General features: G+C 37.8%; 2 protein-coding genes across 20 annotated transcripts; both read left to right on the plus strand.

The window, feature by feature from the left end:
• Positions 1 to 1,849: 1,849 nt before the first annotated feature.
• UNC80 (unc-80 homolog, NALCN channel complex subunit) lies at positions 1,850 to 230,416 on the plus strand. 19 transcript variants are annotated; one of them, XM_009444163.5, is made up of 65 exons: positions 1,850 to 2,356; positions 3,286 to 3,334; positions 6,123 to 6,279; positions 7,500 to 7,801; positions 16,297 to 16,420; positions 20,175 to 20,248; positions 24,352 to 24,491; positions 44,195 to 44,456; positions 45,871 to 46,005; positions 47,520 to 47,736; positions 48,420 to 48,560; positions 49,613 to 49,881; positions 50,915 to 51,283; positions 56,515 to 56,661; positions 59,873 to 60,020; positions 62,096 to 62,244; positions 64,661 to 64,827; positions 65,571 to 65,669; positions 69,886 to 70,100; positions 71,206 to 71,312; positions 73,017 to 73,113; positions 80,143 to 80,315; positions 103,715 to 103,927; positions 108,894 to 109,065; positions 111,903 to 112,036; positions 119,031 to 119,196; positions 125,098 to 125,301; positions 127,240 to 127,340; positions 135,498 to 135,698; positions 143,304 to 143,411; positions 144,548 to 144,686; positions 148,506 to 148,687; positions 149,261 to 149,392; positions 152,233 to 152,419; positions 152,985 to 153,116; positions 157,598 to 157,741; positions 160,766 to 160,866; positions 161,865 to 161,951; positions 164,713 to 164,896; positions 166,609 to 166,703; positions 167,739 to 167,828; positions 168,424 to 168,525; positions 170,350 to 170,530; positions 172,108 to 172,376; positions 174,261 to 174,395; positions 175,927 to 176,065; positions 176,723 to 176,819; positions 184,974 to 185,144; positions 188,743 to 188,835; positions 190,220 to 190,255; positions 190,590 to 190,808; positions 198,543 to 198,743; positions 200,664 to 200,997; positions 201,937 to 202,062; positions 203,301 to 203,424; positions 204,164 to 204,370; positions 207,214 to 207,398; positions 208,008 to 208,173; positions 209,627 to 209,806; positions 213,277 to 213,415; positions 215,977 to 216,033; positions 223,286 to 223,367; positions 224,434 to 224,545; positions 225,184 to 225,383; positions 226,449 to 230,416. In XM_009444163.5, exons 1-65 carry the CDS (start codon positions 2,265 to 2,267, stop codon positions 226,713 to 226,715), a joined length of 10,227 nt encoding a protein of 3,408 aa, XP_009442438.2. In that variant the 5' UTR covers positions 1,850 to 2,264; the 3' UTR covers positions 226,716 to 230,416. The 19 variants fall into 19 exon arrangements, with proteins under 19 accessions (XP_009442438.2, XP_054536116.1, XP_003309496.2 ...); XM_054680141.2 differs by having other exon boundaries at positions 2,021 to 2,356; positions 69,886 to 70,094; positions 108,894 to 109,029; positions 200,874 to 200,997; XM_009444171.5 differs by having other exon boundaries at positions 2,119 to 2,356; positions 200,874 to 200,997.
• Positions 39,123 to 41,636, plus strand: LOC107973908 (zinc finger protein SNAI1-like). The gene has a single exon (XM_054680144.2). The coding sequence runs from the start codon at positions 39,426 to 39,428 to the stop codon at positions 40,197 to 40,199; it is 774 nt and encodes a 257-aa protein (XP_054536119.1). The 5' UTR covers positions 39,123 to 39,425; the 3' UTR covers positions 40,200 to 41,636.
• Positions 230,417 to 231,883: the final 1,467 nt, after the last annotated feature.

Here is a 231,883-nt window from a genome sequence, read left to right on the forward strand (position 1 = left end):
GTAGGGCTAGAGCCAAAACTGTCTGGCTCAAGACCTAAGCTCTTAACCAATGTGCTATTTTTCCTTTCCCATACCCACTTGGTCATCGTATCCTATTAATTCTACCTCTGCAATATTATTCAAACTCACCCCCTTGTCTGTAGTTCTGCTATTATGATCAGGGTTCAGGATCTCATAAAACATTTCTCTAATCTTCATACTGGGGTTCCTAATACAACTTTTGCCTGTTTCAAATAATCCCTACATTCCTGTCATGTCATTCACACTTAAATGGATATGAAGTTTCTACTTCTCTGCTTAAAGGCCTTCTAGGAAAACTTTCTAGCCTGTCATACAAAGTCTCCATCTGATTCCTACATATAATTTCTGCCTTGACCCTTTGTTCATAATTGAATCCGCATTCGTATCTCCCATGATTCTTTCCTCTTTTCATGTCTGTCTTCTCTTAATATTCAGACTTCCTTGTGAGCAAGAGTCCATATAGCTCCATAGAGCTATGAGTATATAAAATACACTCAATAAATATGCCTTGAATAAACTATACTTAGAATCTTTCTTTGTTTCAAGATCCATATTTGAGATCATAAGATCCATATTTTTGAGATTCATAATAAAAGATAACTTCAAGAAAGTAAATGAAGAATTTATTTCTATGGCAAAAAATATTGATATATACTATGCTGTTAATTATATATGAAATATTACATCTGTTGAGATTAGGACCTGGAGTCTGATTCTTCATTTCATGGATTACACCAATATCTTTGCTCTAAAAGATGAAGCCAGGCATGGTGGCTCATGCCTGTAATCCCAGAACTTTGAGAAGCCAAGGTGAAAGGATTGCTTGAGCCCAGGAGTTTGAGACTAGCCTGGGAAACATAGTGTGACCCCCATCTCTACAAAAATAAAAAATTAGCTGGGAGTAGTGGTGCACACCTGTAGTCCCAACTGTTGGGGAGACTGAGCTGAGAGGATCTCTTGAGCCTGGGAGGTCAAGGCTGCAGTGAGTCGTGATCACACGTCTGCACTCCAGCCTGGTTGAAGAGTGAGATTCCGTCAAAGAACAAGAAAGAAGAAAGAAGGAGAAGGAGGAGGAGAAGAGGAGGAAGAGAAGAGGAGGAGGAGGAGAAGGGGGAGGAGGAGGAAGAAGGAGAAGGAGTGGGGGGAGGAGGAGGAGGAAGAAGAAGGAGGAGGAGGAATTGCAGGTAGTTACTATTCCGATTGCTTCACCCCACCTCACCCCCCTCCCCGGCCTACTTGTTTTACTCCTAGATAATATATCTAACAGCAATCCAACTATAAAATATTAATATATGTAACATATAAGCATGTGACTATTACAACTGAAGGAAAATGGTAGCTATCACTGGGGGCGAACAGGATCACCCAAGTGCATTTAATGGACTGTAATAAACCACATTTCCTCACAGCATGATTCAAATGTTCTTCCTCAATTTGCAATTAACTGATATCCACAACTGGTTACTTTGGGAACTTTGTATTCCTGCTTTAGGAAAACAAACAAGGTTTATTTCTTGTGGTTATCATATAAAAATAACTTCTCATATCTAAGATCTTTCAAGCTTCCTCTCACTTGCCAACCTTGCCTCACCTTCCTGGTTTACACTTTTAATAATTTTCATGTGTTCCTCCGGCTAACCCCTGGACTCCTGACCTCCTTGCTAGAGGTGAGAATGATGCCAGGGTTAGCGACTGCTCTGCGGTTCCCCAAAGCTCCTCCTACCCAGACGGCGACAGTTTGGATGCTGAGGTTGGAAAGCAGGACAGGGGACACTCCTGAGTGCAGCTCGGAGCGGGGAAAGCCGAATTCCGGGGGCTGAAGAGGCCGCGCAGGGGACCAGCGCCTGCGATGCGGAGCGTGGACTTCTTGGGCCGTACCCCTGCGGCTCAAGCTGCCCCGGATTCGCTTCTCCGGTCGTGCAGCCTGGCGCGGGCCGCTGTCCACAGTGGGAGGTGCTGAAAGCAGGGAGCGGGTGCGGGGGCGGCGAGGCGGACGGCTGCTCCGAGCGCCCCCCTCCTCGCTCCGCGGCTCCTCCAGCCCTCCCCTCCTCCCGCAGCCATGTTCCACGCGCGGGGAGGGGTGGGGGGAGGGGAGAGGCACGGGGGATCAGGGCGGAGAGAGCCGGCTCTGCCTCGGGGAAGGAGGGGATGAGAGTTGGGGGGAGCAGCGGGAGGAGGCGGCGGCGGCGGCTAGCGAGGAGACAGAGCTGGGTCCTGCAGTAGGACTCCCGGGAGCCACCATTATGGTGAAGAGGAAGAGCTCCGAGGGCCAGGAGCAGGACGGCGGCCGCGGCATCCCCCTGCCCATCCAGACCTTCCTGTGGCGGCAAACCAGGTGAGGGGCGCAGAGGGCGCACCGCGGGCCGCCCTGGGCTGGGGGCGCTCCTGGGGCCGCCCGGGTCGCCGCCGCCGCCGCCGCCGCTGAGGCCGCGCCACAGCCTGCAGCTCCCTCTCTGGGGCTGGAAAACAAGCCCTCTGCACCCGCTTAAAAACACGCATTAAAATATGTATATATATCTATATATTTCAGTGAAGTTTGACGACAAGCAGATTGGCAGTTGTCGCATAAATGTATACATTATTTTAGGGGGTGGGAGGGCAGAGAGCCTGGGAAGAGGGGGCGGGGAGCTAGATAATTATGACTGGTTGTGCTCCTGCGTCCAATTCCCCCTCCATCTCCTGCTGTAATTCTAGCCCAGTGACCTGTTGTTTTTCCAGCTCCTGTTTGGCGAATATCTGCTATGCCCACTTGTTAACCATTTTGCTCAGATTAATCTCCCCAGTTAAATCTCCTGAGGATTTGTGATAAGGGACCTTCCCCCACAACCCCGGAAAGGCCTGACACCTATTCCAATAAACAGAAAAGGTTTTCTTTATTATTGTTATTTTAGAGATTTATCAGATAAGATATTAGATTCTGGAAATTATGACCCTTAAGCCGTGTTCAATTTTCAGTTTTTATTATGACTGTACACGTAAGTAATGCACCACTTCTGACCACTGGCGATTTAAAATCTTAGAAGTCTTCAGATTAAGAGTGGATACCGAAAACCATCGAGATCCACTTCTCTTTCATATATGCAATTACACGTGTAAAAGAAAATGTCATCAGCTGTTCAACACCTGCTCATTAAAAAGCTATAAGGAAGCATGAAATTTGAATTTCATAGCATCCTGTCTTATTCATTGAAAAATATGTCACAAGGATGCTTTAATAATAATTTTACTTATGTTTATTAACAAATATCTCTATTAATTTTTCAGTGCATTTTTGAGGCCCAAACTGGGGAAGCAATATGAAGCTTCTTGTGTGGTATGTGATTTTCACCATTTAATAATTATTTCCCTATTCTGTGTGGTGGTTTGAACCCAAAGACAGATTTTAAATCAAACGGACTATATATATTAATTCACTTGGCAAATATTATTGATCACCCACTCTGTGCCAGGCACAATTCTCTGTGCCAGGCACAATTCTCTGTGCTGGAATAGAACAATGATAAAAACAAATACAGTGTTTACATCCTAGTAGAAAGGGGACAAGCCACAAACAAATAAGTAAATACATAGTAAGCCAGATGGTGGTAAGCACTATGGAGAAAAATTAAGCAAAAAGAAATACTAGGAAGCATTAGGGAGGGGAGTTTTATAAGAATGGATAGATAAGGCTTATCTATCTATTAATGTGAACCTTGGCCAAAGACACAAGGGGAAGGGAGGGAAGGACAGCTGAGGGAAGAGCAGAGGAAACATGTTAAAGGAAATTAGCACCTACTGGGGAATAAGTGAAAGGGTGGGGCGGGATCGAGTGGTAGAAGAGAAGGCAGAGAGATAACAGGGAACCAGGTGGTGTAGGGTGTTTTTGCCACCTGCAAGTGTGAAGTCGAATCCTTAATCAACAAAACTGAGACTTATAGTGGAAGTTCGTATGATGGAGTGCCTGTGAAAGAACTACTTGAACAAAATATATGCATTTCTGCACTTTTATGTCTTGCATATGTTCTCCAATTCTAAAAATGAATAATATAAAATAATTGTGAAAATAATACTGTTAATATTTATACAAAATAAAATGCATTTGTCCTGAGATTCTAAGGGAATCTTATATCCCTACAAATTCTCGTTTCACAAATTGAGAAAATAAGACATGAAATCATGAAGCAAAATTGAAATGGACTTTTCACAGCCTTCATTAATATTTGGAGCTTACCTAAAAGTCTTTACATTGCATATATTATAACCTAAAAATGGAAATCTACCAATTTGGATATTGCCATGCATATTTACAAATAGCTATGTGGATGACCTTGTGGTAAGGAGCTCTGAGATGTGTTAGGGCAAAAAATTCTGATGGAAGCCAACTGGAAAGTTAAACACATACATGCCCACTCACGTAGGAATTTGTTTTGTTGCATCTCCTATCTTTCAATGTTGTCACAAACACGTTTTTTAAAATATAACTTTCTTATAAGGACCTTTTAATGGAATTTGTCATTGAACTTAGCTTGTTAGCGTAATTTGACACTTGAAATCTCAGACTTTCTTAACCATGCTGACAATTATACTAGCTTAAAAATAATCCTGACTTTCTCTGTTCTTGGCAAAGATATTTTTGGCATTTTTAATGCAGTCACACAATATCAAATAGTTAAGTTACGTTAATAGATAGATAGGGATAGATATATATATATCTCAATATAGAAAACAATTTCCCAAGTTTTAAAAAAATTATTAAAAGTTGTATTAGTGACACTTAATGAGAAAATGACATTACCCGGAATACTCTGAGATTATGAAATGCATAACTCATCCTCTACAATATATTCATTACAGTGTATAAATTCATTATAATCTTTTAGTGTCTAATATATGCATCCTTTACTTAATGAATACTTAGATATCTGAGGACTGATGATTTTATAATATTTGTGTTTATATCACCAACATATCTAAAGGCCTTTATCTAGTTTCTTAAAGCAAAATACTACATCTCTCATTATGCTCTTTACCAAAACCTCAGTGTGCCCTTCATTATAAAGGTGAATTTCTTATTTTTCGTTTTTGAATCAAAAAGTAAAAAGTTTTCTTTGGATAGCTCTGTAGTAAGCCATATTAGGATACCTGTCTTTCTCACAGGTATCCTAATAATTCCAATAATACAGTTTGAACACTTGGGACTTGTATTGTGATTATTATATAGAACATTTATACTATTTTATTGACTGGGGCATCAAGTACCAGTCCTGTTCTTACATGCCAAATGTTTATTAAATTTATTCCAATATTTCGTTACTACATTTTCTCCAACACCTTACAGTGATATTCTCTCCTCCCTCAAAAGAAAAAACAATAATTAAGTAGGTCAGAGTTGTTACTTGTTCTGGAGTGCTACACTCTCTGATACTCTCTGAGTATCCCTGGCAAGGATAGAAAATTTAATAACCAGCAAAGTAAAGATGGCTTATTTTCCTCCTCCCTCCCTCCTTCCTGCTCTCCCTTCCTTTCTTTCTTTATTCCACAGATATATTAAGTATCTTTTATTGTTCCAGGCATTAGGTAGAGAGTGTTCTGAGCCGGGTCATTGCTAAGCCATGAGATAAATCAGGGATTCCAAAATCAGAATCCTTGAAAAAGTTGTATCTTAACACCAGTTGAAGAAACTGACATAAATTCTATTTCTCAAGACACTTTCACAAAAAACTTATTTTGGTCTGCAGTTGTGACAGTCTTTTGGATGACTCAGCAACATTTTATAAAATATACATCCAAAAATCTCATGAGGTTAAATGTTTTGTTCCTATTTGTTAGAGGAAGCTTATTTTAACAGAAATAAAAATCGTTTTGTTAATTCAAGCCATTTACTTTGACTCAAAAGCCTGCAAATGGGTAGATAATAGAAAATTATTACTGACCCATTGCACATCAACATATACAAGAAAATGTAATGAGTTCTCCCTAAAGAATTTGGTCCAGTAATTTGCATCTTTTAAGGGGTACAGTACCTTGCTGTTCATTTTTTCACTAACCAGAATCTTCAATTTCTTAGTTTACGTGGTTTTGGATTTTGGCTTTTCTTATTGTTTTGGTTTTTGTATTTACAGTCCTTTGAGCGAGTGTTGGTAGAAAACAAGCTGCATGGCCTCTCTCCAGCTCTCTCTGAAGCCATCCAGAGCATTTCCAGATGGGAACTGGTGCAAGCTGCTTTGCCTCATGTCCTCCACTGCACTGCAACCCTGCTTTCAAACCGAAACAAGCTAGGTTGGTGCCCCGCATTACTTCTTTATTGCATGTGATTGCCCTTTGTGTTCAACACTCATCATAATAACCTGTACTGAGTCGTTTCTGTTTTCTCAAGCACTGTGCATACATTATCTCATTTAATTATCACAAAATCCTCCTCACACTTATACTCATTATTTTCATTTTACTGATAAAGAAACTGGCTGTCTTGTTTTTAATTTTTTAATTTTACAAGTAATATATGAATATATTCTCCTTTTAACATTAAGATAGGCTGGGTGTGGTGGCTCATGCTTGTAATCCCACCAATTTGGGAGGCCAAGGCAGGCTGATCACCTGAGGTCGGGAGTTCGAGACCAGACTAGCCAACATGGTGAAACCCCATTTCTACTAAAAATACAAAATTACCTGAGCATGGTGGTGCACACCTGTAATCCCAGCTACTCAAGAGGCTGAGGCAGGAGAATCACTTGAACCTGGGAGGTGGAGGTTACAGTTAGCTGGGATCGCACCACTGCATTCCAGCGTGGGTGACAAAGTGAGACTCCGTCTCAAAAACAAACAAACAAACAAACAAAAACAACACAAAAAATTTAAAATATTAGAGGCAAGCTAAGACCTTCACCTGCCCAAGATGAGTCCTAGCCAAGGTCATCCTTTTTGTTCTCTCAGTTCCTAAAGCAACCACTCTTATGAACTGGGCATATTTGCCTCAGACATTTTCCAGCTTTGTAGTACTGTGTATGAGTATGTGTGCACATGTGCATAAGAACTATTTTTTAGAATATTTTACAGATTGCTTTTTTCATCTGGCAATGTGTCCTACCCATGTACCCCACGTTAGTGTACATACTCTTCTCCATCCCATTTCCTCCCCTTGTTTGAGCCTCTGCTCAAATATTACTTCTATAGAGGGACCTTTCTAGGTCACATTGTCTAAAATAGGATTGCTTTTATCTTCACAGTCTATATTTTTAACCACTACGCTGCCTATTTGGAAATATATTTGGGTACCTAACTGAAGAAAAGTGATTCAGCAGTTTCTGCCCCCATGGCAGCATATCATTCTGCAGAGATTGCGGCCAGTAGGGAAGTCCAAAAAGCAAGAATGAGCCCTGCTAGCAGTGGTTGTAAGAAGTATAGAGAAAGCAGGGATATTCGTCCCAGACCCAATGTTGACATCTATTGCTCTGGTCACAGAGTTTGCCTTAACCTGCCTGTGTAATTGTCCCATGCAGGCCACCAGGATAAATTGGGTGTTGCTGAGACAAAGCTCCTTCACACTCTACACTGGATGCTTCTGGAGGCCCCCCAGGACTGCAACAATGAGCGGTTTGGGGGTACAGACCGAGGCTCCAGCTGGGGTGGAAGCAGCAGTGCTTTCATCCACCAGGTTGAAAACCAGGGTTCTCCAGGGCAGCCTTGCCAAAGCAGCTCTAATGACGAAGAAGAGAACAACCGAAGAAAGATCTTCCAGAACTCCATGGCTACTGTGGAGCTCTTCGTGTTTCTGTTTGCTCCCCTGGTACACAGGATCAAGGTAAGCAGAAACCCAGTGTTAGAGCTGGAGTGGGTGGAGATGTGGTGAGGGTAGACTTCAAATGATATTTCCATATTTGGTTGGGCATGTCTTTGTATGACCTTACAGCAAGTCAAGGCATGGAGAACTTTATTTCTGTGTTAAACTACTGAACATTGCTTCAAAAACACAAATTTCCACAAAGCCTTTACCTACTTAAAAATCTTCAGTGGTTCTCCCTCTGCCTCATGATAATGCCCAACATATTAAGCATAGAATAAAAAGTCAAGCATGACTGTAGGGTTTAAATTGCTTTCTTGATTTATAGACTGTTGGTCCCTACTGGCCACATCATGATCCAGCATTTGAAACCATGATAGCCATTCCCTGAATATGCCCTTGCTGATTGCTCTATTCTCCTTTCCCCGCTCTATTCCTGTCATAGTCCTCAAACTGCAACTTTAATATCATATTTAACATGAAGCTATTCCTTAGACCTCACCATCTAGACTTCATTCCTACCCCCTTTGCATTTTTATAGCATCTCGTAACTACCTCTCTTATAATACAGGGTCTAAGTTTTAGCCAGGCGCGGTGGCTCACACCTGTAATCCCAGAACTTTGGGAGGCAGAGGCAGGTGAATCACTTGAGGTCAGGAGTTCCAGGCCAGTCTGGCCAACATGGCAAAACTCCATCTCTAATGAAAATACAAAAATTAGCCAGGCGTAGTGCACATCTGCAGTCCCAGCTACTTGGGAGGCTGAGGCAGGAGAATCTCTTGAACCTGGGAGGCACAGGCTGCAGTCAACCTAGATCGTGCCACTGTACTCCAGCCTGAGTGACAAAGCGAGACTCTGTCTTAAAATGGAAAAAAATAAGTTTTAAATTTTATGTTCTATGGACTTTTAGACAGTAGGGTATAGCCTAAGAATTGCTTTTTAAAATATTTTTAAATGCTTAAAATACAAAACATAGGATTACATGGAAACCAGTTATCTCAAAATACAATCATATCCACTTGGAGGAGACAATATAATTTGAAATCTCTGTGCCATCACTTTTTAGCTGTGTGATTTTGTTGATATTACTTAACCCCTCAGTTGCTCTAACACGGGGTGAATATATATGTAAGACACACACTGCAGTTCCAATGCATGAAAAGAAATCAAGAACTATTCGTTACTTCTGTGAATGAATAAATTAACAAATTTCACTTAAGTGCTAAGATAAGAATTGATATGTTCATCTGCTCTTTAATAGAATATTACAACCCAGTGAATGGATCAAGTTAGCAGTGGTTCAAGTTAGTAATATATTTATGAAGGTGGTTGTGAACATTAACAGTCACCATGAAGGGAACAGACTAGTGAGTATTTTCATTCATTTTGTTTCCTAAAAAATTCACTTTCCGTTAACTCTGTCCATTGCTAGGAGAAATAGATTTGAAACTACCTATAAATTCCCAAAATGCAACACATACACTGGCCACATTGCCCATCAAACATACTAAACTCTTTAGGTGTCAAGTCAAATTAACTTGCCATTTTAAAATCTCTAGCTTCCCATTTTAAAGTATTTTATACAGGTGATACTTAGTAGGAAGCACTGCTTTAACAGGGACTGTCCACCTGGCCTGTGAGCTCTGCAGGACCTACCCCTGCGCACCTCCTGGGCCTCATCTCCCACTATCTCACCCGCCTTTCTCTCATTCACTAACCATCTTCAGGCTTGTGGGAGGCTCACCCTCAAACTTGACAAGTGCATTTTTGTGTTCAGATCCTTACACTGTTTTTTTCAACTTGAAACACTGACCCCCCCTTCTACACTCAGATTTTCACATAGCCATGTACTTGTCATTGGTTTACTCAGAACTCAAATGGCAACACTTCAGAAAGTACTTCCCTGGCTACTCTCGAGCAACTAGCATGCTATCCTACATTTTTTTCCTTGTTAGCACTTACAATTATTTATGCATTTGTCTGCATGTTTGTTGCCCTTCACCCTCACTGAACAGAGGTCCTTGAGTGAAGGGAGTCTGCCTGTCCTGGTGACAGCTGTATCTCTAGTGTCTCAAATAGTGTCTGTCATATATGAGACTCTCAATAAATATTTAATGAATGACACACTGAGTAGACTTGTCATTATCGGAAGCTGATCCAAGTGCTAAAAACAGCATTTTTAGAAATGAAGCCTTTAAAATGGAGAGGACAGGAAACAAGTCTTCTTTAAAAGTAGCCCAAAAAAGATGTTTATATGTTGACAAATATCACCTGGAAAAATGTGGGAATATAGGAGTGCCCAGGGTGGCTGTAATTTTATTTTTAAGACATAGCTGTGAGTCTAAGTTTTGGAAACAGATAAGCCTGTATTTGAATCCAGTGCCTGCTGCGCTCTACTATAAGACATTGAGCAAATAATTTATAAACCTCCATTTTCTCAAGTATAAATTGGACCTAAGAATAAATTTATAGGGCGTTGTGAAGATTAAACAAGTTATAGTATTCAACTTGATACAAAGAAATTCATTAACAAATGTTAGTTGTCTTTAGTGTTGGTATTTTATTGCTACTGGTATTATGTATTATTAGTAGAAAAGGAGCAAGATCTCCTTTCAGGAGTGACTACTCAAATAATTCGAAAAGCTGACTTAAGACCCTCATGTTTAACTTATGGCTTGGGAATGGAGCATTTATAAAGGAGTAAGACAATTCATACAAAATACTACACAGTGATTGATATAAATAAACAATTATAGTTAGTGGTATTAATAATATATTTATCATTTTTATTATATTATCATTATAGTTTAATCATTTTGTCATTGCTATGAGGAAAGCATTGTTCTTGATGCTGTAGAGAATAAAAAGCATTCAGTCAGTAATTTTGGCCACAAGGCCTTTTCTGTTTGAGAGATGTCTGGTTTTTTCAAGTTGTTGGGGAATGTACAATCCCTAGATCAGGATTTCTCAGCCTTGGCACTGTTGGCATTTGGGGCCAGATAATTCTTTGTTATGGGACACTGTCCTATGCATTGTAGGATATTTAGTACAATCTCTGGCCTCCATCCATTAGATGCCAGTAACACCCCATTGCCCCTGAGTTGTGCCAACCACAGATGACTCCAGATGTTGCCAAATGTTCACAGGTGGGTGTGTGGGAGGGAATTTGTCCTGATTGAGAGCCACTGCCTTACATCTTTCATTTGCCTGCCGTTATCAGGTTCTGTTGGAGCCTATGGTCTTTCCCTACCCATGTAAACTTCGCCTCACCGGCACCATTAACATCCTTTAATCCCTATGCTTCTTTGCAGTTGCCTTTCGTGACTCCAACTCCAGATCAAGACCAAAATTCACATTTTCTATCCCTACCCAGAAATCTGCATGCTGCTGGGGAAACCACACAACAATTCAGACTAATGTTTCTGCAACGCTGTAGTCTCTAAACCCAGTGTGCTGCGCTGCCCAGCTTGTCAGTCCTTTCCTTGATTTTCCCCCTCAGGTTCCCACTCAGAACTTAGTGTTGCAGGATGGGGCTTGTATAAGACATGATGCTATAGGAGGCATGGGAAACCAAAATGTAATCAAAGCATGAACCCATGCCTCCATATCCTCACCTCCCATTTACTTACTCTTCAATCTCTTATTCTTGCTTCTATTTGCCTCTATTATGTGACAGAAAATTTTCACTGTCATTTCTAATTTTTACAACTACCCACAGGGATGTGTGTATCTTTGTCTCCATTTTACCAAAAGGGAAATTGAGATCCAGAGAGATAATAATAAAGACTGTGAGTAACCAAGATGGAATTCAAACCCAATCCTATCTGATTTTCTACAAAACTACACGTTTTTTAGGTTTCTGTACCAGAGTTGTTTTTCTTTTCCACTCAGGTCATGAACAACTTCTGAGTTGTTGAATCTAATCTCTATTTGCAGCCCTCATTTCATTAAACCTCAGCTGCATTTAAAACTACCATCATGCCCTCTTCTTGAAAGGTTCAGTTCTCCTGATGACAACACACCCTTCTGGTTCTTCTTGCATCTCTGACTCTGTCTGTTCTATCTCTATTGAGAGCTCATCTTTGTTGTCTGCCGCTTTAACATTGGGGGTCCCCAGAGATGCATTCTTGACACTTTGTTCTTCTCACTCTCCTTTCTGCTAGGAAGACTTCCTCCGACTTCATTTACCATGTGTATCATGCAGGCTGAGGTCACCTAATTATACATTTCAAATCCAGGCTCCTATCTTTGCCTCTAGACCAAATTGTCAAATGACTTTTCCAAATAAATAATCCATGGGAAATTCAAACTTCACCTGTAATGAGCCCCATCCCTAGATTCTATATTTTAGATAATGGATGTATTCACAAAAACTCAAACTACCTTTCACTATCCCTCATCCTTACTTGCACATTCCACTAATCACAGAGTCCTACTCATTTTTTCTCCTAAATATTTCCCAAATTTATTACATATTTTTCATCCCTACTTACTACCTTAACCCAAGCTTGTATCATATCTTACATGGACCCTTTACTTGGGCCACTTTCTAACTACATTCAGTCTCCTGGCTTGTCTCATAAAATCTAACCTCAACACCAAGGTGACCTATCAAAAATGTAGACAATATCACCAACATACTTAAAATAATTTGTTAATTTCTTGTCATACAGAGAGTACAACTCCAGCTTCTTAGTCTGGTAAACTGGGCCCTCTATGACCTGTCTGACTACTTCTCCTATCTGTGAACTCCAGATGTTTGAAGTCTCTCCAAGAACACAACATACTTTTTTTCAGATCTTTTCTCATGTTGTTCTTGCTGACTGGAATGCCCTCATACCTCACTTCTCTTTCTAGAAAACTCCTACTTATCCTTTAGGACTTCATTTGAGATCCATCCTTCCCTCTTTCTCTATTTCCATAATATTCTAGGTACAGCTTTATTGTTATACTTTGTTTATTATCATCCCTTTATGTGGCTTTCTCCCGTACTAGATTCTAAATGGTCTGTTTGTAGGAATTATCATTGTACCCATGGTAGCTAACATAGTATCTGTGTTTAATAGGTATTTAATTAATATTAAGTGAATAAATTAGTTCACTAATTTGTAAATAAATCTAATATAAATGACTCATCCTTTTGTAACACAGTGTATTATTCAATGCATATTTTATATTTTTAAATTTATAATTAGCTCAAATAGTTTATATAAAATTCATAGTCTGAAAATCCTGTTTAATATATTATTAATTTTAGACCAAATTTAATTTTATCAGTGAAAAATGATGAATATTTGTTAAACTAAGGCATCTTCTTTAAATATGGTATCAACATTGTCATGATTTTGTCACATTCACTTATTTTTTTTTTTCAACAAATTCTTATCAAGTGCCTGCTGTATGCTAGCTACTGTTCAATGTGCTGGAGAAACAGCAAGAAATAAAACAAAAAGCAAGCCCTTCAGGGGATTTTAACCAATCCATATGTGTAAAGTAAACAACTTTAAAATGGAACTTAAAATAATAGTTGTTTCTTTAAATCTCTGTAAGCTACTAGTAAATACATTCAGAATTGCTTTATGACATCCTGGAAAGAGATTCTCAGTGAAAGCAAGAAAAGTATCTGAAATGTGGGGATATTGCCTCTACGTGTACTTACACTTCTGGTTTTCTCAGGATCCTTCTAGACTACCTGCTTTACAACTGTTTGAATGATAAAGAGTGTCCTCTCCAGTTATTGAGTTTCTGCTTGTGTATGTATATATAGCATTGTGTGTTCCATTAAAAGAAACTCTGGAAGAGACATTAGAGGCCCAGAGTTTATACATTTATCCAAGTTAGGAAGACTTACAAAGGAAGATACCAACACAAGAGAAGGCCACAGGTGCTACAGGCGTTCAGGTCTGAAGAGTGATTGGATTTATTTGGAGAAGGTAAAACATGTTCAATTAATGAACATATTAGTTTGGTATTGTATTGATGCTCCAGGAAATGCACAGAAGAAGGAGATCTCAACTTGTATTCAAGAAATATACAATCTACTTGGAGATGTATTTAGTAAAACAAAATGATGACCATGACAGTCAGTGAGTGCTGTGTCATGCTAATAGATCAGATGTTAAAGCCCAGGATTTCAGTATAAGAGAGATCACTCCCTGCTGCAGTTTCCACAGGAGTTTTACTTGTGTTAAGATTTCTCATGAGAAACATGGAAAAGGACTGAACTCTGAAACTAATAAATAAAACCAGGTCAATTGAGGTTTGGCTTCCTGTATTTGTAGAGACAAATCCGGTAAGATTTGCTTAATATTAATTTCCTGCTTCTACATACAATACCATGCAGACTTCCTCGTGTCCATTTCAAGGGAATTTGGGTTACTCTTCTCTTAACTCCACAGCTGTCTGTCTAAGTGCTTACTCGGTATCTCTAGCTTAATGTTCAACAGATATCTCAAACTTAACATGTCTAAAACTAGGCTTCTGAAATCCCCAAACCTGCTCCTCCTTCATCTTACCTATCTTTCTTAATCGTGAAGCCAAAAATCCTTGACAACTTTTTCTCTCACACTCCACTTCCAGACTATTAGCAATTTCTGTAAGCTGTGTCTTCAAAATGCATTGAGAATCTACCACTTCTCATTTTGCCCTCTATTAGTACCCCCATCTAATCATCTTTCACCTATATAACAATAGCTTCCAAAATAGTCTATTCTTTCACTGTTGCCCTTTCTCAAACTATTCTCAACAGCCTGAGTGAACCTATTAAAATATATATCCAGTCATGTCACTTTGCTACTTGAAACCTTCAGTGGCTTCCCATCTTAATAACTGCTAAAGTCCTTATCAAGACCTATCAGGCAGTATATTATTTGACACTCAATGACTTCTCCAATTTTATTTTTTTTCTGCTTTTCTCACATTCACTTGACTCTGGGCACACAGTCTCTTGGCTGTTTCTGAACACACTAGGCACACTTAGGGCCTTTGTGTTTGCTGATCCTCTTTCAGGGAATACTTTTCCTGGAGATAGCTACATGACAGCTCCTTCATTTTGTTCAGAACTTTACTCAAAAGTCACTTTCTCAATAAGGCTTCACCTGATCCTCTGGTCTAAAATGACAACACTTTGTCTGACACAGCCCTTCACTTCCTCTCTGCACTATGAACAGAGATTTTTGTATGCCTTGTTCACTGTTGTATTTAAAACCTAGAATAGTACCGGGTATATGGTAGGTGCTCTATAAATGTTTGCAGAATAAATGCAGAATGAATTTAGCCAAATGCTTTATGTGCTTTTCTAATACTTCCACAGGGAATTCTAAAGACTTTCCCACTGTGGGAACCGTGTGGCTCTGTTGCCAAGTGGTGTCAGAATCCCAGTCTAGCCTTTAGGTTTCTTTTCACTAGGTACAGAGTTGCTTTTGTTTTTCTATTTTTCCAGTTGCTTCTGAGTTCTTTTCCTTCCATCCCAATGGTTTTCAACCTCAGCTATGTGTGAGAGTCATCAGGGGGATCTTTAGAAAATCTCTCAGGATTCTAATTTAATGGGTCTGGGTAGGAGAGGTAAGTGATACCTGGGCCTCTTAGATTTAAAAGCTCCCCTGGTGATTGTAATATGCAAGCTGGGGTTGCAAATCACTGCTCTAAGTGAGTTCCTGGGTCTCAGATGTATTCATTAATCTGTGATCACATTCTCTGCTTCTATCTTTACATTGTTTTGAGAGACTGAAGTGTTTAAGATATAATCTCAGAATGTCATGTATTTGTACTTATACAATATGATAGCAGAGGATATGCTCTTGAAAGATACTTTAAATCATAGATAAATTGAGTGAGCATGGGTTGTAAAGTCAGCCCTATTCAGCAAGTATTTATTGAGTATCTGTTGTGTACCCAGTTCCTAATGCTATGTTAAACATTGTGATGATGCTCGGGGCTGAGAGGGAAGGAGGATGCTTGATTTATCCTTGCCCTCAAGAAATTAAAGGTTGTTAAGAAGACAACATTACAAAATAATACACTATGAAGGGTCAAATTATATGTGCCTGATTCCATAAAATGTAAGAAAAAAGATGGACTGGACAATAGAATGTCAAAATAGCCAGTATCTGAGTATTTTGCCTTATGAGGGAGAATAAGGACAACTAAATAATTAAGAGGAATGATAATAATAACCAAAGTGAAGAGATCTGCCAGGGCTCCTGAAATAAACAAGTTTCAATCACTGCAAACACAAAACAATAGTTTGTATATTCCATGCTTTGCCCAAAGCTATGTTTTGATTGGTCATTAATTTTGGATAAAGCAGACAGCTGGGATTTTCATAGTAATTGCAGTGATAACTTTGGATCATTGGTTTACTCTAGAAACATTCATCTGACTGATGAGAGAAGGTTTGGCAGATAAATTCACTCTGAAAATAACCTTGTGAGTGATGTTAGTCCTTGCATTGATTGGTCCCTTTAAGCAGCTGTTACATGTCAGTTATTGGACATATATCTTCTCCTCCCCCCTAGGAATCTGACCTCACCTTCCGTCTGGCCAGTGGGCTTGTTATATGGCAGCCCATGTGGGAACACAGACAGCCCGAAGTCTCTGGCTTTACCGCACTGGTGAAGCCCATCAGGAACATCATTACAGGTTTGTAACTTGGACACTCAGTAGGACAGTATTAGCAGATTCCCTCACACACAGTAGTTAGAGTGATGGGATAATTTGCCCCTAAGAAGTCAAAAAGAAGCAAATATCTACATGTAGTTATTTAAGTGTCCTGATATAGGGCTTATTCACATGAGGAGAAACTACTCTGAATCAAGAGCATGGACTTTGGGCAATTCATTTAGACTTCCTGTGCCTCAGCTTCCTCATCTGTAAACTGGGAATTTAAATATCATATTAATACTACTTACAAGATTGTTATGAGGAATGGAGCTAATATATGTAAAAATGCTTAGAAGAATGTCTGGCACATAGTGGCAGCTGCGATTATTATTATTATTATGTTATCATCATCATCATGGTAAATGGAGCAGGGGCTCCTTAACAAAATCATCTTAGTGTTGTATTGTTATCAAAGCATTTCTCTTCAGGAATTATCTAATGAAATAGTCCCATTGTTCAACTGCAGAAAGAACACAACATCATAGATTGAAAAGTGCATAGCAGGCTCACACTGTCTATCTCCAAATCTCCAAATCTATCTCTTACTATGTATATAACCTAACTTTCCTAAGCATTTCCATTTATGTAAAATTGAGGTGATAATGCCACCTTATAGGGATTTTTAGTAAGAGGTAAATGAGAGTGCATTAAGTGCCTGCTTTATAGTAAGTGCTTAATAAATTCTAGTCTTCTATTCCCAACTCTATTTTTAGTATTAATAATAAAATTTAAAAAGAAATAAATTATGTGGAAAATCTACAGAAGCATATATATGTATATATTTTTAAAATACACCACACACATATATATAATTTGCTTAATTCATAAGGGTTTTGTGCAGACAATGGACAATCTTTTTTATTAACATATATGCTATAATTTAACACATATATAAAAACTACTAAGAAACCATGTCCCTGCATGGAAGTACTTGGGCTGTTTACCTCACCCTTCTTTTGTTTCTGGATGATATTCACAGTGGGTTTATTTTCCCTCTGCCTGATGGACTTGAAGCAGTGCCCAGCATCTGAGGGGAAATTAGACTCAGCTTAGACAGCATGGCCAGAAGAAAAAGCAATGGCACATGGTGATCTTGATAAATCACCTTCCTTCTCGGCACCAGTTTACTCACAATTTGAATGAGACATTGCCATCTTAGTGTCCCACTGTTCCTGGTCCTCAGATAAAGATGTAACTGATTTGAATTTTACCTCCAGGATAGCTTTATGTAATAGTTAAAGCACAGACTCTAAAGTTAGTCTGGGCTATAACCTTCATGCAAGGGTCAAGTGACCTTGGACAAGTTTAACTCACTGTGTCTTAGTTTCTTCCCCTGTAAAATTGGCGTAATAATATGGTAGTATTATTGAGTTATTTTAAGGGTTAAATGAATTATAGTTTTGCGCCACATAACAGCATTTTGGTCAATGACTGTGTTTACAACAGTAGTCCCATAAGATCATAATGGAGCTTAAAAACTCCTGTCACCTAGTGGTCTCGTAGCTATGGTAACATAGTGCAAGGCATTACTCATGTGTTTGTGGTGATGCTGGTTTAAACAAACCTACCACACTGCCTGTTTTATAAAAGTATAGCCCATACAATTATATACGCATATAATACTTTATAATAATAACCAACAAGTATATAACTGGTTTATGTATTTGCTATACCATACTTTTCATTGTTATTTTAGAGTATATTTCTTCTACTCCTACTACCTATTTTTATTATTTTTAAAAAGTTAACTGTAAAACAATCTTAGGCAGGTCTTTTAGGAGATGTTCCAGAAGAAGGCATTGTTATCATAAAAGATGACAATTCCATGTGTGTTATTGCCCCTGAAGACCTTCCTTTGGGACAAGACATGAAGGTGGAAGACAGTGATACAGATGATCTTGATGCCGGGTAGGCCTAGGCTAATGTGTGTGTTTGTCTTGTTTTTAACCAAAATAGGAATGCCTGGCACATAATGAGTAAGCAGTAGCTGCACTTGTTTTAAAACAAAAAAGTTGGCCGGGCGCGGTGGCTCATGCCTGTAATCCCAGCACTTTGGGAGGCTGAGGTGGGCGGATCACCTGAGGTCAGGAGTTCGAGACCAGCCTGACCCACACGGAGAAACCCCATCTCTATTAAAAATACAAAATTAGCTGGGCTTGGTAGCGCATGCCTATAATCCCAGCTACTTGGGAAGGCTGAGGCAAGAGAATTGCTTGAACCTGGGAGGTGGAGGTTGCGGTGAGCAGAGATCGCACCATTGCACTCCCGCCTGGGCCACAGAGCGAGACTCCGTCTCAAAAAAAAAAAAAAAAGTTTTAAAAAAAAGTATAAAATAGGCCGGGCGCGGTGGCTCACGCCTGTAATCCCAGCACTTTGGGAGGCCGAGGCGGGCGGATCACGAGGTCAGGAGATCGAGACCATCCTGGCTAACACGGTGAAACCCCGTCTCTACTAAAAATACAAAAAATTAGCCGGGCGTGGTAGCGGGCGCCTGTAGTCCCAGCTACTCGGGAGGCTGAGGCAGGAGAATGGCGTGAACCCGGGAGGCGGAGCTTGCAGTGAGCCGAGATCGCGCCACTGCACTCCAGCCTGGGCGACAGAGCGAGACTCCGTCTCAAAAAAAAAAAAAAAAAAAAAAAAAAAAAAAAAAAAAAAAAAGTATAAAATAAGTACATAAGTATATAAAAAGCATAAAATATACTCTTATACTTTTTAATACATACTATACATACTACATACTAGTATATATAATAATATATACTATAAAATATATTAAAAGTATAAAATATAAAAAATAAAAAATAAAAGTAAAATAAATATATAAATTTATAAATATATGACTATATTAAAAAGCTTATAGAATAAAGTTATAAAGAAATCAAATATTTTTGTGCAGCTGTATTATGTATTTGTTTTAAGCTAAGCCTATTACAAAAGAGTCAAAAAGTTTAAAAAACTAAAAAGTTTATAAAGTTATAGTAAGCCAAAGTTAATTTATTATTAAAGAATAAAAGCTTTTTAAAGATAAATTTAGCATTGCCTTCATATTCACTCACTACTCACTCACTGACTCACCCAGATCAACACCCATTCCTGCAAGCTCCATTCATGGTAAGTGCTCTATATAGGTGTATAATTTGTTATCTTTTATACTGTATTTTTACTGATATTTTCTATGTTTAGATACACAAATACCATTGTGTTATAAATGCCTACAGGATTCAATACAGTAACATACTGTACAGGTTTGTAGCCTAGAAGCACTAGGCTACGTCATATAGCCTAGACGTGTAGGTGGCTATACCATCTAGGTTTGTGTAAGTAAGCTCTATGATGTTTGCACAATGATGAAATTGCCTAACAACACATTTCTCAGAACGTATCTTTGTCCTTAAGTGATGCATGACTGTATATGTAAAATGCTTAGAGAACTTTGCATATATTAGGTGCTGAGTAGGTGTTAACTATTATTGTTATTTTCAGTATTGCCAACTTTTTAGCACCTTAACTTACTGAGTCAGACTGAAGAGATGAATATCTACATTAATAACCAAAAAAATGCTAAGATTTTTGAATTGGTTATTTGAATATCTCTTACAATATGCATTAATGTCTTCTTTTAAAGTAATAATGTTCTATTAAAATAGCTTTTCTTTTTGAAAATGAAATGAACTTATGAAATAAAAAGAACTTATAACCTTATAAAACGATGGAACTTCTTCCGTCTTTTCAGCTAAGAGAAGTTCTCCTATCAACAGTCAAAGCCAGACCTGTGAATCACCAAATCAAGATGCAAGACACTTAGAGGTTAGCTTATTATAATCATAAGAAGAAGGGAGGCAGAAAGTCCTTGGACATAGTGTAGTGTGAAGGGAAAGACATGAGTTCTAGAATCACTACCAGGCTCAAAGCCACTCCTCCTTTCTGAATGTGCAACTTTTAACAGCTTCAGGTTTTTTATCAGTCGTATGAAAATTAATTTTCTGTATCTCCCCAAAGCGTGCAGGTGTGGAAATAAGACCATATACGACTAGTATTTTATCTCGGTGGTTAGTGTGTAATGAGTTGTGCTTTATCTCAATGGCTAACATGTAACACTCAATAAGTGTTAGTTATCATTACATCCCAGATTAAATAACATATCACCTTGTTCTCAATTATTGCATCCCCTAATGCTTGTTAAGTAACTCTAATGTAGGTAGAATAATGCTGCCGGAGGTCAGAAAGAGGGAGTTGGAAGGAGTTATAAGATAGTCCTACCCCTTAAGGAATCTAAAGTTTAATGAGGGGTCAAGACTAACCCACATAAAACAGAAGATGCAAAATATGATATAAGATGCAGAATGTAATTCAGTGCAAATTTGTCATGTTTGATCAAAAAAAGAAAGAAATGAAGTCCGGAGTAATTGAAAGCTACATAGAAATCGATACTACCATTAACTTATGGCATTAAATGACCTGCTTTCACTTTCAATTCAACATGTGCAAAGTGAAACTTGCTGCCTTCCATCAAAATTGGATCCTCTTTCCAACTGTTATTACTCAGGAAGATTATCACCCTTTTTACCCTCCAACCTGGAAATTTTGGAGTCCTATTACATCTACCATTTAGTGAGCAATTACTAAGTACAGACGCTGTGATTTGTATGCTGTAACATGTATATATTTTTGACATTTAACATCTTTGAAATTGAGTATGCTTGACAATCTTTGGCCTCTTATGATCTCCCTACTGGTAGCTGTCTTGATATGGTTGTAATTCTTGTGCAGCATGAATTTGGTCATTTCCAGCATCTAAATTTGCATCATCAGGGTCAGTGGATTATAAGCATATGTCAGAGGGAATAGTGGAGCAGTATTTTAAGAGATAACACTCTTGATACAGAGGAGGTTATTCTTTGGAAAAACTCAAGTATTAACAATTCTGGGTTGAAAATTTTAAATGTGAAGGAGTTTTAGGAATACCTACACCAATTTATTTCACTTATACTTTCCTCTTACATATACACAGGATGGAAATATAATTCAAAAGCTGTGCCTAAATAAATGTAAAATAGCTCTTTCAACTAGTATAAAATAAAAAATCCTCAATGATACAAGTAACATGTCCTAGTTTAATTAACAGGGTATTTTTTTCTTAATGTTACGTAAAATAATGGTATGTCTTCTAAATGATGACATCTTAGATACAATGAAATACATACATCTCATATTATGTTATACTTAATCCTCTCGATTTGATTTCCTGCTAAGTCATATTGTCTTCTTTTCGTTATGTTGCTCAGATGTTTTCTTTATTGTTTATGACCACTACTATCCTCTAAATCCAGGCCCTCATGACTAAATTGCAGCTGAACCTACCTAATTGAGTTTTATACTTCTAGACTTTTCTTCTTTGCATAAATACCACTAATAATTCCTGACTAATTTTCCTAATACATCATTTATTTATTAACTCACCATTCCACATAAGGCATTTTATGCAAATGCCATCTTTTGTCATGTCGCTTTCTCCTTAGGAACCTATAGTGGATCCTATTGACTGTTGCTGCAAGACCAAATTCCTCTCCCTGTTTTTTTTGTGCCTCCCACCACTTGGCACCACCTTTGTTAAGTGACCCTGTCTCTGATTATCCCTTCAGTCAGTTATCTATTATCTCTAACTTATAGTGCCTGCTCATTTTAGCCTCCAAATCCTTGCTCAGATTGTTTCCTCTAACTGGAATCTTCTCTTTCCTTCGTCTAAATTTTATCCTTTTAAGGACCAATTAAGATCTCAATTCAGGCTGAGGCGGGCAGATCACGAGGTCAGGAGATCAAGACCATCCTGGCTAACACGGTGAAACCCTGTCTCTACTAAAAATACAAAAAAATTAGCTGGGTGTGGTGGTGGATGCCTGTGTCCCAGCTACTCGGGAGGCTGAGGCAGGAGAATGGTGTGAACCTGGGAGGTGGAGCTTGCAGTGAGCTGAGATCGTGCCACTGCCCTCCAGCCTGGGCGACAGAGCGAGACTCCATCTCAAAAAAAAAAAAAAAGATCTCAATTCCCAATTCCCCCTAAACTCTTGTCTAATTAGTCTAAGCCTGCACTGTCCAATATGATAGCCTCTAGGCCCATGTGGCTATTGAACACTTGAAATACAGCTAATCTGAATTGACACTGTAAAATGTACATCAGATTTTGAAAATATAGTATAAAATAGAATGTAGACTTGGCACGGTGGCTCATACCTGTAATTCCAGCACTTTAGGAGGCTTAGGCAGGCAGATCACTTGAGCCCAGGAGTTTGAGACCAGCCTGGGCAATATGGCAAAACTCTGCTTCTTCTAAAAATAGAAAAATGAGCAAGACATAGTGGCACGTGCCTTTAGTCCCAGCTATTTGGGAGGCTAAGTGGAGAGGATCACCTGAACCTGGGACATGGAGGTTGCAATGAGTCAAGATCACACCACTGCACTCCAGACTGGGTAAGCAAGACCCTGTCTTAAAAGAAAGAAAAAAAAAAGTAAACATCTTAATACTTTTTTGTTTTGTTTTGTTTTGCTTTGTTTTTGAGAGGGAGTCTCACTCTGTCGCCCAGGCTGGAGTGCAGTGGCGCGATCTCGGCTCACTGAAAGTTCCGCCTCCCGGGTTCATGCCATTCTCCTGCCTCAGCCTCCCGAGTAGCTGGGACTACAGGCGCCCACCACCGCGCCCGGCTAATTTTTTGTATTTTTAGTAGAGACGGGGTTTTACCATGTTAGCCCGGATGGTCTCGATCTCCTGACCTCGTGATCCGCCCACCTCTGCCTCCCGAAGTGCTAGGATTACAGGCATGAGCCACTGCGCCCGGCTCCATCTTAATACTTTTTATATTGATTCTATGTTGAAATGATAATTAGGGGTTAAAAAGAATATATTATTAAAAACAATTTCACCTGTTCCTTTTCACTATTTTTAATGTGGCCTCTACAAAATTTAAAATCAGATATATGGCTGTTTGTGGCTTGCATTATCTTTCTATTGGACATGCTTCTCTGACCTATACTTACCTGTCTTGAGACATAACTGTAAGCTCATGAGTTTAAGGGTCAGATTCATCTAATTTTTTAAATCTCTCAAATCACCTAACATTATGCTAAAGAATTTTATGGTCAACTTCAGAAGACTTAATTCATGAAATTTCTAGCTGTATTTATCTCTCTGTCCATCATGATTGAATAATGCCTTATTTTGTGTGCAAAAATTAAAATCGTAAGGGCTAACCTTCCAGATAGATTGTTGAGGGTCTTTATACTTTAGTAAAGAATTTCACCTATAATGCCTATGGAAAAATATCTCACATCACCTGGGCAGAATTACATTTGTCAGCTAAATGTAATTAAAATAAGCTACCTGGTAACAGAACTGCTGAATGTGTACTTATAAATCAGAATAAAGGTCATTGTGTCCGATTAGAAAAGTGTATTGCATCTCTCCACTGATGAATGAAGAAAAAGTTAACCTTGTACTTCTGTTCTCATGTTCTGGCTTCAATCTGATTAGCTCCTACTAACCTGGTGCTTCTATTTTAGCCTCATGCTTCTATTCAGTTCACCTCCGTATGATGAATTCTTGATGTGTAACTCTCCTATAGATACTGGGTATGGAGATGAAAAAGAAAATAATTAAGAATAAAATGAAATAAAATATATGAAATTACTTTTCCTGATGCTTGAAATGACACAGGTGATCCCTAGAAGTCTGTTTCTATTCTCTCTGAGATGAAGTCAAAATCCCTTGGCCCATAATATCATAATTAACTGTAGTGAAAGAAAAGCCCATATATGGAACCATGTTGTAATATGGTAGCTAATTCTAGATGATATAGCTACAGGGGAAAACAAAAAACAAAAAACAAAACCTAATCTGCTATCTCTGCCTCCAAAAGGGACTCCAGGTGGTTTGTGAAACATTCCAGTCTGATTCCATCTCACCCAAGGCCACCATTTCAGGCTGTCACCGAGGAAACTCCTTTGATGGAAGTCTGTCCTCCCAAACTTCCCAGGAAAGAGGCCCATCACATTCCAGGTACCTGACTGCAATGTTAGGGACAAAATGTGTCACTGGTCACCAAAAATCAAATATGCATTTTTAACTACTTTGATAGCCTCTGTTCCTTAAAATATGTATTTGCATAATATGTGTATACATATTCTTGGTCAAAGTATAATTAATAATTGTAGAAATATGCTATGAATGGCTCTCCTTTAAACAAACTAGGGCGAAAATGGAAAAGATGCTTCTGATTTAATGAGATGTCTGAATTAAGTGTTACTTAAAATGTTTAAGTGCAGAACTCAAATGATGCTATCAGAAGATTATGTTGCAGAGATGTTAAAGGATCTGTTTTAATATAAAAGAATATTTTATACCGCTAGATCCTTGTATTAAAATTAGTGCTTCTAAATTACATAGGAATTTAAAAGTCTATTCTTTGTAAATATTCTAACCCTACCCTTGTTATTTGGTGTACATAGTGAATTTGCTTATAAACACCTTCTCCAGAAACAAGAAATAGTCTATTTCTTCTTATTAGCAGTTGAAATTATGGACACCTGGAGTCATGAGGTTTGACACTCCACCTATGGGGCAAGAGCTCCTGAGACCATCTGTATATCCCTACTTTCAAATAAAATTATAGCCTAGTAATACATAGTATTTTAAAAGGGAACATTTTTAAGACTAGTTTTATTGAGGTGTAACTTACATACTATAAAATTAACCTATTTTAAGTTTACAGTTTTATATGGTTTGGCTGTGCCCCACTAAATCTCAACTTGAATTGTATCTCCCAGAATTCCCACGTGTTGTGGGAGGGACCCAGGGGGAGGTAATTGAATCATGGGGGCCGGTCTTTCCCATGCTATTCTCAAGTTAGTGAATCTCATGAGATCTGATGGGTTTATCCGGGGTTTCCACTTTTGCCTCTTCTTCATTTTTCTCTTGCCACCACCATATAAGAAGCACCTTTCACCTCCCACCATGATTCTGAGGCCTTCTCAGCCATGTGGAACTGTAACTCCAATTAAACTTATTTATGTTTCCAGTTTGGGGTATTTATCAGCAGCATGAAAATGAACTAATATAGTAAATTGGTACCAGTAGAGTGGGGCATTGCTGAAAAGATACCCAAAAGTGTGGAAGCAACTTGGGAACTGGGTAACAGGCAGAGATTGGGACAGTTTGAAGAGCTCAGAAGAAGACAGGGAAGTGTGGGAAAGTTTGGAACTTTACCTCGAGACTTGTTGAATGGCTTTGCCCAAAATGCTGATAGCGACATAGACAATAAAACCAGGCTGAGGTGGTCTCAGATGGAGATGAGGAACTTGTAGGGAACTGGAGCAAAGGTGACTCTTGTTATGTTTTAGCAAAGAGACTGGTGGCATTTTGCCCCTGTCCTAGAGATTTTTGGAACTTTGAACTTGAGAGAGATGATTTAGGTTACCTGGTGGAAGAAATTTCTAAACAGCAAAGCATTCAAGAGGTGACTTGGATACTGTTAAAGGCATTCAGTTTTAAAAGGGAAACAGAGCATAAAAGTTCAGAAAATTTGCAGCCTGACCATGCAACAGAAAAGAAAAACCAATTTTCTGGGGAGAAATTCAAGCCAACTGCAGAAATTTGCATAAGTAAGGAGCAAGGAGCCTAATGTTAATCCCCAAGACCATGGGGAAAATGTCTCCAAGCCATGTCAGAGACCTTCACAGCAGCCCCTCCCATCACAGGCCCAGAGGCCCAGGAGGAAAAAGCAGTTTGGTGGGCTGGCCCAGGGTCCTCGTGCTGTGTGCAGCCGAGGGACTTGGTGCCGTGGGTCCCAACTGCTCCAGCTGTGGCTGAAAGGGGCCAATGTACAGCTCAGGATGTGACTTCAGAGGGTGGAAGCCCCAAGTCTCAGTAGCTTCCATGTGGTGTTGAGCCTGCAGGTGCACAGAAGTCAAGAATTGAGGTTTGGGAACCTCCACCTATATTTCAGAAGATATATGGAAACTCCTGGATGCCCAGGCAAAAGTTTGCTGCAGGTGCAGGGCCCTCATGGAGAACCTCTGCTAGGGCAGTGCAGAAGGGAAATGTGGGGTTAGAGGCCGCACACAGAGTCCCTAATGGAGTGCTGCCAGGTGGAGCTGTGAGAAGAGGGCCACTGTCCTCCAGACCCCAGAATGGTAGTTCCACTGACAGCTTGGATCATGCACCTGGAAAAGCCGCAGACACTCAACACCAGCCTGTGAAAGCAGCCAAGAGGGAGGCTGTACCCTCCAAAGCCACAGGGTGGAGCTGCCCAAGACCATGGGAACCCACCTCTTGCATCAGCGTAACCTGGATGTGAGGCCTGGAGTTAAAGAAGATCATTTTGGAGCTTTAAAGTTTGACTGTCCTGCTGGACTTTGGACTTGCATGCCCCCTGTAGCCCCTTTGTTTTGGCCAATTTCTCCCATTTGAAACGGCTGTGTTTACCCAATACCTGTACCCCCATTGTATCTAGGAAGTAACTAACTTGCTTTTGATTTTACAGGCTTATAAGCGCAGGGACTTGCCTTGTCTCAGATGAGACTTTGGACTGTGGACTTTTGGGTTAATGCTGAAATGAGTTAAGACTCTGGGAGACTATTGGGAAGGCATGGTTGGTTTTGAAATGTGAGGATATGAGACTTGGAGGCGCCAGGGGTGGAATGATATGGTTTGGCTGTGTCCCCACTAAATCTCAGCTTGAATGGTATCTCCCAGAATTCTCATGTATTGTGGGAGGGACCCACGGGGAGATTATAAAATCATGGGGGCCAGTCTTTCCTGTACTATTCTCATGGTAAGTCTCAGTGAATAAGTCTCACGAGATCTGATGGGTTTATCAGGGGTTTCTTCTTCTGCTGCTTCTTCATTTTTCTCTTGCTGCCACCATGTAAGAAGTGCCTTTCACATCCTGCCATGATTCTGAGGCCTCCCCAGCCATGTGGAACTATAAATCCAATTAAACCTGTTTATATTCCCAGTTTCAGGTATTTCTTTATCGACAGCATGAAAACGAACTAATACACAGTTTAATGATTTTTAGTAAATTTACAGAATTGTGCAACTACCACTACAATCCAATTTAAGAACATTTTCATCACCCAAAAATGTCCCTTGTGCCCATCCCTTGTGTCACTCCCATTCCCACACCCAGCACCAGATAACCACTAATATACTTTTTATTTCTATTGGGTTGCATTTCTAGACATTTCATATAAATGAATTCATACAGTCTGTGGCCTTTTGAATCTGGCTTCTTTCACTTAGCGTAATGTTTTTGAGATTTATCCACATTATAGCTTGTATTAGTAATTCATTCCTTTCTATTGTTAAACAATATTCTTTTTTCCCCTTTATTTCTTCTAAAGAAACAAACAAACAAAAAAAATGAGACACGTGCAGAACATGCAGGTTTGTTACATAGGTATATGAGTGCCATGATGGTTTGCTGCACCTATTGACCTGTCCCCTAAGTTCCCTCACCTCACCCCCAACCCCACCACAGTCCCTGGTGTGTGTTGTTCCTCCTCTGTATCCATGTGTTCTCAATGTTCAACTCCCACTTATGAGTGAGAACATGTGGTGTTTGGTTTTCTGTTCCAGCTTCATCCATGTCCCTGCAAAGCACACGATCTCTTTCCTTTCTGTGGTTGCATAGTATTCCATGGTATATATGTACCACATTTTCTTTATCCAGTCTGTCATTTATGGGTGTTTGGGTTGGTTCCGTGTCTTTGCTATTGTAAATAGTGCTGCAATAAACATATGTGTGCATGTGTCTTTATCTTCCTCTGGGTATATACCCAGTAATAGGATTGCTTGGTCAAATGGTATTTCTGGTTTCTAGATCTTTGAGGAATCGCCATGCTATCTTCCACAATGGTTGAACTAATTTACATTCCCACCAACAGTGTAAAAGCATTCCTATTTCTCCACAGCCTCACCAGCATCTATTGTTTCCTGATTTTTTGAAAATCGCCATTCTGACTGGCATGAGATGGTATCTCATTGTGGTTTTGATTTGCATTTCTTTGATGATCAGTGATGTTGAGCTTTTTTTCATATGTTTGTCAGCTGTGTAAATGTCTTCTTTTGAGAAATGACTGTCCATATCCTTTGCCCACTTTTTGATGGACTTGTCTGTTTTTTTCTTGTAAATATGTTTAACTTCCTTGTAAATTCTGGATATTAGACTTTTGTCAGATGGGTAGATTGGAAAAATTTTCTCCCATTCTGTAGGCTGCCTGTTCACTCTGATGATAGTTTCTTTTGCTATGCAGAAGCCCTTTAGTTTAATTAAATCCCATTTGTCAATTGTGGCTTCTGTTGCAATTGCTTTTTGCATTTTAGTCATGAAGTCTTTGCCCATGCATGTGTCCTGAATGCTATTGCCTAGGTTTTCTTCTAGGGTTTTTATGGTTTTGGGTTTTACATTTAAGTCTTTAATCCATCTGGAGTTAATTTTTGTATAAGGTATAAGAAAGGAGTCCAGTTTCAGTTTTCTACCTATGGCTAGCCAGTTTTGCCAGCACCATTTACTGAATAGGAGATCCTTTCCCCATTGCTTGTTTTTGTCAGGTTTGTCAAAGATCAGATGGTTGTAGATGTGTGATGTTATTTCTGAGGTGTCTGTTCTGTTTCATTGCTCTATATGTCTGTTTTGGTACCAATACCATGCTGTTTTGGTTACTGTAGCCTTGTAGTATAGTTTGAAGTCAGATAGTGTGATGCCTCCAGCTTTGTTGTTTTTGCATAAGATTGTCTTGGCTATACGGCTCTCCTTTTTTTTATTTTTATTATTATTATTTTTTTGAGATGGAGTCTTGCTCTGTCGCCCAGGCTGGAATGCAGTGGTGTGATCTTGGCTCACTGAAAGCTCCACCTCCCAGGTTCATGCCATTCTCCTGCCTCAGCCTGCCGAGTAGCTGGGACTACAGGCACCCACCACCAAGCCTGGCTAATTTTTTTTTTTTTTTTTTTTAGTAGAGACAGGGTTTCACTGTGTTAGCCAGGATGGTCTTGATCTCCTGACCTTGTGATCTGCCCACCTCGGCCTCCCAAAGTGCTGGGATTACAGGCGTGATCCACCGTGCCCAGCCTACGGGTCTCCTTTGATAGTTCTTTGATACCATATACAATTTAAAATAAATTTTAAATTTAATTTATTTTAAATTCATTATTTTATTTTAAAAAAATAAAATAAGTTTTTTTTCTAATTCTGTGAAGAATGTCAATGGTAGTTTGATGGGAATAGCATTTAATCTATAAATTACTTTGGGCAGTATGGCCATTTTCACAATATTGATTCTTCCTATTCAGGAAGATGGACTGTTTTTCCATTTGTTTGTGTCCTCTCTTATTTCCCTGAGCAGTGGTTTGTAGTTCTCCTTGAAAAGGTCCTTCATATCCCTTGTTAGCTGTATTTCTAGGTATTTTATTATCTTTGTAGCAATTGTGAATGGGAGTTCATTCATGATTTGGCTCGCTGCTTGCCTATTGTTGGTGTAAAGGAACACTTGTGATTTTTGCACATTGATTTTGTATACTGAGACTGCTGAAGTTGCTTAGCAGTTCAAGAAGTTTTTGGGCTGAGATGATGGGGTTTTCTACATAAAAATTATGTTGTCTGGACACTTGAGACAACTTGAGTTCCGCTCTTCCTATTTTAATACCCTTTATTCCTTTCTCTTGCCTTATTGCCCTGGCCATAACTTCCAATACTGTGTTGAATAGGAGTGGTGAGAGAGGGCATCCTTATCTTGTACCAGTTTTCAAAGGGAATGCTTCCAGCTTTTGTCCATTCAATAGGATATTGGCTATGGTTTGTCATAAACAGCTCTTATTATTTTGAGATATGTTCCATCAGTACCTAGGTATTGAGAATTTTTAACATGAAGGGATGTTGGGTTTTATCAAAGGTCTTTTCTGTGTCTATTGAGATAATCATGTGCCTTTTGTCTTTCGTTCTGTTTATGTGATGAATTACGTTTATTGATTTGCATACGTTGAACCAGCCTTGCTTCCCAGTGATGAAGCCAACTTGGTCATGGTGGACATCTTTTTTGATGTGCTGCTGCATTTGGTTTGCCAGTATTTTATTGAGGATTTTTGCATCAATGTTCATCAGAGATATTAGCCTGAAATTTTTTTTGTTGTGTCTCTTCCTGGTGTTGGTATCAGGATGATGCTGGCTTCATAAATGAGTTAGGGAGGAATCCCTCCTTTTTAATTGTTTGGAATAGTTTCAGAAGGAATGGTACCAGCTCTTCTTTGTATTTCTGGCAGCTGTGAATCCCTCTGGTCCTGGGCTTTTTTTGGTTCGTAGGCTATTAATTACTGCATCAATTTCAGAGCTTGCTATTGGGCTATTCGGGGATTCAACTTCTTCCTGGTTTAGTCTTGGTAGGGTGTATGCATCCAGGAATTTATCCCTTTCTTCTAGATTTTCTAATTTATTTGCATAGAGGTGTTTATAGTATTCTCTGATGGTAGTTTGCATTTCTGTGGGGTCATTGGTGATATCCCCTTTATCATTTTTTACTGTGTCTATTTGATTCTTCTCTCTCTTCTTCTTTATTAGTCTAGCTAGTGGTCTATTTGTTTTGTTATTAAAAAGAAAACAGCTGCTGGATTTGTTGATTTTTTGTAAGGTTTTTCATGTCCCTATCTTCTTCAATTCTTCCCTGATCTTAGTTATTTCTTGTCTTCTGCTAGCTTTTGGATTAGTTTGTTCTTGCCTTTCTAGCTCTTTTAATTGTGATGTTACCATGTCGATTTGAGATCTTTTTAGCTTTCTGATATGGACATTTAGTGCTATAAATTTCCCTCTAAACACTGCTTTAGCTGTGTCCCAAAGATTCTGGTACGTTGTCTCTTTGTTCTCATTGGTTTCAAAGAACTTCTTGATTTCTGCCTTAATTTCATTATTTACCCAGGAGTCATTCAGGAGCAAGTTGTTCAATTTTCATGAAATCATGTGGTTTTGAGTGAGTTTCTTAATCCCGATTTCTAATTTGATTACACTGTGGTCTGTGAGACTGTTTGTTATGATTTCAGTTCTATTGCATTTGCTGAGGAGTGTTCTACTTCCAATTATGTAGTCGATTTTAGAATAAGTGCCAAGTGACACTAAGAAGAATGAATATTCTGTTGACTTGAGGTAGAGAGTTCTGTAAACGTCTACTAAGTCTGCTTGATCTAGAGCTTAGTTCAAGCCCTGAATATCCTTGTTAATTTTCTGTCTCATTGATCTGTCTAATACTGACATTGGGGTGTTAAAATCTCCCACTATTACTGTTTGGGAGTCTAAGTCTCGTTGTAGGTCTCTAAGAACTTGTTTTATGAATCTGGGTGCTCCTGTATTGGGTGCATATGTATTTAAAATAGCTCTTCCTATTGGATTGTTCCCTTCACCATTATGTAATGCCTTTCTTTGCCTTTTTTGATCTTTGTTGGTTTAAAGTCTGTTTTGTCAGAGACTAGGATTGCAACCCCTGCTTTTTTTTTTTTTTTTTTTTTTGACGGAATCTTCCTCTGTTGTCCAGGCTGAAGTGCGGTGGCACAATCTCGGCTCACTGCAATCTCTGCCTCTTGGATTCAAGCAATTCTCCTGCCTCAGCCTCCCAAGTAGCTGGGATTACAGGTGCCTGCTACCACGCCTGACTAATTTTTGTATTTTTAGTAGAGATGGGGTTTCACCATGTTGGCCAGGCTGGTCTTGAACTCCAGACCTTGTGATCCACCCACCTCGGCCTCCCAAAGTGCTGGGATTACAGGTGTGATCTACCATGCCCGGCCAACCCCTGCTTTTTTTTTTTTTTTTTTTTTTGCTTTTTATCTGACTTACCTTTTCATTTGATAATTTTTAAATGATCTACCTCCAACTGGCACTAGAATCAGGCTACATGGGTGCATTGTTTTTGAAAGATTTCTTAGAATTGTTTAAAGCACAGTCATATTAATACAATTTTTTAACCAAAGTACTACTATCTTGTGCTTTAAAAAAATAATATGTAAATAATGTATATGTCTTTGTGTCTTTCTTTGGACTTTAAAAGCAAGTGGCCCAGTTGAATAATCTTCTGCTGGTAGAGAATATGAAATTTTGATAGCAATTTTGGTTGTGTAAACAGGGTTGTTTGTATTTATCCACTGATTTACTGTCCCAGGTCAATGGCGATAAGCATTTAAAATTATATAATATACATGGAATCTTAAAAAGTGTTGAACTTGTAGAAGTAGAGTAGAATGGTAGTTATCAGAAGCTGGGAGAGGGGGATGGATGGGGAAAGGGAGATGTTGATCAAAGGGTATAAAATTTCAGTTAGATGAGAGGAAGGAGCTTTAGTGATCTATCGCACAGAATGGTGACTATAATAAACAATAAAGCATTGTTTATTTCAAAATTACTAAAAGAGCAGGTTTTAAATATTTTTACCACAAAAAAAGTATGTGAGATGATGATGAATCTGTAACTTAGTTTGAGTTAATCATGCCATAATATGAACATATATTAAAATATCACATTGTACTTCATAAATATATAATATTATCCATCAATTTAAAACAAAAATTTGAAAGTTAAAAATTTTTTAAGTAATATGGAAGGAACTCTGTGAGGATAATCAATCCCATCTCCTGTAACTTAGCTAATGTACTAACAACTTTAAGCAATGATCAATTTAGTGCTCCCTCATGAAGTTTGTTTTAGTTTTAGGTAGCTCTGTTTAGTGGAATGTCCTTCTTATACATCATCAAAATTTGTTTTTCTGTAGTTTCTGTCTATGGTTCTTGCATTTTTTTTAACTTCTCTGTAACACACATTTATTATCTTTCGATTGTAGGGGAAAACCCAGGCACAAGTTAGTTGAGTTCTCTGCTTCAGGGTCTTACCAAGCTGAAATCTAGGTGTTGGCATGGACTGCAGTTGCCTCACAGGCTTTACTGGGGAAATATCCAGTTACAGTTTCTCTCAGGTTGTTGACAGAATTCATTTCCTTGCAGTTCTAGGACTAAGGTCCTTGTTTTCTTGCTGGATATTGGCTGGTGACTGGTCTTAGTTTCTGAAGCCTGCCCACAGTTATTTTCCACATGGCCCTCTTCATAAGCTACCTCAAAATATGGCAGCTGATTTGTTCAAAACCAGCAAGGGAGAGAAATCCTCTCTAATTCCAGTCTGCTAATACAGTGTTTACAATGTGACATAACCACAGGAGTGATGTCTCATTACCTTTGTCATATAAGGTAACCTAATTATGGGAGTGACATCCCTTTACCTTTTCCATATTTTATTGGTCATAAATAAATCACAGTTCCTGCCTGCACTCAAGAGAAGATGATAAAGGGTGTGAACACCATCAGATGGGAATCAAGGGCGTTTCTCCTAAAATCTGGCTACACAGTTCTTTTGAAGATGTACAAACTCTTCCTATATTAGCCTTCCACTGACTCAAAAGTAACCATTATGACCACCAGCACCTCCACAAGGGTTTCATTTTATTTGATGACAACAAAGTTATCAATGACATAATTAAATCAGATTTGGGGAAAGGTAGTTACTTAGGACACAGACTAAGAGAATAACAATAAGAACTACCTTTTTGGATATCTATGTGTACAAAATTGTACTAGAGTCTCTACATTTATTGTATTATTTAAATATTCAAATATTCATTTATTTCTATGTCAGTATATGCCACCATTATTGGCCTAGATATTCTAGTCAAAAATATGAGGTTCACTCCACATCAAGTCCTTTACATTCTGCCTTCTTAATGTCTGTCAAATCTTTTTTCTCCAACCTCATAGTCACTGGCTTGGTTCATATCCTTATCATTTCTTACTTGGATTTCTTTTTTTAATTTAATTTTTTAGAGACAGGGTCTCACTCTGTCACTGAGACTGGAGTGCAGTGGCATGATCACAGCTCACTGTAACCTCAGACTCCTAGGCTTAAGCAATTCTTCTGCCACAGCCTCCCAAGTGGATAAGAATACAATGTGCACCATCAAGTCCCACTATTTTTAAAAACATTTTTTTTGTAGAGACGTGGTCTTGCTGTGTTGCCCAGGCTGGTCTTGAACCCCTGGCCTCAAGTGATCCTCCTGCCTCAGCCTTTCACAGTGCTGGGATTACAGGTGTGAGCTGCCATTCCCAGCCTTTATTTGGATTTCTGCAACTGCTTCCAAACAAGTATTTCTACATTAATCATTACTTCCTACTCATCTATTACCTATGAGATGTTACCAAAGTGATTTAAAATGCCTGTGGACTAAAGAGATATGGTTATCTGCACCAAACACGCCCAACATACAGTGGTAAAATAGGCATAGGATACCTGCTCTGGACATGTATAATCAAAGAGAGAAAATGAGAGGCACTGGTCCTTATTAGTTTTGAAATTAAGGTGGAAAAATATTGGAAGGTCCTTGATTAAAACTCAGTGCTATTCCTGCCCATGGTTCTTGGCTCCACCCTCTGGGCTATTAATTCTATCCTCCAAATCAGCTATCCTTTTTCAATAAAGGTTGCATGTGTTTACAGCTGAGTAGTTTCCTCAGCTTGCTTCCTGCCAGTAAAGTTTTGGGAGTCTAATAGCCTCTTTTTTCCTCTTGTACTGTCTCTGGAAGTGTTTTTGCTGATATAATTATTTTTAAAACTTTGTGGGTTCACTGTGAATCTTTTTAGGGTCCACTAGAATGGAAAAAATCCACATCTACAAATCTCTGAGATAATCTCATTTCTATTTTGTGCTTCTGTTGAACCTCTAAGAAACTTAAGTGCCCTTAAGTTTCTTAGAAGTTACATATATATATATATATGTAAAAAAGTTATAAATATTTGGATTTGAATCACACTCTCAACATTTAATTTAGAGAGTTTTTTTGTTTTGTTTTCTTTTTTGAGACGAAGTCTCGCTCTGTCGCCCAGGCTGGAGTGTAGTGGCGCAATCTCGGCTCACTGCAAGCTCCGAAAGGGCCTTTTATCTAATGGAACGGTATTCTTGGGTATGGCCTGAGATCATTCTGAAGTCTTAACAAATGACTGTGCAACTCCCACCCTTGGCTTCATCTTTAGACCACATTTTTCCAAAAGTTCTTTATATTTGATTTATTATTGGAAGCCATTTCTTAATTTTAGCATTATTTCCCATCTGGAGAAGCTGAGATTTTTCAAAATCAAGTTCCAGCTCATTAGTCTTTAACAGTTCTTCCTTTAGTTCATAACTTTTCTTCCTCAACTTACTATAAGAGCAAGAAGAAATTAGAAGGCACCTTCAACATTTTATTTGGAAGTCTCCTTTGTTAGATCACCCAGTTTGTTAGGCACTTATTTTTTAACTTTCCACATCACAGCTAAGCAACTTTCTGTTACTACATAACAAGGATTCTCCTTCTCCAGTTCCCAATAGTACACTCCTTACTTCTTGTTAAGAAACAATTTTCAAAATTAGGGTTTTATCTTGGTTCCAAAATCTGTATTAGCTGTCAATTTCTATGTAACAAATTATCCCAAATCCTAGCAGTTTAAAACAAAGGACGTTTATTTTTTTGCATAGTTTCTGAGGATCATGAATGCTGAAACAGCTTAGCTGAGTGATTGTGGCACAGAGTCTCTCAAGCTGTTGGCCAGGCCTGCAGGTATCTGAAGGCTTGACTGGTCTGAAGGCTTTGCTTTCAAGCTCACTCAGATGGCCATTGGCCAGAGGACACAATTCCTCACCATTTGTGTCTCTCCGTAGGGCTGCTCATAACATAGAATCTGGTTTCCCCAAAACAAATTATTCAAGAAAGAAAGGGAGCATCAAAAATGGATGCTTTTATAACCTAATCTTCTATAACCTAATCTTCTATAACCTAATCTTCTATAACCTAATCTTTTATAACCTAATCTTTTATAACCTAATCTCTGAAATGACATACCATCAATTCTGCTATACTCTTTGGATCACACCAACTAATTTTAGTGCAGAGTGGGAAGGGACCACAATAGAATATGAATAGCAGGAGGCAGGGATCATTGGGGGCTATGTTGGAGGCTGGCTGTAATAATGATAATGTCACCATCATTTACTATATTAAAATTTTTATGGCTATTTCTGTACATATTTTTTCACATCAATTGTTGAGCATTCCTCGTCCACTAATTCTGTTTTATACAAATTCCAAAAAGTTTAACTTAATTTCAAATAAGAGTAAGTAATCTTTTACTTCAAATGCTACGCTTCTGTCTGACTTTTAAACATATCATAAAAACCAAGAACAGTGTAAAATCCTGAGGTCATAAAAATATTCTTTAGCTTATATTTCTTATATAATCTTTCTCATCCATAGTAAGCATAGAAATTTACAAATATAGACATATAGACAGTAAATGATGTTTCTTTTCTCTGACAAAATCAAGTGTTAATGGTTCCATTCTGATTTGCCAGTAAAAACAATAGCCAGCTATAATGTTCAAGACTACTATTTGTGAACAGATATTTTTTTCTTATTCTCTGATATGTCTATACTCAAGCTCTCTCTCTCTATATATATTTATATGCATTCCCTGACATATATGTGCGTAGTCGCCCACAGCAACATACACCCACATGTGTTAATTAGACATGAATCAGTGGCACTTTGGAAAAATGAATGAGGTTTTCTCTCTGCCCAGCTGCAGTGGTTGGTTGCCATGGAAATGATGCAAAGTAAAACTTTCAGAAAATACAAATGTTCATGTGTCTTTATTGGAAGAGCTCATGCATTAATCAGAAAAGAAGAGAACTTTAATAACAAAACAATGCCAATATCCTAGTAACGAAAGCTGTCTGCATGTATCAAATACAATTCATTATCTCTTTTGCTCTGAACTTAAGTGAACTGCACATCAGTCTTCTCTGCACTCTGCAATAAGTAAACAGGTAGCTAGTTTTTAAATTAATGTTAGATTTCATCTTTAATTACTATATGCAGAGAGTTAATTTATGCTTCAGTAAATACTGCATAGAGTCAAGACTGACAGTTCTTTGCTTCCATAGATTGTTATTTCCGGAGTGCTTATCTGCCTTCAATACTTTCTGCTATCAGGTCTCAACCCTAATTAATGATAACTGGACTTTCCAAAGCCATAGTTGCTTGGAAAGTAAACTAAAGAAATTCTTGCCAGTTTTGAAATTCTTTTCTGTCATAATATGTTGTTTATTCTTATGCATATAATTTTGTATAGGGTCAATTACAGAAAAAATGTAAATATATAAAATATTTTTAAAATAAGTGAAAATCATCCATGAGCCATCAGGTAGCTATAAACATTAATAACTTTTTATGTATGTGCTTTTCTTCATTATTTTTACATATATCATTTAGAAGAAAAGTTGTATTCATATTATTTTATAACATTTTCATTTTTAATTTTTTCCAGGAAATAACTTTTAGATTCAGAGGATATTAGAGTTGAAAAGAACTTTTCTGTCACATGATCTAAGAAGCTTCCCTCATGTCATTTTTTTTTTTTTTTTTTTGAGACGGGAGTCTCACTCTGTTGCCCAGGCTGGAGTGCAGTGGTGCTGTCTCGGCTCACTGCAAGCTCTGCCTCCTGGGTTCACGCCATTCTCCTGCCTCAGCCTCCCAAGTAGCTGGGACTATAGGTGCCCACCACCACGCCCGGCTATTTTTTGTATTTTTAGTAGAGACGGGGTTTCACCGTGTTAGCCAGGATGGTCTCGATCTCCTGACCTCGTGATCCGCCTGCCTCAGCCTCCCAAAGTGCTCAGATTACAGGCATGAGCCACCACACCCGGCCTCCCTCATGTCATTTTTATCCAGTTGTGAAAATTTATTTCTCACATGTTAGTCTGCTGGTTAATTAAAATGACTTTTATTGGATGGTGATACTTTGATCATACCTGATAATACTGTCTTAAATGAAATAAAAATATTTATTGATAGTTCTTGCTTTTTATTGAATATTAAGTGCAGTACAGCTCACACATTAAGTCAAATAAACTAGTGATTGGATAACACCTTAAAGGGAGGTACTTAAATATTTGCTACCAAACGTCTTGTTAATTTATTGATATTTTCAAATGGAGTCTCTTTCAATATCAATCAATTGAAATGTGATTTTACTTAACAAATTTGATTACATAAGATACGGATATGTTTCTAGTCTCTGATCACAGCCTTACGTTGTTGGAGGCTTGCTGTTCTGCAGCCCATCATCTGCTGAACTAACATGCCCTGTTAGAAAATAGTTAATGCTTATGGGACTCAACTGTACAGTTGGTAATTACTTTCAAACAATACATTTTGTATATAGAGAAAGATACCAATTTAGTCATCTGTTGCCCTCAGGGACAACACCGTCAGCATATCTTCTCAGTTACGGTGATTCCATATAGGATTATTAAGAGTGTTCAAGGCTGGGCTTGGTGGTTCACGCCTGTAATCCTAGCACTTTGGGAAGCCGAGGCGGGTGGGTCACCTGAGGTCAGATGTTCGAGACCAGCCTGGCCAACATGGCGAAACCTCATCTCTACTAAAAATACAAAAATTAGCCAGGCGTCGTGGCGGGCACCTGTAATCTCAGCTACTCAGGAGATTGAGGCAGGAGAATCACTTGAACCCGGAAGCGGAGGTTGTAGTGAGCCGATATCGCGCCACTAAAAAAAAAAAAAAAAAAAAAAAAAAGGAAGGCAGGCCCGGGCTGCTACTGCGCGAGCCCAGCCAGGCCCGGCCCACTTGCTCAGAGCGTGGCTTAGGGGGAGGCACGCCTCCAATTGGCGCGAAAGTGATAAAGAGGCGTGGCCGGAAAGGTCCCACCCTGTTCCCCTGGAGTACTTAAGGGAGTTGGCGGAGCGGCTGCACTCATTGCTCCAAGGCTCGGCCTAGTGAGTGGGTAGCCTGCGCTACTTCTGCGCTACTCAGCGACCTCATTGCCTCTGCGCTACTCAGCGACCTCGTTGCCTCGGCCACCATGCCGCGCTCTTTCCTCGTCAGGAAGCTCCCTGACCCTGATCGGAAGCCCAGCTACAGCAAACTGCCGGACTCGAATCCAGAGTTTACCTTCCAGCAGCCCTACCACCAGGACCACCTTAACTCCACTGCTTTGCTGCCAACACTCATCTGGGACGCTTTCCTGGCACTCCAAGCACAACCAACTGCCAGGGCCTCCCTCCAACTGAGACTCCCTCAAGAGAGTTCCAAGGCGGCAGAACTGACCTCACTGTCGGATGAGGACAGCGGGAAAGGCTCCCAGTCCCCCAGCCCACGTTCACAGCCTGCTTCGTCTTTCTCCTCCACTTCAGCTTCTTCCTTGGAGGCGGAGGCCGATACCACCTTCCCAGGCTTGGGCCAAGTGTGCAAGCAGCTGGCCCACGTCTCTGAGGCCAAGGATTCCCAGTTTCAAAAAGCCTTCAACTGCCAATACTGCAATAAGGAATGCCTCAGCCTGGGTGCCCTCAAGAAACACATCCGAAGCCACACGCTGCCCTTCGCCTGCGAAACCTGCGGGAAGGCCTTCTCCAGACCCTGGCTGCTGCGGGGCCATGTCCGGACCCACACTGGTGAGAAGCCCTTCTCCTGTCCCCACTGCAACCGTGCCTTCGCCGACCGCTCCAACCTGCGGGCCCACCTCCAGACCCACTTGGACGTCAAGAAGTACCAGTGCCAGGCGTGCGCTCGAACCTTCTCCCGAATGGCCCTGCTCCACAAGCACCAAGAGTCGGGCTGCTCAGGGGGCCCTCACTGACCCTAGAGGCTCCCTCTTCCTCTCCCTACCAGACACCCTGCCCCCGCCAACCAACAGCCTCCCCAAGCTCCAGAAGGAAGGAGTACACCATGTCCTCATGCCACAGAATTCCCTCCTGAGCGCCCCCATTTCTGGATGCATCAGCCGCACGGGACTTCGATGAAAACCATTTTCCGGTTCTGTTTCCTCTGCTGGATCCTTCAGTGGACTCTGAAAGAGGCCTTCCCGTGGCCATGTCTGGATGGCTGGCGGGAGGGCAGCTGGCAGCCCCAGCTTGGGGGCATTCTTGAACTGGCTTTTCTGCATGTGTTTGTGTATTCAGAACTGTTTGGATACAGCTGTTTGAGCTACAGGACAAGAGCTGACAGACAGTGTCCACCCCAGTCAGGGGACCCTCCCCACTCCCTCCCCGAAGGAGCCCTCAGGCCACCCTCCGCGAGGTTTGACTATGCAATAATCCACCCCCAGTTTCAGCCATGGGGCCTTCGAAGGCGGTGGCTGACACCAGGACGTGTCAGAGCCTAAGATGCTCTGGGCCTGAGCAGCTATTTCAGCTTCCTGTTTGGTGTGGTTGGCACCTGTTTCCCAGGCAATTTAACAATGTCTCAAGAGGGACTGTAAGTAATGGTTGTCACTTGTCGGTGGCCTAAGTGGGGTGCTCTGGTCTGCCCAATGTATCTCCCAGAACTATTTTGGGAACCCAACAGGTAGGCCTGGGAGGAGGATGTTTACATTTTTAAAAGTACATTGGTACTTATATTTCATACATTTTGTATCAAGGAAACGTTTTGTATAGTTAATGTGTGCAGTGTATTGATATCCAATAAAGCAATTTGTGTATTTTTTAAAAAGAGTATTCAAGGAGTACCTGAGAATGTTGTTTAAAATAAAGATTCCTGGACCACATCCTCTGAAATTCTGGTTTAGGAAGTCTGGGGCAAGACCTGGTGCCTGCGTTTTTAACAACCTGCCTCCTTCGTATCCTTCTTGGAAGGAAGGATTCTCATGAACGTGGTTCATGGTTATCTCATATGGAGCACTGCTCTAGGGATTTGAAGTAATTTATGGAACTCCCTAATCTAATTTACTAACTAGAAACATTTGGGGACTTTAAAGCGTGGGGCAGAGCGTAACGGGTGAAGAACAACTACCAGCTATTCCAACGGGGAGGAAATAATTTGGTCGAACTAATAATAACTGTCTTAACCACAGCAGCCTAGTCAAGAAAACAACAGTTTCACAGGCTCTTATAATATATCAAATGATTTTCACAAAGCCTTGAGGACCTAAAATTACCCAGCTGGTAGCCAGCCAACCCTATACTTTGTCTTTTGTTTATAAATCCAAGATTACAGCATGGGGGTGGGGGAAAAGAAATCCTGTCATCTGAGGTATAAATGATAGGCTGAGAGGAGTGGCTTGCGTGCGTCATGCATCTTTAAGAAGGAGAAATGGGATGGGTGGGGGAAGGGAGAGCAGTGAAAGCCTTTTAGGAAATGGGTAGAAATGAAAATCAGAGTTTTTAGTTTCCTTCAAACTGGGTCTCAGGATAAACAAGTGGCACTCCGGGTCTCAGGAGTAATCAAGTGGCATGCTGGACAATTTGAGAAAATATTAAAACAGGGCTTTTTACCCAAAAATGTATTTGGGGCTGAGAGGCAATAAATCAATAACTGGCACACCAGGGCAAGCATAATAGAGAATGAGTTTGGAATGGTAAACCCAGCCAGACTATTCAGGCCTGGTTCACTACTGTAAGGGAGCTTGCATTTTATTCTAAGGGGATTGAATAATATATTGAAAGGATTTGAGCCAGGGAGTGGAGGAATAAGAGGAAAAACTAGTAGATTAATAGGAAGTAATTGCAATAAGCCTGATGAGAGATGTTAGTGGCTAGAACTAGGGTGGTGTCTGTGGAACTGATGAGAAGTGGTTGGAAGGAGATTCTGTAAGACTTTATGATAGATTAAAAGTTGTCACAAAACGGATGTCCAAAGAATATTCTAGGTCTCTGGAAAAAGGATAAACTCTGGCATAGCATATACGGGAATTTAGGGATTGTAGAAGGCTTCTTTTCATATGACTGCCAACTCACTTTTGTGTTTGAACTTCAGTTTATATTTATTTCCTACTTGTCAAAATATTCAAGAATATTAGACTGTAAGATAGCATTGAAATTCAAAACCATTGTGTACACAGGCAATTGTACCTCAACCCATCAGACAATGCTGTTAACAAAAGAAAAAATAATAAAGTATGGTATGTGCTTCGATAGGGAAGTGGAAGAGCTGTAAAAATAATTTGCAGGGCACAGATACGGTTTGGCTTTGTATTTTTGAACTTTTTACTGAAACCCACAGTCAGAAATGTATTTTACCAATGACTCAAAACAAATGGTCATTAAGTGAGACAAAAGTTTCACCAAACATCCAAGTCCTTACTCCATAGTATTTTTGTTTTTGTTTTTGTTTTGTTTTGTTTTTTTGAGATGGAGTCTCGCTCCGTAGCCCAGGCTGGAGTGCAGTGGCGCTATCTAGGCTCACTGCAAGGTCCGCCTCCCGGGTTCACGCCATTCTCCTGCCTCAGCCTCTGGAGTAGCTGAGACTACAGGGGCCCGCCACCAAGAGCGGCTAATTTTTTTTTTTTTTCTATTTTTAGTAGAGACGGGGTTTCACCGTGTTAGCCAGGATGGTGTAGACCTCCCGACCCCGTGATCCGTCCGCCTCGGCCTCCCAAAGTGCTGGGATTACAGGCGTGAGCCACCACGCCCGGCACCATAGTTTTTATTCTAGTTAATAGGTTAAAATAGTAGCTGTGTCCTATGGAATTATTTTCTTGAACCACTAGTGAGCCGTAGATTTTTTAATTAAAAAAAAAATGAGCCTAAGAAGTTTAGGAAAATCCCTACTCACTCTCTGTGGCTGCGTTTTTTGTGAGAGCACTTTGTGTGTGGGTAGCATCATTTGCTAGTTCATGGTAGGGTACAAACATCTCTCTTTTGCATCACCTAAATCAGAAGGAAATTGTGCTTGGGAGTTAAGTTTAGATTTTAGATTTAAGATACCATCTTGGATCCCGGAAGTTCTAAGTTTATATTTTGTCACTTATTGTCTGTCTTTCTTACCAGACCACATGTTCAAGGTAAGAAAGTTAAACTTACCTTTAAATCTGAATTTTGTGGGACACAAACATTCAATTTGTTGCACCTAAGATACATAGGATGGTGTATTAATCTGAGTAATTTCTTAAAACTACTTTGTAGTAGAATTAAATAGAACACTAGGTAATGAATATATTATGTGTTTAAATTGAATAATAGAATCCCAGGAACTTGAGATTTTTAAAAAATTAGTCTTGCTCTCTTGCAAGGATATATAACTTTAGAATTTTCAAACTTATTTTATTTATTTTCCTCATAGCAAAACTTCTGTTTCTTAGCATTTTGTAGCTTTTCCTTAGTTATTTTACATAATATTTTCACAACTGAAATTAAAATAGCTCAATGAAGTAGGCAAGGCAAATATCATTTCTATTTCTATCGGGGTAAAAGTCAAACCTGATCTTAGCATAAAGGAAGCATTTTAATCTGAACCTCATCTATTTCTATAGCTCTCACTCTCATCATTGTCCATCACCCAAATTACTCACCAATTACTTAGGGTCTCCCCTTCAAACTCGTGGTTTTTAAAATTCATGCCTTTGTAGGCATTGTTGCCTCTGACAGAAATGCTAATCCTCCCTCCTGCCCAAACCTCAACTTTGCCTTGCTAATTCCCATCCATCCTTCAAAACTCTCTCAATATCTCTACTTTCAGGAGATGTTTAGTGAAAGTGGAATGAGAGAGACCAGTTGGAAGGATATTAGAGTAAACTACGTAAGAAACAAGTAAATGAATAACTAAACAAATGAGAAAAGTAGAGCTATAAGCCATGCTGTGCTGCCCCTCTGAAAGCTTGATTGCCAGTATAATTATCTTCTTTCTGCCATGGAACAGGGCCTCTCTTGTGATACCTCCGTGCCAAAGGTCCCGCTATGCCACCTACTTTGACGTTGCTGTTCTGCGCTGCCTACTTCAGCCCCATTGGTCTGAGGAAGGCACTCAGTGGTCTCTGATGTACTATTTACAAAGGCTGCGACACATGTTGGAAGAGAAGCCAGAAAAGCCTCCGGAGCCAGATATTCCTCTCCTGCCCAGACCCAGGAGTAGCTCCATGGTGGCGGCAGCTCCCTCACTAGTGAACACCCACAAAACCCAAGTAAGAAAAACCCGGTTCATTGTCATTCAAACCAGCAACTTTGCCATAATGGATTCTTTTTTTCTCTGTGCATCCAGCTCTTAGGTACTCTAGTGCTGACTTTTTGGTTGGTGGGTTACACTGTTGCTATTATCTTTTCCCTTCCATCTTGCATGCTTGACCCTTTGCTGGCTTTAGCACTTAATCATTTGAAGAAGTGCACCTCTTGCACATGCTAATTTAGTATAAGTCTTTGTTTATCTAGAATAGTGGAAAATTGGGTCTTCTGGATAATCAAAGTAGTAATTAATAGAGGGTTCTGACATTAAATCTGTTGATTACCAATATCATAAAATCTGTAACATAGGATTTTACTAAACGTGATGTAACCTCTTTTGCATAACTCAACATTTCCAGTGTCTTTTTTTTTTTGAGATGAAGTCTCGCTCTGTCGCCCAGGCTGGGGTGCAGTGGCATGATCTTGGCTCACTGCAAGCTCCGCCTACCGGGTTCATGCCATTCTCCTGCCTCAGCCTCCTGAGTAGCTGGGACTACAGGACTACAGGCGCCCACCACCACACCCAGCTAATTTTTTTGTATTTTTTCAGTAGAGACAGGGTTTCACCGTGTTAGCCAGGATTGTCTTGATCTCCTGACCTCGTGATCCACCTGCTTTAGCCTCCCAAAGTGCTGGGATTACAGGCATGAGCCACCGCGCCTGGCCAACATTTTCCAGTGTCTTAATGTCATCATTGGGAATATTGCATTTTGATAGTCTTGCTATTTATTATAAATGTTTAGAGAAGTAAACTGAATGTGTACTGATATGGTGATATCTTCATGGCAATTGCTTTTTGATAAATGAATGACCTAATACCAGCTTGAACACTTGTTCTTGCCCTCTTTCTCGTCAACACCAGGTGTTGAAAATGTAGAGAAAAATGTGACTTGTAGTGTGTTCCAGTTGTTTGGATTTACTTAAATGTGAATTGGCTGAGTCTGAAATTTTTTTCTGCATATTCTGAAAACAAACATAAGCAATAGCAGAGTTAAAAGGAAATATAATCTGTTTTAGTAGTAGATATTCTGCCTAAGTGGATATCTGCTTTACTGAATCATTCAATGGAAAAAAACAAAACAAAACACTCTTTTTAATTAAAAAAAGAGAGAGATCCATCTTCTCTCTATTTTCTTAGCATTCTAAATCTGGGGCTACATGACCTCACTGCTGAAAACTCCAAACAGAAGTTACAATTAATATGAAATATATATTCTCACTAGCAGAATTTGGATTCCAGAAGTCCAGACATAGAAGTTCAATTGTTCAAAGATGTCAAAGCTATAGGCGCATCCCTATTAAAAATGTGACATTTCAATAAGAACAGTATTTGGATGTAAAGTCCTAAGTCCTTGATCACTGTCTACCTTTATTAAGGATCTCACCATGAAGTGTAACGAGGAGGAAAAATCTCTTAGCTCTGAGGCCTTTTCCAAGGTTTCACTGACCAATCTGCGTAGATCTGCAGTCCCAGATCTTTCTTCAGACCTGGGCATGAATATTTTTAAAAAGGTGAGTAGAAATGCTTATGCTCTTTGATATTTTGGTAAATAAAAAATGTCAGTGGGACATGAGATGTTTCTGATCATACTGCAGTATGGGGTGAGGTGGGAAAGGGAACTTAGAAACCGAAGTCAGCTCCTAGATGTGACACTGACTTGCAGCATACCCCTGTGCAAGTCCCTCTGTGTGTATGAGTGAACTTCCTATTCTAAATGCTCCACAGGGTTGTCATGAAGCTCAATTCTGATCATATGCATAAAGCAGTGTAAAGTAGTGTGGTGGTGGAAGTAGTTGTGGTAACAATGATGGTAACTTTCATTTGTATGGTTCAACTCATTTTTATCAAGTACTTTATATAAATAGTTCTCATTTAATCCAATGACATCCTTATTCTCCTCATTTTGCAGGTTAGAAATTGACCCTTAGAAATTTTAGGTAGTTTGCCCAAGATTGAGTCCAAACTCAAAAGTAGGTCTTCTAGTTAAATACGTTATATTTTTCTGCCATTACTCTGCCTCTCTTTTTTGTAAGTAATTGGAGATAAACAGAAAATAATATGTGTAGACCTGTGTATATGTATATATATAGTGGTTTGCTTTCTCTTTTTCAAAACTGTTAGTTTAATTATGCCAACAAAGAACACAGAACACGATATTAACCTATTATGAGCTGAAAGTGTTGCTAAGTAAGCAGTTTTCTGCCTTTGTTAATGATGCAACAAAAGACAATGGCTATCAATTTTCTTAAAACATTGATCATTTGAAAGGAAAAAAGTGGTTTTCAATACAGGCTGCATATGATAATTTTTAAGGAGCTTTAAAAAATACATCTTCAGGTTCAATCCCAGACCAATTAAACCAGAATTGCTGAAGGTAGGCTAAGGAACTGTTATATTTTAAAAGCTTCCCTAGCAGTTCTAAACTTTTAGTTGCACTTGGTTTTGAACTTGTTTGGTAGGAATAATGGGTTTGTGGCAATGTATGGTCTGTATCTTTTTTGACTCTTCTTACGAACAGTGGCGCACATTTAAAGTTGGCTAACTGAAACAATGGATCACCATCATGAAAAATGGAACACGAAAAGAGAGTCTGGTTCAAGTAGTGACTCTAACCTTGTGATTTGCAAACTTTAGTGTGCATCAGAATTACCTACCACACTTGTTAAAACACACATTGCTGGACCTCAGCTTCTGAGGGTCTAATATAATATGTCTGAGAATTTGCATTTCTAATAAGTTCCCAAGTGATACTGATGCTGCTGGTCCAGGGACCACACTTTGCAAACCACTAGTCTAACCAAACCCAGGAGAAAGGCCCACGGAATACGTGGCCTTTTACTTAGTTTCTTTCACTCTTTTAATGTGAAATTTCTCCCATTTTTATTGGATGATATTCAGTGACTTTCTGGGTCTTCTCTTCCTGGCACATTTCTTGTATTTTACTGCAGATCATGGAGCCCCTTGGGAAGCAGATTGTAACCTTTTCTTTGCCCTGTGCCTAATTCTACACCTCTCGTCACTGTAGTTCAAGAGCCGCAAAGAAGACCGAGAGAGGAAAGGCTCCATTCCATTCCACCACACAGGCAAGAGGAGGCCACGGAGAATGGGAGTGCCCTTCCTGCTTCACGAGGACCACCTGGATGTGTCCCCCACGCGCAGCACATTCTCCTTTGGAAGTTTCTCTGGGCTGGGAGAAGACAGGCGAGGAATTGAGAAAGGAGGCTGGCAAACCACCATTTTAGGTGACCACAAGGCCTTCCAAAATAGGGCAGAGTTTAAGTGACCTGTTTAGAACTGGATCTAGGGCTTCTGGGCAAATCTGAATCTTTCTTGAACAATTCAGCCAAGAAATTTGGGGCTCAAATTCAGGTTCTCCAGTACCAAAATAATGCTGTGTTTTCACAGCCAAATAAATCCAGATAATTGAAGTAATTATGCAAGAGTTCTGTGAAATTAGACAGGTAACAATCTTATTTCTTAGATCATTCTAGACAAAGAAACATGGCCTTAGGGTGCTCTGTGCATTAATTTCCATTGTGAATCTAGACAGCAGATTTTTATTAAACTTGGATTTGTTTTTGAAAAAAGCAGCAAAGCAAAGGAAAAAAATATATATATATTTTTTCTTTCTGGATTGCATATTAAATAGGCCAATTTAAAATTGGGAGCTGACAGCTAGCTGGGCCACAACAGACGGTTTCTGACATTTGGCTAAGATTGGGGCTGACCTTATCACAGGCAGCTTCATCAATCATCCTGACCCTGAATATCCCCATGGCAAGTTCAGTTCTTGCTTTTTTGTCTGTGTTTCACGTTTTTCCTAACAGCCCCACACTCTCCCTGCTGTCCTTGGGAAAGACAATATCTTGGCAGAATAACTTTCAGATTTTAAAACCCTCTTGTGGGGTGCTCTTATTCATCCCAGGGAAATTGACCCGGCGAGGCAGTTCAGATGCAGCCACTGAGATGGAGAGTCTGAGCGCCAGGCATTCCCACTCCCATCACACCCTGGTAAGCGACCTGCCGGACCCCTCCAACAGCCATGGAGAAAACACCGTCAAGGAAGGTGGGTAGGAGGTGAGGCCTACGGGCAGGAGTTCAGATTTCTTTTCTTGTTTTCTGTCCTTACACCATGTTACTTTCCCATTGTAATCCACTTCCTGTGTTTTCTGAAAACTGGCATTCTTGTGCTGAATTGCTTGGTAATTTACTTGTTAGCCATTCTTAGCATATCCTTAGTAGCAAGAACTATTTAACACCGCACTGTAAACACCATACCTCTCAGAGGGAGAGCAAGGACAAGCCATTCATATTTCTTTTCAAAAGCTTATAGACCCACAGGGCTGAAAGAGACCTTGGAAGACATCTAGATTCAGTGCTTCAATTCCCTCTATGAGATCTCTCTGAAGGGCTTGTATACCTTCAGCGGGAGGAAAGTCACTGCCTTCCAAGGCCACCAATTTTTTTTTTTTTTTTGAGACAGCTTCTATTTTAGATAAGTTCTTGTGTGTTTTGTGTGCAGCAAACATGTGTCTCTGGGTATAATCCAAGACAGGTTCTCATTCTGTACTTTTAACAGAATAATTGATTTTTTTCTTGTGTTCTCATAGAAGCATAAATTTAGTCCCTCTTTGATCTGCCCTGTATTTCAGGTATTCAATGATATCTGTTAGTTACCACCACAAATTTATTTTCAGTTACTTTTAGCCAAAGGAGTAAAAAATTATTCATGTTTGTTGTTCCTTAATATACTGGATAAAAATGCTATAAACAAATAGTTTATATCAGTATGATCTATCATCTAACAATGGGTAAAATTCATCTATTCTGATCAACTAAACTAAGTCAGTGTTAGACAGAAGTTAAATCCTAATCTCAGCCTTAAGGAAGCCAGTTATAATTCACATTTTCTACAATCTTTAATATTTTCCACACATCATATGGCCTTAGTGGCTTCAGTAGTCCCATGAGAGCTGAGAGTAGCTTTGAGACTATAAGTTAAATATTTTCAAAAACTACAGCTGTTATTGTGGTCATGATTGAAGTAATAGTATAACTGTCTAACTGGTATTGTAGGTTAATGTAGGGAGAACTAAGACATTACTTTCATTTTATTAGTGCGATCTCAGATCTCCACCATCACAGTTGCGACCTTCAATACCACTTTGGCGTCATTCAACGTAGGCTACGCAGACTTTTTCAATGAGCATATGAGGAAACTCTGCAACCAGGTGCCTATCCCAGAGATGCCACATGAACCTCTGGCATGTGCTAACCTACCTCGAAGCCTCACAGACTCCTGCATAAACTACAGCTACCTAGAGGACACAGAACATATTGACGGGACCAATAACTTTGTCCACAAGAATGGAATGCTTGATCTTTCTGTAAGAAGCAAGAATTTTTCTTACCAAAGTTAGACAGATATTAATTATTTGGTGCATTTTTGCAATGTTATATAAAATGGGCATATAGATTCTTAGAAATATCAAACCTTGAAATGAAAAAGCCACCCACTGAAAAAAATTCACCAATGTGCACCTTACTTTTTTTTCAAGCATTGCATTAGATTTGATCTGATCTCAGAATATTTTTATAATCCAAAACCATTAGTGAATCCTGAATATACATATATAAATACACATACGTGTGTGTTTAATAAGTCTGTTATGTCTAGAATGAGGGCAAAAAAATTCTTCACTTATTTTATTTTGGTATTAACAGGACTAAAAACCTCCTGTGTAGCCAGAAAAAAATGAATAGAAATTCTTAAAAGATTTAAGCTTGCATTCTCAAGAGTGCCTGTCTTGAGTATAGTTATTAGCAAGTGAAGGAGTTGTTGTATTTTACAATTATATTTCACAAAATTTTATTGCACATTAGGAATCCTGGCTTAGCAAATAATTTACAATATTAAAACCAATAAAGGAACATAATTTAAACATGCAAATATTTTGTACTTTAAATGAAATATGAATAATGATACAGTCATGAATGAGCAAAAGGAAATCATTGTTCTTTATCCATTATTAGTAATGAATGAAAGACAGGAGATTAAAACATTTTTATTTTTAAAAATCAATAGAACAAGTTTCCATTTGGACAAATAGTTACTCTCTCATTAACTCACTGTGCTTCAATATCCCCATTAACTGTTGATATCATAGCATGTTTTGGAAGATGTACATGAGATAACACATGTATATATTTTTAATACTTTGGGTGACTTACACGCTCTATTAAGTAAATACACAAGATTCCACAGCAACTTTTATAGGAAAATTTGACAGTTGTCTAAATTATTTCTACCCAATTTCATAGACTAGCCTAAGGAAATGGGTTAAACAGAATAATCAAATCTCTTTAGGAAGAGGGAGTGCAGGTAACTTAATCATGCTGTGTTTATCTTGTTTTCCTCAGGTAGTTCTGAAGGCTGTTTATCTTGTCCTTAATCATGACATCAGCTCTCGTATCTGTGACGTGGCACTAAACATTGTGGAATGCTTGCTTCAACTTGGTGTGGTGCCCTGTGTAGAAAAGAATAGAAAGAAGAGTGAAAACAAGGAAAATGAGACTTTGGAAAAGAGGCCAAGTGAGGGAGCTTTCCAATTCAAAGGAGTATCTGGAAGTTCCACCTGTGGATTCGGAGGCCCTGCTGTTAGTGGAGCTGGAGATGGTGGAGGAGAAGAAGGAGGAGGTGGAGATGGAGGAGGTGGAGGAGGTGATGGAGGAGGAGGTGGAGGAGGTGGAGGCGGCCCTTATGAGAAGAATGATAAGAACCAAGAGAAGGTATGACTCAACCACCTTATGTGTCCTCATGAAATGTCATACCTAATTTCTTTCTAAAGCTTGCTTGCCAGCAGTTTACTCAACAGCACCTAGTCACTAGAGCGAAAAAGTGGAGAGTGGAGAAATCTCTTCATTAGGTTCTCAGTAGGCATTAGTAGAGACAGTTGAATGCAACTGTACTCTAAATCCAATATCTATTGCCATCCAAGCAGTGTTAGAGCTAATTCTCTAGTCGTTATTTCTGCAAGAGAACATTTCAGTTATGCTATGTTGCCATAATTCTCAGTCTGACGCCAAGTATAACCTTTCTGAAAACTTTCAGACTCTGACCTAATTGAAGAATGTCTTAGTCTCCTCAAGCTGCCATAACAAAATACCATAGACTGAGTGGCTTAAACAATAGAAATTTATTTCTCATGGTTCTGGAGGCTGGGAAGTCCAAGTGCTGTCAGGTTTAGTTTTATTCTGAAGCCTCTTCTCTTGCCTTATAGGTGACCACTGTCTTATTGTGTTCTCACGTGGCCTCTTCTTTGTGCATGCAGAGAAAGCAAAAGAGAGAGAGCAAAAGAGCTTCCTTGTGTTTCTTCTTATATGGGCCCAATCCCACTAGACCAGGCCCCACCATCATGACCTCACTTAACCCTAATTACCTCCCAAAGACCCATCTTCAGATACCATCAGATTGAGGGATTACAGCTTCAATATGTGAATTTTGTGAATACACAAATATTCAGCCCATAACAAGCAGTATAATTTTTCCTCAATGTAAAGTTATTTCTTTTAAGTAACACATTTTTGGCAGCCAGCTTCAACCACAGTTAAGGGGAAAGCAAGAGAAGAATTTTGCTTGATTAGTTTGTGTTGGTTTGAAGTGGGACTAACTCTCTTAGCCTCATTCAGCCCTCTCATGTCTCAATGTGGCACATCCCTGTGGCTTTAGTCTTTCTATTATTAATTGTTCCTAAATTTAATTCCCTCTGCCTTGTCAACATCTGGTATATTATTTCTTAACATCAAGAATTGGTTTTCTTTTTTAATTTTAAATACAAATTACTACAGCTTAAATTCACATAACTTACACTAATCTCAATTTATGGTTTCAGCTAGGAAATGATATTCAGAAATTGAAATCAACAAGAGATTTTAATCTCTAACAAATACTCTACTCATCATGTCAAGTGTTTACACATGTGAAGTTATACTGTGTAGAGTTCTAGATATATACCATCTCGATATATATTGTATAAACTATAAATTGTCCATTTTTCTTACATGTTATCAGATTTTCACATCTGAGCAAGCGTTGCAATACTCCTTCCTCTTTCAAAATTTCTTCCTCATTTCTTTCGAGTCCCACTTGACACATGTTTAATATGCATTTATCATCTGGTTTCTTCATTTTATTGTTTACTCTTTTCTTCCCAATATTTGTGGACTCTGATCCAAATATTCTTGCTCCGATAATCTTGGTTGTTGAGCCTTTTCTATACGATTTTCTTCTCTTGCCTTGATTGTATTAATCATAAGGCAATTCTAACAAACTTTATTGGATTTTAAGTTTCCCAACACCTTAGCACCTTATCTATCACTGAGGACAATGCAAGGAACTTCAGATCTGACTGTAAATGAAAATTATCTAAATAATGGTATAGATCACAAGAGATTTGATTGCAGATGCTAAGATCTAAAGAATCATTCAGTGATCAGTTACTTAGGAATTAACAAACAAATACAAGTTATAAGGCCCAAATTTATAAACACAGAAACTGGTGAGATTCTTACTGAATTTCCATTTTTTACATATCAACTCTGTCTGGACAAAGAGATTAGAAGTGGTGTTTTGCCCATTATAATATTCAAGGGAAATTAGAAAGAAAAAAAGAGAATATTATGAAATATTGATAAGCTTTTATCAGCAAAGCTTAGATGTTCCAACTAAACTGATGAGGTTTTGTATGTATGCTAAAGATCTCTGAGATTCATAATTAGTGTTTTGTTTTCATTTTTGCTTTTCCTTTTTTAGCTTTGAAATTTTACCCAAGTGGCATTTTAATCACATTTTTATTGAAAACCTACAAGTATCTTGACTATTTAGCACCTAGATATTATCTAGACTATATAGCTTGATGTAATAGATGTTATTTTGACCAGAGTTATCACTTTTGATCAGTATGGGATTTTTAAAGTCAGATTATGTGGTCTCCAATACAGCCACCAAGATATATATGTTTTATAGTTAGTTACCAAAATAATATTCTTTTTAGTACAAATAATTTATAAAATAAAACCTGATGGTGGGTCAAATGCCTTCTTTCTGTGATTCACACTGGTCTGTTCTGCCCCAAATCCATCTGTTATCTTCAGCGGAATCAGAAGGTTTATCTAATTTTGCAACTTAGTAATAACAGAAGCATAGGAATTGATTAAGATAGAAAGGAAGATCTAATTTCCATTTCTATATTTGCCACAACTTGTACTGAGAGCTTGGAATGTTATTTAATATCTTCAATTTTTTTGCCTGTAAGTTGCTACATCTTTCTGAATGTCTCCTATGAAAGCAACCTGAATCCCAAGGACATCTGAAGGTCTAAAGAAATAAAAACCTGAATAGATATTTACAAAGAGCTTCCAGAGCTAGAAAAGTTTTAAAGGAGCTTATAATAATTTTAAAATATGTGTAAACCAGTCTTCCAAATAAGCCCTTGCTCAGGATGGCCTTTTCTGAGGCACTGTTGCATAAGGCTTTGTAGCCTTTACAGAGCCCTCTACACAAAGGCCCTTGACGAAGGAAGCCAGTGAGGATTGAAATCCAGTCCAACCTCTGCTTTCGGAACCACTCACCAAAGGATTACAACCATTCAGAGGGTTCATCTTCTTCTAATTCTCCACCTAGAGGGGTGCCTTTTCTAATTTGCATAAAGGTGCGCCAGAGGAAAGCAGCGCCCCACACATAAAAATAATTAATTTTATTAATTATTATTTTAATTAATAATTATTGTTGCTATTATTAATAATTAATAATAATTAGTTTTTCTATGATTATATGCCTTTCATGTTTTGACTCTAATTCTCACAACTCTATGAAATAGATATTATGATTCCAATTTTGTAAGGCACAGGTAGGTTAAGTAGTTTGTCCAAGGTTATATAGTTAGTAAATGTTGAAGCTAAAATCGGAATTCAAACTAAAAATCAAAAAATCTGAAATCTAAAATGCTCCAAGATCTGAAACTTTTTGAGCTCCAACATGAAGCCACAAGTAGAAAATTCCATACCTGACCTCATGTGACAAGTCACAGATAAAATGCAGTCAAAACTTTATTTCATGCACAAAATTATTAAATTATATAAAATTATCTTCAGCTTGTGTATATAAGGCCTATGTGAAGCATACATGAATTTTGTGTTTAGACTTGGGTCCTATTCCCATCTCATTATATATATGCAAATATTCGAAAATCTGAAAAAATCTGAAATCCAAAATACTTCTAGTCCAAGCATTTTGAATAAGGATAGTCAACCTATATACATACAGTTCTGTTGATAAGTTTGAGTCTTCTGTTTGCAACCTTCTGAGCTGTCTTAAGTAGGGGTCCCTGGAAACAGGCTCCAATATGAAGATATGTGTGCAGGCAATTTACTGGAGTGTCTTCTCAGGATTAACCTCTGTTAGGTATGAAGAAGCAGCATGGGGCATAGGGAGAAATTGAACTGCAGTGTAGTTGTAATAGAGGCCTAAGCTAATCACAGAGGGCTTTGAAGCTGGGATGGCTCTTTAAGTAGTCCCCAGGTGATGCAAAGAGACCTTTTTAGCAAACACACCCCAGGTCCCTTTATGGCCCTGTCCAGTCATTAGAGGTAGACTGCCTCCAGGAGGAGAGTATAATGTTGGGTGAGGCAGCTGTCTAGCTGTGGCCTTCAGAGGCACTCATCTGAGGGCAGTGAGCCATCAGCACTTGGAATAGCTCAGAGAATGAATGCTGTAGTGCCAAGGGGAATATCTGGAGTTCAGCACCACCTCCACTACAAGAGCTTACAGATAAGAAAAGGGGGACCAACTCGATAACATTAGGGGAGGAGAAAGTCAACCTTATCATAGTAAGGCCCATGCTAATGTATAGATAAGCCCCTATTCCTTCCATACCACGTGCACATTTGAGTACTTATATCTGGTTCCAAAGTTTATGCGTCAACCCAATCGTGTGGCTATGAAAAAGTCCCTTACAATTTGCAGAACAATTCTCATCCATTATTTAATTTGCTCTGCATAGTAAACCTATGAAGTAGGAAGGGCAGCTATTAGAATCCTAAATTCACAGGTGAGGAAACAAAAACACAAAGAGATTAGTTAACTTATCTAACATCATATGCGGTTAAGGAACAGACACTGGAATCCCAGGTTTGTGGTGTGTGTGCTGATGGTGGAATGTGGTAGAAGGACTGAGACAGGCTGCAGCTTCCCAAAGAAAGTGACTCTTCCACACTGGGCTCTGCATCATTCCTTAGCAACTGCTTCCTTATGCTTCTTTGGAAATAATTCAAGGAAGTTCCTTTTTTGGAAGCCATGTTTTCCACTAACAACAAAGATTAAATTGGGCAAAAGATAGGATGATATCAAATTCTCATGATTCATCTCAGGGGGCCTTCCTATTTAGCCTTAAGGGAAGAATCAAGCTGAACGTGTTTATAAAGTTCTGTATATTCTCACCTTGTTTGTGCATATGTATTATAATACAGTGAAAGTATACAATTAGAAATAAAAGCCCTCAAAAATGTCAGAAGTTGCCATGAAATTTCGAAGTTCCAGACTTTGATCAGTTGCAGAAACTTGGCAGTAATCCTTTCCTGGTGTATCAGAAGCCTACTGATGAGGGTAGTTTCTAATAAAACTTATTTGCTTTCATCACTGATAGTCTGCACTGTCTCTCTTTAGGTGGTTGTCTGACAGCAGTCAAGGATATAAAAGCATGTCTTCTAACAAAGAAGTCTATACTTATATTCTCTAGCAACAGAGGGTGTTCAAAATACGTAGATTTTTTTCTTTTAAATCATAGACTAAATTTTAGAAAACTGAGCGTGTTTGTTGAGCCCGTTACAATTCTGTTTTCCAAATTGCAGGTGCTCCCTGTAAAACATATAAACTTGATTTAATCATACAATAGAATCTTAGCAAAAGGACCTCAGTGACAAAGTAAACAGACTTTTCTTTCTTTCTCATTCGTGGGTACCAGGATGAAAGTACACCTGTAAGCAACCATAGGCTTGCCCTAACAATGCTCATCAAAATAGTGAAGTCTTTGGGATGTGCCTATGGTTGTGGTGAAGGACACCGAGGGCTCTCTGGAGATCGTCTGAGACACCAGGTATTCCGAGAGAATGTAAGAGAATTAAAGTAGATTCCATTTCCTCTCCCTCTTCCTTCCCTTCTGTTTAAGAATGAGTCCTTTGACAATGAGGGTCAGTGTTCCCTGAAAAATATTGTATTTTGTAGGAATAATTAATGCTGTTTTGGTGTGAGGAGATTCTCATGAGATATCTCAAGCCATCTAAAACCCAGGCTTAGGAAAGTTTAATTGGGAAAACATTTCTGCCTCCTGCCTAGGGCAGACCAACTCCCAATTAGTGAAAGTATATATAATTGGAATGTGTGAATTGCAGCTTGAAAGAACTTTTGCACAGATGAATACATTTAGCAAGCTTTTGATGGCCTGTAACAAATGACTTTTTAATCATCTGCCTGGGTACTGTAGAAACATATTGCATATTGGAGAAAGGGGTCAAAGTTTTAGGACCTGGTTTGTTGTCTTTCCTAAGATATGGAAAATGGCCCTTATTGGGACAAAAGAGGACTGTAAAAGTAGCCAGTCATTTTCTGGCTGCTTTATTTGAGAATGAACCTTGCCTTCTGAATATTTGAGATCATGTCCTTGTCAACTATGTGAAACTTGAAACTCTGCATTTGGGCTTGCCAAACGTAATTCTGTACTGGAAATGGTCTTCCAGCTCATTTTTATTTGCCTCCGCTGACTGTTAATTTTCTTTTTCAATTTGAACAATAACCTACTTCCACAGTCTGAGCTGGGATGGTTGCTTCATATGTATGTTTGAATTGAAATCATAAGAAAATATTCTCTTAAAAAAAAAGAGTTTGATGCAAAGTTGAGTTCCAGAAATCCTTTGGCATATCTTGGCAGAGTTTTAGGGTCATGTCAAAATCTAATGCCAGCCCATTTTTCCTTGATATTAGGTTTTGTCATGAAATGTTCACACAGTATTAGCATGCTGGGTTTCTTGCTTAATGCATCATCTCTCATCTATCTATCTATCTATCTATCTATCTATCTATCTATCTATCTATCTATCCTTTTCTGTTTTGCTGTTTTATATTATATTGTGTTGTGTTATTTTAGTTTATTATGTGTATATGGGGGTTATATTTGCACTATTAGCTTCTAAATTTTGAAACTTGAAACTTTTGACCAAGATCTAGATTTTGAGGCCAAAATTTGAAAATAATAATTAATAAGGCTATAGAAAGCTGGCATCTCCCCCATCTTTGCATATGTGTATATGATTTTTTATCTTTGATTTTAAATTGTATTACAGTATGAATAAATGCCTTCAAAGACAAATAAACCACATCACTCCCCATGCAGAAGACCAATTTCATGACATGAAACACTAAAACATAATAAACAAACATAATAAAAAGCGTCATGCTTTAGTTGGAAGTATAAACTGGCTCTGATAACCAAGATTTGTCTTTCTGGATTCACAGAAAGCAGGGTGAGTTGGATCGGAAGCCATTTGAGGAGCCGTTGTTATCACTTAGTTCATCATACTTTCCTCCCCAGGAGCACCGAACACTTCCTATGAGGGCATCCAGCCAGTGTTCTGCCTGTCTAATCAATTTGACTTATGGGACAATTCCTCTATTATCTCCTTCTGTTTAATGCTCATTATTGATGTTATATTTGCTTATTTAGTTCAGTAAACACATTGTCCAAGAGATATAAATATGGGAAATTTTCCTTAAGAAATATCCAGTTCCAGAAGCTAAACATTTTCAGATTTCTCTACCATTGGCCTTTCAGAAACTACTTAAGATACTAAGAATATTTCTCACCTTTACCAGACAAGGTCCTTTCCCTAGCCTTTTTTCTTCCAAGAAACAGAAGGTTATTCTAACGATATTCGTCAAAGTGCCCAGCAATTTCATCATTTAATGCCTCAGCGTATCTTAGAGTATTAATCTAATCATTAGCTGGTAGTCTCCAATTATTGAAAAGGAATTCATTTCTTAAAAGTTTTATATCTTTTGAAGAAATTCAGGATATTCGTTCAGAATTTAAGTATTTAAAGTTTGATATTCTTAGGCTTGCTTAAACTTCCCACTGAACTCATACAGATGATACAAACATTTTAATATCCTCTAAAGAGAAGATTTGAAATTATGCCTTTTTTGGTGTATTTTATAGAAAACACAGAATAATTTGTACTTCAGGACCTGCCAACTCAGGGTTTTAAAGAGCTTTATAAATGCTGCAATAAACATCTTCACAAATTCTTTATAGAATGACAATTAAATACTTCTTTATGCAAAATATATTTTACCTAAGTACTTTGCAAACTTCATTTTATAGCTAGCAGCATTTATTTTGCAATAAAAATGAGTTTGTTCAATATCTGGAAACTTGTAAACTCCCTGGGAATAAAAATACCTAATTTCAAATCTAGGACATAATAAAGGAAAAATGAAAAATGTATCAATCCATCTGACTTTGCAATACAGATGGAGAGATTATAACAAAATTATACCAAGAAGCCTATTGCTAATTCCAAGTTTCAGTCTTTTATAATCTTTTTTTTTCTCTCTCAAAATTTCCAAGAATTTTTTCCTGGGCCTTGATTTGTCAAAATGATGATATAACTAAATTTTCTTCTGGGCCACAATTAAGGACACTAATACAATCCCAATTCTCAGGAATTGCCTTCCCTAATCTGACTTCAATGCCTGTGCCTGGTTGTCCAGAGTTCTTCATCCATAATTAAGGTGGCCCTCACTCAGCCACCCCTTCTTTCTTGATCCTTATCCCTTTTCCCCTCAACCCAGAGACTTCGGTCATTGTCCCATTTCATTCCACTGTATAGACATTCTTTTGTCTCTTTTATTCAGATGTAGTGTGGCACGCCTCTTCCCATTGCACACAAAGCCTTTGAGGTTTTCTAAACATGGATTGTCAATTCTATCACTTATCTAAATTTCAAACTTTTTTTTTTTCATTAAGATCTTAAAATCTCTATCTTGGTGAAAATACTGAACTCTTTCTGAGACCAGCATTAGACCTTAGCTTTGAGCTTTGGGGTTTTTCCTATGGAGCAGTTGTTCTCAATGTAAACACCCTCAGACTTCTCAGTCTGTCTGTGCTCACATCTTACTCAGACAAGAGGGGCTAGCAGGGTTGCCTGTCACCAGCGGGTGGGGATGGTTGGAAACCCTTGCCTTCTGAAGGCTTCTGTCTCAGACTACCAGTATCCATAGCTTAAGCTGGTACTTGTGACGTTTTCACTTTTCTTCCTTCATTGCAGGCCCAGAACTGCCTCACTAAGCTATACAAGCTAGATAAGATGCAGTTCCGACAAACCATGAGGGACTATGTGAACAAGGACTCTCTCAATAATGTAGTGGACTTCTTGCATGCTTTGCTAGGATTTTGTATGGAGCCGGTCACTGACAGTAAGTAAAGCTGCACCCAAGTTCTAGGAGAAGTCGTTGTGAGGTGAATCAGGTAGTGTTTCAAGGGGACACTAAATTTGTGGAGGTAGAATTTAGAGAAAAAGATACGTATGTGTCCATGCATGTGTGTGGGTGTGTGTATAGAGTATAAACAAGAAAAGCTTGCACATTATCTCTGATGACACATTTTGGAGGCTTTCTGAGGACAACTTACCACAGTAAATGAAAGTTTGGTAAAGCTTGTGGAGTTCTCACCTAGCCCCTCAATTTTTATACTACCACTTATGGGACTCCTCTCTCTCATATAACATTCTGTTATATGACCTCTGAGGCAGTGATCATGTTCATTAGTTCAACGGATGTGAAATGAGTATCTATAACGTACAGGCATTATAGTGGCACAGTGCCTGACAATTTTTTCACAAAGTAAAATGGGAGAAAAAACCTTATGATTGCAGTAAACATAGTAGTATCAAAATTTTGACACACACATACTTAATTTTTTTAAAAAGGCAAATGGATGCACAGATAAACCTACAAGCTATTTTATAACTTAATGGCTTTCAGAAAACTCTAGTATGAAGACCTAAGTTACAGGGGAGAGACCAATAAGTGTCAACTGCATTTATAGTAAACCAAAGACCAGCAGTCCAATGTGAATGCAAATGCAGCAATGCAAGGAAAATAATGCATGAAGCCTGAGTTGAATAAAATACACATTTTAATTAGAGTCTGGGAAGGATAGCTTTGTAGTATAGGCTTTTATTGTTTATATAACAAATGTATGATCGTAGTTGATTAGTTTATAATGAAAATACATTTGCTAGATTTAGAAGCAGTTTTCCTGGTTGTAACCCAGGAATATTGTTTGGTTTCACATTAAAATAAAATATTGCTTTTCTATAGAACCCCTCAAGCAATCTATTAGCAGAGTTGTTTTAAACCAAACACAATATAAATTAAAAAGACAATAAATTAGGATGGCAGTTGAGACAATGCTAGAGAAATTCTTGATTACAAATGATTTTTTTCTCCTTTTTAAACTATTTGAGATAGAAATTATAAGCATAGACTAACAGAAATCTTTCATCAACGTGAAATCTAGAGATCATCCCCTGTCAATTGGCATAGACAGTGAGAGGTTGGTAATAAAGTATATTACTTTAAGGTGATAAATTCCTCCTGCGTTGCTTGAGACGTGGGAGTGGATCACAGTGAATCAGCCAGGCAGACATAGGTCCCCATCTGGTGAATATTGGAGCTGCCCATGCCCTTTGTCACGTTTCACAGGTAGTTCACAGGCCATGAGAAATCCTCCGGCACGGGCACAGGATACCTATGTGTCACCTACGAAAGATCCAGTTTTCTGTGAAAAACTGGCATAAAATGCCACGGAGGTCGAAGGCTTCCATTCACGGGCATTTCACATGTGTGTGAGCAAGAAGGAGGTGGCTCTGAGGAAGGGGGGAGGTTTCCCCTCTCCACCTGCCCAAGAAGTTTCTGGGAGAACTCTGCAGTTCTTGGCAGGACTCTGTCTTTCCCAGGGCCTATGAGAGCTTCCCTGCAGGGCTCCTGCCTGACTCTTTCTTCTCCCTTCCCAGCTACCTGGTTGGCCCCACCTTATTCCACTTTAGAGAGACTGAACAATTTCCTTTGAGAAAGTAGCATTTCTCACCACCAGAAAGCTTGAAAATGAATTCTCCATTGAGGGGTTATTTAGGAGCTTTTTTTTTTTTTCTTTTTTTTCTGTAGGTGATCACCTATTTAAAAACTACTCTAAGCCTAAAAATCTTTCCTAAACTTAAGAGTTGGTTTCCTTTCCTTTGCTAAGATTTATCAATAAAACCATTCCGGAAATGCAATTGGTTGTATCACAGTAAAGGCTCTGAAGGAGACTATGACTCATTTATTTCCACATCTGCCTAGAGATTATTAAACCCGAGGCATCTTTAATTCCTTGTTTCTGTATTTCACGTAGCACTTCACTAATTCCTGGGTGCCAAGTGCTGCCTTACTCCTACCCATTGTGTAGCTTAAAGGAAACATTGTCTTTAATTTGTGCCTTTGCATTCCAGACAAGGCTGGGTTTGGAAATAACTTCACCACAGTGGACAACAAATCCACAGCCCAAAATGTGGAAGGCATTATCGTCAGCGCCATGTTTAAATCCCTCATCACACGCTGCGCTTCAACCACACATGAATTGCACAGCCCTGAGAATCTGGTGAGAAGCTCTCCTCTCTTCCCACAGGAGGTCTCAGTCTCTGCCCTGAGAAAAGTACTCATTGTCGTGGCCATGAGTAAGAGAAGCTGAAATCTAAAAGTCTACACTTTAAAGTTTAAATATCTATTTTCCCCGGTGTCACCAGTAAGTCATAATGGAGCCTTAACAACACTTTTCTTCTCCTTGTTACTCATTATCCTATTTGCAAATTCAGCTATCTTCCTCTCCCATCTCAAAGGTTATAGAGTGTTTGTTGAAATAATTGGAAAGTATGTTGAACCCTTCAGAAAGTTTCTAGAGCACAGCTTGTTGGCTCATAAAATACTAAAGAATGTTATCCCAAGTATTATTTGAAGCCATATTTACTTTAAAAATTAATGCAAATATGTTGCTGAAATTGGTTTTGTTTTCTTTTATTAAGTACTGTCTGTAATCTTTTAGCTACTTGTCTTGAAAGACTGTGTTAATTAAACCACTGAAGTCACAATAGGATAGGGAAGAACCAGGTTATAAAAGGCTAGTGCTAAAGGCATTAAGAATGACACAGTAGACTTTGAGGACTCAGGGGGAGGGTGGAAAGGAGTTGAGGGATAAAAGACCACAAATCGAGTTCAGTGTATACTGCTTGGGGGATGGGTGCACTAAAATCTCACAAATTACCGCTAACGAACTTACTCATGTAACCAAATATCATCTGTTCCCCAAAACCTATAGAAATAAAAAAATTAAAAGGCTAGTGCTTAATTACCACCAAGAAGATTGTGGTTTTGGATACGAAAATGTAGATTAAGGCTGAAAAATCTAACATGAATAGGTGAATTCAGGTATCTTTGGGAGGCAAAGTAGCATTTCTCTATCCTACCAGTCTGTTAGATATTATGACTCTTATGCGGAAATCATTCCATTTGCACATGTGGACCCTATCAGCTAATGTACTCAAATCAAGGAAATTATTTTAAGCTATTATAACTATTGAAACAATTCACTTAACTTGAGGTAAAATCCCAAACTAAAGGAGTTGAACTTTGCTGACAGCCAAAGCCAACCCAGCAAGTTTCTTGGAGCTTGAGTGTAGCACAGGTACCATCCATGCATACAATTTGGTCATAGCAAAATTAATTTAACAGGTTGGTTATAATATACATGACTGCTTATACATCTTTTTTTACAAACTCATGTATAGAAAAATACTATATTAAAAAAGAAATCTTGAGTTTGACTTTGAACTCCCATCCCATAAGAACAGTGGGACATCAAACTTCTGTCATTTTTGGGGTTCCCCACTTCACAGTGTTGTGTAAAGACCCCCAAGTCTTAGGAAGCATCTAGAGCCTGGGGAGGTTCCACAGGTCTCAATGATTAGCCTACACCTCTGATTTCACATAGTACTCTTTGCTGTGTGCTTAGGGCTGGGCACTCTCTGGTGAGTTTGGAATCTTTCCTTTTTGGAGTCTTGCCCCATTCCTAGAGGAACTACTGCAGAGCAGAGTGAGGGGCACAGCGCCCTGCTTCCCACAGAACCCAAAGCGTTCTCCATCCGTGTTTTCTCCAAGGGTCCTACCTTCTACTTTCCTAAAAATTATGGACATAATTGTCCCAGTGGTCTTAGGTTTTGAAAACCAAAACTATGAAGGTAAGTGTTCTTTAGGCTTCTGCATTCTGCCTTGCCATGAACTTTTCCTAAGGCAAAAAAAAAAAAAAAAAAAAAAAATACAGTAACTACCTTCTTCATGAGCAGAGAGAGAGGGGAAATGCTGGATCCAAAGCTTAATTTCTCAAGTAAAAGTCCAGCATATATTTTTAAATATTGATTCACCAATATATTGGTTTTAATAGCCCTATGTCACCTTCAGTTTGTAGTCGAGTTCATGTTCAAATGGGCTACAACATATATGTACTTTGCTAAATCTGTCCAGCAAAACACATCATCCTTTGAATAATATGTCTTTGGTAGAAGTGTCTGGAGGACTTAACATATTTTGTCATAATGTTGCAGAAAATTTGGAGAAGCTGAACAGGGACCAAAATCTCTAATGTAAACAAATTTTTGACTACCTTTTTCTTTGCAGGCATCTCTTCAGAAGTTACAATTAAAAGAGAAAATTAAAGCTTGGGAATCCAATGGTTTAAAATGTAAATTAATGTCTTTCTAATGATGCAGCCAACTTTCTGAATGAAGCGTGATAACCATCCTTTTTTATACCAAGGATGACCAGCAAAGGCCTTGGTAATGTTCTTCTATAGGAACATTGTAGAGGGAGTATACCACCAGTTTCATCAATAGTAAACTGCCCTGTCTTAATGATTCCAATGCTCATCTAAGCCTAAGGAATTACTTTCTTCCTCTCTACCTGGAAAAACTATTTAATCGCACAGCTATCTTTCTTTCTCCAACTTCCTTCTTGCCTCCAAACAGGGACTGTATTGTGACATTCGTCAGCTGGTCCAGTTTATCAAAGAGGCTCATGGGAATGTCTTCAGGAGAGTGGCCCTCAGCGCTCTGCTTGACAGTGCCGAGAAGTTAGCACCAGGGAAAAAGGTGGAGGAGAATGAACAGGAATCTAAGCCTGCAGGCAGTAAAAGGTTGGAAGCTTGAACTCTCTGAATATTACTGTTTGCCTTAAGTCAGTAGAATAAAATCTGTTGTACTGTTTGTGTGGTTCCTGTGGTGAAATGTCAGCATAGGAATGGTAAAATTATCTTGTGTAAGTGGTTTCACTGGTGTGGTGTAGCTGCAGCTTAGAAAATGAATGAATTTACTGTCAAATAAATGCTGCCTCTAATATGAATTAGAGCTCAGTTGTTCTTAAATTTTCTTGTACTTGAACTACACGTCATAGCTCTTAATTAAATGGTAAAACGCTACCTGTTTTAGTCTCTTCTGTACATAATTTACACTTTTATTCAGAAAGGCAAAGCAATTACTGATGCCATATGATCCTGTTCAGTAAATTCTATTCTAAATGTGGTAAAAGACAAATGATTAAGTAATAGCCTGTTGTTTTTCCTTCTAGTAAACATATATTTATTTTATGCCTATTGTATATTAAATGCCACTTAAAAATTAAAATAAACTCCTAAACTTAAAATCCTGCTTGCAGTTAATGACTCTGTTTGCAATAATGGTGATATTGTGAAGCAAAAAGGCTGCTAAGTCATGAGTTAATGGTGCGGTATAAATTCTAAACAACATAGACTCCTGGTGACATAAAGTTCACAAGCTGCAAAGTTGTCTACAACAGAGTGTTTTGTTTTATGAAGTGTATGAAGTATTAAGACTTGCTATCCTGCTCTGCTGTAATTGTTGGAATGCACCATTTGCATAGGTCAGAGGCGGGAAGCATTGTGGATAAAGGCCAGGTATCCTCTGCACCTGAGGAATGTCGCAGCTTCATGTCTGGTCGCCCCTCACAGACTCCAGAGCAGTAAGTAGCATTGGTTTTGTCTCCAGTGCAGATGGCTATGCACTTCACTCTGGAAGAATTTCTATTTTCCAAACTGCTATTTGTTTGTTTTTCATCTCCTTTGAATTTTGCCTTGTTTCTACCCTTTACATTTCATTCCCAATGCCACTAACCTCTCCAGGCCAAATCACAAATAACCAGTCTGTGCCTATGAGAAGCCTCCCTAACTACATTTCCCATCTCCAGTCTCTCCCTCACTTCTGCTTTTCATGCACACTACTGAAGATACACCTTGAAAAATGGCATATATACCAGGTGGGCTGGGAGTGTCCTCCAGTTTCTTGCTTAAAATCACTTATAATTTTTTAAAAACTTAAATGTATGAATGGCTGTCAATATACTTAATGAAGCTTTTCCCAAAATAAGTATCAAAAACTTCTCCAGTTCTCACCTTTAGCTGAAACATAGACTGTACCACATTGTACCTTGGTCCTCTCTTGAGATCCATTCCAGTGTCCTCCGACATCAGTTAATCTACACTTTTCATAATGGAAAAATCAAAAACATCTTTAAATTAGTGCCCCCAGAAAATATAAGGGTTACCATAGACACTAATTGTACAGCCTAGTTCTATGCAAGTTTTATTTGTATTTTTTCTCTTTTTGAGAACTACTAATCCACAAGTGGAGTGTAAACATGTACTTCGTTTTAGGTATACCATTCTGCTTCTCAAAACCTTACTCAGTATTAAGTGATTTTTCTTCCAGGAATCCTGCAGAATATTCTAGGTATTATGGTATCCTTTCTTCACAGTCAGGGAAATCAAAGTGAGAAGCACACAGCTATCAGATAGGACCTTGGTAACTCATAGCAAGCGAACAAAATCTTCAAAGAAAAAATGCCCACAGAGTTCTTGTAGCACTTCAAAATCTTAGAAATTTTGTAGTAAACACAAATTTGTGATAAACACAATTTTGTGTTTATTTAATGTTCAAGTAGATCAATTCCATGGGTTCAGGGAACATGTGAGTTTTTGCATATGGCTATAGCCCCAGTATGGAGACTAGGCTTGCTCATACTAGGCACTTAATCTATATTTCATGAATGAATGAATGAATGAATGATTCAATCAATCAATGAAAGGATAAAAGTGTCAGATTATTATTAAGCTTTTGTTTTCTTTAGCTTCCTTTCTTAAAATTCAGTTTTAGTTTTCCCTTTAAGGTAGTCTTTAAGTACATTTAAGTAAAAATTCAAACATAAGCTCTAAGGAAAAATAATCAACGTGAAAGACAAAGTTCTGTGACTAGCCATGAGACTAGTTAAAAGGCTTTATACTCAGAAAGTCTGCCCAAAAAAAGAAGAGATTTTTTTTTCTTTTCAAATAACACCAGCAACTATTGAGCTAATCTGATCAATGAAAATGATCGAACAGCCAAATTGGACTTAAAAAATAAAGCCATTGACTGTATATTTCTAGGTTATTAAGTTTTCTAAATTCCAAAATATTCTTTTTGTTCAGTGTTCTGTAAACACCACCTAATTTCTTAGCATTTAGCACATCTATTCTTTCTTCTTATGTGAAGATACATGTTTCAATATGCCTCTACATAAATATTTCCACTTAGAGAGATGTCATAAAATGTCAAACATGGAACTTTTTCATGATCCCAATAGGCCTAGAAGGTAAGCATGTCAAATGTCCCCTAGTTAGCACTGGAGAAAGATGGGTGGTTACTTCAGATGACACTGGCTCCTCCTCTAGCTTCTCTGTCTCTTTCCTTCCCTCCCCTTCTGGCCCTGTGTCTTCTTCCTTCTTAAATAATAGTCACATTCCCTGAGTCATATTAAAGCAGTTTTATGCACTAATTTCTTTGAAACTCAATATTGATACACACCATTGGACAAAGCCGATGTAACATTTTATTGAGGAAATTGAGAAATTATAGCCTCCCCAGATGTTTTTCCAGCCAGACTACATAGTCATACACGTATCATGCCATGCATTTACCAAAAGTGAGAAATGCTTCATACCCTGTAATCATTTGGTAAAAAGTAACTGAGAAATCAAATTTTAGAAAACTGATTTAAATTCATACCATATTTGGTAAATAGAATACCCTATTTTTTAAAAAAAGAACTTAAAAATATTCAGTACTCTGATGAGATTTTAAGAAATTCTGGATACCCATATAAATATCTGTAGAAAATAATTGCTTTACACAGTACTGTCAAATTTTGGGTTGATTCAGCCCCAAAACTTGTAAGCAAATCAATAGCTAAAACCCCATAAATAAGTTTCATCAAATATTATGTATTTTCTCTACCTTGTACTTTCCAAATTACTGCAGTAATATATGTTGCTCAAGCTGACAAATGTAGAAAACACAGAAAAACATAAAGGGAAAGTAGTTTAAAAATGGAAATACCACCAACTAGAGATAACCTCTGTAAACTCTTGGTGTATTATGTTGGAGACATTTTTGAGCATGTTTGCACACAAAACCACACTCAGACATGTGGCCACATGTGTACTTTTTTCCCCCAATTAACCTGGTGATGTTCTTTTTAAACCATTTGATTGTTACCTTTTCACTTTGCAGTATATAGTGAATATTTTTCATATAATAGTCCTCTAAAATAAAATTATAACGACTACAGAGTATACCACCATATGGAAATCCCATAATCTATTCAACTGTTTCCCTGGTGTTGAACATTTAGATTGTTTCCTCCTTTTTAAAGTTGACCAATAAAAACTCAGTGAGTTTTTGACCTTCTTGTACCTACATCTTTTTTTTTTTTTTGAGACGGAGTCTCGCTCTTTCGCCCAGGCCAGAGTGCAATGGCGCTATCTCGGCTCACTGCAAGCTCCTCCTCCTGGGTTCACACCATTCTCCTGCCTCAGCCTCCTGAGTAGCTGGGACTACAGGCGCCCGCCACCGCACCCGGCTAATTTTTTGTATTTTTAGTAGAGACGGGGTTTCACTGTGTTAGCCAGAATGGTCTAGATCTCCTGGCCTCGTGATCCGCCTGCCTCGGCCTCCCAAAGTGCTGGGATTACATGTGTGAGCCACCGCGCCCGGCCTTGTACCTACATCTTAGTATGTTGTCCCATAATTTCCATGAGATTACTTTCTGGAAATTGAATTTCTCTGTCAAGGGCGGTGATATAAACTTTGGATATCGTATTGCCAAATTACTTTAAAGAGAGGTTGGATCATTTTACCTCCCCACTGGGAGTATAATAGTAACCATTGTTTTCTCTCCTCTCCCGCCCCCCCCGCACCCCTCATGAACTCCCTTAATCACTGCTAATTTATTGAGTAAAAATAAAGATCTTACTTCAGCTGCCTATGTTTTTTAATTTCTGGTGAGATTAAATTCTGCATATTATTGGCCACTGGTCTTTTTCCTGTTGTGGAATGCCCTACTCAAAAATCCCCTTGCAGGTGTTTCTATTTGTCCTACTGAGTTGTACTTATTTTTTACTTTCAAGCCCTACCTAAGTTTCTTTGACTTACTGGTTGTAGGATGATGCATTTCCTGGGTATGGTGTGATGGCATTCCATGCATTTAAATATTTTTTTAAGTTTATTTGGTGTTCAAGTATGATACTATACTGGGGTGATGGGTGGGGGATGAGGAACAGTACTGCACAAGCCTTAGGGATCTTTAATAAAAAGTTAAATATTGGCCGGGCACGGTGGCTCATGCCTGTAATCCCAGCACTTTGGCAGGCTGAGGCAGACGGATCACGAGGTCAGGAGATTGAGACCATCCTGGCTAACACGGTGAAACCCCATCTCTACTAAAAATACAAAAAATTAGCTGGGTGTGGTGGCATACGCCTGTAGTCCCAGCTACTCCGGAGGCTGAGGCAGGAGAATCACTTGAACCTGGGAGGCGGAGGTTGCAGTGAAATTGTAAGTGCTTCTGGTATTATGACTCACACCTGCAGATGAATACCTGCAATAATATTTAATGTTTTTATTAAAGTTGAAAAAACCTGACCACCTCATGTCATAGCTGAGACATGACTATTTTCAAGAAGAGCTCAGAAGATGAACCTTGATCTCTTTCCTCCCACTTCAATGCCCACTCTTCCCACATTTCAGCCCATCAAAGATCATTTTGCATGATTTGCCTAAATATCATTGACAGGAAGATGAAAGAAATTTAGGAGAATTTCTCAAGTGTTGTCAGAAGTTTAACCCTATCCTCTGCTTGCCTACAGCGATGAGCAAATGCAAGGAGCCAACTTGGGGCGGAAAGATTTCTGGCGTAAGATGTTCAAGTCCCAGAGTGCAGCAAGTGACACCAGCAGCCAGTCTGAACAGGACACTTCAGAATGCACCACTGCCCACTCAGGGACCACCTCTGACCGACGTGCCCGCTCACGATCCCGCAGAATTTCCCTCCGAAAGAAGCTTAAACTCCCCATAGGTAAAAGTATGTCTGTATTTGTTTATGGATTATCTTATTACCAACCATGTCCTCAGATCAACTCAGTGATGCATAGTAGGGCCGAAAAAGAAGACCTTCAAGTCATAAGACCTAGACTGACTTCATTCATTCATTCATTTAATTTTTCCCACAGTATTTTTCAATACCCTACTACGTGCCTCTTCTGTGTGCAATCACTACACTAGCCATCAAGGATTAAATAGCAAGCAAATACACACAGCCTCCTAACTTTGCTAAACTTGTAATATAGTAGGAGCCCCAGTCATTAAAGCAGATAATCATACAACTAAGTGTAATTGCAAACTATGAATTTTATGAAGGAAATATACATAGTTCTATGAAAGCATGCAACAATGAGACCTGACCTGAATGTGGGGGAGGAGGCAGAAATCAGGGAAGGCTTCCTAGTGGTAGTGGCATTAAGATCTCCGGGATACTTGGGAGAAGGAAGGAGAGCACTCCAGGTAGCCATTATTTGCAAAGATATTAGGAGGCTGAAGGGAAGTGAAGGAACTGAAACAAGGGGACAAGTAGCTGTATGACTATAGTAGAATGATAGGGGCCAGATCAGGTTGACTCTTCATTCTAGATCCCTAGATAGCCAAGATGGGATGTTGAACAGGAGAGTAACTCAAGCAAGTAAACTTTTTGCAAAACATCACTGCATGGAAATCATACTGGAGGGAGCATAAGTAGATAAGGGAGACCAGAAGGAAAGTTAGCTAGTAGGTTAGGTATAAGTAAATGGAAGCTTGGACTGGGTGGTGGCCATGTAGGCAGAGATAAATGAACACATTTGAGAAGTATTTAAGAGGTAAAATTCACAGGCTTTAATGAGAGATGTGAAGCTGGATAGATGATGGTTTCCTTTCAACCCAGATTCTTTTTGTCTTGGTCCCACATGCTTATGCAATTTTATAGTCTAACACTGAACATTTTTATTCAAAGCATGTACATTGAAAACAATTTGTTTTTCTATTTATACCAAGCCATGTAACTTTCATCGCTTGTTGGGCTTATGTTGACATTTCTGTTTAATTGATTGGATAGAAAATGCTACATTGATCTAAGTGATTTAACTATTAAATAGGGAACTGGCTGAAAAGATCATCCCTCTCAGGCCTGGCAGATGGTGTGGAGGACCTCCTGGACATTAGCTCTGTGGACCGACTCTCTTTCATCAGGCAAAGCTCCAAGGTAAACAGGACATAACTTGTGTAAGTGACTGTTGAAGTCGCTGATACAAACATGTGAAGGCTGAGAAATATCAAACACCTGCAGGGGCCAAATAAGGAAAAGCTGAAGAAACTCTCCAGATGAACTAACTTTGGAAACTTAGATAAGCAATGGAAACTAAAATGTTTAAGTAGTAGGCTATCATAGGAAGGGAAAAAGAAAAGTGTGGTCAAAAAATTATATAAAATTATAATGCAGATATAGGGATGTATATAGACATTATTTCCCAGCTATTTTTAACTTTTAACACACCTATGAAATGACTGACATCTCAAACTCCTGTCCAGGGATCTGGTAATTTTACAGTGATCCCTTTTACGTATTAAGACACACATAATTCATCCTTTTCCCACTACTTTTGGCACCATGTGAACCACTGTCTGTATTGAAAAGAAGAAAGAATCTCGGGATGACTTTTTTCACTACACTCCTCCTTCATAATACTGTGAAGCACTGGAGTAACGTAAGGTTTCTTCTGAGAGTCCACCCTGTGGTTGCTTTATGGCCTGGTCATTTGTATGCCTAATTTTCAGCGTATGATAAGAGTTATGTTTCCTTATATGTGTACAAATTATTTGCTTGCATTCTTTTGTTTTCTAATCTCACTAAAACCAGGGTTGTTTTTGTTTTGTTTTGTTCTTTGTGGGTTTTTTTTGTTGTTGTTTTTGTTTTTGTTTTGTTTAGTTTTTGATGGAGACTTGATCTGTGGCCAGGCTGAAGTGCAGTAGCGCAATCTCGGCTCACTGCAACCTCCACCTTCTGGGTTCAAGCGATTCTCCTGCCTCAGCCTCCCGAGTAGCTGGGACTAGTGCATGCCACCATGTCCAGCTAATTTTATATTTTTAGTAGAGACGGGGTTTCACCATGTTGGCCAGGATGGTCTCGATCTCTTGATCTCGTGATCCACCCGCCTCGGCCTCCCAAAGTGCTGGGATTACAGGTGTGAGCCACCACGCCCAGCCAAACCAGTTTTCTTTTATCTAATCTGTTTTAAAAGTGATATTTTGAAATTATACAAATAATATGCAAGACTATAGCATATTTAGAAAATATATGTATCATTCCTTCCTTACCTTCTATTTGCTAAAAAACATAAGTCAAGTATTTGAGTTTGTGTGGCCCATAGCTTCCTTGCTGTGCGAAAAATTTTGAGTACTGCTGAGCTAAAAGCAAGATGAAGAACATATTTTAATTCTTAGAAAGAGAAACATGTTATTACATTTTTATTATAGTACACTCTATAAATTACTTTATACTGATTCTTTCACAGAGATTTAAAGTATTCTATTTAGCTATCTTTCACTTTGGTCTGATTCTCAATTGTGGTATTTGTAAAGAATGACTATGTCTTGCTATTCATTAATTTCAGTTTGGACTTTATCAGATTTAAACTCTAAGAATATCTCAATTATTTTTATAGCACCTGATTATTTAGCTTTTAATCTGGGACCTGGTTCCTCCTTTTAGTTACAGTGATGTCTTTTTTGGCACATGGGAATGAACTACACTGATGACTAAACTAACCAGATGTGGAAGCCAGAAGAGCAAAGTAATAGTATGAAAATGAGTGAACAACTCATTTTCAAGTCAAGAGTTGATCTAACCACAAAGATTTACCTTTGAATCTTGTTATCTCTCTACTTTCCTTTTTTTTTTCTTTTTCAGGTCAAATTCACTAGTGCTGTGAAGCTTTCTGAAGGTGGGCCAGGAAGTGGCATGGAAAATGGAAGAGATGAAGAGGAGAATTTCTTCAAGCGTCTTGGTAAATGTCATGCATCCTAAGAATTCTATTCAACTTTCATCACACAGAACAAAAACTTGATTAGATTAAGTGGTCCATTTTCTATTTTCATTGGTTTTTCATTCATTTCTTTCTCATACATGCCTTTTACCACTGTCTATAGCTTCTGTTTTTGCAATTTGATTCAACAGACATTTATGGAAGCCTTACTATGTTCCTCACTCCATGATGGGCACTGGGTTTTCAAAGAGTAAGATCCAGCCTCTTCTGCTGTTCTATCCTTTATTAAAATCTGAGAACTTTACAAAACTTCCAGAGATCCTTTTATCCACCCACCTATCTACTTACAAATTCTGCTCAGTATATCCCTGACAGGTGGCCAGCCACCCTCTGCACACTTCCACTGAGGGGGAGTTTATAACTTTACAAAGCAACCTGTTCCAGAGCAAGACAGCCTTAATTATTAGAGAATTTTTCCTTACATTCTGAAGACATACTTATCCACAAATTTGCTTCATTTGTCCTAGTTATGATGTCTGTACCAAGATGCACACACATACACATCACATACACTCTCACACACACATATCATGCAAGCTCCATATGTTATCCATTTCATGTTCTCTCTTTTGATCTCACTGCTGCTAGTTAAACATCTTTGATTTCTTTACTTTTCCTTATATGGAAGTGTCTCTAGATCCATCACCATTCTGATTCCTTTTTATTATGTATTTTAGTTAGATGATATGCTTTTCTACAAAATGTGGAACTTAGGATGGAATGCAATATGCCATATTTAAAATTAATTAGTATAGTAGATAGTGTAACTATTAAGCTTGAGGACTACATGAAGTATATGAACACAATTTAAAATTACATTTTCTATTTTCATATCACATAATTGGTTTGTATTGATTAATTTTTGCTAGCTTTTTTTCACATGGATGAATATCATGGTATACTTTAATATAGCCATTATTTGTTCTTCATTTCAAAAATGATGAAAATTTATTATTTCATTAACTTAGGAGTTAGTTAAGTCACTCCCCCAGGAAGGAAATTAAGAGACAGAATCAATAATTTTGAGGAGAATCCATTTTCAATCCTTTTACACTCTTTCCACTCCTCTTTGAGATTAAAATATAAATAAATAAGCAAATGAATGAATGAATGAATGAAAAGAGAATCAAAACTAAATTGAACTCTGTCTTTTCTTCTTTGTACTATAAAGATCTGTCTGCAGAGACATGCACATTCCCCTGTTCTCACCCACGTTGTTCATATTATTACTGAACAGGAAAAATGCAAAGATGTAACTCTAAGAATACTTCTACTTGACTTTGATTAATTAATAATTTGTGGGTACAGATTTTTAGTGAACCATACAGTTAATTTTCTAGTGATCAGAGAACTTTCCCATATCACTACAGAAACATCACCAGAATTTAGCAAAACATGCCTATGATATCCTTACAACTCTATCAAAAAGAACATGACTTAATTCAGCATAATGAAGTTACAGTGATTCCTATGATACTTCTCTTTTGAAAATGTTCCTATCTATTTAATTATCTCTTAAAGAATTTGGCGAGGGCAAACATCAAGTTTATTAGTCTCTGTGGTTTTAAGAATCTTCCTAATAACCAGGACATTTGTCATTTTCAATCCTTTTACACTCTTTCCACTCCTCACGATATTTTGGAGACAATATGTCTCACAGTCAGACGTCAGTATTACAAAGAAATTTTCTTGTGCTTTTTTGAGAATGAAGTGTGGAACTAAAGTGTGTTCTCCAGGTATGTGTCATGCTAACTGGATGTCATTTGACTGGAGCTGCAATCACATCTTTAAGTTCTCTTTATGCACTAAAGTATAACTGAGGCTTAAACTCAAAGAATGTAGGGTCTCTCACATTTGGTGAATATTTCTTCTTTTTTCAAAATTCCTTCCTTCCTTCCTTCCTCCCTTCCTTCCTTCCTTCTCTTCTCTCCTTCCTTCCTTTCCTTCTCTCTTTCTTTCTCTTTCTTTCTCTTTTCTTTCTCTTTTCTTTCTTTCCTTCCTTCCTTCCTTCTTCCTTCCTTCCTTCCTTCCTTCCTTATTTCCTTTCTCTTTCTTTCCAAATCTCCTTCTTTCTTTCTTTCTTTCTTTCCTTTCTTGCTTCTTTCTTTCTTTCTTTCCTTTCTTCCTTCTTTCTTTTTGAGACAGGGTCTTCCCCTGTCACCCATGCTGGAGTGCAATGGTACAATCATAGTCCACTGCCGCCTCAAACTCCCAGGCTCAAATGATCGTCCTGCCTCAGCCTTGCAAGTAGCTAGGATTACGGACACGCACCACCATGCCCCACTAAATTTGTTTTACATTTTTTGTAGAGATGGGGATGGGGGGATCTTGCTATGTTGCCCAGGCTGGTCTTGAACTCCTGGCCTCAAGCGATCCTCCTACCTCAGTGTCCCAAAGTGCTGGGATTACAGGCATGAACCACCATGCCTGCCCTAATATTTCTTCTTAAGTGAACTTTTTCTGTCTGCTGCGAACTGAATGTGTATATCCTCCAAAAATTTGTCTTGAAGCTCTAATCCCCAAAGTGATAGTATTTACAGGTGGAGGCTTTAGGAGGTGATTAGGTTTAGATAAGGTCATAAGGGGGGCACTTGTGATGGGATTTTAATGCCCTTCTTAAAAAAAAAAGAAAGGAGGAGACATAAGGTCTCTCTGCATGCATACACCCAGGAAAAGCCACATGAGGACATAACCAGGAAGAGAGCCATCACCAAGAACCCGAACATGCGGACACCCTGATCTCAGACTTCCAGCCTTCAGAACTGTGAGACATAAATGTTTGTTGTTTTAAGTCACCCAGTCTATGGCATTTCACTGTAGCTGACCTGATTATGGCACTATGCTTCCCCGTTAGTAGATTTTTCTCCTTGGTGGAAAAGATAAAAGCATAATTGACTTGTTTACACTCTCCTTTTAATTCTCCTACATTCTCTTCTTATTCATGTTCCAAACACATTATCATTACCATTTCTTACAAATGTTAGTTCATTCTGGACTTTGTGTTTTTATTACCACGATTCCTACGGATTTTAGCCATTGCTTCGTATATTCTTTGTATTCCATTCACAGATTCAAAAGATCTGATATGGAATATTCATAGAGCCAGATTCTACAATGAGTTTGTGTCAACAATACCTGAAATGCAGTTTATTTTTGCATGTCTAGAAAACAAAGCCATAATATTTGAGATTGTTATCTGGAATATTTTATGTGCTTTGAGCTGGCAAGAGAATATAGCTTGTATATCACTATTCTTTGCCTATGTTCTCTTGCTTTTTAAAAATTATAAAAAAGATATTCCTTTAGAATTGCTTGCAGAAAATGAGTATCTCCAGCTTAAACAACATTATCTGCTTATCTAAGTACATTGTATTTTGCAACGACTACTGCCCTTAATTGCGCAAACATCATTCTATTTTTGAGCCTGCTTTTTTCCTTACTTCCTTTTCTGATTCCTTCCTTTCTTTCCTTCTCTCTTTTCTTTCTTTCTCTTGATTTCTTTCTTGCTCTCTCTCTTCTTTCTTTTCTTTCTTCCCTTCTTTCCTTGTTTTTCTTTCTTTCCTTTGCAATCTATGTGTATAAATGATTCGTACCCAACCATGATAGATGTGTTGTCTTTTCTCATCTAAATTATCTTAATTACAGAATTTCTTTGTTTCTTTCTTTAAAGTTGTTAAAGAGAACAAACATCAAACCTTCTTACCCTCAGTTTAAATGCAGTACTTTAACTTCACTGATTTGAGATGAAATGCCAATAGAATTTCTTTAAAATTTAGAAGTTATTCAATAAATAAAAACTGTATCTGGTGAACATGAAATAGAATTGAAATTACATTCAGAAATCAGCTTTTTCTTTTGTGTTTTCATATTCACTGAAATTATTTCATTTTAAAAATCATGTTGTCTCTATTTGAGGGAAGGTGTTTGATCAATTAAAACAATTTTTTTCAAGTAATCAACACGTTTACTGCACATCTTGTGTGTTCTCAGCTGTGCCATCAACACAATGGGAAATGCTGCTTAAGGAAATACTAGATTTCATATGTCTGAAACTTTGTACCCATAAGTGTATATGATAATGATTTGCCAACTAAAAATAATATTAAAAAACAAGTAGGATATTTTTATACATCCCTTATTGGATTTAAAAGCTTATAAAAATGCATTCTACGTAAATAGAATTATAATTACACCTCAATATACACCTCAACATAAAAAATAAATATTAAACAAATGCAACTAAAATATACTGAGGCTAAAAAAGTAATCGTTATGTCTAAGGAAGCCAAGAGGCATTCTTACATCCTAGTGTATTGCTATAAAAAATTGATTAAAAAATACATTTTGCAGCCAAATTACTTTTTGACATTTCTTTTAGTAGTACAATATGGAATGCCAGCGGGATACAATTTTATCATCAGTGTATCATTAAAAATACAGGAGAAAACCCAAGAAATATAATATGTACAATGAGGAATTATTTCTTACATTAAGTTTTTCTAACATGATCACTACCTTCAGCAGAGTATAAAAGTCTGACCTTCTTCCATATAAACATTTGGTATTTTAGAGATTACATTGTGGCATAGTGGTAAGAGTGCAGGTTTGTGCACTCTCAGTGGATCTGAATTTAAATCTTGCCTTTATAACTGTCCATTGTATAAACAGATTGGGCTACTTAACCTGTTCCTTCACCTGTTCCTTCTCTCTTTATCTCTCTGTCTCTGTCCACCACTCTCTCCTCACCAACAGACCCATTCACCCCAAAAATACATTCTCTTTTAAAATAATTTTAAAAACTTATCTTATAGGGCTATGGCAAAAAATAAAGAAAATTAATTATAAAATATTTCATACAGTACTTGGGATATACTAAGTGCTCAAAAATAGTACCAAAAATATATCAAAAATATATTCTTATCTATTAATGCTATATAAATACAATGCTATATAAATACAATGGAAAATGTCCATTATAATTAGCTTTTATTAATAACATGATTCTTACGTCCTGTGCTTATAGGATTCTGCTGATCTTCTGACCTGTAATAAATATATATTATTCTGTGAAGCAAAGAATATAGGTTCTTGCTGTCAGTGAATGTTTTGATGACTTCTCTCTTCATTATTTTACCTACATCCCTTAACTGCATTATTTCTGAAATTCTTGCAATTAAAATGGCATTTCTTTTAGTAGTATTGAATACAATTCTTTTGAAATTGGTAATCTTGTCAAATAAAAATTGAAGAAATTTGTGAAATACATATTCTTCATGCTTCCTTAAATAAAATGATCTCAACTGTTCTTAATAAATTCGATAAATAAGAATAACTTCATTGATCATCTATCTGGTCTTATATATTAATTCCATTACAAATTTTAGGCAGTTATTACCTAATGTATTTTAAATCTTAATTATAGCAACAAATAATAAAACAATTGGATTCACAAAAAAGAAAAATCTTATTATTTGAAATGTCTCTTTAATTCAAAGTTTAAGGGACTGTTTATACTTTTTAACAGATGAGAATCCTTTGGTATACATATTAGTATACTTTATATACTATTAAAGGGGTATATATAAATGATTAATAAAGTGATATATAGTTATAAAAAATAACAGGAATTTACCTGTTCTAGTAGCTTTGGTAATCTCCAGTGAGGAAATAGAGTAGCATTTTGAAAGGGAGCTGCTTGAAAACAAGGCTCTCCTGGAATTGTTTGTTCCTCGTCTATAGCTTTTCATCTTTGTATCATTTGAGATTTTGTCTTTTGAATTTTTTCCACCATCAGATTCTTCTCATGGTAGTTCCTTTTGCATATGATAAAAAATATGCTATACTAACTGGAAAAAAAACACTGAAGGTATTGAATTTTGAGCTTTTGAATATGGAATATTTGCATCTGAAAAAGAAACATAACCATAAAGAATGAAATATAGGAAATTTCAATAATGATACTTTAATTATCTTCTGAGCCATTTTTGAGCTTATGAAAGTGTCCAAACGTAGGCAAAAAGTAAAGAGAATGGTTCAATGGATCCAAAATATTCATCACACTTGCAAAAATAATTTAGAAATGGCCATATTTGCTTCATCTATCTTTCATGCTCTTTTAAATGTATTGTAAAACAAATCACAGACATCATGTTATTTCATACTGACATACGTCAATACGATTGAGTCATTGTGAAAGTTGTAGACCAAGATTGGTAATTATTTTTATGCCTTGCCATAATTTTTAAATCTGGTGGTAATAAAGTCTAAATGAATCTGTGTCCCAGGCTTAAACTGCTTCCAAAGGATGTGTTCCCTGATAGAGTAGGTTCCCGCATTTTTCCATTAGTGGATATAGTGGTTGACATCCTTGTGTGTGGTGCACTGTCATGGTAAACCCAGGCCCATAACTGTAAACACCCCCTTTTATCTACTATGAATGCAAATTGTTAGAGTGGTAACCCTAACTCTGGACCTCCAGTAGCCAGTGATTCTTTGCACTGTAACTGAGAAAAGGTTTTTCCTTTCACCACAGTGCTGTACCAATTTGTACAGCATGCTGTACACAATGTACACATTATACACAATGCTGTACCAATGCTGTATCAATTTGTTGTAACAGATCTGAAATTGCACAGTGATTGCAACTTCCATAAAAACAGAAGTTGTTGATTACAGGAAGAATAATTTTAAATACACCAAAAGCTCTTACTAGTATTCAAAAGAAGACCTGCAAGTAAAATGATCAAACACTGTATTTAAATATTTAGGTAAAATCTTACATTTTCATATGTCATGTGTCACCAGATTCCCAAAAGTCAGGATGTGTTTAAATCAAACATTAGGGTGGAGAGCAAGGAAGTGGAGTGAAGGAGAAAGTTTTCTGGCCAACACTGTAGAAAACACACTGTTATATCTTTGAAACTCTTTTTAAACCTGTGATCCTTTACGTTCTCTCTCTTTCATTCCTCCACCATGGCACCACCCTTACAGGTTGCCACAGTTTTGATGATCATCTCTCTCCCAACCAAGATGGCGGAAAAAGCAAAAACGTGGTGAATCTTGGAGCAATCCGGCAAGGCATGAAACGCTTCCAATTTCTGTTAAACTGCTGTGAGCCAGGGACAATTCCTGATGCCTCCATCCTAGCAGCTGCCTTGGATCTAGTAAGTTGGTGAAAGAATTTTCCCACCCTGCCCCCCATCCCAAGTAACACTATTAACAGAGGTAAGCATGATTCCCCAATTGTAATCCTCCTGTGTTTGTTTGTTTGCTTTTTCAGAATTAGTGATAAAAGGGGGAAGAAAGATGGTGAAAAAGGGAGAAAAATCTTAATTAATAGGCCCTGGGAAATAGACTGTCTAAATATGTGAAGGCTCTGGAGTCAGACTGACTGAGTTAAAATCACTCTGACATTTACTACCTGAACCTCTGTAAAATGAGTGTAAGAGCAATAACAATACTATAGCTACCTCCTCGGGCTAGTGCGAAAACTAAATGAGATATTAGATATAAAGCCCTCATCACAGTGCCTGAAATACAGGAACTACACAATAAAGTGGGCCATTATTATTATATTATTGGTCTTATGTCTGCCGTGTATTAGTCCTTTAAACTCACCAAGCCTTGATTTCATTATCCATCAATTGGAGGAAAAATATGAAGCAAGATCAATTGAAATGAATTGCACAAACACTTTGAACATTGTGTGCTATTATACACATGTAAAGGATTAAAGAGTATGAAGTGGATCTTGGTTAGAAAGTGTTTTTATCAGGTAAATTAGGCCCACATGTGAGTTTTGAACTCAGCCTCTCAATTTATTAATCTTTATTAATAAAGTCTTCATATGATGCATAAACACTGGGTACAAAATACCAAGTAAACATCAGGAAAAAAAGTATTTTATTTTAACTTTTAAAAAAGACAAACTGAAATAGATTTTTATTAGAACAAAAAACTTTAAGCCTGCCAATAAATGATCCTTTTTTCAGGTTTTATGACACACGAATAAGTGACCAGTGGTCACTCATATTTTACCTTGGAAAATAATCCAAGCCTTATAATGTAATTCATGAAATTTCTCTGTGACATTTGCAGCTTTTGATCTAAGGATATTTAGTGACCAGGAAGGTATGTGGCTTCACTTAAGGCTGAAATATTAATACCACTTATAATCACCCAAAATGATTGCTTTTCATTATATAAGATTTTTTCAGTCAGTTTCTCATTATTGGGTAGTGACCTTTGAGAATTTTTAAAAAATTGCAGCATGTTCAATGTGTGTTGATATGTTCCATGGTGACTGTAAAATGTAGAAAATCACAGGTCTCCAGGAGAGCTGGGGTTTGTGGCAATTAAACAATCAAAGTACAGTGAGATGTCTGTCTAAAGCAGGAGAGCTTGACAAGGCAAGGAGCCAATCCCCTGTTTTCTAGGTGGGATAGTGGAAACTTAGCTGTCACTCTTTTGAGCCATGCATGGTTTGTCTTAATCACATCTTGCTCTGTTCCCAAAGGAGCAGATTAAAATAAATAAATGCAACAAATTCATTAGAAAAGAACAAACAAACACTTAAACAATGGAAAAGTATATGAACAGCCAGTCACAAAAAATACTAATAGTCAGTAAACTACACTTCATCTTACTTGAACTTAAGAAATGCTCTGTTAATTTACAAGTTAAAAAAAAGGAAATAGAAATACCTATTAAAATAGCCACAGATTCCTACTTTATAGCTCTCAGGTTGGCAATGATTTGAAAGTGCTGATATGAGTGGAAAATATCAAACACCATGTGCAGTGTCACTACTGGTGTAAGCAGCAGGATTTGATTAGGGGACAGAAGGAATTCTTGGACTAACTGGTTAATAATGAGAGCAGTGATGGTGAGTGGAGCACTCCTCAGCTCCTCCCTGAGTAGTAAGTAATTTTGGACTGTATATAATCAGGGAGGGAGAGTAGCAGTTCTCTACATATCAAATACATCAAATGGAAAGGTTGGTGGTATTTAGAAGCCCAGAGTCAATGTGAGTTATAAGATACTCACCATATAATAATTAATTAACTCAGCAAATGTCTTTTGAGGGATTCCTATGTGACAGGCATGGTTCTGTTAGTGATAACACAACAAAACTCAACTGGAGGGCTGCACCTATTTTTCCCTTTTTCCAATGAAGATTGTGTTTGTATAGTGATTTTTTTTCCAGATGTCTTAGTGTACAGCATTCTAAGGTTGATTAATGAGTGATTAGTATTTATTGTATGCCCACCGTGTTGCCAAAGGAAAAAACTGAAGCTCAGAAAGACCGATTAATAGGCAGGACTACAAAGTCAGCAAAGGATGGAGCCAGACTGGAACCCGGGTCTATCTTCCAAGCCCTTCTGTTTTGTATTCTACCATTCTGACTCTCTTATTAAAATATTATGTGAGGCCATTTACTTTAAAGCATGCAATAATAATAAATTCCATATTTTATACCCAATAGCTTAAACGTGGTTAGGAAAGTGAAGGTGACAGAAGCTGGTTGATCTCATAAGACTCATGGTAAGAAAGAAAATGAAGGAGCGCTGGAGCTTATAAGCAGTGTCTTTTGAGCCATCAAGTAAAGAGGCATTTTCTCATTAGCATACGTGTCCACTGATTGAGTAGCCTGCATCTGGAAGTAATGAGGTCTTTGCCACTAGACTGGATCCAGTGGGGGTGAATGTACAGGGGGACCAAGCAGTGTGTGGGTAGTAGGAGTTCCTTTCATACCTGACAGTCTTTGATTCAAGGTCAAGGTCAAGCTGTGTGTAGTGTTCAGAGGTCAAAATTCCAGAGGTCAGAATCAATCAAGGGTTAAAGGAGCTCAGTAGTTCCCATTATGAGGCAAAAAGAGAGAGAATCTGGGTAGACATGATTGGTTGGATAAAAGGCATAGGTGATGATGGTGGTGGTGGTTGTTGGCAGAGGTGTTGGTAGAGAATAATAATCATAACATTTTCATTATGCTTGATGGTTTATAAAGCACCTTCACATTCATTGTCTTATTTGTTGGTATGAGAGCAAAAGAATTAAGCCAAGAGATGAACCCCAAATAAGGACACACTTACAGTCCATTTCTCAGCTATGGAAAGTGAAGGAACTAAAGGGGCTGGTGAATTCTGACAGACTGAGAGGAAGGTAATGCAGCTATATGTCGTATGTGCTTGAATCAAAGTAGCATTTGGTGTTTACTGTCATTTGTACAGATGTGATAACTGTAATTGTTCATACCTATTGATCTGGGTTAGGGGTTCCTCAGGGTTATGGTAACTTTCACTGATGTTTTCTGCTAAAGGTATTTTTAGCTTTTGTTTCCTCTGTATTTGGTTTCATCTAATATCTGATTCACCCACTTCCAATCTTTCAAGAATGCCTCAGTTTTTAAGTATGTTTTACGTGTTTTTCAATGCATTGTGGTTTTATTTAGATATATGTATATCATATAAATAGATGTAAATATAGAAATAAACATAGATGTAGATATGCTAGGTAGATATGCAAATGAGGTACAGATGTGGATCTAGATATAGGCACAGATACAGATATAGATATAGATAGGTATACATATACAGAGATAGATATACATATACAGAGATAGATAGAGACATAGTTATAGATTCTGCCATTTCATCAAATAGAATTTGGAGGAGGAGGGGAAAATAAATGTGCTCAATTCATCATCATATTTCAATCTTGCATTTTCTCCCACCTCTCTTTTATTGTTTTGCTTTGTTACATTTATTTTTTAAGTGCAGCTTAAATACAATTTTTGCATTTTGACATAATTTTATATTAGAATAGTTTCATTGTTTTATGTCCTTAAAAATAGAATTTAAATGTGATTTTTTTAAGATTGTAATTTTCTTCAGAATTAAAAAGAATTGTTAGATGAAAGAAATACTAGAAATGTCAGTGTTCAAAGTTTTGCTGACCTGTTTTTTTTGTTGGTTCTAAACAATCCTACTTTTATTATTGCTATGACCACTAAGTGTAGGGATAATTGATTCAATTTTAAGTCCAGTACAGCTTTTCCTCACAATCTTTCTCTTTAGGGTTAATTTAGCAGATGCAACTGTAAGGCATTTTTTAAAAGACATATTTTAGAAAGGATTGATTTCATCTCTAGGTTTATATAATCTGCAAGTACAAAACTAAAAAGAAAATAAAAAGAAAAATTAAACAGTTCAAGCAAAAGGTATGTCTACTTCCTATATTTTTCAAATGAAATAGTCTATTCTTATTTATCCAGTTGAATTTGTAACATGCACAAGCAGTGATTTCTAATTTTTTGGTAATTTATTAGCATGAATAACACTAATAACAATGCCAGTTTGCTTTAGGAACAATTCCATACGTATAAGACCATCCATAGGATCATAGAATTCTCCCTAGTCTGTGAATGGAGGAAATCTAATGTTAAATTATTGAGCCTCATAAGTAGACAGCTTTAGAAGGAGTGCATATATAATTCTTTTTCAAAATAGGACACTTTCAAGAGTGAAAGAGTTATCAATAATTATGTGAGGAAAAGAGACATAAACCAGGACTCTCCCAGGAAAAGACCTTCAGTTACCATAGGTCTAATTCACGCTTACTTCCAGGCTTATTGCATCAAATATAATTCATATTGGGGCTTAACATCACAAGATATTTAATGATCAATGCAAATTAGGTTATTTCAAGGAGACAGGAATGCATGAAAGAGGAAATATCTTATGATTCTCTTTTGAATCATAAGAAAATTAGAAATAATTTAGTAATAACAAAACTAAACTATCAAATTATCCTCTTAATCTAGTGGTAATGAATTTTTTAAAAAGAGTCTAACTATGAAATGTAGCATAAAAAATGCTTGAATAGTATTTCATTGTTTTGTATGTGCCACATTTTCTTTATTCATTCACCTATTGATGGATACTTGGGTTGAATCTATGTCTTGGCTATTATGAATGGTGCTGCAATGGACATGAGAGTGCAGGTTTTAAAAATGAATATACAGCAAAAGAAACTATCATCAGAATGAACAGACAACCTACTGAATGGGAGAAAATTTTTGCAATCTATCCATATGACAAAAGTCTAATATCCAGAATCTACAAGGAACTTAAACAAATTTACAAGAAAAAAAAACATTAAAAAGTGGGCAAAGGATATGAATGAACACTTCTCAAAAGAAAACATTTATGTGGCCAATAAACAAATGAAAAAAAGCTCAACATCACTGATCATCAGAGAAATACAAATCAAAACTACAATGAGATACCATCTCACACCAGTCGGAATGGTGATTATTAAAAACTCAAGAAACAACAGATGCTGCTGAGGCTGTGGAGAAGCAGGAATGCTTTTACGTTGTTGGTGGGAATGCAAATTAGTTCAACTATTGTGGAAGACAGTGTGGTGATTCCTTAAAGACCTGGAACCAGAAATACCATTTGACCCAGCAATCCCATTACTGGGTATATACCCAAAGGACTGTAAGTCATTCTACTGTAAAAACACATGCACACGTATGTTTATTGCAGCACTATTTACAATAGCAAAGACATGAATCAACCCAAATGCCCATCAGTAATAGACTGGATAAAGAAAATGTGGTACATATACAACATAGAATACTATGCAGCCATAAAAAGGAATGAGATCATGTCTTTTGCAGGGACTTGAATGGGGCTGGAAACCATTATCCTCAGCAAACTAATGCAGGAACAGAAAACCAAACACCACATGTTCTCACTTATAAGTGGGAGCTGGACAATGAGAACACATGGACACATGGACACAGGGGAACAACACACACTGGGGCCTGTCAGCAGGGTTAGGGGGGCAGGGGAAGGGAGAGCATCAGGACAAATAGCTAATGCATGCTGGACTTAATACCTAGATGATGAGTTGATAGGTACAACAAACCACCATGGCACAAGTTTACCTATGTAACAAACCTGCACATCCTGGGCATGTACCCAAGAACTTATAAAATAAAATAAAATGAAACAAAATGAATATATATCATAAGTACATAGAATTTAAAGAAAAAAATCTAAAAGTCACATATCCATGACACAGAGAAAACATTTCCAGTTTCTGTGTTCCCTTACCTGATCACACACCTTTACCTCTGAGAAGACACTGCTCTTCTGAACTTTATTTTAATATCTTTCTTGTGCTTTATTTTACCACATTGTTATGTGTCTTTAGAGAATATATTATTTTATTTTGTTTTGGTTTGTTTTGTCTGGTTTTGAAATTAACTTATAGGAAGTCATGCTATCCTTTTTCTTATTTGTTTAACATTATGTTTGAGTTCCTCCTTGTTGACGCATTTAGTGTTAATATGTTAATGTTTACTCATGAATGGTATTCATTTGTTTGAACATACCACAATTTATATGTCCGCTCTATGTTAGGTGAACATTTTAATTTTTTTCAAAATTCTGGCTAATTTTAGCAATGCCTTTATTAATATTTTTCTGTATGGGTCTCAATTCATATATAGTTTCCTAAATAAACCTATGAGTAAAATTATTGAGTTACAATTTTACTATATGATACCAAATTGTATTTCAAAGTAGTTTCAAAATTCCAAATAAGTGCCAACGGTATAATGAAAACTCCTGTTTCTCTATGTTCTTGCCAACACTGTATTGTCCAATATTTTTATTTTTAACAATGTGGTGCTTTAAAGTAATAACCTTTAATCTATATTTTAACCTAAAGCTTAAGAAGTCTTGTCATCAGTTTATTTACTATTTCCGTTTCTGCTTTGATAGAAGATTTCATTTGTGTCTTTTGTTCATTCTCTTATTGGAAGATTATCTTTTGTTACTAATTTTTAAAAGATTATAGGTGATGTCAATATTAATCTTTTTTCTGTTCATTACATTGCATCATCTCCCAGTGTTCAGCTTGTTTTCTTCTTCAATTTTTTCATACATTTTAATGAAGAGATTTTAATTTAATATAATTCATAAAAATTATCCTTCATGGCTAGCACTTCTGTCTTGAAATTCCAAGGTAGTAAAGACATTCTTATATTTTTCTCTAAAAGTATTAAAGATTAACTGTCACAATTAAGTCTTTATGTTTTATGTGAATAGTATAGGATAGGAATTCATTTTCTTTATTTTCTTTCATTCTCGTGGAAAAATAATTATCCTAGCACAATATATTGACTAGTTAATGCATTCTTCTCAGATGTGCATTTCCATCTTAATCAAATGTCAGGTGTCCTTACAAGCATGATGTAATTCTGGGTTTTGGTTTTTTTGTTTGTTTATTTATTTATTTATTTATTTATTTATTCATTTTTGAGATGGAGCCTTGCTCTGTTGCCCAGGCTGGAGTGCAGTGGCATGATCTCAGCTCACTGCAACCTCCACCTCCCAGGTTCGAGTAATTCTTCTGTCTCTCAGCCTCCCAAGTAGCTGGGACTACAGGCACCCGCCACCATGCCTGGCTAAGTTTTGTATTTTTTTTTTTTTTTTTTTTTTGAGACGGAGTCTCGCTCTGTCGCCCAGGCTGGAGTGCAGTGGCGCGATCTCGGCTCACTGCAAGCTCCGCCTCCCGGGTTCACGCCATTCTCCTGCCTCAGCCTCCCGAGTAGCTGGGACTACAGGCGCCCGCTACCACGCCCGGCTAATTTTTTGTATTTTTAGTAGAGACGGGGTTTCACCGTGTTAGCCAGGATGGTCTCGATCTCCTGACCTCGTGATCCGCCCGCCTCGGCCTCCCAAAGTGCTGGGATTACAGGCGTGAGCCACCGCGCCCGGCCAAGTTTTGTATTTTTAGTAGAGGTGGGGTTTCACCATATTGGTCAGGCTGATCTAGAACTCCTGACCTTAGGTGATCCACCCGCCTTGTCTTCCCAAAGTGCTGGGATTACAGGTGTAAGCCACCGCACCTGGCCTGGGTTTTGTTTTATTCCATTTTCCATGTATCCTGAGTCAACCTACTCTGTATTAATAGTTAGAACTTAAACATCACTTAGGCTAGTCGAGGCTCTTCGTTCTGTCACATGAAATTTTATAGTTAGCTTATCAGAGTCCATGAAAAATCATTTGATTTATACTTGGAATTGCATTGAGTCCACGGATATATTTAGAGATGATCGAAATTCAGATCTGAATTGATTATTCAGAAGTTCTATTTCTTCCTGAGACAGTTTAAGTAATTTTAATTTTTTCGGTAGTTTATCAATGTAATCTATATTTTAAGGTTTGTTGGCATAAAATTGCTGAGAATACATTCTTATTAGTTCTAATCCTTGCAGTATCGGTAGTTACCTATTTCTAAAATTGTTTCCAGTTTTTTAACTAGATGTACCAGTCATTTGTCTATTTCATTTTTTTAATCTTTCTATTGTATGTTTGTTCTCTAATTTATTAATGCTTGCTCTTATTTTTATTATTTTCTCTCATGCTTTGGGCTAATTGCATTATTCTTTAGTTAAGTTGATTACTTAGTTCATTGATATTCTTTTCTCTGTTGTAAACTAAGAACTTAGCTATTAATTTTCCTCTAAGTACTACTTTAACTGCATACCATAAATTTTGATAAGCAGTATTTTTGTTTTAATTTACTTTTAAGTACTTTCTAATTTCTTTTAACTATTTCCTTTTTGACTCATAGGTATCTATATATGTGTGTGTTTTAATTTATAAAATCCAGGGTTTTGTTAGAAATCAATTTGTGTTGTTAATTTCTAAGTTACTGATTCTTCAGAATTAATTTGGACTTCCTTTATGATCTAAAATATTATCAGTTTTTATAAATGTTCCACGTGTTGTCAAAAAGAATTTGTATTCGCCACTTGTAGAACACAGTGATTAATATACGTATGATCAAACTCATTAATTGGGTTATTTGAATCTACTTTCTAATTGTTTTCTCACTGTTTGGTCTATCAATTACTGTTAGTTGTGTTGAAATCCCTCACAATGATGACAAATACGTTCATTTGTATTTACAGTGATGACATTTTTTGTTTTATTTATTTGGAAGCAAACAGGTTTAGAAATATTATGATTTCTAATGATTTGAACCATTTATTACTATCAAGTGGCATGCTGATTTTTAGTAATACTTTCTACCTTAAGATATGTTTTTCTACAAGTCTAATATAGCTACAACAATTTCATTAGGTTAGTATTGGCTGGGCATGTCTTTTTGCCAATCCTTTACTTTCAACTTTTCTATCTGTTTGTTACTTAGGTGTATGTCTTATTAAAAGCATGTATTTGGGCCGAGCATGGTGGCTCACACCTGTAATCACAGCACTTTGGGAGGCCAAGGTGGGCGGATCACTTGAGGTCAGGAGTTCAAGACCAGCCTGGCCAACATAGTGAAACCCTGTCTCTACTAAAAATACAAAAATTAGCCATGCCTGTAATCCCAGCTTCTTGGGAGGCAGAGGCACAAGAATAGCTTGAACCCAGGAAACAGAGGTCGCAGTGAGCTCAGATCACACAACTGCTCCCTAGTCTGGGCCACAGAATGAAACCCTGTTTCCAAAAAAAAAAAAGAAAGAAAAAAAGAAAAAAGGTTTATATTTAATTTTTTTCATCATTTAAACAATTTTTTTCTAGAAAATTTAGTCTATTTGTACAGATTGTGATTACTGACATATTTAGATTCACTTCTGTCATTTTTGCTTATTTATTACACTTTTTATTTTTTCATTGTGTGTGCATGTGTGTGTTTGTTTCAATTTCATGCCTCCTTTTAGATTGTGTTAGGATTTATTTCTCTTGCTTTGGTATAGTTTCACATTTTAAAAGTTATTTTCCTTTACTGGTTTGTAGATTATTATATTCCCTTTATGTTTATAGAAATCACATACATGTTTAACTAAAAGTCTAAAATCAATGAATTTCTTTTTTTTAAATTTTTTTCTAAAAAAAAGGATACATGTGCAGAATGTACAGATGTGTTACATAGGTATATGTGTGCCATGGTGGTTTGCTGCACCTATTGACTCATCCTCTAAGTTTCCTCTCCTCACTCTCCATCCCCCAACAGGCCCTGGTGTGTGCTGCTTACCTCTCTGTGCCCATGTGTCCTCATTGTTCAACTCCCACTTATGAGTGAGAACATGCAGTGTTTGATTATCTGTTCCTGTGTTAGTTTGCTGAGGATGATGGCTGCCAGCTTCATCCATATCCCTGCAAAGGACGTTATCTCATTTTTTATGGCTACATACTATTCCATGGTGTATATGTACCACCTTTTCTTTATCAAGTCTATCAGTGATGGGCATTTGGGTTGGTTCCATGTCTTTGCTATTGTAAATAGTGCTGCAATAAATATACGTGTGCATGTGTCTTTATAGTAGAATGATTTATATTCCTTTGGGTATACCCAGTAATGTGAATCCTGGGTCAAATGATATTTCTGGTTCTAGATCCTTGAGGAATCACCATACTGTCTTCCACAATGGTTGAACTAATTTACATTCCCATCGACAGTGTCAAAGTGTTCCTATTTCTCCACAGCCTCACCAGCATCTGTTGTTTCCTGACTTTTTAATAATCTCCACTCTGACCAGCATGAGATGGTATCTGATTGTGATTCCGATTTGCATTTCTCTGATGATCAGTGATGTTGAGCTTTTTTTCATGTTTGTTGGCTGCATAATGTCTCCTTTTGAAAAGTGTCTGTTCATATCCTTTTCTCACTTTTTGATGGGGTTGTTTTTTTCCTGTAAATTTGTTTAAGTTCCTTGTAAATTCTGGAAATTAGACCTTTGTCAAATGGGTAGATTGCAAAAATTTTCTCCCATTCTGTAGGTGGCTTGTTCACTCTGATGATAGTTTCTTTTGCTGTGCAGAAGCTCTTTAGTTTAATTAGATCCCATTTGTCGATTTTTGCTTTTGTTGCAATTGCTTTTGGCATTTTTGTCATGAAGTATTTTTTTGTCACGAAGCCTGTGTCCTGAATAGTATGGCCTAGGTTTTCTTCTAGGATTTTTATGGTTTAGGGTTTTACATTTAAGTCTTTAATCCATCTCGAGTTAATTTTTATATAAGGTGTAAGGAAGGGGTCCAGTTTCAGTTCTCTGCATATGGCTAGCCAGTATTCCCAGCACCATTTACCGAATAGGAAATCCTTTCCCCATCGCTTGTTTTTGGCAGGTTTGTTGAAGATTAGATGGTTGTAGATGTGTGGTGTTATTTCCGAGGTCTCTGTTCTGCTCCATTGGTCTATAAGTCTGTTTTAGTACCAGTACCATGCTGTTTTGGTTATTGTAGCCTTGTAGTTTGAAGTCAGCATTGTAGTTTGAAGTCAGGTAGCATGATGCCTCCAGCTTTGTTCTTTTTGCTTAGGATTGTCTTGGCTATATGGGGTCTCCTTCGATTCCACATAAAATTTAGAATAGTTTTTTCTAATTCTGTGAAGAATGTCAATGGTTATTTGATGGGAATAGCATTGAATCTATAAATTACTTTGGGCAGTATGGCCATTTTCATGATATTGATTCTTCTTATCCATGAGGATAGAATGTTTTTTCATTTGTTTGTGTCCTTTCCTATTTCCTTGAGCAGTGGTTTGTAGTTCTCCTTGAAGAGGTTCTTCACATCCCTTGTTAGCTGTATTCCTATGAATTTTATTCTCTTTGTAGTGATTGTGAATGGGAGTTCATTCATGATTTGGCTCTCTGCTTGTCTATCACTGCTGTAAAGGAATGTTTGTGATTTTTGCACATTGATTTTCTATCCTGAGACTTTGCTGAAATAACTTATCAGTTTAAGGAGTTTTGGTGCTGAGTTGATGGTGTTTTCTACATATAAAATCATGTCATCTGCAAACAAAGACAAGTTGACTTCCTGTCTTCCTATTTTAATACCCCTTATTTCTTTATTTGCCTGATTGCCCTGGCCAGAACTTCCAATACTATGTTGACTGGGAGTGGTGAGAGAGGGCATCCCTGTCTTGTACTGGTTTTCAAAGGGAATGCTTCCAGCTTTTGCCCATTCAATATGATATTGGCTGTGGGTTTGTCATCAATAGCTCTTATTATTTTGAGATATGTTCCATCAATACCTAGTTTATTGAGAGTTTTTAACATAAAGGGATGATGAATTTTATCAAAGGCCTTTCTGCACCTATTGAGATAATCATGTGGTTTTGGTCTTTGGTTCTGTTTATGTGATGGATTACATTTATTGATTTGCATATGTTTAACCAGTCTTGCATCCCAGGGATGAAGCAGACTTGATCGTGATGGATAAGTTTTTTGATGTGCTGCTGGATTTGGTTTGCCAGTATTTTATTGAGGATTTTCACACAGATGTTCATCAGGCTCAGTCTTTTTATATTGTGTCTCTTCCAGGTTTTGGTATCAGGATGATGCTGGCTTTATAAAATGAGTTAGGGAGAAGTCCCTCCTTCTCAATTGTTTGGAATAGTTTCAGAAGAAATGGTACCAGCTCCTCTTTATATTTCTGGTAGAATTCAGCTGTGAATCCAACTGGTCCTGGGCTTTTTTTGGTTGGTAGGCTATTAATACTGCTGCAATTTCAGAACTTGTTATCGTTCTATACAGGGATTCAGCTTCTCCGTGGTTTAGTCTTGGGAGGGCATATGCTTCCAGGAATGTATCTGTTTCTTCTAGATTTTCTAGTTTATTTGCATAGAGGGGTTTATAGTATTCTCTGATGGTAGTTTGTATTTCTGTGGGGTCAGTGGAGATATCCCCTTTATCATTTTTTATTGTGTCTATTTGATTCTTCTCTCTCTTCTTCTTTATTAATCTAGCTAGTGGTCTATCTATTTTGCTTATTTTTTCAAAACACCAGCTCCTGGATTCATTGATTTTTTTGGAGCATTTTTCATGTCTTTATCTCCTTCAATTCTTCTCTGATCTTACTTATTGCTTGTCTTCTGCTAGCTTTTGGATTAGTTTATTCTTGCCTCTCTAGCTCTTTTAATTGTGATGTTAGGGTGTCGATTTGAGATCTTCCTAGCTTTCTGATGTGGGCATTTGGTGCTATAAATTTCCCTGTTAACACTGCTTTAGCTGTGTCCCAGATATTCTGGTACATTGTCTCTTTGTTCTCATTGGTTTCAAATAACTTCTTGCTATGTGGTGCTAAGAAGAATGTATGTTCTGTTGATTTGGGATGGAGAGTTCTGTAGATATCTATTAGGTCTGCTTGGTCCAGAGCTGAGTTCAAGTCCTGAATATCCTTGTTAATTTTCTGTCTCATTGATCTAATATTGACAGTGGGGTGTTAAAGTCTCCCACTATTATTGTTTGAGAGTTTAGTCTCTTTGTAGATCTCTAAGAACTTGCTTTATGAATCTGAGTGCTCCTGTATTGGGGGCATATATATTTAGGATAGTTAGCTCTTCTTGTTGAATTGTTCTGTTTACCATTATGTAATGCCCTTCTTTGTCTTTTTTGATCTTCGTTGGTTTAAAGTCTGTTTTGTCAGAGACTAGGATTGCAACTTCTGCTTTTTTTTTTTTTTTTTTTTTTGCTTTCCATTTGCTTGGTAAATTTTTCACCATCTCTTTATTTTGAGCCTATGTGTGTCTTTGCAAGTGAGATGGGTCTCCTGAATACAGGACACTGATGGGTTTTGACTTTTTATTCAATTTGCCAGTCTGTGTTTTTTAATTAGGACCTTTAGCCCATTTAAATTTAAGGTTAATTATTGTTATTTGTGAATTTGATCCTCTCATCATGCGGCTATTTGGTTTATTTGGACACTAGTTGATGCAGTTTCTTCATAGTGTCATTGGTCTTTATATTTTAGTGTGTTTTTGCAGTGGCTGGTACCAGCTTTTCCTTTCCATATTTAGTGCTTCTTTCAGGAGCTCTTGCAGGGCAGGCCTGGTGGTAATGAAATTCCTCAGCATTTGCTTGTCTGGAAAGGATTTTATTTCTCCTTTGCTTATAAAGCTTCATTTGGCTGGATATGAAATTCTGGGTTGAAAATTCTTTTTCTTAAGAATGTTGAATATGGACCCCAATCTCTGCCAGCTTGTAGAGTTTCTGCTGAGAGGCCTGCTGTTAGTCTGATGGGCTTCCCTTTGTAGGTGACCTGGCCTTTCACTCTGGCTGCCCTTAACAGTTCTTCCTTCATTTCCACCTTGGAGAATCTGATGATTATGTGTCTTGGGATTGATCTTCTCATGGAATATCTTAATGGTGTTCTCTGTATTTCCTGAATTTGCATGTTGGCCTGTCTTGCTAGGTTGGGGAGGTTCTCCCGGATAATATCCAGAAGTGTGTTTTCCAGCTTGTTTCCATTCTTCTCATCTCCTTCTGGTACTCCAGTCAATCATAGGTTCAGTCTTTTTATGAAGTCCCATATTTCTTGGAGGCTTTGTTCATTCATTTTCATTCTTTTTTCTGTAGTCTTGTCTGCATTCCTTATTTCAGCAAGGTGGTCTTCAAACTTTGATATCCTTGCTTCTGCTTGGTCGATTCAGCTATCGATACTTGTGTGTGCTTCATGAAGTTCTCATACTGTGTTTTTCAGCTCCGTCAAGTCATTTATGTTCCTCTCTAAACTGGTTATTCTAGTTAGCAATTCCTCTAACCTTTTATCAAGGTTCTTAGCTTCTTTTCATTCCATTGTAACATGCTCCTTTAGCTCAGTGTGGTTTTCTATTACCCATCTTCTGAAGCCTACTTCTGTCAATTTGTCCATGTGATCTCGGTCCAGTTCTGTGCCCTTGATGGAGAGATGCTGCGATCATTTGGAGGAGAAGAGGCACCCTGACATTTTGGGTCTTCAGCATTTTTTCGTTGATTCTTTCTCATCTTCGTGAGTTTGTCTAGTTTCAGTCTTTGAGGCTGCTGACCCTTGGATGGGGTTTTTGTGGGGGCTTTTGTGTTGTTGATGATGATGCTGTTGTTGTTGCCTTCTGCTTGTTTATTTTTATTTCAATGGTCAGGTTCCTCCTCTGTAGAGCTGCTGCAGTTTGCTGGGGCTTCATTTCAGGCCCTATTCATCTGATTCGCTCCTATGCCTGGAGATGTCACTCAAGGAGGCTGGAGAGCAGCAAAGATGGGTGTCTGCTCCTTCTGGGACCTCTGACCTCAAGGGGCACCAACCTGAATGCCAGTAGGATCGCCCCTTTATAGGGTGTCTGACAACCCCTGTTGGAGGGTTTCACCTAGTTGGGTGGCACGAGGAACAGGACCCATTTAATGAAGCACTTTGTCCTTTAGTGGAGGGGGTGTGCCTTGCTGTGGGGAAACCCACTCGTCTGGGCTGCCCGGATTCCTCAGAGCTATCTCAGAGATTCCTCAGAGGAAAGGCTAAGTCTGCTGGTCCGAAGAAGAGACTGAGGCCACCCCTTCCCCAGGGTCTCAGGCCCAGGGGGATCCAGATTCTGTTCCTGAGCCTCTGGCTGGAGTTATTGGAGTTCCTGCAGGGAAACCCCACCCCATTAGAAAAGAGGGGTCAGGGTCAGTCCTGAAGAGGCACTCTGGCCTCAGACTGCCACAGCTGGTGTGTTGGGCTGTGGGGGACTTGTCTTGGGACCAAGCTGTGCAGCTTCCCTGGCACCAACAGGGGAAAAGCACAGCCTTGGGCTATAGAGATGGGTGCCACCCTTCCCCTGCCCAGGGAGCTTAGCATGTTAGGTAATTGCGAGTCCCACTGCTGGCTGTTGCCCCTCCCACAAGGAGTTCAAATGGCTTAAACAGCAGGCAGCCAGTGCTGGTCGCTTCTCCCACCGGGAGTTCAGTAGGCTTAAGCAGATTCCAGCTGAGAGGCTGTTAAGAGTCTGCGCATTCTGGGGTTGCGATGCTAGGCTCCGGTGGCGTGAGTTCGTGAGGGGCATCTTCGGATCTGTGGGTTGCACAATTCCATGTTAAAAGCACGGCTTCTCTGCCTGTGTAGCATGCTCACTCACTGCCTCCCTTGGCTTGGGGGAGGACACTCCCTGGCCCTTTGTGGCTCCCAGGTGGGCTGCCGCACCACACTGCTTTTCTTTCTCTCCACGGGTCACGGCAGCCTCTTAGTTCTGACGAGAGAACCTGGATACCTTGGTTGCCGGTGAAGGATTCACACGTTTATTATGTTTTTTTTTTTTTTTTCAATGGGAGCCTCCGAACGCTGCTGTTGGTAGTCCATCAATGAATTCCTTTACTCTTCTCTCAAAAGATAAGAGGGTTTCGGCCGGTCGCGATGGCTCACGCCTGTAATCCCAGCACTTTGGGAGGCCAAGGCAGGCAGATCGCGAGGTCAGGAGATCGAGACCATCCTGGCTAACACGGTGAAACCCCATCTCTACTAAAAATACAAAAAATTAGCCAGGCGTTGTGGCGGACGCCTGTAGTCCCAGCTACTCGGGAGGCTGAGGCAGGAGAATGGCGTGAACCCGGGAGGCGGAGCTTGCAGTGAGCCGAGATCCCGCCATTGTACTCCAGCTCCGTCTCAGAAAAAAAAAAAAAAGAGGGCTTCAACCCCAATTGTTGTTCCTGTTGTTCAAGATTTAGTTCTATCTGCTTTTGCATTAATAGTCACAAATTAGACATTATTTGTATTGATTTTTAGGAAAATGAGTTTTAAATTTACTCCCCAAATTTAACATATTCTTTGTTCACCATTTTCCTTGCATCTTAGATATTCCTCCTAAGATTATTTCAGAAGTGTCTTTAGTGACAATCAATTGGCAGTAGGTCTCTCAGTTACAATTTAATTGAAAATCTCTTTATTTTGATCTCAACTTGAAGATACTTTTGCTAGAATTGTATTTATAGGCTGACATTTTCTTTCTACACTTCAAAGATATTATCTCATTCTTTTCTGGCTTAATTGACAATCCTTTATAGGTAATCTGCCCTCCTCCCACTGTAGTCACTTTGAATATCTTCCCTTTATTGTTTATATTTTGCAGTTTTACTAAAACGTTCTTAGCATTTTTCTTATTTGAGGTTCATTAGGTACTTGAATTATGTAATTGGAATATGATATTTATTCTAAAAATTCTCAACTTATCTTTTCAATATTGTGTCCTTCACATTTTCTTTAATCTTTCCTTCTGTAAATTGAAAATATATAAGATAGATCTTTTCATTTTATTTTCTGTTTTTGATAACCTCTCTTTCATATTTTTCATCTCTTTGTCTCTATGCTAAATTCTGGATAATTTTATCAGATATATTTTCCACTTCACCTTTTCTCTTTTCAACTGTGTCTGATCCCTTGGTTCTCAACAAGGGGTAGTTTTGCCCATCAGGGCACATTTGACAGTGTCTGGAGGAATTTTCAGTTGTCACAACTTGGGGATTGGGTAAATACCAAAGATGCTGATAAACATTCCATAATACAAAATGCACCCTGACACACACACGCACACACACACACACACACACAGAGAGAGAGAGAGAGAGAGAGAGAATCATCTGACCCAAATAGTCAATAGTATTGCAGTTGGAAAAACCTGATATAACCTTTGTTTTAGTCTATCCATTGAGTTTTAAGTTTCAAGTACTACATTTTTATTTGTAAAAATTCTATTTAAATTTTGTTTTAAAATTTCCTAATCAACTTTGATCATCTAATTCCTTCATCATACTTTTGATACTCACATTTATCTTTAAATGTGTTTGATACACTACGATTCCAATCGCTGTAGTCTTTGTGAACTTCATTCTGTACTTTATTTCTTCTGACTCTTGTTCACAGTGGATTATTTTATGTTGTACTTTTTATTGACACATAATAGTTGTGCACATTTATGGAATACTTGTGATATTTTGATATATGTATACAATGTGTAATGATTAAATCAGGATAACTGGAATATCCAACTCCTCAAACATTTATCATTTATTTGTGTTGGGAATGTTCCAAATCTTCTCTTCTAGTTATTTTGAAATATAATGTAGCTCATTCCTTGGCACTTTATCTGTAGGAATTATTTAAGACCTGTGTTAGAAGTAGTGTTTTTCAGTGGACCAGCAACATCAGCATCACTTGTGAGCAAGTGAGAAATGCAAATTTCCAGGCCCTACAATAGATTTACTGAATCAGAATATCTGGGGATGGAGCTAAGGAATTTATTTTATCCATCTTCCTAAGTGACGCCTAGGCTCAAATATGAAGGTTTGAGAAGTGCTGGTTTGAAGTATTTCTCCAGAGAGAATTTCCATTTATTTTGTCAGACACCTGGAAACATTATCAATCTAAGAACATTTTAAAAATTATTTTGGGGGGCTGGGGGGCGTGGAATTAGCCCATTCTCGGTGCTCCAAACCTGTATGAGAATGTGGGATTTTGTTAAGCATTCTCGTAAAAGACTTTTTCCTTTTGTTTCTCCCCCTCTGTCCTACCCAGAGCCAAACCTTGTCAGGCAAACCAACTTCTTTGGGGCAGATTTTTTCTTATTCATCCACTGAGGGTGGCTCCTTCCTGAGATCCTGGCTTTATGTCAGAGGAGTACATGACCTGACCACCGACCCACTTGTGCCAACTTTTAACTTGTGGCCCATTGGAAACCCAACCGGTCTCTCTATAGTCAGCAGAAACCTTCAGGACAAATATTTCTATCTAGTTTATCCCTACACCCACCCTCAGAATTGCACTTTCTTGTAATTTCTCCTCTCCAGTTGTCTTCAATCTCACTTTAGAAACAAAAGCAAAATAAAAATAGACATTTTTGGATATTTTACCCACCATTTCAGGTGTTCTAAATCAAATGAATTCTTCACTCTTACTTGATCATATTGTCAGAAACAGAAGTCCTCATTTGGTTTTTAAAATACCCAAAATATTAGCATGATCTGAGTAAGTGCTAAAATGACTAGCCTTCCAGACCATGTGCTAACCTGTAATGTTGGTCTTCAGCCTACCCACAGCTACTGTAGAAATAGGCAGGGATGGAGGCAGCCTGTTAGCTAGTGAGTCAGTTATTTATTGATCTCAGTCTGGCAGAGAATTCAATACAGCTAAGTAATAAATACTGACTCAGAAGTATATGCCCCCTAGCAAAGAACTTTCGAATGCTTACTAAGACCCCAATAACTGCTTATTTCCATTGGTTGTAGATAAACAGGTATCCTGCACCAGCAACAGCTTTATATTTTATTTTGTAAGGCAATAAAAAATATGTAATTCCCTAGGGGCCCACATAAAATATTTAGTCTTTAAAAACAGTTAGTTTCTATCTAGTGTTATATGAGTTTTCAGGATCAGTCAAGGTTTCTTCGCACATTGTAAGCTTAGATATAGTCCTCCAGGGAAAGGAAGGTATTGCAATTATAAGCTTCAATTAACCATCATATCTTGGCAACAATATTTTTTAGGTCCCCAGGCAAAATAAAGCACAGCTATCGAAATTAGTATCTCAATTCTCTGCCTCACTTTCATAAAGGAAGTATTCAATATACATAATGATCTTATAAAATTCAAGGAAAAAATGGCAAAGAAGTCAAGGAAAGTAACCAGACTCCTGATGTTTTCTAGCTGTAGACTGTTAGAGACTCCCATGCTGTGCAATGACATTCATTAGACTTTTTGTAATTTCAACTGGACAACCCTGTAACCCATGCAGAGAACACCTCATACAAGATTGAACTATATGAAATTGCTGATACGACTATGTTTGACCTTCAAATTTAGAAATTTCATAGGTTCAATCTAATATTTTGCCTTCCCAGTTAAAATCGATCCTTGCTTGTCTGGAAACTACGAAGTTATAATATAATGGAATAGAAGCCTCTCTGTGACATTATGGAGCATACAAAGGGATCTGGGCAGACATGTTAATAAGAAAGAAGAAATTTAAATATGCCTACTTTTCTTTTAGGACCACCAGCAAATTCTCTGTGGTATGCCAGTGGTGTCAAATTTTGTTTAGATGTTCACCTGTAACTGTGCCTCTGATACTCTGTGGTTCTTTTCAGCTATGCAGCATTCTTCTGATTCATTTTTCTCCATTTGTGCTGTTTTTCTCTGTGATGTGAATCCATCCCTATCCATTATGTCATGCCTCCATCTTTTGCTGCTTCTTCAGATTGCACTGAGCCATAAGAGGTAAGCTCCATCAAAAGAGGGAAAATTGACTTTCCTTTATGCTCAGGAAGAATCCTTTGTCCAAGGTATTCCATAACCCTGACCCTGAAATCAATACTTTCTAAACTACCTTTTAAAAGGAACTGAATGAAAACAATTCCTCATAGCCACACTCACACCAGAATTCCTTGAATGCTGTTTCACACACATTGCAACAAAAGAAAGAAAGAAAAGAGGGAAGCAAACTTAATTAGCTGTTGCTTACTAATGATCTTGGACATTATTGCCCATAGATTTGTACCTTAGCATCACCCTCAATTTTCAGTATAGTAATATACATACTAAAATACCCCAGAAATTGGTATTATTTACTGCCATCTTAAATATAGAATTTCTAAGCCTGCCATCATCCACCAGGCTAATAATTATTATAATAAAAAGGCAATATTTGAGTGACTCTATGTCATCATCCTTGACGGAAACAGTGACATTTCCAAACATGAATGGGTTTGGTTATTTACATGCATAAAATTCATCAGATAATAACCAACCTCCCCCTTATGTTTTACCATATAGTTAATGAGAATTATTTTCATATTGATCTCAATTGCATTTCCAAACTTGGATTAGAATTTCCCACAGCCTATAACTGATAATATCTCAGTTTTATCCTGAGAAGTTTTTGAGCGCAGGAGAATTGAAATTGGTTTTGATTCAAAAATGCCTTGGGCTTCTTAAGCAACTAAAGTAATTTTTCAGCAATATATTTTTAAGAATTCTTGTATCTAAAGAAGGCAAGCTAATCCATATAAGAAGCCTCACATATCACTATTTAGACTGTTCATTCATCTATTGTTAATCCTCTCAGTTGCCATCTAACACTTAGAGGCAATAAAATGATCCTCTACCCCATACATATGGTCCACGTTAAGTTTCACCCTTGTTAATCCTGAAGGAGCCAGGGTTCACAATATAATGCTATTTCAGCCGTGTTACCTATGTCTTTCTGTCATTAAGCTTTGAATCCACATTGCTTTATATTGGGAATGTGTCATATTGTGACAGGCTAAGAATAAATTTGCATCACTTGCCTGACCTCTAAACTGACATTCTGTTTTAGAGACAAACGTTCCAACCTTTACCAGACACAGATTTGCATATCTGAACTGTTTAGTGAAATGAATACTTAATACAAGAAAGAATGTAGATATTTAGTCTATATGGCATGGCACTGCAATACTGTTGGGTTTAATGCAGAAGATCATCTGACTCCTTGCAATCTCAAGTTTTCTATCCCTGTAACCTGCTTCCTAGTCTTGACCCCATGCATTGATGAGATAGATTCTCATCATTAGTATCCACCTTTTGTTAAGGATAGATTCTCACCATTAGTGTTCATCTTGCATTCTGTCTTTCACATAGGTTAATTTTTCATGTTGTGGTAATACATAATATTCTTTGTAAAATTAAGTACCTACATAAATATATTTTCATCGTAATTTTTGATGGCTGCATTTAAGACATATACAATGAAGAAAGGCTTAAGGAACTAACTTACTTGAATCATCCAGTGTGTTTGGGATACTTTGGTACCCAAAAATGTAAAGTAACCAGCTCTGCCGGTCCAGGGAAGGGAGTTAAGAAGGCTTCTCGAGGAGGTAACTAACTGAATCCTGAATCTTAAAAATGGGAATTTTCTGGATAGAAAAGGAGTTTCAAGGCTCTGCAAGCCGTGAGACAACATGTGGAATGGCAGAAGATGTCATATTTGGGAGATAGCAACTAAGTTGACATAATTGGACCATAAAGCACTTGAGATGGGCATAGAAAAGGAGATGACCCAAATCACAAAGCTTGGATATCTTTATTTGTTTTATGGTTGAGGTGGATGGAGGCTGTAATAGATATCAAATGGGGAAATGATATGTTTATATATTTATGTTTTAGAAAACAATGGGACTAATATCCCACTTTAAGTATTAATAGTTAATTTCTACTTGCACTCTACAAATTATCTTTTACTAAGATTTATGGGAGTATAAATTAAGACAATGTAAATGCCAAAGAGAAACTAGCATAGGACCGGCATCAATGAGACCTGGGTTGAATCCTATGTTCCTATATTCACCCCTTTCATGCTATATGATAGTGAAAAATTATACCTCATTTTAAAAAATCTTAAATGGGGGACATTATTTATAGATCACAGGGATGTTATATATTATAATTCTAAAAGTTAACTGACATGTAATTGACACTCTATGTTAGCCTCTATTTTAACTTTATGGATTGATACATTGTTAAGAATACTACTGCTTACGATTATTAAAAATTATTTCAATTTGAAAATCTGTGGTTACTGAGTAACCTATGGTTATTAGTAACCCTAAAATGACAAATAATATTGGGATGTATTTTTTAAAAAACTGACCCAAGTCAAAATACACATGAATAGTTGATATATATTTTCTTATGATCTATTGACCTTCTATGGAAAACTTCTCATTACTTCTTTCCTTAACTTTTTTAAAAAAATCTTTCAAAGATTTCAGTAGAGTATTTGATTCTTACCAGATTCTGGATATCAACTAAAAGATGTTTCTTCTTTTTTCTTTTTTTTTTTTCAAGCACATTTTGACATGACAAGGTGGAGCCATGTCTTTCTGAAGAAATGCTCTATCATTTATCAATTAATCTCCTCTTTATCAAACATTTTCAATTAAAACCATGCCTATTTAAGTATAATCCAGTCAGTTATTTATGACAAAGTAAAAAAAAAAAAAAGACTAACTCAGCAAGATTGAGCTTCCTTTTCTTTTTTGTTTTTTGAGATGGAGTCTCACTCTGTCTCCCAGGCTGGAGTGCAGTGGCGCGATCTCAGCTAACTGCAACTTACACCTCCCAGGTTCAAGCCTCAGCCTCCTGAGTAGCTGGGACTACAGGCACGCTCCATCATGCCTGACTAATTTTTTGTATTTTTAGTGGAGATGAGGTTTCATCATGTTGGCCAGGCTGGTCTTGAACTTCTTTTTTTAATAGCCAAAATGTGCAGAACCAATTTTACCTCTTTGGAACATATGGATGGTTATAGACAAAAGACTATTGCTGGTACAAAATTACTTCTGACGCTCTTGGTTAAAATAAGACTGGTTCTAGAAATGGAATATTTGTTTGCTTCATGTAAAATTTAGGGTTCAAAAAAATTCATATTTAAGACCTCACTAAAAGCTCTTTCACTCTACACTCAAATCGCTGTCACCCTTAAATATACAAAGTTGGAGACATGTAATTACTTGAGATTCTTGAGAAGAAGGAGAAAGCAACACAGAAACCTACCTAAAATGTCTAATCCTTCAAGATCCACATTTTTGGGGGGGATTTTGCTTTCCAGATTTCTCACTACTGTGTTGGCCATACTGACACCACCCTGGGAAATATGGCCAAAATAAATCAAAACATGAAGAGGAAAATAAACTAAAAATACACAGTATTTCCCTTTAAGACCAATTTAAAGTTATTGTTAATTAATCCCACATTATTCTTTCCTAAACAACCCTACACAGGAAGCCCCTGTGGTGGCCAGAGCAGCCTTGTTCCTGGAATGTGCTCGTTTTGTTCACCGCTGCAACCGTGGCAACTGGCCAGAGTGGATGAAAGGGCACCATGTGAACATCACCAAGAAAGGACTTTCCCGGGGACGCTCTCCCATTGTGGGCAACAAGCGAAACCAGAAGCTGCAGTGGAATGCAGCCAAGCTCTTCTACCAATGGGGAGACGTGAGCTTTCGGTTTTCTTCTATAACAATTAGGATGCTTAAGTGAAGTGGAGTCATTTTTTGATTGATTGTGTTTGTTTTGAAGACAATTTATTGAGTGTTTGTTATGTACCAGGTACTGAAGGAAACACTTTGGGGAAAAATAAACAACTCATTTAATCGTCCCAATAAATCTATGAGGTTAGACCTTACTATCTCTGTTTTACAGTTAAGAGAACTGAAGTTTATACAGGTCAAGCGACCTGCCAAATTTTACATATCTATTAATAGTAAGTAGAGGAACCACTATTCCATCTCCAAGATTAGATTTCAAAGCCTTGCTTCTAATTGCTATATTCATCAAGAATTATCTTTTTGAAAGTCATTGTTATAATTGTAAAATACACCCTTATTTTGGTTTCTATTCTAATTTATATTTTGTAAGGCATGATTTTTTCTAATTTCTTAATGAAATTTTCTCTTTTGTTGATGTGCCTCCTTTAAGTTGCCTGAAAGCCTTTGGAAATTGCACACACATAAACACATATGTATGTATGCATATGAGTAAGTGAATAAATTTAAAAGTGAATGAATGAAACTTCTTTAGGAATTCTAACAAAATGGACCCTTAAAATAACTACAACTTCTTTACCATAGAAGGAAAAAAGGTGAAGAATAAAAGGAAATTCAAGAGGACCAAGTTTCTGCTAATTTTAGAGCTGAACATAAACACACATAAAGAGGTTCCATATATTCCTCTTTTCTTAAAGATTACTTGGAATAACTGTTATAATTTCCATTAATAATTCAGCTGAATGTGTCTACCAATGTGCTTACCAACTAAGGTATTCTTCCTCCAGTTTTACCCATATCTTTTTTGCAAAGTGCCAAAGTTATTCAAAAGGCATGAATTGTATTTAGTATGTGTGCAGTCTTTCTGTAAGTGTATCAGTCTTTCCTTCTTTATTTGCTGTTCTTTGGATTTTCTTTCCTATATAAAAACATCCTGTTTAAAAAGATACACGTATGTGTATGTGTGTGTGTGTGTGTATGATATGTTGGAGTAGAACACTTTATTAATGCTAATGTCAATGATCAACACTTAGCACTGCCCTTTTCAGGCTTCGATTGCACATTATATATGAGAAGACACAGTTTCTTCTATGTAATATCTATTTTTGTAAATCATTGAGATAAGTTATTAAGTGATTCCATTGTACTTATCCTGCATTTAATTATATTTGGTTTTAACCTTACGAGGGTTTATACAAGTCAAGCAGTGTCAATGAAATGCATATCATGAGATACATAGAGGCACCAGTAATCTCTTTAATGTGGAGAGATGTTCCAACCCCCCATTTATTACCTATCTCATTCAAGGAAGGTCTTATTGAGAGGCTTCTCTGAAACAACAGTCACAATTGATAATCCCATTGGCTTCCTACAGGAGAGGAAAACCATTAAGTGCTACACATTCGAGAGTTTCAGGTTTATAGGGAGATTGTCACCAAGAGATTTCACAAACAAGTGTTTTCAGGACAAGTGTCTTCTGATTTTCTTGCAGCATTTGACACTGCCAACTGCACATACCTCTGTCTTTTGTCCTTTGTCTTTTTGAAACCATCATGCTTCAGAGTTTCCTTGCATCTCTGTGCCTAATTCTCTGTCTCCTTTCCTGGTCCTCTGTCTCCTCCCTCGTCATAAACAGATATTCTCCAGGATCTCTCTTAATTTCTTCCTATATAACTTACTTCAGGGTTACATTTATTCTTATATTTCCAACTGTAACCTGTAAGTACAGACTTCCCTAACCATAGCAGTTTTCAGATCCCAGACCTACATTGCCAGCTGCACTTTGGAAACATTCACTTAATATCCTAGAACTCAATATTCCAAAATAAAACCCTTCTCCTCAAGTAAACACATTGCCACCTACAACCCTTCTGAGCTTTCTATTCTTATTGACACCACCGTCATCTGAGATGCCAACCTTTGAGCATATCCCAATCTCCTCCCCTATTGATCCCACCTCTTTCATGTCACTGAAGCCCCTTAGGTCAGATCCCCATGACTTCTCTTCTGGATGATTAAACTTTTTTCCTATTTGGTCTTCTCCTCACAGTCTCCTCTCATTTAATGCATCCTACACACTGTCAGTGAAAAGATCTTCCTACAGCCCAGCCCACCCAAGATATGACATTCATCCTCATCTCCCAGCCTCCAGACTTGCGCCCTCTAATTCATTCTCCAAACTGCTCTCAGAGTGATTAGGCTACAATGCAAATTAGAGTGTGTTTCTTATCCACTTAAAATGCTTTCAGTGGCCCTCCTTTTCCCTCAGGATAAAACCCAAACTGCTTAGCCTGGCATCACTGCCCTCTCCACGACCTTTGCTCAGACCATTCCAAGATTATGAGTGATGAACTGAAATGAGCTAATGTACCTAAAGAATATGTATTTAAATACTTTCCTCCTAATGTATGTTCAATAATAATCAGTTCTGACATGAATTTTTGGAAGCAGAGTCCATGCTTCTCTCAGCATTCCTGAGTAGCTAGTACAACATCCCTGGCATAAGTGATCAGGTTACTTCTCCCACTCAGAAACTACCTTTCATCCTTCTCAAGAATGTAAAATGAAGTTCAACTTCAAGAACTGTAGGATCTGATCCAAATCTACCTTTTCAGCCTTCCTGTACATTATTTCCTCTCACAAAATTGAACTTCAATTATGTGGCCCTTCTGTCAGTCTCTCAGCACATAGTGCATTTCCATGAACATAAATCTTTCAGGACCATCCCCTCGAATGTCTGCTCTCCCCATTCTCCATCAGTCAAAACACCAATTTGTCAAAGTCTACAAACTTTGAGACCTTCTGTGAGATTTTCTGTGATCCTCTGAACTAAATTTTCTCTTTATTTCTTTATTTTTTTATTTCAGTGGCTTTTGGGGTACAAGCAGTTTTTGACCACATAGATGAATTAATTTTATAGCAGTGAATTCTGAGATTTTAATGCATCCATCATCCGAGTAGGGCACGTTGTACCCAAAATGTAGTTTTCCAGTCCCACAGCTCCCCGACCCTCTCCCTCTCTGAGCTGAATTTAATCTATCTTATGAGCTAATAAAGTGTTTCTAGTCTCTTTAGCCAGTTAATAAGTTACATCCCTCAATAGACTGTAAGCTCATTGAGAGGAAGAACACATACACAGACAGTCAGACATCCTATGTTTGAATCCTGCTGAACGACCTTGGGCAAACCTCCTAGCCCCTCTAAACTTCCTATTTGCCAAACAGTAATCTTTCTTATGGGGCTTATAATCTACCAAGGCACATTAAACAAAGGTACTAGTGTACTATAACAACTTACTCAACTTTATGTTCTATTTAAAACCTAACAAATTACCTCACTTAATAAATATTTGATGAATGAAGGAAGAGATGAATAAACATAGCCCTGAGGCATTTTTCTAGCTTTGGGTGAGACATAGAGATCTAAATTATTATTTAGACATATAGTATTACACCAGACAAGTTCATTTTTTGAGCAGCCCTTTAAGCTTTATAAACTGTGGACTTAATTTAAGTTGCTTAGTTACAACATCCTGGAATGGTCAATGTAGATATTTTTCCCTTTTGAGTCTCACTATTTAGTTTGTTGGCTCCATTCCAGACTCATAATTGTATGTCTCCTCCTTAACAGAGGATCTCCAAAATAGCAGCACCAGGATAAGTCTTTTTGTTGTGGTGGTGGTTTTGTTTTTATGGTTTGTATCATTTGCTTAAAACTTATCCAGTTAGCAGCTAAAATTTTAGAATCCCACATACTGCTTTCTCCTTGGTATGGTTTTTGCTTCCTGGTTTTTAGCTCCTCACTTAATTCCAGAGTTCAGGGAGACCTTTTGGTTTCTAGATATCTAAGACACTCAAAAATGTCTTTTCATTTAAAGAGTATGAGCATAATCTTCACTTAGAGAGCTTGAGCATGTTGGTTTTCAGTAGTAAGTATATTTTCTTACTTACTGAGAATTTAGTAACTTTTCTAAATATTTGCAAAGTATGATACAGAAAGAAAGAAGAAACTTAGCTGGAATTTTGCTCTTACTTAAACACAGAGTATCCAAACTGTCAAACCCCAAGTTCAGTGATCTGTTTAACATTTTCTCTCTCACTCCTGAGCCTGTGTCTCTTCTATTGTTGCATGCAGTATATAATTGGAAATAAAATAAATTAGATAGAGATAGTGTTTTTTGTCTCTTCTTGTGGAAAATTCCTTTGATAAACCAGACAATAGTGCCTGATGATTCAATAACAGATAGCAAGGATGTTAGTTCTAAGAATACCGTGTAAAAACCAATATTATCCACGTGCTGAGTTATTAAAACTCATATTTCTAATGTTGTTGGGCACTCTACCAAAGGAAAAGTTAGCATTTCTTACTAATTCATAGAGTATTATGGAAAGAGGAAAAAGGTCTATAAAAGAAGCCAATAAGTACGTATATAATGACAGATAGAAAAAAATTGCAGCAACAGAATTCTTGCCAACTTCTAAACTCATTAGCGTGACAGTGACATTCTCATTAAAAATAGCATAATCAGAAGCACTCTGAGGAACTGTGCCTTCTGATGTTTTACTGCAACAAAATCCTCCATTAAAAGCAATTGTGTACTCCCTTGTATCATATCTATAAAATAAATAACCTTTGAGTAAATGGAAATATTTTCAGAAAAACTTTTGTACAAATATACAAAGGTGTCATTCCAGTTTTTACAAGTCTTTAGACTTAATGACCTTGGGGATAGCCATTTCTTCCATTTCTGGTTTCCATACTGGCAAATATGGTGGAAACAACACTGTGGCATACAGAAGAGGCTTATGCTGGAAATAATTCTCATTAATTGGTTGCTTATGTCTAATGTAATGTGAGAGCCTATTTTAGAGTTTGACTTAGTTTGTGCTGTTTCATTGTTTTCCTTCCCATTGTAGGCAATTGGCGTCCGATTGAATGAGCTGTGCCACGGGGAAAGTGAGAGCCCAGCCAACCTGCTGGGTCTCATTTACGATGAAGAGACCAAGAGGAGACTTAGAAAGGAGGATGAGGAGGAAGACTTTTTAGATGACAGTAAGGAGACTCCCTTTACTACAAGAACCCCTGCTTGTAAGAACCTCTGCTTTAGGAGCACTTAATACTTCTCTTTTCTCCTTCATATTCTTACCACCTCCCCATGTCTTTCCACTGCTCCTTCTCCCCTTTTCCCTGTGCATGGGTGTAAAGCATGTGCATAAAGCCACACAGAGACAAGGCAAGAACCAGAAAGAGAAGACAGAGAGGGGTAAGGAGCTGCAGGCAAGATGGAACATTTATTCTTTTCTTGTCTTTGACGAAACGAATATTGGTATTAGACTTCTCTGAGAAAATATCTCTGAGGCACTATAGTTGTGGAAAATTTACTGTCCTAGAAGAGATTTTGTCAGGTTTTGTGTTTTTTAAATTGCTCCAGGAAAGAAAATCAGACCAAATAAAATTGAATATGAAATATTTTCCAAATCACTAAAATATTGAAAATTTTAAACAGAGTATATTATAGTATTTAACATGACACTTAAATATTAAAATATTCAGAGGTTGCTAGAACTGTGAATGTCTGCTGTACTGTACCTATTTATTAAATTTAGAATTGAATTTCATCATAGAAAAGTAGAGACAAAAAGATTCCTATTACATCCTTCTTCAACATCATTTTGTGCATACCTGTGTTCTATACCATACAAGCTTTTGTGTATATGTACCACTGCCTTTTATGGAATACAAAATTCCAGTTATAGTTATGGAATTCGTATCTTTATATGATGAACATAGTGAGATCTCTTCCTCCTGACCTTCCCCTGTGGTTTGAAATTCAAGCTCCCTGACTACATGTTAAGAATTGTCCTTCATTAGGTGATTCAGACCTACTGCATTGTTGCAGTCATGAAATGTAAAAGAATGGATGGGGCATAACATTAGGCAGGACTAAATAAGAATCAAAGAAAACTCTTATGATCTTCCTTTCCACGTTCCTTCCAAAGTTTTTTTTTTTTTGCATTTTTAAATCATGTTACCCCTTCTAAGACCTTATCAAATCAGAGCAAATCTTCTTGACGTAGCCATTGACAAAACACCAAATTATTATGTCAGTCTTTCAACCTAATAATGAAGGTTGGCCCCAAAGATATCTAAAGTAGCCTAGACTATCTTAGAATGAGGTTTATCCAACAATCACGGAACCTAGGGAAGGCCCACCATAAGACCCATCTAGCCAGAAGGCATTCTAAGCCATCCTGGAACTTCCAGGGGCCCTTCAGAACAGAGAGAAGCTGAAGCAACATTAAATGCATGCATCCTCCTAGGCCAAAACAACTTGAATCTCCATTAGACTGCATAAGTGTCATTTACCAATATGTTATGCCTAGAATATTAGTTTTTTGTTGAGACTAGGTGGAACTCAATCCTTGTTTATTATAACAGGATATTTAATATGATAGCCCTGAAAGAGCCTAGACTAAGACTAAGCTCATTGTCTGCAGGACTGGTAAGAAAAGCCTGGATGATAACCTTAGGAGTGAAACAACAGACCCAAAAGTCTATACTGAATGTCTAGTGTTCAATTATTTTTTAAAAAGTGTTGCATATCCACACAATATTTAGTCAAATAGCCCCTCTGAGACACATATAAGATTGATATGTCTGATTTTTAGTTCCACTTTCAAGTCAATACACAGCTCATCTTGCATTTAAAAGCTGATTATGGTGCAAGCAACTTTCGGGCTGGAAATTCTACAGAAGCTTGTCTTTTCCATTCTTGATGAGAGGCAAAGTCCCCGGCAACAAATTAACTCGGGAGAGAAAATGGTTTTCCTGAAAAAACAATAGCTTAAATATCTACAGAAAGACCGTAATTTCCACCTATTTTCAAATGAAATCATGAAGTATGTATTCTATTCAATTAAGAAAGCCTAACACCCAGCAAACATTTTAGAGATATTTTTAGGACTGTTCATATGTAATGATATTGTGATTGCTTGATGACTTGATTCATTTAAAATGGATAACCATTTCCTTTCTTTTATAAGAGAAAGAATTCTACATGGTTTTGATTTTTTCTGAACACTTAAATAATCAATATATTTCTGCATCATCCTGTGTCATCAGTTGTGATGACACATATCTGAGAACTAATTCTGAGAATTAAAAAAATCACTATGGTGTACCATGGCCATTATCTGTCTTTAGAGCAAAATCTGTTAGCTGGCTTCTAGTGGATACAACGCTTTACTAATTCAAAGGTCAGTATTCTGCAGAGCAAAAGAGAATATTTGTACATTTCTAGTATAGCTATGCCTTAATTTGACAGGCTAGCTTGCACAAACTGTATGATATATGTGATCCAGTAAGTATGTCTTGTCTGTGTTGCAGAAACACATTTGGACTAGAGCTGAAACAACTTCACTGCCCTCAAAACAGCAAGACAGACATCCCTCATAAAATGAACTGACAGAATTTTTATAGCTCCAAATCTAGTTCACTGCCATATACATAGTCTAAATCTGATTGAATAGCAGCGTAGAAATCTTGCGAGATTACTTCCCATTTCTGTTTTCGTTAAAAGGTATTCTAGTTTATTTGGAGCTGCATTTTGTTACTCTGTGATGCTTTAAGGAAAATAATTTAGTTCTGCTTGTTCAATATTTTAATACTGAAGCACTCTGTAGAATTTGCAAAATGGAGGAAGAGAGATGCTTATGTTAGTGCATAAATCATGCTAAAGGAATAGGTAAATTGAACTTACATAGATATAGATGAAGTCCTCATATGTAATTGGATGTTGGACATATATAGGTAACATTCTCATATGCAATTTGATTTTACACATGTGTAGCTATGTCCATCAAACTATGCATTTCTGTATTTTTTGTTGATTTGTCTCCTTATGAAAGAACACTTTCATTTCATAGGTACTGTGAACCCCTCTAAATGCGGTTGCCCCTTTGCCTTGAAGATGGCAGCATGTCAGCTTCTTCTGGAGATTACCACCTTCCTGCGAGAGACCTTTTCTTGCCTGCCCAGACCTCGCACTGAGCCTCTGGTGGTAAGTTAAAGCATGCATGTTAATAATCAGGTTACTTGGAGAGGCCAGGCGTGTGTCTGGGTTTCCAAGATTCACAGTTTTCTTAAATGTTCCATGGCTAGTGTATCACATAATTTTAAAAATTCAACCAAGGGATTTTGAAACATAAAAAGAAATGCTCTTTTCCTCATTACAAATAATAATAACTCCAAAGTCAATCTAGAAATCAGTGAAGGTTTTCCTACTGGATACAGTGTTTCTTTGATCACTATCAATTATGCTGGGAATATCTAGGAGCCTTTAGCTTCCTTTACTCTGAAAATATGAGGAGTTTTATGGCTAATGTTTTCCAGAACTCACCAACAAATTTTTGTATACCAACTGCTCATAAATCTGTATAGAAATTTGCTTCGTAATGAGTGTTCTCATTTAAATTATGGTTGAAAGTACTCCAGTATTTAGTGTCTAAAATCCCCAAATGTACATTGTTATTTCTGTAGCATTTCCTAGAGATTATGGATAGACAGAAATAAGACCATGCATGTGTGTATGCACACACACACACACACACACACACACACATGCGTGTATGCATATACATTCATGTGTGGTATACCATGAAGGCCTGATTTGTTTAACCAATGATATAAATATAAATACTATGCAAGAACCAGGCACGTTCACAGAGTGTGTGGCACGGGGCACACCTTGGAGTCAATTTTCCTTCACTCCTAGTTCTCTAATGGGCACCAAGTTTCCAGTGGTTCTTTCATCACAGGCATAATCCAGCTGGAGCTGAGGAACCAGACTATCTCCCAGAGCAATCGTTACATAAACAATCTATGTGTTTCCGTTTAAGCAAATTTTACAATCCACAATCCACCACCTCTCCTTCTTTTTTTTTTTTTTTTTGAGATGGAGTCTTGCTCTGTTGCCCAGGCTGGAGAGCAGTGGCGCGATCTCTGCTCACTGCAAGCTCTGCCTTCCCAGTTCACACCATTCTCCTGCCTCAGCCTCCCAAGTAGCTGGGACTACAGGCACGTGCCACCGTGCCTGGCTAATTTTTTGTATTTTCAGTAGAGACGGGGTTTCACCATGTTAGCCAGGATGGTCTCGATCTCCTGACCTCATGATCTGCCTGCCTTGGCCTCTGAAAGTGCTAGGATTAAGGTGTGAGCCACCGCGCCCGGCCACCTTTCCTCCTTTTTAAACCAAACTCGGCATGAGCAAGGCCGTGTCCCAAGCAAGGCCAGGCGGTGTGGGGAGAGGAGTGAAAGAATGGGGGTTCTGGTGTCACTGCATGACACCTCTGCCTCTGGTTTTCCGGGGTTCTAGGAAGACCATTCATTGCCTCACACTCTAGAACAGAAAGTGGATATTTTCAAGTTAGAAATATTTATGAGTAAACTGTCTGCTCTCAAGAGAAACACCCACATTTGGACTGTGACACTACCATTTGGATATTGAAAAGAGAAGTTTCTTCTACTGCCCTTATGTAATTTCATAATAACCTGAATCTTTAATTTTCTGAATTGTCACTTTCACTATTATATTGAGACTACTCTGTAAAATCAAATCAAGGCCACCACTCAGCACTTCTGTAGGCTTCTATCAGTATTATCCCTATCAACATTCTAATGATGTTGAAGTCTTCATAAAAGCACAAAGTACATCTACTTTTAAGTTTTCAGATTGTTATTGGTCGCCATTTTGATCCACTGTAATAAAACAAAATAAGAATCCTAAAGTTTGACTAGGTTATTTTTGTTTTCCCTATCAATTCTATAAAACTAGAGTTTAATGGTCCTTATTATTGTAACAAATTTGCTTTTAAAAGATCAATCAAATCTTCTAAATTTGATTAATATAATTTGACTAACCTACAGTTAGTCAGTTAGCAAGAGGAAAATTTTTACTTTATGTCACCTTTAATTGGGCCTCTGAAATCTTTTATTCATTACACTAGGATTTTCATTGTTAATGTGTACGTTTGTGTATTGTGTCGAGATGTGGCCTTTATAACATAAAGAGGGAAAGGACCTTTTTCTCACATTTCAGCTATCTAACCCTAGTTGATAGTAAAGAAAACTCAAGCCACATTCTAACTTATTGAAATGTTTTACCAACACAGAAATTCTTACAATTGTTTTCTGTTTTTAAATTGTGGTAAGAGCACCTACCATTGGATTTCTCCTCTTGATGAATTTTTAAGTGTATAATATGTTATTGTTGACTGTAGCTATAATGTTGAACAGCACATCTATGGAGCGTCTTCCTCGACTGAAATTTTATGCCTTTCTATTAAGTAATTCCCCCATTGTGCCCTCCCACCAAGTCCCTGGCAACCACCATTCCACTCTTTTTTTTTTTTTTTGAGACGGAGTCTTGCTCTGTTGCCCAGGCTGGAGTGCAGTGGTATGATCTTGGCTCACTGCAAGCTCTGCCTCCCAGGTTCACGCCATTCTCCTGCCTCAGCCTCCCGAGTAGCTGGGACTACAGATGCCCACCACCATGCCCAGCTAATTTTTTTTATTTTTTTTAGTAGAGATGGGGTTTCACCATGTTAGCCAAGATGGTCTTGATCTCCTGACCTCATGATCCGCCTGCCTTGGCCTCCCAAAGTGCTGGGATTACAGGCGTGAGCCACAGCATCCAGCCCCCACTCTTTGATTCTATAAATTTGACTATTTTACTACTTACTCATATAAGTGGAATCATGTAGTATTTGTCTTTCTGTGACTGTGTTATTTCACTTAGGATAATGTCTTCAGAGTTCATCCATGTTGTCACATGTCAGAATTTCCTTCTTTTTTAAGGCTACATGGTTTTTTAAGAAATGGCACTAAACAGTAAATCCACAGAGTAAGCATAAATACAGCCAAAGTGACATTTTTTCACCAGATAGATCCTTAAATGTAACTTAATTAGTGTGCTTCCCCCCCTCCCCCACAAAGAAACAACTTCTGGTAGCATTTTGTAAACCATGCAATTAAATTATGTCTAAACAAAGGAAAAGGCAGCATTTTTATAAGATTTATAGTCTAAAACAGCATAAGCAAATTTTTTTCTAAATATTATCTTCTAAACTTGAGAACAACAAAAGAATATTTTTTAAACGAAATTTTGTTTATAAAACTGCTGGTCTACTAAAATGTTTCCCAGTTGAATTAGTGAGACCAATCGATGATGACTAAGCAACATGTAATGAAAACAGTAATTCCCATCAAATGCATAGATGAGTCTATAATAATAAAGAGGAAGGTGGTAAGGAGGTCTCTGTATGTCTACATTCGTTTGTTACAGAAAACAGCATATTGGGTCCTTTTGTGCAATATTGTGCTAGAGGCTGTACCAACCATGCCAATGGAATTTAACAAATCAGGTTATAAAAAAATATACTGCTGAAACTTGCTTAGCCATATGCAGAAAATTGAAATAGGACCCTTTCCTTATACCTTATACAAAAATTAACTCAAGATGGGTTAAAGACGGATGATTTTATTATAAATATACATACATGTGTATGTTCATTGCAACACTATTCACAGTAGCAAAGACATGGAATCAACCCAAATACCCATCAATAATAGACTGGATAAAGAAAATGTTGTACATATACACCATGGAATACTATGCAGCCATAAAAAGGAATGAAATTATCTCCTTTGCAGGGACATGGATGGATCTGGAAGCTATTATCCTCAGCAAACTAACAAAGGAACAGAAAACCAAACACCACATGTTCTCACTTATAAGTGGGAGCTGAACAATGAGAACACATGGAAACAGGGAGGGGAACAACACACACTGGGGTCTGGTGGTGTGGGGGTGGGGGTTGGGAGAGCATCGGGATAAATAGCTAATGCATGCAGGGCTCAATACTTCAGTGATGGGTTGACAGGTGCAGCAGACCACCATGGCACACGTTTGCCTATGTAACAAACCTGCACGTCCTGCACATGTATCCTGAAACTTAAAATTAAATTAAATTAATTCTTTTTTAAAAAAGGAGAAAAAACCACTGGATTTCAGAGGTTTCTAAAGTTAAAAAAATCAGAAGCAAAATACAATTCATAGCTACCAAGACAAAACTAATGAATATTTATTGAGAATAAAGTATGAGCAAGGTGGTGTGATGGTTGCAGGGGTGGGGATGAAGGTGATACAGAGATAACTATATTGTAACAGGAGAACCAACATACAAAAAATTACTTTCTGAAGCAAAATGTAAGAGGGTCCCTGAGAAAGTAGCAGAGAGCCACGGCTAGCCAAAGAAGGGGCTGAATAGCTCTGATGAACCTTCTTGGAAGAGGTCATATTTGAATATAGCTTTGAAAGACTAGGTAGGATTTGGACAAGCAGATAAAAGAAGAAATTGGAAGGGAGAACTACTTTTGTGAATCAGAATTATTATATGATTGCTTCTTATCCCAACTAAGAAATTTTCCTCATTAGATTTGGCTACCACAATGGAAGGTAGATTAGGTTATTTTTTTTTTTCTAAAAGGGATTAATTTCAGGGAAGCACTTACATTTATAGAATATTCTTGATGATGGTAAAATAGATTCCATGTAGTTCCTATATTTTTCTAGGTGTGATATAATTTTCTGAGTCAAAATGTAACTTCTGTTCTTAAGCCAAAAGGACAAGAAACAAAATGTAGGGTCTAAAATGTTAACTTTTTTTTTTTTTTTTTTTGAGATGGAGTTTCACTCTTCTTGCCCAGGCTGGAGTGCAGTGGTGTGATCTTGGCTCACTGCAACCTCCACCTTCCAGTTTTAAGTGATTCTCCTGATTCTCCTGCCTCAACCTCCTTCGTAGCTGGGACTACAGGCACCTGCTATCACGCCCACCTAATTTTTGTATTTTTAGTAGGGACGGGGTTTCACCATATTGGCCAGGCTGGTCTCGAAATCCTGGCCTCGTGATCGGCCTGCCTTGGCCTCTCAAACTGCTGGGATTACAGGTGTGAGCCACTGTGCCCAGCCTAAAATTTTATCTTATTGATGACAATCAAAAGCATAAGATTTTAATCTAGGTGCAAACTTTTTAAAAATCTTCAAAAAAATTAAAAAATATTTTTATTTTTTATATTTATCTGAATCTAAGGGTTTATTATGTCATAATTAGAAAAATACAGTATAAAAATAAAATTAGAATTTTATATATATTTTTAGGTACTCCAAAAGTACTTTATAAGTTAATAATTACATATGATCTTGACCAGGCTCAGTGGCTCATTGCTGCAATCCCAACACTTTGGGAGGCTGAGATGGGAGGATCACTTGAGGTCCAGAGTTTGAGACTAGCCTGGACAACATAGCAAGACCCCATATCTACAAAAAAATTAAAAAATTAGAAAATTAAAAATAAAAAAGAATAAATATGATCTTTAGGATAAACAAATCTCTATTCACAGGACAAGTCAAATTCTCAATTTGGGGCCTCAGAGACCAAACTTCTATTAGGTAATTACTCTCCTCAAGGCTTACTTTATTATATGAGATCATTGTGTTCAGCCTCAGATGATGATGGAACTCCTGTCATACTTAAATCCTCTTAGAAGGGAGTAAGAAATTCCCCCAATGTGTGATACTGCTTTGAGCCTCTGGCCTTCATGCATGAGGTTTCTTAAGGCTGAACTGCCTTTCCCCACTTGTTTGCCAAACTATCTTTACTTAATCCTCAAGACTTAACTCAAACATCAACTCTTTGTTCATTTTATATTTCTGCTGTAACAAACTACCAGAAATTTAGCTGTTTATAGCAGCACAAACATGTCACAGTTCTGGAGGTCAGAAATCCAAGGCAGGTATTGCTGGGCTAAAATCAAGGCATTGGCAAGGCTGCATCCATTCCTAGGGCTCTAGGGAAGAATCTGTTTTCTCACCCTTTATTCATCATCTAGAGGCCACCCACATTTCTTGGCTTATAGCCCTTTCCGTCGTCTTTTTATTATTTTTTATTTATTTTTTGACAGAGTTTCCCTCTTGTTGCCCAGGCTGGAGCGCAATGGTGCAATCTCAGCTCACCACAACCTCCATCTCCCAGGTTCAAGCAATTCTCCTGCCTCAGCCTCCTGAGTAGCTAGGATTACAGGCATGCGCCACCTCGCCCGGCTAATTTTGTATTTTTAGTATAGACGGGGTTTTTTCTCCATGTTGGTCAGGCTGGTCTCAAACTGCCAACTTCAGGTGTTCTGCCCGCCTCAGCCTCCCAAAGTGCTGGGATTACAGGTGTGAGCCACTGAGCCCGGCCCCTCCATCTTTATAGCTAGAAACATCGCATCTCTCTCATCTTTCTTTCATAGCCACAGCTTCCTCTGACTACAGCCTGGAAAGGCTCTCCACTTTTAAGGATTTGTGATTGGGCCCATTTAGCTAGCCCAGAATAATCTCCCAATCTTAAGGTCCTTAGCCTTAATCACATCTACAAAATCCTTGTTGCCATGTAAGGCAACATATTCACAGGTCCCAGGGATTAGGGCATCTTTGTGGGGCTGTTATTCTGTCGAGCACAGTTCCGAGTCTGATTTCCGAGCTCCTACTCTCAGTCTTAAAATTTATCACTTGTTTGCCTTCTCAGTTTCTATCTTGGGATTCTGAGCTCCTTTAGAGATCAAAAAAAGTTCCTTATTTATCCTTCAGTACCTAACACATCCATGCTTGATGCATGATTTTTAAATAAGAGATAAAGGCCAAAGATGCAGCCAAAACTGTGGACAAAGAGTTAGAAGGTAAGGAAAATAGTTGTGGATTTGGATCAAGGCCTATGCTTTTGGAAGGTAAAGCATGTGAGGAAAAGGGGAAAAATACTATGAATTAGGAAAGATTTTATTTATTTTTTAAGTCAAGAATAGCTTTGCATGGTCACAATCTAAAATTAGCGTCAGATAAAGGAATCTGGCTGTTTAAACACAGTTGTGTATAATTCAAAATGGTGGGAGGCTTGCCGCGAGACCAATGCAGCGCTGGGGAGATGCCAGCACTCATGTGCTCCTCACTGGCATTTTAGGACTTGGAGAGCTGCAGACTTCGTTTGGATCCCGAGTTGGACCGGCACAGATATGAGAGGAAGATCAGCTTTGCTGGGGTTCTGGACGAAAATGAAGACTCAAAAGATTCTCTCCACAGCAGCAGCCACACTCTCAAATCAGATGCAGGAGTCGAGGAGAAGAAAGGTATGGAAACACAAAGGTTTCTTCATGTTTCAGGGTTTCTCATTTCTCATAGGATATTTGCACTAGGGTCTAAACTACAAAATTGTGTACCCAAATTGTTGACTTCCTACAATACTGACTGTGTAGGCTTTATGATGGAAAATCATGCTTGTTAGAAGTTGGTCTCTGCAGTCAGAGAGGCCTGGCTTCCAATTCCAGCTCAGAAACTCTCCATATTCCATTACAGCTATAAGATGAACCATTATTTGATTTACCAATAAGAAAAGAAAAATACTCCCAATTGAACTTTTACATAATGCTCTCTTATCACTTAGCTTGTCTTTTATTGTTTTTTTTTTGTTTGTTTGTTGCTTTTTTATTTGTTTGCTTTTTGTGAGACAGAGTCTCACTCTGTCTCCCAGGCTGGAGTGCAGTGGCGCAATCTCGGCCCACTGCAACTTCTGCCTCCCAGGTTCCAGTGATTCTCCTGCCTCAGCCTCCCTGGTAGCTGGGATTACAGGTGCCCGCCACCATGCCCGGCTAATTTTTGTATTTTTTTTCTTTTCTTAATATGCTTTTATTAAAATGTAAAACATAATAAAATGAGAAAAAATAATATTATGTTTCTCAATTATCTTAACATCAATGGCATCTATTTGCACGAAATTCTTGGGCACCATTACTTAATGTGAAACTAATTTGCTAAATAGAATCTCGTTTTAAAAACTACACCTCTGCTAAACACTTGTAGGGCTAATCTCATCAATTAATAAAGCACTAGGCTTATTTAATCATTTTTGTGAAACTATGAAGACAGAAAGAACAGCTACAGTCTTTCTGCATTGCTAAATGCACATTAAACAAGTTCCATAATCATGGAATAGACCAGATATTAACCAGATATGAAGTTTTTATATTTGATTTTTTAAATGGGAGACTACTTTATGAGTCTTCAAGTAATATACTCAGCCTACAGGTTGCTTGTAATTTTTTCAATAGATAAGAATGACCTAGAAAAGTTATTTATGGAACCACGTTATTTAAGAAAGATAAAAGTGTTACAGGGTTTACAGAATTTCTTTTGGCCTGGCTAAGGATGTTTTCTAGACAGTGGTATTTTAAAAATAGTTCAGTATTTTCCATCTGTACGTATCATTTCCATTATAATTAACTTAAATTCACCCACTTGTATGCACATACACACCTTGGCCTAATTTGGTCATTCATGTTTCTGTCACTCTGTCCCTAGGTCTTTTTATTTTTATTTTTTATACTTTAAGCTCTGGGATACATGTGCAGAACGTGCATGTTTGTTACATAGGTATAGACATGCTGTGGTGGTTTGCTGCACCCATCAACCTGTCATCTACATTAGGTGTTTCTCCTAATGCAATCACTCCCCTAGCCCACCACCCACGGACAGGCCCCGGTGAGTGATGTTCCCCTCCCTATGTTCATGTTTCTCATTGCTCAACTCCCACTTATGAGTGAGAACATGCGGTGTTTGTTTTCTGTTCCTGTGTTAGTTTGCTGAGAATGATGGTTTCCAGCTTCATCCATGTCCCTGCAAAGGACATGAACTCATCCTTTTTTATAGCTGCATAGTATTCCATGGTGTATATGTGCCACATTTTCTTAATTTTTGTATTTTTAGTAGAGATGAGGTTTCACCACTTTAGCCAGGCTGGTCTCAAACTCCTGACCTCAGGTGATCCACCTGCCTCGGCCTCCCACCAGGTGTGAGCCAACGTACCCAGCTGCTTGTCTTTTACTCTTATTGAAAAAGGACATTCAGACCTAATTAGAAGTAGTTTACTATTATTATTATTATATATCATTCTTGTGCAATCCTATATGTATATATATAAATAAAATTAACTGGTTAAGGTTTTTGTAAACTATCTTCAACTCAGAGTTTAAATGTCTTAATTACTTTTCAACTCACAGTTATCTAATGTCTATGTTTCTATGTGTGAGAATGTCCTCTGTGCCATCACAATGTTAGTGATGCATCATTTCTTAAATGGATTTATAAAAAAAGTAAAGTTTTTTGTGCTAATTACTTAAGCCAACTTGCACCCATATGAAGTTAGCCCACCTTTAGTCCCTCTTCAGCAATGTTGCTAAACACATCTGACTTACCCACCTCACCCACCCACCTACCCCTCACTATCACTTGATTCCTTAGGGTTAAAAGATCCTGTCACTCATTCTGTTTAACTTTTTGCTGGTGCTTTACATTTTCACACAGACAAGCAATAACAAAAGTGTCACAACTGCTACCTGGTGCAAGTGATCATAAGATGTCATCTCTTGCATGACAAATACCAATTTCCAGATATGTTAAAATGTGAACAAGTTGTGCATCTTAAGATGGGTGATATTTAGTAACTCAGTATGTGGCCTTGTCCAAGTTATTTACCTTCTAAGCCACAGTTCTCTTTTCTGTAAAACTGGGTTAACACCTACTGCATTGCGATGTTGAAAACTTTTAATAAGACAATGCAAGTGAAGTGTAAACTTAATACCTGGTGAATTGTAGGTACACAATAAATAGCTATTGTTGTTGGGTTTTTAAATATACATAATAAGCATCTAGATTAGAACCCACATAGAAAATCCTAATTATGAACTAAAGATTGCAAAGTTTTAAGTTGCCCTCTAGAGCCTCCTTTAAACTGCCAACTTCACTATTTGATTTTGCCATTTTAAAAATTCCATTGCCTTTCCATGTTTTTCCCATGAATTTCAATTAAAAGAACATCTGCACCTTTGCTAGAAGAGTCAAAAATGATTTTATGTGTTGAAGTATTTTGTAGCATCCTATAGACAATGACTCAATAAATTTTGGATAACAACAAATGAACGATTCTTAGAAGGAATAGCCCTGTGTAGAGAAAACACACAATATTTAAAAGGGAATAGATATACATTGGGAAAAGTTTGAATAGTTCAAGATCAAAATGTTTTCACAACATTTTTAAAATACAGATAATCATATATCATATTCTATTGAATTTATGGCCAAAAGAAGCCATGTTGCAGGAAGGATAAGTCAAGTCTTGAGCAATTTTTGAGTATGAAGAAGTATCAAATGAATATTTTTTCAAATATTACTTACTTCAGACAATTATACTGCATATGATGAGAAGCTTCCCTCTTTTAAACATATCCCAAAGAGATTTTAATTTAGGAGGCAGTCTTTTCTTTCCTTATTCAAAGTAATTATGCTAATTATATTTAAGATAGTAGATAATTACTAATATTACACAATTAAACTTCAGCAGAGTAAAATTTACACCATTTTATAAAATAAAATATCTGATTAATTTTAAGAACTTTAATTTGATGATTTTTATTCATGTAAATTGGCTTTAATATTTCAACACTCAAATGCTGAATATTTTTTCTACACACAGAATGGTTATGTTAACATATGAAAGTTGTTTAATAAACAAAGAATGGAAAACTGGAGTTATAAGTTAAATGAGAATATATCCATAAAATGTCCTTAATCAGTTGATGAAAATCTTCCCAAAGATTCCTAAATATTCCTTAATCCATTTGACAAGCTGTCAGCTACTAAAGCCAATATGAAAATGAAGACAATAGAGACACTGCTAATTACAGTTTTTAAAATTTTATACCATTTGGTTTTATAAAACCTTAAGATGCTAGTTCTTGAAATAAACACCCTGAGGACAATTCAGATTCTACCAGGAAAAATTCAAGTGAAATAATCATTTAGAATAGTAGGAGATGGGTCGGAAATGTATGCAAAGGGCAAACAGGGTCTGGTAGATGTGGTTAGAAATTTAATTTTGTTTCAAGTGCATTAGAGTTTTGATAAGTTTTACCAGAAATGTGATATAAGGTGTGTATTTATGATTTATGCATTTAAAAGATGACTTAATCTATGGGAGCAGAGGGAAAGGTGAAGCAGTTATGTAGTTACATTAGTACAGGGAAAAGGGGATGGAGCTGTCAAAATCCTACGATATTTTGAAATGTACAGCCAGCAGGACTTGCTAATTGATACAATGTGAGGTGAAAGAAAAGGCCAAAGATGTTTTATCCAATTTAGATGGATTTGTTTCACTTTTGTACTAGTTCTTGTTGTTATGGAGATAAAGGCTAAAATTCAATGCTGCACAATCTCAACTGATGTTTTTCATGTACAATACCAAATATAAATTCTAACTGCTGTGCTCCTTGTAAATAACCAGTGCCATAATTCTGAACTGTAATTTTTCAGTGCTATAGGATATCTCCAACTATCCTTTTTGGTGGAACAAGCTCTCAAAATTAAATTTCTTTCTGATTACATTAATTTGAGTTTATTTTGCTGCATCTGTAGGCCAAAAAGTGTCATAAAATTGGGCAAATAATATTAGTGTGTGCCTCTGTAAAAATCTAAGAATTATCTGTTTAATATTTTCTGTGCTTCCGAATCTACTTAGACATGAAATTGCACTCGTAGTCATTACAAAATTTTAATTATTTTCTGTTTCAAACATATTTCAGATAGGTGATAAAGCCTTAATTAAACATAAAAATAATATTGAAAAGTATACTGTGTGAGTTTTGTGCTATAATTAAAATGCAGCTTTATGGTTCATAGCCTTTGTGGGATTTGTCTAACTGTGCTGCAAGAAATTCCATCCAGATGTGAAATTCTACTGAGATGTGTTCAGGGAGCTCCATGGGGCCTTTGCCAGCTGTGTGGTGATAATTTTAATCTTTCTCCATCACAACAGTAAATCAGAACTTTCACATTATTCAGCAGGAATTCTTCTGACCTCCTTTAAATGGCATTAAAAGTATACATTTAGCTAACGTTTTAGTTATACAAGTTCTATCACAGTCACATTAACTCACTTATGAATGAGAAACCTGAAACTAACATGCAAACTTTCTGATTAGGAATTTTAAAATATTAACAACTGTGCCTTAAACAATTAGTAAGAAATCTTGTTCATGTCTTAAGAAGGTAAGCTTATAAAATTGGCCCCTTCCTGGTAATGGACTTTAAACCCTGAAAACTTACTTTATCCCACCCTTATAAAATCAGTGTGTGAAAACACCAAATCTTGAAAAGGAAGGAGGTGTGTATATGACTATGGAAAATAAGGATGCTGTTGATTTAAAGAAAGATAGGTTCAAGTTTAAATGCATTTCTTTTACCCGTTTATTTTCCTCACTGATTACTATTTCTTCCAGAACACTAAAGATGAATAATGCATATTCTTCTTGGTATGCATAGACTGTTTTAAGTTTGGCTCGGGGGGGTTGCACCATTTGGAATCACATCTCACCCAGCCTTTTGACTGAGAGGAGGATAGTATGAAGTCATTAAGTGCATTGAAAATGGAGCCATTTCACACTCATGCTCACCCAAAGCACCCCAGTGAAGACAGATTGTTTAGTGCCTTTTCTGAGGAGCAGAGTGGAAGCCACTGCTGACTATTGGAGAGAGAAGCACCTTTGGTTCTTATTTCTGAATGAGGTATTCCAAAATGAAGGGGTTTACGTGACAGCTTACAGAAGTCTGTAAGTCCCATTTCGAAAGGAAAGCAAAAACAAATGGTTTGTGGTTCTCTTGAATCAAGGAATCCCGTGATACAAGTGTACTAACAGTCCTAGTTGATGCTGCCCCAAAGGCACACTCATGCTAGTGAAACCTGGGCCAGAAAGCGAGCAGGTTGTTCCCAGTTCCGATGAGCTTTGTGTCCAAGAAAGAAGCTGCACCAGCCCTTCCAGATGGTTCCTGCAGGACTGGGGGCTTGGGAGAAGCTCCTTGTCCAGAGTGCTCATCCAGGCCAGCAGAGGAGGCTGATCAGGGACAAGTTGGGGAGAGATGGATATAACACTGGCTGGGGAACACTAGGGGGGAAAAAGCCCTATTTTATTCTTTTAATACAGTTCCCAGCAGGAAGATCAGGATAGGAGGTTCTCGCCTGCTCCAGATTAAAGGAACCCGCAGTTTCCAGGTGAAGAAGGGGGGTTCCTTGTCCAGCATTCGCCGGGTCGGCAGCTTAAAGAGCAGCAAGTTATCACGGCAGGACTCAGAGTCTGAGGCTGAGGAGCTGCAGCTGTCCCAGAGCAGGGACACTGTCACTGACCTAGGTAACATAGAGGAGTGGGGTGTGCAGGGACGTGGGGGGTAGGAAGACAGGGCCCAAGTCCCAAAAGAGCTGAAGTCCATTTTCTTACACATAAATAGATGGAGGGCAGAGCCATAGGGTAGACAACCTGTTCAGCCTGAAAACCATACTACCCTTGGTAGAGCAAGGCAGCTCAAGCCTTGATGTGCATATGGGTCACTGGAGAGGCTTGTTAAAATGCAGATTCTGATTCAGCAGATCTGGGGTGGGGATCTGAGATTCTACATGTTTAACAAGCTTTCTGGTGGAGCCGATGCTGCTGATTTCAAGGACGACACTTTGAGCAGCAAGGATGTGGAGTATTCATTAGGGAAAGAAAACACTTTAATGACAAGGACAGTCTTTGAAATTCAGATGCTTGTGTATTCATTCTTTTGATCAGAACATTCAATGTCAAATGTAATTCCCTTGGGGAGGACTACCTAAAGATTCTCTGTATTTTAAAGTCTCTATTTAACAGTATGAACAACCAAAATCTCAGAGAGTAAAGATTGTCTAGACCTGACAATGAGTGATCTTCAACAAGTCATTTAGCTTCTCAGGGATTTGTTTTCTCTGACTACACAGTGAGAATAATTCTTGCCTACAATGCAAGGATGCTCTAAAGATAAATTAGAAGATGACCATACAATGTGTTAAACACCTGAGAATGAAATCAGTGTACAGTCAAAGCATGAAAGTTATAGATTGTCATTGTAGGCTCTAAAGAGATTTCAAATACCAAAATATGGCAGTCCAAAATATGGGCCCTAATTAGTATCTTAATAGACAAGCAAAAGATTAAGTAGGCATGAAAGTAGAACTCACCAGCTGCCTAACATTAAATATTAGGTAAAAGTTGAAGCACATTCACTTTGCCATTCAGTTTCTGTATGCAAGGCAAAATAGAAAGCTCTCCTTACTAGGTAAGTAGTTTCAAAAGTCAGCAAGAAGTGTGGATAAATTATCGATCAAGTCTGCTGAAATAAAAGCTGAGTATATTTAATCAAAGAAGGTTTAAAATAGAAAATGCTTCTGTATCCACCCACCCTCGCCTTTGAAAATAGCTGATTTATGCATTACTTAAGATTCAGCTTATTTCTTAAGGAGACATTTTTTTTAAAGTATATATGACTTCTTTTTTTACAAGTCTGAAGCTAGAGCATTATCATCAGTTAATTTGGGGAAAAATTATTGCAATTAATTATTTAAATTGATCGATTTATCCTGACCAATTGAGTCAAAATAGCCAGGTTGAAAACATTGTTTTGTCATTAAAAAGACCTATAAAAGTTTTTAGATTTGAGGGGAAAGCTTTGTTGTGTAGTCTACCAAGTAGGGAATTCTTGAGAGATATTTCCTTTATACTTTCACACAGAGAGGAGTTTGGACACAAGGGCTGTCCACAGTTGGACATGATTGCTTCCAAATTTCCTTAGTTTTTCAGAGGTACCTGCCCATCTTTGAAATAGCTCTGGTAGCAAAGCCTGGTGGCTAGAGCAATAGCACTAGCTGCAGTCACAGAACAGTGGAGGCAGCAGTCACTGTGAGGCAGGTTAGTTGCTGTCCCTCCTTAAATACACCTGGTCAGTCTGGAATGGATTTGGGCGCACTCAATCAATAACTGGCTCATCTCAGCAATTCAAGGACTTGACTCTGTTTTTTTTTCTCTGCTCCCATCTCTCAAAATGGAAGCCACCATAACAGAGATCATAAATGTCTTTGAAATTGCCAGTTCAGCTGGTGGTGAAGGGAACAGCTCCTGTTAATATTCCTCCAACAAAGTCAATGCTATGCCATGTAACCCACTGGGCCATGGTAGTCTGCCCTAGGATTCAGAAGCATGGACAACTATACCATACCAACGTGCTCTCCAGGGAGACCGAACACTGAAACCTTTCTTGGTATTTTTCTTTTGAAGAAGGGAGTCCTTGGAGTGCAAGCGAGCCCAGCATTGAGCCAGAGGGAATGAGTAATGCCGGCGCGGAGGAGAATTACCACAGAAACATGTCGTGGCTTCATGTAAGTAGGAATCTCAGAAACAGCTCTGAGATCAATTTCTTTTGGCACTGGGGAAGATCCAAGGAGGGAGGACAAGAGATTATACTAAATCATCATTCCAATCTAGCCTCCAAGAGAAAGCAGGGGCTTATGTTTTACCTGAATATCTCAACACTCTCTAGGATTGGTATTCTGCTGGATTGTACTCATCTTAAGCTTAACTAAGACCAAGTATTTTGGTTATGGCTGGCTTGCGGGTCACCATAAGTCAGGGAAAATCTTGAGGCCAGGTTGGTGGTCAAGATAACCTGAGTGACACAGCGTAGGTATCACCATCAGTTTTAAACAGGTTACTGCAAATTTTGAGAGCAAGGTCATGGTGTTGCTCTTGGGTGTGTATTAGATCAAATTTTAAACTGGGGCAAGGACACTCTAAGATGGTGAATGTCGTATGTCCAAGGGTGAGCCAGAGGGCACAGGCAGGAGGTGATCCCAAGGAAACTCTGGGCATGGGGTAGAGTCCAAGACTTGAGCTGAGCATGAAGAAAGAAGTAAGGAGAAAGGTAAGGGAATGTAACCTCAGTTGTACGAGTGGCAGGGTATCCCCAGGACCATCACAGGGGTCACCATTCACCCTGATTTTAATCTGACTTCCTGGAAAAGTCAGATGAGCACTAGCTGGTGCATAATGGTCCTCGGATATATGGTGGCTCACCTTCACTGTGGAAGCAGTCACCAGAACTGACTGATTTGAGAATCTCTGAGGCAGCTGTTTTTTTAAGGTAAACTTTTTAGTGAACTCTAACCTACCCACTGAAAAGCATACAAAACCTATGTATACAGCTCAATACATTTTTATGAAGTAAATACATCTGTGTAACCACTGCCAGGTTGAGAAAACATTATCAACACCTAAGAAATCCTACGCAGGTCCTCTACCAGACGCTACTCTTCCCTGACGGTAACCACCGTTCTACCTTCTAACACCATAGATTCGTTTTGTCTGTTTTTGAAATGCATGTAATTGGCATCATATACTACTACTCTGTTGTGTCTGGTTCCTTTTCCTCATATAAATGTAGGTCCTCCAATTTTGTTGTTCTTCTCCTTCACAATGGCCTGGTCTACTCTTGGCTAGACTCACATCCATTTAGAATCACCCTGACTGTTTTAATTAATTTAAAAAAAAACTTCCAAAGCAGACTTGAGTGTAATACATAGATGAATTTAAATGAATCATATCTTTATGATATTGAATCTTCCAATGTTTAAAATGGTCACTCCACTAATGTCTGTTTCTCCATTTATTTAGAGCTTCTTTAAATGTCTTTCAATAATGCCTTTTAGTTTTCTGTGTAGTGTTCCATAAATAAACACCTCTGGAAGCATTGTGTAAGAACAGTGCTATTTCTTCTTTAAATATTTGGAAGAAATCACTGGCCACGCCTTTTAAACCTAAAAATTTCTTTATGGGAGAGTTTTAAATTACAGATTCAGTTTTATGTAATACAGCTAAGACCATTTAGATTTTATATTTCTTCTGGGAGCAATTCAGGTAAACTGATATTTTTTTGCTAAGATTTTTTTCATTTAATATCAATATTCAGATTTATCAGCAAAAAGGTTGTTTATAATATTCTGTTAAGATCATTTTAAATTCTGTAGGATCTACAGTGATTTACATTTATTGTTTTTGATATTGGTGGATTGTCTTCTCTTCTTTTTTAAATAGTGTCTTTCTAAGAGTTTGTCAATTTTGTCTTTTAAAAGAACCAGAACCAGATTTTCATTTTGTCATTTTTAGAATGTTGAATTTTTGTTTTACTAATATTTTCTATTATCTTTATTACTTTCTTCTACTTTTTTTGAGTTTAATTTGCTTTTGTTTTTTTCTTAACTTCTTGACACGGATACTCAGATGATTGATTTGCAACCACTTTGCTAACATGAATTTAAAGCTATAAATATTATCTAGAAGCAGTTTTAGCTGCATCATGCAAGGTTTGATATATGTTCATATCATTCAGTTAAAATATTTTAAAATTTTCATTGTGATGTATTCATAATTGATCACAGATTTTTTTAAAAAAAATTATTTTTAATTTTTGGGGGTACATAGTGTGTATATTTGTGGGGTACATGAGGTGTTTTGATACAGGCATGTAATATGAAATAATCACATCAAGAAGAATGGGGTATCCATCTCCTCAAGCATTTATCGTTTGTGTTACAGACAATCCAATTACATTCTTTTAGTTATTTTTAAATGTACAGTTATTATTGACTATAGTCACCCTATTGTGCTATTAAATAGTAAGTCTTACTCATTCTATTTTTTTGTATTCATTAACTTTCCCCACCTCTCCCTCAACCCCCTACTACCCTTGCCAGCCTCTGGTAACCATCTTTCTAACTCTCTATGTCCATGAGTTCAATTGTTTTGATTTTTAGATCATCCCACAAATAAGTGAGAACATGTGATGTTTGTCTTTCTGTGGCTGGCTTATTTCACTTAACATAATGATCTCCAATTCTATCCATGTTGTTGCAAATGACAGGATCTCATTCTTTTTTATGGCTGAGTAGTACTCTATTGTGTATATGTACCACATTTTTTTTGTTCATTCGTCTGTTGATGGACATTTAGGTTGCTTCCAAATATTAGTTATTGTGAACAGTGCCAAAACAAACATGGGAGTGCAGATATCATGATCAAGTCCACAGCTGATAACTTCAATGTATGAATCTATTTTCTTTACTCTTCTTGGTCCTGCTCCTAAAATGCCTTGTAATTATATTGACTAAACATGGTGTATAAAAAAATTATAGAGGTGCAGTGGTAGATACATGTCATTATACATTTGTTAAAATTCATAGAATGTACAAAGCAAAGCGTGGACCCTAATGTAAACTGTTGACTTTGGGTGATAATGGTGTGTCAATATAAGTTCATTGATTGTAATAAGTGTACCACTCTGAGGCAAGGTGTTGATAGTAGGAGAGGGTGTCATGTATGCAGACAGTGTATATGTGGGAACTCTCTGTACTTTCTGTTCAATTGTAATGTGAAGCCAAAACTGCTCTAAAACATAAAGTTTATTAATTTAAAAAAAAGCACTGGGGCTCTAGTTGATGTTTTCTCTTTCCAGAGAGGATTCACCCTGTCCTCTGGCAGACAACAAAGAAGCAGATCACCTCAGTCCAGTCAGGGACTATACTAGCTGGACTTGGACTATTTCTAGCCTGTCCTTCCACACCCTCTACACACACCTTTTAATATGAAGATGTCCAAGACTCCCAGTGAGAGTCTGGGGTATGTCACAGGGCCTCTCATTCTTGCTGAGTCAGGAACTACAATTTGTGTTTCCCCATCACAATGAAATTGCCAAAGTCTCTACTCTGTCAGCTGGTCTTTGCTTCTCTTCTTAGCTACTCAATCAGCCAATGCCTAGAAGGGAAAACTGTCACCCAGTGTCAGTCGGACTTATTTGGACCTCATTTCTCTACAGGGTCTAGACTATTCAGTTTCTCCCTTCTTTGGTAATTCCAAATTCTAATTTTTACCTCCTAGCCCCCATGAGATTGCCTAAGGCTCTGCCTAGCTTCTTGGCCAGTTATGCCTAAGATGTAGCAAATATCTCAAGGAGAAATGTGATGTGTCCTCACATAGTCCTCACCTCAGCGAATATCCTTTCTCTCCACATCATACCCTTCATCCTGACTGCCTCACTGTCTTATGCATTCAAATATGTATATTTATGTATCATATCTGTGTGTATACAGGCATACCTCATTTTATTGTACTTCACTCTACTGTGCTTTGGAGATATCGCATTTTTTACAGACTATAGGTTTGTGGCAACCCTGCAATGAGCAAGTCTGTTGGTGCTGTTTTTCTAATAGCATGTGCTTACTTTGTGTCTCTGTGGCACATTTTGGTAGTTCTCACAATATTTCAGGCTTTTTCATGGTTGTCGTTTTTTATGGTGATCTGTGATCAGTGATCCTTGATGATATTATTATCATTGTTTTGGGACACCATGAACCACACCCATATTGATGTTGAACTTAATCAATAAATGTGTGTGTTCTCATTGCTCCATGGACCAGCTGCTTCTTGTCTCTCTCCCTCTTCTAGGGCCTCCCTATTCCCTGAGACACAGCAATATTGAAATTAGGCTGATTAATAACCCTACAATGGCCTGTAAGTGTTCAAGTGAAGGAAGAGTTGTGTGTCTCTCACTTTAAATCAAATGCCATAAATGATTAAGCTTAGTGAAGAAGATATGTTGAAAGCCAAGATGCACTGAAAGTTAGGCCTCTTGTACCAAAAAGCCAAGTTGTGATTTCAAAGGAAAAGTTCTTGAAGGAAATCAAAAGTGCTACTCCAGTGAACACACGAACAATAAGAAAGTGAAACAGTGTAATTGCCGATATGGAGAAAGTTTTAGTGGTCTGGACAGAAGATCAAACCAGCCACAACATTCTCTTAAACCCAAAGCCCAATTCGGAGACTAGGTTTTAACTCTTTTCAGTTCTGTGAGGGCTGAGAAAGGTGAAGAAGCTGTATAAGAAAAGTCTGAAGTTAGCAGAGGTTGCTTCATGAGGTTGAAAGAAAGAAGCCATCTCCATAACATAAAAGTGCAAGGTGAAGCAGCAAGTACTGATGTAGAAGTTGCAGCAAGTTATCCAGAAGATCTAGCCAGGATCATTGATGTAGGTGGCTATACTATAAAATGATTTTTAATGTAGAAGAGCCTTTTGTTAGAAGAAAATGCCATCTGGGACTTTGGTAGCTAGAGAGAAGTCAATACCTGGCTTCAAAACTTAAAAGAACAGGCTGATTCTCTTGTTAGGGGTTAATGCATCTGGCAGCTTGAAGTTTCAGTCAGTGCTCATTTGCCATTCTGAAATTCTAGAGCCCTTAAGAATTATGCTAAATTTACTCTTCCTGAGCTCTATAAATGGAAAAATAAAGCCCGGATGACAGCCCATCTGTTTCACAGCATGGTTTCCTGAGTATGTTAAGTCCACTGTTGAGATCTACTGTTCAGGAAAAAAAACAAAAAAAAATTTCTTTCAAAAGATTGCTGCTTATTCACAATGTGGCTGGTCACTCAAGAGCTCTGATGCAAGTGTGCAAGAAGATTAATGTTGCTTTCATGCCTGCTAATGCAGCATCCATTCTGGAGCCCACAGATCAAGGAGTATTTTGACTTTCAAGTCTTATGATTTAAGAAGTTCATTTTGTGGCCAGGTGTGGTGGTTCACACCTGTAATCCCAGCACTTTGGGAGGCCGAGACAGGCGGATCACGAGGTCAGGAGATCAAGACCATCCTGGCTAACATGGTGAAACCCCGTCTGTACTAAAAATACAAAACAAAATTAGCTGGGCGTGGTGACGGGCACCTGTAGTCCCAGATACTCGAGAGGCCAAGGCAGGAGAATGGCATGAAACCGGGAGGCGAAGCTTGCAGTGAGCCGAGATCCCGCCACTGCACTCCAGCCTGGGCAACACAGCAAGACTCTGTCTCAAAAAAAAAAAGTACGTTTTGCAGGGGTGTAGCTGCCACCACAGACAGTTATAGGGATTCCTGTGATGGATCTTGGCAAAGTAAATTGAAAGCTTCTGGAAATGACTCACCATTCTAGATGTCATTAAGAACATTTGTGATTCACAAGAGGAGATCAAATATCAACATTAACAGGAGTTTGGAAGTAGTTGATGCCAACCCTAATGGATGACTTTGAGGAATTCAAGACTTCAGTGGAGGAAGTAACTGCAGATAAGGTGGAACTAGCAAGAGAACTAGAATTAGAAATGGAGCCTGAAGATGTGACTAAATTGCTGCAGTCTCATGATAAAACTTGAGTGGGTGAGGAAGTACCTCTATGGATGAGCAAAGAAAGTAATTTCTTGAGATGGAATCTACTCCTGGTAAGGATGTTATGAACGTTATTGCAATGACAACAGATAATTTAGAATATTACATAAACTAAGTTGATAAGGCAGCAGCAGGGTTGTAGAGGGTTGATCGCAATTTTGAAAGAAGTTCTACTGTGAGTAAAATGCTATCAAACAGTATCACATGCTAGAGAAAAACCTTTCATGAAAAGAACAGTCAATTAATGGGCCAAACTTCTTCATTGTCTAATTTAATAAATTGCCACAGCCACCCCAACCTTCAGCAACCACTTCTCTCTCTCATCAGTCAGCAGCCCTCAATATCAAGACCCTCCACCAGAAAAATAAAAATTATAACTTGCCAAAGGCTCAGGTAATTGTTAGCATATTTTAGCAATAAAGCATTTTTAATTAAGGTATGTACATTGGTTTTTTAGACATGATGTTATTGCACACCTAATAGACTATGGTATAGTGTAAACATGATTTTTATATGCACTGAGGGAAATAGAAAAATTGTGTGACTCACTTAAATGCAACATTTGCTTTATTGTGGTGGTCTGGAACTGAACTCTCAATATCTCCAAGGTATGCCTGTATACACGTGTGTGTGTGTGTGTGTGTGTGTGTGTGTGTACAGTCATCCCTTGGTATCCATGGGGATTGGTTCCAGGGCCTCCCATGAATACCAGGATACACAGATGAGCAAGCCCCTGATATAAAATGCTATAGTATTTGCATATAAACTATGCACATCCTCCCACATACTCCAAATCATTTCCAGATTACTTATAATACCTAATACAATGTAAATTCCATATAAGTAGTTATTATACTGTATTGATAATGATTCCCAAAAATGTCTGTGCATTTGAGTAAAAACAAAATTTTGGGGGGATATTTTGGAATATTTTTGATCTGCAGTTGGTTGAATCCACGGATACAGAAACCATGGATATGGAGAGCTGACTTATGTGTGTTTGTGTGTATATACAATATATATATTATATTATATGTGTGTGTGTGTGGACAGTGTGGACTCCCTGCAGGAAATTGTGTATATATATTTATATATATATTATATATATACACATTACATATATTTATATATATATACATTATATATATTTATATATACATTATATATAGTATATATGTAATATATGTATACTATATATACACACATGGTTAGAGGGGGAATGTATTAATTTTCTAGTGCTGCATACAAATTACCACAAACTTAGTGGCTTAAAACAATACACATTTATTATCTTATAGTTTTTATGGGTCAGGAATTCTGGCACAGCTTAGCTAGGTCCTCTGCTTTAGGATCTCTCACACGGCTGCAATCAACATATTGGCCTTGCCCACATCATCTTGCTTTGTGCTCTCTTTGTGTTCAATATGGCACACAGTCCCTCACCGGTTAGTTGTTAAGGTGGGAACTATTATAGTTTCATGAAGGATGGAAGCATTCAGAAGATACTCTACACACTATTGACTGACCTTGTGGCTCTGCATATGCTATTGCCTTTTAAGAAAAGCTCCTTAAGAAGTTCCAAATGCAAGGGCCTTTATTCCTTATCTTAAAATAACCATATCCTTTAAATCAAATGAATTCCCTTCTGTAATTTTAATGGGAGAATTATAGGAGATGTGAGGATTTGATTTGGATTTAGCTACAAGAGAAGAGCTAGGATGTTCTAAAAGCCAGAGGAAAAATATCACTTTGCAGAGAGTGGAAATGAAACTGTACAGTAAGGTTCAAGTTCTAGTTGAAGATGATTGGCCAGTGGAGAAGAAGAGGAAATGTTTTCAAGTCCCACATGGGTGGGCTGGCATTAAAGGTGTCCCACAGCTGTCAAAGGTCAGCCAGATCCTCTGGGACAGAATTTCTCACCAGTCTATGCCCTTTCATCTGGTTCCTCCCCCAATATAAGAGCTGGAAAAAAATTTAGTTTTAAGTTCAGAATCTCCATTTGAGAATATTTGGAAACCATACACTCCACAATAATTGTTTTAAGTTTTTGAAGACCTGTTAACCTTTTAATGTTTCAAAGAGATCCTTCTATCAAGTATGAATGGAGGGAGAACAAAAGGCCATGTGGATAAAGAACCCTTTGTCCTCCTTTGGGAATTATTGGACCATTGCAATTTCAAGACACATCCAGGGAAGCTGACATTCTGACTTCCCATCTTCCACCCCATAGATATGTTCAGTTTATCTGTACCCTGGTTGCCTGGCTGAGTCTCAGGAATGTTTGTATTCCAGGTGATGATCTTGCTGTGCAATCAGCAGAGTTTCATCTGCACTCACGTTGACTACTGCCATCCCCACTGCTACCTGCACCACAGCCGCTCCTGTGCCCGACTGGTCAGAGCCATCAAGCTACTCTATGGAGACAGTGTGGACTCCCTGAGGGAAAGCAGCAACATCAGCAGTGTGGCTCTCCGGGGCAAGAAACAGAAAGAAGTAAGTAAATGACCATTGAATGATATTCTAATACTAGACACATGATGTCCTAACAATTTCTTCTCTGGAAATAAGAATTTTCAAGCAAATGCAATTGTAACAACCAGGTCTGTGTGTGTCTAAACATAAGCAGAAGAGATGTACAAGAAAGACAAATGTTTTGTCTTTCTTGTCCATGAGTAAACATGGAATCTTTCCTCAGGTTTTGTCTTATTCTGTAAATAAATATGACTGCATAGGGATGATGACGATGACGAATAAGTTATTGTGTTAGGCAGAATAATGCCTCTCCCACAAAGACATTCACATCCTAATCTCTGGAAATTGTGAATATCTTCACATGGCAGAAGAGGTTTTGCAGATGTGATTGAAAATTTTACAGTGGGCATCCAGCTGTGCTTGATGTCATCATAAGGGTCCTTATAAGTGGAAAAAGGAGTCAGGAGGGTCAGAGCCAGAGAAGGAAATGTCGTGAGAAAAGCAGAGGTCAGTATGATGCGGGGCCATGAGCCAAGGAATACTGGCAGCCTCTAGAAGCTAGATAAGACAAGGAAATGGATTATCTCCTAGAGCCTTCAGAAGCAACCACAGCCCTGCCAATCCGTTTTAGACTTCTGACCTCCAGAATTGTAAAATAATAAATTTGTGTCATTTTAAGCTATGAAGGTTGTGGTCACTTGTTACAGCAGCAACAGGAAACTAATACAACTATGTACTAAAAAATATGCATAAATGGGCCCACTGTTCACAGCCAAGTAAAAGAGTCATCTAGGTCAAATCAGACTAAAGGAAATTGCTTCAAGCAACTATTACATTTTTCAAGTATTCAGCTGCCCTTTTCTGAAAACTACCCTGAGCAGCTGAGCTGGCAGGAGATGAAGACAGTGACCAGGGCTGCTGTGCTTCTGCCAGGGAAGGCCTAAATTTTCCACCTGCCCCTGAACAGGCGTCACAGCCAAGATGCCTGACTGAATGTTGTGGCTGCCCCTGCAGCTGCTTTTCCTAAGTGGTTTTGCAAAGAGATTTTTATATAACACCTATTCATTTCAACAGGCGTTTATTATGTGTCCTCTGTTGGCACAATATTAGGCTAGATATTCTGTTAAGGAAAAAAAAAACTAGAAGCAGAAAATCTTTCTAAGGAATTTGCAAACCAGGTTTGGCCTGGGGAGGGGGTAAGAGATAATATGTACATCAAACAATGAGAGAACATGAGCAATAACAACAAAAATCCAGTTGAGTCGTGTAGCAATTTGTTATACCTTAGTGCTCACAAAGGGATTTTTTAATTACAACTTTTTTATTATGAAAGCAATACATGTTCGTTGAAGAAATTTTTAATAATACAAAATATTCTTTAAAAATTATATATCTGATGTACCTCATAAGTGTGCAAGTTCATCCTATGGGGTATGATCTTTTAGTATTTTTTCTAAATGTATGTGTGAGGGTATAAAGTAAGTACATTTCATTGACAAGTGCCTTTTGATTCTTAAAAACCATTGCAAGAGTTATTTTATCCCCATTTTACAGGCTTTTCAACTGTGGGGGCTCAGAAAGTTGGGATTATCCACACTTTATATCTATAATGTATTTAGCTAGACTTTAACCTTAGAAATATGGAACATCAGAGTCAGGGCTTTTTAAACTAGACTGTCTTGCATTTCATGTTATGCAAATAATACAAATTCTGAGGGGAATGAAGGTGGAGAATAGACCAATGTGGGGTACAAATAAACTACTAAATAATGACATAAAAAGAAAAAAAGTAAATACGTTTGTGTGTGCATACATGTATATGTATATACATTGTATATATATTTCAAACATAAATGACACTGCATTTAAAGAAAATCTATTTTTATTTATGTAAATTCTTTCTTACTATAAAAACTCCCTTAGCTTTAGGTTAAAACCATATATGTTGAAAGTTTCAAAAATATGTGAGCCTAAATTATTGATCATTGTTCTCCATACACACTTCAGAATTTCTTACTGCTATGTTTTTTGCTAGCACTAGGCCTCTAATCTAACATAGCCCAACCCAAACATTCTTTAAGATCCAACTTAAATGCCATCTCCTCCATGAAACTTTTTTGATTCTTCAAGTGTTAAGCACAGGGCCTACTGCAGATGGACACTAAATGTTATTTTCCTTACTTCCTTCTTCAACTAAATTATAATTGTATTTTACTCATGTTTTCTCATTCTTCTTTCAATTATCCATCCATCCATCCAGCCAGCCAGCTGTTCATCTATTCAACAGACTTTTAAAGAACCTGTGGACCATGCTGAGCCCATACTTTGCGCTGGGTACAATAATGGGCAAAAAAAAAAAAAAAAAAAAAAAAATACAGTTTGTACCCTCATATACTGCACATAATCTAGTCCAAGACAGACATTGATCAAATAAAACTCCCAAATTGATGTAAAATTACATCTGCAATAAGTGAAATAATGGAGACCTACACCGTGCTAAGAGAGTTTATGAATGAGGCTTTGGTCTTGTAGGGGAAAATAAAAGACAGCCTTTCCAATAAAGTGACAGGTGAGCTTTGACTAAAGGATGCATAGATGTTAATTGGATACAGATTTGCCAACCAGCAAGAAGAGGTGAGTATGAAGGGCCATGGCTGGAGCACAGAGGACTGTGATGCATGATGAAGCTGCACAGGCAGCTCGAGACCAGACCATGTGGGACCATGGGAAGGCTTTCATTTTATCCTACGAGCAGTGGCATGTTCTTGCACTTAATTATAAGCTTTTTGAGAACTGAGGAAGTCTTTCACATTTTGTATCCTGCATGATAACCTAACAGAGTACTCACTTATGTAATAGTAGAGCAGTTATTAATATTAAGTGAGTGAGTAGAGCTGTAGTCCTAGGGTGTTTCATGAGTGCCCTCCACTCTGCCTCAACCAGGCCCCTGGCCTGAAGCAGTAGAAAAGGCTTACCAACCTTCTGCTATTGCTTATGTTTCTGAAAAGGAAAGGGAAAGTAAAGCATGAATAAGTGCTTCTAACTTTAACATATTGTAATTAGTCATTCAGGTAGAGAGCTAAAAAGATGAATTGACTCCTCTGTGATAAACATTTTATTTCCAAAATGCTAGCCTCCTCCACAAGCTCTTTGCTTTCTCTCATGATACTTTTCATTTGCCTGTTGTGAATCTGCCAGATAAATGAACAATGCCCACATTTCCAGATGAAAAATGAAAACAGAGTGGGCAATAAAGCAAGAGTAAAAGCAGTATTCTGAATAAAATCGTGTCTTATGAGCAATTGATATTTCATTCCTGTTTTCTTTTTAATTGGTTTTTTATGGCAGAGTATATTTGTGGCAGCTAGTACATTTTGTAACCCATCTAATTCTGATCAATTTGCTAATCTACATTTCAATGCTGAGGGACTCACTGTACAATCTGTTAGTCTATTTTAGTATACTTCCAAAATTGAGGGTTTTTAAAAAACAAAATGTCATTCTACATGTATATATCACCTTTACCAAAGAATTCTGAGATTTTTCCTCTATGTCTGTACTTTGTCCAAAGCTATGTTATAAATAGGATAAATGTTTAATTAATGCTTGTTAATTTAAAAAAGGAGCAGATTAAATTTTTTCCTCTTTCAACCAAAAAGGAGAGAGGAACAAATTGTGATACATGCTCAAAAAAATAAAGGACACAGTGTGGGTAAATTCCATAAAGCAAATTCCAGTGCAAATGTCAAGAGGTCAGCTGACTTCCTGCAGAACCAACATTTTTCCTAAAGCTATCTATGAGCAACATTATTGTAAGGCCAAGACCAGGCCCTGGATCTTAATTTCATGGGCCAGGATGACTGTCCACTATAACTTACATAATTCATGTGTTAAAGGCGTATGAGGCATAAAGAGTCTAGGTTACCTTTTGAGAAATACTGCATTTCTGTTGGCATAAACTTCTTCCCAGAAACGAGGAAATCCCTTTCTCAGAGAGCCCAGTAGGCTGACTTCAATTTCCCCAAATTTTAAACACCTTGTTACAGTGTTAAATTCTTTTAGAATTAAAAAAAGAAGAAGAAATATATAAATACCTTGTTATTTCCACACTGAGTCCTCCTTCATGCATGCATTTCCTTTTCTATTTATCTTGACTTTTCATTTGTTTACTTGTTTGTCATCTGTCTTTCCTACACTTCTCTAGGAGTGCAGGCACCTACTCCAGAAGTTAGTCTAGTTTCTGGCATATGGTTAACTCAAAAAATATTCTTGAATTATTCAATGAATAGGCAAAATTTTATTTAAAACCATTATTATTCCTCTCTAGTCAATAATTTTTGTTGTAAGGAACAGAAGATTGAACTTGTTCAAACAATTAGGGAGATTCTTCAAAGGATACAGTAGAATCTCATGAAACTAGGGACAGGAAAAGAAACAGCTAAGCCTCAGGGAAATGAGAACCAAAGCTGCTGTCCATTTCAGGATGAACATAGTCTTTCATCTCCGCTTCTTTCCGCATCATCTCCATCCGCACAAACATTTTATCCCCTGGCCAGCTCCTATTGCTGTACTCATCTTGTACATAGACTGAAAATTTCAAGATGGCATCATTATTTTTCTGCACAGCAACCATCACTAAATGATTCAGACTGTTTCTCTTAATTCCCTAGGACAGGAATTTGAGGGGGCCATCTCTTCCTCTTTTGGGCCAAACACCACAAGTGATAAATCCTTAGCCAGTCAAAAAATTGGTTTTGCATTGGTAATCTAATCAAAAGTGGTCAGGATGCCGAGAGGAGTCACAGAGTCAACTAGGATGGATTTTTCTAAGACATATACATACGAAAAAATGTCATTGGTCCAAGTTCTACCCTATCCCATAGCAGGGATTCCCAAGTAACCCTGACAGAGCATGAGGCTGCATAACTGCCTCCCATTGAACACAGCTCCCTCTGGTAGAACCACCTCAACAATGACTGAGTAGAGGAATTAATCACTAATTTATCAATACCAAAGGACAGAATTTATCCCTAATCTCTATTTATCACTAATAGAGGCATCTACTAGTGGTCCTTTGAAGAGTTTGAATTTCACTGAACTGCAAGATACACATAGTGGTTGAAATTACACATCAAGCAGGGAACTGTAGAGAAACTCAAGACTAGTAACCCAAGACCAAAGGACAGAATTTATCACTCTTGTTTCCAGAATTTATCACTATTCTGTCCTTTGGTCTTGGGTTGCTAATCTTGAGTTTCTCTACAGATCCCTGCTTGATGTGTCATTTCAACCACTAGGTGCATCTTGTAGTCCAGTGAAATCTCTAACTCTTCAAAGGACCACTAGTAGATGCCTTTGGAACTAGTCTCCTGCTCCTTCCAGTAGTCTGAGTTAGGAGTCACACCAATAGAGGGACTTTAAGACCTTTACAAGAGTGTACCCAAACCCATCACACATATACCCCCATCTCTGTGATATCTATCTTCTAATCAAGTCATTAAAAAAGAGTTACTAGCTTATCACCTTGATGTGAAAGCCCTTGCAGCTTCCTTCCTTTTCCACTAAAACAAGCACCCTAAGTATCATGAGGCCACCAGAACACACCATGCTTCCTAAGGTAACATGGTAGGATATTAAATATTTGAGGAACTTGACTTATACTTTGGTAGGCAGAAACACAGGGTATCAGGGACAAATATAAATGCTCATCTTTTTTTTTTTTTTTTTTTTTTTTTTTTTTGGTGTGCTGAGTATTTTCCTGTATCTGCCTGGTTAAAATTCCTGTAATTTAATCAAGAAGTATTATTCAAAAGAATTCCTGGAGAAAAAATGTCCAACCAAAAGAGAAAGTGGTAAAATATTTGCAAAATTTAAGAATCATATTTTCAAATAATTGTAATGGAAAAATACTCTTTATAAAATCATAGTAAAGTGAATAATTTAAAATTGTGTGCCACACATAGCATCATCACAGTTGTGCTAAGATGCATGGGGGAAAAGGCTGAAAGGAACTAATAATGGCTATCATTGGGTTGGGGATTGTATTAGTCTGTTCTCATGCTGCTATAAAGAAATACCCTAGACTGGGTAATTTATAAAGGAAAGAGGCTTAATTAACTCACAGTTCCTCAAGGCTAGGAAGGCCTTGGGAAACTTACAATCATGGTGGAAGGCAGCCCTTCACAGGGCGGCAGGAGAGAGAATGAGTGCAAACAGGGGTACATTTATTATTTTATAAATATAAATAATAAAACAGAGAGGTGCCAGTTTTTAGTATCTTGACTCTTTTGCAAGGGTCAGATACACCTCCATATTAATGTGGAAAACTATTGCTATATATGATTTTAGAACAGTCTTCAAATTATATAAAATGGGCATGCTATTTATGCTATATATTGCTTTCACATTCACAGGGGAAAAAAGCAAAGCAATAGTTATCTCCCCAAATAATATGTGTTCCCACGTATGCACCTCCATGATTTTTTCTTTAGAAAGCACAACAAGAGCCCTGATTCACTTGTTTTCAAGTAGGTTCATTTTAAAAGTTGGTTCTATACTCGTCACATAATAGATGCATTTTCTTGGGTCGTTTTGTCAGAGTTTTGAAAGACTTTCTTGGAATATCCATGCACTTTTAGATTTGCCTTTTCTTTCAAAATATCTTTATCCATAACACTATGAAGCTCTGTTCAAAAATTCTTAAGAAGTTCAGTTTTTTTCCCTTGGCTAGAGGGAGAAAGTGTTGCACTGACATGGCACTGGAAAAACAAATGAGCATTTATTCTGTTTGAGGAGAACGATTCCCTCTTTGCACAGCCTGGAGTGCAAAAATAGGAAGAATCAGGACTCTGGATAAATAAGCCTGCCTTCGTTAGGTTCAATCCTTCTCCCAGCTGCATTATTCAGTCCATCCCTTGGCATTTAAGGAGTTAGAGGAAGAAATTGTCTTATTCGTCCTTATGTAGATGAATCACCTGGTTGAGGAGACAATTTTTAAGAAGAGCTGCTGCCTCTTACAGAAGAGTATGGTTTTTGAAAAGAAATCATTTTACCTGTACAACTCAGTCCTTGATAATGGATACTATGAACTCATGCTTCCTTGATGGGTCCTGTATTTGACCTTTAACTTCCTAACACTTCTCTATGAAATGTTTTCTCTCCTTTATGACCAAGTCGTTCAACTTGCAGCATCCAACCCTATGAAGGGACTATTGGATAGAGTGGATTTTATCTGACTAAATATTTTAAAAGATTTGTGTTTTTTAACTGCTTGATGAAATATAATTAGCCCTGAAATGGAAATGGGGAGATCCTTGTCCTTTCCTTTTTCTGCTAATAACTAGCTTTGCAACTCAGTCAAGTTCCTCCACCTCTCCAGATCCCAGTTTCCTCAAAGGTCAAAGAGGAATTCATTACTCAATATCTCTAAGCTAATTTTTATTATAAAATTAACTGCTTTTATAAATAAACTGCTTTTATAAATTTTAGAAAATGTGGACCCACAAAAAGGCCTTTAATTATCGCTTCCACTAGAAGATGGTTGCCTGGAGAATTGCGGGGACATATAGCACTGTTGGGTTTTTAGAAAACACATCACTCTTCATTACATATCCCTGGTCTTTTCAGTGCTCAGATAAGTCATGCCTGAGGACACCTTCTCTAAAGAAGAGAGTTTCAGATGCCAATCTGGAAGGAAAAAAAGATTCCGGAATGCTGAAGTACATCAGACTTCAGGTATTGGTACCTGGATCAGAAGGATTCATGGAACTTTTAACAGGGAGGGGACTCCAGACAGCCTATTTACTAATGTTTGGGACATACAACATCAGTTGGTACAGTGTCGGCATAAAGCCCCTTCAGTTGGTGAGCAAGAGTGCCACCAAGTGTGCCAGGAAAAAAAAATCTCTTCTTGCTAGATAGCCAGCTTCCACAGACAAGGCTTGGGAACTTTGGTTCGAACCACAGCTCTCCCCACTGTCTTCATTGCAGGAGAGCTAACTTCCCGCATGTGTGTAACAGTGACACTTACGGGTTTTGGAATGAGACAGTCTAGGTTCACATCCCATGTCTGCTGCTCTGGCTCTGGGACCTTGGGCAAGTTATTTAATTTCTCTTGATCTTAGTCACCTCATTTATAAAATGGGGGTTACAACACTAGACCTGTCCCAAGGAATTATGGCATGGACTAAAGAAAATGGTTCATGTACCTACTTATCCAGTGCTTGACACATTGTTATATTGTTATTACAACATAAGCTCTAAATCATTGTGTTCTCCCCCCAAAAAAAATTGTTCATATTTTTCTGGAATGTGAAATGATGATGACTTGTCTAGAACCTATATTTGTCACCCAAATTGTCAGAAATAATGGATAAAGGATTTTGTGGGTTAATCTGGGGCAATAACCACAATGTATTATGTATTTCAAAGGGAAATGCCATGCATGTTCACAATGGGCTTTTTCATCAGTTACAGGCTGCTTATAGTTTTTGGTGGAAATCTACTATTAGGAAGGAAAACGGGATCCTTTAAAAATCTATGAAGACTTTTAACACAAAGATGTATTTCCTGGAGTCTTTCTTTTCTTGTGGAGTTGTACTCAATATATAGTTTACTCCTTGGTGGTTGCAAAGCAATTTTGTGGTGAAAACGTCATAAAATTAGTGTATTTTTTTCTAATTATGCTTCAGTTATAAGGTATAAAGCTTATCTATCATATGCCATGTCAACTAAATATGCTCCCATTTTAGAAAGCATTTTAAGGTCACTTAAGGCAAGCAGAGAGAGGGGACGTGGCTTTTAAGTTTCAAGAGAAGTGCAGTATTCACTGTCTTAAAAGATTTTAAAACATGATTTCCATCTTTTCCCAGGTGATGAGCTTGTCGCCTGCTCCCTTATCTCTGTTAATCAAGGCAGCACCAATTCTGACAGAGGAGATGTACGGAGACATCCAGCCAGCTGCCTGGGAGCTCCTGCTCAGCATGGATGAGCACATGGCAGGGGCAGCAGGTAAAGAAAGACCACCTGGAACCCTGTGCCTGCTGCCACTGCCGTTACTGATCCAAGTGTTTAAATAAGAGAGGTGTTTCCATTCTATTTTTGCTCCTAGGTCAAGTTAATGGCAATTGCTATAACTGTAGACTCTAGAGCTGTGTGCTATAGGAAGGTAGACCCAGGGTTTGTGTGCTCCCTTCCAATTTCACCATATGGTCTGCACCATAGCATATGTCTCTCTCAGGGTGTTACCAAATTATAGAGAATGATTTTCCCCAGATCCTGCACTTTCACTATATTTCACAAGAGACAAAATTCTTTTTTGTGTCATCTCCTAGATTTAACATGCACCACCGTAATTAACTTTATCAAATCTTATGTGAGTAATGTTCTGTGTCCAAAAGGTAATATCAAAGCAAATGTATTAAAATTTAAGTGATTTGTCCAAGGCCACATAGCTAGTTAGTGATAGAGGCAAAATGTGTATTCTTCATTTTTCCACTTTTTATACAGATCGCTAAATTTGTATGTGGTTATTTTAATTTCAAAATACATGTGATAAAAATTCAAGTAATACAAAATTGTATGAAGCTAAAAGTATTGCCCTCTCTCCTATGACCCGCCCCCCTCTCCCCATCCCCCAGCCCCCTTCCCCCTCCCAGCACCATTCCTTTCCCCAGAGGCAACAATTTTTAAGTTTCTCAGGAATCCTTCTAGGGTAAACTGTGTGTGTGTGTGTGTGTGTGTGTGTGTGTGTGTGTGTAAACACACACATATATGTATGTATATATGTAAGTTGTGTATTGAATGTTTTGTTTTTCATGCAAATGGGACATGCTGTAAGTGCACTTTGAATTTTTTCATTTATATCTAGAAGACTGTTTTTAAATATCAGTTTACAGTTTTACCTCTTCTCTTTTTAATGGCTACAAAATGTTCCACTGAATGAATTGACATATTGTAATTTATTTAAACAAGATCTATTGATGAAAATTTAGGTGGAGTTCAGCCTTTTGCTCTTTTATACCATACTGCAATAAATATCTTGGTAAAATATCTTTGTTCACATTAAAGCTTAGGTTTTTGCTTCTCAGAGAGCGCTGTAGGAGTTCAGGGAATGGCACACTCCCCAAATGTGGGATAGTCATGGAAACTTCCATGGAAAATATAAACAGGTGGACGGGGCTTTAAAGAACACCTAGAAGTTAGCCAGGAAGGGAAGATGGTGTGTGCAAAACTGGGAGGCCGAGGCGGGCGGATCACGAGGTCAGGAGATCAAGACCATCCTGGCTAACATGGTGAAACCCATCTCTACTAAAAATACAAAAAAAGTTAGCCGGGCATGGTGGCAGGCACCTGTAGTCCCAGCTACTCGGGAGGCTGAGGCAGGAGAGTGGCGTGAACCCGGGAGGCGGAACTTGCAGTGAGCCGAGATTGTGCCACTGCACTCCAGCCTGGGCGACAGAGTGAGACTCTGTCTCAAAAAAAAAAAAAAACAAAAAAAACTGGGTGAATGTGGACGTGCACTGGGCTTTTTGGAAAGCCTGAGGAGACTGAAAACTAACATGGCTAGCATGGCTTTTGTAGAGGGGTCACAAGTCCATAATATTAGAAAGGTGAGTGGGACTCAGCTTGTAACCGACTTTGAATGACAGGCTTATGATTGTGGACCTTCCACTGAATTGTGAAAAACCAGTGGTGGTTTCTGAGCCATACAGCAATGTTGTATACAGAGTGTGAATTGTTACTAAGTTTGATACTGCAGCAATATGTGGAATACTTTGGTTTTAAAAATAGTGTTTTGTTGTAGAGGAAGGATGAGGAGAAGTTGGCTAATGGGTACAAACCTACAGTTAGATAAAAGGAATAAGTCCTAATGTTCAAAAGCATAGTAGTGTGACTATCGTTAATAACAAAGTATTGTATATTTTAAAATAGCTAGAAGACAGGACTTGAAATGTTTCCAACACATGGAAATAATAAGTACTCAAGGTGGTGGATATTTTAAGTACTCTGACTTGATCATTACATTCTATTCATATAACAAAATACCACATGTACTCCATGTGTACAAATATTAAGTGCATATTTTTAAAATAAATTTTTAATTTTTTTTCAAAAAGAAATAGTAATTTTTAGATGAAGGAGAGTTGGTAATATATGATTGGTGACATGACACTGAAACTAAAGAGGAAGGCCAAAGTTAGAGGTAAACATGGGGAACAAGTTGGTATACATGGCAGCTGAAATAGTGAGAGTAGATGGGCTCTCTGGGAGAGGGTTAGTAGAGAAGAAAGAGATGACGAGTGACCACTAAGCCACTGGTCTTCTCCATATCTAGAGGACCAGAGGAAGAAGCCCAGCCAGAAAAAGTGATCAGAAAAGTACAGAACTCAAATAATCTCAAGCTGTGGAAGCAAAGGAAAATAATTCTTCAAGGAGATTATGAAGGTATTAAAAACTGAAAGGAAACAAATGGTATACAAATACCATTGGATCTGAGGATTCGTGAGCATTACAAGAAAACTTTTTCAGTAGAGATTAAGATAGAACTCTGCAGTGACTTAAAGAATGAGCCTAGTGTTTAAAAATTGAGGCAGGGCGGGTTTCATTTTAAAGAAAAGCAAGGAAAGGAGAAAGAGTGGAGACTTAAACACCTAGTAGGCTAAAGAAAAGTATTATCAAAAGATAATGATTACAATAACTAGATCATATGCATTATCTTATTGATAAACCATTCTATAGATGAGCAAACTTGAGTCAGGTAATTGAAAGGACTTATCTAAGTTCACACAGCTCAAAGGGCAAGGAAACCAAACCCAGATTTTCTGACTGCACAGATAGATGCCCTTCCCATTACAACTACATTGCCTCTATTTTTAAAAAACAGTATACTTTAGAAATGCGTTGTACTTTTCACTTCACAAAGCACTTTCTCATATATTCTTTTATTTTATTCTAAAAACAACTTTGGAAGCAGGTATTAGTATTATCATTATTGTTCTTATTGGGAGGTTCACCAGTAAAGAAAATCGCAATCTAAGAGAAGTTAAGAGGCTTGCACAAGATCTCATGGCAGAGAAGTATCAGAGCTACTAGGATTTAACCCCATTTCTTCTGGCACAACTGCCTAAGCACATTGTTAGGCTCTGTGAAAGAGAACATGAGAGATTCATGACATACTCATGTAGGGTATGTTTTTATAACTGCCACTGGCTCCTCTATCTGTATTATAAAGTGTATTTATAAAGCTCATTATTCATTAGCTTTATAACCTATCATGGAACCTGGCCTTTCACTTACTGATATTTGGCTTTTCACAATAATTTTTCATGGTATTATGACTCATTAAATCTCTTTTGGTTTCTCAACCTCTTCTATCTCTGGGAAGGATATATGTTTCTAATAGAGCCTATGATGTGGAATTTTTAAAGTGTAGCTAATGTAAATGAGGTAGTTTTTAAAGGATAACTTTATTTATTGTCCTCGGGTTACTAAGAGATGACTCTAGCTATCTCCTAAAAAACATATTTCAGGATGTACTTTTTAAATTTCATTTGCTTCCTCTGGCATTCACTTTTCACTGTGAGTCAAAGGAAACTTTGCTTAGAGTGAGTGATTCTACTGAAATGTCATGTTGTTGCTGCCCTCGCACCAGCTATTGGAAGGTTGTGGGTGGTACAAAGAAGGTTTGCTTTTGCCAGTGCTGGTAGCCTAGCTCCATATAGCTCAGGAGTCATTTTCAGAAGATAGAAGCAGTTTCCACTTCTCCCCAACCCCAGGAACTAAGCAATATTTTAAAAGCATAGCTGATGAATTGTTGACTGTCTCTAGCTGCCATGTTCCTGCTGTGTGCAGTGAAGGTGCCTGAGGCCGTGTCCGACATGCTGATGTCAGAGTTCCACCACCCGGAGACTGTGCAGAGGCTGAACGCTGTCCTCAAGTTCCACACGCTCTGGAGGTTTCGCTATCAGGTCTGGCCCCGGATGGAGGAAGGGGCACAGCAGATTTTTAAGGTGAGGGATACTTCTCACAGAGGAGTTACATTAGCAAACCCAACCCAAGGTTTGTTTAAACCGTTGAACCTCAAAGTCACAATATGTGGCCAAAGATATTCTTCTTTTTTCTCTCTGATCATATAAGTAAACCTAACATACATGAATGCATTCCTACTGTTAAAAAATTAAAATATAGAAGAATATAGAGTAAGAAAATCAAGTCTCTATAAACCTCAAAATCTCACCAGCATTCCCAGAGGTAAGCATATGAAAGTCTGGGGAATTATCTTCTAAACATTTTGCTATATATAAACTTACAGGTGTGTTTTGGAGGATGGGTTGATAAACTCAAATAGAGATCATTTGATTGAAAGCCTTTAATGAATTAGTAAATTGAGGCCCAGATAGGTTCATCTTGTGCTCTATAACAGAAAATCTTGGCAAATAGCCCTTTTCTAAAATTCTTGTTCATTCTGTGTGAAGTCACTTGGATCATTAACACTTCCTGAGAGAGATTGTGTCACCATTATACTTCAGCCTCATTCTAGCTTATATTCCCTCTCACCTAATTTTTCTGATGTCAACTAACAGATTCCGCCTCCCAGTATCAATTTCACCCTTCCCTCGCCGGTGCTTGGAATGCCATCTGTCCCAATGTTTGACCCACCGTGGGTTCCTCAGTGCAGCGGGAGTGTCCAGGACCCCATTAATGAAGACCAGTCTGTGAGTAACAGACACTTCCAGGTTCCATGGTGTACGTGTAAAAGAGAACAATTAATATTTGTGGTAATTTGTTCATTCTCATCATAAGAATGTAATAATAACACAGAAAGTCAGCACAAAAGATCTTTGTCCTTGTGACTATAATAGAGAGAATAATATCGAGTAGCGAGCACTTGCAGATCTCAAAAAAAAAGTCTTGTTTTATAATCAAAGCAGAAGCCACCTTTAAAGCTACTAAAAGCATTAGGCATTGATTTCTTGGCCAAAGGTGGCCCTTTTGCCTCTATTTATTACAAACGAACATACTTATTTAACCAATAATACACAAGCCAAGTTAAGGACCCTGGCCCTGAAAAAAATAAGAAAAAGAAGAGAGTTGGCAGCTATTTCCTTGTTTGAACCTTAGTTTATTCTTCATTTTGTTGATCATCAGTGTCATCATCACAGACATCACTCTGAGACCCCTGCTCTTATTACTGCTATATGTAATATAACTCATAAATGGTCAGATTTAGAACACAGTCCATTTATAGACAAAAAACAAGAATATGCACCTTTTGAAAAAAATTGATCTTCAGAATATGCCTTTTTCACCTGTTTAATAGTATTTTTCTAAATTACAAGAGTAATGTAGAAAATTTGGAAAATAAAGCAAAAATAGAAAAAAGAACACCTCTTTGCACAAATTTATCATTGTTTCCTTGCATAAATTCCTATGGGATTTATGGCAATAATAAAATAATAACCATTAAAGGTTTTTGATGCATCTCACAAAATATCCCCAGAAAAGTTATATCACTTTGTCCTTATAGAATAGAATTGAAAAGTATCTTATTAACTAGTGTTATTATTTTAATTGCCACTTTGAATGGCCAAAACAACTTACTGTTTATTTTATTCATACTTCTTTGAAAAATTTAGTTGAATATATGAAATTAGTTTGAACATCTTTGCATATTACTCATAGTATTTCTAGGCATTTGTCGCTTTCTTTGGAGAACTGTTTTTTAAACTCTTTCCCATCACAATATGCCTATTTTATTTTAATTCTACCTTCATATCTGATGGTACCTTGCCAAAGAGAAATACACACCTGGTTCTTCTCCCATATGTGCAGTAATTTCAGCATCTGAACCACCAACATAAAGTTATCTTTGATTTTTCTCCTGAAGAGGTGGTGGGTTCATCTGAGCCAGCCACAATCTGTATCCCAAGCTCACTGTGGATTTGAAATCAAGTACCTTGATTTTATATCCAGTTATCTTTCTCATTCCACAGTTCTTACCTTATGCCTTAATATAATAAACCAGCTTAGCTACCTGGCTCTGAAAATGGATTGTACTAAAAGTTCAAAAATTAGCTGGGCATGGTGGCAGGCACCTGTAAACCCAGCTACTCAGCAGGCTGAGACAGGAGAATCGCTTGAACCCAGGAGGTGGAGGTTGCAATGAGCTGAGATTGTGCCATTGTACTCCAGCCTGGGTGACAAGAGCGAAACTCCATCTCAAAAAGAAAAAAAAAAATGCTCTTAATTGCTACTCTACCTTTCAACATAGGAAACCTTTAGTCTTATGTTAAGATCCTCCATAAAGGGATTATCTACAAATGCAGCCCTGTAGAAGAGTAATCAACATCCCCTGCCTGTCTCTTGAACCCTGTGTGACTATAAGCCAACAAAGAGTTCTGGAATTGCCATTGTGCATAAACATTACTTCAAGTGGATAGAGAAGAACTCCAGTGATCACTTCCCTGCTCAGAGGCCACTGACTCTGTCTCCAAAGTTCTTGGAGCTTGTCTGGGCATAAGCATCGTAATTAAGACATGAATAGAATAGCTGTTTTACAGTGAATCTTCTTTTCTTCATTGTTCCTGATCCTTCATCTATGGAGGAGTGAGTTTTTCTTGGTATTTTTCCAGTATGCCTTGGCTACTGTTAAATAGAGTCAGATTTTACATTCAACCTTAGTAACACTATCAGCTCTCATATTTTTCATTCCATAACTTTGTTTCCACAAATATTATTAAGTGTTTATAGTGTGACAAATACTTGAGCTACAGAAATGAAATAAGCCATATAACTAACTGGCTTATATGAGAGATCTCTCTTTCTTCGTCCTTTCCATGATTCTGACTTTCAATTTTATTAACCTTATGAAATAAATGTTCTTCTTCTTTTTTTTTTTTGAGACAGGGTCTCGCTCTGTTGTCCAGGCTGGAGTGCAGTGGTGTGATCCCGGCTCACTGCAACCTCTGCCTCCTGTGTTCAAGCAATTCTCATGCCTCAGCCTCCTGAGTAGCTGGGATTACAGGCGTGCGCCACCACGTCCAGCTAATTTTTGTATTTTTAGTAGAGATGGGGTTTCACCATGTTGCTCAGGCTGGTCTCGAACTCCTCACCTCAAGTGATCCACCCGCCTCAGCCTTCCAAAGTGTTAGGATTACAGACGTGAGCCACCACACCCGGCCTGAAATAAATGTCCTTTCAAAAACAGTTCAAAACATTCTAGAAAGAAATAGAGTACTTAAAAATTTTATTTGATCATAATATTTAAAGAGCAAATCATTGATATCCCCGCAAATCCTGAGATGAAATAGGATTCCTTCCAGAAATTATAGGTGTTCATGAAGAATCATTCTGATTGAATGAAAAAAAAATAGCTTAACCATACACAGCTTGGAAATTTGGTAAAAAGACAAATATCCATGAAACTGGATCATGGGTATCCTAACATTTCCTGAGGACAAACTACTACATTTGTGTCATTCATTGGAACACTCTTTATGCCTGTGACCTTGCAGAAGAATTGCTATTAAGTGAACTTGCCTTTATGTCTCCACAGAAATCCTTTTCAGCCCGGGCTGTGTCCCGCTCCCATCAAAGGGCAGAACACATCTTAAAGAACTTGCAGCAGGAGGAAGAAAAGAAACGACTTGGTAGAGAAGCCAGCCTCATCACCGCCATCCCCATCACCCAGGAGGCTTGCTATGAGCCCACATGCACGCCCAACTCAGAACCGGAAGAAGAAGGTGCCCTCTGCACACAGGACTTCTTGGGGGGCTGAGTCTCAGGGAAATAACGTGCTCTGAAATTAACATTGACAATTTTATGTGACATGAGGTGATATGCCCCCTTCCATCTCTCTCTCACTTCCTGACACTAACCAAAGAAAGAGAAAAGTTGTTTTCTGAAGTTTAGAGTTAGCCATTTTCAGAGGAGGACATTAGTTACATTAAATGAATGATTCAGGGAACTGTTGAATCCACTATGTGTATTAAAGTAAATGCAACCAATCTTTCCTTAACTACTTTCAACCTTCACAAGTGCAGTTTGTCAGTTGGTATCAAAAATGATTAATTAATCATTCTGAATTGAGTGATTCTCTGTCCTGCTTTTGTAAAAACTTCAGGGGATATTTTCTGTCTTTCCTCTGTAGGGCTTTTTTAATTTTTATTTTTCCTTTTCTAAGTACACTCAAAATTATTTAAGCCTTATGGTCTGAGAGCAGTATGCATTTGTGATACAACAACAATGTGATAATAATAACTCTTTTGTTATAAAGCCAAAGTTCACATTCCCCATTTTGTTTGCCAGTAGAAGAAGTCACCAATCTGGCATCCCGTCGACTGTCTGTGAGTCCATCCTGCACCTCCAGCACTTCCCACAGGAATTATTCCTTCCGCCGCGGGTCAGTCTGGTCAGTGCGTTCAGCCGTCAGTGCTGAAGGTGTGTCCTCTTGCATACGTTTTATTTCTCCTGACTTATGTGTTTTGAAACACTTTCCAGTTAATATCATTATCTCACTTGATTACATTGTCTTCATTAAATAACTTGTCTCATGACTTGACATTCTAAAAAAAATTAGCATGGCATCCTTTAAAAAAAATTGTTGATTTACCTCAGCAATTGTTATTTTTAAGTTGGCTCTATTTTAATTACATTGCATGTAATCATATTGCTGAGGGTTCAGAATACATCATTCTAGACAGTTAATAGTTTTCCACCTAGCTACAGTACATTACAACCAACTGGGAAGCTTAAAAAAAAAGTTCCTAAGACCAAATCAAAATCTCTGAGGGTAGGACCCATCAGTGTTTTTAAAACCTCCTCCGCTGATTTCAGTGTGTGTCACTAGTTTTTGTTTTTGTTTTTGTTTTTATTCATCCCTGTGGGTATAAAGTGGTAACTCAATGTGATTTTTATTTGCACTTCCCTAATGACAAACGGTATGGAGCATCTTTTCATATGCTTATGGACCATATGTATATCTTCTTTGTAAAAGTATTCATTCAAATCTTTTGCCCACTTTAAATTGGGCAATTTGTCTTTTAACTGTTAAATTATAAGAACTATTTATACATTCTGGATATAAGTCACTTATCAGATATATGATTTGCAAATATTTTCTCCCATTTCGTAGTTTGTCTTTTTACTTTCTTCACTTGATCTTAGCCAAAAGGCTGAGAAGCGAGTGTCTTTTTTACTTTCTTAAAGGTAACTTTGAGGCACAAAATTTTTTATTTTAATTAGGTCCAATGTGTGTGTTTTTCTTTTGTCATTTGTGCTTTTAGTGTCATATCTAAGAAACAATTGTCTAATCCAAGGTCGCAATTTGTCTAATCCAAGGTCACAATTTGTCTAATCCAAGGTCACAAAGATTTACTCCTATGTTTTCTTCTAAGAGTTTTTAGCATTTATATTTAGGTGTGTAATCAACTTTGAGTTAATATGTGTTATGTTATGAGTTAGAATTTTGCATTTAGATAACTAGTTGTCCCAGCACTATTCATAGAAAAGACCATTTTCTCCATTGAATTTTCTTGGCACCTTTGTCAAAAAGCAATTGAACATAAATGTAGTAGTATATTTATGGTTTTTTAGTTCTGTTCTACTGACCTGTATGTCAATCCTTCTCTCAGTACCATGAAATCTTGATATGCAGATATTTGTATAATTGTTGTGTCTTTCTCATTGATTATTTTATCATTATAACATGCTCTGTTTTGCCTGTGGTAAAAATTTTTCACTTACAGTATACTTTGTCTGATGTTAACATAGATACTCCACATCATTTTTTATTGCTGTCTGTATGGCATATCTTCTTTCATCCTTTTCTTTCATCTTATTTGTGTCTTTGAAACTAAATTACGTCTCTTAAACATAACAGTTGATTCATATTTGTTTGTTTTTATCCATTCTGCTAATTTTGCCTTTTGATTAGTCAGTTTACATTTATTGCAGTTTTGGATAAGGTAAGATATGTGCCTGCCATTTTAAAATATAAGATATGCCATGTGAAATACATAGTTTTATTTATATCTTTATCTTATAATAACTTTATAAGATAATATGTTTTATATAACATAACATTATATTAAAATAAAACATATTTATAATAGCTGACAAAATCTTTGTCTAGTAAGTCCAACATTTAAGCTTCCTCAGGGTTAGTTTATGTTGACTGCTTTTATTTCTGTATATGGGCAATATTTTCCGGGTTTCTTATATGTCTCGTAACTTTTTATTGAAAAATGGACAATTTAAATTATATAATGTGGAAACTCTGCAAATCAAATGTCCCCCTTTCCTCATCAGGATTTTTTGTTGTTATTGTGTTGCTATTTGTTTGTTTAGTAACTTTCCTTGACTAATTTGTAAAGTCCATAATAAGCCTTTGTTGAGTGTGAGCACTGAAATCCCTGCTCAGTTACATTAGTGGTCAGGTAATGATGAGACAGAGATTTTCGTAAGTTCCTTGAACTAATAAGTCTTCCAGCCTTTACTGAGGACCACTTTGGGTGTGTTGAGGCACATCTTCAGTGTTCCAGTAGTTTAAAACTCTGCCCTTCATTTTTGTACTTTCTGCTTGTGTAGAGCTTCAAGGTTAGCCAAACATGAGAGATGAGGAATTTCTCAGGTCTTTCCTGGGCATGTGCACAACATGTACATATGTACAGCCATCTAGATAACCAGGAATATGTCAGTGATTTGCAAGCCCCCTAGAAATCTCATTCCCCAGATTTGCCTTTTAAGATTTTTGTCAGCCTCCAGCTTCTCCCAACTCATATGAGCACCTCAGACAGCTACAATGTTAAATAATTGTTGCTGATTTTTTTTTTTTTTTTTTTGGTAAATGCCCTTGGGATAAAGCTGTTTGCACTAAGCTTTAAGTCAAGCTAAATAAAGACAAATCTTATGAACAGGGATTTTCCATGGGTTTCTAGATAGGTCAAGTAGTGACAATTCTCTGGTGTTGAGGCTTTTAGGGGGCTCCAAAACTGCTCTGCCCATCCAGTGGCTGCTAGGCTGCTGGTTTTAACAGCTACCATGGTTGCAAGGTTGTCAATTTTCAAGGCTCCTAAGGACCTAGGAAGACAGGGAGGTGAGTAGGGCAAGTTAAAAAGCCAGAAATACCACTGGTCTTTTTTCCTTTTTTTTTGTTTGTTTTTTTTTTAATACATGCTCCTCAAATAGTTCCAAGTTTTTGGTAAATTTTGAAAGCTCCGAAAAAAGTGTATTTCACAGTATTCTCATTGCTTTTACGGAAGAACAGATTTCAGGGATCTATACTCCACTGTTGCAGAAGTGCTTGGTCCACTATATATATATACATTTTTAAAGATTTCCACATGCATCTACTACGAAGCTGTGTCCAGAATTTATTCCTTCCAGCGGGTTCTTGGTCTCGCTGACTTCAAGAATGAAGCCGCGGACCTTCACAGTGAGTGTTACAGCTCATAAAGGTAATGCGGACCCAAAGAGTGAGCAGCAGCAAGATTTATTGTGAAGAGCGAAAGAACAAAGCTTCTGCAATGTGGAAGGGGACCCAAGCGGGTTGCCGCTACTGGCTCGGGTGGCCAGCTTTTATTCCCTTATTTTATTTTATTCCAGCTTTTATTCCCTTATTTGGCCCCTCCCACATCCATTGGTCCCTTTTACAGAGCGCTGATTGGTCCATTTTACAGAGTGCTGATTGGTCCATTTTACAGAGTGCTGATTGGTGCATTTACAATCCTTTAGCTAGACACAGAGCACTGACTGCTGCGATTTTACAGAGTGCTGATTGGTGCATTTACAATCCTTTAGCTAGACACAGAGTGCTGACTGGTGCATTTACAATCCTTTAGCTAGACACAAAAGTTCTCCAAGTCCCCATCCAACCCAGAAGATCAGCTGGCTTCACCTCTCAAAGCCCGGACTGAGAATGACAGTATAAGTCTCTTACCCTCTAGTCCTTCATAGGCCTTCTAAAATCCCAAATAGTCATGTAAGTTTTAATCTGAGAATCAAACACTCACAATTCTTTAGTGCTTTAGAAAAGTGACATGTATATTTTCATATTAATGAGCTGTTAAATCCCTTTTCTACCTTCCTTGCCTACTAAATCTAACCTTTTTCCTTTATTCCTATATGCAATTATATTTATTTTTAATTTGTTATTGTATTTATCAATGAGGATGAAAACATTAATATGGGTGGGCTATGTCATTCTTATCCTAAATGCATGTGTGTTTTCTTCTACCCCATATTACTGCTTACTATCTCTCACACACTCACATGCACACAACCAGTTGCATCTATGAAAAATGTCTTAGTGTCCGCTTAGAATTTTATCTTCATTGATTTAATATTGTGAACTGATCCACTTGTCCCAGAATGTCTGTGCTTTGCTTCTCTACCAAACAAGAATAATGGTACTCGGAAAGTGGGCTGTTTTTTTTTATTTGTTATAAAATGAAGAGGCACTTTGTGTAACGTAATCTTTTTTAAGATGTTGGCATTTTCTCATTGCTAGGATTATGCTTTTAAATAAGTATGCCTTGAACTGAGAAATGTTGCATTAAAATTATATTACTGAGGCCAGATGCAGTGGCTTATGCCTGTAATTTCAGCACTTTGGGAGGTGGAGGTGGGAGGATTGCTTGAGCCCGGTAGTTCAAGACCGACTGGGGCAACATAGTGAGGACTCATCTCTACAAAAAATAAAAAAATTAGTCAGGTGTGGTGGCACACCTATGTGGTCCCAGCTACTCTGGAGGCTGGGACAGGAGGATCTCTTGAGCCCAAGAAGTCAAGGCTGCAGTGAGCAGTGATCATGCCACTGTACTCCAGCCTGGGTGACAGAGTGAGACCCTATCTCAAAACAACAGTAGCAACAAAGAATTACGTTACTGAGAAAAGCACCCTGATTTTGTCTTCCATTTTAGATGAGGAACATACCACTGAACACACGCCGAACCACCATGTGCCTCAGCCCCCACAAGCAGTGTTCCCAGCATGCATCTGTGCAGCAGTACTTCCCATTGTTCATCTGATGGAGGATGGTGAGGTGCGGGAAGATGGAGTAGCAGGTACAGTTTTGAACAGTCAGATCATCAGTGACATTCTTAAGCTGTTTATCTGATAGAAGACAGTAGGTTGCTCTTAAACACGTTATCTACTGGCCACATGTTGAACCGTTTTATGCACATATTATAATTACAGATTTGTAACATACTGCGCTAACAGTATCACTCTCTCCACCTCCTTCTCCCTCTACCTTTATGGCCAAAAAAATTGCATTTAAAATAGGTAGTTGGGTCCAGGAGCATTGTTCGTGACCAGAGAACAGAACAACACAGTAACTATTTAGCCACATAGAAATCAAACCTTAGAAATCTTAGCTATTAGCTTGACACCACTAATACCATCTCTCTTACGTGATTACCTTTCCTGACGTGCTAACTACCTAAAAAGAATAATTGCAAAATGAAAAGATAAACTAAGGGAAAAGATGAGTAACATTTGTGACAGACAAAGGTTAATTTCTTAACGTTACATTTTAAAAAGCTCTTATAACTCACTAATAATTTTTTAAAACCCCGTTAGAAAACTGGGCAAAGGATATCAGCAGGCAATCCAATGGCCAGTAACACCTGGAAACAACATCGTTGTTTAAAACTGTAATTAAATCTTACATTTCAGCCAGAAAGTCGGCAAATATTACTTTAAATGAAAATATCTATTGCTGGTGAAAAAGCAGGGGAAAGAGCATCCTCATACTTTGCTGATGAAGTATAAAACTCTGTACAAGCATTCTAGAACACAGTTTCATGATATGTATCAAAAACCTTAAAAGTGTGAAAAGCTTTTGACACAGATTTGGCTTCTAGCAATTTCCTAAGACAATCATGAGGGCTGTATAAATGACATTGTACACTGATCATTATTTAAAATAAAAAATATTTAGAAAGACTTTAAATCCCTAACAATAAGCAATTAGCTAATCATAGTACCTCCATATGATAACATTCTGTGAATGCTGGAATTGCGTTCTAGATGAATATTAATATAAAAAGTGATAATATATTGCTAAGTAAAAAACCGAATACCAAAGAATATTTTCTATATATAGTACTATTTTAAAATACATGTAAGTAGACTGGGCACGGTGGCTCATGCTTGTAATCCCAGCACTTTGGAAGGCTGAGGCAGGCAGATCACTTGAGATCAGGAGTTCGAGACCAGCCTGGCCAACGTGGTGAAACCCTGTCTCTACTAAAAATACAAAAATTAGCCAGGCGTGGTGGCACATGCCTGTAATCCCAGCTACTCATGAGGCTGAGGCAGGAGAATTGCTTGAACCTGGAAGGCGGAGGTTGCAGTGAGCCGAAACCGCACCACTGCACTTCAGCCTGGGCAACAGAGTGAGACTCCATTTCAAAAATAAAAATAAAATAAAATAATGCACGTAAGTATATATTTCATGTATGTGAAATGACATACTCCAAACTGTTAGTAGTTGTTTCTGTGATGAGTGGACTTCCCAGTCTTATTTTTCTCTTTGCATTTTTCATGTTTTAGGCATGAAACTGCCTTACTTAAGCAATTAAAATAAAAATAACATGAACATTTTTAAAGTTTTAATTGACACATAATAATTGTACATATTTATGGGGTACAGTGATATTTCATTACCTATATACAATGTGTAATGATCAAATCATGGTAATTAGCATATCCTTCACCTCAAACAGTATTTCTTTGTGTTAGGAACACTCAAAATTCTCTCTTCTAGCTATTTGAGAATATAGAATAAATTATTGCTACCTATAGTCACCCTACAGTGCTAAAGAACACTGAAACTTATTCCTGCTATCTAGCTGTAATTTCTTTTTTTTTTTAATTTTTTTTTAAATTATACTTTAAGTTTTAGGGTACATGTGCACATTGTGCAGGTTAGTTACATATGTATACATGTGTCATGCTGGTGCACTGCACCCACTAACTCGTCATAGCATTGGGAGATCTAGCTGTAATTTCTTATCCATTAACCAACCTTTCCCATGCCTCCCTCCCGCCTCCCCTTCCTAGCCTCTAGTTAGCACTATTCTACTGTCTACTTCTGAGAGATCAACTTATTTAGCTTCTACAAATGAGTGAAAACATGCAGTATTTGTTTTCCTGTGCCTGGCTTATTTCACATGTAAAGATATTTTTGCAATCAATATCAACCTGAGAAAAACTCACACCTATTTTAATTAGTTATAGAGACACATGAAAGCTACAGCTCTGGATTTATATTTTTGTTAATATTATTTATATGTCCTTTAACTTTAACTGTATGGCTTGTTTCTGAATCAAAATTTGGTATCATTTATTTGAAATAAATTTAAGCTAAATTCTGTATTCCTACTTTTGAAAACCAATGGAATTGGGAAACACGTTGAAACTAAAGACCATTCAGTGCTTACTGGCCCTGTTTTTTACCCACCTGCTTTCTTAGTCTGGGCACTTCTAGACAATCTTAGCCTGACCACTTTCCCCACAGAAATAGCACTTCCTTTCTCATTAGGATTAATTATTTATTCTTAAGACTTCTTCGTTAGAAGTGAGAACCTAATTGTTATTGGCTCAACTACTTTATCTCGCTGAAGGAGATACTGTTTGAAGCATTCATGTGGACAGAAAAAAAAATCCCTAATTCATATGCATTCTAAACCAAAACATATTTTCAAAATCCAAATAGTCTTTCATAGTTTCTCCATAAAATAAACAATAAAATATGACTGTAATTTAATAAGTGCTGACTACTGCTATTATTGGGGTGACTTCCACAACAAAGACAATTGCATATATTCACAGAGATATTCTTTGCAAAAGCATTGCTGATACCTGAAGACAACTCCTACACTTTTTGGTAACCTGTTCTTTACATGTGAAAATGTTCAGAGACAACAACGAAGAGAACAAACACCTACCTTTCAAAAGAAAAAAGAGTTCACAGAGCCTTTTAAGGCAAAAAGCAGAGACTAAAGCTTGTAAATTGTCAAATACTTTATCTCATAGACTTAACTCCATTTAAGACAAATGTTCAACTTTCTTTCTCTCTGAAGTGAGTGCTGTGGCTCAACAAGTCTTATGGAACTGTCTAATTGAAGATCCATCAACGGTTCTTCGACATTTTCTGGAAAAACTGACCATCAGCAATAGACAAGTAAATTCCTCTTCCTTTTTAGTGTAGCTCTGTGGCTACAAGTGTGAACACTGTTAAAATCATACAAAGAACTTTATAGTGCAGTGCATGCAACTCAATGCCCTCCAATACACAACCAATAAGTACTTTTTAAATAATGATAATGATGAGCAATACTTAACTTTGCTGTTTTAAATTTCTCCATTAATTCATGTTTCTATATATATATATATGTTACATTGCTAGTGAGGATCCTAAAATACTGCAAGATTAAATTAAGTATAATGTTCTTACTATTGAGTACCTTCATTGAATTCTGATTGCTTGGCAGTCTGATGCAGGTATGATTATTAGAATATGTTAAAATTTTTCATTAACCAAAAACCTGATTTGTCAGACCACCTTGTAAGAAGATCATGCCAAATAAAAGTAGCTTTTCAAGCAGTGGCAAAATACAGCGATGATTAAAAATTATTTGTTCATTTCTATGCTATAGTCATATTCACTGGAAGGTTAAGTTTAGTTTCTGAAAGGTAAAGTTAATTACAGACATTTCAATCTAGTCTCTTGTAACCTCTCTTTTTCTCTTTGACTCCAAACCTAGAAAGCAGAATTAAGACGTTCACAAAAACATGGTTTGTCTAGTGATTTTTCAACATAGGTCCTCCTCATAGTCCCATCATATCAGGCTACCATGGCCAATAGAGTTAACTAAATATACAGCTTTCCTGTGACTTGCCTGTGACCTACACACACAGTGTCAATTTAAAAAGAACAAAGTCGTTTACTGCTCAGTGATTTTTATGTGTTAGCTCCTAGGAGAAAGGTGTTCCAGATGGTTTAAATACTACTTAACAAGTATCACATATACTATATTAAAATGTTGAACATAATTGAAATCAATATGTGGGCAAAAGTAAAAAAAATCCCTCACCCAATCCCGAATTTTCAAGAAGTTAATTTTATTTTCTACAGCATGGCAGCTGAAGGAAACATTAAAAATTCTGTTCTTCTTTCAGGATGAGTTAATGTACATGCTGCGCAAACTTCTCTTGAATATTGGAGACTTTCCTGCTCAGACATCTCACATCCTATTCAACTATTTGGTGAGTTATAAATGTTCATTTCCAATTACGAAGCAGCACCATGATGAAAAGGTCTTAGGAGATTTTTTTCAATAAATTTCCATTAATTACATTACTAAAGGCAAATCCTGGTCAACTAAATTCTGTGTAGGGAAGCCCCTGCCTGGCATACTCTTTGACATATGGAGGACAGTCAATATAAATGTCAGTTTCCTCTCTGTCTTCCTTTAGCAATATATAACTTCCTTATGTTTGTTCTTTATTTTTGTTTTCTGTTGAGAAAACATGTGTTCTTTTAGTATTTTTTCCTCTTTTCCTATCTCTATGTTTAAACACACACACACACACACACACACACACACACACACACACACACAGATGCAACTGTTGTCCTAGATGGAAAGTTTTTGTGTATGTATTTTTCCATGGCAACTGTCTATGACAGTTTTAACTGCCCTGGCAGTTCTTTTCTGATCCTCTGAGACTTACCAATTTCTTCACATTCTTTTTTAAACCCCAAATGAATATGCAGTCTGGGGACTAGAACCTGATGACTACGCCTTGAAACTGCCCCTTAATCCAGGCAGACAAATAGCCAAATTAATGTCTGTGCTGAGCATACTCCTTCAGTTATCCATATGCATATGCATCCCTAGCAGGGTGATAAATTTAACTCCCACCACAACCCCCATGTGCAGAGAACATTTGTAATTCCTTTCTCTTGTCTAAGACTAATTTGGTCATCTTTCTTCTGAGTGCCTACTTGCTGGTTGGCAAGGGAAAAAAATATGAATAAATGTCCAATCCAGATTTAAGTTCAGACCGGTACCAAAACATAAACAGTACTTTTTGGTGGTTTTCAGTCTCTCTTGGATAAAAATGCATAGTCTCTAGGAATTCTCCCTCCTTCCCACTGCTTTTGTCTCTATAGCTATGTGGAGTTGGGGAGAAAAAAGACCTGTGTTCCACATCTCACCCCTTGCATTTTATCTGGGTCCTTCATTTGTGAGACCATGTTCTTAAGTCTGGCTGGTTGCTGGATATCTGGATGGGCACGAACTCAAGCCCATGGCTGCTGTCACTCAAAGCCTGTCTGCTCCTGGCACTGTTTGCCAGGAGACTCAACCTCCCCTCAGCTTCTGCGGGTGCTTTAGACCCCCTGAGTTCTTGCCATGAGTCCCATATGGCTCTAACATAGGAAGTCCACCAGCTACAGCATCCTGCTCAGTGACAACAGCTTACGGCCGTTCTATCTGGAAAGCTTTCCAGCCAAGCATCCACTACTTCTGGGTTCTGTCTACACCACACAAAAACCAAAGGTGGATTTGGAAAGCCAAATGTCAGGGCCTCCCTCAGTTTAGGTGTGTGCCCTGCCAAATTTACACTCCATCCAGGCTGGTATGGAAAGAGCCCAAAGAGGGACTGGAGGTGAGAGCGCCTTCAGTGTTTCTTTCGCTTGCTTGTGTACCTGCCCCTTCCCCAGGTCACTGAATAGGAGAAATGCTTGCCCAGACCATTGCTCTCCTCCATCCTTTAGCTCTGCAACAAAAATATTTTTAAGGGAGCTTGATGCCCAGATAGTTTTAAAAGAAATAAATCTCCAAATACTCAACTTAACAGATATGCACTAACACTTGTTGAGTAAGTCTGCCATCTCAACCATTATTCTAGTGCACACAAGGAAGACCCAACCCATCATCCCAGAGATTACCAGGCTGCACTGACAGGCATGTAGGTTGGAGAAAGAATCTGAATTCTATGTTATTAGTAGTTTTAAGAAATCATCTTTTCTGATTGATCAATGCACTTTAACCCATAGGACTTTGTATCTGGTCCTATGTTTTATAAATTTCTATTAAGGGTGAGGGTTGGCCCTCCTTAGGGTGTCCAGCATTTAGAACACCAAAACAGATTAGGTTTGTGACACTGATTCTTTCAACATAACTAGAAAGTTTTCCAGGACTACAAAATTTTTGAAGAAACAATGGTTAAAACCCACAAGAAAAAAAAATTTACACTATTTCTTTCTGAATATTTGCACATTATTGAATAGGATAATTGAAAGTTATTTCATCAAATATTCCAATTATAGTCAGTCCTCATCTTATTTCAATGTATAGAATGCTGAACATATTCTACCTCCTATTAACAAAAAATAAACTTTGAATGAGGCATTTTAGATGTCAACTTTAAAAGGTGCAAAAGAGCACACAGTTTTTCAAAATTACATTAGAAGATATGCAAACAACCCAGCTGATAAAATAATGTAAGGTTTGTCACAACAAACCTCATGACACACATTTACCTAAGTAACAAACCTGCACGTGTACCCCTGAATTTAGAAACAAAAAAAAAAGAAGACACACAAAAATTTTGAAGTTCATCAACTTAGCCAAGCAGCGTGCTCTTAGGTTTGAGACTATTAGACATAATCCAAGCTGCAAATAGTGCTTGGACAAACTTCTTATACAGATGAATTTTAGATGGCCCAAGTACCTAGCTACCAAGTGACATGATGCCTGGGTGGGGGGAGGGGGGAATGATCTGCTTTTTTCTTAAGAATTCGCCATTTTAATGATATATAAAAATGTACAGCCGCCTGTGTGGTCAGTTTTCCAGTTATGCCCTCTCCTGGTAACATTGAAAGTGTTAGAGAAGCATCTGAACAGAGAATATGAAGGCACAGAAGAAGGTCGAGTTTAAAACAAGAAAAGCTAAGGAAATGAGAATGTGAGCTCAGGATTATTGTAGCTTTGTGAACTCTTCTTATCCTGACTTCTAGGTAGGATTAATCATGTACTTTGTGCGGACCCCCTGCGAGTGGGGGATGGATGCCATTTCAGCCACCCTGACATTCCTGTGGGAGGTGGTGGGTTACGTGGAGGGCCTCTTCTTCAAGGATCTCAAGCAGACGATGAAGAAGGAGCAGTGTGAGGTGAAGCTCCTGGTGACCGCTTCAATGCCAGGTAAGTCACTACTACTTTTTAGTAACATAACTTTAAAAAAAATTATAAATAGCCCTTTGAAAGACTAAGAGTCTCTTTCATTCATGAGAAAATTTTCAGAGTTCTAACCCCCAGTATGGAGTGCTTCAAAGAATTTTTGTTTAATATAATCAGAGGAAATACAATAGACCCTTTAAAAAGTCAGCGGTTGCCAGCTGAAAAGGGAGACTCAGAACTGAGATCCGCATGAATCAGTCCTTGAAGGGCTGCCAAGGTTGAAGATTTATTTAAGTCTATTGCAGAGAGCCAGCTGAACTGAAAGCTTGTTTGAGTGAATTTTTGGCAGTGCAAGGAGAATAATATTGTTTGTATGGCATGGACTCCAGTCTTTTGTAAACTCCATGAGAGAGGGCTTTATGAAAAATTGGAAAAGGGGAAAGCAGGAAGAAGGAGCATTACAAAAGAACATGAAGCGTGATGTAAACTCAAGATACGGTTCCTTTTCACTTCGGATAGCTTGTTTTGCCTTAAGACAAAGATTTTGACAATTCTTTATCCTTGTGCAGTGACTAAGAAAATTTGAGATGATACGTGTATTGAAATAAAAGTGAAAGACAGAATTATGTAGAGATGACAACACAAGTTCTCGCAGCAAAAAAGCCTGTGTTTAAATCATAGCACTGTCATTTATTAGTCACATAACTAGTATTAACTGTGAAGAAGTACATTATTTCTCAAAGCTTTCTTTCTTTGTGTATAAAATAGGGATATAATTCATACTTCACAATTGTGAGGAATAAATGAGTTGAGATATGTGAAATACTTGCTGCCATACCTGGCTCATGATAAGCATTCGATGAATGGGAATTGTGTATGTATATGTTCTGTAGGTTATCCAAAAAAAGTGATCAGTTTTTATTACAGCAAAGAAACTCCTATTTTTAACATACTTAAAAACAACTCACTAAAAATCGAGGTATATCATAATGTTCACAAAGATTTGTAATTAATGAATGAAGTAGAATAAATATTGTCTCAATCAGCCAAGAAGAATACAGAAAATGTAGCTTTCAGCTACATTTCAAGTACATGTTTTGGTTTTGCCAATATCCCTGTTTATATTTTCTTAACTTTTATTGCCTGGTCACCTCATCTAGAAAACAGGGATGCACTACTTGTTGAAATGCTTGAGGTTTGAATTCTAACTCTTCCACTAAATAAATATGTCTCTTAAGTTATTCCATTTCTCTTTTTCCTCATTTGTAAGATAAAAAATCATAACACCCACATCATGGGGTGGCTATGAGATTTAAATACAATTATGCATGTAAAAGACAGGTAGAAGTATTGAGAACTTGGCCAAGCGCGGTGGCTCACTCCTGTAATCTCCACACTTTGGGAGGCCGAGGCAGGTGGATTGCTTGAGGTCAGGAGTTTGAGACCAGCTTGGGCAACATGGTGAAACCCCATCTCTACTAAAAATAAAAATTTTAAAAAAGTATTGGGAACTCCATACCTATCACTTTTAATAAGTGAATATATTTAAAATATATATATATATTAATCTTAAACTTCCAGGTTAAAAATAAATAAAATATATATGTAACTATGAATTAAGAATTGTAATTAACAGTAAAAACATCAGCTTATTGATAATATTTTAATATTTTATGCTTTAAAATACAAATTTTCTATAGTAAAAGTCAGTTTATTATTATTTTTATCTTCCGTAGGTACTAAAACCTTGGTAGTTCATGGACAGAATGAGTGCGATATCCCAACCCAGTTACCAGTCCATGAAGACACTCAATTTGAAGCCCTGTTGAAGGTAGGAATGACTTTTAACAGAAACAATTTTTAAGGACACTGCTATGGCCACCTCACTGAAGATCCATTTTAGAATAAAATGGCATTTTTCTGTCTTTAAATGGATGTATGCATTTCTTTACTCTTCTAAAATCTGCCCCACTATTATTTCCTTATGCTATTTCCTTCCATAATTTTCCCCACTTCTACTGACTTTAGTCAGTAAACTTTTAGTAATCTGATTTTCAGGAACATAGTTCTGGGCCCAGATGTAAGTAGAAGAGACCTCTGGAAAAAAAATCAACTTTTCCAAACTCGTGCATCTTATTTCAGTAGAAAGGGACATTACTACTCCTTTTGGCCTCATTCAGACATCTCCAGAGAATTTCCAAGGCCCAACTTCAACAAATACTCCATTTTTATACTCACGATGAATGATAGGATAGCAGGAAGGCAAACAGAGTATATTCAAACACTGCCTTCACCACAACCAGTGTGACCTAAATCAAGTGATAAGACTTCTCTAGTCTCAGTTTCATTTTCAACAGTACTGAGATACTAGTTCAGGTTATACAAGTTATCTATGCCTAGTATATAGTATATAATGTGCACAGTGCATGATAGTTTATATTATTCTTAAATGTTTCTCAAACATGCTTTCTTCCTGATGCTGAGACCAGTAGGTGCCACTGTTCCTCCACAGTCCATCACTCAGTCTGAATTATAATTGTACATCTTTGGGCACTATGAGAGCAGATGGTCTATATCACGTTATCAGTCTTTATCGTACCATTCTTTGGATAGCTCTGTGTGGGTATATATGCAGCCATGGTATGTGTGTATATATATGTGTATATATATATGTGTGTGTGTGTGTGTATACACATATATACACACACATATCTAATGTATACAATTTACATAAGACATCAATATATACAGATAATTCTCGTAAGAGGTTACCTTGTTTTTTCAAAATTTGTATCTGTCACCTTACTACCTAGCACATAATATCTTCCTGATAAACATTTATTAAAATTTGTTGCTATTGTTCTAGGAGTGTCTGGAGTTTTTTAATATCCCAGAATCCCAGTCAACACATTATTTTCTTATGGATAAACGATGGAACCTTATCCACTACAATAAGGTGAGACACCAGTAATGACATCCCCGTTGAGTTGTGCCAAAGGCTTATCATGCCTACCTGAGGGTGGCTCACAGTCAGGGAGGCATCGCTGTTTAGAAGGTAATAGTATGGCCACCTGGGTCACACCATCTTACTATCAATGGGGCTTTTGACTGGCGACTTCACCTTTCTACCCTTTGGTTTTCTTGTGTGTAAAATGAAGGTAATGATAATGGTATCCATGCTAAAGCAGTTGTAATAGTTAAATGAGATAAGCTAGATAAGACACTTAGGTATTGATCATTATTACATGTAAAATTACGTTGCCCGTATAATACCTGTGTGTGTCTATTTGGAATTTGAATGCTGTTTTGCATCTCTTTTCTACCATGTTAAACAAGACCATGCTGATCTGATCTAATGAGCAGAAGGGCCTCAGGATGCTCACTGACATCACTTTACAGTGATCTTCCAGAGTGTTGTTTAGTACATTGCCTTTAGCTGCTTTTCTCCTGGCATAGCATCCTAGTGCTTAGATCTTTGGGTAAAGAAGAAATGGGAAAAAATGTTTAATCTTTTGAACTCTTTTTTTTGTCTCTTTATGTAATCCACACAGACCTATGTTCGAGATATTTATCCTTTCCGGAGGTCAGTATCTCCCCAGCTGAACCTTGTACATATGCATCCAGAGAAGGGACAGGAGCTCATTCAGAAACAGGTGACAGACCACGTCAGTTTTATTCCATGGTTTTGTCATGTTGTTGGAGTAGATATCTGTTCATACTTTGCCAACTTTGAGATTTTATGATTCCATTTTGACCCTTTCTGGAGACAGTAGTTGGCCCTTACTCAACAAATTATTCCCCTAAATAGTGTAAGATTTACAAATTGGATCATTGCTTAAAGGTATTAAGAAACACTCACTTGGAGTAGTGTAATGATGAATTATTGAGTATAAATAATAGAAATCTAATTTATTTACCTATTATTTTCTATATGTAGATTTTCATTTCACATTTCTGTAAAATTGGATTGGAAATACACATAATGTAGCTATGTAAATTATCCCAGTGGTTTACACTAGCTGGCTACAAAGTAAAAGGGGTCACTCTAGTATGCTTGAAAAAAAAAGCATTAAACTAAAGTTCAAAGATTTGGACTTCATCCAAGTTCTGCCTCTGACCAGGGATCTGACCTTGGGCATGTTATTAATTTCTCTTGAAACAGGAAGAGATATAGTCTAGCAACTGTACTTAGGTTTAAGGTTGAAGAACAGAATAATATTCACATTTAATCTCAAATCAAACTTTGAGCTTAAGGAAAGTCACTATTCTGCATGCAAAATATAGCTTTAGTACACAATTCTAAAAATGATACAATTTTAATATTGCATATTTATTACATTCATTTTTAAATAAAATCTTTAAAGAATTTCAGGATACTTGATCATTTCAATTTTCTGTACATATCAAGGATAATAATTTGCCTTCAAAATATCCAAAAATATCTTCATGAAATGGGTGAGAATGGCATAGAATTAGACCACTTAAGTAATTAAAAATATAGCTACCATTAACTACCGACATTCTATTTAAAAGAAAGAAAATACTAAATGTGTTGCAAGGTGTGAGATGTTGGGCAAAACTGTTAGATCTTAAATATAAACAATTTCTAAAACAATTCTCCCCAAATTACCCCAGCCCATGATTTTGGGGTAAGATAATTGAAACCCTAATCAATAATGGTGCTTCCCTAGTCTCTGTCTGTGTGTGTGTGTGTGTGTGTGTGTGTGTGTGTGTCTGTTCATCATGTTTAAGAACAAGTTTTCAAAGAATGCCATCAAATGGAGTTCTTGCTCTGATGTACACTTCAAGTTAGAGCCTTAAGACTTCTAAGTTCCTCAAGGAGATTATAACATGGAGGCCTATGAGTCTGGCTCAGAAGTTTCCTCAGTAGCTACTCACTGCATATAAACTTCCTAATCATCAAGAGAAAAGGACCTAAGAACCAAGAGCCCCATGTGTATGCCCTCTAAACTCAGAGCACCAATCAAGGACCTATGAGCTTCTGTCCCAAGATAGGGTTTTCCTGGATCTCACATCAGTCTTTTTTTAAAGACAAACCCGGAACTCCCAGGAAACAGCTTCAGGCATTGGTGGCAATGGTAGAAGCAATTGGAACTGACTGACTCACTGACCCTGTTAGTGAAGGTCTTCCATATTATAGCATCCAAACAAATGGGCTCTATTTAATATTGAACTAATCTTGACAATGCTTGCCTTATGCTCCTCTCCAGCCTAAAACTCCGTAAGGAACATTTCCTTCTGTAAAGCAGGCAGAAGGAAGTAAGAGGCAATTGAGAATTGTTTGCTCTTGCTTGTGGTAAAGGATAAAAACACATGTCTCCCTCATTTCACTTTTTCCCCTTTTCCGACTTTATCAACCCAGTTTGCCATTAAAGGTTTTCCTTTAGTTTTTTCAGTCTATAAATCTGGAGTTTCTAATACTCCTTTTTGTCTGCTCCTGCTTTTGTTTTCTCCAGGTGTTCACCCGAAAGCTGGAAGAAGTAGGGCGGGTGTTGTTTCTCATCTCCCTAACCCAGAAGATCCCCACAGCCCACAAACAGTCCCACGTCTCCATGCTTCAGGAAGACCTCCTCCGCCTGCCCTCATTCCCTCGTAGTGCTATTGATGCTGAGTTTTCACTCTTCAGTGATCCTCAAGGTATCAAACAAAGAAACATTGCCTCTCTGGGGCTTTTTCTAACACACTTGTTGTGTTTTTTTAAAAATTGTATTATTATTATACTTTAAGTTTTAGGGTACATGTGCTCAATGTGCAGGTTTGTTACATATGTATACATGTGCCATGTTGGTGTGCTGCACCCATTAACTCGTCATTTAGCATTAGGTATGTCTCCTAAACGCACTTGTTTTGTTCTCAAATGGAGAGCATCTGAATCAGCAGACAGTGCTGTAAAACCAGTGCTTCTCAGATCTGAGTGTGCACAAGAGACCCCTGAAGGACTTGTTGAAACACAGATTGCCTGGCCCCATGCTCCACCTCCGGGTTTCAGGATGGGGCTCAAGAGTTTGCATTTCTATTAAGTTCTCAGGTGATGCTGATGCTGCTATCCCAAGCACCACATTTTGAGAACCACTGCTCTAAGCTAGTCATCAGCAGTTGAAGCGTGGGTAGAATGGTGTTGTTAGGGTATGAGAATACTTGACTAAACAAAGACCAGGTATTTGTGTGAAGTTCAAAAAGAGGCAAAACTCATCTAGAATGACAGAAATCAGAATGGTGGTTGCCTCTGGATTTGGAGGGAATGAATTTCCTGGAAAGGGGCAGAAGGGTGATGAAAATTGTCTGTATATTGATGGAATGTTGTTTACATGAGTGCATAGTGCATATTTTTGTCAAAATTCAATGAACTCTAAAGATCTGTGCATTTTACTCTAAATAATACCTCAATTGAGATAAAGAGACAGAGACACAAAAAGAGACCCACTTAGGAGCCTCGCTCTGTTACTCAGTTATTAATTTGAGACAATTTACTTAAATTAGCATCTCTATGTTTTATCACCCTCCTCCAGAAGCTTCAGACAGGCTGGGCAAGGTGACTCATGCCTGTAATCCCAGGCCTTTGGGAGGCCCAGGGAGGCAGATCACTTGAGGTCAGGAGTTTGAGACTACCCTGGCCAACATGGTGAAACCCTGTCTCTACTAAAAATACAAAAAAAATTAGCTGGGCATGGTGGCGGGCACCTGTAATCCCAGCTACTCAGGGGTCTGAAGCATGAGAATCACATGAACCCAGGAGATGGAGGTTGCAGTGAGCCGAGATTGCGCCACTGCACTCCAGACAGAACGACAGAGCGAGACTCCATCTCAAAAAAACAAAAAACAAAAAACAAAACGCTTCAGCTTCAGCAGGAGTAGATAGAGCTCTAGCCTCTGACCATTAATTAAAAGACCAAGCAGTAGTCCCATCCCTGCTATTTTCTAGCTGAAATAATTTATTTTTCTCCAACCGATGTTTATTTAGCAGTAAAACACTGCCAATGCCTGCTCTGCCTTACCCACAGTTAGTTAAAGAGGTGATGATGAAAGTCCATGGAGAAAAGGGAAGTGCTGTATCAAGGCCAGTAATATTGTGCTGGAAAACATTTCAGCAGTAGATCTTCACATCCTGGAGCTGGAACAAACGGAGAACAGCAGCGCCTTGGGTTTGATCACCTCTCATGCTGACAGGATTGGTGTGGGGCTAATTCTGTCTCTGCTGTTTCATGTTCTCACAGCTGGAAAGGAACTATTTGGCCTCGACACTCTTCAGAAAAGCTTGTGGATCCAGCTGCTGGAGGAAATGTTCCTGGGCATGCCGAGCGAGTTTCCGTGGGGAGACGAAATCATGCTTTTCCTCAACGTTTTTAACGGGGCTCTGATCCTCCACCCAGAAGACAGTGCCCTGCTCAGGCAGTATGCTGCCACCGTCATCAACACCGCGGTGCACTTCAACCACCTCTTCTCTCTCAGCGGCTACCAGTGGATTCTCCCCACCATGCTGCAGGTGCCCAGAACCTCCTCTCCCAACCAGAAAATTAACATGAGTACTGCTCATATCTAGCCGTTCAACTAGGTCTATACTGAAACTTTTTAATGATGGTGTTATCATCTTCTTTTGTGACAACAGAAGGCAACAAATGAAATCCCCCCATAAATTTGCAAGAGTTCACAATGTTCCTTTCTACTCTGAGAGCCCCAGACTTGGGATATGCTTTCCCATTTCGTCTAGGACAGTGGTTCTTAAGTTGTAGTCCCTGGGCCAGCAGCATCAGCATCAACTGGAAACTTGTTGGAAATGTACATTCTGGCCAGGTGTGGTGGCTCACGCCTGTAATGCCAGCACTTTGGGAGGCCAAGGTGGGAGAATCTCTTGAAGTGAGGAGCTTGAGACTAGCTTGGGGAACATAGCAAGACCACATCTCTAAAACGAAAAAAAGTTTTAAAGAAAGAGAAATGCACATTCTTGGAGCCCATCCAGGTCTACTGAATCAGAAACTCAGGGATCAGGGCCCAGTAGTTTGTGTTTTTAACAAGACCTTCAAATGGTTTTGATGCCCTAGAACAGGAATCCTCTACCTCCGGGCCAGGGACCAGTACTGGTCTGTGGCCTGTAAGGAACCCCCACCCCTAGATTTTCATAGGAGCCGGAACCCTATTGTGAACTGTGCATGCAAGGGATCTAGGTTCCATGCTCCTGAATCTAATGCCTGATGATCTGAGGTGGAACAGTTTCATTCCGAAACCGTCCCCCGCACTCACCCTGGTCCATGAAAAAATTGTCTTCCATGAAACCAGTCCCTGATGCCAAAAAGGTTGGGGACTACTGCCCTAGAAAGTTTGAGAACTTCTGTTCTTGAGTCACATGTATGGCAAGTGTTTAGCTGATGCTTCTCCCGAGAGATTCTCTGACCTCTAACTGAATAGAGATTTTCATTCCCAGTAAATGTGGTGTGTTGGGATTGGAGAAGGTAATTTAGCAGGAACAATTTTTATTTACTCGTGTCTAATGTATAGCTGGCTACATTTAGGAGTACTAAATAAAATCAGGCAGGGCCCAGGGGCTCATCCTAGTTCTCTATTTTTGAGGAAGTTTTGATAAAAATTATGATCACAACACATACAAAGTTAAGTTTGCTCAACCTATGGGGGCAAGAAAGTTACTATCACAGGACTCTCTTCCTCATTTTTAGATAGTTGCAATTTTCTCTATTTTTTTAGTAAGTATTTTTTTTACTGATTACCAAAAGCAATTATGTTCATTACAAAATTCAAAAGATGGAGAAAGTTTAAAGAAAAGATAAGGCTCACTTAAAATCCTTTCTCCCAGGTAATCATTGTTTATACTTACAAATCCTGGCACTCTTTCCTACACACACACACACACACACACACTCCAGAATTATATATTTTCAAGTTTGTAACCTAGTTTTTTCATATAACACTAAGAATATCATAGGCATTTTATATAGCTACATTTAGCCTTACAGCATTTTAAAAATTACTGCACAGTATTCTATGATTTGTATATACCGTAATTCACTTAACCAAGAAATATTTATGAATAATTTGTCTCATATTTTCCACTGTTATAGCCAGTCTTGCAGCAGGCCTTCTTATGTATGCATGTTTATACATGTGTCTAGTCCTTTCCTTGAGATAAATTCCTAGTCACAAACTTCCTGGAAAAAAAGTATGTTTAGATTTTCAGCATTTTGAGGTGTGTTACTAAATTTATCTAGAGAAAGTTTATGCCATTTTACATTCCTCTCTACCAGTTTACAAAGTTAGCCATTTCCCTCCAAGCTTCCCATGACCATGAGTTTTAAAAGCGAGTACAACTTTGATACTTCATTAAGGCATTTTTTGAATATCTGGCATTTTTCCATAGGTGTACTCCGACTATGAAAGCAATCCCCAGCTGCGTCAAGCCATCGAATTTGCCTGTCACCAGTTCTATATTCTACACCGGAAGCCCTTTGTGCTCCAGCTGTTTGCTAGTGTGGCCCCTCTCCTGGAATTTCCTGTAAGTAAGCTCTGTGGGAAAAAAAAATGAAGACCAACAAAATGAGAAAAGCAAAGGTTATTTATTAGAGCTTACTATGGCAAGGGAGTTGGCTACCATCACTTGTGTTTTGGCAGAGATGCAAAGGCAGGCAGAGGAGTCGAAAAACTGTATAGTGAAAAAAGGGGAAGCTTCAGGTATGTCCTGATTGGAGCTATTGGCCTGGGGAAGCTGCAGGTGAACTAACTAGTAGTTGGGCATCTTATATGATGGGTTAGGGGTGTATATTGGGCTTTCTCTGGTTGGTCCTAAGTTGGAAGCTGGGACAAAAATTAGGAAAGCTCTCAGTTATTATGCCAGTCCTGGTTACTTTGGGCCAGTTGTTACAGAGGTTATTGTTTGGTTACCACTGGAGGTAGTGGCCTGACTTCCTACAAGCCTGACTTAGGCTGGCGTCCTGAGCTGGTTATTGTAGACAATGGGTTGGTTTCCTGAGCAGGTTGTTGCAGGTGGTGGGTCAAAGTTCTATTTTTATATATGATTTAGTCATTGACAGTTTGTATATTCAGTCTCTGAGCTCTCTTTCTTTAACCAATGAGACATGCATACCCTAAATAATATTTCTTTCAACAAGCATATCATTTCTCTTCAACATTCCTCTTCAGCTTTCATCTCAGCTCCTAACACGTAAATAGACCAACTCTACAGTTTTTTAAATATTCAATTCATAAAAGAGATGGAAAGTAGAAAACGGTAAAAGGAAGGTTTCCCAATTTTCATTCCTTTTTGTCACTCTCTACCACCTACCCTGCTTTGTTTTTCTTTTTCTTCAGAGATTTTACCACCATATCACATATCTATTTGTTTCATTAACATGAATTTCTACGACACTCAACCAACAGAATTTAATCTTCATGAAAGCAAGACCTTTGTATGCTTTTGTCTTTGCTTGTTTGTTTGGTTTTAGTTATTGTTGTATCGTTGTTTTATTTGCATTTTGGTTTTGGTTTTCTATAACCTCAGTGTGTAGCCTGGTGCCTGGCACAGAAGAACATCATAAGGATTTGTTGTTTCAGTGAATTATTTAAAGCCATTTTAAATAGATTTAAAATTGTAAGTATCTCCATGTGGAGATACATTATCAAAGAAGACCTGTGAAATTCCCAGCGTTGTTAGTTAAAATAAGCATACGTTCCGCAAACATATTTGTAGTATTCAACCAATCAATTATAGAAATTTTCTTAGTTCTACCATCTTCAATTAAAGGAATCATTGATATGAACTTTTTGGAAGTTCATATATCGCTGTATTTTTATGAGCTTTTACAAATATCTCTTTTGTTCTAGATTAGAATTTAATAGATCCCTTAAAAGTCAGGTGTACCACTCCAAAATCATACCACAGCATTGCGGGATCCAGAATTATGTAAGCTGAATTCCAGGTAGATGTTGTACTTGTTACTGGTAATAGCATTTATAAAATTTGAATTCCTGTCAAGTTATAGTTGTACTGTGGTGGGAGTCAATAAACAAAAATTGTTTTTCTTTATCAGGATGCTGCCAATAATGGGCCCAGCAAAGGTGTGTCAGCTCAGTGCCTGTTTGACTTGCTGCAGTCCCTAGAGGGAGAGACCACTGACATATTAGACATCTTAGAGCTGGTCAAAGCTGAGAAGCCTCTCAAGTCATTAGGTAAAAGCAAAACTTGCTTTGACATTCTTTTTCTCACTGCAGTTGTTAAATATAAATATATGTATTATACACACATACACGTATATTTATATGTGTGTGTATATATAACTAAATCAAAGTAGCAAAAATAAATGGAACAGTAGTAGAAATTGAATGAGTACATTTTTTTCCTTAAATTTCTTATGAATCCTAAAGAGTAAGGAATTCTCTGCCATGAAAACTATATTAAAATGATGCTCAGTAGACCACTGCTGTAGCACTGCAGTTTTCAGAAAGTTGGGTTATCTTGGGTAATTCTAAGTGAATAACTCTCCAAAATGGTCTTTTATTATCATGGAATATGTAGAACTAGAGATAACTCCAGGGTAAAGCCTCAACCTTAGACAATTTAAATGCCCTTCAGTGTCTTCTATTATCTGAGATTTTTTTAAACACTCCAGAAAAGTATTTTTATTTTACATCTGATTGTTCAAAACTAGAAAACAGAATTTCATTCCCTTGAGATGAAGAAATTAATAGTTTTCACAGCATAGGAATAAAATTTAACAAGAAAAAGCTACAGTATATACTGGAATGATAACATTAGGAGTAATAGGTGCTTCTTTATCTCCTGCTGAATCCAGTCTGATAGTTTGCCTTTACTTTTTGTTCCTTCAGATTTCTGCTATGGAAACGAAGATCTGACATTTTCTATCAGTGAAGCCATTAAGCTCTGTGTCACTGTGGTGGCGTATGCTCCCGAATCATTCAGAAGGTATCTGCAGCCCTTTATTCTGTGCCTTGTGATAAGTAAATATGGCAGAGAAAACAAAATTGAATGAATACAAAGGTTATGCTGGTTAATATCAGCCTAACATTCTGACAAGTAAGCTTTTAGAAACTAAATTTAGGCCAGGTGTGGTGGCTCACACCTATAATCCCAGCACTTCGGAAGGCTGAGGCAAGAGGATTCCTTTAGCCCAGGAGTTCGAGACCAACCTGGGCAACATAGTGAGACCCTGTCTCTACAAAAATTTTAAAAAATTAAAAATTAGCCAGGTGTGGTGTTGCACACCTGTAGTCCCAACTTTTTGGGAGGCTTGAGGCAGGAGGATTGCTTAATCCCAGGTGGTCAAGGCTGCAGTGAGCTGTGATTGTCCCATTGCACTCTAGCCTAGGCAACAGAGTAAGACTTTGTCAGAAAAAAAAAAAAAAAGAAAGAAAGAAAAAAGAAAAGAAAAGAAGAAACAAAGTTTAGGAAACATAGCATAGGTTCTGGAAAACAATAGTAAATCTTCATTCATTTGAAATCCCTTAATTTGAATTTTGTGCAGATGCTAAGGTATTTAGTCTTGTTAGAAAATATTTTTCCTCACAAGTAATGTGAATTAGTAGCAAACAAAATTTCATAACAGATATTTATTTAAGAAAACTCCTTTCAAGGGGCAATAAGAATTTCTGTAACACAAAGGGCAAGAATATCAATCTTGCCTTCATTTTGCCAAGTACAGAGAATTCAAAAGACTCACATGAAGAATGAGTCATCCCAATTCAAAGATGTTGGCTCTGGTCTGAGATTTAAATCTGATCTATTAAAAGTTGTACTCTGTTGACAAGCTCTTCCAGGAAGAAGGAAGGAGCCAAGCTGATTATGCCCAATATATCTTTATATATTTGCCCTGCACCTTAAGCCTGTTTCTCTCTCCCATAAGAGAATGAATAAGGGCCAGGAGGAGCGGGATTTATATTAATTGAACTCTTTTTACTGGAAGGACACATGAGGAATGAGTAAGAAGTGTTTTCCCCAATATTCTCGAATTTTTGTCTTCTGGAGCAATGGGGAGAAAAACAGTATGCCTGTGGTCAGGCACGGATGTGGCTGTGGCCTTCAGGAGAACAAAGCTGCAGGATGGTCTCATTTCTGATCTCGGGGTATGGAGGGGATTTCCTACTCCCATTTTCTTGCTGTTCCTATAATACCACAGATCTACAAAAAGTTCCAGAATGGATCAAATCCTGCATTAAGTTAACTCCAAATCCATTCTATATGTGATTGTAAACATCTTCTCTCTACTCTATTTGCCATTCCAAGTGTGTTCAGCTACGTTGTTAACCAGATATGTCAGATATTCTGCAATTGAGACACTGCAATAATAAAATGCATACAGATTCTCCAATATTCCTGCAACATAGAGAACACCTAAGTTTGACTAAAAAGTTCTCCCATTTCAAATTTTACCAAATTTCCGTTGAGTCATAAAATTCTCTTTCAAGTCAAAATTCAAACACATTGAAATCAAAAGGTGTTAGAGTTCACAATCAAATTCCCTTGTCATTGTGAGTTAAAAGCCAAAGTCTAATATTGTTAAGTTAAATTAGAATTTTTTTTAATCCTCCTAATTTTCCATTCTGTCAGTTTAAACCAGATGACATCTTGATGTCTCAGTAAGGTCAGGGTTTCTTAAGTAGTGGTTCCCTGGGATATCTCTCATGGGAATAAGTAACATACCTACAGGACTTCAACATTTGTAACAGCAAGTCTCTGTTGTACTTAATTTTTTTTAAAGTATTTTATTTAAGTGTAACATTCACATAAAACACTAAAAAAATCATAATTTTACAGTTCCATGAATGTTCATAATGTTATCACATCTACATAACTACCACTCAGATTGAAAAATCAGATAGAGGCACTACTATCCTGATTTCTAATATGATAAGTCAGTTTTGCCTATTTCTGAAATCTGTTTAACTGAAATAGTATAGTAGCTACTTTTTAATGTCTGACTTCTGTCATTCAGTATTATTTCATGAGATTCATTCATATAAATGTGTGTAACAGTAGTTGATTCTTTTTCATTCACTTATAATAGTCATAATAATTGTATGACTATGTTACAATTTATTTATTTCTTCTCTTGTTATCAGGCATTTGTGTTGTATCTAGTTTGAAGGTATTATAAATAAAGCTGCAATGAATGTTTTTGTATATGTCTTTGTACACAAATATTTATGCATTTCTATGGATGGAACTGCTGGGCTAAGTCATGGACTATGAGTATTTCTTGCTTTAGTAGATACTACCAAAAAGTTTTCCAAGGTGGTTTCAATTTTCATTCCCACCAACAGTATGTAAATGTTCTAGTACCCTATGGCCTCATCAACACTTGTTATCTTCGGTCTTTTTATTTTAGCTATTTTGTTGGGTTGTAGTGACATTCATTATCATTTTAATTTCCATTTTCCTCTTTCAAATTAAAAGGTTTGGAAGCTTTTCAGATAAATGTTTATCAAAATTTGGACATCTCCTTTTGCAAAGTGCCTACTGAAGTCTTCTGCCCATTTTTAAATGAAGTTATCAGTATTTTTTATTTTATATGTGTGATTTCTTAGTGTTTTCTATTTAATTAATTATGTCATCTGCAAATCATGAGAGTTGTATTTTATCCTTTCAAATTCTTGTACACATTATTCCTTTCTCTGTCCTTAATGCACTGGCTAGAACCTTAATACAAAATGGAATAGAAGTGATGATGGTGATGATGGTGGGATCTTTGTTTCATTTCTGATCCTGGGGTATGTAGGGGATTTCCAATATTTCATCACTAAGAATAGTATTTGCTAAAGGATTTTGTTGTAATATACCTGTAAAGATTAAGGAAGTAATTTTATTACTCGTTAAGAAATTAATTATTAAGGAGTCTGCCTTCTATTCTTAGTTTAGTTTGAGTTTTCTTATTGATGGATAATGAATATTACCAAATGTTCCTATTTATAGAGATGATTATATGATTTTTATTCTTTATTTTCTAAGTGTGATAGGTTACACTGATTTATTTTCAAAATTAAAACTTTCCTGTCTCCTTAAAAATAAACTGTAATTGGGTTGTATAATTATCATTTTTCAGTATTGCTAGATTTGGTTTGCAATTATTTTAGCATTTTTACAACTATGTTAATGAGAGCTATGTCTGTAATTTTTATTCTTTAAAAAGGTCTTATCTAATGAATTTTATTGCTAGGATCACAGGGAAGTTAGGAGTAGAAGAGATATTCTAGGTAGCTCTATGTCATTCAAGATAAACCAATTCTGGATACTTAAAAAAGTTACAAGTGCTTAAACAAAAAGGATATCTTGCTTAGCTACTACTTTATTAACTACCCACTGGTAAACGTTTTAGCAGGTGTATTTGTAACCCTCCATTATTATAAAGTCCTTGTCAGGCTATAGTATCAAGGATATGAAGATTAAGCTGGACTCATAAGATGAAATGGAAAGTGTCTCTCCTACCCACCCCCCGCTTTTTAATTTTCTTTTATTTTTGAGACAGAGTCTTGCTCTTGTTGCCCAGGCTGGAGTGCAATGGCATAATCTTGGCTCACTGCAACCTCTGCCTCCTGGGTTCAAGCAATTCTCCTGCCTCTGCCTCCCGAGTAGCTGGGATTACAGGCACCCGCCACCACACCCAGCTAATTTTTGTATTTTTAGTAGACATGGGGTTTCACCATGTTGACCAGGCTGGTCTTAAACTCCTGACCTCAGGCGATCCACCCGCCTTGGCCTTCCAAAGTGCTGGGATTACAGGCATGAGCCACTGCGCCCAGCCCCCCACCCCTTTTTTAAAAACTCCTATTCTCTGTAGAAATTTGGTATGGATTAGCTTTTTTAAATTTTTGAAACAGGGTCTTGTTCTGTTGCCAAGGTTGGAGTGCAGTGTCACAATCATGGCCCACTGCAGCCTTGATCTCCCAGACTCGAGCAATCCTCCCACCTCAGCCTTCCAAGTAGCCGGCACTACAGGCGGGTGCCTTCACACCCTGCTAAGTTTTTTGATTTTTTGAGAGATAAAGAAAGTCTCACTGTGTTGCCCAGGCTGGTCTCCAACTCCTGAGCTCAAGTGCTCCTCCCACCTCAGCCTCCCAAAGTGCTGGGATTACAGGCAGAGGAACTGTGCCTGCCTCAGATGAGCATTTTGTCTTCCCAAAATATTGAGTAGAATTTATACACAAAACTGTAAGTAATGTGGTTTCTTGTGGGAACATTTTAAAATTAAGATTCTTTATCCTGGTGGTGGCTTTGGTAAGTCACATTTTTCTAGGAATTTTTCTATTTAATTTAAGTACCTAAATTTATTGACAGAAATTTGTTCCTGATATGCTTTTTTTAAAAAAAAATTTTAATGACTGAGGTTTTTATTGAGTTCACTTTTTTATTTCTAATACTGGGAATTTTTGCTCCCTCCCTTTTTTTATTATTCTTTTCAGGAGTTTATCAATAGTTTTCCCTTTACGAATAACCAGTATTTGGGGCTTTGTTGATTTTTGCTATTGTAGTTTTATTGTCTGCCTTTTCTTTCCTTTTTTATCTTTATTATTTTCTACCTTTGGCTTTTTTTTTTTTTTTTAACGGAGTTTTCGTTCTTGTTGCCCAGGCTGGAGTGCAATGGCACAATCTCGGCTCACAGCAACCTCCACCTCCCGGATTCAAGCGATTCTCCTGCCTCAGCCTCCCGAGTAGCTGGGATTACAGGCATGCGCCACCACACCTGGCTAATTTTGTACTTTTAGTAGAGACAGAGTTTCTCCATGTTGGTCAGGTTGGTCTTGAACTCCTGACCTCAGGTGATCCACCCGTCTCAGCCTCCCAAAGTGCTGGGATTATAAGCATGAGCCACCACACCCAGCTGGATTTTTTTTTTTTTTAATTTAAAGAAAATATTCAGGCCAGGTGCAGTGGCTCACACCTGGAATCCCAGCACTTTGGGAGGCCAAAGCATGTGGATTGCATGATTTCAGGAGTTTGAGACCAACCTGGGCAACATGGCAAAACCCCATCCCTACAAAAAATAAAAAAATTAGCGGGGCATGGTGGTGCATGCCTGTGATCCCAGCTACTCAAGAGGCTAAGGTGGGAGGATTGCTTGAGCCCAAGTTGAGGCTGCAGTGAGCTGAGATTGCACCACCACACTCCAACCTGGTCAACAGAGCAAGACCTGTCTCAAAAAATAAATTAATTAACTAATAAAATAAAATAAAAAAGAAAATATTCCATTTTCTACTGACTTATCATATCTGTTGAAAAATCAGCATTAGATCTTATTGCACATTTGAATTTAACGTGTCCTTTTTTTCTCTCTCTCTCTCTCTTTTGAGATGGAATCTCACTCTGTTGCCCAGGCTGGAGTGCAGTGGCACCATCTCAGCTCACTGCAACCTCCGCCTCCCGGATTCAAGCAGTTCTCCTCCCTCAGCCTCTCAAATAGCTTGGACTACAGGCATGCACCACCACACCCAGCTAATTTTTTATATTTTTAGTAGAGATGTGGTTTCACCGTATTGGCCAGGCTGGTCTCAAACTCCTGACCTCGTGATCTGCCCGCCTCAGCCTCCCAAAGTGCTGGGATTACAGGTGTGAGCCGCCGTGCCCTGCCCTAATGTGTCTTTTTCTCTGGCTACTTTTAAGATTTTCTCTTTGCTTTGGGTTTTAAGCAGTTTGACTGTGGTGTGCCTAGTTGTGATTTTTCTTTGTGTTTATACTTCTTGGGATTCATAGTGTTTCCTGAATATAAAGCTTGATAGCTTTCAATAATTTTAGAAAATTTGACAAATAACTCTTCACATATTACCTCTATCCCATTTTCCCTCCCCTCTCCATTTATGTATATGTATTTTTTCCTCCTTAACCACATGCTCTATATATGTCTCTTATGTTCTTTCCTGCATTTCCTATCATTTCTCACCTCTGTTCTGTCTTGATGTTTTCCTTTGTTCTTTATTCCAGTTCACACTCATCTCTTCCTGTGTCTAATCTACTATTAACATTTACCTTTCAGGTTTCTAATTTCAAATATTTTAGTGTTCAGTTCTAGAATTTCCACTTTTTTAATAGATTTCAGAGTTTTGATGAAATTCTCCATTTTGTTATCTCTTATTTAACATTTTAGTCATTGTTTCATAAAAGTCTGTGTCTGATAACTTTAGTATGTAGATCACTTGTGGCTCTGTTTATATTGTCTGTTCCTTTCCTTGGATTTTGATCATTTGGTTTTAGCAGGACTGGATAATTTTGACTAGTGAATATTGCATTAAAAAAATTAGAAATGCTTTGAGGATCTACCCGATGTTATCTTCCTCCAAAAATGATTCATTTTTACTCTCTGACTAGCAATTGTGGTAGGGCAGATCATTTTAATTCAGTGTGTGATTGATTTGATTTAAAGTTGAGTTTCAGTCTTTGTAAGGCTGTTCTATTTATTTCACACTCCTAGGATCAGCCTTCCGTGGGCCTAACTCCTCTTTGGAAGTCCCTGAACTCCAATATATATTTCCTCGCAATTATGAGGCTACTGAAAATCCTGCTTAGCTTCATAGCTCTTAGCTGACATTTCTGCTTGGATTTCTCCTTAGCCTTTTGGCCCTAAGCAATTTACAAACGAGCAGATGCCTGGAAAAAAAAGAGTGCTGCACAATGTCTGGATGAACTGAAGAAGCTTTCTTTCTCCCAGAAGTCTGGTACCTCCAAAAGATATCTGCTAGCCTTAGCTTCTACCTGGTACCTTCGATGTGTTTTAAAAATTTTGTCCACCCTTTCTAGTAAGACAATTAGTCTGCAGCAAGGTACTTTTTATTGTTTCAGAAAGCAGAACCGACTTCTTGCCTCCTTTTTTAAGTTGCCAAAAAAATAGGAGAACTCAAAAGAGTATCATAGTTCTTTCTCCGTACCCATCAAATTCTGATAATTGCCATTTCCTGCTTATAGAGCACATATTATAGGCAAAATTATATTACCAGAAACCAGTATTCAGTATTATAAAGAGCATAGCAAAAACTCATTGGTATCTGTAAGAAAAAGAATAGATCAAAGAAAATCTTGATTTCAGATTCTCTGGGATATCAACTCATCACTGCTGTTTTCTAGAACCCACAATCTTTAAACTTTAACACAATTGGGGAATCTCTAAACAAAAGATGGCCGGGTGCGGTGGTTCATGCCTGTAATCCCAGATCTTTGGGAGGCTGAGGCGGGAAGATTGCTTGAGGCCAAGAGTTTGAGACCAGCCTGGCCAACGTAGTGAAACCCTGTCTCTACTAAAAATACAAAAATTATCTGGGCATTGTAGTGAATGCCTATAATCCCAGCTACTGGGGAGGCTGAGGTAGGAGAATCACTTGAACCCAGGCAGAGGTTGTAGTGAGCCGAAATCATGCCACTGCACTGCAGCCTGGGTGACTGACAGAGCAAGACTCTGTCAAAAAAAAAAAAAAAAAAAAAGATTTATGTTGGTGGTGTTATACACTTACAACTTTAGAGGGGAAAACCCACTTTGCATAATAACTACTTAATCTCCATGTCCCCTTCAAGGTGTTTATGGCACCCCAATACTAAATTGAGTGTGGGCCCTATCCAGTGAGTGGTGTTCACTCACGTTGGTAAGCAGGCATTGTCAGACTTCATCATAATGGCTGTTTCCAACATTTGTTGCTATTTATTTCTTTAAGTTCAGGAAGCCAGCCGCCCATGAAAGGGTTTCATGTTGTCTCAAAATTGTTGCAGCTGGAAAATCACTCTCAGCAAACTCCTGAATTGAAGTTTTGTTCTGAAGCCTGTTTCTCTAGATGGACTATATAGCTCCACCTATTATCATTCTGTTATTCTTTCAACCATTTATTTGTATATATGGCTAATTCCCCCAACTAGATCACATGTTTCCTTAAGGCAAGATTCATCACCTTTTAGCAGGTGGTTAGTGAATTAATAATTGTTGGTCAACATTTCCAGCAGCTTTAACTGCTTTTGATTTGGAGTGGCAAGGGGCCTTAGAATTCATATATCTCTAGATGCTTTTCATTGTTCTATACTCTTAAATGTGACACAACCAACAAAAGTAGAATGTAAAAGGTGACTCGGTTTTCTTTCTGTCGCTTAAAGTCTTCAGATGCTGATGGTCTTAGAAGCCTTAGTTCCATGTTACCTACAAAAGCTAAAGAGGCAGACATCACAGGTGGAGACAGTACCTGCTGCCCGAGAGGAGATTGCGGCCACTGCTGCTCTTGCGACGTCCCTACAGGCCCTTTTATACAGTGTAGAGGTCCTCACCAGGTAATCCCATTGGCAGAAATAGCTACAGCCTTACATCATATGTATCCACTGAAAAAAAAAAAAAAAAAGAAAAAAATGTGATGGATAAAAATCTAAAACCCAATCTTTATTTACAGATACCTCCTAAACTCAGCCCTTTATGCCTTATAACTGTGAACAGTTCGTGAGTTATTTGAATAAATAATGTTAAGCATTCTGATTAGTAGTAGTATAATAATAGTAATAATATTCTTACTATCATTGCTGAACACACATTTGCATATAGCTTGCTGAGCTTCTCCAGCAGTTATAACCCAGTGGTAAACACATCTTGTGTAAGAGGGCCAATTTAGTGAATTTAAAGATGTAATCTACATTTTTATTAGTTATTATAGTATTTTATGAGACATGGAATGCCTACAATTCCAACTAAGTATTCTTTTATTATTTTACTGTTTGTGAAGTGTTGTGTTTTTAACTATAATTTCAGAAACTACATAACCAATATAAAGGGCAGAATGTTATCCTACTGCTTGAATTAATAGATTCTCTGTGGGACAGGATTAAATAATGCGGAGAGAGGATTGAGAAATTTGGGAATGGTAAGGTAAATTGGCACCAGAGTTCAGCCCTAAACAAAGTTCAAGCAGTTAGTCCTGTCTCAAGATGCTTGGGTGCCGAAGCAGAGTCACTAAGCTGCCATGTGGCAGGAAAGGGGCAGGCAGGGAGCCCTGGATGAGACAAAAAAATAAAATGCGAGTGGGGAAGGTGGATGCAGGACACTATGCGTATGATGGGCTTTTCTGCTCCGTTCCCATCTAAATTAGCTGCCAGGAAATATTCTTCCCCAGGATAGGGATGGGGAAGCCTTCTTCCTGGGTTTAGTGTCTTTGCTCCTCCATTCCATTCTGCCATGCTGTGTGTCCAATCTAAAGTGCCAGATCCTTAGTGTGAAATTGTCTACGCCTCCACCAAAAGGCACCAACTCCCCCAGCCCCATCTTGCTGTGCTGGTAAGGGGGAAGCCCTTTAGTCCAGGAAGGACTTTTTCAGCATGCGTCAGCAAGAAAAAGAGAGAGTGGGATTGTAATTCATTAGCAGCAACAGATGTTTAGTTTCTAATCATGAGCTACATTGCCAAACTAGGCAAGCAGAATATTGCCCAAAGGCCTTCTGTAGACTATCATCCTGAAATGTTCATATGCACCTAAACTAAGGAAATGGGAAGAGTTGGCACAGACAGCCATGACAAATTACCTCTTCCAAGGAGAAATAGTTTTCTATGCTATTGCTGATGGTTTCATGAAAGTCCCAGAAGAATATCCTAAAGAGAAATGAAAGACTTACACTCTTCCTTCTGTACCCATATGGTTATGTCACTGGCCTTTTCCTACAACTAGAAGAAAGAAAAGCAGTCAATTGTTCCCAAATACCACTGTATTTCTAATATATATATATATATATATATATATATATATATATATATATATATATATACACACACACACACAGAGAGAGAGAGAGAGAGACTGACTCACTCTGTCACCCAGGCTGGAGTTCAGTGGCATGATCTTGGCTCACTGCAACCTCCGCCTCCCGGGTTTAAGCAATTCTCGTGCCTCAGCCTCCCAAAAAGCTGGGATTATAGGCATGCACCACCAGGCCCCGATAATTTTTGTATTTTCAGTAGAGACGGTGTTTCCCCATGTTGGCCAGGCTGGTCTCGAACTCCTGGCCTCAAGTGATCCACCCACCTCGGCCTCCTAAAGTGCTGGGATTACAGGTGTAAGCCACCATACTCAGCCTATTTCTCCTCGTATTATGTAATGTTAAAGCTTTCCTCATTTCTATACCTTTTTATAAGGATAAGTCAATTAACTTATCCAAAATTGACTTACTCGAAGTGTCACAAAGAGTTATGGATGGAGCTCTGGCATTTAAAATTATGTGGCTTTAAATATTCCAGTGCATTTAATATTCTTTTGGCAGAGAAGACTAGCTTCATTATTTGGTAGTAGTTACTCAAACCAAAATTGGCTTCACTGTATTTACAAAAAGAAGATAAGAATTCCCTAATTTCTAATTTCTCCACATTCCTAGTTTCTTTATCTTATGACAAAAGAAATTTAACAATTATATAAGCAGTATTACATAAATATATCACAAGTGCATTAGTTTTAACTGTTGTATAACACATTACTACAAACTTAGAGCCTTTAAACAAAACCCATTTATTATCTCACAGTTGTGTAGGCCAGGAGTCCAGGTAGGCTCAGCTGGATTCTCTGCTCAGGGTTTCTCAAGGTGGAAGTCAAGTTGTCAGCTAGTCTGAACTTTTATCTGACGGCACTGGGGAAGAATGAACTTCCAAGCTCATTCAATTTTTTGGCAGAATCTAGTTCCATGCAGCTTTAGGTCTGAGGTCCCATTTCGTGGCTGGCTGTCAGCCAGGCACCACTCTGCATTGAGAAGGCACCTGCATTTCTTCTCACATGCTCCCCCTCTACCTTCCAACCAGCAATAGCATCTTGAATCCTTTTTTTTTTATAATTTTTAAATTTTTTTAAAAATTATACTTTAAGTTTTAGGGTACATGTGCACATTGTGCAGGTTAGTTACATATGTATACATGTGCAGCGCACCAGCATAGCATCTTGAATCCTTATGCTTCAAATCTCTCTGCCCTAGCCAGAGAAGACTCTCTGCTTTTGAAGGGCTGGTGTGACTAGATTAGGCCTATGCAGATACTCCCCCTTTTTGCCATATAATGTAACATAATCACTAGAGTAACACCAACGGGCAGAGATACTGGGAGCCATCTCTAAATTGTGTTTATCACAACAGGCACAGGAAGAGGAGATCTGGTGTGATCGTTAAAAGCTTACTTTCTAGCCATCCCCAGCAGACAGAAAGTGAGCAACAAAGAAGCAAACCTTGATGATTTCATAAAAGCAGTTGCTTTAAAAAAAACTACATTATGCCTTTTTCCTCCTAGATGCCAATACAGAGGCAAATTTTCCCTATTATTTAAAGTAAATCCGGCAGATATAAAATGAGATGATTCAAATCTATTACTAACGATCTAAATTACTGACTTATAAGATACTAACTTACTCACTTTCCTGGGTAGCCTTAGGTGTGATGTGACTAGGAGAATTCTTTTATTCTTTGATAGTTTCTCAGAAAAAATAGAGTAGTTGATAATGGTGTAGGTGGCCAAAGTGGTACATACATCCTTGCCTTTTACTTATTATCTAGAATGGTGAACTACCCAGTAGAACTGAAGAATGAGCTCTTTACTCTCAACTGGTACAGACTTAGAAGTCTGTGGATATTTCATAAATGTCTTGTTGGAAGAGTCATTTTGACGAGTCTATTACTCAGAACAAAGAAGTGGAAGAACTTAAATCATGATGAGCTTATAAACCCCTGGGAATCAACGTTCTTTTAAAGTGCCTCTCAGAACAAACAGAAAAGCCCAAAGCTAGACAGCCTGTCTTTTGAAGACTCTAAAACTAACTTAAAACTTATGTGTGCTTCAGTAACTTGAGGATTTAATAAATGTTTCCATTTCTGTTGTTGTTGTTGTTTTGCTGTGGTGATTACTGTCATTGTTACAGGCCCATGACAGCCCCACAGATGAGCAGGTGTGACCAAGGTCATAAGGGAACCACCACAGCCAATCACACCATGTCGTCTGGGGTGAACACCAGGTAATTCACTGTGCCTTATTCTTCTATGGTCTCTCAATTTCATACAACCCGAATGTCAGCTGTTGAGAATGAAAGGAACCCTGAACATAGTCAATATTGAGTGTGAAAACCTCCAAGGAAAAGAAAAGAAGGTGAGAGTTTAGAGTTACAAGAAAATACCAAGGCTTCTTTTGAAATTGTCAAAGAGAAATCTAAACCAACTTCATAAATAGGCATTTGTGTTGTTTTGTTTGCTTGAGCATTCTAGATGTTCTCTGCCTCCTGGGTGGTCTTTGAACTATTCCAGTGTTGTTTCATTTACCTCCAACAAAAGGCAAATAAACAATAATAATCAGTAGGTTGTTTATCATTCCCAGGGCACTGAGAGTCAACTTACTTTCATCTGGACAGATTTTCTGCAGACATTTCATCCAAACATTGACATATGCCCTCAAATGGTGCTTTTCATGGTTGTTAACTTAATCTCCTTCTCTTGTTGTGGTGTAACTCAGATACTGTCTATACTAGTTAATATTTTACCCGTTTCATTCCATCTGTGTTAGCTTTAAATATTCCGACATACACAAAAAGCCTAATTAGCTTCCTCCTACAAGGAAGATTTAAGATAGGGCAAACCCAAAATCAGCTTAAGAAAAAGTTCTTTTCCCAGTATGGAATAGTTGGCATGGAAATCATAAGGAGAAATTCAATAATTTTTCACTCTCTCTGAAGCCTATTTTTAAGTGTGTATCATTATTCATGTAAAGTTAATTCCCTGCTCATCATATATATTCATATTAAAAATAAAACAAAAATAAATTCCAAACCCAGCTATAAATTGCCTGGTGTGATGGTTAACTTATGCCTCAATTTCCTATATTAAGGGAAAATGATATACTATAGCTTAAGTGATATTTAGGGACTTCTCTAGGCTCACCGGGTTAAATGAGGGCTTCTAAAGAAGAAAGAGGGCTTCTAAAGTCTTAGTATCCATGAATCATAAAGCAATAAGTCTCCAGAACTGAAAGGAAGTCAGCCATGATTCTCCTTCCTGTCACTTAAGACAGAGCACATGGTATTAAAACTATAACTTAAATTTCAAAATGTCCAAAAATTTCTCTCATTTGGCTATATTCTATGAGTTTGTATATATTTTTATAATAGTTGTCTTTACCCAAATCACGCAACAATAAAAGAACTTTTGCAGCAGCTATAATTGCAATATATGTGTTAGCCAAATGAAAGATAAAGCCTTTATGTTTTAGGAGTAATATATGTATATTTGTGAGCTTATCAAAATGTATAGCTTCAAGAGCTTTTCATATGAAAAAGTCTATAAGAAGCCCCAACCAAAGGACCCCGTTCTTGCTCTAATAGTTATGTAGACTGTTTTTCTGACTCCCAGGTACCAGGAACAAGGAGCCAAACTGCACTTTATCAGGTACAGAAAGACTTGCTCTAATTTCTTACCAGTTCTGACATCTTGAGATGATTGCCTTTTAAGCTGGTTTACGGCTCTATTAGATTTCATTGGATGCATAACATACTATTTCTGGGTAAACCCCCAAAAGTGGGTTTACTACAGTTTGGGATGACAGTCTCCTCTAGGCTGCTAAGCTTTCTTTATCCTTCGGATGAGGTTCTCCTTGGCCTCACCCTACTGATTCATTAACTCATTAGGAATCTTATATTTTTCTTCAGTGTGATACCCTCTTCTCACAGCTGCTACATGAATACATTTTCAGACCCCTAGTTAATCTTTCACAATTTCCCAGGGAAAACCTTCATTTACTGGAGGAAGGGCAAGGCATTCCCAGAGAGGAACTGGATGAACGAATTGCTCGGGAAGAGTTCAGAAGACCCCGGGAGTCCTTACTGAATATTTGCACTGAGTTCTATAAGCACTGTGGGCCACGGCTGAAGATCTTGCAAAATCTGGCTGGGGAGCCTCGGGTCACTGCCTTGGAACTGCTGGATGTGAAGTCTCACATGAGGTACTGGCCTCGCTTTCCCTGCCCCAAGTGTGAACACAGCTTGGCCCATGTGTCTGAATGTGTGTGTTGGGTTGAGAGTGGGGGTTCTCCAGGAAAAACTCTTAATATAGAATGATTTGTTTCTGGTGACTTAGGTACACATCATACAGAACCCTCTGCTAAAGTGTGCATTAAGTCCATCAAACAGGATCTTAGGGTGGACAAGGGGAAAATGTTCTTAAGATAGAAAAGCACAGTTTATATATTTGCTTCTCAATAAAAGAGAAAGAAAGGGAAATTTTATCACCTGAATTCTTAGAAAAGTAGCCTTCTTCTCACTACTATTTACTGCCCAGATACGAATTTTTCACAAGAATTGAATGTTTCTTCTCTGTTATTTTACATGAGGAATGCACAACTACTTTCTGCTTCTAGGGTCCCTAAAAAGCCAGTAATGAGCCCTGCAGGGAAGTAAGCAGTTTTAACTCAGCCAACTTGGCTTGGGCCTGAAATCCCCTTTATATAAACAGCCTTCCAACCGTTAAAAAAATGTGTCCTGGTAAAAATTCTGAACTAGATGAGGCCAGTCGTCATTTACATGTTTTACTCTTAGTGTGCTAGGGAAAGGCCCCAGAATTACTTCCCTGTGCACTCGTATTTCGTCTTCCTACAGAGATGCCATTTCACTTGAAATTCATGCTAAAGGCTGTATTTGTGTTTCAAAAGGAACGTGATTCCAGAGGACCTTCTATTCAGATTTGTAATTGTTTGTTAAGGGTGATAAAAATCCCTTCAAAGAAAAATGTCATGGGTAACAAAAGATTCACTTGGAAAGTTTAATGTATCTATAAAGGTAAAAGTAGAGTTAGGTTCAGCCACTTCCAAATAACGTTGCAATTTCGCAAAACTCACAGTTTCCTGGTTATTGCCTTTTTTTAAATTTAGAAAGTACTAAATGAAGGAAAATGAGAAGACAGAAATGTACAGTGAGCATAGATTCTTTTTCTTCCAGTGTAATTTCACATTCTTTGAATTGTGGGCACACACCCAGTACTGCCCTGGAGAACCCCAGAGCCTCACTGGAGTTCACACTCCCTGCTGTGCAGTAATGAGGAAGAGCTTATTTCACACTGAGAAGTTCAGCTCCTAGATGGGAGCCTTCAGAGAAAGGGGAGGGACATTTGGAGTGTTAAGGTACTGCTGTCATAGCAACTTAGGAATCTATTCAGCCCCTCCACTTCCTTTCCCGCTGGTCTTCTCTAGCTGACCTAAGCAATTCTGTGAACAGAGAAACATCACATTCCCAGAGTCAGAAAATCATTATGACCAATGGCCATTTTGTGAGAGAAAGGGAAAAATATTCCTAAAAGATGGATGTGTGTGTGTGTGTATGTGTGTGTGAGAGAGAGGGAGAGAGAGAGAGACTATGAGATAGTGACTGTCCCATAACCTGACTGTATTTATACTCTTCTTAGGGCATTTGGAGGGAGGGGACAGCAAGAGTCAGAGAGGCCTGGAGCTCCCTCTAGAGGCCAATACCTATTAAAGGTTAAATGAACTGGAAATGATTTAGCTCTGTGCCCGGCACAGATCTGGACACAATAGCTACTAATGCTAATGAGAATGGTTCAAATACTATGTTAAACACTGGGGATGTAAACTAAGGTCCTGGTCTTCAAGATTATCATGGTTCAATGCAAGAGGCACCTAAGAAAATAACTATAATACAAAGTTGCACGTACTATAATCACATTTATATTTATGTATTATAATATAAAGGATTTGAGGAAACTCAGAAAATATTTGAAGGGAGAGTGTATACAAATTATAGAGTCAGGATAATGTGAAAGATTTTCAAGGAGTTAATTATTTTTATGATAAGATTAGCACGGGAAATCAATATAAGATCATATTAGATATTATTCATGAACCATAAATTTGACTTTCTTAGTTAGCAAAGCAAAGAATGAAAAAAAGATTAATTACAAAATCATAATATAAATAAGTTAAAAACAAAACAGTTGCTCGGTGAAACAATACTTTTTTAAAATACGAAGAACAAGAAAAATCTTGTAGGGGCCAAGGGAAAATTTCCCCTTCACTCTCTGAAGGTTTGCCGAAAGTCAACTGATAAAAGGCAGATCATAATCAAAAAGCATGAAAATGTATTTGATCATAGTTTTACCTGACACAGGAGCCTTCAGGATGAAGACCCAAAAATACAGGGGAAGCTCTCCATTTTTGTTTAAGTTTAACAAAGTATGGATAGCCATGTATAAATATGACTGGACAAAAAGGGTATGATCCCATGCTAATAGACCAAGTGAGGAAACCCAGCATGGCCTGTGTGTTTGGATTCTTCTTGGCCTCTCTGGTTAGCATTCCTTCCTTCTGGGAATGGGGCAAGACCCTTTCTGGAAAGGGGGCGTTGTTATGACCTACAATCAAACAAGATGGGTCAGGTAATTTCTTTATGGCTAGTTTTTACACAGAAAGATGGGGGAAATTTAGTGTAATATTTTTAAGTTTTATGGCTGGCTTCAGGAAAAAAGGTTCTGGTTTCAATGACTTGCTTTGAGGAAAAGGGTCTCCAGTTTCCATGGCTAGCCTTGGAAAAGAATGAGAGGCCACAGAGAGGAGGGCAGGAGAAGATCAGTGAAAAACCTTGGCTTCTGAGGTCTTCATTTTGGCGTATTGCTTTCTGAGCTTCAACAGTCTCCTGGTTGGTGTTTGTTAAAAGGGAAGAGTAGTATGATGAACAGAGTCCTCAACAACATCCCCATAGTAGATAAAGTGCTGGTTGTACATGGCTGGATGCCTGTTAGTATATAAAGTTGGCACAATGTCATAATGCAGTTCAGCAAAAGCAATTGATCTGAAGCCAGGATAATGTCATTCAAGAGCACAGCTATTTCATGGCCTGGATCAATAGGAGGGCAACATTTTTATTGCTCAGGGAATATTTAGACTAAATGCCCTTTATTAATGCAATTTCTCACAACAAGCTTTTGAAAAAGACAGGCCTGCCACAGTCTCTGACCAAATAGAGACATTCTGTGTTGCTGATTAGGGGCAGATCCAGATGCTTTGAACTTATACTAAGCAAAGGATGTAATTAAGGCTCTCCTATAAGTTAAGTGCGCACTTGAATATGTGTAAAAGTTGGAGCTTAATATATAAATTTGCGAATTGAGGGTAGTATTAAATCGTTCTTAAATTATAAGAATAGATAATGTCACCCAAGGATGAAAAGTTGATTTTTAAAAAGAGAAAGAGAAATGGGATGATATAAAAAATGCAAATGTTTGCCAAAATAATTTGAATCAAACCAACAAGTTAAGAAACATTGCTAAGGCAATCTATACTTCTGAATTTGCAGAATGTATGGTTGATTACAAGGCTCTTGAAGAAAATATTCTTGATTAGAGTCTCTGCCCTACAGAAATGTATTGCTTCATTTGTCCAACCCAGTGCTGCCAAAGCAGCTGGATAATAGAATCTGCAAATTCTCTCTCTCTTTCTCTCTCTTTCTCTGTCTGTCTCTCTCTCGTGTGCGGTCTCTATCTCTCTCATTCTCTTTCTCTCTTTCTCTTTTCCTCTCTCCCTCACCCCCTCAATGGGAAAATCTCTTGTGTTCCCACTGGGAAAGAACCATAGGAAAGTTTTTTGATTATACATGTGATAGTACAGCAAAGACTGTGGGAAAGGGAAATTTTGTTTTATGCGCAAAACAAATTTATTTTGTCACATGACCAGGAATTAGAGAAATTCAGGTAGTAATCCATAAAATGGCTCTTAAATTCAGCTCTACGTAGTCTTTGGAAGCTCAAAATAGACAGATTGATTATCTCACAAGCAGTTCTCAATGTTATCTTTAAAATAATAAGAGAAAAGAAATAAGTGCATATAGATATACTCTTATTTGCCACACAAATAACCTGAGAAGTAAAGAATTATTTTCTGTATATCAAATTCATGAGAAAGAGATAAACGAAAGAATGTATAAGCTGTTTAAAATGATTTCTTTAAAACACCCACATTCACACAGAATTCCAGGACAATGTGAATATGTTCAGTTTGGAGAGAAGACAATGGGAATTAAGAGACAATAACTATTTCTTGATAATGAAGGGTCATGATGGAGAAGATGGATTGGATTTATGCTTTCAGAATTAAGCCTAGTAGGAAGAAATGAAAGGGAATTTGGAGGCCTAACATGAAAGGAACCTCTCACAGTGTGGACCTCCAAAGATGAAATAAGTTGCCTTGTACAGTAGTGAATTTTCTATCCATGGAGCCAGTCACATAAAGCAATTGTAGAACAATCTAAATAATTAGAGAGGTAGTGGCCTTGGCTGTGATTCCTAAATGAGGATGCCTATCAAAATCAGCTGAGGAGCTCTTACCCTCTAAATCCTTTCAAACAGTTATTCACTCTTCAGTTCTCTTGGAGTAATCACAATTTCTCTTTATTACAATGCTATAGTTAATATGTGAGACAAAGAATTACATGATATTACCACTGCACTACTCCTAATGCATCAGTGGATCTGTGCAGTGACTAAGAACAACTAATATCATAAAAAGAGTGACAACTAGGAATCCTGTACCTCCTGGCGGAAGTACACACCACATACACCACCTGCTAAGTACTCTTGCCAAAAATTCAAAACTGAGTCTGCAGATGTAGGCCCTGGATTTAACTTCCAATTGAATTAAATACAAAGGCAGTAGGATAGATTAAATTACACCGTGGAGATTCAATCAGCAAAATTCAGAGTGTTGCTACAGAGAATTTCTTTAATAAATAACAAGATAAGGCGGGGCGCGGTTGTTCACGCCTGTAATCCCAGCACTTTGGGAGGCCGAGTTGGGCAGATCACAAGGTCAAGAGATCAAGACCATCCTGGCCAACATAGTGAAACCCTCGTCTCTACTAAAAATACAAAAATTAGCTGGGCGTGGTGGCATGCGCCTGTAGTCCCAGCTACTCAGGAGGCTGAGGCAGGAGAATCGCTTGTACCGGGAGGCAGAGGTTGCAGTGAGCCGAGATCGCACCACTGCACTCCAGCCTGGTGACAGAGTGAGACTCTGTCTCAAAAAAAAAAAAAAAAAAAAAAAAAAGACAAGTACAGAAGGGGGGAAATCTACATATTAAAAGAGACTTAAGGACATATCAACAAATTGAAATTTATGGGCCTTATTTTTTCCTAATTTGTTAAAAAAAAAAGTAATTATGAGATAATGTGTGAATGTTGAAAACTGACTGAATATTTGGGTTTTTTAAAAAAGAATTATTTTTAATTTGTTAAATGTCATACTGTGTTGTGTTTAATTTTTCTGAGTCCATAAATTTGGAGACACATACTGAAATATGTCTGGGTAAATGATGTGATGCTTGGAATTTACTTTAAAATAGTCTAGGGTGGGGAAAAGGGGGAGTGTTTGGGGGTATAAGTAAAACAAGAGTCACTGTAGGCCAAGTACAGTGGCTCACACCTGTAATCCCAGCACTTTTGGGAGGCTGAGGCAGGCAGATTGCTTGAGTCCAGGAGCTCAAAACCAGCCTGGGCAACATAGCAAAACCCCATCTCTACAAAAGCTACAAAAATTAGCCGGGCATGGGGCTGTGCACCTGTAGTCCCAGCTACTTGGAAGGCTGAGGTTGAGAGATGGGTATTTGGGGCTTACTATATACTGATCTCTCTACCTTTTTATATGTTTGAGATTTTCCAAAATAAAAGTTAAAAATATACAGATTTCTGGGCCCAGACCAGACCTTAGAAGCTTTTTGGTTTTTTTTTTAGACAGAGTCTTGCTCTGTCACCCAGGCTAGGGTGCAGTGGCACAATCTCCTCAGCCTCCCGAGTAGTTGGGATTACGGGTGCCCACCACCACGCCCAGCTAATTTTTTTGTATTTTTGGTAGAGACAGGGTTTCACCATCTTGGCCAGGCTGGTCTTGAACTCCTGACCTCGTGATCCACCCGCCTCGGCCTCCCAAAGTGCTGGGATTACAGGCGTGAGCCACCACACCCGGCCAGAAGGTCTTATTTATGAGATTTTTGGAGGTCCTGGGAAACTGTATTTTTTTGTTTTCCTTTTAAGCTGTATTAGAAAAATAATAATAATAAGAGGTGCCAGTGTGAACCTGACTGCCTACAGGATATTATGACTATTATGGGCTCTTTCAACCCTAAGATTCCATGACTCAGAGAAGATTATCTTCAGAGCTTTTCCAGTACAAACTTGTCTCAAAAAAAAAAAAAAAAAATCTTATTTTTCCATTTATCTCAAATCTCCTCCTCTCTTTAGTTACAATCCTGAAAACTTTCCATGTATGGCTGCTCCTGCTGATGCCATCCACACATGCATTCCTAGGTAACATTAGGCCTCTCTGCTCCCCTCGTCCATCAGGAATCCTCTGTCCTACATTCCAGTTCCATAGGATCCTTTTCCTGCCTAACTCAACATGTACTGATTCAAGCCAAAGATTCAAATAATGGGTGGTAGTAACTTAATGTATTACCCTTCCTAAAGAAATTTGTTTTCAAATGAATTTTCACTATCTTGACAAAGAATATGAACATTTCAGCCACTGTGTCTTAGGTGTATTTTTTAGAATATAAGCTTTTTTTTGAGGAAAAAAATCAAGCTCGAATCATACAGAATAGTTGTAAGATATTTTATGAATGAGTATACATTACCTCTTAATATTATCTTGTACACATTCTGCATCTACTCGGTATATTTTATCAGGAGCCACTGTAAAATGTTTAAATACTTTCTCCTTCATACAAAATTAAGTTGGCTTTAAGGCTATGTACATCATCGTATTTGTATTATTTGGAAATTGGTAATCCATATCTAGTTCTGAAGATTATTTCATTAACTATTACATTTACTAGAAACCTCATTTTCCCAATTAATCTATTTGGCCAATTCTCCTTCAGAAAATCTGACACTTAGGACATCAACACTTGGGTCTGGTGACTGCAAGCCTGGGCCAACCTTGAGAGAAGCACAACTTTCCCTCTGGCAGTTCCTGTATGGAACCGAGTTGGGAAATCTAAGAAGTAGAGGCAACCAAAACCAATGTCATTCAGACAGTACAACTGGGTCTATTATATGAAGAATCTCAACAGAGAGAAAGGATCCATGTATAAGATAAAAAGAGAGGAGGAGGCTTTAAAGGAGAGGGATGGAAATGGAGCCTGAAGAACTCCTTGGGTTGCAACAAAAACCAAGAGCACTTTTTATAGGGTGGCTTTGACCTTGACTATGGGTACTGAGGGAGTTCTGAAGCCATGAAATTTACAAGGACGTTTGATATTAGTAATTTTATTGTTCATTAAAGTTAGGTTCTCTTTTATATGCATATATGTCATATTTATAATATACATGTATTTGTGTGTTTATATGCCTGTATATATACACATGCACATTCTCAGAAATGACATTCTCTAAATATATTTGGCCTATCCTTAATCTCTCTGGATTTTAGTTTCCTCATCAGATGCTCTTTACATGTTGTCTCTGAAGCATTCTATGATTCTCTCTTAATATGCATATGTAGGTATCACTGTTCTGATGTGTGGGAGAGCAGAGGGATAGAGGATGTTGGGAAGAATGTTCTTAGTTCAGGGAGTTGGTGGTCTGGAAGGGGTGATTAACATGTTGCTGTGTAGAAAAATTCCTGTCATGTAATTCTAAGCTTATACTTTAAAATATATATACATATATATATATATTTTAGGTTGGCAGAAATTGCACACTCCCTTCTGAAGCTGGCACCATATGACACTCAGACAATGGAGAGTCGTGGGCTTCGGCGCTACATCATGGAGATGCTACCCATTACTGACTGGACAGCTGAGGCAGTGAGGCCGGCCCTCATCCTCATTTTAAAAAGATTGGATAGAATGTTCAACAAAATTCATAAGATGCCTACTTTGAGGTGAGAATGCCTCTGAGTTAGCTGTTGCTATCACAAATGTCAAAGTTAAGATTTGTCATTTTTTAAGATGGTGGATCATTCTGGAGTTGAATGAATGACTTGAAAGTTTTCTTTGGTATATGTGCATAGTTAAGAGGGTCTATGAATGCCTAAGTAGCAAAGCCTACATTTTGAGAAAAATAACATTTTCTTTAAAAGTATATGTGCTCATCTTGAAAAAAATCTATCCATTTCTTAGCTATCATGCTCCTCATCTGACACATATAAAAATTTCAATTAGTACCCTTTAATCCCTTTTAAAATAAGGGAGGGTTGGCCTTATAAATGAAACAACTAATGAGAAAAGAAAAGGAATTTTATGTTCAAAATACTATATTTAACATAGCTAGTTAACATATTTAGGTACCAGTTTAGAGAAATTCCAAGCTTTACAGTAATCGCCAAGCAGAAGCTTAAAAATTCGCAGGATTGAAAACAAACACCTAGTTTTCACTTTTTTACCTAATTCAGTGTGGTACTAAATGAACACTATTAATGCTTGATCTTTGTTCAGTGACCTGGGAAATATTAATTGGTAGCCTACATATTAGCAGATGTTTTTGAACCACTCTACTTAGAGATGTGAGCCGAGTTTGGAAACTGTAGTGATAGTGAGCAGATAGTTCAACAGATTAATACTGGTAAACCCACTTACTCGGAAATTTCAAGTTTAGGTTAGTGAGAAAATTTTCTGTCCTTTTAAACTAAACCCAAAAATCAGTGTGACTCCTTCCCAAGAATTTATAGCACTTAATGTTCAATTCATCAGAATTTTTCAGGTATTAGTCCATAATCTCCTTCACACTAATCCAGCCTTCAGGAGTCATTAAAAAAACAAATTGAAAAGTTTTATTCTAATAATTGATTATTTGTTTTTATATTCTTTTATACCGTGGTGATGACTACCTATACATTATTTCAAGGTTATTTATTTCAATGTCATGGAAATGCTTATTTTAAAACACTATTTCTTTAGTGATCCCAATAGAACAATTGTGTCTATCAGCAAATGGCTTATCAAAGATTTATAACTGTCTCACAAGGGTGCATCAAAATAAATTCCTTTCTTAAATACTTCATATCTAAAGACGTTAAACATCTCCAAAAATGACCCATTTATGCTTCCCGAAAGTAGATTTCTGGATTAATACATAGGCTTGGTCAGTTATAGGCAATTTTCTCGGGAGATAGGCTATGAATATGGAGTTGGCTTGGATTTAAATTCATTAGGTGATCTCAGTTCAACACAAGAAATGTTGACTGAACCTGACCTGCATATTACCTTCAGTGTCGGAGATGTCACATAGCCTCATTTATGAATACATTTCCATTTGTCATTGCAGATTCCATTTCGCTAGAAAATATAAGCTTAGAAAGTATTGCCAGGAAAATATAAGGAAATACTGTTAATATCAGTAAAGCCCAAGCTGTTTATTTTGGGGCCACAGGGATGAATCAGTACTAGAAGAATTATGAAATGGATTGAGTTTTATTACAGAAAATCCCATATTCATTTAATTGGGTTATGTATACAGTAACACCATTTATACTACCATAGAAAGAAGCCAAAAAATACATATCATGTCTTGGGAGGCCAAGAAAGAACATTGTTTAAATAAACTATTTTCTTCTAATGTGATCTTCTTGGCAGGAGTTAAGCTATATAAATCAAATTAGTGGTAGTCTGGTGTAAAAACTGATGGGCGTGTGTAATCTGATAAACAGGTTTCAGAAATGTAGCTGGGGTCAGATTAGTTCTATTGGGAGTAATTACCCCTGTGATCAGTTTTCTACGATGGTAGTCTTAGGACCCTCTGTCAAAGCTAAAACCAGGGAAATTAAAATGCAACCCATTCATCATCTCTGTTTTTTCTTCAATAGATTTAGTCGAGTGGGGCAGGCCTGCCTCTGCTACGTTTTCAGTATCTTCTTCCCCTCCCAGTGTGCTCTGTGCTTTTGGAACAATATGGGTAAACTTCATCCCAGAGACACATCCTGTCTTAGATGGCGTCAGAATCACTGTCTCATTCACTTGTTTCAGACTCTCCAGAAGGGAGCCAAGACGCTAATGGCGCCTATATTGTATTCCAGGCGACAGGTTGAGTGGGAGCCTGCCAGCAATTTGATTGAAGGGGTTTGTTTGACACTTCAGAGGCAGCCAATCATATCCTTCCTGCCTCACCTTAGGTCACTGATCAATGTCTGTGTCAATCTGGTGAGTAGCCAAGTGGCAATCTTATGAAACTTTGCACAATGTAACTCTGCTATTGACTTCTCTGAATTGAAGATTTACAGGTCAACCACTTTGTGCCCCTATCTGCCCATGAAAACAGACGGCTCAGGTGACACTGAAAATAGTGAGGTACATTTCAAGGTGGTGTGTGGGGAGATCCAGGAACCCATCCCTACACAGAAGGGATTTTGGTGTGCTGCTTCCCATGCACTACTTTGACAATTCACCTCTTCAAGTTGCGCTGAGAGTTGAGGGCTGCCAGTTGGAGAGTGGGGTGGCGGAGCCTGCACAATTGGCTAGAAGTTGAGGTAGTCTGGGGTGGGGAACTTAAAATGCAAAGAGGATATTTTTCTCTTACGGTGCAAAATGACACTATGAGTTGGCCAGTCTAGGATTTATGTGAAGAAAAAAAATTTAATTTTTTATGTAATATCTAGAGTCTGGTCCTGACAAGGTTTTGTAAAATGTGTGGAAACCATCTTAGAGCATCTCATTAAATAGGACCTGCTGCTTCACTAGTTGAGCAATAAATCTGTAGTTGGAATGCCTAGTGCAAATAGAGCTGTTGCCATCATCATTGTTGTCAGTATTTGCTCCATCAAGGAATGTTGACCGCATTCCTTTGAATTCACAACTAAGTGTCCAATCTCCTGATTAGAATAGCTTTTTGGTTCATCTCTCATTATTTACATAGTTAACTATAAACAACATTCTACAAAACCTTGGCTGAATTCAGTGTAATGTTCGATCTGACTCCAGACATTACATGCCTTCAGAAGGCAACAAGAAAGAAAAGATTGAAAGTAACATGTCCAACCTTCAATTTATCATTTTTATTATCATCATCATTGAGACTCCTTTACTACGGTTGCATGAAATTGCAATAGTCAAGGCTGGTCATGTGCTCTGTTTGTATTTCAGGTGATGGGAGTGGTAGGACCTTCCAGTGTTGCTGATGGATTACCCCTTCTTCATCTCAGCCCTTATCTCTCACCACCTCTGCCCTTCAGCACAGCTGTTGTCCGGCTTGTAGCATTGCAGATACAGGTGTGACTGCCTTACCTGTTTGTCACGCTCATTAAGTTGCTGGTTGAGGCACCAGATCATGGTGTTCTCGTTTTTTTCTGCAAAGGCTGGGCAAAATCTGTGAAACAAAAGTGTAAACATCTCCAAACTTTTATAGATTTGGAGCTTCAGCCCTGAGCTTGGCCCTAAGTTGTGCTTCTGTAATTCTTCTTGAGATCTCAAATATAGCAGAGTCATTTAGTCCTGCCACAACTTCAGGAACCACTTCAGTCATTGAAAATGTGTGCAAAATAATGGTTCACAGATAATCAGCTCACAATTGTTAATTAAAAGGCAGTAATATTTACAATCTGGTTTTAAATTATTTTCAGAAAGAATTGCAATATAAAATTCTTTCAAATGTTATCACTAGACTTTGAATATCTTAATTTTCTTTAATGATTGTGGGTTGAATATTATGAGTGCTTTTTTAAAGAAAATTCTCCCCCTTAATTTATTTCTTAAAATTAAAATAATCATTCCCAAGGCAAAAAAAAAAAAATTGCAGAATCCCGTCTCCTGAGTATTTCTGTGTGTCACCCAGTTTTAGAGAATGGTAAATCACTGGAAAGCTCCATAATCAATGGAAAGTACACAACTGATGTAAATGGATAACTGACCCATCCGTTGTTTGACAACTAAGCTTGATGGCTCATCATCCAGAGAATGGGTAGATGGTAGAAAAGAGATCAAGTAAAAGCTGTGGCTACTGTGCAGAAGAGAAACAGTGACATCCCTAAAGTGATACACTTTAATAACTTACGTACAAAGATCACATATTTCTTTGTATATTGCATATTGTTTCCTGGCTTGAAGAAGGCCTTTCATGGCAGGGGCCAGAGGAATAACTACCAAAAGGAGCAAGTGAGAAGTTCTGATTTTCTTCCTTCTCCTTTGTTGTTAAAATATTTATTGGTAGAAAAATAGAGAAAATTAATGGGGACATGAAGTTGTTTTTGTACCTGACCATAAGTATTCTAATTTTTCATTTAATATTCAAGATGTTACTATCTTTTTAGGTGTATAGCTCTCAATTATATCAAGACAATGGTAAAGTATCAGTTTTGAGTGAAGCTTGTATGCTGTACAGACAACAATTGAACTCATAGTTTACAGGAGCAGCCAGCAGGGAGTCACCGTCTCCATCATACTGTGTAAAAACAAACATACTAAATGGGTGTGGTGGTCAATTAATCTTTTCTTCTATTATTGCTGCACAGGCTTTAAAAGAAGATTTTCCTTTAAGCCATGTGATCTCCCCATTCACCAATCAAGAGCGAAGGGAGGGGATGCTTTTAAATCTGCTCATCCCATTTGTGCTCACAGTAGGATCTGGAAGCAAAGGTCTGATTAATTTAACTAAAGGAAATTTATCGTTGTTGTTGTGTTCTCTTAAATGTCAGGCTGTTATTTCTTTTTCCTGTTCCCATGAAGGCTATCACTGAAGTCAGTCTGAATGATTTAAATAGGGTCATCTTAGGAAATAAGAGTTTTTCTTTCTTTTCAGTTTAGCTACCTGGGACCAGAGTTTCTCTGCTCTACTTCTTAGGAGATACATCCTATTTAAAGTCATTTCAGTGCAGCAAAAATCAGGGGAACAGTCATTCAATTCAGTTGAGAAAATGGTATTCGTTGAAGTACAATATAAGAATTGACAGGTGAACAAACTTGTACAACCTACGTGGACACTGGGTTTAGCAGAAATCCTGCCACTGTCATTAAATTCCAATGTATTTTCATTACTCTTTCTTCTTAGGGGTAGAGGGATTCTTTTAGGAAAAGTTTGTCTCAAATGTAAGTACAGTGCATCATGAGTATTTGCAAAAAGAAAGGAGATTGAAATGGTAAGCGAGACATTTGGCTAAGACCACAAGTTGTTGGGTACCCACTATGGAGAAAATACTCAGGTGCCAGGAACACTGTTTCTGTCCATTGGTGAAGCTGTACTTGATGGGAAACACCTGAATTTCTAGGGTGTTGTAGTTTGGACTTGGAAAGAGCTGAGTTTTTCTGTATCTACTGTGGACAGTCTACCTTGTGATGTTTTTCTTTCCACTTCCCTCTTCCAAATTCTGCCCCTCAGATAGCCCATGGCTGGAGCAGCCTGAGGTGCAGCTGCTGCTGCAGACAGTCATCAATGTACTCCTCCCACCGCGGATCATCAGCACATCCAGGAGCAAGAACTTCATGTTAGAGAGCTCCCCAGCCCACTGCTCCACCCCTGGGGATGCGGGGAAAGACTTGCGCAGGGAAGGGCTGGCTGAGTCCACCAGCCAAGCAGCATACTTGGGTTGGTACTTTCTCTCTCTCTCTCTGTTTGTGCATGTGTATGTATATGTATGTGAAAATATATGTGTAGATAGATAGATAAATAAATAGATGTACTTAGTTAAGTTCCAACTTAACTCAGAAAGAATTTAGAGAGACCTCAAACCAGAATGTATTTAAAGAGACCTCAATCCAGAATGTGTTTAAAGAAGCCACTTGAACAAGAAACATTACCCTTGCAGAAAAAGTCTGGTTTCCTTCAGTAAACATATGCCAAAAAACAACGTGGTTTCACATCTGCCATGCCTAAATTACTTGGCTGTTTTATATATGAGTGTCTGGGCTTGTAAGGAAGGCATCTGCAGTAAAGATTCTTCCATGCTGATTAAGTACAAGATCACTAGTGAGGTTCAGTAGCTGTTATAAGATCTAAACTCAGTCTAGTATACAAAGACACAGCATTGCACAACATGTGGGGCTCATTGATCTGTCACCTATATAAATGGAGTTCTGTATTTGGGCAGTCTACATCCTATGCTGCAAGATTTGGTGACCTTGCAATATGTTATGCCCCTACTAGCTCTTTTTCCTCCCTTAACATGTCTTTAATCTCCACTTTGATCGTTACTCTAGTGAGGCCAGTCCAGTCCTGCTCCCATAGGCTTCCCAATCCCTTTCCCTCTTTGACTCCTACTTTCCCATTATCCTATGCTGCCTTTAACCTGGTCGTGACCCGGGGAGCAATGGAAAGCCACTCTTTGGCCCTGAATGAACTGGGCCAGCAGGAAAAGACCACTCTTGCCATAGCGCTGAGAATAAGTGGCACTGGCAGTGGGGAATTTCAAAATGAGAAAGTCTTGCCTGATATTTTTCAATTCACCAAAGCAGATATTGGTGAGAAGTATAAGATGAACACAAACACACTGATGAAAATGAGTCCTTGGAGTTTGGAGTATGGAGGGGTGTTTGAACTGCCTTATAATGGGATGTGTTTGAAAATGAGGGGATTGACAATGAAAATGAAAAAGGAGAAAAAGACACAAGGAATGCATGTACCTAGGACTAACCCATATGGATGCTCAGTTGGCCAAGGTATACAAAAGTAGAATTCAAATCTAAGCTCTATCATAGAGCCCTACATGAAGTTTAGGATTGCACAGAGGATGATGGAGAAAAGGGGCTTACCATGTACAGGAAGGATATGAGAAGACACTTGATGAGTTTCTGTCCTCTCCACTGTCTGCCTTTTCAGTAAAGAGCTGTTTTTACTTTGTTACATGGCCAGGCTACTGAACCTGTATTTTAAGTTTGTTTTTACATTTATTTTGAGCACTTAACTGTGCACCAAGCAGTTTTCTGTGCTTTACACTATTACCACATTGAATCCTCTCATCTTCTCAATAACTCTAAGAAGTTAGTGTTATTCTCATTTTAGGAGTGAAGAGGCTGGGGCCCAGAAAGGTTGAGTAACTTGCCTGAAGGCATATATCTTAATAAGTGACAGAGCTAGAATGAGTCTCTGTTCTTGAGTCACTTTTATACACTGCTATGTCTTAGGCTGATGGAGGTTTAGGTGGAAAGTAGAATGGCAGAAAGCCAAAGTCAGCCAACAGGCCTAGTAACAGTGAAAACGTCATCAGAATTATGGTAGAGAAAGAGGAGTGTTGTTTTTTATTTGTTTGTTTGTTTGTTTAGTTGAGGGAAAGGAATTGAGATAAGCAATTGCTGTGAAAAGTGAGATTTTGAGGAGGAATATGGGTAAGAAAGAATCTTGCAATCTCTCTCTCTGTGTTACATGGCATGGTTCTCTACTGGAAACATCCTAAAGATGGTAAAGGCATATGTGACTCTTGAGGATTTTAGAGAATTGGATTTCTGTGTGCATTTAGTCACTCAATGCACTTAAGAAAGATTTTTGTGTTTTCCTAATCAGAATCAAAATGTGTTTAGTATACACATTTTTTAGATGCTGAGATTCATGGGCCTTAAGAATGATCAAGAAGACCCAGGTCACTCGACTGCCCCATGGCAGACTCCATGGTAGAAGCTGTAGTGGCAGAGGGAGCTCCCGTCATAATCTTTGATGTCTTCACAATACTCTGGTTTGTCCTGACACACGGTTTGGGAAATCTGCTTCCTGAAAAATAAAAATAAATGTAGATTGTGAAGGGCTGCTGGAATCTGAGAGGAAAGAGATATGGACAAATAAATCCAGTAGGGTTTAGTAACAGACGTAGTGTGTGATGAAGGAAGGTGTTTTTTATTTTTGGAAAGATACCCTGCACGCATTTACTGGTTACCTCTGGGGAGCAGTTTAGTGTGGGGTCAGGAAGGGAACTGGGAAGGAAAAGGACTTAATATTTTTTAACTTTGTGCACTTCTTCATGGTTTTATTTTACTTTTAGTAACACAAATATTTATTTTTATGGTTAAAAGAAAAAAGGAAAAGATTTTTAAGATCCATGTTTTAGCTAAGAATGTGAGTGATATGTCCGTATTACCATAAAGTCATTATGATAAAACTTTTGGAAGGTAAAACGTTAGCCACACATCATGTTTATGAAACATTTTCCTTTCAATTCAGTGGACCACATTGCTCTATATTTTCCAAGATAGTAGTTCTTAAGATGCACTTAAGAAAGATACTTGAGTAATCTTCATCAGAATCAAAACACTTAGCATACACGTTTTTGTCTCAATGTACAGAATACTCTTGCTCGGGAATACATACGAAGTTTTTAGAAACATGGAGAGAGCTTAGAAATTTAGAAAATTTCTAAAGGTGCATAAAGGGCTCTGGATGTAGGTTGGGTTCCTCGGAAGCACACGTCCGCAGGCTCATTTTTCTCTTTTCCCGGTGTGAAGCGCTGAAGGTGATTCTCGTCTGCTTTGAGAGGCAGCTCGGAAGCCAGTGGTACTGGCTGAGCCTCCAGGTGAAGGAGATGGCTCTGCGGAAGGTGGGAGGCCTGGCCCTTTGGGATTTCCTCGACTTCATCGTGCGGACCCGAATACCCATCTTTGTGCTTTTGCGCCCTTTCATCCAGTGCAAGGTGTGGTGTGTGCTTCTCCTCCTGAAAGTGGCAAGCTCAAATGAATGTGTGGCTCTCTACTGAGGCAGGAATATGGCAGGAGTGCTCATGGTACCTACTGTTGCCAGTTAGTAGAGCCTGTTAATACCATGCTTGATGAGAAAACCGCCCAAAAATATATTCCAGAGGATAAAAATTTCACACTAGAAATGCCTTCACAGTAAGAGCTTTGTTGGAGTCTGTAAAACTTTGCCCGCTCCCTGCTAATCATCCCCCACTCTACCCACCCAAAAGATTGGTCCAGTGGAATAGTTTGGAGAATCTTCTATCTTCAGTGGCATGACTGAGATCTGATTTTAAATAAACATAAGAAAAACATAGGATACTTAATGTATGTTTTTCCTCCAAGACCCTCGGTACCCATCTACACTTGTTCTTTTCATGCCTCAATTTCTTCGGGCAGTGATTTAAAACGATGTAATTATTAAGCACTTCCTGTGTAAAGTGCCGTTCTAGGAACATCACATGCATTACCTTATTTATTCCTCACAACAATGAAATAGGTACAGCAATTAGCCCATTTTATGGATGGAAAATTGAGGCCCTGAGAATGTTATGCCTTCCTTTCAGCTGCTGGCCCAACCAGCAGAGAATCATGAAGAGCTTTCCGCCCGGCAACATATTGCGGACCAGCTGGAGCGGCGCTTCATACCACGCCCTTTGTGTAAGAGCTCACTCATTGCTGAGTTCAACAGTGAACTAAAAATTCTAAAAGAGGCAGTTCATAGTGGATCAGGTGAGTGTGCATGAGAGTGTTGTGAATTTGTTTGACTAATGGAACTCACAGCCTACAAAGAATCCCTCTGTCCAGGTTACCACACTTTTTGGAACTATGAATATGTTAGCCATTTTGGCACACTGCTAGATTTGACCATTTCTAATAAGTTAGCCATTTGACCACCACTAGATTTGACTTCCTCTTTTGTCAGTAACAAAATAGAAATCAAAAGGATATCATAAGAATTTAGTTTTCCTTTTCTATATATTTTTTAATCTTCATTTTAGTAGTTAATCTCTCTTGAGTATTTAATTGGAAGAAAAATGGTTTAAATCATTACCTTTATTTCCTTTTTGAAAAAGAGAAGGGGGACATTCATTTATTGAGCTTCTATTTTATGGTAGATTATTTCCTTTAATCTATACAAATATCTTCAAGGTATATAATTGAAAGTTCCTGTAAAAAATGAGGAAACAGACACAGTAGAAAATAGATAAATAATTTACAAGTAAATAACTTGCTACTGTCACATAGAAAGTGATTATTGTAAGGGGATTTTTCAACCAGATCTCTGTGATTGATTTATAAAGCCTTTAACTTTAACTTTTCACACATTGGAAGGGGAAGGATTCCCTTAGAGCTGGCAAACTAGGAGGTACTTTCTTTACATTATTCTAAAGGTATTTTTTGAGAGTACATTGCTTTCTTTCTTATAACTATATTAGCAGCAAATTACTGAGGAAGGAAAATAAATCATTATTTGCCATTAGAGGGCAGTCATTACCCACAAGTAAAATGTAATATGTGATAGGTTTTCTTTTTTGTGGGAGGAAAGGGTTATTTGCTTTCTTTTGAAAGCTTTTATTGTTCTTTGCAGACAATGTGGTAAAAACAAAAAATTGACAGGTATAATCCTGGTGAAGTTTACACATTATCATTCAAATATTCTACTTTGTAATAAAATAACCTGACATAGAACTGAGGGATATTTTATAGGTTGTAATTTCCAGAAAATGAGAATAAGAACAGTTTTGATTATGCATCGCGGGGTTCACATCAGACAACTTATTTATTACTTTGATATGCTTGTGTCAGATAAGATATATTTCTTAGTAAAAATTGCCAAGTTGGAAGCTACAATTCAGGTCAAATTTAATTTGCATCCTACCAACCTTGGAAAATAAAATAGAAAACCAATAAGAAAGGCAACAATGTCAAAGCATTTAATATTGTTACAGATGTTATGTTCTGGCAAGGGAACTATTTAATTATATCAGTGGCCAATATTGATTCTTTAAAATAAAAAATCCCCACTTTCATTTGCAACAATTTCATTTGTTATAAAGATCATTTGTCTGGGACACATTATTTAACTAACCTTTCCTAAAAAATACAAGTGGTCAGGGAGGACTTTGAAGTGGACATTTAAGATTCTCACCATGCATTTCCTTTGGTCTCTCGAATCCTCTAGCCTACCAAGGCAAGACATCCATCAGTACCGTGGGCACCTCCACCTCTGCTTACCGCCTGAGCTTGGCCACCATGTCCCGCTCTAACACGGGCACGGGCACTGTCTGGGAGCAGGACAGTGAGCCATCCCAGCAGGCTTCGCAGGACACCCTGAGTCGGACTGATGAGGAAGATGAGGAAAGTAGGTCATTCCAGAGAATCTGGGCGGTAGACATGGCTTGGCCATACAAGCAGGGGCTTGGGAAGGATTACTGCCCTTCTGACCTTTTCCGCTTCTGATCCCCTAGTCATTTTTACAAAAGGAGTTCTAGGGGAAATGTGACTGATTCCATGATTCCTAATGCCTGCATTTCTATAAATTCCTTGATACCCTTTGGTCATTTAAAAAGAATTCAGGGAAAAAGTAAATATGAATTTGAATACATTAATTTCTGCTTCTGGCTGGGCACGGTGGCTCATGCCTGTAATCCCAGCACTTTGGGAGGCTGAGGCGGGTGGATCACCTGAGGTCAGGAGTTCAAGACCAGCCTGGCCAACATGATGAAATCCCATCTCTACTAAAAATACAAAAACTAGCTGAGTGTGTTGGTGTGCACCTCCAGTCCCAGCTACTCTGGAGGCTGAGGCATGGGAACCACTTGAACCCGGGAGGCAGAGGTTGCAGTGAGCCAAGATCGCGCCAATGCACTCCAGCCTGGGCAACAGAGCGAGCCTCTGTCTCAAAAACAAAAACTGCTATCTAAAAACTCCTAAATTTTCTTTAAACCTATATAGTCAACTTTTTCCACTAACTCCCATTTAAACTGTGGATAACTAACCAAGGAAAGCACTTATTCTCCTTTTTCCTGGACATCTTGCTTAGAGGGTTGATTGGAACTTAAATGGCCTCATTAAGCAAGGAAAAGTGAGCCGTGTATATGCCTAGGACTCAGAAAAGACCAGTTGGCTCTACCAGCCGGTATGTAAACCAGCAGGCTGTCTTGAGGGAAAGTACTCCAAATTTGAGTTAAGAGAATCCCCAGTGACTAGGTCAGCCCAGAAACTTCTAAGGCATGTGCTAGAGATTTGGTGTTATGACATGAGGAGAAATACTACATATGTATGCTTCACAGGAGGTTATAAAAAGTAAAATTAGGGTGAAAGATTCCATTAAAATGCTACTGTCATTTCAGGGGTCTTAATATTGCATTAATTATTTTCCACTTGTGTGTTAAGATACTCTGATATAACGTTTATAGCAAAGTTGTGTTGTCAATGCCATATGAATGAGAACAAAATTTAGATCTTCACTCAGAGGCTCTCCATACCAAACAACAACAAAAAGCTCTACTCTGAACTAAATTAAATAGAAGAAATGAGAGTTGAGGTTAGAATTTTAATTAACTAAGATGAATAAAAGTGTTTTAATGTCCTACAACAGTTGGGAATGTAAGAGAAGAGAAAAAATAAATGCTTTGTCAGTACTTACCAGTAATATTTGCAGTTAGCTTCAGCATTAGTCAGACAAGGGAAAAATCATATTGTCCTGTGCCTGGCCTATAGACACATTTCTGTCTAAATCACCCTGGTGACTGCTCATGAAAATACACCTAAAGTTGTAATTAGGGAAATCTTGACTGAGAAAACACCATGAAAGAGAAAAGGATCAGCAGTTTAAATATCCATTAAGTATGGGTAAAACTTAAAGAAAATCAATTTTTTCTTTAATGCTTGAAGTAGCCTCTCCCAGCAATTCTTATTAATTATAGGAAATGATATCACCTATTTTTGTAGAGCTAAATATATTTTGCAGGTAACCTTATAAATAATAGATGACCTAACCTGTAGGAAGGAGCAAGGAAAGAAAAGTAAGTAAGACTTAAACAGGGATATCACTGGCCAAAAGCCAACACTAACATACTGATGAGGCAGCAGGGGGACTGGGGAGCCATGCAATTTTTTGCTTATATCTCTGATCACAGACATCGTAACCATCCCAATGAAAGCAAGATTGCTAACAAATGGTATTGTGTGTTTGTGATATGGGTGTGTAGTAATTTAAATAGGGAGGGGTATGAAAACCAGATCGTTGTTTTGAATTAAACTTTCTTACATTCAATAATCAGACTTGTATTAAGGCCTATCGGGTATAAGATAAGGAAGAAGGAAGTATGAGAAAGATACATTCTCTGCTTTCTAAGATCTTATAATAGATATAGTTATGTAGAGGAGATGAGAGACATTTACAATAAAGAACACGTAACGAAAGAGTTACTGGTAGACAGCACATGATTAATCACCAAACAAATACTGGGGACATAAGTGTTAAGTGATATGTGAATACAAATAAGGGGGAATAATCAATAGGATTTGGGAAAGGCCTCTGTAGAAATAGCTGAATCTATCCTACCACATTTTTTATATTTTTAAGACACATTTGTTTATTCTCTTTCCTGTGGACATATCTAAAAAGAAAATATCATTCTATAACAAGAATCAATTTTAAGTCAGTGATTATATAGCAAATTAAAATTGCTAGCACGTTTTATATTCACCTTTTGATTTGAAATAAGTTCAATTAGAAATATGATTACTTTGATATTTTAAATAAATAGTATCAAATGGTCTTATACAGTAGCACACATTCTCCAAAACTCAATATGTTTATCAAAGAATATTAGTGTTCATCAACAAACAACATTAGCTCATTTAGAATTAAGTCACTTTGTCATAGATACTGTGCTAAAGTTAATTTTCATATGAATTTGAATACATTAATTTCTGCTTCTGACTGGGCACGGTGGCTCATGCCTGTAATCCCAGCACTTTGGGAGGCCGAGGCGGGTGGATCACCTGAGGTCAGGAGTTCAAGACCAGCCTGGCCAACATGATGAAATCCCATCTCTACTAAAAATACAAAAACTAGCTGAGTGTGTTGGTGTGCACCTCCAGTCCCAGCTACTCTGGAGGCTGAGGCATGGGAACCACTTGAACCCGGGAGGCGGAGGTTCAGTGAGCCAAGATCGCGCCAATGCACTCCAGCCTGGGCAACAGAGCGAGCCTCTGTCTCAAAAACAAAAAACAAACAAACCAAAACAAAACAAAAAAAACTCTGCTTCTATGGAGAAAACAAAATCACATACTTAAATTTTAAAATTTTGGTTAAAATAAGCATTTATTTCTTAACTTTATAGCTTTCAAATATTTTTCCTAAAAATATCTGAAATTGTCTTTCCCTCAGCAGTCTAGAAATTATTAACTGTACTGAATGTGGTTTTTGAATGTCAAGGAAATGTATTTGACTCATTCAATAACAAAGTCTCCTGAAGTATTTATGGAATGTTTTTAAAAAATTATGTGCTAGCTTTTCTCAAATCTTAAATTTGCTGATGCCTGTTCACTTTCACAAATAATCTACTTGTAAAAATTTACATTTATTTCATGAAGGATGTTCTAGTGTGGAAGGGTGGGAGATGTATAGACGCAAAGAATTATCATTACCCCCAAAGGTCTAAGTTTTTTTATCTGTGTGAAGGGACCAATGATAATTTAGATTTACACACAGCCCTAAGTTGTACACAAGCCAAGGACAGAACCCAAGTACAGCTTTGGTTGGGTTTTTCTGATCAGTGTCATAGTTTTTGTAACACTCTATTCCTTTGCCCCTTTTAGATGACTCTATAAGCATGCCCAGCGTGGTAAGTGAACAAGAAGCTTACCTCCTGAGTGCCATTGGAAGGAGGCGATTCTCCAGCCATGTCTCCAGCATGTCTGCACCTCAGGCTGAGGTGGGCATGCTACCCAGCCAGAGGTAAACAGCTATGGTTATACTGTACTCTGCATTTGGGGACAAAGTTAGAAATTCTGAAAATACACTCCTGTTATTCTACAAAGACAGAAAGAGAAGCAAGCAATGGTAATGTTTTTAGATAGATCATTCCACAAAGGATTTGTCAACTAGGTTCCTGCAGGCAACACTTTGCAGTTTTCTAAGCCAAGCTAGTAGAAGGGATCCCAATTTCCAAGTATTGTCTCTCCTTAAAAATTTTCCATAGACACATGGTCTTCTTTCTGTTGTCAAATGGCATTCTTGTATTTCAGATTTATCATTAGCTAAGCTAATGATGGGTACTTGGCAAGAGTTAGGACCATCTTTATGTTTTTGGTAAAGTTTAGGCTTCTGATATATTATTAGTATTCAGTTGTAGGTAGTGACACTTAACCAAGCAGAAAAGGATCTATGCCACTGAGTGTGACCTTGGGCAGGTCATTTAACCGTAATCCACAGTTCTCCCTCTGTAAAATGAAGAGGTTTGCTAAAATGATCTTTAAGATAACTTCTCATCTATAGTTCTATGATTCCATGACAAAACCCCTTTAAATATTTTGTGTGTTCTCTGTCTCTTAAGAATATAAGTAAAAAAAAACTTCCCATATATATATATATATATATATATATATATATATACACACACACACACACAATGAAAGTATAATGAAAATGATCTCACATGAGTCAAAACATTTATCTTAAGTAGATAAATGTTTTGGAACCAATGATATTTTCACTTCAGGAATTGAGTTTTTCAAGGAATTGACCTTATGTGATTTTAGTGTGTTGCTTATTTTTAATACCTATAGATTCATTGTAGTACAATTCAGACATGGAAAATAATAAAATTCAGGGCATATTCTGGTGTTCACATAAAACCAGTTTATATCTAGGAATAATTACCCTGTACCCAAATCCTTTCGCAAATGGTTCGTGAACTACACAGATGAAATAAAATTTGTGAAATAAAGCCCAAGTTTGGAGAATATCAAAGAATAGGGTAAAACGATAAATCATTAATAAACAAGTTGCATACTTTTTAAGAAGGCAATGTTTTATATAAGTACCATTTAATTATTACAAAGATTAATACTATATAAAGGTTTGTATCATTGTAAGAAATTGTTTTACCTACCATTTGGTAATTTTCCTTTGAAAAGAAAGTCTTATACACAAAAAGTGTGAACAAAATCAAAGCCAAACAATAACATGTCCTAAAAAAGATATAAAGCCACACAAGCAGCTAATATTGGTAGCTATCAGTGTATTTTTAATTGCTAGCAATGTGCATGGTTCTATGAAGAATATTTTAAAAAATCAATTACTTGAAAGTTTTATTTAAATTATAGAATTGTAGAAATTTCATAAAGAGGTTTTTCATTGTTATTTACCTAAAATAACCAGGCCATCAATTTCCTTTTTACATATTCATTAAGGGGTCAAGTTGTTTGCAGGGAGAAAATTTGTCCTATTATACATATCTTGATTGTACATTTTCTTGATTTCTAGAAATCAAGAAAAAATAATATAGTTAAATAGTTTGGGCTTCATTCATATTTTGGAAGACTAGCGAAGGTAATAATACTGTCTCTGTACATAAGGGAAAGTGAGTCTCTTCCTAGGGACAGAGGCTGTTTTTATAGTGAACTTTTAGGTGAGCCTCAATTCTTTGGGGCCAGGCACTCCAGTTTTCTAAATGGTTTAGTTCTCTCCAATTTAACGAGTATTTATTGAGTGCCTCACAGATGCTTAGCTCAATGCTAGGCACTGAAGGAAGGACAGATAAAGCATGACAGTTTCTGTTCACAAATCTCAGTTCAGCTACATACATATCAATCAATCGATAAACAATTTAATTATTCTCTCACCAACCTGACAGGTTTCTTCTTTTGGCATTTACAATTCAGTCACTAGAGGATGGAGAGTAAGGAGGTAAATGCGAGTTCCATGTGAATTTTCTAAGATATCTTCCTTCCATTTGTTTACTTGCATTTTCACTGCAAAATTAGCAGGGAAAGTTGTGTTCTTTCTTTACTTTTCTTAATGGCATCAGTTCCAAGAGCTTGGTTGTGGCAGTTCATGGTAAGTGGTTTCTGTGTGCTAATGTTAGAATGCACAAGAAAGAAGCAGGGTCCTGGTCAATGAAACACCATGTACATAAGACAGGTTAAAAATAATCACCACCTAGCCAAATGGTTACCAAAGGAAATGGTAGTTTCATCTTCTACAGATTCATTCTGCAATGTGTTTCAGAGCCTATGGGCCCATTTGGAGTTCATTTTAACTCTTGACCAATAAATAGGTTACTCCTCTGAGAGTTGTATCCATCCAAAGCCCTTCCTCCCCCATTGCCTTGAGTCCTATGTCTTGACAAACCCAGCACAAGGTGAAATGGTTGACTGTCTCCTTTTCCTTCCTTGTTCGGTTAAATCTATTTATTTTTGGTTCTTGGAAGAAGAAAATTGCATGCCTTTTTTCTTTCTTTTTTTTTTTTTTCATTTTCTTTCCCTAAATGCTTCATCTCCCTACCCCTCCTGCAGTGAACCTAATGTCCTCGATGACTCCCAGGGCCTGGCCGCCGAGGGCAGCCTCTCTAGGTACAGTGTCAATGCTACCTGTCTATTGGTGTCTGTGCTGGGAAACTAGCTGTTCCCTGTCTCCTCTGTCTCTCTGTCTTCTCTGTCTCTTCTCGCCCCATCTTAATATCTATTTCCATTCCTTGCCCTTTGTTGTTCATGAACATATGAGCCTGGAAGTCAAAGGTGTAGCAAACCCTCCTTCATTTTCAGCTTCAGAGCTCAATGTCAATCAAGTAAGCCTGAAAAGCTTACTTTAAAAAAATTATAGAATTCTTTATGGGGCATTTCCCACGGATGTCTAAAAAGTCTGGTATGCCAAATGTTAAATTTATCCCATCTAATTATTCCCTCCCACACTGATATTTATTAAGAATTGTTTTTCAGAGGCCCTTTAATACATCATCAAGAAGCCCCTTATTAAATCAAGACAGGTCTTTTAGCTAATACCATTGATTGTAAGAAAATAGACAATGATGTTATAAAAAGAATAGTAATGTGGATACAATTTATATACTATAATTCCTTCTCTTTGATGCATGCTATTGGGCAGACTTCTATAGTAGCTTGTTCCAGCAACACTTACACAAAGAATGTCTGTTCTAGCACAAAGGTGACTCCAAAACTTGCATGAAATATCAGACACAAACAGTTCTTGGTAAGTAAGAGAAGTCTTATGAGGCAAATAATGTAATGTCTTGGCTATTGGTTTAAAGCTTCAGAAAAGGGGACTGCACCTTTAACACTCAGATAAACCACGTCAAACATTCCTAATCTTGTGCTGTTGATTCACACCTCTCAACTAATCCTCATTAGGGGTAAGGCTTCTTGTTCATCCTTAGAGTATCTTTGTGCCATCTCAAGAGATAACATTCCCTTTCAGGTTTGCACTATCTAGTGAGTACAATACACCCGTGTTTATTGCTTTATCACAAAGATGAGGAAATGTTGAGAGGCTGTTCCTGTGAAAGGTTGTCTTTTGTTTTCTTTGCATCTTGTTCAGATTTCACATTTTCTTTTGCAATTGAAAATGGGAAATTTAGTCCATCATCGGGTGTATTTTTTTTTTAACCAGACCCATAATTCATGACATTCGTGTTTGCCAGCCCTTGCCTTGACAGATCAGTCTCTTATTGGTGGTAAATGTGGAAGTGCTGCAGAATGCAGACTTAATTCCATTAGCAGGAGCTTTGGGGGCAAGGAGGAAGTTGAGAAACAAAACAGTCCTCAAGAGGGCTTCCCTTTATTCACGGTGTTGGAAGAGATCTGAACCAAGTCTAGCAGAGTGTTCATTCTTTCAAAGAAAGCAGGTATTTAATGTTTAAAATTACATGTGTGATGGGAACCTTGATTAGAAGACAATTTCAGTGGCCTACTGAGAGTAGAGAGTATCAAATCAGACTTCCACTTAGCTAGCTTTGTGCTGGGGCTTTTCTAATTAGGCCAAATTCTACTCTTGATGAGTAAGGATTGGTGAGAGAAGGCAGGAGTTTGAGATTATTTTTATGAACTCTCCCAAGTATTTGGCCCTCTCTGGTAGGCTCAGGGTTCAAAGGACCTATTTGTGGTTTTCTAAACCAATTCAGTGTGTCCTGGTTCCAGTGTCAATGGAAATATACACAAAGTTTTTGGTAGGTGAGACTGGTTCAGAGCCAAAGCTATTGATTTGTCTACAACTGAATTAGTCAGTCATGGTAGTACTTTGATGACTGTCTTAGATCAACTGCCGTTGATCCGTTGTTTCTGTGACCATTGTGTTTTAGTTCTGGGTGTGAGTCATCCAGACCCAGTTGTGGTCATTAAGAAATGGGAAGATGAGGCATTCACTTTGGCTTCTGAAATAATTCTAATAGCACAGAGGCTTTCTACCAACCAGTAGCACATCCACCTTTGCCATACCCTGCAAACTGTATCTCTTGAACTACATCATGTCACCAAGTTCTCTTTGGAGGAGAGGAACTTTTGGCATTTACTAGGAGGTTGGTTTACAAAATAGGATATATACTTTTTATATTTAGTTTCCAGACTTTCTTATTTTTGGCATGAACTTCCTTTAAGCTGCAGACTCTTAAAATCCTGAAGTAGTAAGGCATTAACCAGGTAATGACGCTTAACATACACTCCAACACTGAGGACCTAAAATACACCCAAAGTAGTCCTAATGAAAATCTGGCCTTAAAGCTTAGAGAATATCAGGAAGCATATCTATGGGAAAATAATAAACTCTGCTGCTCCCATGCTCTTACAACATTTTACCAAACTTGCATGAGAATTTCCTTTTGAAAGGACATTTGTTTTAGACAAAAGGGGTAAGTTGGATGGAGTGGGCTAAATAAGGAAGAGACCAAGATAACCTGATGAATAGGTGGAAATCAATAAAAATTTGCCATACCTATAGAAAATTACTTCTAGGATTTTTTTTTAAATGTGCTAACTTGTTTCTTTTAGATTCATCCCCAGAAATAGCCTATTAGAAACACTATGCTCTGCAGAAAAGATTCTTTGTATTGGAAATTAATAAGATGAAATCATATTCCATGGGAGAATTCTCTTCTCTGGAGACTGTTGCTCTTAGAGATATAGAAATTCATTGTAGATGTTCCTTCTCTGTCTCTGCCGTGAAACACACACACATATCCGTGGACATGTTTTCTCTCCAGAAGAATAGAGACATACAGAGGCTATTCAAGAACTTATGGCCAGATGTTTACACCAAAGAATTAGATTTTGGTTGGACATGTTAGAACATTTTGAAAGACAGAAATTGACCGTCAACTCTAATTTTTTTTTAAAAAAGATTATAATGCTACTTGAATTTGCAAGGATACTTTTAATCACAGTGAAAAATAAAAATGTTTGAACAAGACTATATAGTCTAGGTGAAAAGAAAGAAAAATAACCTATATAGTGGAACCCATCTCATGATTATACACACTTTCAAAGCATAAAAACTTGGCAAGTACTCTCAAAATACCAAAAAATAAAAAAAAATTAAAAACCTTTTTAAGTAGCTGAGAATTAATGACTGAGAAAATATGTTGTGATACACAGATATCTACTTTGCCATTGCTAAATCAGTTCTCACAGGATATCTAAGATCCAGATTATTCCCCCTTTCAATGTGATTTTAGCCTGTAATCTCTAAATTACGTGGCACTTAAGATATAGTTTCTCAGATGTTGTTGAGGTTAAGTAAATTTTAAACAATAATCTTTTATTGAGAAAAGGGGAAGTAGGAGTTAGTCTACTGCGTATTTCCCTGCTCTCTACAGATACCTTATCGCTCCCGTGAAGTGCTGGCTTCATGCATTCCTATCACAAGGCAATCACTCAGGGTAAACGACGATGCTGCATGTCTTTTGTGCCACCTCTACATTTCTCTAAACCATATTAAAATTGAAACCAAAAGCACAGATAAAAGCAATGAAAATATGAATTCACTTTTCCATGTGCTGGTCTCACCTAGTGCTTCTACTTAAATTTTTAATTTATGGGAAATATACTTCAATCTATAATTTTTTTGTAATTTTGAAATGAGTGATATGAATTTTTATTGCATTATTGAATGGCCCTTGTTTACCTATCCTTTATACCTTATTTATAAAGTGCGCCCTTTATAAAGGATAAAGTGTATATAGTGCATAAAAGATATACTTTATAAAATATATCCTTTATGCACTATATGCCTCCATAGTATCAGGTATATATTTCATTAGGAGATGCATACATATTTATATACTGCAATCCAGGCCATTATACTGATATAGGAGAGAAGAGGTCATCTATGTCAGAATTGTTTTCCTAACATTCTCTAAATTTCCGTAGCTTATAAATTACTTCCTTGCATTTCAAAAAAAGATGCTTTTGGTTTTTGTAGATAATATGGGTCACACCAGTTCTGCTGAGCCCCAGTTGCATTTACTTCTCTAAGACCTAGATTATATGGTTTACCATAGTGATATTTTTCATTGACTCAAAAATATAAGAGATTATTTACTCCTAAATATATTGTAAGATGTTAGCTTCAATTTAGAAAACTTTATTTGCTTATATCCTTATTGTTCCACCTTATTACTTGGCCAAAACTATGGAAATCAGTCATATCTCATTCCCAAGATTAAAAATTTTAGGAAACCTGACTGGGCACCGTGGCTCATGCCTGTAATTCCACCACTTTGGGAGGCCGAGGCAGGCAGATTGCTTGAGGCCAGGAGTTTGAGACCAGCCTGGACAACATGGTGAAACCCTGTGTCTACAAAAAATACCAAAAAAAAAAAAGTAGTCAGGTGTGGTGGCACATATCTGTAATCTCAGCTTCTTAGGAGGCTGAGGCATGAGAATTGCTTGAACGCAGGAGGTGGAGGATTCAGTGAGCCAAGATAGTGCCACTTCACTCCAGCCTGGGCAACAGAGCAAGCCTCTGTCTCAAAAAAAAAAAAAAAAATTAGAAAACCAGTTTTCTCTATTGGACAATTATAAGAAGTTGTCCCACTACTCTGACATATCTCAACATATAGTCTCAACTTTTCAGAGCATGAAATACACATTTCACTTATCTGAAAGGATTCAGTTGTCTATTGGAGTATGATATTTTGTGACCGTAAAATACAATATAATATTTTAAAATTTGACTATCAAATATAACATAGTATTTCCCTAAAGGGAAAAATAATTTTGATTACTGCAGTTGTAGTAGGTAGGGACTATGGTGGGACTGTTTCAAAAAATTTAAATAAAAACTGGACATAACATAGAGAGGTGCTTAGTGAAAACCCCTTAGTCTTCTCCTGGTTCATTCTAGTATTGCACATCTTATAGTCATACATCACAAATCCTGCAGATGACTGAAATATTACATGATGTGGAGAGAAGCTAAATTGAAACTTTTTATATGCAACTTCAATTTGATATAGACCCCAGAAAAAGAAACATGTTCTGTATAAATTATCATTGTGAATTTTTTGGCTGCTTATTCCTAACTGTACAGAGTTAAGCCAGCCTTCGATATTCCAAATATAAACATGTTAGCAATCACATTTTTAGAGCGAGTATAATGTATAAGCTGGGATATTTCCAAGGATATATTTTGTAATTTCATCTTTGATGGGTGCATTCCATGATGAAATGCTCTATCATTTACAGAACAGCTAAATACTAAAGCTATAAACTTGATACGTCTCTTAGATATAAGCCTCTCTATCCATAGAGAAAATTTCGATGCTTATGATCCTCTCCTGGAATAATCATCATGAAATTACCATTATGTTTTGACATTTAACACTCCCTGAGTAACATGAATTTCTTTTCTTTTCTTACACCATTTTTCTCACAATCACAGATTCCTGAATAAAAATGAGACAAGTGGACTGCCTCGATTTCATTTTCTCTGCCCTATTATTTTCAAAACATTTTATTACCTGCTTCCTTTTAGTATTCTAGAAGCAATAAACTCATTACAACATCAAATGTAAAACAAGAAAGCATGCTATGTACATCACTTTTCATGTTCAAACCATTGTACATCAACTAACTTCTTTTCTCTACCTTAATGGGAGGTAGTTGGTAAGTATTAACCTCCTCTTAATGGCCAAGGGAACTGAGGTAACATTTAGATGTCAATGAAAAATCCATTCCAATGAAAGCTTTGCTTAGTATTAGGAGAAACTTGTTTCTACTTTTGTGCATATGGTTATTGAATACTCTTTCCAATTTAACAGACACGTTAACATGTATAATTAATAAGGAGATGTCATTTCAAACATGCCAGCAACATTGTCTGGATTGCTTATCAGAATTTATTGCATTGTTCCTTTGGGGTAATTTTCTATCTTCATGGAAAGGTCACATCTGTTTCAAGGTTATATATGTAAAAGGATAATGCACATGGATATTTTTGAAGTTGACATTCAGGAGAACAAGAAAGTTTAAAAAGCACCTGTTTTGGTACTCTTTATGAATTTTGTTATTGTGAACCCCAAATGGTGTAATTACATCCTTATTTCATAAAAACCGTGATAAACCCTATTTGGGAATCACATTGATTTTTTAGTGGAAATGTAAGACTTTTAAAAGATGACAAATGTGACTGTGTCAACTTTGTGATGATTAACCAATTATTAACACAAAAGGGGAAACATCTGATTGCCTGTCTCGCCACCAGTTTCTCTCCTTACTACTGGAGCTGGGTATTTAAGTAGTTCTTTATTTAAAAAATGGAAATGAACAGATACAGTCTTTCTTTTCCCTGGGCAGTTGCTGACTCTGGATTCCTCTGTGGAATATTATACTCTTAAGAACTATCATCTGTAGATGACTCTCCTTTTGCAAAGGCAAAGCAGAAATTAATTAACCATTAACCAAATAATCACATTGGCATCATCCACAGAATTGTAATATTCTCTGGGGCACAGGATACTTCTTTTTTCACCCCCACTCCCATTATAAATACCTTTTATACATGCATGCAGAATGAAAAAGGACCATGGACCCATGTCAGTATTTTCAGCTTCACCCAACACTAAAATAGCAACTATTTCCAGTCATTTTTTGCATACAAATGACACACATACACAGTAAATTTGGGGGGAGCAGGTTGTTGCTTTTATAAACTGCATGGTATGTTTGAGTGCAGTTACTCGATTTTAAAGCTCCTGAGTTGTAATGATAGCTTAACTATAGCTATACTTTGCCAGCCTTTTAAATCTAAAACCATTTTTAAAAAAACATTTGTTTACCCATGTGACTATTCATTTACTCAGTAGTCACAGAGACTTCAGGCTGCAAACATGTGTTGAATGTGCCCCTTCACCCAAATAAATTCTGTGTCTGATGTGTTCGATATTTGTCCATCTTATTTTCATTTAAATTGAAATTTTAAAAAGATGTTCCCATCCATGTGATAGAGTTGTTTGTGTTTGTTTGTCACCACCGTTTCCCTTCCCCTTGGAAAAAAAATTGAGATTAGAATATGACATCTTATGCCTTTTGGTGGCTTCCAAACCAGGGGTGTGATCAAACCAATGTTTTCTGAATGATAGATACGGCATCAGTGATTGAAAACAGAATCTCAATTTTGGCAGCTTGGGGCTACAAGGCCTTGTCCTCCCTCCCAAACATTTGAAAACACCCATCCCAGGGACTCTCCCAACCATCCTTCAAAGATAATGGTATCTTTGAAGTGACTGTATCGTACAAGTGATTTTGGCTAACACCCACCAGAGGACTGTCTCCTGTACTCTCTCCGGGGTACACTAACACTGTTGATGCTTGGCAGGGTGGCAAGTATACAGAGTGAACCTGGTCAACAGAACCTCCTTGTTCAGCAGCCGCTGGGGAGGAAGAGGGGCCTGAGGCAGGTAAGTAGACCCTTAAAGCGCAAGAGAACCATCCTACGAATTGGAAGCTCTGTGTGATTTTTAATGCCCATGTATATTAAGATATTTTGCTGCTGGACGTGCCCAGAATCCCAGCTACTGGGGAGGCTGATGTGGGAGGATTGCTTGAGCCCAGGAGTTAGAGTCCAGCCTGGGCAACATAGTAAGACTCTGTCTCTAAAAAACTAACTAACAAATAAAACAATGGTTTTTTTTTAAAGTTTATATTTTGCATTCACCCTACCTAAAATAAGCAGCACAGAGCAACTTTAAAACGTGGTAAGTACTTAGGCAAGCCAAATGTTTCGATCTTCTATTTTAGCTCTGAATTTTCTTATTAGCAAAGCTGATTATGTGGTAAAGTAAGTGGGGCTATAATTCTATTTGTTCCTTACCCAGAAACTTTCTTTACCAGCCAAACTTACTGATAGAGGAAGATTTGTTATACAGTTGATTTAAGGCCTGTTTCTGCATAAAGGCAAAGAAAAAGAAGTCCTTTCTTTCTCATTTCAAGATTATTTAATTTAAAGCAAACTGAAGTAAAGATCATCTTTAGAGATTTCCTTAGGTGGAGTTCTTTTACATTACTTTCTAAATAAAAGTCTGAAAGCAGCTTATCACTGTTGCTTCCTTAGGAGCTTCCCATTATTGATTCAGGTACCAGGCACTTGGCCAGCATCTGAGGTTTTGAAAATAAACTTCCCCTTTGAAAGCATATGTCCAGCTATAAGTTTTAAATGAGCAAAGGTTGATCAGTAAGCAATAGTTATTCACTTTGCCTCCTAAAATTACTGAAATTCTCAAGTTTATGATCTAAATTATGTTAGTCAATGTTCTTGGCATATATAAAGGACCAATAATTGGGAGATGAACTAGCTAAAGGGAATGTCAGAAGAAAAGACTTATAGTTAAATATGCAGAAATAAATTTATCAGCTATAAATGTAAGGAACAACCGTAAGAATCCACAGAAACATATAAATAAAGAAACAATTTCCTCTTAGGCAGTTAGACCCTCTTGCAAGTTTTATTCTGCCTATTCTCTTTAGCTAAGACGTCCTCTACTATCACGTCAGAAAACTCAGACTGAACCCAGAAATCGCCAAGGGGCTCGGCTGTCAACCACTCGCAGGAGCATTCAACCTAAAACGAAGCCGTCTGGTGAGGCCTCCTGTGTCCCTTCTGACTATACCATTGACATGATGCCATGCAACTCACCCAGGAAGGCTTACAAAAACCAAGCTGATGGAGATAAGCACACCTTTGGGGAGGTGCTAACATAAGGGAAGGAGTTTCCCAGAAAACTGTAGTGTCTTTTTTTTCTTCTTGCCTTCCCCAGTCCCTGTCTGTACCCCCATGAACCTAGAAAAAATGGAAGAGCCCAAGGTAAACCACTAATACTGGGAAATTTGACTATAAAATGATGTGGCTTCTTTACTGAAGCCAAGGACTGGGTTTGCTATATGTCTCACTGAAGGTAAAGCTATGATGAATAATAGGGACTTTTAAGTCCTGTTGGCAGTTGTTATGAGGAATGATCAACTTCAATTAATATTCTACACAAATGTTATTTTAGGCCATTTACGTGAAAATGATTTTTCTACGTAAGTCTTACTCTTTGTAAGAAGATAAAATCAAACATGCGCAAAATGTTCAAACGTGCTCTCATTTATTAATAAACCAGCAATGTTTTTATTTTAAAAAATCCCCAGGAGACACTGGTTAAAACCAACTATTAAGCATTGACGGTCCGTTTCCACCAACTCCTCCCCAATTTACTGTTTCACCTCTACCTGCAGCGGATCAGAAACGATCTGTGACCTTCATTGAGGCTCAGCCAGAGCCAGCAGCTGCCCTAACAGATGCGCTTCCTGCAACAGGCCAACTACAGGGCTGCAGCCCAGCCCCTTCTAGGAAACCAGAAGCAATGGACGAACCAGTCCTCACATCTTCTCCCGCCATAGTTGTTGCGGATCTCCACAGCGTGTCTCCCAAGCAGGTGAGGGCACTAGAGAAACAGGCAAGGCTTGCTCCCTGTGTACTTACTTCTGGCAGCCACTTGGATATGCACATTTATTCCATATAATTAAGTCCAGGTCTGCAATGCTTTGTTATCCAAACAGATACTGCTCCTGCCATCATGAAAGAGAAAAATCTATATAAAGTATAGCCAGGCATATATCTGCTTAAGAAGGACCAAGAAAAGCCTTGCTATTTTTACCTATGAAAAACCTAAGAGAAAATACTTTGCAGCTAAAACAGCTCTTTAAAACAGGTTTATACAGGTTAAGCATCCCTAATACAAAAATCTGAAACTTTTTTTCAGAAAAATTTGAAACTTTGTATGTGCTGATGTAATATTCAAAGTTCATGCTCAAAGAAAATGCTTATTGGAGCATTTTGGATTTCAGATTTTTGGATTAAGGATGCTCAACCAGGTAAGTATATAATGCAAATATTCCAAAATCAGAATCCAAAGCACTTGTGTTTCCAAGCATTCAGATAAAGGATAGCTGAAAGATAGTTCAATTTAAAAAAATTAAGTTACCAGTTTAGATAAAGCCTCTAAATATAGAACCTCTATGTCCTTATAAGATGAAAGGAACTTTTTGTTTTCATCTTTTTCCTCATTGTTTTGCTATTTTTCCTGCTGATATTTTTCTTGTTTTGGTATATTTTTTCTTTTCATTTTTATAAATGAATTCTTAGAGTGTCAGATTCTTCTCATGTGGTATTTAAGGAAAACTGAAGGGCAATGTTACTGTGTACATTTGTATAGTCTTTAATGGTTAAAAAACATTTTAACACTAAGCATTATTATCTCATTTGATCCTCACAGTCTACAAGATAAGCAAGACAAAAAATTGTGTTCATGTTACAGGTTCAAAAACTGAGGGTTAGAAAGTTGGAAAGGCCTACGTAAGGTCCTACCTATAACAAAGGCTGGAACTGGGACTAGCCATCTGATTCCTTTTCCAATTACCACTAGACAACAACATTTTTTGATGTTCTTCTCTGGTACCCATCCTATCTTTCCATAATGTTATGATCCTTTTGATCACAGAGTGAGAACTTCCCCACTGAAGAAGGAGAAAAGGAGGAGGACACAGAAGCACAAGGTGCTACTGCACACAGTCCACTCTCTACCCAACTCTCTGACCCTGATGACTTCACAGGCCTCGAGACATCCAGCCTTCTACAGCATGGAGACACTGTCCTTCATATCAGTGAGGAAAATGGCATGGAGAACCCGCTACTATCTAGTCAGTTCACCTTTACTCCCACTGAGCTGGGGAAAACGGATGCAGTATTAGATGAGTCTCATGTTTAATTCTATATCTTGTAAGCTCTGCAGGTATAGAGAAGACATGAAAGTGATCTCTCTACTACAAGTTCAATACTTTTGCTTGAAAAAGATTAATTACAAAATAGCACTTTACTTCTAATGGGTGGCACAAATCTGAATAGGTTTTGCTGCCAATACACATGATGTTTCATAAACATCTTAAAAGTCAATGGCTAAAAGGATTTAGTTGTGTGAAAATCACAAAACCATGGAGGAATAAGGGAAAAGAGCCATTTCACTGCACATTATGATTCAAGAAGCCTTCAGCAGTTAAAAATATATACTATTCAGTGCTGCTTTCATAGAAATATTAACAAATGATATGATCTAAAAATAGAATGCAATTTTTTGAGATTACTCACATTATACATCTCATGCAAATATTTATTTTTATAGTTTAAAAAATATCAATTCAGGTTGGCTATACAAGTAACAATTTACATAAAAAAATAATTAATAGGAAAAATATTACTTTGGGGAGACTAAATAACAAGCCTGCAGCCATTTCTGTTTGGAGTAACAATACAGCCATTTAGAAGAAGAAACAAATACTATATAGAGAGCTGTGGACTTTTAGATATTTATTTTTCAACTATCATTTTCATTGCATGTTGTAAATCAAAATGCAGATGGCATAAGATCATCCCATTTCATAATCTATCACATTAGAATATTAGAGAATATTCTAGAAATCATCAGAAATAATTCTGAATTAAGAACCTAAACAGCCTATACAATTATAAAAACTAAATGTATATATAATCACTTAAAAGAGATGGTATTCCTATTCCTAGCCCTGACTACATCAATACCAAGATTAGAAGATATTGGAAAATGTGATTAGTAATACTTTTCCTTATAGTATCCTGTGCCTGCCCTGGAGGGCATATTTTCAGATATTAAGGTTAGTGTTGTTAGAATCGGTTTAATAAAATAAAAATAACATTTTCCTAATAGAAACAATATTCTTATGATACTTGGAACATCTAAGTTTATAAGGAAAAACGTATAAAGTAAGCAATTTCTTCATAGACACCTCCAGTTTATATATTTTTCAAATAGGCCTTTAACTTGAAGTTCAGTTACTTCAAGAAAAGTGTAACACTTAGAAGGCTTGTGAGGCCAACACCTAGTGTGTTACTGATCCTATAGTAGGGCTGTGCATCACGTTGTTCACAATTGAATTTCAAAATTTTAACAGTTTACATTAGAAAACTGTTACCTAACAACCAAGCATATACAAACTCATATACATACTTAAATTGGTACGGTGGTGTATGTGTGCGTGCGTGTGTGTGTGTATGTGTTTTAGTCCTCAAGATGAAGTTAAATATAGACTTCAATTACCCTGCAATGAATTTAAAACACATTCTGTATGCTTAAACTTTGAGTGCGTTGGCTGTAAAATGTATACGTATATAAAGAGGATACCTACTAAACCCACCTTAATCATAAAGGAAAATTATTTTTTGTTAGAATTGCTTATTAAATAGGCATACTTTATACTGTGGTTTATAATTTCAAATATAACTTGGGGTTATGGTCCTATTCACTAAGAGAATGAAAGATATCCATGAGTTAAAGATAAAAGAACAAAACTAAAAATTTCAGATCTAACAATTGAAAGAAAATTGAGGCAGTAAATGACCTCTTTAATGTTTTACAATATTATCATGTTATTTACAGTTAATGCTGAAATAATTCTCAAGTGCAGGAATATAAATGTTAAGTGGTTTTATGATTCCAAGCTGATATATTTCACCTGTTAAAAATTATGCTGCTAAATTAGCATTAGAGGCCTTATGTTTGGTAATTACAAGTGTCTGGGCTATTGGCGCGTCTCTATATATGTGTGTGCTTTGTTCCAGTTTCTTCAAATTATCTATGTATAATTGTATGAAATATTTAAATAGCAAAGAAGTCAAAGAAGATTGTTAAATATTCAACAAGAATCATAAATACCTTTATATGTATTTTAAAAGTATTGGGCTGTTCTGAACATGATTATGCTGGTCTGTCTGCCTTTTAGCCTGACTCCTTCACTCTTGTGTGTGAAGTCTATTAGCAACTTTCAATAAGCTAAGCAATGTTGTATCTTGCAAAAAAGCCTCCACTCTGAGAAACAGGGCCTTATTGAGTGGGAATGTTTTCATACTGGGACTACTGAAATTTTGCAGATGTGTGCATCTGTTCCATTTAAGGTGCCCTTAAATGTGTTGAATGTAATGTGTTGAATGTTTATGTGTAATGGCTAAAGTATCTATATGTATGTGCATAAAACTGTCACAAGATGTATTCTCAGGAATACTGTTACCTGGAGTTTGAAAGGAATAACTATTAAAAAAAAAGTTGGGGAAGATTAGAAAAAAGTTCAAGATAAATGTTCAAAATATTATTAAGTACATGACTAAAAGCTAATTACTACATATGATAAATGCAGTGTTGGTAATAGTAGATCATTTCTTAAGCCATGATACTTAATGATATTTATCTTAATTCAGAGGAAAAACAAAAAAGGTACCCACTTCCCATGTAGAAAAAATTAGACTCAGCAAAGAGGTTGCTTCTTCTGAAATTAGCTTTTGAGAGACCTTGGAATAAACCATGTGTTATCCATGATAGTATGACTCATATCCAATTAAAACAGTTTAAATTCTGGATATAGGATCTCCTATAGCAAAACATTTTACTTTCATTTTTCAGTATTTGCTGCTTTCTAGAATTCTATTAGATAAGCTATGTCATTTTTCTGAAAAAGAAACTGTGTTATTGAGTGTATTAAGACAAGGCACTGAGAACTACAGTGTCAAAATCAAAAGGCATAAATGGGCATGGCAGTGCTGGTGGAAAAATCTGTGGTACTGGTGATCTGGTTAGGGCCTGTTGCACAGGCTGGGAGTAACTGGTTTGCTGTTTCAAGCATCCAAGAGTACCTTAAACAAGGTGATAGCTCCTCTCTTCTTTAGCATTATATTCCTTTAGTCAACAAAGAACTTTCTCCACTCTGCTGCCCAGCTCTGAGAGTATCTGAGATGAGAATAGGATGTGTGTGGAGGGGCCTTTAGGGAAGAAAGGGTCATAAATGAATAGAAGTACAGTCTGAAACATGAATTAAATATCCTTCCTCAAGTTATAAAGGATACTTTAATAGAACACAGTCTCCAGAATTCGCTGCTATCACACCAAGTCATGCTGTTGCCCTGTGACCTCACACTTCCAATTCCATGGCCTTGTCTTTGCAGGGAGTAAAAAATCCCACTTCTTTTTACTTTAGTGGGTCTCAACTGCAGCATTTCAGAAACAAATTTTGATTTGACACTCAGGAGAATAAAAACAAGTTGAGGGCAGAATGTATTTGGAAAAGCTTAAGACAAATTTACTGATATTATTTTATGATCATTTAGGATTACAGATCGATTTACCTCCATAAATCTTTGAATTGTCACTGTGACCACAGGATGAAAATCCTTTATTAGCCATTTTATAGGTTAAAACAAAAAATTGACTACACAGCCGACTTCCCTCAGATAACTATGAAGTCTATTATGAGTACTGAATGACCAAAGAACATGGAAAAAATACATATGAATAAATACTGAAATGTTTATGAAAGATATTTATGAAAGATATTAAGACTTCTGTGTTTAGGTATGCACATATGATAAAATAAATCTAAAAACATTTAAGATGCCTAAGTTTCATTTCTTAATGTAGGTAATAGCTTGACTCCTTCAGGAAGATGTTCATTTTGGATTCCTGGGGTGTGCCTTTGTTAATGCCTTGCTGTCCATCCTCAACCTCCCCAGTCTGGCCTGAGGTCACCATCCAATTAGACATCTCCAATACACTCTCCGTCACCCCTCCCCACAAACTGAGCTCTACTCTACTCATGCTTTGCAAATCTACCTTTAAAAAATAAAAATAAACTTCTCTGCCCAGGCTTTCATCTACCGGAATAACTGGTAGATTTCCCAGTGGAATTGTTAAAGATCTGGTTGCCCTCACAATGTGGCCAGAAATACGTGGTCCTGTGTCAGGAATTGGTGGGTTCTTGGTCTCACTGACTTCAAGAATGAAGCCACGGACCCTTGCGGTGAGTGTTACAGTTCTTAAAGGCAGCGTATCCGGAGTTTGTTCCTTCTGATGTTCAGATGTGTTTGGAGTTTCTTCCTTCTGGTGGGTTCGTGGTCTCGCTGGCTTCAGGAGTGAAGCTGCAGACCTTCGCGGTGAGTGTTACAGCTCTTAAGGCAGTGCGTCTGGAGTTGTTCATTCCTCCCAGTGGGTTCGTGGTCTCGCTGGCTTCAGGAGTGAAGCTGCAAACCTTCGTAGTGAATGTTATAGCTCATAAAGGCAGTGTGGACCCAAAGGTGAGCAGTAGCAAGATTTAGTGCAAAGAGCAAAAGAACAAACATACCACAGCTCAGAAGGGTACCCAAGCCGGTTGCCACTGCTGGCTCAGGCAGCCTTTTCTTCTCTTATCTGGCCCCACCCACACCCTGCTGATTGGTCCATTTTACAGAGAGCCGATTGGTCCGTTTTGACAGGGTGCTGATTGGTGCGTTTACAATCCCTGAGCTAGACACAAAAGTTCTCCTACTAGATTAGCTAGATACAGAGTGTCCATTGGTGTATTTACAAACCCTGAGCTAGACACAGAGTGCTGATTGGTGCATTTACAAACCTTGAGCTAGATACAGAGTGCCAATTGGTGCATTCACAATCCCTTAGCTAGACATAAAGATTCTCCAAGTCCCTGCCAGATTAACTAGATACAGAGTGCCCATTGGTGCATTCACAAACCCTGAGCTAGACACAGGGTGCTGATTGGTGTGTTTACAAACCTTGAGCTAGATACAGAGTGCTGATTGGTGTATTTACAATCCCTCAGCTAGATATAAAGATTCTCCAAGTCCCCACCAGACTCAGGAGCCCAGCTGGCTTCACCCAGTGGATCCCATACTGGGGCAGCAGGTGAAGCTACCTGCCAGTCCCCTGCTGTGCGCCGGCACTCCTCAGCCCTTGGGCGGTCGATGGGACTGGGTGCTGTGGAGCAAGGGGCGGCGCTCCTCAGGGATGCTGGGCACGCAGGAGCCCACGGCATGGAGGGGAGGCTCACGCATGGTGGGCTGCAGGTCCCGAGCCCTGCCCCGTGG

This window comes from Pan troglodytes, chromosome 13, assembly GCF_028858775.2.
Source record: "Pan troglodytes isolate AG18354 chromosome 13, NHGRI_mPanTro3-v2.0_pri, whole genome shotgun sequence".
In the NCBI taxonomy this organism is placed as follows: Eukaryota; Metazoa; Chordata; class Mammalia; order Primates; family Hominidae; genus Pan; species Pan troglodytes.

Coding starts and splice junctions, on each gene's coding strand:
- UNC80 (XM_009444163.5), top strand. CDS start 2,265: ATGGTGAAGAGGAAGAGCTCCGAGGGCCAGGAGCAGGACGGCGGCCGC. Junction 148,688..149,260: donor GGGCACAGCAGATTTTTAAG/GTGAGGGATACT, acceptor GTCAACTAACAG/ATTCCGCCTCCCAGTATCAA. Junction 223,368..224,433: donor GGAAGAGGGGCCTGAGGCAG/GTAAGTAGACCC, acceptor TATTCTCTTTAG/CTAAGACGTCCTCTACTATC.
- LOC107973908 (XM_054680144.2), top strand. CDS start 39,426: ATGCCGCGCTCTTTCCTCGTCAGGAAGCTCCCTGACCCTGATCGGAAG.